The sequence below is a fragment of the Passer domesticus genome, chromosome 6 (genome assembly GCF_036417665.1).
Source record: "Passer domesticus isolate bPasDom1 chromosome 6, bPasDom1.hap1, whole genome shotgun sequence".
In the NCBI taxonomy this organism is placed as follows: Eukaryota; Metazoa; Chordata; class Aves; order Passeriformes; family Passeridae; genus Passer; species Passer domesticus.
The window spans coordinates 27,644,697-27,933,054 of NC_087479.1; the positions used below are offsets into that span (position 1 = coordinate 27,644,697).

The 288,358-nt window shown below is 35.9% G+C and overlaps 1 protein-coding gene and 1 long non-coding RNA gene across 3 annotated transcripts; one reads left to right on the top strand and one right to left on the bottom strand.

Moving 5' to 3' along the window:
- Window positions 1–42,631: 42,631 nt before the first annotated feature.
- Window positions 42,632–45,316, bottom strand: LOC135302110 (uncharacterized). Its single transcript, XR_010363803.1, has 3 exons — window positions 45,140–45,316; window positions 44,413–44,479; window positions 42,632–42,755 (listed from the first exon to the last, which is right to left on the bottom strand). It is a non-coding gene; the product is annotated as an uncharacterized LOC135302110 (long non-coding RNA).
- A 46,290-nt stretch (window positions 45,317–91,606) lies between these two features.
- Window positions 91,607–206,383, top strand: PRKD1 (protein kinase D1). Of its 2 annotated transcripts, XM_064424065.1 has the most exons (19): window positions 91,607–92,065; window positions 148,933–149,071; window positions 164,647–164,778; window positions 165,469–165,629; window positions 168,350–168,373; window positions 176,694–176,904; window positions 178,549–178,626; window positions 181,529–181,733; window positions 184,119–184,242; window positions 185,008–185,085; window positions 185,643–185,922; window positions 188,227–188,279; window positions 189,350–189,422; window positions 190,335–190,441; window positions 190,858–191,019; window positions 192,375–192,473; window positions 193,505–193,772; window positions 203,156–203,241; window positions 205,405–206,383. In XM_064424065.1, the coding sequence occupies exons 1-19, from the start codon at window positions 91,877–91,879 to the stop codon at window positions 205,621–205,623; spliced, it is 2,688 nt and encodes an 895-aa protein (XP_064280135.1). In that variant the 5' UTR covers window positions 91,607–91,876; the 3' UTR covers window positions 205,624–206,383. The 2 variants fall into 2 exon arrangements, with proteins under 2 accessions (XP_064280135.1, XP_064280136.1); XM_064424066.1 differs by lacking the exon at window positions 168,350–168,373.
- The last annotated feature ends 81,975 nt before the right edge of the window (window positions 206,384–288,358 follow it).

The window sequence follows — 288,358 nt, forward strand, 5'->3', positions numbered from 1 at the left end:
TAACTCTGAGGGAGTCTGCAACCTCTGAATCTGTCATGTAACCAGACTTTTCTTCAGCACAAAGTATGATTAAAAGTAATAACACATGTCATACCACTGTGGCAATGCCAACACAGAGGATGCGTTTCTACAGAACAGATGGTACTTGCAATGCTAAGAAGTCTATTCTCTTCATTTTACCTCATTGTTGCTTGGCTTCTGTGCCTTCTCACACTCGTCACACATTTGAAAGTGTGCACAATGTCCTCTTTCTAAAGGGCATGAGCATATGAACTCATATAAACAAGATCAAAATGCAGATTAATTTATCTAGAGCATAAGTCAATATAGATTTAAAAACAATAATAATATTTTAGCAGCAGAAGCCTATAGCTATTATTTTCACATCTAAGTAATGTATAATTTTGCAAAACTGGGAAAGGTAGTACTCATTAAAAAAACCTAGCAGGAATCAGTTCACCTACTATGTACAGCTACTAGTGTGAAATATAGCAGTTTCAAGAAGTGCTGAGTAAACTACATTACAATTTAAGACTGAGCATTATGAAGAATAATTTAAAAAACAAAAGAGGTGTGAGGCATGCAGAATTCTGTCAGACCTTCATCCAAAATTGATACTCTTGTGAAAAAATCATGGGAGAAAATGATTGTAAGAGTTTTTAAAATATCATTCACAAATTGGCATATCTGGTATTTCAATAAGTGAATGTAAGATAACAAGGCAAGAAGTTACACCTATAAGGAACCTAAGGAAAGAGCATTATATATTTTATAATCAGTAAAATATTTTCAAGGCCTTCAATTTCCTTCAGAGAGATACAAAAACTCCAAATTCATGTTTTCGCAGATTTTGCAGTTCACAAACTGAGGAAGAAAGGCTTCAACGTGTACAGAAGGAAGATACTGTTCTGGGTTATGACTCAGTAAGTCTGTGTCCGGCTCCAGCAGTTGTTCTGCTTGTTTATTTCTCAGCACATGAAGTGTTGTTCAGTCCATGAGTATAATAGTCTCAGTCAGATACCATATGAAGAATCAGAAGAGTTAGAACTACTTCAGCGAGCAAGCGGCAATATTCTGCTGTGTATGCACCAAAACTAGTCTATTAAGGAGTAAGCTTGTACATGGTGTAATAATAAAATGGGCTCCTTTCTTGATTAGCAAGGATGTGAGTAATGACTCTGAAAGCCAGCTTATGCATACTTTTGGCAGACTGAAAATTACACAAATGACCTGAAAATAAGGCAAAATTAACTGCCATGATCTATCCATGTGTTATCTGAAATATTCTGACAGTCTGCTTAATCCTCTTCTATGGCTTCCTGTGGGATCCCCTGTATTAAGAGATATGTGATATTCAGCCTGAATAAGTCTTGGAAAAATGCTAGCATATGTAGCATCTATATTTTAATGTCATCTTCCACATTCTCCACAATTTTTTCTGCAGTCAGTCTAGTCTAAAGAGACCTGTTATAATAAAGTGGTCAGCCTGTTACATCTGCTTATCTTGATGGCTGGACAGAGAATATTGTTAATTGTATGGTATAGAATAGAGTTTTCACAATGGCTGGTACAGCAGTGACTCACAAATTATACAAATATTTTCCTTCATATTTTTCTCCTGCTAATTGACTTTGTTTTCTTTCTCTTTGACTCTTATTCTCAGGAAGAAAACATCTTGTAAATCATTGACCTTTATTGTATTATGTCTGAAATTTAGGTAGGACACAAAAAGTGGGCAAAAAATATTTATTCTGCCATTTTTTATCTACTCACTTAAGGGATCTTGACTTTTTTGAACTTTGCTTCTGTGGACAAGACTTGCTGAGACACTATGTAGCAATTTGTATGAGTATTTCAGGGTAAAAGAATATCTTCTCGTTAGTCTCAAGCCCTTGGATCATTCAAAGTTAAAACAGCAGAAATCCTTGAAGCTTACTGTAGTCTATCAGTGTTGAACCTGTATATTACAAGTTATGATCCCTGTAAACAGAAGGCACTTTGTCATGTCCCCCCCCTTTGTCTTTCTTACTGTGAAATTCTAAACAGACTTCTGGGATCTCTTGGCAAATTCAATGCATTATTGGTGATCCCTTTCTGGTAGACACTTCCTGTCAGCCCAGGGAACAAAAAAAAAAGATTATGAGGAACTTGAATAAAACTCCTTCAAAAGCTGACATAGGCATTGACTATGGGTTAAAGTTCTCCACACAGCTCATCAGTGGGGAAGAAAATGACGTAAGCATTGTACTTCTTTTGACCTTTGGGTACATTTTTTATTTTGGCTAGGAATTCTATGTGAAATGTATTTTATCATCGCAACAGTTTTTAAAATAACTATAAAAACAGTTTGCCCTCAGACAACACATAAGGCTTTATTTGGGAAAGAGAATTAGTATGATAAAGCTGACAGTCACTCTTTATTCAGGAGAGATTCAGCAAGCTGTTACTACTTCTGTTTTGAACAAGAAACATTAAAAAATTGTTATTTCACTGAAATACAAGGTTACAAGGTAGACATTGAAGAGTAAGGAGTTTCTATGGTGCTAAATGTGAATGTTAGCATATCTGTGTGCAAATCACCCAGGAAAAGACAAACAAAGTCAGAGAAACAATCAAAATGCCATAGAGACAAAAAGATAAAATGACCCTCAAGAAAGACTGGAAATGCCTCTGAGGAGAGGAATCCTGGGAAAATGCTGAGAAGTGTAAGAAGACAATTTGTCTCCAGCTATTTGATTCATGCTGTGTTCTTAGAAAGAAGGTTTTGTGAATTCTTTGTAAATGAACATGGTCTATCAAATAATTTCTCTCTCCTCTAATGGAAATAGTTCATAGCGTTTCACTGGTTATGTGTTAATATCAAAGGGATGCAATTCTGTATTGCTCTTCCAGAAAAGCAACAAACTAAACTCTTTAGTGAAAAGAGCTTGGGGGTAGAGCCACTTATGTAGATATTGAAAAAGGAATTTACGTGATAAGACTCTGAACTTTTCAATGCTCACTATATGATATTTGTGCATGAAGATATTTGAATAAAGGGTGTGTAAATTTCCAGGCCAAACCCTCAAATAGTTGTGGATTGAGGAGCCATTGTGACAATAATTCATATGGCACAAAGAAAAATGTTAGAAAATTATATTTCCTATAATTTATGATTAATTTTTAGGAAAAAAACCCCACTGATTATATATTTTAAAAAGGTTTAAGCTGCCTTAGAATTTCCACTAAATTTTATCACTTCTCCAGACAAGAGTAAGAAATAAATTGATTTGTAGAAAACAAATTTTAAAAAAACCTCAGTGACAGCAATAATTTGATTTATATGGGAATGCAATCCCCAGACAACCATCATGCTATATACAGATATGTATCTTATTATTCTGTATACATTAATGAGATTTATTGAGGTGACATATTTTCATATTTATTGTAAAAAATGATGCTATTTTATTAGAATTAATTAGATCTACTGCGCTATTAAGCATGGAACATTGACCATAATATAATGTCATATAGCTAGACTATTTTAGGTTTTCAGATGTGGTTAGCGAGTAATATAGCACATAGAATTTATGAAATAGCAAAGTTGAACTGTAGGTTTGTAACAGGATCCTGTCTACCAACTTTTTATCCTGTTCTCTATGTTGACTGTTGAAGAAAGAAAATTTTCTTCAACATTTTGTAAAATACAGGCTCTTTGTTAAACACTATTACATGTGTGTGAATTAACTCACTTTTGAATACTGAAAATTCTTCAAATCAAGAGTCTTAAGCTACAGAGAAAAACTGAAGTATCTTAGTCTAGGACTTGAAACTGCTGTAATAAGAGCAGCAAGAATTCCAAACACTGTTATGTTCATTAGAGAGGGATGGAGAGAGGTTTATAGTTTAGATAAAATAAGATCATATAATTAGTAGACTAAAGAATTTAATGTAGACATGACACACATATTATCAACGTCAAATACATAAAGTCTTACAAACAATTAAGCAATTTTAGTAGTCCATTTTGCTAATGCGAGGCTAAAACATTTCCAAGTTTTTTCAAGATGTACCCTAAACAATTAAGTATTTTCTCAAATGTTCTGTCCTTCACATTTTTTCTATCCTGGCATTTGTGATAACTTTAACTGAAACCTGTGGATTTCTTGGTATTTCAGAGTATTAGTATAAAGGAGAACATAACTGTGTGATGACTAAGAAAAATTGTCATTAGATGAGGTAAAACTTTATATAAAGAAGAGAAACATCAAATTTTTGTAATTATACTGGAGAGTCTATTCTTAAGTGTCTTAGTATAAATCAGGGTACTAAAATATGTATATAATTTTAAGGTGCAGTTATATTGACGATTATTATATAAGCAGGCATTAGAACAAAAATAATTCAGAAAATTCACAAGGAATATTAAATATGTCCATATAAAATTGGTGATTAAGAAATCCACGAAGCCACTGACTTCAGTTTCTCATTAATTTCTTACTCTGTTTCCCTCCAAAAGTGCTTCTTTTATTTTATGTTAGCCACTCCTTTTATACACTACCATGTCTTCATCTTCAAACTAAATTAAGTTTAGGATTTAAAAAATCTCATTGACATGTGAAATTATTACAAGATGTACTTCCAAATACCATTTAGCAACCCTGATGGCAAACATGGTGATCCAAATAACTATTATGGCATTACAGCATTTGCCATTCCAAACTTCATCAAGGCCATCGAAGCATATAGTTTCCCATCTTTCTTAGTATGTATTCGTATTGGTATTATTAATCTCAAAGACTTGTGGTTTGCTATAGTGTCTTTTTATATATTTCTAGACTTTAAATTAGAATCTTCAAAGTATTAATATTTTTTGTACTTTCTCATTTGAATGCATCGCATTCACAGACATTTGAAAAAGGACACAGCCCCTTTTCAACAACTTACGTCAAAAACAGTATATGTCCTAGCAACATTTAAATGAACACTAAAATGACACATTTGTCAATGGCACCTCTTGAGATATTAGTTTAGTCTTTCTCATACTACTAATTTACACAGGCATTATGACTTGAGACATGCAAATTAGCAGCCAAGAAAGAATGGAGATTAACTGTTGAGATTGCAAGTAATATCCTCTTAAAATTATTTAGTATTTAGACTTAAATTTATTTTTAAGTTCAAAAAAGTCAAGATCAAAATGTTTAATAACTTTTTTCAAGTGGAAGTCAATACTTGACATAAACAGCCAAATTTTCAGTAAAGTTTTATTTCCTCTGAAAATCTGATCCCCTTGTAATGCACCTTTATTGGGTCCTGATTTAATGGCAAATGGCTATTTGCACCATGAGCTTTTTGACTATTCCTTTTTCTCTTCATGTTAGGATTGCTTTTTCCCTTATTGAGAACTTGTGTCTATAGTCCAATTGTTTCTACCAGTATCTATTGCACTACTTCTTGCATTTCTATGCATTTCCTACAATGAAGCACAGTGGCATTTTAGAATTTTTTAAAATAAAAATTAAGTAATAGATGCCATCTTTTAATTTTTACATTCTCATCTAAATAAGGCTTCAAAATTAAAAACCTGAAAAATCCAATATTATGTCCTAATTTATAAAAATATTACATATATATAAGTAAAAAATATACAGTTTATGACTGTCAATATACAAATACAGAACAAGTTTCTTAAATAAAAATACCAAGAACATTTTTATGTGAACATGTGGGTCTTCAATGAGTATCATCAGTTACCTGCTATAATGACATAATAAGGGAATTCCATTCTTATTTTCACAGTGCAATACAAAGTGCACTGTAAAACACTATCCTTTCTTCTGGAGAGCCTCCCATGGCAAAACAGACTCAAAACTGCAATATCCATACTACCTGAACTTGGAGAAAAGTATTTAATGCATTTCCACCAGTCTATAATAGTGATATCACTCTCTAGAAAGCTTGCAGGGCTGAGTTGTAGGACTGAAAATGTGCTGTTTCTTACCTGGTCTAGTCACCAGTATAGTCTTACATACATGAACACCTTCACCTTAATATCTTTACTTCCAAAGAGCTTTTCTGTAGGTAAACTAATTTCTGAGTTCCACATTATTTCCTGAACTGAATTTTTCTTTGACTCAGTCAAGTGCCTTACATCTAATTCAGACTTTGCCTAACTGTACATCAAGGGCTACAATCTATGTTTATTTTTAAGATATATTACATAGGTTTTTAAGCAAATTGCCAGGTGGAAAAAATGAAAGCATAAGATAAAATACACAGTTTTATGGCAAAGATTTTTTAACTTGATGAAAAAAGAAAAGGCATAGATCTTGAACAGGAAGAATTATGTTAGATGCTTGCTCTTACAGCTTTAATATAATGTTGTGTGATGAAATCTTACCACTGAATCTTCAGTGGTTACTGCAGTTCAGTTTAAGAAATTGTCTAATCTACGGTTAGTCTTAGATCCTTACGTAATTTTCATTTCTCTGAGGACAACACTGTGTAAACATAGGTGAAATGATGTCAGTAAAGTCTTCTGTGAATACTTAGTGCTTAGACAATTAACAGAAAATTAGCTAATGATAGTGAAAGCAGAAGTAAGTGAAGAATCATAAGGTATTCTGAACAAAACTAGGGTTACAGTCTGATAACTATTATATTTCTTGATGTATGTATTATGAAATATTTTTATTTTAATCACTTGAAGGTATAACAGATTATGTTAACCTTTGAATAAGGTTATAGTATATATATATATATACACACACATATATACATATATACACATATGTATACACACATATATATACATACATATACATATACATATACATATACATATACATATACATATACATATACATATACATACTCTTTCCATATACCAGAGAGTAAGGGGAGGTAATAGAGTTTACCTTGTTTCTTCTTTCTGATTGGCCCAGAATGGGTGACATTAACCATCTTTTACTGATGAGATGACACTGCTTAAAAATCTCGTCATTGATTGTGTGCCATCACTGAGAACAGAAAAAATCATATGGATGACTTGAAAAATAAAAAGCATATGTAAAAATACTTCAATCAACCATCAACCATCATACTTTAATAGCATACTATTCTGTGTGTTATCTGGAAATGACTGAAGAAAAAAATCCTATGAAGTAAACTGGCCACCATTTGACAAAAACATTTTCACCTTCTGATTGTGGAACTTAGTCAAAACTGCAAGAATAAATTGGCATGTGGAGTTTATGCATGTGATAAAACACTATTTTGTAACATTAAGAGTGATAAATCATACAGATTTTCTAAGCACAATTCTCCACAGTATTAAGCAGAATTACTGGACACTCCCATAACTTGATGCCAACTTTCATGGAAAAAGTAGTTGATATTTATTCTTTTTGTTTTTCCTTTTGTGCTGCTTTTACAGACCATGAAATTATTTGCTGAGGAGTTTCTTTAAATACATGATTAAGTCCTCTTTTCTGATCTTTTACCAGCATTATCAATGAATTCTGGAACAGTCCTGTAACAACAAATTTACTGGATCTGCATGATGAATAGTAATAACATAGTACAGAAAATGTCAGACTTTTTACAGACTTCCACTAAGTGGACAAAAACATTACAATTACAGCAGCTTTCATAAACTCAGCTATTTCAGCACATAAGATTTATAAAATGGAGTCTAGCTTCTTCCGAAAGTCGTTCCTACTACAACCCCACCTGAAAGACACTGATCTCTTCTCTTTGGAAACTAGTGATGCTCCAAGGAAATGGCATGAAGCTGAAAAGAGGGGGTTTGGGCTGGATATCAGCATAAGATTCTTCCTTCAGAGGGCTGGGCACTGGAACAGGGTCCCCAGGGCAGTGGTCACAGCACCAGCCTGACAGAGCTCAAGAAGTGTTTGGACAGTGCTCTCAGGCACAGCGTGTGACCCTTGGATTGTCCTGTGCAGGGCCAGGAGTGGGACTCAATGATCCTTTTGGGTCCCTTCCGACTCAGAATATTTTATGATTCAGTGATTCTATGAAAGATGCTGCACTGAAACACACAGGCAAAAAATAAATTAAATTGGATGATTTACTAAAATACATTTAGAAGAGTTCTTGTCACAGTTCCCATTCCTGGGAATTTCAGGTTCTGAGACCTGTCATGTTTTGTAATATGGTACCTCAGTTTAAAAAGAAAAAAAAAAAAAAACAAACAAAAAATTTTGTCCTTTCTGAAAACTGATTAGTAGAAAACACTGACACACTAAGTTGAAAAATTCTTTCAACAATAAAAACTGAAGATTGCTCAATTAAGTGAGCTGTATTTTCAAAGCATGCATCTTTGTTGAAAAAAATCATACTATGCAGATAGAGAAGAAGGTTAAAATCAAAATATGGTAAATTTCGAAGCGGCTGTTCTGGAGTAGAAGAAGACAGATTTTCTCTGCCAAGAAAAATGTGCAGTAATCTATGCATCAGCTTTCACAGACCTCCCAACTCCATAAGAAAAGTTCTGCAGACACCAGTTCAAACTCTGACCTAAATTTTGAGGGAGCTGTAATGAAATCCACCATGGAGTAATCCATAGCTTTCTAACTGTTTTGAAGAAAAATATGTGGCCACTGTGCACAGTATGCAAATGGACTCCAGTTTCTGTCTCTGTAATCTGAGCTATTGAAAAATTAGTCATATTGCTCAAGAAAAGCAGAATCCATGCTAGCAGTCTGAGAGGATGTCAGTAACAGCTTGTCTTGAATTTCAATGCTGTTTGGACAAAGCCTTAAGCACTTTTCTGAAGAAAACACAAAAAATTTTTGTTTTAATTTATAAACTTTTCTTTAAAATTCAAGCTGTCACTCAGTGACCCTAATCTTGAAATTAGCAATATAAGCGCTTTATAGGGAAGTTCCAGCTAAAAAGAAATCAATGTTCCAGTATAATAGAGCTATTTCTAACTCCTGTTCTCCTATAAAATGTCATCTTTCCGATAACCAGACATCTATATTATATCTACTGTCAACAGCTAGAATTAACATCTTGCTGGGAATATTAAGGCAAGTCTTCACTGACACAAAGGTAAGCGGATCATACATGCTGGATAATATTTACCCACGTTCAAACATTAATTTGGTTTATCTCCATTTGTTTTCTTATTGGGCATGTTTTCTGTGAATATGTAGGTATTCTAGATATGCTGTGTAAAACCTTCTTGGCACAGCTTATATCTGAAAGGAATCTCATCATAAAGCCACTTTACAACCAACTAAACAAGGTTTAGAAATCAGCAAGAACTTTTATCTTCCCCTTATTGGTCTACAAGATTATAAAATCTTAAACTTGGTCATAAGGTAGGAAAAAATGTTTCTGAAAATGAAGTGTACTCTAACGCTGACATGACATATTAATCACAAATCAAGAAGATTAATTTATTACTGAGTATTATGCATTATGCAGGTATTGTCACCTAAAATTTGTGCACAGAACTAGAGTTAGAAAATTTCAATGAGAAATCTGAGGATATTTTGAGATTATTTTGTCAGATGTTTCATTCCATAGAAATCATGCAGACTCAGAATCTTACAATAACCCAGGTTGGGAGGTATCTCTAGAGGTCTTGTATTCCAGTCTTCTATGCAAAGCAGGGTCAACTTTGAAGTCAGAACCAAATTCTCAAGTAAATTTCTGGTTGAATTTTTAAATGTATGCAATCATGGACATGTCACAACTTCTCTGCCAACTTTGCATCCCATAATTCTGATGTGGCAGCTATCAGCCATGAAAAGTAGCATTGAATGATTTTACAAATGTTCACCTCCTCAGCTCGGTGAGTAGAAAGAAAAAAGAAAAACTGCTCTGACAATGGACAGCTCTCTGTGGGCATGAAATTATTTTTCTTACAAGTTACTCTTTTGGAATCTCCCCTGATACAGAAAATATACCTTTAACAGTTACTGAAAACTCAAAACAGAAATGATGATTAAAAATGGGCTAGAGCTGCTGCTGAATTTAAGCTGTGTTATATCAGAAATAGCTGTCCTTTGGTAAATTTCTGTAAATTAGATTAGATTATAGACTCCTTGACTATAGTCAAGTTTATAATCTATTGACTATTAGATTATAGACTCCTTGAAATGCACAGAATTTGATAGTCCAAATGATGTCTTTCTTTTTTTTTTCTTTTCTAAAATTCTATATTCTCTAGGCTGCAGATGACTTCCTGTATGGAAATCACCCTCATATCAACATCAAATAGGCCCTTTGTCCTTTCACTGTTCCCACTGTAAAATAGGAGTTTATCCCCCTGGGTAAAACTGATTTAACATAAGTGCTACCATAATAAGCACTTCTTCTCATCACCTGTAAAAAAATTGAAAATTATTCAATAAAAACACTTTAAAAAAGTCCACAGAAATGAAAGTTATTCTTTCATGTTTTCTTCAGATTTGATGCAAATGTAACTATGGAAGACTCCTCAGCTTCTTACAAAAAAATTAAAATTAACTGTGAATTCATTCCTAAATAGACACTACGATTTTCCTCTTTGCCCTCACATGACTGCTCCAAACTGCTCTTTTAGATCACACCTGTGTTGCAGTAATGGTATTCATTGTATATATAATTTAAAATGGAATCTGTAATAAAATACATTTAAACATCTGCCTTTGCACATTGCTTGCACTGTTCTACTGCATCTCTCTACAAGAATTCACAGAAAACATTTAAAATCACATTGTACTAGTATTGTCAATCATGTAAATTATCTTTGGTTTCAATATAAAAAATGTTGGTGGTGGACTCTGAGTCATTTTCTGTATCATCAGTGGAGATAAATTTAAAGGGAAGGAAGTAGTCATGAACAAAATTTAGCAAGAGCTATAAAGAAATAGGAACTACCCTTAGATATATTGCAGTATTAGAATGCAAAATATCCTATTATAACACACGTAAATGAGTCACACAAAACTATAACCTTATAACTACAGTCGAAACTTAGAATCATGTGGATATATATCAAAGACTGAATGTGTGGTTACTATGAAAGTCCAAAGGAGCAAGACCCTCCATTATGTTTCTGATAATCATTTTTAAAATGAAAAATTGCAAAAAAGAAATTCCAAACTAATATATTAGAGGAAAAGAAGGAAAACAAAGGTTGCTAACAAAAATTTTTAACTGAAAGCTTGAGCAAAATTTCCCTCTATACATAGCTTTCAGAAATATGCAAACAAAATTAGTTCAAAGCATGAAGAAAATAATAAACCTCCAACATATATGTGTAGATTTGCTCTAGATTGGTCACAGTCTCTACAGATGAAAATTAGGATAATCATCAAACAGCAGCTGGAAACCCAACAGTGTTCTAACTTTTATTTTCAACATATGCTTGTAAAGTGACAAAATTTTAGACAAAAAGACAAAGCATGATACTTAGGTAAAAAGCTAAATTGGCTTAATAAAAATTCATTGTTTCAAGAACAGGATTTAAAATATATATATATTCACACACTACTCAATAAACTTAAAGAATGTGACCCTAGATTTTTGGTTGTGATATCAGTAATCCTGTCTATCAGTAATCCCCTGCAAATGGCAGGCTAAAACCCCAAACATTTTTGCATTCATTTAAACATTATGTAGCATTTGAAAATTGAAAGACTACAACTCATCTTGAATTTTGGTGATTAAAAATCAAGGCAATACCCTGTTGTATTGGCTAAGCTGATATAAGAAGGAATAGAATCACAGAAATTCTTCAGATTCTATGAACCATTGCTAGATTGTCACTGGGTACAGTGCCTGTGTGGCACTATACCAAACACTGAGGCTGGCTATATTTTACATAAGCCAAGAAATGGAAAGAAAGTATTAAAGAGAATCTGGCCACCAAAATTATTCCATCTAGTACCTTTGAGAAAGGCACAACTCAAAAAAGGGTGTACTAGGAGAGAAGTCATCTTCAGAGAGAAAAGGATAAGCAATATTAGGAACAAAATTAGTGGAGGAACTTAAAGTGAAATCCAGTTTAAGAATAGAATTTCTGTGTCAAACATCTGGGAAAAGGTATTGCTACATTAAAAGGAGTAGGATGTTAAATGGTTTGGACTGGGAGGCAAAGTACCAGATGCTTGGCTTTCTGGAGTACTGCCAAGAAAATGCATTTCTTAGAATAATTACCAGGCTTGTCCTAAAACAGTGAATTTATTAAAGACTCAAGTATATTGTCAAAACTGAGATTTTAAAAGGATGCATAGGCAGTAATTCCAAAATGGGCAAGATTACCAAAGAAATAATGGCAGCTGCTCTTTCTCCTAAAGAGTGTTGGGATTAAAAAAATGCAATTGGGCCTCAATAATGGTGTCAGTTCAGGAATGAACCCAATGCATTAGATCAAGGAATGCAACTGGGGCTTCAAAAATATCCTTGCTTTTAAGTTCAGACCATAGTATAACTTCTAAGATACTTTCATTGTCTCTCATCTATACTCTTACTAAAAAATTTCTGGTGAAGTCAAGCCTTTAATTTAACTTTCATGACTCCATGATTAACATGCTTGTATTGATCTTGTGCTAATAAAAGTAGAGTACCACATAATACTGGGAAGAATGAAAGTCATGGTAGAAGAACCTGTGTTCTTCCACAAAGGAGGAACAAGAGATTATGTACGTACCAACTTCATACTTGGAAACTAGATTCAAATTATTTCTAAGGTGAAACTTATATTAATTTCCAAAAATTCTTATCACAGACCCACTACTCAGCTGACATGACTCCTTGTTGACAAACCTGGGACTGACTATCCTAGCAAAACTAGTATTGAGAAGTATTGGCAGAATTGAGGAAGCCTGCCTGCAACTGTCTCGAGACAGTACTTCTCTTCATTTTAATATCACAATATCTAGCATGATTATATAACCTAAAGAAAATCTCATATAACTTTGTAGTAGCACAATCCAAATGAGTAAAACTGAAAATATGCCAACCTGCTATTAATAACTGACAGACTTGGATAGTAACTGCTGTTAATAGTTTCTCAGATTGTTTTGGGAAGAAGACAGCATGTCACCAAACTTCTAGGTAAGGCTAGTTTACAAGACAAGCTAAACAGAAGGCTTGTTCTGTAGAAGCAATACACAACACTGTCATGTTTGGCAGAACAATCATTCTCCCCTTTGATCCTGGGATCTGTAAGACCCTGCAATTTTCAGACAGCAATGGCACAAGATCAAGGTCAATAGTATTTTTTTAAGATAACGTTTTTTAACAAAAGGATAGAAGCACAGAAACAGCCAGGCAGCAGTTGCACATGTGGCATTCATGTTTTGTAATAATTTCAGTTTGAATCCTGCCAATATCACTTCATCTCAAGCCACTTGCTGGGACACTGAGCACATCCATCCTCTCCTGTAGGCGTTATTTCTACCCAACAAAGAGACTGTGCTTGGCTCCAGAGATTAGTCTTCAGTTTCATGGGCACAAAAACAATTCAAAATGTACTATGAATAGTGAGTAGGAAAAAACAAACCCTTAGCTGTCAGTAGCAGGCACAGCATCATGGAGGGCCTCTCCATTAGTAGATAGCTGTCTTGTAAAAAAAATCCTTGGCAGAAACAGGACTTGGAGCACGTTCAAGGAGGGAAATTTTCTAGAAAGATTTCATGATTTTCCAGAGATTATTCCAAGATTTTTTGACTAATCTCCAATCATTTTTGGTATGCTTACCTGCATCTTACAAAATTTCATAGACTTTCTACCAGCAGCTTTAGTGGTACAATAGTTACTGTCATAGACATTTGTAAAACACAAGACAGTATTTCTGAATAGGAAAGCACACTGGATAAACCCAGCTTCTGTTCTTAAAAAAACCCAAAACTGTATATGCATAAAGAAATACAGATTAAAAAAGTCTATAATAAAAATGCAGTTACTTAAATAAGAGTGGGAAAATATTTTGGAATATATCTTAACTACAGTTTTTTCTTCACATTTGTATAGCACAGAGTTCATGCCTAATACTGCTGTGGCTGATATTGCTGTAACACAATTGCAGAGCTGGCAGAACATTGTGTGTCATGGAAGATGTATATGGGTCTTCATGTACACAGATAACTCAAATGCACAATCTTACACTGTGTGCATCAGATATCCTATTTTTTCTGTGTGCAATTTAAGAATTATTGTTTTTAGCCTTTTAAAGAGCAGTCTGCATGTTTCCCATACCTAGGGACCAGCACATGACACGATACATGACGTCACACCGCAACACTTCTGGAAGCTCCCCCAGCACAGGTAGGCAGAGGAGGAGCCTCTGCAGCACCCTGAGTGCACTGACAACTCTCGATGGCCCTGAGGAGACTCCTCTGCCTCCTCCACCCAAAGCCCCTTGCATGGACCCAGGGGCTCCATTCAGACCCCAGAGCTCTCACTCCCCGCAGCTGGGCGCTTCCTGGCCGCGGTTATCCTGGCCAGCCCTGATCCTGACCTGCGGATTGCCATCCCAGCTTGGCCTTGCTCCTGCACTGTCAGCAGGCACAGCCTGGCCTCTGGCTCCCACTCTGCCACCGTGGGTCTGGGCCCTGCCACCCATGACTGTGCGTAGCCACGTGTCCCATAGGTGGTGTGGTGGGACCTCCAACACACCTCTGAAACCATAGAAAACAAGCAACAAACTGTTTAAAAAGTGCAGTTTCAGCAGTTTGGGGATTCTTTAAATTTTTAAGAACCACCACATTACACCTGTTCCTTCTAATAAGTATAATGAACAGGAGCAGCAGGTTGTATTTCCCAGAAACAAAATATTCTTTTCTCTGATGTGAAACTTAACATAAATTCCAAAGAAAATTTCCCTCTCTCCAAAAATGAGCATGGAGGGGGCAATGTTTTTCAATTTTAACAGAAGCTTGTTTTCATCTTTATTACATATATTTCACTGTATTCCTGGGAAGAACACACAGAAGAAAAACATCTGAAAAGAAGCCATGTAGTGGCATGTGACAGGCTATGTCTCCAGAATATATGATGTGAGTCAGTTTAGGGGCAGGCTGTGCATTGAGGCAATAAAAAAAAAATCACATCAAGACTTATTATTGCACCTTTGCTTGTACTCAACATTTGGTAAATTGAGAGGACAACCACGATATCCTATGAGCTACTACAGCAACAGATGTCCTAAGTATTGCACTTTCAGTACAATCTGGATACAAAGAACTGAGATAGATTTCAGCACTGTAGAAAAGAAAAGGTTATACATTTGTTTAAATTTATTCTCAGATCCACAAATAATATATTGTCAGCATACACTTCATCAATATGCATATCCTTCTACAGAAGAAATCCTTCCAGAGACTTTTGACAATTTGTATCTTGCTGATGGATTACTTGGTCAAAAACCTGATATTACTTTTCTGCTCAGTGATACAATGCAGTATGCTCAATACAATAATGGGCCATTATCTCTTGTTTTCTAAAAGATGCCTTGAACTGCAGATAGAAACTAACATCTCATTATAGCCTTTGCTATGTTAATGTAAAAATCCAAAACACTGCTGCCTCTGCTGGAAGGTGAATTTTTCATTTTAGGTTTTTACACTTTGTAAAGCACTACTAAAAGCCAACCAGCTTTTTTTTTGTTCAAAGGAACTCTACTGACATAGTTGACAGATTATACCTAAGCTTCTACCAATGAAAGTGTGCATATCTTATATCCAAGCACCATGCACTTGCATCCCAGTTACACTGCATTTCGTTCTAGATTTTAAGTTTCTTCTCATGCCTCTCTCTGATTACCCAAAGTGTTGAGTAGTTAACAGTGAACTAAACTGTTCCAGCAAAATAATGGTGCATTTTACTTCTGGTGTGAGATAAAACTTGTGACCAAGAGGATCTTTAAATGAAGGGGTTAACGAGGAACATATGTCAAATCCAAAATCACTCAGCCAATAATTCTGTGACATTGATTTGGGTATTTATTCTATTGTTTAGTCAATTCCTTTGGACTGCAAACCAGGAAATCAAAATGACACGTTCACATAGAGTATTAGAAGGCAACTCATGAAGGTGTGGCCTTCTACAGCATATAGGAAATGAGCTTTTTCTCCTGCAGGTACCACCATTGAGAATCTTTCTTACTCCATTTTTGTTAGAAATTAGAAGGTGTAGTTATCAGATTGTAATTACATTAAAAACCCCTGAGTCCTCCTTTTAAATTGGCATAAGCCACTGCTCTGGGTTAAGCTGGCATACTGATACATAAATTATAAGGAAGAAAACTTATATATAGTCAATCCTGTCTGTAAGTACTGAATTTGATTCCTCTGTTAAGAATATCTGAGTCACTCAAGTAGATGTATTTGATGGGCATGTGATCTAATTGTGTTACTGCTAAACCTCAAACAGTTGCTATTAGAAGCAAATTAGCAAGAGACCTTTGGATAATTCTACCACTCAAATCAAAGCCTCAGTCAATTAGCCATCTTAATAAATAACAGTTCCCTAAAATGAGACCGGAAAAAGAGACTAAATAAATATGCAAAAACCCTATAAGGTGAAAAATTTAACAATTTTCCAAAGGTCAGGAAGGAAGCCAGGATCTAAATTAGATTAAAGGTTTGATTTTTCTACTCTCATTTTTATTCAAGCATATTAAAACCAAAATAATTTTTTTTCATTGTGATCACAGGCCATATCTTTGTAAAGAATTCAGTTCAGCTGCATGTTACAAGAGTCAGGAGGGTAGCTTAGAGCAAACAGTTTAGTTAAAAGTAATCACCAGGTAACTGGAGGCTTTTGGCTTTTTGTGGCCCTTTAGCTGTCTTGACTGTCATGACATGAGAGTTGGTGCTCTAAACAGGAGCAGTTTCCTCCTCCACAGCATTTGTGCTTCTCTATGCAGAGAATGCACATTTTCACATCCATGCATTTATAGTAGATCTCTCTGTCCCTTGCCTTGATTTTGCCTATGTTGTCCCACCAATTTGAATAATGTAATTTTCTGTAGGTCTTGAAATCAGGCCAGCGAAAAGGTTGTTAATGAAGCAAACTAACTATATATTCCATTGCTCTAGAGTGTTTCTCAGAAAGATTCATGTCTAAGCATGATTCCAAACAAGTCTTTTGGGAGATATGATGCTGCATATAAATATTGTTATACTATTTTTTAGGGGAAGATATATATATATATATATATATATATATATATACAATAATTTGAAGAAGAACTTGAAATAACATACCAGCCTGTTAAAAAAAAAAAAAAAAAAAGAAAAGAAAAGAAATTAGAGATGAGGAAAAGTATGCCTTGCAATTGTGCAAGTGATAGAACCTGTTTGGTACAGGTTCTCATGATTTGGAATTGAATCCATATGAAGCTCCCTCATATGCAGAGAAGAAACAACACTTAGCCCAGTGTTGCTGCTGAATAATGCATTTCGTACTTGCATTTTAAAATCTACATTTAAAATACTGACTTGGCTGACAAAAAATGCCCGGCATAGAGTGACTCCATTTCAGCAAAAGAGAGCTTTGTGAGTACAGACTAAATGGGGGGGATCATGTCATAAATCACTATACATATGGTTACTGGCAGCAACAATTTATAGGAATTAACTCACCTGATAGCCTAATTGTGCTTCTGTTAAAGACAACAGTAAACTCCTTCTGTCTAACATAGAAACAAAACTGAACTTGTAATATGCTTAGGAATTGATAGCTCTATACTCTACAAATTATAATGCTGCATCCTATTTCTTAGCTGAACACACTTTAACACTGTGATTAAATAAATTGAAATAAATAAAAATATTTTAACAAAATAGTCACAAACTTAGGGGTCTTTTCATCTGAATATGTATTTGTGTACCCTCATTTATTACACATAAGCGCTCAGTCTTTACTCATAATAGTTTTTCTGCATATGTAGGATATTATTAATAACGTATATTTAATTCATATTACAACATAAACAAGATATATATTGAAAGAATTAAATTAATTTAAAGTTTCCAGTTTCATATACTTTTATTACAGTTGGTTTAAATCTATAAAGAGCTACCTATTAAAAAGTCTTGAGTCGATTATATAAAAAGAAGTTAAATTTATGATGTTTAGTATTACACATTATACAGTTCCTTTATTTTTTGCTCACTTGATCATGCTGTGAAAAATTCATGAATATTTAGCTATTAAATGAAATGCAAAATTTTCATTACCATTTTATTGAAAACTTGACATCTTAAAATACCATACATACCATTAGTATTCTAGTGCATTGTCACCTTATTGAAAAATGCTGCTAAAAAACAATACCACCATTCAGAGAAAAAAAAATTGTCCGCCCAAGGCTATTAACTATAGTTCTACACATACATTAGTGACAAATAAGTGAAGCAGCCAATGCTCACAAAAGATGTCACTAAAATGCTAGGAAACAACTGTAACCATAGAAACCATCTCACACTGCAATCTGAACATCTTTTGTCAGTGTTTGACTAGAAATGAGATGCTTAAAATCATTAGGCTATCAAAAAATCTGAAGTCTCTTCATTGAAATTTACATATTTAAATATTTTGAAACCTGCAAAAACTTCAACATGATACTTTCATAAAATATTGTTTCAGCTCTTAGTCCTCAACTATCACTTTTGATATAATAACAAGGATTATAGAGAAAATTACTCCCTCCCCCTAAGTCTCCCCCACCAGACCCTCTCGTTACTGCTTATGCCGTAGAAGAAGACAACCTAGGCATTTAAGAAACCTCAAAACAACCCACCATGAAAAACTGAGATGAGAAGTAAGGACAATTTGCTCAGCTCTCTTTAATAAAAAATATTCATAGGCATGGCATTCACTGCCATGGCATATCTCTTCCTACTGCTTTGATATTTTTTAAAATATCTTCATAGACACCATTCCCCCTACTAACAGGATTAGAGATATTGTATAACCTTCATGACAATATGCACAAAATATTCTACAGTCAACAAAATATTTGGATGAGAAAAATTTTTATCTGACTTTCAAAAGTTTGAGAACTTTTGAAGATTAAGTATCTCTCCATTAGGCTAATGGTTTATTATTAACTAATAATAATGGCCTATACTTCTGGCCTATAGAACAATAGTACAGCTCAGACTTTTTGTACAGTAACTGATCCTATTAGGTTGGGCTGGGGGAGATACAGGAAGGCAGCCTTAGTTCATTTTGCAGTCACAATCAGTGTTGCAGTAAATCTGTGATAGTCTGAAAATCCACTGTGGAGAAACAAAACAGGAGCATAAATGGTGATTAGCCCTTTAATACAACAAATTTCAGTGGTACAAAGGACAGCTAATAATGGACATGCTACTGTTTGCAAAGAAGTCTTGGGGATAATTTAAGAGAAAAAAAAATCCAATTGTATGTGTTCATTAATTTATCATTTATGAACTATGAAATTTTGGCAATTACGGAGTGAAAATATTTAATGGAAAATCAAAGGACTGCAATAACATGTACAGTTTCCTCCCATTATCTTCTCAATAGGTCCTTAACTTTCAATAGGCCCCAGGTGCATATGGGCAGTACTACTTAACCAAGTCTCTCTTATGTAACGTGTTGCTCAATTTCTGTTTTTTTGTGTCTTTAAGCAAAGTTCAGTGGCCTTATTAAAAAGCTTTGAGCTGGTCCTTTAAAACCCTGTTTGCCAATGTATTGTGATTTAACTCTTGTAAAGGAATGTGGAGAATTTCAAATTCTGCCTCTTGTCACCACCCCCACCCTTCGGTGGCAGAAAAGGTCGGATTTCAAGGTCATCAATCTCATGCTTTCGAAAGTACTGCAAGACACATTAGAACTGGCAAGAATGTCTTTCTTCTGGTTGGCAAACAAAGGTGGTACAATTTATGAACTAGGAATCTGCTATTTTTATCAGCAAACTAGATTTCAAGTGAAAAAAGGCAAAAGAGGTAGAAATGAAGAAATACATTGATACATTTCTTTACAAAGTGTTTTTATTATGTGTTTTACCAATAAGCTTCACAGAATTAAACAGACAAGAACTGATATATCATAAATGCCATCTAACTTGTTCTGTAATTTGTGATTGACTTAACATATACTTCAGGTTTGTTTATATATAGATATATATATATGTTGTATATATATAGATATTGCAGAACTTAAAAGAAATAACTAATAGAAAATGCAAAATGATATTTTCTATGGGGAATATCATATACATAACCAAAGGGTAAAAAAAAAAAAATTCTTCATAGGTTTTCTGAAAAAGAATGGCTCACAGTACTCTAATGATGATGAAGTAATCCTTTTGGGATGAACTGTATGCAACTACCCAATCAATTTAATCTAAAGTTATAATGAGTTTTAATTTCTGAACCTCAACTTGTCCTACATCATGTCCACATGTATATTTAAAGTCTATGTTAATACTACTCTGTTTCTTGTAGTTAATTGTCTTCTTATTACACAAAGATATTCTAAGATTAATGCCTTGCAGAAGACAAAGAAGGAGGAAAAATTATGAACAAGTATCACAGCTGTTCTTATAGTTCTAGTAGTTTTTACTGGTTCTGGTATTCCGACCGTGAAATAGCAAGTATCTTGATTTTACCAAATCAGATTCAAAACTGCTTCTTTGGATGCCTGATTTATTTGTCAAACGTTATTCTACTTCATATTTTACAGAAAGATTATATAAGTAGGAACCATTTGACTTGTCCTCACTAGTAATTGTTGATTTAGTTCTACCAATATATAAGGATAAAGAAGAAAAGAAGAAAATATTAAGAAAATAACATCCATCACTATATAAATACAGAGATAATATAAATATATATTATTAACAAAGTCATCAACTTCTGCAATGCTGACAAAAAAATTGACAACTTACCCCCTTCAAAACCCTTAGCATTAGAAGGATATTATCACATCCAAACCTGGAATTTAGCTTTTTCTACATCCAGTGCTTGTGACAGCTGTATTAATTCTTCTGTTTTTAACTAACTCTTTTCTGTCCTGAAAAAAGTTGACACAAAATTATGGAAGAGCAGCTCTGTTCCAATGGCAGAAGACAGTCTTTGTCTGATTCACAGACATATGCTGCTACTTACAGTCATATCTGATAGGAATCCTAAAAAAAAAAAAAATAAAAAAATTTAAACAATCTCTATATTTATCAGGATTTTCCTGCAGCTAACTGAAAGGTATTCATTGAGTATACAGATTTGTTTTACTAAGGAAAACAATTTTAAAACCTGAAGCTGTGAGTGGTAAAATAAATAAATTGTGCTTCTTGCTTTTTGACCTACCTTGAATCATACTTTGTCACCTATACTAATATTTTTCATCAAGTTGAATTCCACAGTCAGTCAATCACTCAGCTTGTATTAGTTGTGGAGTTTTTTGTTAATCGCTTATTTATCAGCACTCAAGTATTTTTCTATGGGTATTTAGTATAAGGTTGTAAACCTTCAGTGTCGCTAGGCCTCAACAAATTCCTTTTTCGACTGCAAAGTGCAACAGTATAACAACCTCTCACGCTTCTGGATGATTACACGTTTTTGGTCTAGCAGTGTAGTGGATACACCTTTGCTGATGTGATAAGTGCAGTGGTTTCCTATTTGTTTTCTGGTACAGTTCAATAATTTATTTGCTAGGTTACTCCATAATTATTACTCAGTAACAAGGTACTCAACGATTGACTTTGGTTAGATGACTTTGTTCTTTCTTCTGGCAGAAATGGAAATCTGCTGAGTTAACATCAAGTGGCTCAGTGTTGTGGGTTGACCTTGGCTGTATTCCAGATGGCTCACCAAGCCTCTCGGTCGTTCTGCTTTCTCAGCTGGACAGGTGGAATAAAAGTGGAAGACAACTCATAGGTTGAGATAAGCAGTTTACTAAAGCAAATGCTAAAGACTGCATTTTCTCAAACAACAAGGTAAAAAGTTCTCTACTTTCCATGGACAAGTGCTGTTTGGCCACTTCCCAGGAAACAGGACTTCGGGCTGTGTATTGGTTGCTCTGGAATATTAACACTGTAAATAAAAAATGCACCTTCCTTCCTCCTTTTCTTAGCTTTTATAGCTGAGCTGGTGTCGTGTGGTTTGGAATATCCCTTTGGTTAACTTGGTCAGGTGGCCTGGTTTTGTCCTCTCCATTGATCTTGCCCACCCCAAGCCTACTGGTGAGGGGTAGAACTTTAGAGAGGCAGCATTGATGCTGTGCCAGGGATCCTCACCAGTAGCTAAAACACTGTTTTATTATCAACACCTTTCTTGCTACCAATGCAAAGTATAGCACTGTAAGGCGCTGCTGTAGGGAAAATGGACTGGACTCTAGGATTTGTCCAGGCTCACTTACTTTCAGTAAAGATCATCTCCTATTGCTGTCGTCAGAGATGTTAGAGCTTTTTCCAGATGGCCAAACTTATTAGTCCAGCTCCAGCAGGGCATGGCTTGGTTATGTCATGATGAATTGGAGGCCTCCTCTCTTGGCTCATAAGGCTAATTTCAAAGTTAAATTTATTGATTTATTTATTCATTCATTTACTCAAGTTTGGCTAAAACAGATTGAACATCAGGAAGAATGTCATGGGCTTACTGGATTCAGTTATGCATTTGTAATGCATTATTTACTTCATTTATACATTTGAATATTTAGTAATCTAAATGATAATTCAGTTCTTTCAGCAACTGATCAATGACATTGTCTCATAACAGTAAATTCTGTATACCCGCAACTGTCAAATAATATGTAGATTTCTATTAATATAAATATTTAATATTTCAAGATTCTTCAGCAGAATGTAACAATAGATTTCTTTTCAATAAATTTGCTGCTAACTTACCTAATATTTTAATATAAAGAAGTATTATTCACAGGTTGGTTACTTAATTTTATTTATTTATTCATAGTTTTGATTTGAAAAGATAAATTAGACCATAAATTTGTACTATCTTAATGCTTTTATGTTTATATTTGCAATAAATAGGTATTTCACATGCTTCTGTTTTAAGATGAAATGAAACACTTTACATAAAGATTAATGCTATCTTGATTGATTATGTATACAGTAACAGTTCAGATCTGTGCATAATCATAATTGTTTGATGTTTTGGACTTCAAACTTTATATGCTCTTGTGTAGTTAAATTACAGCATTATCATATACCTGACAACTGCACTGACCTGAAAAAATGTTTTCCAGCCTTTGTAGGTAGACCTGTCTTGACATTCACAATCATGAGCCACATTTGTAGACACAGTTGTTAGTAAACAGGAAGAACACATCTACACCTCATTTTCTGCAATAGAAAACTTATAGGAATGCTGTCTGATGTACAAAAAAGGTTGTTGCAATTTCTCTGCAGTCAATTTTTTTAATTACTGTTACTCTCCTGCTCTATTCTATCCCACTCATACTTCAATTTTGTTTGTTTCACTAAGATAAAATGTCATTATACAGACACCGTACATTCCAGACGGGTACTGTTATTTCCAAAGTAAGGAGAGAAGACTTCAGGTAAAATCTCAGTCCAGTCAAGATTAGTATAAAAGTGCCCCACTTTCCTTTATCAGACATATTTATTAGTATCAATCAGTTGAATCTGTATTTCTTGAATCTATTAAACATACTTTTGGTATTAGAGTCATTAACTGTATTCCAACTTCATGCTTTGGTTTCATAAATGTTTAAGCCAGAAAAATTGTTACAGGATGTAACAATCTCTCTGCTAAGACAGATCTTGTCTTTAGAAAATAAAACCCAAACCTGAGTTTTAATAACACATGATGAAGGAATGCAGCTAAAGATACATATCAAATCACGCACATAGCTAGACTTTAGTCTATGTATAAATAACCTATATTTCAAGTAAAATGACTCCACACAGTCCATGAAAGAGGCAGATTCCCATTTTTACCAAGTAGTTACTGAAATAGGCACATCAACCACAGGCTGCAGAAAGGTGACTGATTGTAGTAGGTGATGAAGTAGGGAGCTTGGCTACATTGAATATCCACCTTTCAAGCCTTCTCATATCTAATATTTTTTATTGTTTATACCCAACAGTTACGGAAACACCAAAATCATACTCTTATCCTTTTTTTACAAAATCAATCTAGTTTTTAGGGTGAAGGAAATTATAAGACTGACCTTTTTGTTAGGTTTTGATACGTCACCATTAGTGCAGTATCTTCACTCACAATTAAAAAAGACCTGTGCCTAATGACTTCATATAACCACAGTCATACCCTGACTATTGTAATAGTAGCTATTTCTGATTTGAAACCCAAAGTGGATGTAAATATCCATAATTTATACCTTCACAGTCTATCAAATAAGTTTACACCCAGAATTTGTGCTCCTTGACTACATGTACTGGTGCTAATGCTAAATAGGTTAAAATATTTATATAATACTTCATTATTAACAGTATTTTTTCAAGACAATTACATCAGCAAATTTTGTTACTCATGCTTGTATAGAGACTGAACCAGGTTATCTTAGTAGCTTACTAGAAAACATTGAAATGGCATTCCAGGGCTCAGCAATATAACATATTCCTTACATATTTAAAAAGGTTCATAATTTCATTGTTAATGACATAAGATTGCATTCTGATATAAATATTATATTCAGTACACCACTGGGTAGACAAAGATATTTCATAGCATTTATAAATAATAATCTTATTTCAGTTTCAGCTGTTGTTTATTGTCAAGCTCACAATAATGGATTCAAAGCTTGACTACAAATATAAGGAAAAATACTGAAACACAAGAGTAATTACCTGAGATTTTCACTGAAAGGTATTTTCACTGAATTTTTTTTTGATTACATATAATGAGCTAAACAAATTTGATCTCGAAGGAATTTGATATTTCAGTGGCAGATTGCAATCTCTTGCAAACATCATAAAGAGCAACCTGTTCCACATTAGATATTAATATGCTTTCACTTTTGTAGTAAATCAGTAGTAGTAGCAAATGTATAATCTCTAATGTAAGTGTGATGGTTTTGGCTAGAGTAGAGTTAATTTTCTTCACAGTGGCTAGTGTGGGGCTAGGTTTTGGATTTGTGCTGAACACAGAGCTGATAATAAAAAGATGCTTTTATTATTGCTGAATTTACAGAGTCCAGGCCTTTCCTGCTTTTTGTACGGCCACGCTGGAGGGGAACTTGGGGTACATGGGAGACTGGGAGGAGACACAGCCAGGAAAGGTGACCCCAGCTGAGCAAAGGGATATTTCAGACCATGTAACATCACACTAAGTGTATCCAGTGAGGGGTTAAAGGAGGAAGGGGGGATGTTTTGAGTGATGGTGTTTGTCTTCCCTGTTGCACGGATGGGGCCCTGCTCTTCCAGAGATGGCCGAACACCTGCCTGCCCATGGGAAGCTTGATTGAAGGCTTCCTTTTTCTTTGCTTGTGTCTACAGCTTTTTCTTCCCCTGTTAAACTGTCTTTATCTCAGCCCATGACTTTCCTAGGTTTAACCCTTCTGATTTTCTCTCCAGTTCCACTTGGTGAGGAAGTGAGCAAGCAGCTGCCCAGGGCTTGCTTCCTGGCTGGAGTTAAACCACCAGTTCAGGACTTGAGTCTGACACTTTCATGTGACCATCCATATTGTTTAGCTGGTTATAGTGGTTTTGGCCCGGATTGTCTGGCATTCTGTTTGCCAGGAGCAAACATGGTGTGAGATCTGGGCAGGGAACATTTAGTGAAGATTTTAGCCAGTGGTCTAGACAGAAAACTGCTGTCCTTGGTGTGGCATATTCTGAGTAGGTAAAAAAGGCCCTGTGTCACAAATGAAACAAACCCAAACCAAACGAAACTAAATCAAACCAACCTGACTGGTTAATCTATTTGCAAAGGTTTAAGTGTTACAGTGATTGGGGACCTCAAGATGTGAGTGATCTTATGTGTTTCTGGGTGTTCAGCAGAATATTTGGAATTTAGATTATTCAAGGCTGATAAAGCAATGAGTGGAGATGAAGAAATGAGCGGGAGATGAAGCAATGTTCTTTAATGTTGGAGCTGCTGTTTAAGTATATTTGGGGAATCTCATCCTAAATGTTTTTACTATAAGCATAATCTGAAGGACCCCATGGCTGAATGCCAGGAAGTTCTTGGAATGGTATTTTCAGAAACAGTGAGGCATAATGACAAATAGACCACTGCAAATGTAGTTTCAGCATCTGATAGAGACCTTCAAATTGCACCACAAGTATACTTGAATTCATTATTTTTTTATAAGTGCTCTGGATCCAGCCCTCCTGCTACCAGTTTAAAAAGCAGTTTCTCAAAGTGAAATCGAATTCCATCATTAGGGGACAGATTGTTCTAACAAGCTGGATTAGAGCAGCATCAGCATGAATTTCAAAAACTTGCATGGAGCTATAAATATAATGTGCAATATTTTTGCAATATCTAATGTGTTTTGATCTAATGTTGAACATGCCCCATTGTTAAAACCAGCTGTGTTCTTTCACTTTTCATTCCTATAAAGCTATGATAAAGGCTGTCAAAGCAAACCCTGCAGCACCAGCCTTTCTTGATAAAAGTTCTGTGTACACAGTACACAGTAATCTCAAGATGGAACTTTGTTCCAAACCAGAACAAAATCTTCAGCTAATTATAAGTGAACTATATTAAGCACAAAAGGCAATTTCAATTTATACTGAACAAAGTTGCATTTTACTCTTTCAAAATGCATTTGTCAAGGTTTCTGGAATTAATTGAAAATTCATTTTGCTTAATTTTCTAAGGTTATTTCTTTTATTGCTGTAAAGTAGACTGTGTAATGCTGTAACATCTAAATCCCCCCCAAAGAAGATTAGAGGGGTTTTTTCTTTGTGTTAATTTGTATTTAAAGCTTTAGAATAAGAAATGAATCATTCTTTTCATTCCTTACATCACATTAGTGCAGCAATCACTAAACTAACGGTCTTATTATGAACACATTCAAAGCACTTGGAGGAAAATTGCCAACAGAAGTTCTATACAAAAATAGGTCTGCTGTTTAAACAGAAGAGGATTAAAAATAAAATTGTAGTTTATAGGTGACTGGTTTAAGTAAAAAAAATGTTTGTGCACTTCTATTTGTTTTGACTTTCCTGTATATGGTATAAAGAAAAACTGTGGATTTTTTTTTTAAATTCTCTTAGCTATTTTTTGGGTAGGATTTAATGGAAATAGCATAGAATTGGCTCTTCTCATTTTCCTGAAAGATTTATAACCAGTGGATAATCCTGACATCCCTTTGTAGTACAGGATTTGGCTGGACCCAGGCAAAGACATAAGGGCTAAAATGCCCTACATATATTACCTGGGCTCTACATTGTCAAAGAACTTTTGAGTGGCTATTTTTTTGTCACAGAGATGTCAACAGTAAAATCTATGAGCCAGAATTCAATTCACATTTTTGGTAGGATTGATCATGTCAATAAGAAGGAATCATTGACTCTTTACAGAAACTGTAGGGTGGCATGTGCCTTTCTGCTTGGATGCAGAATTTATTTGCCAGTCACCCAGCATTTCATGAAGTGGCATCAACCCAGGATGTTGGGTAGGGTTTTCTATGAGCCTCTTGAGACTAGGACAGAGTTCTTTATATTCCCTGGTTTGTTTAATGTGGGTAGTAGCTGCTCTAATCCAACAACAATCTTTCTGAAACCCAGGTACAAGATGCAAAGTTGATGAGCAATTCAAAGTTCCAGACCTTTCTTCTTGCCTTTCAGATCCGATGAAAATTTGGGAAGAAAAATTTTGAAACCAAGTTAGGAAAAAAGCAAAAAGACTGGAGGAGCAAAGGAAATTTATTTTAAATACATCACATCATCATTGCAGTTTCATCTGCCTACTCTGGGGTCTGCAATGCTTCTAAAAAAATAGACTTACTTTCAGCGAGGAACTGCTGAACAGAATTCAGAGGCTGGCAGAAGTGACTCAGAGACAGCTCAAGTCTTCTTAGCAGTGGCAATGATTTTAGTTCCCTAATGCTAAAGATAAAACTATCTCTGAGGCTATAATACAGGATAAGAGGCATAGAGAGTAGTAATTTGTCTTTCTCTTTTAAAGGACTACTAAGGATGTTTAGTTTTGATGATTACTTCATATTCAGGAGCTAATGAACAGCCACATTGACCTCATCTGAATGTACAGGTAGGGGGCAGAGATCAATAGCCTGGTTTGGTACTTTTGGCAAACATGAACCAGAATGTGGAAGTTTGCTGTTTGAGCCAATATGGAGTCCTAGGAAAATCTGAAATACCTAAAACTATGTTCTGACATTTCCAGTACATTGTTAAAAATAAAGCTATCAATTGTGTGAGAAATGAGAGAAGAAACAATCAGGTAGAACCCAGGGCATGCAGGGATCAGCTGCTCCCCTGCAAATGGTTATCAGTCTTGCTGTTGCTTAGTGGTTATTAAGCTTTTTAAAAATTCATATGGTATATATATCTAGAAGACAGGCAAAAATATGTAATGTAAATGTAAATGTTATCAGGGTATATTAAGAGAAAACTCTAGATCTGAGATGCATGGAACTCAGACCCAGAATGCAAATGCAATTCATGAACCTGTGGTTAAACTCATCACAGTGTACTGCAGACTTGCTAATAGGTGGCTGTCTGTGCCTGGTGAGTTGTGTAAGAACCAATGTTCTACCAGACAGGACTTTCATTTCATTACAAAGCCATAAGGTGTTAGGACCCCTAACACACCCTTCCTGTATAGAAGTTTAGGACCATGGGAAGGTTCTTGCTGTGTTCAGAAGTGACCAACCCAAGATGCATGAGTCTTCTCCATTGGTTTGATGGTTTGAAATGGCCAGACCAATACAGGCTGATTTTTTTCCCCCTAGTAATTTACTATTTGGTAAATGTTGCAACTGTTGCACACCAGTGTATGTTATTAATTCTATTTGGTCATGACCAAGATCTGGTCAGGTGTGCCTTATGAAGTGCCATATTTAGTCCTCTTCCTTCAGTTTCAATGTGTAAAGTTACAGGTTTATGGGTCAATGTTTTTCTGGTCAGGTGGTCACTTTTATTTCAATATTTCAATGGCACATAGGACAATGCTGAAAGAGGCTGAGTCTGGCAAGCTGGTAGTCACAGGTAATTCATGCCCTTGACAGACACGTGTTTGTAGGCAAGCCTGAGACCAGTAAGTATGATATTTTTCAGCTGTATTTATGGCTATCAGAGGTATATCAGGAAAAGGAGGATTTTTAACCTTCTTCCAGAATAAGGAAAAAAGTAAAATCAGAGACTGGCTTGGGTGAATCCTATCTTTGATAGAATAAGATATAACCTTAGAGCCATGACCTTGGAAGCAGAATTAGATAGAAAAATATTAATTGGGATTTTAAAGGCTCTTCTGTAACCTTGTACCTGGCAAGGGTACCTTCTACGGCATTTTGTGACAGATGGTTTTGACATCTTTTCTATATCAGAATGATGAAGGTGATGAGGATGAGTCCAAAAAATAGTACTACCTCCTGTATTAATTTAAAGGGCTTTTATTTTGGCATTTAGGTTTAAGCAAGCAGAAAAACCAGAAAATGCTCTCAGATACACCAGAAAGGGCATTTTTCATTTCTATAAGCATTTCCAAGCAGAGCAGTGTGTCCAGAGGTTCCCAAGGCAAAAGCAAGCATGGACATTGCTCAGAAGGAAGATTTACTAAAAGCCAGATGCAATTTTCTATGTGACAACAACTAGAGAACCTTGTTGGTCCTTCAGTGAACTAGAGCTTTTGTGGTTCCCACCATGCACATTCTTTTCTTGTATGGCATGACAGCACAGCAGGGTCTCTGTCCCACTTACAAGACGATGGATTCAGTAAATTCTCACACAGGCAGTCATAATCTATTTGTTAACTGTGTGCTGCCTTGTGATTGACTTATTTTATGTATTTTAAGTAATTTGTTTTGTTTTCTTTATTTTTAAAATAAATTAATTTAAGAGGGATATTCCTGTCTTCTTATTTTCAAAGGAAAAACATGCGATAGTTTAACAAAGGACATAATGTAAGACTTGTAAAATCTCTGGATACCATTTCTCTTTCCTTAGGTGCTGAGAAGAAAGGTTGTCTCCTTGCAATTTCACAGGAAAGGCCAAAAGTTGGAATACCGTAGCAAAACACTAGTAGGAATGAGAGAGTACACACACACACACGCACACAAAAACACACATTTACGTACATGAAATTACTCTTGTAATTCCTTCAACTCTTATTGCTACAAATTCAGCATTGTTCCAAAGTGCACATTAAGATCAACAATATTGCCTCTCAATATAGTACCAATGAATTTTTCTGTCTCCTAAATAAAAAAGAATATTGAATTGCATGTGGCCATTGATGCTATCAAAAATGAACTGGAAAGCTTCAGAAGGGAAGCCCTTCTTCGGATGCTGCATTTTTAAAATATTTGGGTTACGTTTGATTACAGGTTGAGATCCACAACTAATGCTATATGCTTAATTTTAAGCACATGTATAATTTCACTCATTATAATGAGTGATAGTTCAAATATTTATTTAGGGAGAGTTCAAATATTTATTAAAATTATTTTGTGGAAATGGAAAAATTAATAAATTGAACTATGCATGTGAATGGCAAAATTAATAAATTGAACTATGCATGTGAGATAAGAACACCTTTGTCAATTTTTTAATTTTCTACTTTAGCTCTACCTCTAGTCTCAAGGTGTTCAAAAACAAAATATTTTTCATGGTTTCTTAAGGGTCTAAAACCTACTGAAAATGATATATTATATTCCAAGTTCTTTACCTATTAAAAAAACACCTAATAATATGAATTTTTTCCTCCTAAGGAAATTCTTTCAATGAGGTTGAAAATACATTCCTTTCTCCAAGGAAATAAGCATCATTTTTATCTCTGAAGGCACTAGTATTGCCATCTTCTTTCACTTATATATTCCTTCACTTGAGAGAAAATACACATTTCATTTTCCTCTCCAGCTGTTTCACTTCTGTTCATGTCTTGTTTGAATGTATAAGGAAAATATCATAACTGTAGCTTCCCATTACATGTAATCTAATTTGAGCCTGATGACACATTTTATTAAGACTTCTAGATGATTGCTTAGATCTTAAAAGACATTTATATTTTTATTTAATCTGTAGAAGTCATAAATGCTAATCATCAATTCATATACCCAATCTTTAGCCCTGCTAGTAAAAAATATGTTCTTTAGCAAAATCTTGCTTCAAATATTGCATTACATCTTTCCAAAAGCTTATACAAATGTGGTATGCCAAGCAATAAAGCCAATAAATGTTATCTAAAATATATTTAAAACACTTGGGTCAATTGTACCACTTTTAAATATATAAGGTACAAATTCACCAAGGGAGTCATAGTAAGATAAATAAGTACTAGTAAAGTTATGGTTCATGATTCAGTAAGATATGTCTTAAAACTGGAGATGTAATTGGTGAGAAAGCTCATATTAAGAGTCACTTCATGGAACAAATGTGCACATACAAATCTTTGACAAGAGAAGAAGCACAAAAAACCAACCAGGCCCATGAAGAGCAAATAAAAAACAAGGAAAAAAATCTGCCAGTCAAACCACTTTGACAACAGACTTCTCCTTTTAGCCTTGCATTGTTCCCATTTAGATGAAGATCTACTGTATTTCCAGGTCTATAGTGGATGGCTTGTACATATATTCATAAGGGACTTACTATTTCCACAGTGAGTCAAATGCATCATGAATAGATCAAATCTACAGCATGTGCACTGTAAATTCCACTATGATTGGGCTGAATTTTTCCCAGGATGCTCAAATATACAGTGGATTTACACAGCACGTTCACACATGTGCATCCTTATATCTCGAGAGCTGGGGTTTGGAGGACAGACTTACAGCTTGGGCAGTCTGGTACCACAGCCCTGAGTGTGAACACGGTGTTAGCAGCCAGCGGCACCTCAGGTATGCCCTGTCTCCTGAGTGTTCTCTGGGGCAGCAGTGAATTCCTGCACAGGACAATGGAGGCTCCCTCTGGCCTTTCCTTGCTTCAATCTGATAACTTTAATACTTGGCCCATCAAGACCCTGCCTTAGGAGTGGTGAGTGATGCCATGACACAAACAGAAGCAGCACCACAACTTCGCTTTAACTTGAGGCCCTATATGCCTTGATGCAGCTCCTCCCAAGCCTTACATTCAGAATAGGGAAACCTGGAGAGATGTTGTGGCACCATACAGCAGGAAAACTGAATATGTGGCATTCAGCATTTCCCCCAGTTTTATCCTAGAACTCTCAGACATTTTTCTACTAAGGAGGTGGGTTGGGTGCTCTTTCTCCAAATACTGTGTATGGCAGCTTACTAGTGAGACACAGGAAAATTAAGAAGTTGTAACTTCTGGAAGCTGAAGATAAAAATTATTTTCTTGGCTAATCTTTGTCATGAGCTGACACTTTCATGGTATTTAGTCTAGAGAAATATATTAATTAAAACAGCCTGAATTCATAAGCCACGACGCTGCTAGCTGAGTGACAAAATCCATGGAAAGGTGACTAAGGCTAATCAGCCAAATGAAAAAATAAAATATGTAGGTTAATCATGAGAAAAGTTCCCTGTCAAAATGATACGCACTTCAGTGGAGTGGTTTCCTGAGGGAAATGATGGAAATGCCATCAAAAGAGAATTTTTAAACTGAAGTTGACAAAAAAATGTGCTTCAGGAAAAATCCTATATGTATCCTCTGCCAAAGAAATGTGCTGAGTATATTTCTATTTCTTAGATTTCTCTGATTCCACATAAGTTTATGCCATGTAATAGAAAAAAACACTGCTTTAAAGATATAAGCTGACTATGCAAACCCAAACAAAATTATTTTAATCATTTTTAGATAATCATAATCTTTCTGTATCATCCCTAATAGCAAGAAAGAAGCAGGGAATCTGTTCAAGATAGTGGCAGGTATTTTCTAGTGGGTTTTGTCTTGATATAGATTTAATATATACTTGACTCTTAAATTAATCTGATTTTCTATTATTTTCCAAATAAGAGTCCTGGCATTCTTTCTTTAACTTACTTTTTCTAAATCTCAAAAAAACCTTTAATTCCACAAGACACATTATAACATGATTCCAATACTTTGAAATCTATTATAATCAATAATGTGGTGAGAAGTTCCTTTTCAAATTCAGAGCAAAATAAAAGGCAGGTCAAAGATACCAGACCACATGTCCCAGCACACGAGGGCAAATTTTCTGTCTCAGACTGTGTTGAAAGACCTCACCACACAAAAGCTGAACCAAAACTATTCAGAAGTTATCTTGCTTCTCTCCATCTTGTTGATGTTTTCCATATATTTTCTTTTTCATTTGTTATTTAAAAATCATCTGTTCTCTAATAGAAATAAAATCTTGATGTCATTAGATTGTCAGCTTCATGGGAGATTCCTGAGACTCTGCTTAACTCTCCACAATTTATTGCTATGCTGTGAAGTGGAATAACACTTCAAGATCTTTGGTGGTGAAGGTTATTTGAGTTTGAGGAAAATTCCCATGGTTTCCCATGGTGGACGCTGGAAAATATTAATGTAATCCTAGACTATTTTTCAGATATGTTATAAATCTCTGCTCAATCAGTTCCACTGCAGTGTCAGGAGAATGTCTGTCACAGAAAAATATCTCCTGCAGAACAGCTCATAAAAATGAAAACCTTTTCGTTTTTCAAGGCAATATTACGGAAACAAAATGTCAATTTCTTCATATTTAACAGACACTGTTTTACAAGTATGCTGAATAACAAACAAATCTCCAGAGAACCAAATGCCGCATTCAGGAATACACATGGGAAGAGGCCAAGATATGTATTTTTAGAAAATTGCAACATAGGTAACCAGCTGCAATAGTTTTTACAGACAGGATGATGCCTGACACTAACAGGCTTAATTTTGTTAAGCAAAGGAAAGCCTTATTTGTTCACGTTCCTATCAGCCTGTTCTGCATTACAGCAGTTTGTGTGTTTTAAGAAGATTTTCTCCAGGGAATTGCCTTACTCTGGAAAGAGTGGAAAGAGGGGGGAAGAAAAATGATGCAAAATAAAGGCTCTTCCTCACATGAATAATCTGCCTGGTGTGAGGTGGAATTGTGTTAATTCTGTGAGTTTTAAAAGCCTGTATATTTTACATCTTCTTCTGGGAGGTAGCAAAATATGAATCCAGAATCATACTCTATGAACAAAGCATTAAATGCAAGCAACCTACTTTGGGCTGCTGGTTAAAAATAAAAAATTACTTAAACATGAATTAATGTAGATTGCAATTTTGTGGTTGTTGTAGTTAGAGTTAGGCCCGAACATTGCTCATGTAAAGTAAAGTATAGAAGTAACTTTTAGAAATAACTCTTTATTGGTGAGCTGCAGCGTCCCCGCTAGATGTCACTGCAGCCCGCGCTGACAGAGCGCAGTGACAGCCAGCTCCTTCCTGCTCTGCGCTCGCACCCGGCCGAGCACAACAATATTTATACAGCATGGGCGCTAGATACCTTTCATTCAGACTGGGAAAATAATAGTTTGCAAATGCTAAGCACCAGGAATGTTCGCGCCATTTTTCATCTGGGGTGTTGGGAGGTGTGTGGGTAACCAGTGGTAGAAGAAATATGAGGTTTTTTGCTCTATGAAAAACCTCATTTTTTAGGATTAGTTTACAAGATAATAAACTACTAAATAAATGGAGGACGATATACCTTGAAAAATACTTAATTTTTTTGGTGTCCAAGCTTCCAGACTGAACATTCAGATGGCACAGTTTATCTCAGTGCTCTGCAAATATAATCAAAATAGTTTTGTAGGCATGTTGTACATGAATATATACATTGATTATTTAACCTTCTCTAGTGTTGCCTGAAAAATTATTATATAAATTATTATTTGAGTAGCATTCTGCACTTTTATTACAAATACAAGTTTATTGGATAGTGTTTTTGTGAAAGCAATCAAATTTAGAATTTTTCATGGTGAGCGTTATCTCTGTTTTATTATTTCACCAAGCTGTGGTACATTTGTGGAATGTATCTATGTGCAGGAAGAGGCTGCAATAGGGGTAAGAAAACACAACATTCCATATGTGTACAGAGAGGAACTAAAGAGAAGACAGCCATGATTTGTGGCATAGAGAGAAAAGTTGAAGATATTTTTTTCTTTCTGAACACATTGGGAACACTTAAACTTATGCATTCATCTGTGCTAAAGCATGTCTGGACTAAATGTAACCAGCATGTGTAACCAGTAACTGTAAGAGACATGTTACATGTTACATGTTTCGTATCCCATGAGGGCAGAGTGGGATACGAAAATGTACCAGCAGCATGGCAGCAAAATGTGTGTACGTAAAGGAAGGATACACTGGAATAAGGGAGTGAAAAGCTGGTTGGGATTGTAGGCATACCTGAAAAAATAACTCAGACAAGTATCTCGTGGAAGATTAATAGAATCCTAGAAGTATTTAGGTTTGAAAAGACCCTTAAGGTCATTGAGTCCCACCATTAAAGTGTCCTAACCATTAAAGTGTACTAAGGTACACTAAGCCATGCCCCTCAGCACTATATCTATACATCTTTTAAATACTTCCACTTTCCTTGGACAGCCTGATCCAGTGCTTCACAACCCTTTAGGTGAAGATATACTTCCTAATAGCCAATCAAAACTTCCTCTGGTACAACTTGAGACCATTTCCCCTTGTCCTATGGCTTGTTGGGATACCAAGACTCACCTCACTACCACCTCCTTTCAGGCAGTTGTAGAGAACAATAAGGTCACCCTGAGCCTTCTTTTCTCTAGGCTAGAAAACCCCAATTTCTTCAAGTGCTTCTCATAAGACTGTGTTCCTCACCTTTTCATAGCTAGAATATCATGTATGCTTTGAGTTCTTTGAATAAAAGCAGTAGATAAGATTTAGTACAATGGACAGATTTCTGTCAGAACTTTATGGAAATTGTAGTAAATGGTTTGACATGCAAAATAATAGAAAAAAATGCTAATTAGGGTGTTGCTAAGAAATATTAATTACCAAATATTCTACCCATAACAACTGTACATGATACCCATTACAATTAATAGTAGCTGCATATGCATACTGGAGAGAAATAAAATAACAAGTATTTAAATAATTTAACTTGGCTCCTTACAGGAATCCTCTAAGTATGGAGAAGAATATTAAATAGGGAGAACACAGAATCATAGAATCTTCAGCTTTGGAAGAGACCTTTAAGACAATCAAGTCCAAAAGTCAACCTAGCATTACCACTGTAAGTCCTAAACCATGAAACCATCACCCAGCACCAGATCCAGATTCCTCTTAAATACCTCTAGAAGTAGTGACTTCCTACCTCCTTGGATGACCTATTCCATGTCTGATCACCCTAACAAAATATTTTTCCAACATGTAATGTGAATCTTCTCTGTCCTCTTAAGGTCATTTCCTCTGTCTTCTCACTGCAGGCATGTCAGGAGAGACCAGCCCCACCTCACTACAGCCTCCTTTCAGTTGTAAAAAGTGATGAGATTCCCCCTGAGCCTCCTCAAGACTAAAAAAGCCATTCCTCATAAGACATAATCTCTTGTCATTTCACAGGTCTTGTTGCCCTGTAATTTCAGCTGCTTTTAGTAAGGTTTTCTAGCAGTTGGGACAGTGCATCTTGGATAAATGTGCAGCTATGCTAAAGTTAATGTGTTGAAAAAAAATTGCAAAGTGAGCCCTGGAGGAGACATGAAAATGTTTCCAGCACCTCTAAAAAATGCATGTTGTTTACATTTAGCAGCAGCAAAATACACTACAAGATGCAAAGATTTCAGTGGCATGGGACCTGCCACAATGGGAGCTGTTCTCCTGCTCAAGGACTGCTAACAATCATTCGAAAGGCAAGATGACACTGTGGGTATAGGGACAAGCCAAACTGCTACTTGGCATCCAAGCTTTCATTTTTAACAAGTCTTTTGAAAAAAACAGTTGTGAAGGAAACTGAGAAAGCGTGCCTCAGTATAAATCACAGAACAATGCTTTTCTGAGTTAGCACAGAGGTGAAGCAATAGCTGTGATATGTGAAGAGCCCATATTTATTTAGTAAAGAAAACAAGCCCTGGAATTATGGTAAATGACACTGACTCTCAGAGATGAGCTGTTATTGTTCAGACTTCTGCAGCTGTTCCAGCTAACAGTTTCCAATTAGAATGAAATTACTCATAATCAAAACATGGGCCGAAGTAAACTGAAATCCCTAACTTCCAATATAACGTGAAAAGAAAGTAAAGGAAACAGAAATAAATTTTAAAATGCTACCATAAAAAAAAATTCACTTCAGCTCACAAAACAAGGCAATCCATCTTTTCTGCAGAGAAGACTGAGTTCAATTATGGCATTCTCCCATAGACCAGTTCTGGACAACCAGTTCTGCCTCTAAATGCTTGGCCATACACAGTCAATGCGAGAAGTATTTGGCTGTTAGCATTCATTTGCTATTTTAAGCTGTTCCTTATACCTCAGACTCAAAGGCAGTAGGCAGATGGAGTCAACCTGTAGGCTACATGCAGCAAACTGTTCCCCACCCCTGTAATAAGAAGGAAAATGAGCTCCACAATCAGATATAACCATAGTGTACATATGGCAATTCATGTAATTCCTTTCCTTTTTATTACAATTACTATTTATGAATAAAAAATTCCAGGTTAATGAAACTTTGCATGCTGCAGATGGAAGCAGAGTCTTCTTGAATCTATGAGTGCAGAAGGCTATTGGAATAATATGTTTGCTTCAGACTGATGAAGAGATTGCTCTTTTTAATCAACATTGCTGGAATGCTGACATTCCCAATAAAACCACAAAAAATATGTACCAGAACATGTGAAAAATTCTGTGCTTGTTCTCTGGTTTTTACACTTGTCAGTAGCAGGATTCAATGTCTTGAGTTGCCGTGCATTATTTCATTACAGAAACAGAAAGCAAAAGTTGAAGTGGATCAGCAGAGTCAGAGTTGAGAGGTCTTGACAGGTGCACAGGTGGAGTCTCTCAGGAAGAACTTTAGGAGGCTGGAGAGAGAATTTGTACTGAGGTGGTGTTTTGCTTAAATCCCTAGTTATTTCATACTTCCTAACAGCTGAGAAGATAGGCTTACTTTTTTTCAGTTTAGGCGTCATTTCACTTTAAAATTACACCTTGCAATATTAGAAGAAGTAATATTTAATATAATGTCTGCTTTCTAGCATTGTTAGAGAAGCTAGAATTAGAGATAACTCTGGAGTCTATTGAATTACACCCAGCTTGACAAAGAGAGCGTTTCCAAGGTTATGTCCGGCTAAAAAAAAGTGTGAGCCATGTTCCCTGGGAGACTTGTCCAATATGTAATTACCATAACTGAGGGCTTAAATCAAGGGAAAGTGACTACATTACTATTCTGTATGGGTATGCCAGATTTTTTTCGCTACTTTAGGCAGGTTCTAATTAACAATGTTAGAATTTGTAAGTAATACGAACTGCTGTGGGTTAAAATTGTATTTCTCCCCTCAGATATCAAAACAACCTAATAGCAAGGGAGAATTTTAAATGTAATTCAAGATTTTAGGAGCACATTTACCCCTTCTTAGCAGAAAGGATGGAAATCATCTTTGAAAACTGGCAAAATGTTACAGAGCTCACCTAGGGAAAAAGCATTTAATCAAAGAGAAGAGCTTTCTGTAGCATTTCATATACTCTCTGAGAGATACCCTCAAGCAACTACTCAATTCAGAGACTTGACAGGTGATATTATTTGTGGAAAGGACTACACCATGGCTGTGTGCTTTACTTTTTGCCATGCAGGTACAGCACCTTTGTCTAACAAGAAAGTAAACATGGAAAGTCCAAAACTACTGAATAGAGAGGAGAAATACCCCAAAGTGAAAAAGACACTTTTGCAAAGCACATAGGCTGCCTCCTTTACGGTTTTGTTTTGCCTTCTGTCTGCCTCAGAAAAAGGGGGAGGTGGGAGTCTGTTAAATTTTTTGAGCTCGTGTCAATAGGTATGAACAGTAAAGTTCTTGAAAAATAGAAGCTATATGTGCTTTATTGATGTAAGCAGTAATACATCATCTGTTCTCCACGCTTTACTATAGCAAAATGTTTTTTGCACTGGGGTTGCTGCTCTAAAAAATCCTCTAAGAAGGCAACTGTAATAATAAGGAACCAAGCAAAACATTATCAAATTTATCAGTAAGTAAATAGATTTATTTTTCCTGTTACTAAAAATAATTTCATCTAGTAAGACATTTTACTGATTTTCTCCATCATAATTGCTTCCATGGTTTGGTTGATGTATGCGATGTCAAGTTTCAACTGATCTTAAAAAGCCTTCATGCATGGAATTACACAATGTTATATAAAAAACCTGCTTTAATTCTTATTTTCTCTGGAAGCAGCATAAGCTCAAAATAAGTTTCTTTCCTCAGTGACAGGACAATGAGTTCATGACACAGTATTATCCAGCTTTTATCAAGTTTTGATGACCTGAATTGTGTTGACATCCAGGAGAGATGCTTTTTACAATGTAAAAATATTTTTTTTTATTGTAGTTTAATATAACCTACATTTAAAATAATCATTGTATACTTCTGAAGAAAATGTCCAGCATTCAACTGAAATGTGTGACCAGCTGGATCACAGAGGCACAAAGCGTTACAGTGAATGGGGTGGCATCAGACTGGTGACCTATCACCAAAGGGGTTCTGCAGGGCTCTGTCCACAGCTCTGTGCTCTTCAACATTCTCATAAGTGACTTGGACAGAGGACTGGAAAGGATAAGTGAGTAAGTCTGCCACTAATACAAAACTGGGAGGAGCTGTTGACTCCCTCGAAGGCAGGGAGGCCCTGCAGGGAGACCTCAACAAGGGCAAGAGAGCTGGGCACTCCCCAACCTCAGCAAGGGAAAGCACAAGTTCAGCAAGGGAAGGTGATGGATCCTGCACCTGGGGCAGGGTAATCCTGGTTGTATGGACAGAATGGGGAATGAGATGCTGGAGAGCAGTGCCATGGAAAGGGGACCTGGGGGTCCTGGTTGACAGCAAATTGAATGTGAGCCAACAGCCCTGGCAGCCAGGAGGGCCAGCCCTGTCCTGGGGTGCCTCAGACACAGCATCACCAGCCAGGCAAGGGAGGGGATTGTCCTGCTCTGCTCTGGGGCAGCCTCTCCTCAAGTGCTGTGGGCAGATTTGGGTGCTGCAAAATAAGAAGGATATAAAGCTATTTGAGAGTGTCCAGAGGAGGGCAACAAAGATGGTGAGGGGCCTTGAGGGGAAGCCATATGAGGAATGACTGAGGTCACTTGGTCTGTTCAGCCTGGAGGAGACTGAGGGGAGACCTCACTGTGGTCTATAACTTCCTCATGAGGGGAAGAGGAGGGGCAGTCACTGAACTCTGTGTGGTGAGCAGTGATAGGACCCGAGGGAATGGTCTCAAGTTGTGTCAGGGAAGGTTTAGGTTGGATATTAGGGAAAGGTTCTTCACCCAGGTATTTGGGCACTGAAACAAGATCCCCAGGGAAGTGGTCACAACACCAATCTCGAGAGTTCAAGAAGCATTTGGACAATGCTCTCAAGCACATGGTGTGACTCTTAGGCTGGGAGTTGAGCTTGATGATCCTTGTGGGTCCCTTTCAACTCAGCATATTCAATGATTCTGTAACTGAAAAATTTGTATTGTTCTATTTGCTTTACCGTGTAATTATTTAAGTTATTCTGAATCCATTTTCTTATAAATCCTTGGTTAGTGTAAGAATGTTTAGAGAAACTTCATTTAAATGCCACAACATGTACTGGGGGAGTAGTGATTGCTTCCTGTCTAATACCAGTTGCCTTTTGCTGACTTTTAGAGGAATCAGAAAATATCTATGTTAAGCATCAGCAGTCAGCAGATAATGAATGTCTATCATATTCTGATACTCTTTCTTCCTTGGCAAACCAACTTTGGTGCTCACATCATACTCATATAATGCTCGAATAACACAGTCTACACTCTCTCTTGAATGGGCCTGTGTCATTTAAGTGAAGACATGGAGTAGTTCAAAACATGGCATCAGAAATAAGTCTTAAAACCAGAGGCATTTGTGTTCTCTCTCTCCAAAGATGCACAACATAATGAAGCATAATTTAATGAACTGTATATGGTAGTGACACGGAATCAGACTTCCAGAAAAGAGTAAAAAAGGAAGTAAAAGTTGCAATTCAGATCAACCTGTGAAAAAGAAAGGAATAAATCAAGAATCTACCTGTCAAGAGGACTTTTTTCAGAAGGTAAGTGGGAACTGAGGATGAGACGATGGGAGGCCAGAGGCAGAGGTACAAGAGGCACTCAAATCAGAGCTTTTCCAGACCTTGTAAGTGCATGTTGAGCAACTGAAGGGCTTTACTTATACTGCTAATGGATGGTCCATTACCAGTTAGACTTACAGCCAGTTGCAGATAAACTGCTCTTAACTTCTGAAGAGATTCAGTGTAATCAGTTTCCCAGCCAGCCTTCTCTAGGTGGCCTATTTATCCCTTACTTGGTGACACAAATTTTCTTGAGCATATCAGAATATTTCACATGGACTGTGGTCTTTGCAGGCAACTAAATAGAAAGAGTTTACCAAAATTTTCTCACAGTCTATGCAATGCAATCTTTCTCTGGACAAACTGAAGGGATGGTGGCATGTGAGTGATGCATCCTTGTCCATAGAAGGCTTAAACTAAGACATAAGAAATGGTGATAATGTAGTGTAGTTGCTGTGTAAATTGGTGCAATCTTTCACAAGAACAGCTGGTGCATCCAAAGTATTGCTGCTCCAGCCAGCGAGACAATGGGACACTTCAGTTCAGTGGGTACCTACAAGGTTCCATAGTCCCCTATTTTTCAAACTGCACCAAAACTCTCTGAGCACATGAAGGACAAGAAGATAATAGAAAAAAAAGACATTTCCTGGAACAAAAAATGTTCCTTTATAATTTTTTGCCTGCAACAATGCTTGACCAATGCTGTGAGACAATGGATTTGGCTAGTTGAAGAAATCAAACCATTTGATTCACAAAAATTATAAAGTTTATATTATGGTGGGACCCAACATGGAGCTGTTTGGAAAATGGTACAAATTTCTTGCCTAGCTACATTCTCAATTTTTTTTATTCTTACATTGGCTCTTCAAAGGAAAATGTTTAAGTAGAGGGAAGGGAAGGGAAGGGAAGGGAAGGGAAGGGAAGGGAAGGGAAGGGAAGGGAAGGGAAGGGAAGGGAAGGGAAGGGAAGGGAAGGGAAGGGAAGGGAAGGGAAGGGAAGGGAAGGGAAGGGAAGGGAAGGGAAGGGAAGGGAAGGGAAGGGAAGGGAAGGGAAGGGAAGGGAAGGGAAGGGAAGGGAAGGGAAGGGAAGGGAAGGGAATTAATGAGATTGAATAGAAGAGTTATCTTCTTGGTAAGAATTCACCTGTCCTGCTCCCCTGCTGAGAGTCCTGACAGGGACAAATAATGATTTTTGCAGAGATAATGTATTCTTTCAAAAATTTTAATGGAATGAAATTGTTCTTGCTCATGTATCTTTTACATTACTCTTTGCACAATGTCTATATTTTTGATGGATATTTAAAAAGTTGTTTGTACTTTGTATGAATGTCCTAAAGTTTCTTAATATTCATGTTGTCCTCTCTAAGTTATTTGGCTCCTACCGTTTAGATGTTGGTGAATTTTAATGTTTCTGCTCCTGTTCAGCTTGCAAACATTTTGAGGAAAGCAGTCCTGATGAGAGAAGCTATGCACTAGTAAATGTCAAGTATTTATAAAAAAGCAGCTCTCCACTTTAATTATATTTCAAAATTAGATGCTAGTGTGTAAGATCTCTCAAAAAAGCAAAAGTTTTTTCACTGGTGTACTTTGGGATGCTTGTTTTGTGCCACAGAAGTAGTTTTGAGCCAGCTCTCATACTCTCATCTTTCCAAACTGACCTACCTGTATTTTATGTTGGCAGAAATAAATACCTGATATTCTCACTTAAACAATATTTTCCCAATTCCCCAGCAATACTGCTACTACTAGGAAGTAGCTTTGTTATTCTACTTTTTTTTTTTTAAGAAGATCAAGAGTAGATATTTTGTGTATAGGTTTATATATTAAATATGTTTTAGTGTGCAATCCACACAGTGCACAAATTTTCTGTGGGAATGCAATGTAGATGCAAGTGACATTTCTTATCCCTCTCAGACCTCACAATGCATCAGACCATTAAGTTAGGGAAAGGATTGCTTTCGGTACTAACCACACCTATTGATTCCACATGAAAAATAAAAATTGTATTGGAAGTCTAGATTTAAAGATGATGATTAAACTTTTAAAAACAAAAATATCTGTGCAGCACTTTGTGTTACTCTCAAAATGACTTATAGTCCTATTCCCTTCTAGAAGAATTGTTTCACAGATGAATGACATCAAAAGGCTATGCTCTATACCATTTTAAACTAAGTGTCTCCCTTTCTAGCTTTTTTCCCATAAATTTCAAAATGAAATGACAGGTAGTGTTTTGATGTGGAAAGTAGTCCCAATTTATGTCATTTCTTATTCCATTAGTTTTTTCAAGTACAAATATCCTACCAAGATGAAAAATTAATTAGTCCTACCTAGAGTATTTAGACAGAAGTAAAATATCAGTTGTGACTGTTACACTCCTATAAAATCTCAGCTCCCAAAGTAGGTCCATAACACACAAGCCATTTTTCTCAATACAGAAGTAAAAGCTGTTCATGGACATGGTCGCTAGTAACTACAACTACTAATGGTGGCTGCTGTACACAAAAGAATTACAAAGTTTTTCTCTAAAGTCTCTCCCTAGCAGGAAGGAAATATTTTTAGTTATAGAATTGTAGAGATCATTTCTTTATGGTAAAATGTTTCGAATTATCACAGGTTTCTTTAGATAAATTATTTGAAAATAACTTACTTATAACTGGTGCAGCTTTCATTTAGTAATCTGAGAGATTCATTACTACGTAACTAGAAAAGTTGCACTTTGAGGGTAACAAAACCATTTCCTTATGCATTATGCATGTAAAATGCCATATTCATAGTAGATTGTTATATTAATTTGAAATCTATCTGATGATCTAGTACACTTCAGTGGTTTCTTTACAAATCCCCTAAATGCAAAGGAAATTTTCCAACATTTTCTAAGGAGATTTTATACAAGATCATCCTAAGCATTTTTCTAAAATATTTTCTTTTTTACCCTTAAGGATGTCATGGAAGGAACTCTAATTTAGGTGCTAAAACTAGAAGACAGAATGCCACTGAAAGATATACACAGAGAAAAGAAGCAATGGGCTCCTTTTTTTGTAGAACACTTATGAGGTTTCATATTAGATAAGTTCTTCAGAAAACTTAAAATAGTGTGTTAGCTCCATACCTTTAGTGTCCCTGAAGATCTCTGTGAAATAACTAGTGGATTCAAAGACACCAGTAGTATTGCATACCTGAAATGCAGTAGAGGTAAAAAAAGACTGCATAAATTTGATCCAAATTACTGAATTTAGCTTCATTGTGAGCAAATCAAGATGACTAGGTACTGTCAATTCATTGAAAAAAGGTCATTGTTTTGACAGGTTTAATTCAACCTACAGTAATCTGATCAGCCTTCAGAGTGTAGAAAATCTGAAGCTGACTTGGCTTTATCTGTTTTGGCACTTAAACTGTTTATTAATTAATGATGTGAACTTTGAACATATAAGGCAGTTTTCATCATATGCTAGCAAGTAATCTCATAATGTCTCCTTGTCAATACTAGCTTCATATTCTCCTTCCACAACTTTTCCAAGTATTTTTAAATGACACCCTAGGTTCTTCATCCTTCTCCAAATGAATGTTTTTGTCCCACTAGAACTTGTAATGAATGAAAAAAAAGAATAATTAGGAGTTTTTGTCATTGTTGGCAAATTCATAATGCTTTAAAATGTAGAGACTTCTAGCAGTAGGATAATTTTATTAATTTTCAAAATCAGTATGTTCAAAGGAAATTAAATGTCACGCAAAATGCATTGTCTCAAAATCCTCTTGAATTAAGTTTATAATGAGCCTGCATTGTTGTTCACATTTTTTCCCATTTACATATTGCATCTTAACTGCAAAATCCTTACCTGTCCTTTAACTCTGCACAGATCAAAACTGTGACAGTGTAATTGCCTTCTAGCAGGGTTCTTATTGCTGTAACGTATTGATGTGTTTAGATGATTGCATCCATGTAGACAGGCCATCCTGTCTTTCATGTCTGTTGTGTAAGCAGAAACATGCAAAGCTTCAGAGAGTTCATCTTCAGAACTGAAAATGTAAAAACATTAATTTTTTTTATAGAAAAATGAAGGTTTTTCTTTAGTGTCTGATAGAGAATACAGAACAGCATTGGGAATGAAGGTCTGTTGAAGCAAGATTTGTCCAGATTATGGCCAACAAATCTCTTTTATACTGCTCAATCTTATGACAGCAGCACTCCATACAAGAGCCATTCACAGTGTTTCCAGTTGTTATTTATTTTAGATTTTATTTATTTATTTAAATAAATTTATTTATTTATTTAAAAAAACAGTGCATAATAACACCTTTACTAATTAATCTCTTACACTGCTTTTTGATCGTGAAGTCTCAGAAAATGTTTTGTTCTATTGTATTTTTATGTAAATGATATGTATTAGACTGGCTGACTATATTGTATTTATGATGTTATCTTTTAAAATGGGTTTAAACCCATGGGTTTTAGGTCTTTCAGAAATGCCAAGACTTAAACAACAGAGTGCTGCCTGGATTCCCTTGACCTGAATCACATTAACATCACTGATTATTTTACTGAAGAGAAGAAACTAGAAAGATGAGGCAAGGCAGTCCTCAGAATAAAAATAATATAGCCTGTCCCCTTGAATTCCAATATCCTTTGTTCATATTTCTTATTTGGTTACACAAGGGACTTAGTTTAGAAAAAAATCAGTTTGTTATTTTCAAATAGTAAAAACTTTCTTAACATCTACAGTCTGTTCCATTTTTCAGATGACTAGGATAAAACCAAGGTTCCACCAGAACAAGTTTTTCCAGCCAGATAGAACCATCACTTTCAAGAACTGGCTGAAGTGGTTCCATCTGCATTGAGAGCTGCACCTGAGCCCTGTGTTGGAGGTTTTATCCTGCCAACATTTATATGCTGATTACTTCTTTAAAACTTGAGAGTCATTTCCCCAGCAGCACCTGGAATAATTGCAGAGTGACTGGCAAATGAGTCATGAAGGCACTGTTAAGTGTGCCAGTCACTGTTCAGCTAATAATGCTCCAGAATCAACAAGAAACATCAGCACATGACCTTTTGCTTCACTGCTACCCTGATTTTCTATCCCTCTTACTTGATTTGTTTGTTGATGCTTGTAACAATGACAACAAAAGAAAGACCTATCCAAACAAGATAATTTTTTCCTGAAAATGAACTATGTTCATTAAAATGAAGAATGAGAGAAAATGCTGCTAAATCCAAAAAGGTTTTATGAAAATAGATGACTCCTTATTGGCTGAAAATACCTTTTACGTTGACTTGCACCAATTGTGCTTTAGTTCTTCTGCTGAACAGCCACTTAGTTAAAGGTGTAACTTTTAAATAGGGAAAAATAACTTATTGTGTAAAATGTGGATTTTAAGCTCTCAAAGAAGAGCATTTACATAGCACACTCACCATAGATGATTTTCTGATCAAATTTTTAAAAATATGTCAGTGTGACTATTGCATTGCATCTGGCTTTTTTCATCTGAGAATGCTAAATTATTTCAAAATCCCTTCGTGCAAAAATCTCTCTTTTAAAAGAAAAATTGGGCTACTTAGTCAGTTTAAGAGGCTAGCAGTTTGTGAGAGTTTACTTTTATATTGGATTTGTCTGTCAATGTTTTGGAAGCTCGAGGGTGGCTTCTGTGAGAAGCTCCTAGACACTTGCCTTGTGTTTGATAGAGCCCATGCCAAGGTGGGTGGGCCAGCACTGGCCAGGGGCGAGCCCAGGGGTGAGTCCAGCAGCAGCAGCAGCAGCAGCAGCAGGGCCTCTGGGATAACCCAGCCGGGGAGGATGGGCTGGGGGACCTGGTCCACAGCAGCAGCCAGAGAGGAGCACCTGTGAGAGCAGCAGCCCTGCAGCACCCGGGTCAGAGGAGAGGGAGGGGGAGGAGGGGCTTCTGACACCAGTGCAGAGACCTCCCTGCAGCCCGTGGAAGACCGTGGTGGAGCAGCTGGGTGCCTGAAGGAGGCTGTGACCCTCTAGGAAGCCTGTGCTGGAGCTGGCTCCTGGCAGGAGCTGTGGCCCCGTGCAGAGAGGAGCCCACACTGGAGTAGATTTGCTGGTGGGACCTGTGACTCCATGGGGAAACCAGCACTGGAGCAGCCTGTTCCTGAAGGACTGCTTCCCTGGGATGAAAGCCAGGGGGAGAGTGTCAGGAGTCCTCCTCCTGAGGAGGAAGTAGCAGCAGAGAGCATTTGAAGAACTGACCATAACTCTCATTCCTCATTCCCCTATGCCACAGGGTGGGAAGAGGTTAGAGAAAACCAGAAGTGAAGTCGAGCCCAAGAAGAAGGTTGTCTCAACCCACAAGTCTTTCATTATGCTTTCTGTTCCCTCTCCAGATGAGGAACGGTGTGACAGAAGTGACAGAGTGGATTTAGTGGGCCCCTGGCACCATGTTAGGAGTAATAATGTCTAACAAGTTCAAGACACTCACTAGATATGAAGAAGTCCTAACCCAGGGTGCACTGGAATAATTAAAAACCATATTTATCATCAGAGAAATGTGTGTCAGTGAAAAAAGCTTCAAATTAAAAAATATAATTTTTATATGCACAAATATATAATATGCAATATAAAAAATACATAATTTTTTTATATATATAATTTCTACAGGAGAATTAAGTACGAGATTTTCAATAAGGATTCCCATATCCTGATAGATGCCCTAAATTCTAATCTTCTCATTTCTTTGCATTATACCTCTTCTGCTCATATCACATTTTTCATGCTGTTTCTGAAAGGATTTTTTCCTCTCTAATGCAGGATGAAATAGTTTTACAAGAGTCAGAAGTATCTGAAACGTACTGATTTTCTGTCAGTTCCTAATTTAAAACAGTATTAGAGAAACTGACAAGAAAATCTGTTGTGATGACCACAGAAAGCAATGATGACAATTATTCGTCCCCCGTCTAGCTTTATTTTAATGAAAATAAGGGCTTTTTAATGAAAAAAGTGTTTGCAGATCAGGATGATATAACCAATATTAGATTAAGATACAATTGAATGATATCCAGGAGAATGGTTCCCACCTATTCTTTTATTTGTAATGGGACTCGGTGGCTTCAGAATATGTATAGCATACAATTCTATTGCAAGTGCAAGGTAATTAAATTAGGAAAATGCAAATTTTGTAGGATGTTGGGGTTTTTTTTTCACCTTGTTAATCCTCATTTAAAATGATGCTTCAGAGTAGTGCAGCTGCCACAATGATAATTAATAAGTGATCTTTCTTTGGTTTACTTGCCTGACAAAACATAAAGAAGATAACAAATATTCTGCAAACCCCTGCATTCTGGGGTAACCTTGGTAGTCTGGTATGCCAGCTATTTCCAGCACTATATTTCAAAATACCTTCTTGCTCCTTCTTTTTTGAAATGACCACTTCCTGATGTTCTTCCATTTTCTCTTCACTCACCATAAGGTCCTTTGGAAGAACCTGTCCCAGGCTGCACCTGAAGTATTCCTGATGCCTAACATCCCTGACTGATAAGCAGCTATGGTGGCACAAGCAGCCACTGCTAGTCAGGTCCTGCTTTCCAGGAAGGGAAAGATGTCACTCATTGTGTCACTACAAAGGCACCTCACCACTATCATGGAGCTAGTTTTGAAAATATGTAAATGTACCCAGTGAGTACTCATGGTAGTCTCCACTTTAATGGGGTAATGCTCCTGGCTTCCTAAGCCTTGGACCAGCAGGATTAAGCCCAGAACTTAGAAGAAAGAGACATTTGTGTATGCCAGTTTAGTTAAATGGTGCTTGTGTTGTTTGATGTTGTACAGAGAAGTTCTCACATATTAAAGAACAGATACTTTCACAGCTTCATATGTTCTTACAGAAACAACTTGGAAATTGCAGCTACTATTTTTTATTCTACTACTATCACATTATTTAAATAAATTTTACAAGGTCCATAAAATATGCTGTAGTTTAGGAGCTGCTGCTTTAGTGCTTGCCTTTTTAGCTTTCTGAGAGACAAGTCAGATCTTTCAGATCAATATTTGTTTCCTCTTTCAATGCTTTCTCTCTCAGCAACTTCAAGAAGTGTCCCATGTGAAAAATGGTTCTAATTATGTGTTGTGTCAAAACTCTCCCGAACCAGACAGGCAGTAAAAGGAAGAAAGTCTGAACTTCATTGATAAAAATGGGGAGAGCAAATGGGTGGCCTTTTGACCAATATGAACAGCTTCAGTATAAATTCTAAATCAAGTCAGAAAACAGAGGAAGATGTACTCAGGACAACAGGGGACAAATGTTTACAGCTTAGTGTATATGTAAGACTGGAGGTAAGAAAAGGGAAGCTCATGCCCCCTACCTATCCCTCTGAGTCTAAAGCACACCTTCCCATCTAAAAACTCATCTGCAGGGCACTCAGATGCAGATGCACACAGAGGCTGTGTTTGGGATACAGGTTGTTTTCTTAAAAATCTCCCTGAGCAATAGGTTTGTATTTTCTCTTTTACCTAATGCACTTCATACACCTCTAAACTGTCATATAACTAATTTATCACTATGCTACCAAGACCATAATACTTCTCCTTCATAATTAAATATTTTCAATCTATATAAATAAGGTTTACTGTTAGAAAAAAACTGAGGATGAATAGCAAGGTGTGCATTTTCTTTCTTAGTGCATCAAGTACAATATTTATATATTCATGTAGTTGCCTGGTTTAAGAGGCTGTCATAAATGGGCTGAAGATAATTATGAGAGGCAGTCATTCAAGGAAGTTATAGAAGCTCCTCCATCTTCCAAGAACAACCTCCCAATTAACTGCTTCAACATGAAATTGTGAAATTCTTAACGTGATAATACCAAGAAGCACAACATTTGGTGAAGATATTTTGATATGAACAGAGCTGGTAGCAGTAATACAGCCATAATTGCTAGCTCATTTACGGCCTATTTAGCTCGTGCAGTGAACCAGATGAGAACAGCTAATGAGCACAGCTTCTTGCTGTAATTAGTAGAACAGTAGTGGCTCGCAGATGATTTACAGTTTGCAAAAGTCAGTGTATTTACTGAAAAGCTTGTGTTCTCTGTGAAGCTGTGCCATATGAGGAACTGAGGATGCCATGTTTTACTTTCTAATAAGCCTTAAGATTTGGTTTATAATAACCTTAGAATTCATCTCAATCTAACAGAACTACAACACTGAAGATTTCTGTGTGCTGTTTCTTAATCTGCAGTCAAGTCTATCAGAACTTATTTTGCCAATTGATGTATTTTCTTTCCTTTCTCTTGTTGCAGAAATAAATTTCTTTAGAATGGCATAATTCTTGCCTGACTGGCAGATTAAAGACCATTTTATGTTGTGCTAAATCACAGACATATGTGCTGTGCAAAGCTAGAATTCAAATAGGTTAAAGAAGGGAGAATAAAATATGGGAGGAAAATGTTTGCAAAAGATCGGTACTGATATTTATAGATCCCAAATTAAAAAAGAGATAATTTTAAGAAAGTATACGTTGTCTTCCTTTCCTTAACCATTGAATGGACTGCTTATAGACAAGAATGCAGTTACAACAGAAAACTACACCCAAATGATATATATTAAATCTTTGCAGAAATATTAAATATTCTTATAAAATGTCCAGTTCAGTGTTTCAGATTCACAGAACTCAACCAGAACCAAGACCAGTCTTGGGTTTCTAGAGTTTTGTCTTCATTATTATTTTAACACTGTGACTGCTTGAGTACTACTTTTGTTCTTGAAGGATAGCAACTGAAACTGTGAAACTACTAAAGCCTGGTAAAAGAGTAAAACAGAGCCTTTCCTTTAGCCAAGATCTGTACACTTAAAATCATACCTCTAAGAACAACCAAAAAATAATGCAGGTGGGAAATAGTAATACCTCATGATGGTATGTAATTAAAAAAACACATGAATAAACTTTTTAAGTAAAGAATGACATGACTTCTAAGTAAAATGTACTTCTATTTCAAAACACAATCAAGGCAATGACATTATTCAGCAAATTCAAAATTACTGGTCAAGTTGAAAGGAAACAGTATTAACCCTGTTTTAAATTTCAAATACAAGTAAATGATCTTTTTAAACGTCTCGTATTCAGAGTGTCATAAGCACTTCATGATAGTTTGTTTTACAATAAATGGACACTTCATGTAAGTGTCCAATTATTGTATCTTATATGCAACATGAAAACTTCAGGTCTTTCCTGAGGGTTTCCAAGTCTTCATCAATGTGTTCTGTCCACTATATAGCACTGTAAGGACTGTTTATCACATTTCTCATGCTGGCCTGTTTGCTTTATCTTACAGGCACTACTTCATTATTTAATGAGTTAAAGGAATTGAAATGGAGACATTTTACTAGCAACAGACTAGGTTCACTACCTTAATCAATTATACTTAATAGCTCAACAAAATCTTAACAGTGGTGAAGAGATCACTGAGTCCATATAACACTGGTATATATGCTGGTAATACCTCTCAGTTAAATCCAGCTGCCTACAATACTCTTGTAAGTCAGTGAAATGGGATTGAACACCTTTATGAAGGGAGAGCAGATTGTGTTCTTCCAGACTTCTGCCTGAATGGGGAAAATGGGAGGTCAGGCAAGATGATCTCTTTCAACCTCAACCATTCTGTGATTCCCAGGTTGGGGTTTATTATTTTTTAATTTTTTTTTTTATTTTTTAGCATGTTGCAAAATGAGAAAAAGTATTTATTTGCAAAGCTCTACCATGCAATGTATAAATTGTCCACTTGTTGGTTGGACAATTAAAAGTCAACTATGCAAGAAAATACACAAAATAGACTAAGCAAAATTAAGTAGTGTATATTCTCATGTTCTCTTTACACTTCCTGCTCACTCTTTTTCACAACTTCTTTCATGTTTTCATTGTATTGCATGCTGAAACATGATACAAAGTCCTTAAAATGTTTTGCAGCAACCCTTCAGCAAAATAAGTAGAAAGTAATGATATCTGCAAGGTTCACACATAGTAGAGAGGCATTATCAGTCACCATTTGTATGCTAATACAAATCTGCTTTATATAATATGCCCATTTCTAGTTGGAAAGAGTTTTCAGCAAATTTAGCAATATTTGATGCAGAGATGTTGAATACTTTGGCCAGTGAAACAGCCAAGAAGAAGCACAGAGATTCATCCTGCTTTTAAATACTATTTGACCGGTTTCATTTTCTTGCCTCTATCTCCTAATCACCATGGCTTCTTTCTTACTCCTGTGTCATTTAAGAAGAGGAACAGAGTATTTGCCTTTCTTTGCACAATTATTTCCCATTCCTATTTGGAAACTTGGGTTGCTTCGTAACCCTATAATGAAAAAAGCTATCATGGTCAAAATGCAGAAATCTCCCTTTTAGCTGCTGCTAACAACCCTCTCAGTCCCAAACAGTACTGAAAATTTTAGCTACAGAGTGTGACTAGTCTGTCATGTTTTACTTAGTGCACCCAGAAGCATTGATTATGTGCTTAAAGGCAAACAAGGGAGAACAGTAATTTTGCAGGAAATCTGCATAAAGGCAGCTTCCTGTTTACCAGCAAACCTCCTAGATCTTCTCTGGGTTTGTTGTGTCAGTTTTTCTTTTTCTGTCATGCCTTTAAATTTATCTTCAGGAGTGTCACAAAATGGTCCACAAGAAAGTGAATAAAAATGTTTTCCTTGTACATACAAACTTTAAGAACTTTTCTCCATGGGTTTGTATGAACAGAGATTTTTTACAGATATAGCCACTGCCTGGATTTGAGTGGAATTATATGTGCTTGGTGCAAGTTGCTTGGCTTTTATCACCCTGACCTTCACCACAAAATTACATGTAAATATAGCAAAACTCTGAAGACCTAGATTTTCTCAAAAAAATATGTTTAACATATTAAAAAAATTACTTTTTTTTTTTTCTTTTTTTTTTTTTTCCCAAGCCTTATGCAGGGTTACTGTTCAGGAAATTCAGAAAAATTGTTTACTTTTCCAGTAGATGCCAGACTGTAACTATCACATGCACATACTATATTATTATTGTATGGGGTTTTTTCTTCAAATATACAATTGTGAAAGGTAATGAAAAGGTAAAAGACTTTAAGTTGACGCTGATAAACTATGCCTTGAATTACTTCTTCTCTGACATCCATAGGTGAATGTTACTTTTAGTTTACCCAGAGGAAAATTTAAATTACATTGTAAAATATCATATTGGGGGACTATTTAACTGTAAGTTAATACAAACCTACAGGAGTAGGATGCAAAATAAAGCATAATCCATTAAAAATGAAGTGTTTCCTCTTGGAACTTCCAAGTTTGTAAACACAAAAATAAGCTTTCTCGTTTTGCATTTGTCTCTTTGTTTTTCTCTTTATGCATTGGTTTTGCAGAGTTCTTTGTTCCAGCAACACTCTCACAGACACCTCCACAAAATTTCTATTATCAGGGTGTTCTGTAAAGGACAAACCACACCACAGTGGCATCATGCTCAGGAAATTCCCTAGGACTTCAGCCTGGGACACTGTAAGAAGAGAGTTATGAGGATGCACCCTGTTGTTTCTCCATAAACACCCCTTTAGCCAGTGCTCTTCTCCCGTTCAGATCAGTGAACTGAGAGTAGCACACAACAGGGACCTGTGGTCTGAAGGCTCCAAACCTGCTCCTGGAGGAGCAGCCAGCCAGCTCAGACTCTTCCCATTGTTGATACTGCTCAGAGCTTTGGTAAGTGATGGAGAACTCTCAGACTGGCCTGGACTCAGCAGCAGGCTCTGCCTGGAGCCCCAGTTGCTGCACAGATCCAGGAAAAAGCAGGTAAAGAGGACTAGAAACTTTGATCTGAATCAGTATGACTGGTCTCTCAACATTTTGATCCCTGTCATTTGGTTTTCTGCATTTAAAAAAATCCTTTTGCCTCAAAAAGTATATGAGGTAAAAAATAATCACCTAATATATCAGGGTCTGTATCACAAATAACATTTCACATGGAGTTCTTATTCATACTAGGACATCATTTTGAAATATGGAATATTAAAGAATAATAGTCTTTCAAATAATTGTAGGATTGTTTTCCAATTCACCACTGAAATGTAATTACATTGTCAAAAACTTACTGTCAAAAATAAAAAGTAATACATATTCAAATTATTAGTTTTTTATGAACATTAAATGATGTTTAATACCTCTCATATTGTCAAATGGTTATATAGGATAAAATCTAAGGCTATTATTGAATGCAATTCTTATATCTCTTTAAATACATAGGTCACCAGTATGTCTGTTATTTGGACAATTTTAAACTAAATTATATATTAAAAGGTTTATATAATCCCTAGTTAGAGTTGTGCAATCAGAATTCAATTACATACATTGAATATAAAATTTCAAAGAATTACGCTTTTAAAAACTTTACATAATTGCTGAATATTAAATGAAAACCAAATGGCTACACCATTTTTTGTATATTTCCAATACTATATGTTTTCTTTAAATTAAGGATTCATTTTAAAGACATTTCTGCAAGGAAACAAAAGGACCTTAGAGGCAAGAAAATATTTTCTTCACAAAGCTGAATATCATTTAAATATGATAGAACTTATGTTTTTCAGAAGTTATTCAAGCAATGGTTTTTAGTGCTGGGAAGGGACAATTAAAAAGATTCTACCAACAGAAGTATCACTACTGACTCTTAAAATTCAGACTTTCATTCATCTAATAAAAGTAGGCAAGAAGAGTAGTTGTTTTTTACAAAATGTTCTTTTTAAGAGGGCAAGAGTCTCTCACAGAGGAGTTCCCATGAACTCCTTGGTCTTTCTGTCATAATCACTGAAATAGATACTGTAGAGTTAAGTATATATACTTAATGACTTAATTTAATTGACTCATTTTTTGGGAATTAAAAAAAATCTGTAGGATTCAAAGTATAATTTTTTAAAAAATGATGGAAACTAGGATTCAGCATGATGCCTGGCTGTTGAAGGATCATAGTTCTCTACCTATGAGATAGAAAATCAGACAAGTCTCCTACTAGAGCAATGTTACTGCTTTCCTAGATATTAAGTATACATAATTTTTATGATGTATCAATGTAAAAATTATTTTTATAACACTGGAAAAAGGCTTAAATATGTTATGTGAATGTTAAATTTCATGTCTGTATACTATTCCTCTTGGTCATAATCAATGAAGTTTCTACTGTCAATGTTATGTCCTTTTTGGACATAATTATATCACTATTTTATTTGGGCAATACGACTCTTAAGATATTGCAATTGGGTCATTTTCAGAGAGATGAAGGAGTTACAGCTTGAAAAAAAAAATCTTTTTTCTAAGTCATGTCACAAGATGCACTTGTTCTAATGGAAGTATTTTCCTCCTGGAAATGTGCTTGCTAACACCTGGATTTCAAATCTAAATAGAGATACCCAAACCCTAAAATTGGTACCTTTGGTATTTCTTACTTGAGTTGGAAACAAAAGCTAAGAAAGAAGCTGGCAGAACTTTAAGGAAAAGCTTTCATGCCTGGAGTTGCAGAATAATATACATAATGATTTCTCCAGTGTTGCACAGTGTGCATCTTTGAGAATACATGAGTCCACCCAAGTTAAAGTCACACATGCACAGCAAAACAAGTAATGAATAATGAGATGGTGAAACTGAACTGTCACTGAGGTTGTAATTCTCTGTGTCTCACTTTTGCTTCAGTGACTCTTTTCTTTTAGCCTGAGACACAAGCAGAACAAACAATTAGTGCAATAATTGATGATCTGTGCCTTCAAAGCTTGTGGTGGCCATGCTCATGTTTTATAAGTCTACTAATGCAAACAGCTCTTGTGATTAGCATGCTGCCTTTTGTTCAATGACAGTACTTGGGAGGTACACCTGTACCAGACAAAAGATTTTTATCTGCACTTTTTGGTCAGTGAATAAACTATTTTATTTCTTTCTGGTTTTAGATTCTAAAAAGACTTCTATCTCTAATTGTTGAAATCATTACATATGTTGCTCTTCTTCTAGAACCTCACCTTGCCTTCTGATTGGGCTGAGTTTTACTTGAAATATTGTAAAATAATGCTGCAAGTATTAAAAAAACCCTCTAAGTTTATATACCTGATTTTGCTTTCCTTGAGTTATTCAAATACTGATGTTGCTTGAGTCAGATTTTTTCCAGAGTAGTCTAGTAAACTTTTATTTATTATTAAAAAAAATTCCTAGCTTTTTAAAAGCCAGCAAAAATCAAAGATCTGTAATTTTATTTGTCATCATTAAGTTCTAGGGCAGGATAAAAAGAAACTGTATGAAAGAAGAATAATTAAACTGATAAAATGCATGCTATCTTTGCAAGAGAATATCTTTCATAGTATATTCAATTCCTTGATTTAGAGATTAGGATCAGATAGGAATAAGACTGGAAAAAGTTTTATCATAGTCTGAAACCATTCCACAATAAATAGAAGTGTAATGAATGGTGTGCACATTGATTTTAATTGATTTTAAGCCTCTTTAGCACATACGTATTTCTCTAAGGCTGCTTGTCAATACTAACTTGCTTTCCTGTTTTAGCTAATAGGTAAAATAAACCTTAATTATGGTCCACATTGTCAAATAAGGAAATGGAACTGCTCTTAGAATCTTATTAAAATCTTCTGGAATCTATAAAATGAAATAAAAATACCTACAGGAACCTGTTTCACACGGATCAGCTTTGATTGTTTTCTGTATAATTAATCTAAAAGAAAATGAAAAAACCCTGTCCTTTTTCAGTAATGGGGGAAATCCCCCACTGAAGTAAATCCTTTAAAAATTATTTATTTGCAAATATCTAGTTTTTTCATACTTCTCTACATGTAGAAAGACCCAAAAAGTTTAAAGGGACAACAACTGAGATTCTGTAGTATCCCATTTTCAATTCTGCAAGATTTCATTCTTATAGAAAGTGTCACAGATTTGAATATTCTATGTTAATGGTGCTAACACAGGCAATTCATATATTTAGAGCTCTCAACACTTGTGTCAAAACACAACGCACAGTGTTAACAAAGCACTCTGCAGTTCCTGGGTAGACAACACTAAGTGCAGTTATCCACTGTAGGAACAGTGACTTCAGATCTGTGACTTCTGGATATCAAGGGACCCTTACTGGAGGTTAATTGTCTTCCCTCTGTCATCTACCATTCAGAACTTCATCATCCTTTATCTACTTGCACACCATAAATTCAAATTCTTAACACATTTGGTGTCCTTGTTCATCATCACTTAAAAGACTGCTCTAAAGGTATGCTGCTATGTATTCAGAGAAGCTAAAATCTTCTAAAATCATCAGATTACTGATTCATTAAGTGACAGCTAATCTGATTTAAATTTATAGCCACATTAAAACCAACTCTGACAAGAAATCCACCCACACAAACATAGGTGTGTCAGGAGTGGGAAACACAGCATAAAAATATTGCTTACAACATTTTGATGGTTTTTCTATTGATAGGTAAAATCTTATGCAACATCATATTAAAACAAAGGGAAAAGTTGAGGGGAAATTTAGGAAACAGAAAACTAGATGTCTGCACTAAACCTGAACTTATCTTTCAAACGTTGTTGTTAGCAAATTTTTTTTAGCATTTATATATTAACAAGAACATTATACAAGATGAGGTTTACACAGCAATGTCTGTTGTGGTACCCAAGACCTTGCTGAGTACTTACAGCTGCGTCAGTTAAATACTTGAGCCTCTATTGCTTTTATTCTTTTCAATGTCGTTTGTTTACAATCAATTTATCTATTACCACCCTCAGAATATTTTGTGTCTTCCTTTTTTCACATAGTTAAATATTTTTCTAAATTAATTGATGTAGGAAAATTCTCATTGTTCAGTTTAACCAGAAAAGCAGATAACTTATGCTCTGATGCATTTCCATTTCAACTCCAGTTGCTCTCATTTTTTATCTGATTTACATCCCTATTAAAAAGAAGTCTTTGTGATTCAGAATTGTAAATTAAGTTTCAACAGATTGAGTCTGATCAAAAAATCTCAAAAGGTGTTCGGCCATAGATGGTCAGTCAGATAAACAATTCTCATACTCAAAGAAAAACAATATTTAGTTTCTTAAATTTTTTTAAAAGTCTGCGCAGGATTCAAAGGCAAATCCAGCATATTAGTACACACAACTATGCATGATAATACTGGGTTCATATTGGCTGTGATATGAAGGATAGTTGGTAAACAATAGCTTAACAAATGGGTCAGCTTGGTGCAATCTCAGAGGTCCTGCTGTTATGCATGACTCACAACAGCAAACATGAAACAGCTTCAGAGAATTCTCAGTGATTATTCATAACAACATATACTCATTATCAAGCTAGCAATGTGTTTTCTTGGTCTCAAAGTTTTTGTTTTGATGGATTCACTTTGGTCTCATCATTTTGAAATCCTAGCTCAAATTCTCATGTTTCAACTATTGCTCCCATTGTGTATGCCTGGAAGGGGTAAAAATTAGGTGACAAAAAAAAATTTGAACAGATGTCAAGCTGTGACACTTTGAATTCAGAGACCTTTTTTAAGCACAAAGTTTTGAACAAAAACTTCCTAATGCTCTTTCAAGGCCAAGGTGAGATTCATATCTTTCTGCTAACAAACTGAAAGGATCCTTGAAATCCACTGGACCTAAAGCTTCTTACATTGATGGAATTTGAACCTCTCTATTAGCATTTGACAAAAGCATATATTCAATAGAGTAGAAGTAATTTATTGTGCTTGGTGCATGGTTACAGAAGAGCAGTCAGACAAAAAAATCCCATCAGCAAACTCTAACTGCATCATCATAAATTTTTGCTACAAAAATTAAGTGACCTAAGATGTTCTCATTTTTCTCCTAAGAATAAAATGTATCCAAAATACAGTTTTTACTCCTTTGTGGAGAAGTTTACTTAAAGAAAATCTTTTAGATAAAGCAAGCACAATACAATACTTGTAGAGATTGGTTGCAGAGTTGACATCATTTACTAGCTTGTTATTCTTATTTGCAGACACACCATATTTAACATCAAACAGATCATTCAAATTATATAGCAAGATTTTCTGAAAATCTACTGTAATTACTTTTTTTTGTAATGCATATGAAATACTAAAAGACAGCATAAGAGGCAGGTGATGACTTTTCATGTTTTGCCTAGTGGTCAAAAGTTACCAGGACCTATCTATGACACTGTTTGCTTGTACATCCTTAAATGACGTCCTGGGCAAGCCAGCACATAGTATTTAGTGTCTCCTTTAAATTCTATCCTGTGCTGCATCCAAAGCAGTGTAGCCAGGAGGGTGAGGGATGGGATTTTACCCCTCCACTCTGCTCTGGGGTTCCCAGCATAAGAACACAGCAGTGGGTCCAGAGAGGGCCACAGAAATGATCAGAGGGCTGGAGCACTTCTGCTGTGTGGAAAGGCTGAGAAAGCTGGGGTTGTCCAACCTGGAGAAGAGAGGGGTCTGGGGACACCTTATACCACACTTTCAATGTTTAAATTGGACTTCTAAGAGAGATGGGGACAGTCCTTTTAGCAGGGTCTGTAGTGACAGGGCAAACAGTAATGCTTCTAAAATAGAAGATTATAGATTTAGAAGAAATTATTTTTACTATGAGAGTGGTGAAGCGATGGGACAAGTTGCCCAGATGTGGCAGATGTCCCATCCCAGGGAGAATCCAAGGTCAGATTTGACAAGGCTCTGAGCAACCTGATCTAGTTTAATATCTCCCTGTCCATTACAGGTGGGTTGGACTACATGATCCTTAGAGGTTCCTTTCAACCTAAATTATTATATGATTCTATGATCCTGCGAACTGGGGCTCTTTTGATGGTGCTGACCTAAGGGAGTTTCATGCCTTGCATGGAAAGAAATACCTCAGAAAACCTCAAAAAAATCTAGTTCTTGGCTCGCCTGGCAGATTAAAATTTAAACTGCAAAGAGGACATAGAGCCACAACATAAATCACAACAAGGAAAAGAAATATATCTTGTGCTGAAGGACAGTGCATGTGCTGAATGCCTAATTCCACCAGTGAATATCCCATTAAACCTTGCAGGGCAAGAATGATTCATTTGCTGGACTGGTACCTGTTGCTCCTTGTCAGCTTTGCCCTCGTTCTGCAACAGAACAGAGTTTGTGCAGCCAGCTGTGGCAGCATGGGCACGAGGAAGGTAAGCCAGCCACACAGGGGAGGATTTGTGTCACACTGTGTTTTGGTTTTGAATTTCCCACAGGTTCCACCTAGCAAGTATGAGTCCTCTCTGTGTCAAAACTAGATCTAACAATCTAATAAAACATTACAAAGCTGAGTATCCCAGTGGGCTAAAGAGTTTAAAGTAAATGTGTGACAGAATATCCAGACCAGAGTCTGTTTAGGATCCTGTCACAAGTTGCATAGTTGAAGCTGCAAAAGTAAACAATGAGCAAGCAAGGTGTCACTTTGTCCCAAGTAACAATTTCCTAAATAGATACTAAGTAAATCTTCACAGAATGTTTAGCGTATATCTGCAGTTTCCTGATTTGAATGTCTTTTTCAAGCAGTCAATTTAGATACAGTTATTTATATAATTATATTTATTTAGTAAGTTCAACGGCATCTTAATTGGCTGAAGAGGAAGGAAGGGAGAAGGGGAGACAAGTGAGGAAGGGTTTCATGATGTCTGATCCGATTTTTTTTCCTTTTTTCCAATAATAGTTAGCGTGACAGCATCATGTTAGAGACTTATCACTTAGCTGCTGAAATGTACAGGCACTGGAACCAACACATAAAGTACATCTCAATACAAGTTATTAAAAGAACAGGGGCTTTCAATTATAGTCAATTAAATCAGTTTAGTGAGAAGGTGTTAGAAAAATGCATGTAATTTATCTGATTGTGTACCCTTGTTCCTACAGTAATTGAAAGTGGGCATCTTTGTTGGCAAATTGTCCACTAGAATTTGGAATCAAAAAGTGTTCTAAGTGATATGTGAAGTAAAGACTCAGATTTCTTGGTCACACCTTTATTACCATTTGTTTTCTCCAATTTTGTTTTCCTGCTTTACATGTGTTGCAAAAAGAAGCTGTGATGCTAGTCAGTAAAATTAAAAGCATCCCCCATGTTTTTTACCTGTCCAATAAAAAAGTGCAATGAAAATTGATCACTTAATCACTGTGTTATCAAAGCACTGTGTATTCTTAGTCATCCTTGCAGCTGATATGCTTGAAAATGGATGGATATCCATTATTTGTGTTCTCATCTGGGTAAATGGGTGTATTCATTTCAATGCCATGCCCAAATCTGAATTTAGGAATTCCAGCAGTCATTACAAAGGAAAATAGAAAATGTCTCATAAAAAAAGGAAAATCCCAGAATTCCCCAAAACAGGATAGACTATTTCAGTTGGAAGGGTTGTAAAGCATCATCTAGCTCACATGCCTGACCAGATCAGGACTCGCCAACAGTTAAAGCACATCATTAAAGGCTTTGCCTGGATGTCTCAAACACTGACAGACTTGGGGCATCAACCACCTGCCTTGGAAGCCACTTTCAGTGCCTGACCACTGTCTCAATAAAGAAATGGTTTCTGTTATTCAGTGCAAACCTCCCTTAGCTCAGCTTTGAATAATTTTTACATTTCCTGTCACTGTATCCTAGGGAGAAGAGATCACTGCCTCCCTCTTCACTTCCCCTCCTGAGGAAGTTGAAGAGAGCTAAAAGGAGGCACTTTGCCCTCACTTCCTAAGGTTTCTTCACTGCATTTTCTCTAATATATTTACTCAGGTGGGTGGGATTCCAAATGTGAATGGCAGGTCTCTCCTGCATGGATAAAAAAATTTAATAAATACATCTTCTGCATCTTTCACCACATGAGCAATTAATAGTGTTGGCATTTGACTAATCAAAATCAGAGTTCATAGATTACTACATTAATTAATATGGGGGAATCCTAAGATTTCTTGCAGTGTTATTGTTTCAGATAGACTAGGACAAGAATGTTAAATGTTCTCTAAGGGCATAGTTGAGTTTCCTGTGAACTGCAGATGAATTCAGGTTTGTTCTCAGTTCCTAGTGAAACACTTATGATGTCAGCAACAAGCCTAGTGATTAAGGAAAATATAAGACTGATTTTTTGTTGTTACCTTTGTGCAGTGCCTTTATGTGACATGCAAGATCCCTGTGAGAAAAGGATTCATTTTAAAAGTTACAGTTTTATTTATTTTTTCTTTTCCTGCTATTATATTTTCTCAATTACTTAATGTTTATTTCTTTCCTAATTCATTCCTTCCCTCTGTATTTTATTCAATGAAAAAATCTTCATCTCTCCCAACAGTTTTGCCTCATCTCCTTCTGTGGTATGTACACTAAAATAATCACTCCTAAGACAGTGAATATGGTTGCTAACAGAACATCATCGGGCTTTAGAGCTAAATATCACAATGAGGTTAATGACAGATGGGAAATGCTCATACATTGCAGTCATGGTTTCAGTCTGTCTGCAAACACAGTTTGCATTACTTTATGTTTTGCTTTGAAAGAACCTCAACAGCTTGGGTTTCTTTTTAAGGTTAAGGTTAAAACCTATGAAATCTGAATATACCATTGCATCAATACTGAAGCAAAGCAAAGCACGTATGTCCTGTTGTATGAGTGTTTGATTTTCCTGAGCTGAAAGCTCAAGCCAGAGATGTAGATTGTTTTTTGCTTTTGTTATTGATTTTTGAGTTTTTTTCCACAGTCAGTAATAGCCCAAAATTCTTGGTTTACCACATTCTTGTCAAATATATAACCCTCCTATTTTTCTGAAAAACTGTAATTTTCCATCAGAGGGAGACCTGCACTCCATTAAAATACAAAATCTACAGTGTCTAGGGGAGATGTCAGGTGTGCTGTCTGGCAGCAGGACGGCAGGTCCTCAGGGATGGCTTTGGCACTCTTGCATTCAAAGCCATCCGTATCACTTGGCCCAGCTTGCTTTAATGAAGATTTTATGTCATGTAGAAGAATGATCACACTGCTTTCCAGGCCACCTCCACATAGGTAATAATTTTTTCTGTGCTCTCTGCAGATATCTCTCCACTTCTGTCTCTATTGTCCCAGAACTTCCTAGCCTGGGTGAGAAAGATTTTTCTTGCACTTTCCTTGTTCTGTCAGCAGGTTTTATAGTAGGCAGCCTACTAATGCCAAATCCTCATTTTACTATAATAGCTAGTCTTAAAACATTCAGACATCAAGTGTGTCCTCTATCAGTAAGTGGAGTTAAAAAAACCCAAATTAGTACACCAATTCTTGGAAGTGTTTGATGGCATGATATGCCTGTTAACACATGATGTACTGCACTGCTGCTCAGAAAGTGATGTGTGTGACACGCAACAGATGCCCCATAGCCAACCCTGAGTAAACTTTGCAAATGGCTGAGTGACTGCCTGAGCCCAGTTATATCTATTGCTTTGCAGCCCTAGAGATGAATTAGCAAAAGAGGTGACATAGCAGCCACTGGCAAGCATATGTGGGCTTAAGTCAGAAGGCAGTGCCTTGAGATCAGTGCTCCTATTCCTGTAGAGCTCTAATGGACTGCAGGAAAATAGAGTTCTAGTGAGTACTGATGAGATGAAGAGGAAAAGAAGAAGCCAACCTGCCTCCTTTAGTAAGCTGTTGAAAGTTCTTCCTTGCTGGGGCTGATGGAGATTTTTTCTTATAATATTACACAAGGAATGGGCATATGGGTTTAAAACTCTTAGAAATAAGATCTCTCTTAACCCATACAGAGAGGTCCCTTAGGGGTAGCTAGCATGTCTTACATTCTTGGTGCACCTAGAGGGGTTAAGAAATCAGCACACTCCATGGCCACAGGGATCACATGAGTAGGATTTCCCCTCAAGAGAAATATTTCATTCATCCCAGGAGGGAGCTTGCATGTGCATTAACATCTCTGCAGCAGGAACAATAGTAGGTTAGGACCCTGGCAATAAACAGGGAGTGGGCCAATGCAACAGTGTAAACATATCTTTTGAGTTTGCAACAGTTCAGTAACATTCCACAATTCTTCTCTTCCATCTTGTCCAAATGAGCTTCTTTTGGCTTTAAGCCATTTCTTCATGATAATGTCAATGGCTTTAGCAATGCTAAACCGGCTGTGCCTGTTATCTTCACATCTTTTTTTCTTTTTTTGCAATTTTTCATTGTTACAGCTGCTCAGCCAAACCATCAACAATTTATTTCCCACAAACTAAATTGAGCCAATAACATTGTAATCCAGTATAAACAGAGAAGCAGTTGATTCCAATTAGGCAAAAGTTTCAGTGTTTCCAGGCTTGCAGCCAGCTTGTGGTTTATGAAATTTAACTAAGATACAGCTTAATCAGTTTGCTACTAAAAAAAAATAATTCTAGCCAACAATACCCTGATGATAAAGGAGCGTCATGAGGAATGGATAAAAAGATCTTGGTGACAATTTTTTCAATAGCCATCCCCACACACTGACAGCAGGGAATCGCAAAAATAAGAACTTTACCTCTACAGGTGAATCAAGTTGCATAAGAGCAAGCTGCAGGAACAAACTTACAGAGAAGTCTCTCTTGCTGTTACTTTGTAGTTATCTCAATATGGAAAAGAAAGCAGCCAGGTAGACAATTCTCACAAAAATATGCCCCAAGGCTGGTGCTGTAGTTAAGGGAATGAATACATTTAGAAAGCTATGCCAATAATTCAAATCCTGAAAGACAGGATGAGAGCTGGAAAAACTGAGAGAAAATATAATAGTATAAGTGTTTTAGAATCAACATACAAACATGTAAATTAATGTTAATGAAGTTAGGAAAGACTGAATAACTCTTGATGATACTCTTTAAGAATCACACTGCATATTCTAATGTTTACTCCATTACAGAATACCAACGTTTTTTGGATTGTAATATGGGCAACACTGTTGGCGCAACAGTTGGATAACAATTAAAAAGTGTGGGGTTTATGCTCATGCAAAATTCATCACTATAATATTGCTAATAGAGCAAAATCCAAATGAAAGTCCTCTTCCTTCATAACTTTGTTTTTGGCAGCACTATTCTGACAATTATATAAAGATGCACTGAATATGCTGTGCAAAGTTTAGAAGGACTACTCTAACAACAATATGGAGAATTCGAGAGCAGTTTAGTCCAGTCAACCAATATTTCCTTTTTTAAATTTTTCCTAGCTGTGCATTTGGAACAGATTTTCCAGAGAAATTGTGGAGTCTCCCTCACTGGAGTTATTCCAGAAGGCCTGGAGGCAATCCTGTGTCGTGTGCTCTAGGATGACCCTGCTTGTGGACCCATAGAAGCAGAAGTGACCCATTCTGAGTCTGTGGTTTGTCCAGTGCTTAATATTTCTGTCTTTCTGTTCCTGGTAATCTCCAAAAGACACAGAGAGTTTGGACCCAAAGAGGAACTTGACACTTAAAGCTACATTTAAGGACATTTTCAAAATGCAGACACAGAATGAGACCTTAAAGGCCAAGGACAAGATTTGTAACAGAAATAAGGTTGTCCTGATTTACTCAGTGGATGGTGAGGGCTTTCATTTATCACAGAGACCTGTGAGATCAGAATTTGCATCTAAGCAGCTCACTTTCACTTCTGTTATTCTGTGCACATACAGAACATCTACTGAGATGATAAGACATTTTGGGTCAAACTTTCATTGTTTTACGTGTGCTGCAATCTCACTATATTTAAGTAGCTATAGAAGGCTTATGGTACAGAAATGAACCACACTGTTTTTAAGTAAATTTCCCCAAGTCTGCAGATTCAATGTGAAAGAACAGGGAAGAAAAAAGTTTAAACTTATAGGCAATGCTGATATGAATTCATATTGTTTTAATCCCATTCAGAGGCCCCATTGAGAAAGGTTGCCACATTCAGCAAGAACATCTACAGCAGTCATTTTTTCAGCTACTGTAATGTAATATCTAATTTATCTAGCTGAAATGCCTGAGTTAAGGGTTAATTTAGGGCTTCCTGATTCTTCTATAAAAGATCTTATGAAAGTACCATAAATGAAAGCCTGTATATGTATTTTAATTTAAAGTTTATGTCTGTGTAATTGCTTCAACAGTGCACCAACAAATCTGTAAATGCAGTTTGAGTAAATGTTATAAACCTAAACACAGCAGCTGTTAAATCTCTTAACATCTGTAAAGCTTCTTTTAAACACTGGGAAACCTGCTCTCTCTCAGGATTAACTCCTTGTTGGGTAATGTAATATAGCATGGATACATCAACTGGAGGGACTTTTTTGATTTCAGGAGTTATTTGCCCACTTTAGTTGGAAACTTCTTTTTTCCTTTTGTGAGGCAGTAACCTAGCAGGATTAGAAGTAGTGTATACATTTTATTTTCTGAGAGAAGTTAAAACCATGCTTCTAATACATGCTTTACCTTATTTATAAATAATCACAATTGTTCTAAATGTTCCAAAAAATATCTAGGGAACTAGGGAATATATGGAAATGACAAACAGGATGATACCAGTTTATTAATATTATTTTTACTAAGGCTTTAGATAAAATTACTGTTTATTTCCAAACAAAAATCTGTGTACCTTGAGAAACAGAAAATCAGAATCCTTTTTGGCACAGTAAGTCAACACCAGAGTCAATAGCTTTGTTCTTCATTTATAGAGATCTACCTCTCAACAGTGAATTATCAGACAATATAATAAATCTACATCAAACTGTCTTTACTTTTATACAAACTGAGTCTTACTGTGTCAGTCTTGTCAACACTGGTGAATATTAATGGGAATAAAGTTAATTGCTGGGTGTATAAAGGTCTGATGCAGTCAAAGTGAAGAAAGCACCTAACAGAAATCTGTCAATTTTGACAAGCTGTAATTTATTTCTACTTCATGATATGTGCTGACACGTTTCAAACCTTACTGTAGTCTTTACCATAAATTGCAATTATTATAATTCACAGCGACATTTGACACAGAGGTTGGGACCTAGTTTACCATATATAAAAGAGTTTACATTTCAGGGAATTCACTTGCTAACTCCAGCATGTATTTCTCATTGTAAATCCAATTGTTTCCACTCACACTGAACATGCACAGTAAATTTTTTTTACTTGCACGGCTTAGGAAAAGAAATAGCACATTGCTTTAGCTGAAATATAACATGTTTATGACAAAATATTTACAGATATTTAAAAGCTAAGATTAAATTTCAGTGTGACTGTACAATTCTTAGTAAGTTTTACAATATTAGACACTGGTGACATATCAACCTGGGGGATTTTTTTGAGTATTTTTATAACCAATCAATATTGGTTATAATAAGTGTTGTTAGTGGTACCATCAACAGCATAATGGAAGTTAACTCAGTTTGGTCCCTGAACTTTTGCTCCTCTGTTACTTAGTATATTTTATGAGAAAGTTGTTGTTGAGTATTCAGTCCTTGGATAAAAGGAAAATTCCCAAGATGACTGAGTTTATGGTGAATGTCTCTAGATCTATAACCCTAGTTTTGAAGTCTGGGTTTATTATGAGACTTGTAATTTCTAATGCTTAGTAACTGTAACTTACAAGTATCTCTGTCTAAAATTCAATCTAGAAAGGATCAAATATCAATCTAGAAAGGATCAAAAAGATTGCAAAGGCCATCAGATGATGTAGGATATAAGAATAAATGGGCTACCTTTAACACATCAGTCTTTTGAAAAGATTTAAAATTCTTCAGAAGGCACTATAATTTTAATAGTAGCACCTGTGAGTTATGATCACTGGATACTTTTAATTAACTACACAGCTTTATTTGACTTGACTGTACCTTTGCCTTCTCAGGCCAATAGCTTGTCACCAAGCAACTATCAATGTTCTTCCTGCCATAAAAGTACCTTTTAAGAGAAATAATATCTGCATTTTCACAAAGCTGCAAATTCCAATTTAATTCACTGAGATCAGAGTTATCATATTCTTCCTGCTTCTCAAGACAATTGCATTAACACTCTAGAGACATTTAGAGAACCATAAACAGATAAAACAACAACAATAATAATAGTAATGATGATAATAATAATTTCACAGAGGATAACAGAAAGACCTATGTAAGATATCCACTTATCTTCTCTCAACAGAGCACAATTCAGCTGCTTCTAAACCATCAGCTGGCTTTACTAAGAAACTGGTAGAGCCATCCACAGCACCACACCAGGAAAATCATACATGGAGGACTAGATTAAACTGAGATATTGCACTTTTTTAGATACTGCACTTTTTTTTTTTTTGGTTAACAAGACTTTGGCCTTTCTGTGGATTCTTATAATGGCAGAGCAGAGAACAGTAAGCTGAAACCACTACTGTGTGTGTATTTACATAGATAAATGATAGATGTCAAGGAATGGTGTTAGAGGAGAGGAGTAGGAATGTTTTCTATCAACTACAAGGACTGAATCTAGAAAAGCTCAGGGTCACCAGAGGAAGGGAGAGTGCAGAAGAGTTTACAGTATTTTAGATATAATTTACTGATATGCTTTTTTCAGTAAAAACTGTAAAGAGAAGGTTTATGAAGCTAGCATTGTTTGAGTCTTACATATAATTGTTGGCCAGAACTCTTTCTGTCTTCCATTACTTTTGCAGCCATTTGCTTTTTATCAATACAAGAAAACAGAAAAAATACTTGTTTTAAGTACTCCAGTTCTCTACAAACATATGATTATATACAGGAAGAGGATGTTGATTTGTTTTCATGATAAAGGACACTAGTTTTTGACAGAAATATAATGGAACAAGACTGTGGCAAAATCATGTTGCCTTAGTGGCCACCTCTATTGTGCTTTTCTCTGTGGATTTTATTTGAAATGCTGAAACTGTCTTACAAGGAAGGTATCTGAATGTTTTTTTCCCCATGTCTTTTTCTATGTGGTGCTAGAACTATTAAGATTTAAAAGCTGCATATCAAAGATGCTCATGGTCTACATCATTATTTTTAGACACATAGACAACAATAAGAGGAAAGAAATACTGTAAAAAAGACATCATGAGAAAATTAATCTGAAAATTCAGATTCGTGTATGTGTTTTTAAAAGAAATTGGGTATTCCAGAGAGGATTCTCCTTTTCATCATTTGCAGTACTGCACTAGAACTTCAGGTTTACCAAACAGATGAAAAGCAGTGACTTGGGTAACTATATGAGAACAATAAATATCTAAAAGCATTTTATTTTGTCTTTACAGAATAATAAACATTAAAACATGGAAAATATTAACCCTGCAATTTAGAACTGAAGCAAATCTTTAGTGCAAGTTACATTATAACCTCTCCCTTATGCCATTCTGAGTATCCGTTGTGCCAAGTACTCATTTAACCCTGTGACTAGGCCAAGGTTTCTGCAACCTTTACCAAAGATACTTCTGAAAGAGTTCCCCTATGGCAAATGAGCCAAAGCAGTACATTCCAGGACTAATACATTTCACATGTCCTCCCTTTCTGAATTATTTCCCCTGAACACATATACACTTACTGAAATCCAGATTGCTTAGAATGTAAATCCCTGAAGTATTGTTCTTAGCCAAAAGGATCTGGATGAAACATTTAGAGACGATCCTGGTTTAATTACCATGATCTAAAATAATTTCATCAGACACTTGTAATAAATCCCTGCATATAACCAAGCTAGTTATAGAAGTTACTTGTCTGGAATTCATGATCATATCCCACTGCCTACTGAGCATATGTCAGAATAAAAAATAGTGATGAATTATATGTTTGCTAGAGCAATACTGTGTCAAAGTTTGGAGTGATGTAGCACATAACACTTTTCCTCACTGGCTGGCCCTTCCAGTTGTGGTTGTGAAACATGCTTACTTTTATAAGGTAAAAGCTCCACCTTTTTTGTTCCTGAAAAGCATTGTTACTGAGAATTCAATTTTATTATGACCAAGAACTTCTTTGAGTCATAATTTCTTAGCACTTAGGAAATTAAGCAAAGAATTCAGCATTTGTCCATGGGATCAAATCTACTACACATAAACACCTTGTAAATCTGCCAAAAGACATAGACCTGAAGAGCAAGACTTTTTTTTTTTTTTTTTTTTTTTTTTTGCTAGATATGCTAGGAAATGTTATGCTTTTAATAAGGACCCGGCTTGTTTTCAGGCTCATCTTTTTGTTAAGGCAGAACTGAAAGCAAAAGCCTTGGAAGTAGTTAGAAAAACAGCGTAATCACCAAGATACCATTATCCTGTCTCTTGTAGCTTTTATATTTGTGCTTCTCAAAGCCATGGACAGCAAATTACTCATGTGATACCTGAGCTGCATAAAGAAGATTGAGTCTGGGCTGTTAATGATCTTTTCACTCTGTTAAGGTGTTTCTCTGTAAAAAGCTCAGATGCTGGGTGTCTGTATTATTCCTAGGTACCCAACAAAATACAGAGATGGAAGATGGAAAATGTCCATCTTAGATACAGGACCACTGAAAGAAATCTTATTTCTGGATGAAATGTGGGTTATTTTGGTGGGGTTTTTTTTGTTTGTTTTTTTGTGGTTTTTTTTGTTGTTTGTTTTTGGTTTTGTCTTTTTTTTAAGAAGAAGGGGTTGGTTTTCTAGGACACTAGAACTTGCAGAAAAACATTCGGTTCCTCTTTATATTTTGGTAGTGACACACATTACTAAATACCTTAAGCAAATAATCAACTTAGATGAAACAGAAGTTTTGGCTAGCAATTAAGGTGGTGATTAACAAGAGTATAGACAGGCAAATTATTTACTCAAAACATGATTATCCAGGTATATTTTTATGCTTAATTAAAACAAATACTTTAGACAGAAATGAAATGTATAAGACAAAAGATCACTACTTCTTATTTGGCTGAAGACACAAAGCATTTTTTAAATTTTTTTTTGTAATTTCCATATAGAACTTTTTACCACAAACTTCTCCCAGGAACTCAAGAGAGATAGGAAAAATATCATCATCACTGATCGTACAAAGCTGGAACTTACAAAAGATTAATGGGTGTGCTCAAAGTTGGGGCATGGAGGCTTCATGCTGTGATCAACCATAACCATCTAACTTCTCACTGCTCTTCTATGCCCTTTCATTAACCAGATAAATGCAGCTGTTCCAGGATGACATTGCTAATTCCAAAAATTTTACAGTAATAATTAGTTATCTTTGATCTTTTATCAACTACTCCAGTTGGTGAAATGTGTGCATGGAGTCAGTATGATTTTACCCTTTCATCACCTTACAGATAGCACATATCAGACAGAAGTGCGCTGGTTCTGAATGGCCTCGAGAGGAGGAAATCAAAGACAAGGCTGACTAGGTATCTCAAGAAAAATCTTTTCTGCAGAGCCACTCCAGAATGTTACAGGCATAACTGCGAGGCTAAAATCTGACTTAATCTACTATAGTAACTTTTAATCTCTTTATCACATCTGTTACATACAGATTTCTCACCAATTTATGACTTTGGAATGCTTACTGAATTGTTTAGGCAATATTTTAGAAGTAGCATTTCTTTTGTTGGAGTTTTGTTGGACTGTGTTTTCTTTCTCTTTTTAATTTGACCAATCTCTGTTTTAAGTATCTTTTTGTATTTTCTTAACTTTTAGAGGAGTTTTCAGATCTTCAGCCAAGGCTGAGGAAAGAAGTCAGGCAGCACAGGTAGCTAATTTCTCAGCAGTGTGCTGTTAAATCTCCTCAAGGCATTTCAATTTATAAAATAGTGTCACCATACATTCCAGCAAATACAGAGTTCATTCTAGTAGAACACCTTGATGAATAAATAAATTTTAAATTTTTTACTTCCTCTATTAAAAAAGATACCAATAATCTCTTCTTTCTGTCCTGTGAAGGTTTAACACAGAAAATCTCTGCAAAAAGACAAAAAAAAAAGGGGTGGATTATGAGTAACTGACATGGTTACAGGAAATCCTGTCACACTGCCCCAAATTCTTTCTCAAGAAAATGAGATAAACATTGAAATCTTTATGCTGTTTTGATAGTTACATCAAGTAATAAAAATAGTTATTTAGGAAATATTATTAGATAACTCCTTGAAACAGAAAGAAATTTTTAAAAAGAGTTCATCTATGGCAACTTCAAGAATTATTTTTTTTTTGTTGTTTTTAATTAATAGGTTAAATAACCTAGCAAAACACATTGAGAATTACAGTGTTATAGCACAGAAATCTGCGTGACATAAAGTAAAAGAGCAGCTCTGATTGGGAAATATAGAACGAGCAAATGTCTGCTCCACATGGATATTAAACTTGGGATGATATTTTCCTCAAAAAAGAAAACAGTATTTTAATATTTCCTCTTTTGCTGTGGACTACCCGCACCACTGCTCAGAATAATGTGCAAAACATCCCTCAGGCACCATTTAACCTATCTAAATGCAGAAAGATGAATTTGGAATGCTATCAAAGCACATAAAGAATAAAAGAACCATTTTGTTTCAGCAGCAACATGAGAGACCTGTTTTTCATTATGCATGTGAAGTGTTTAATTTAAACTGGTAATGGTTAACCAAGTCTGTCCTCGAGCTATGGAGATCTGGGGGAAACATCCATAAACAAAATCCCTTCTATCACCCTTCAATTTTTTCTTCTTTAAAGTCAACGAGAGAGAGAAAAAACATACCTGGAAAATATGAAGATCACATATGTGATTTATCTTTCTCCCGGAATGTGCAGTGAAAAAAGTTAAAAAGTGGATTGCTTGTGCTGAGAAGCCTAGCAGCCTTACCTGTGCTGAAATTGTAAGGAATACCTTCCAATGGAGCTCGGAGTTAGAGGTCATCAGGGGAGCATACACAAAGCATTCATGAGGAAGGTATCTTAGATGTCTATGGTTTACAGATGTTCAGGTGCATGTGGTTAACTTTGCACAGAGGAATCCCAGCCTTAGCGTGGGGCTGAACTGCATCTCTCAGATGAAGGGAGTTTGCCACTATTCAAAAGGGGGTTTGCATATTTTATCAATAAATGACACTATTAAAATGCATTTATAATTCACAAGAAATGAGTTAATTTTAACAAACAAATAAATATTACTTCAATAAGAAAATAACAAATATAGAATCCAGGCCCTATGTATGCTTCCAAAATTAAACTAGGACATATACAGTTCAAACAAAAGGCAAAAGTTCAAGATCTTCTTTGCCTAAAGCATTAATATTTTCCAGTGAGAGTAACTATTCTCCAACTCTGTCTGCTAATGGCATACAGATTTCAAATATTTCCTACCCCAGTGTGAGAAAGAAGAAATTTAATTTTCAAGAGACTGAAAATAATTTTACTGCTTATTCATTGTTTTGCTGGTAAAGTGATAAATTACACTGTTATAGGTAATTAAACTAAAAGAAAGCAAACATAGAAGAATAAACATATATAATTTCTTCCTTAGCAACAGTCTAGAAAAGCATGACAATTTTAGCCATAAATATTCAGAATGTAATACTCTCAGAGTACCTTAATAATGAACAATTAAAGTGTGTATTATTAACCTAAATTAAATAGTATTCAGTAATATAGTCTTATAAAAGAACCCTCCCAGGGCTGAAAATTATATTCCATAATAATCTTTTAGGAATTCAGCAAAACCTCCTCAATGACAACTGGTGACCTTCTTTGCTTTCCTTTCAGGACTGTCATGGTTTGTTTAACTATAGATTTTTTAAAAGTAAATAGACAATTATTTTTCTTCCTTTTTGCAGTTTGACCTGATGGAAACTCAGTTTAGCAAACAATTGGTATTAGACTTTCTTATTAATATGCAGGCATAATACTGCTTCTCATATCAAAATGGATCTTGGGAAGTCTTATTTCTTGGAAGCTGCAACTAATTATTTTTTTCTCTCTGTTCCAAGTACTTTGTAATAGTAAACCAAATCAAATGGCGTTTTAGTCAGACTGTTCCAAAATCCAGGAGCAACAAAAGACTAATACACGTCTTTACATTTTAATGTCTTTTTCTGATTTTAAGCAACCCGAGTGACCATACTGGAAATAAATTATTGTGATTTATGGGACCAGAACTAAAAGTCAAGAAGAGATGAAAACGGACCTAATGTAATTTACCATTGTCTTAAAGGTGAGACCTCAGAATAATATCAGTTTCATAACAACAAGACCACTAGTTTATATAAGTGTAATTTTAAAATACTGCAACTATTCTTTTCTAAAGAAGTATAAAAATGAAGATCTGAAAATTATTTGTCCACCTTCAGTTGTACACATTGTACATATCATGAAATGGATGGTCATGTGGAATGGGTCAGGAAAGCTGCTAAAGGTTTTTATTACACTTGATTCTTAATTCTTCTTTAGATTAATTTAAAATTAATTAATTAACAATATTAAATTTTAGGAGTTGAAAACCTGAGTTAGATCTTAAGACTTCTATTTCTAAATAAAATAATAAATTAAATAATGCATATTGAAGTTAATTTTTTTACTGAAAAAGTCAAGTAATATATGGTATAAAAGTCAAGTAGAATAGTATATGTATTGTCTGACCAGTTAGCATGACAAAACGTAAATGCATTGTCCTTGTACTTCCAGTAGATGGCAGGTATAGTACTTCAAACTTTTTAAAAGTCATAAAACTCTAACTTTTTAAACAATAATATGCTGTTATCTGGGAAATTTTACTTATAATACAACCCTTTCCATATGCACATATTTTTACATTTAATATCATTATGGAAGATATGCCAAGATGAAAAGAAATGTTTAATACAAACACATTAAATACTGAAAACAAATTACAAATTAATAAAAATAGAAAGAACACACTGGAAAACATGCATAGAGAAGGAATGCTCAGAATAATATTCACAATAAAAGAAAAGTCACAAATGGCAATCTAAAATAGGAACTTCAAAACCTTTGCTTTTATTTTTATTTTTCATAAATCTGCCTCTTTCTAAAGCAATGGTTTAGAACCATTTTCTTTTTCCATAACAGTACCTTCAATTTTCTGTTATATGTCACTGCAAAACTAAGAACCATGTTATAACAGTCAAGCATTTATAAATTCAGAGATTTGAGCAGTAAGGTTGTTGGTTAAACCAACATAAACATACACACAAAATGATGACTTTTTTTTACTGCAAGATTGAGTTATAAAATTGTGCTTGAAGCAGAGGAGTTCCTCCTCTCTCAGAGCATAGAACAGCTAATATTCATTTGCAGATCAGGGACAAAACCATTAATTTTCTTTCCAATATTCAGTATATGACTCCATGCCTTGTTCATTGCACATTGCTACAAATTCACACTACTCTGGAGCCTACCCTGTAAGTGCTTTTCTGTGTGCTATTCAACTTAACAGTGCCATCAATGCCACTTTTTCTTGACCAATTTTTGGTTAGTTGGCTTTCTGATATCATCTCTGTTTTAGAAAGGAGGAAACAGAGATGCTTTGAAATTAAAAGTATTTGGAAATGTTCCTTGGATTGTCTAATGGGTTTTTATAGTGGTGGTACATATTACACATTATAATAGCAAAAATATGTAAAAAAAAGATATTTTATTAATTTTATTTCAGTGAGTGCAAGTTGAATGCAAACCAAGATAATTGAAAACCTAGTGAGAATTTATGAGATGGATAGTTTAAAGGAAAAGACTATTATAACACACAAAGTGCCATAAAAATCATCACCTAAACAAAATTTTTCAGGCAGGTTTCTCCATTATCATAATGAAGCCATATCTTGTGTTCTTTCTATTCCATGCTTCATTCCATCTTCTGCACAAAAGAGAAAAGCACCTACTTTTTAGTCATTTTCTGTAGCTGTCCACTGTTTGGTCACACAGCACTGAAAGAAGTAGTAGAGTAATACCAGCAGCATGTTTACTGCCTTTGGTTTCTCATCACAGACTCACCATGTGAATATTAATTATGCTGCCTATTTCCTGTCTTGGACCTCATGTCCTTCAGCCACATCTCATCAAATTTCAGATAGTTTATCTTTGTACTTAGTAAACTCTTCTGTCCTCTAGCCAATATAGGCATTCATTATTTTTCCTTTTAGTTTTCTTTCCAGCCAACCTTCTCCCTGGCTTCTTATGTCCAACTATCTGCTAGACTACTTCACTTCTTCCTCCACATTTGATGTCAGGCCAAATCATATTCTGTAGTTCTTATCCCTCCTCCAACCTTCCCTGAAAACAATGTACCGGTATCTTGTTTCAATATTCCCATTTAATAAATGTTTACTGTGATTTTGACTTTGTTTTTGTTTCAGTAATTCATTGCCCATCTTCAACGTTCCACAGCTTAGACACCTGTGTCCTTTCTCCTGCCTTTACTGTTTCTTCTGGACTCAGGAGCTCTGAGCCCCTTCACTTCAGTTTTAAGATGCCAGACTTGAATGAGATGCCTTCCTTATTCTGTTGCCTGAAAATCACAAAACAAGGCATGGAACAATATGATGAAATAAACCAGTAACAGATGATCATGAACACATCAATACCTGTTATGCTCTTCAGTCCAGAATCTAATATTGACTTTCTAAATGAAGAAGCTCATGCAAGGAAACTTGGCTTTCATCATGTACTCTAAAGTTTGCCTGCTCAGCTCCACAGTGAAGATGGCAAAAGTCCCATCTTGTCAGTAATAAGAGGTGTGAGAGACATAAGCAATGATGGCATCAGCAATTATGAAACATCTAGTGAGCATGCATAAAGTGACATTCCCTAAAATCCTGTTACTTTAACAATTTTCCTGTTTAAAAGAAATGGGAAGACTTTTTTAATTAATAAAATGCTGTTAAATGTCCACTTCTGTTTATAAATATAAGAGTTGCAAAGTTTTTCAAGGAAAAGATCATGAAAGCTTTTTTCCAAGCTCCATTCTTGGAAACTATCTAATTAGTTTTGGCTGAATTACAAAATAAAACAAAATAAATTCTCATGCAGGTGCCAAAAATGAAAGACTTCAGTGAAACGAATAAATTAAATAAAGTTTTATGACACAAATAACAGAGAAGTAACCGTAGTAGAAAGTAGAAAACCTTGATGATAACCTGCACTTAATGCGTGTTCACAGAAAGCACAAGGTAGCCACAGCTTACAGAAAACCCCCACTGCTCATACCTTTCCCAGTGTTTCATCTGCACTCTGCCTATTTCCTGTCTTGGCCAAAGCACTGAAGTCATAACTTGGATCACAAGAGTTCTTTTGATTTGAGTAGGAGAGTGATTTCTAGTGAAGACAATTATGACTTTAATGCAATCCTATTTATTTATCAAGAGTACAAACATGTTCTCCTTTGTACTTAGGAGTTACAATCCTTGTCTGGGCTGCCATGCCCCAGTTAACAATCAGAACAAAAAGCTGCTTCCAAGCTTGAAATTCTGCAGCATTTCATTCATTTTTTGCAATACATTTTGCTACCCCCTCACACACATAGACATAATGTGCAATATAATAAATTAATCCACATTCAGATAAAATTTTTAAAAAACATTGAGAGGTTTCCTCTAATTATAAATACCATAAAAAACATAGGTACCAATTATACATCAGCTGAAACTGCTTAAGTCCTCAGAGAGTAGCCACTTCTACAAGAATGTGAAAGCAATACTAGCCTTTTAAAAGTGGAGCTTTAGATAAAATATAGTGAGCTTGCACACATCATAAAAATTCTAGCTAATCACTTTATTTAAATGGATTACTGCATATGCATGTTACATACAGGCTATGCAAAACAACAAAAGGACACCGTTCAGATGTGAAAAGGACAGTTTTCTTTTTGGATAATAAAGATGCTCAATGATGACAAAAGGACATGATTTTTCATTAGAACCAAGTAGCAGTATTAACTTCAGCCATCTTCTGGGTTTTTTTGGTCACTTGACTTCACATGGGAAAAATAATCTGTCCCTGAAGATATAGAAAGAAAAGGTGAGAAATAAAAGAACAAAAGACTTCAGGAAGTAGGCCAAAATGAACAATGTTCACTGCCTAATAATATTGCAAGACTTTGTCAGCCTGATTCAGTCCAGAGCCTTGAATCTATTCCCTGTGAACATATTACTGTTAAAAAAAGAGAGAATGGAGCTTTAACATGGCACTCTGTAGTCAGTTTATTTCACAAGTGTTGAAGGCTAGTTGAGAAAGTGGAAAATTTTTGAAGATCTTGTCACATGCTCTAAATATGTCAAACAGATCTAGAACTAAAACTTTGAATGCGTATTTAGGCATAACACTATACAACAATAACTTTTTTTTTACACTGCTCTTGCAGCATGGTAGCAGTGAATGTATCCTGAATGTTTTGCCTTTGTTTGAATATCAACTGCAAAATATTTCTGAGGAATTTTCCTTCTTTTTCATATTACCATACAGCAGGACAATACCACAGAAAATTGCAAAATTCTCCTGTAATGCAAATAATCAATATGTCACTAGCATCTAAAGCAGTAAGCCCCACAGAAGATGCACAGTAACACAATACAAGGATTAATGCAAAAGAGAAGAGCAATATCTGAAGCCAAATTAATTTATGTAATATCCTGTGTACTTCAATGTCAATATACTGTCATGTAAATTTTCAGTAAATATGATGCAATTTTAAAATTCCTGAAAATTTCAAAAATCCCTCCATGCAACAATGAAACAACCCAGAAATTACCTCATTTGTGTTGTTTCAATAAACTGCAATGGGATACTCTTCAGTGTTACTAGCAATCAAGGGATAAAAAAAAATCCCTAAATAACCACAGCCCCCACAAACACAGATGCAAAAGCTAAACCCTAAGTAACCCACATATCATGGTTGTCAGTACTTTGAGTTCTTTTACTGGAAAAAACGCACTAAGAGTTTTACTATCTTCTTTCTCCTGAAATATTAAGTTCAGTCCTTTGTCACCTGTTCTGTCAGCAGGGCCTAATAAAGATATTTTTCCCCCTCCAAACAAAGATCTCTAACTGAAATGTTCCAGACTGCTGCACATGTGTGGTGGAAATGGGCCTGGCCTAATAATAATTTTTCCTCTCTGTTCTGTGACAAATGCAGCAGAGAGTATCACTACCTCTAGAAGCTCTGCCCAGACAGAGCTGTAAGGCAGCCCAGGGCTTCTTGTTTACATGTAGATGTCAAAACCAAGTTTCCTGTTCTCTAGAGGTTTAGGCCAAAATTCTAATCACAAACACATGCATGGAAGTGGTAGCCATCCGTTTTAGGAAATTAGGTCATTGAATTATAAGGAAAAAAGGTTCTGAAGTAGACATTTACTGGAATTTTCAAAATCATTATTTGAAAAACAGCAGCTAGCTCTCTCTGAAACTAAGAGTGTGACCAGACTAACAAGGCCATTCTGAAAGCCCTAAAATTCTTTTTAAAAAGCATGAATGAATGCTGGCAGAAATTCCCCAAACAATGATAGCAGAATACAGCACTGGAGAACATGTTTATTCAACGTGCCTGTATAGACAATGGAGAGAGACAAGAAGCCCCAGAGGCTGAGTTAGTTCATAAAACAGAGAGTGCCTCTCTTACCACGGACTATATAAGACACCTAAAATAATTACAGGAGCCTTTGCTAAATGAATTGAAAAGCATGGTATTCATTTGAAGTAAAGGACAAATGGATCTCTCATTTGATGAGTTCAAAAGATTAAAGAGGAATGATGTAAAGTTATTCAGTTAGTAGTGTGGACCAGATACAGGATTTTGGATAACTTTTCAACAGCACTGAAACAGAGAAGGAGCACTGAAGGCAGAAATCAGATGGCCTTAGATATATGGGATCTTATTAATTCAATTGTTTCTGAAGTCACTGTCAAACTCTGCCAGAACAGAGATGCTATTAAGAGGGAGTAAAGAGAAATAATAATTTTCTTGATATTACAGATATGGAAATTTTATATATGAATAACAAATGAGGACAGCTACTATCACAGGCAAAACAGGCCTGACTTGGGAAAATTAGTGCCTACTCTGGTCACATCCACCTGATTCAGAGTGGATCCTCCACAATCAATAGGTGGAATTCTACTCACTGTGGACCCCACGGGCTGCAGAGGCGCAGCTTGACTCACCATGGTCTTCACCATGGGCTGCAGGGGAGTCTCTGCTTTGGCACTTGGGGCACCTTCTCCCTCTCCTTCACTCATCTGGGTGCCAGCAGAGTTGTTCCTCTCAAATATTCTCACTCCTCTCTTCTGACTTCTGACTTCTGTATGCAGAATTTTTAATTATGTTTTCACAGAGGTTCTTCCCCCATCACTGCTGGGCTCGGCCTTGGCTGGCATCCCTTCCTCCAGGAGCTTCCCATGGAAGCAGCGCCTGCAGACCCCTCACTACCAAAACCTTGCCACACAAACCTAATATGAAGGCATGAGGTTACCATCACCACAGATGATCCGGGACATTTATTCTTTGAGATTATAAAGCCTATTTGCCTTAATCATCACATCCACCATGGATTTTGCTGTGAAACACATATTGGTTCAACTGTTTCTTAAGTACTGAGAAACACTTCTCTAACTTAGGGAAGTGATTGTGTTAAAATGGCTTGGAGCAAATGAAAGAGAAAATAATAGTCTTAATTTTGAATTAATTGCTTGGAAACTAAAGTCAATGAAACTATTTCTCTTCTTACTTTAAAGTGCAGTTAATTGTCTGTAGGTCATAGTACTTTTGCATAAACTTGGAATCTGCAGGTTTTGCACATAAACGAACCTATTAATTTTGTCTTCACCTCACTGTAACTAATTAAATTTTCAAATTTTCCAGGATAACTACATCCAACTGCCATTACATTAATGCAATTCTTGCTGTGAGCCATGCTAACAAATTTTCCTGTGTCTATTACAGAGTCTCAATTCACAGGCTGGAATGTGACATGGTTGAGTATTTCTATTACAATGATTTTTCAGCCCACATGTTTCAATACTAGTTTTTCAATTATGCTTCAGAACTGGGCCAGATCTTTTGGTCAGGGCATAGTAAAAAAGAGTTAAATATATCTCTGCTCATTTAGTTAAGAACTGCATGTAAAAATGATACGAATGAGTGTTGCAAAACAGATAATTCATAAGCCTTCATTATACTTTGTTCTTATTTATAACCACCATTTCCCCCAAGGCAGAACAATACCAATATTATAGAGGTTTTTGATGCAAAGCAACCCATGTACTAACCTTTGATCAGGAAATATGATGGTTCTTATTTTTTTTCTATATCTCTACAGTTTAATTCACTGCAAGTGAAGTGGTCAATTTATAGAACTGCCAGACAAATGCTACCCTGAGCAGGCTGTTCTTTGCAATATATAAATTTTAATTAGAAAGGTCAACTGCATCCAGAAAGAATGCTTAGGACTTTTGAAATCTTTAGCATCAAAAGTGTGCAATGTATATAAACACCAAAATCTCATATGAGAAGGGTCATGTTGGTAGAAAAGCTGCAGTTTTCAAGTGTAGAATATGTATAGGATCTCAAAGAAGTATGATTTTTTTTTCCTTCGCAGAAAGACTTTTGTCTGTGGAAATGTCTTTAAGCAGACTACAGTTAAGTCCAATCTGTTCTTTAGCCAAGACCACCTAATGGTTCTTTTCAAACTACTTTTTAAACATCTGTTCATCATGAACAGACATTAAAATCTGCTATCCATACTTCTTGCTTTAGTGTGATATCTAAGATAAACCCTATCTGGATAAACTTATTGTAAGTTTTACTACATGCACATATGACTGTCATTGTTGGAGATTACTGATGTCTGCAAATATTTTTGTCATTAAAAATACACAGCACTGTGTAAAATAACAGAATAGGTATGCATATCAATGAAAATTTATTTAAAGTTGAAAACAAATTTAAGAAATATTTTTGAAATCCCTGTCTAAATTTTATGTAGAGCTATTGAGGTAGTGAGACTTAAAAAGAAAATATAATTCTATAAATACAGCTAAAACTTTGAAACTACATTTTCAAAATAGTAAGAAAACCCTGTTTCTCTTCTGCAAATAACTATCTGTTAGATAATGTTCGTGAACATCATGTGATTCCTATCCCTCCAAACATTTGTTATTGTATTCATGAAAGGAATAAGGGAAGTGGTCTCAGACCTTTGCAATGAAACACTTCTGTGACAACAGCTGAACATTATCCCAGGCAGAATAAACTTTTGACAAAGAGCTCTGGCGGAAATGTTGAATATCTATCTTCATGAACAGCATACAGGATAAATAATCCAAGTGATATTATTACAAGAAGCACTTTGTGAGTGTTAACTAGAGAATTCAGAGCTTAATCCAGTTTATTACCATATATTCAACATAAAGATTTAATTTAATCTAGTGTTATAGATGAAAATTTAAATATGCCAGACTCAGGAAATATAAAATTGAGGTTCTCACAGCCATTGGCACTGAGCCCCTTTGCAGAGGCATTGAATTTTATTAGATCAATGCTGTAAGGATATGCTGCTGGCTACAATGCAGTTCAGTGACAGGTGCTGTGAAAAACATAACATTCAAGTTCCCAGCTTCCCCACATTTTCCATATCTTCTTGAATTAACATAAATATTTGTAATGAATATAATATATGGCATTCCACACTGAATTATTTTGGCTTTTGGAAAAAAAAAGATAATTTTTCATTGGAAAGTACCTCTGTAATCTACCAACTACTGACTAAATTTAATGAGGTGCTATATATTAAATATACTTCAAACCTTTATATTAATAGCTGATATTTTCAGTTCCTGGTTTGTATGAACTGTCTATTGCAAAATGCCTAAAAAGGTAATGCATTCTAAACTTTAATTTAAACCCATGAGGTAAAGGGATTTGGGTTGACGGAAATGAGAAAAAAAAAAGTTCTCTGATAATTTGCTTCTCTCTTTTTCTTTCAAGGTCCCTAGAGTTTCCAGCAGAGCTTTGTACCTGTATGCTTTATATTTGCTTACTTTGAGATACCAATTTTTCTGGTTGAGGATTCACATAATTTATGAAATGTAACTGAATGTCTTTAAGTGTTGTGGTGAATGCAGAGAAGGAACCTTATGATGGCAAACAGCTGCAAGGATCTATAGTGAACAAAGATCAACCACCCTGATATTAAAGATGTGAGTCACTGAAAAAATATAATTAACTATTTCCTACACCACATCACCTGAGATTAGGTCAAAGTAATACAGACCAGCCGTTTCATGATCCCCTGACCCCAAACATCATTGCTGCAATTAATATGGACCAGCCAGACAGGACCACCTAGAATCCTAATGAACCAAACCTTAGACAAATGCTGTGCTTTGCCAGGTCTGCGAGGACTTTCACTTCTCAGTGTCTTAAAGAAGGAAGTTACAAATTATCTGAAACTATTATTTAATAAAATTTCTTTATTCAGGTTTATGATAAAACGCCAACTTGTAACACACGTATTCAGACATTTGTAAAGAGCTCTCTGCAATGCTGTGTGCTCAAGCCTGAAGGAAAAGCAGCAGCTAAAGTTTTTCCCCAACACACACACACATGCACTCCTCAGTCTCCTCCTCAGAGGAGAGCATTTTCTTTCCTTCTAGGTAGGAGGCAGGTGGGGGCCAAGTGGTTTTGAGTTAATTTGATACTGGTCATACCTAAATTCAATTCCCTGCTCTATTACAGAACAATGGGATCCATAATTTATGAGAAATTTTCTCAGCTGTAAAGCAAAGATCATTGCTATGAGATTCAGCTTTAAATAAATTAATTTGCATCTCTGCACCTGGCTAACCGCAAAAGTATAACTCTTATATGTATACTATGTTTTAATCAAGACTGCATACCTTTGTTTTCACAAAGTATCGTGAATTAAAAATATGCTCCATTCCATGGCACTCAATATGGAAATAATAGTCTGGCTCTGCTTTGCAAAGCTGCTGTAAAAATGTACTTCAGAAACAGTGGTGTATTCACATGGCATAGGATGAACATGTAGAAGTCATGTTTCGTAGACATTCACATTCAAATTTGTCCATTTTATTTATGAAATTCAAAGGGGAAAAGGAAAAAAAAAGTCACTTATTTCTATGTTTGATTTCCATGTGCAATTTTTGAAATTTTTTTTCCTAAGAAATCCTTTATTCTGGATAATATAAACCATGATCAAGATCAGAGTAATTATGTATTTCTTTGCTATTCTTCTGTTTGTCTATCTTTACTTCTAATTCCACACTGCTACATTCTTTTGTATCCCCAAAAAAATTATTCTAATCAAGTTACTTTTAAGACTCTCTTCACATAGTGTCAAGATGCATTGAATTTAAGCATAATCAAACACAGTTAGAAATCTGTCTGAAATGTCTTTGTACTGTATCTTATGATTTCCTTGTTTATTTAACCCTAGGAAACAATGCTGCAGCATTGTGGAGGGCTTCATGTTGAGATGTTTGTCTATTATGACAGAGAATAGATACATATTTTTCTCCCTGTGATTAAGCCTAAATTATGGTTTAAATGAAAAGGCCTTCTATTACTTGAACAAGTTCACCAACTAAGTCTTTTTCACATTTAGTTGGTGGTTTTTATGTTGGAGCAAGATACAAGAACAGAGGTTTTGTTTTCTGAATGCATTTAGTTCTATGAGGTTATCCTAAATAAACATGTGATGTAATTGGTGTAAGAGTGAACTTTCATTATATACAAGACTTGTATGGAACAACTTTTAGCATTCATAGAGATGTAGTGTTTATTACTTGAAAATGAAATGAAATGTTTCTTAATTTGAACCCCAAATTGAAAAGCTACAATAAGGTAAAGTTAATGCTGCAAGGCAGTGGACCATTTTCCCAAATGATGGGAAAATGTAGTTTTAATTATAAAACAGAGTCTGCTCAACTGTTATGGTCGAATTTTAAAATCTGAATACTTTCAAGTAAGAAACTATGATGTACAACTGTAGTACTCCTTGCAATAATTTTTTTTTCTGTGAATCTTCTTTCTTACCATTTTTACCTTCTCCTTTTCTGCAGTTTCCTTGTGATCCCCTGCATCATTCCATTCCTTCATCCTCTCTCCTCCTGTGTAAAATACTAGGTTTCCCCATAATGTTATTCTTAGCTCTGGCTTTTCAGTGTCATACAGTGAAACCAAAGCAACAGCAGTAACCAACATCAATAAATATTAAAAGATCAATGATAATTTAGGAAAGAAATCTATTGATTGTCTGTTCCTATACACAGTCTCTCAACTCATTAAATCATCATAAGTGAGGAAACTTGCATTTAAGAACACAGGAGCAGTGTTTATTGAATGTATTATATCTTTGTCTCAACAATCCCACCTGTTTTACCTGGACCTGTGTGTGGTCTTATTATTCATGCAACAATCACTACATAACTTAGGTTAACCACAGTTTTATTTATTCAAATTATATTAGACAACAATGTTGTTGTTATAAATATAAAAATATAACATAAAAATATCAAACCACATAAAAGTCTGTTAAAACTGGTCATAGAGAGACTAATCAACCTGGCAAGATCAGTTAGCATATTTTTAAATATCAGAGCAGAAATTCAGTAGACATTTCAGGCATATCTAGCAGTTAGATAAATTTCAATCTCAATTTTGAAACGGCTTGTAAACCTATGTCCTTTCTGTACTATCAGACATTGCTTAGCTCACAAATAAGACCCTGTAAGCCTTCTTTCTTTTGGCCACTCTGCTTGTTCTCTACTTTGGCTCCATAAGCTTTGGACACAGCTCTTGATGGGTAGTTAACAGACTCTTTCTTCAGGCCGTATCCACTCACAGAAATACTATGACAATGACACCTATTCCTACAGGTCAAAATCGTGCATCAGTTACAGCACATGTCTGATTCTGCAGCAGCAATATTTTCATACCCAGGACCTGATGAAGGTCCCTTTAGAACTGATGAAGAACTTCAAAGATAATGACAAGGAGATCTGGACAGTAGTCACAAAAATGTTAGTGTTGAGTAACAGTACAATACCCTCTTGATGTGTAAAAGAACAAAGTTTGTAAATTTGTTATGTTTGTATGTACTAATTAGAGAATAGTGCTTCAAGAAATCTGCTATTATAATTTTAAAAATAACTAAAATACTGTATTATTGATTTTCAGTTGCATATATCTTTTACTAATGGGGTTATCAATCTAGTTTCAAGAAAATGACCAAACACACTGACTGCTTATTGAAAATTATGCCCAGCTAAAAACTGAAAATTGTGCAACCATTTCTGAAGAGAAAACACATATTATATATTACTAGACAGTATATAGCTCTTGGACCCAGAGATTTCAAGTCACTGTAGAATTGTAAGATGGTACCATTCAGGACTGTTTAGTGAAATGGTAGTATGCAAGTGACAGAAAAGCGTCCTTCACACAGGACACTCTGTTCAGAAATCACCTAAGAATCAGCGTTAAGAAATGACTGAATTAAACCTGTGCTTTGTCTTCCTTTAGGCACAACAACTACCTCAGTCCAGTATCCCCAGAATGGGAAAAGTGCCTCAGCAGTTTCAAGCAGCAATGACCATCTTGTTCCAGGCATTCTGTGCTCCTAAGAGCCAGAGAGCCAGTGAGGAGAATTTGTACAACTACACACAAACAATGCCAAAATACTCATGCTTATCTGAAAGCATCAGTTATTCTATCATCAAGCCATAACAAACACCCTCAATTAATACTTTGGGATAAATAGAGCCTGCCCTATGCCAAAATTTTTCAAGTATTGTGAGGTCAGTTTGGTACACAGTGAGTAAAGAAAACCAAAGAAACCTTTTCCCTCTCAAAGCAGTATTCTTTTTGCTCAAAACACAAGAGTATACAGATATTTGACATAAAAATGCTTTGTCCTACCATATTTCAGATTCTATTTTAATGTTATATACCTTTTATGTCCATTACCAGTTTGGTTCAGGCTGGCAAAACTGCTGACTATGGAAGCCTATCACTGGGGCAGAGTTTAACTTCCATTTCTAAGATAAAAAAAGAGAAAAAAATCAGAATTCTTTGTGATCCATTTATAAAAAATACTACAGTGAGTTGTATCAGATTTTTAAACTTGAATTTTAAATTATTAAGCTTAATGTTTTTAAATGTTTGGTACCAATTATCTACAACATTTATTAGAAAGCCATGGAAGATAATGCTCCTTTGCTCTTAGAAATGATGAAGCATTTTCAACAATTGGAAACATTCTTTTAAAAAAAAAACAACAGGACCAAAACAACAAACAAAAAATTTGGGAGATTTACTGTATTCACAACAACCGTTTAGATCCTGGAATATTATAATTTTCTCATGGACACAAATAGCTTATTGGGAAATCCCCAACCAGTTGTACAGCTAACATCTGCTTCTCTCCAAATAAATACCAAGGAGCTTATCTGTGAAACTATGCTGTCACTATTTCAGATATCAGCTCCATTTTACTTACCAGTTCAGCCTTAACACAATACTAATCCCAGATTCAGTGACATTTGCATTTCCAACCCCAGTATCCTTTTACTTTCCATCACAGTCTACACAGTTCTTCCCAAATTTCATTCCATTGTATTTACCAGTCAGTTTTTCTCTTTCTTCCTTGGTTAATTAGTTTTCAATTCTTTGCTTTTGTTTCAGGAGAGAAATTACAGGAGCATGCAGTCCACTTTAAACATCATTTCAGCATCTGAAAATGGAAAAAAGAAAAAACATTTTCACTTTTGTAGACCTGTCTTTAATAATGCACATTTTGCTGCTTAATAAGAACACAAATAACATAGTCTATATTCAACTGTAGAAACAGGATATGTTCACTAATTCTTAATATAAACAGATTTGGCTGCATATTCAATGTTTAAGTCTATATAAAGAATATGTAACCCATATTAGACATGAGAGCTACTCTTCAAAAAATTTGAAGTTTCTGCTCTAGCATAGAGGTGTATGAGTAGACTGGGAAAGTGTAAGATGAAGGAAAGTGAAAAATTTTAGGGTCAGAATGCAAAAACGGGTATTGGCCTGATTCAACAACAAAGTGTATTTGCCTACTTTAACATTTGATCTGTTGCTGCATGCTGAAGAGATAAATTTTCAAGGAGGAAAATTTGTTATCTTCAGTTGTGGCTCTGGAAAGTAAGCTCTTCCACAGGCTTCTGCTCTGTGTTCAACTGCATATGGAGTCCAGCAGAAGTGCTCACGTGAAAGTGATCTGAGGCACAAAGGATTTATGTCAAATCACTTTATTCCTGGACAGGTGATGAATTCCTTTTGAGAAAAGATACATTTCTTACAAGGGAAAAAGAAAAATTACTATCTTTACATCCTTGAATTCATGTTGTCGTCTTTTCTGGATCCCATTAGGAACATAACAAACAGCTAAAGGCAGATAACTTTTACTCTGATCTTGGGAAACTAAAGAAGTTACCACAGTACTGAGCCCAAAAAGCTTGTGGGTAAACACTCAGTCTAAACTTGCAAACATCATTAAAGGTTACCTGTCACTTTCATGGCCTATTTATTCTAATGACTACTTGTTTTCACAGTGAAAATTTGAACTTTATTTTCACTCACGCTTTCTATTCAGTGACTACTTCTTTCTTTTTACTTTTTGCTTTTTTCTATTCTTTTCTCCTTGCCAAGATACACTATACTATTGAGCATATTGCCAAGCAATCTATTTTTCAAAATACTGATCATAGAATGAGATATGATATTCCACTACCTGCCTCAGAAAACCAGCAGTAAACATCTCATTGTAATCACCTGTGTTCTAGTCTCTTTGTAAACATATAGGAACTAAATTTTAGGTCAACAGCTTTAACCTAGAAACTACCACCATGAAGGTCAAACAAACTGACTTACAGAATATTCTCCATTGTTTAGGCATATTTTGCATTCATCTTTGCTGGCAGTGTGATTTTTTTAAAAATTAAAGCATGTGTGCCATAAAATTGCTTCTGTTGAAAAGATGAAAAATAAATTGACCATGCAAAAAAGGACCAGTTACATCACAGACAGAGAAAAGCAGAAAGGAATAAAAATTTTATGAAGGGGATGGTACTCATTCCTGATGAATAGAACAGAATATCATCTATGCAATGCAGAAAGCTGAATGACGAGAAGATCACAAGTTCAGAAACACATTGAAGTGGAGGGTCAACACAGGGAGAACATTCAAAGACCACTATTCACCTGTCATAGTCTGGCAATGTAGAGCAATTAGAAGTAATACTACAGCCACTGTACCTTGAGGGCAGCTTAGAGATGCTTTCATAATGTGATGTTACAGTGACATGCCCTGTTCCTTTACGTAGCCAGTCGCATAAACTGTGTAGCCGTGTCTGGCAAATTCATTTTTCCCCTGCAAGCTTGAGTAGTTCATGTACTGCTGAACTGATTTGTACAGGTGCAGTAAAACCTAAGCCTCCAGTGGTTTTTCCACCTGTGCATGTACAGATTAGCAACCAGGCATGCACTCTGTATGAGGTCAGATTCTGCTGTGAATGATTTTTTCCCTTCCCTGGCATCAGCACAACAATTCCCTGATCTCGAAGGATCATGAAATAGATGACATTTCAGTAAGTACAACAGGCCAGGTTGTACTCAGGATCACATCATGTGGTTCCACTGAATCCTTTTATAAATCGCATTTGTATATGACTGGCTGACACAGTGCTGGAAAAATCCTGCCCTCATCTATTCTGATGATTACAAAGGTGTATTCAACACAGCTGACCCACTAAACAAACAACTCAGCAACCTACAGCTTTTAAAAAATACTGTAACCTTTCTTTTTGAAAAAAGAAAGCTGTATCTGTACAGATGATGTGGAGCTGCAGGCATATGAGCTCTATCGCTTGATTTCACATCCATGAGAAAGCCAAGGACATGTAATTCTCAATATTTATACTGCTACCTCTGCTCTGGTTATCTGAGGAATTGCAAAGGAGCTGTGTCATGAATGAGTGGTTTAAGTTGCTCAAAGAATCACCACCAAAAATGTCAGCAAAAGTAGGTTTGATATGAATTTGTAAAAGCACAACTTTAAATCTGATGACAAGGTTCACTATGTTACTTACTATATGGATGAAATACGCAAAAGAAAATCAATTTCAAATTAAGCCTGCCTAGAAGACACATAAGCGTAAGGGAGACCCTCCTGTTGAGTGCTTTAGGTACTATTTTATATCCTTTAAGATAGGAGTCGTTAACCACGTCTGAGTCAAAGATTTGAAACTAGTAATATCTAAGCTCTCATTGGGAGTTTGGGAAGTAAAGGGGTCCACTCTGAACCTTAGATTCAAGAATGAAGCAGGGCTGCAGGATCTTCTAGTATGTTTCTCCCACGTTGACTCCTGTATAGAAAAGCTGGCTAGACCATGGGTTCATGGGAGCCTTGCAGTACTTCCCAGGCTGGAAATAAGCTGACAACAGTAAAATGGGTCCTACAAACAGGATCAAAGTAAAAGAAATCTGCAGATGTAAATTTTGGTCAAAAAAAAAAAAAAAGCAATTTGCAATGAAACAAGTTGTAAATCAGATCAACTACTGAATTTTCAAACGTACATGTATTATTTCCACACTACCTCTAGTACTTCAAACAAACCTAGAGGTGCCACGTATGCCCAGCTTAAGAGTCTTTCCATTGGTGTTTCAAACATTTACAGTTCACATTTCCACTGCCTTTGCACATCTTCAAGAGGAGGTTTTTAGGACTAAATATTGTCCTGCTATGAATGCTGCTTGTGCAAACGGGTGGGGCTGCACCGATTCCAAGAGCTGGGAAGAGTAACTCATCCTGGTTTTGGGTGGCAGGGTGCTCCTCCTTAACTCACACTGTGTCTAGAACTGGAAGCTGCTTTAGAAAAGCGGTGGGTACAACCTGTCCCTCGCTTCTTCCCAAAAAGCGCGGGGACTGCTGGAAGCGGCCGCACGATGCTGCCGGAGCGGCCGGCCGAGGCCGGGCAGAAGAGCCCCGGAGTCAGACGGGAGCTCCCGTTTTTCCGGCACTGCTTTCCGTCCTCAAGGGGCAGCTGCCGCTCTGCCCGGGAAAGGGCACCGTGCTGCTTGCCAGCAAGGGAAATCTCCCACTCTCCTCGGGCTCTGCCTCCACCTGCCTCTTGAGGTACTGCCCAACGGGGATCGCGGGGGAACAGGAGGCTATCAGCCCCGCCAGCACCGCAGCCCGCTGCCCGGCCAGGTGGGGAGAACAGAGCCGGCTCAGCCGGGCTCCGCCGCGGGGACCCGGCCGATGCCGCAGCGCTCGCTGCTGCCCGGGCCGCCGTGCAGTGCACGGCCGCCGTTTGGCGGCGGAGCGGCGCGGCGCGGCCCGGCCCGGCCCAGCTGGGCGCGGGCCCGTCCCGGCGGAGGGCGCGGCCCGGCCCGCCCCCGCGCCGCGCACGGCGCCAGCAGCCCGAGCGGCGGCACCTCCTCGGCGGCGCTGGGCTGGGCTCCCCCCGCGCGTCTTTCTCGCCGCCTTTTCCTGTCTGCATCCTCTCCGGTCCTCCCCCCCACCCCCCCCCGCCATTTTCACCCGGAGGAGCTCGGCGGGACTTTCCTGAAACTTCGCGGGGAAACTCGCCCGGCGCCTCCGGGGCGGCCGCAAACTTTTCGCGGCGGCGCCCGACTCTGCCCCTCCGTCCGTGACTCCTCGGCTCCGGCGGGAAGTTTCCGATGAGTGCCCCTCCGCTGATCCGGCCGCCCAGCCCGCTGCCGCCGCCGGGCGCTGCTGCCGGCGGCGGTGTCGCCTTCCACCTCCAGATCGGGCTGAGCCGGGAGCCGGTGCTGCTGCTGCAGGACTCCTCGGGGGACTTCAGCCTCGCCCACGTCCGGGAAATGGCTTGCTCCATCGTAGACCAGAAGGTAAGAAGAAGGCCCCAAAGCGAGCCCCCTCCCGCCACCCCGGACCCGCTGCCCGCGGGCGCTGTTGTTGGCTGTGAACTTTCCTTTCCCGGCGGCTCTGCTCCCGGGATAAACGAAACCCATCCCAACTTCCCTGCCGCCGGCCCCACTTCCTTCCCCCGGGTGCCCCACTTGTCTCTCTGCCGTGCCCCCCACGACCCCGGTGCGGACGAGGTTCTGTGCGGGATGCTCGCATGCGAGCTTGACTTTTATTTTGCTGCCAGGGGATGTAGGTGACTGCGAACTAAACGCCGTTATTAAAAACAAACTCCGGCCGGATCTATCCGCTGCTTTTTAGTGCTGCGGAAGGGGGGGCGCGGGGGGCAGAGAGCTGTCAGCTGTGATGGCAGCGCGGCGCCCCGGGGCAGTTCACGCTGTCCCGGCCTCTCCTGGGAAAGGAAAGTTTCCACTGAAAAAAAAAAAAAAAAAAAAAAAGGCAAACAGTAACAAGGAAAAACCAACCCGGACAGCCCAGGATTCAAAGCGGCGCGCAGCGCTTCGCCCGCCTTTCCTTGTGCCGGGCAGCCCGGCAGAGCCGCCGGCCGGCGCTGGGGCCCCGCGGTCGCTGCTGCCCGGCCGCCGCACGGAGCCGGCCCGGGGCGGGCGCTGGACGGGGCTGCGCGGTGCGGGGCCAGCCCCGGAGCTGGCAGGTGGCCGCGGCGCGGGAGGGGACTGAGTCAGCCCCGGCTGGCGGCTGTGGGTCGCTGTGGCGGCGGTGGGCAGCCCCGCTGCCCGCGGGGATGGCGCTCAGCGCAGCCCCTCCGCGGCGGCACCGTCGGCAGGCGCGGTTCACCTGCGCTTCGGTGAAACTCGCGCTGTGCGCTGAAATCCACCGGGCTTCTGCCTCAGCCACGCTGCCTTTGTCTTCCTGATTTCTCTGTTTTTATTTGTATGATCAAGTAAAGTTTTACTTTATACGTCTTTGTTGTGTGAAAGGTCCATAGGTAAAAGTATCATAGTGATTGCAAAGCAGAAAAAAGCCAGCCTAAATATTCAGGATGATTATAATGGAAAAAAAAATTCTTTCTCTTCCCTCTTTGTTTTTACCGAGGTAAAAAAATTTCAGACAGGGATTGGTTGTGGTTTTTTTTTTTTTTTTTGTTCTTTAAGTTGATAGCTTTGCCTTACATCTCCGTAGATCATCAACCTGATCTTCACTGAATTGTGGAACTCTTTTGTTGAAGAACAACTAATGAAGTGTTTTTAAAAAAGTATAAAATATGCATAATTTTTTCTAAATTTTGCATTCTTCATAGTTGAAGAAATGGATACCTGCTTTTTTAAATTAAATTTTGGAGAAAGGTCTACCCTTTCACGTTACCATATTTATTTTTAAAGCTAGGCCAACATTTGTCACTTGGTCACATATACATCTGAAACAGCTTAAAGACATTCCATATATTACCATTCAAAAGTTATTATGGTAGCAATAATGGAAAAGCTAAGATTGTTGTATTCATTGTTTCTATTTACTGTTCATGAGTAGTTTATTAATTAATGGGCTTACTGTAAGCTTGATTTTAAACCTCATTTTCTAACAATGTACCATTGTGTAAAGAAAACTAAATGTGCTGGCCTGTGCTCAAATAGTCAAACTTACTTGTGTGAGTACTGACATAAAAATTTTGAACACAAGTTTGTTGCAGTTTCTTAATTGCATAAAAGAGAGCATCATATAGCTGCTTCTCTGTAGGGCACACTTGAATGAGGAACTTTCTTCTAGTCACAGTTTCTCATAGCCAAAATATCTGCTTTCCCGAAGCTGTCAAGAGGGAAGTGGCTCAAAGAAAGGGAAAACTGGAAGAAAGATAGGCTTTGATTTGTTTGTTTTTATTTTCATTTCTTGCTAAATGGTGGCCTCTACCTCCTCCACCCTGCAGAGCAATTCATATGTTGTTTAGTCCTTAGAGTCTCCATTTTCAGCTTAAGACTGCATGTGTGTATACACTATATACATGATTTCATTGTTTCACTAAACCTGGTGGGATTGTTTGCATATTCAAAGCTACTTGGCATACTGGTAGAGCCTTAAAAAAGTTTTGTGCTGTCTAAAACTGTTACAAGATAACTATTTGTGTGTTGTAGGTTCATGATTTTATCTTTTCCTGAAATGATTTGCAGTGGTGTCTACTCTTGATTTTGTAACAAAGATGTATTTGCTTATCACAGTCAAGCAGGAGACTACACTGTGAAGAATTTTATATTGAAATCTCATGCTATTTTTGAAGTTTTTCTGGCTCTGTAGAGTAGTGGTCAACCAGGTAACAATTTCCTTTGAAACTTTCTATTTGGTCTGGACAGTGGAAGCAGTATATAAGGATGAGCAATTGTGGTTTTGTTTTTCTCAATGGTTGTCATCTTAGACTGCTAAAATCAACACTGTGTCTGTAGTGTGCTGTTAAATATTTAAGCACCCCTCTTGCACACAGCTTTATTTTTAGGATTGTGCTGACTTTTCTTCAGTATCGGGGTCAGATGATCTGCTTATAGGGAACTTCTTCCATGTAATGTGGGCATACCTGATTTCAGATGATTATGACCCTTACTCTGCACAGGTTTATGCACCCATTTATTTACTCCTGCTCAAAATTTATGTTAAATTGAAATAAACCTCTCAAAGTGTGCAGAATGGAGCATATGCAGGCCTGAGTAAGGTGTTAATACAGTGTGTGTGTATATAGATACATTTATGGGTGCATATATGTATACACACTCTATTTCTATACATTTGTGTGGTGTTTTTGTATGTAAATAATATACATGTGAGTTCACATGTATAAAACTTAATGCTATGCATAATTTAGAAGTTTACATTTCTTTATAAAGACGTATTTGCATTTACTTACATTAGAGTAACTTTTGTACTTCAGATGCCGTCTTGTTTTCAATTTTGGTGGAGAGTATAATTATATTGATGATCTAATGTACATGATGTGTAAAATGGAATAAGCAAAGTCTGGTTTTTCTCTATTTTCCATGAGAGGCATTCCTTCAGATAAAGACACTTCCTTTACAAATCTGAAGATGAAATGGTACATACCAATTTCTGGCGTAAATTCAAATACATTTAAATCTCTTAAGAAGTGTTCTGAAGACAACAAAATTTGATTCTTTTGAGTTTGTGTATTTTGCTTGTCTTGCTTAGAACTGGTGACATGAAAACCTTGAGACTTGTCAATGTGGGATTATTTTTTCTTCAGTTAAAATGGATCTTTAGCACTTAAATGATGATGTAGTTGGCAAGAAATGAGGATCAGTTTTAAAATATATGCCAGTGTTTGACTTCTCGGCTGACTCCCCCACAAGAACAGTGGGAGGATATTGTAAAATACAATCTTTGTTTTCTGAAGGCAAATAGTATGAATTATTGCCCTTTTTTGTGTTAGCTGCCCGCAGTAAAACCACTTCTCCAGGACAAAAGTGTAATGCAAAGCACACTTTAATTATATGGAATTACCATGTTAGCAAAGACTTTTTATACTAACAAGACAAAGAAAATAATCTTTATGCAACTTTTTAATTCATTGTCGGAACCCAGAGCATCTCTCTGGATGCCCTGGATGTCTCAAAGCCCTGGCAGGGGCTCGGAGACCCTGGCAGGAAGCCAAAGACACCTGAAAATTCGATCTTAATTCATGGAGCAAATTGCCAACCTTATATGAAGAACTACGGGTCACAAAAGTTTAAGTAGCATAGTAGTAGGAATCACAGGATGAAGGGAAAAATTTTTGGAGCACTGTACAGGGGGGTTTTGTAGGTTGTACAGGGGGGTTTGAAATTCTGTACATGGGGGTCAGGAGTCCCAAGATGGAGGGATTTGGGCGTGCCCTGTCCTTCTTCTTTCTTCTCCTTGGCATCCATGTTCAGGATGATGTTGGCATGTGTGGATTGGTTCATAGAGAAAGTGCACTTGCCAACAAGGGCAGAAAAAGTATTGGGAATTAAAGGTAAATTTCTAATACGTAGTTTTCACTATAAAAGAGACAACTGCCCCGTGGGCGGGGGAGAGTGCCTTTGGCTGTCTTGCTGATCAGACCTCGGCTGGACAGACAGAAAAACTTTGTAGATAAGAAATAATAAACTCAACTGAAGACTGAAAAGCAAGAGTCCAGACTCCTTCTTCGAGAGCGCAGCCTGCCCAGAACCACTTTTTCCCGTGCTGGGGCAGAGACAAGTAACAGCCGACCCCGGCAATTCATGGGAGTTTAATTTGAAGGGGATATTATTATTCGTATTTTGTGTTTATTGAAATTCTTCATCATCATTATAGCTCACATATGATGAGTTAAGGTACTGTAGTGGCATTGCCAAGTTTTGGAAACTTTGAGTTTCTCAAGTAAATTCATAAGGCAGTGTTATATGACTTGAGAATGTGTACTGTATAAAATTGCTCTTAGGTCATCCGTTAAGATCGTATTCTGGTTTAGGCCTTCAGCACTTGCAGATTCAGAAGTTGTGAGGAATACAAAAATCATAAGTACAAGAAAAAAATGTGATCAGAAATAGAGGAATTAAGATTTGAGCTGCATAGGCTGTATAGTTCAGACTCATTTATAAAAATGGTATTGCTGATGGTTCAGTGGTTTGAATAATTCTGCAATTTTACAGTGGGAAAAAAATTAATAAAGAGGGAGGCCATTCTGGGAAAGGGAATGGACAAAAAGAAAAGTATTTGGTTCAAGTAGCATACTGCAACTGGAATATGTGTCCAGATTCATCTTTACGTAAGGTTATCTGTATTAAATTAGGAGAATTGCTACAAATTGAATCAAAAACCATTTAAAGAGTATTCCTGAGAATTGATCCAAACCAAACACATTCAGGAACAGGTATGCATTTACTTTTGCTTCTAGTTGTCATTATAAGGAAAATCTAACTTATTCTTAAATAAATTTTAAAAAATGAAAATTAAGTCAGTTTTGTTTTCAGCCTGGAATCTCTTGTGGCCTGAGCAAAGAAAGGAGAAAACTTTTTCCAAAGGTTGATGTGAAAATGTATTTATCTTTTTCTGCAATGTTTTTAAGCAGTCATGGAAAACATGTGGGGTTTATATGAATCATGGGGGTTTTGTTTGTTTGTGGGTGTTTTTGTTTGGGTGGGTTTTTTTGTTTGTTTTCCCCCCAAACCTACACATTCTCCTAAAATAAACAAAATCCTGGTGGTAATGAAATCAATTCCTTTAGAGTCGGATAGGGACTCGGTGCACATGAGGTACTATAGAGATTTTTTGCTTCAGGATAAACAGAGAAACTGACATGTTTTTACCATGCTGACCAAGAGTTATATATCTTCATCCAAACATACAAATGTAAACATTTCATGTATTCACAACACTGTTGTCTATGTTCCAGAAAAGTTATTACAGGTGTGGTGTTTATTTGTGATAGTTAAATTCTCATGGTGTCTTTTACTGGTATACACTGGTAACAATGTGTTAATTTTTTTTTTCCATGAAGTGAGTTTTTCTCAGCACTGAATGTTTTCCTCCGCCTGTGTTGTGGAAGTATCAAGTTGTTAAATAAAATTTGAGAAATGGAAGGTGCCTTGTTATTATGCACATAAACATTTTCCAAACTCAAGGGAGACTTTTGATGTTTACAGTTTAATCCTTTATTGACTTTACATTTATTGTTCTTCACTCTGAAAACTGTAGGTCACTGTATGTAACATTAGTTTGTAGCTTAGTTATAGTTACTTTTGAACCATATCTGAGAGGATGCTAGTAAAATATAATTTCAGTGAAAGGGAGTCAGTCTGAGTTAGGTTGAAGGAGCTAGGGTTTGTAAGAAATGTTAACTCTTTTATGTAATCTTGTATGCATCCAGATAAGGAAAATAGGTTTAATACCACAAACCTGTGTAGAGCATTTGAGAATTTCCTAGCAAATGATTAAAGACTATTGAATGCGTTGTCATAGAATAAAAAATAAGATGGAGCTTTAGATAGAGGACAGGCTTGTAACCAAAGCACTTCACATCTTCATTTTTAAAGGAATTACAGAAGGAATTGCAGAAGGAGTGTGTTGATCTTGTGTTATTTCTCCTGATGATTTCCCCCGGAAATACATAATTTCCATAACGATTTAAAGGAAGTAGAAGATGAATAGGCATTTGAGATACTTCTCTCATTGCTGACGAGATTCAGCTCTGTTGCTGGAGAAAGGATGGAATTTAATGAATGAAGTTGCAGCATTTCCCAAACAGAGGTGCCATATGGAAATACTATGGCATGTGCTCAGTGAATTTGAAATACCCAAGGTGTGACTGTCCCATAGAAGACTTACTGAGAGTAAACCACATGATCACCTGAGAAGGCACAGAAAGCCCAGTGTGTCCTGGAAGCGTGGTAGGTTTCTGAGATCTCTGCTGTGAATTGTGCCAAACACCCTGGCATGTGTCAAATCCCTGTAAGGATTTGCTCAGACTTTGACTATAGGTGTTTTCCTGTGATTTCTGGAAATCTTTCACAAACATCTGAAATTAACTGGTTCTTCTTACCTAGGTTTTCTTTTCCCTCCTCTGTGTTTGGAGAAATCTGCCTGTGTGGTTACCATATGTTTATCTGTGTTTACTTGCAAGGAAAGCAACACGCTTAGTGAAGTCTGCATATTGTTACTTTTGGTGTCTTATTTTTACTGTATTTTGTATATGAAACTATTTCAGTTAAAAACTTCTGCCAAATGTGTGCTTGCTTTTTTTAGCGATTATGCTAGCAATTATTTTTAAGATACAAGAAGGTAAAATTAAAAATTAGAGTAGAGACAATTTTCAGTCTCAATGTACTCAGTGTATGTCTCAAGCAACCTGTGATAAGCACATGAATTGTTTGTCGATTTTTTGAAATTGCAGTTGTGTAGGTCATCTCTGGCTTCTTGACTGGTTGACATCAGACATGTTTATGTTGATGTTATGTAATATGGTTGCAGTTACATAGTTGCAATCAAGTATATAATTAAAATGTCTCTTTCAAATGTTTATCCGAAGTGCAGGTGAACTGACCTCTGAAATACTTCATTAATCTTCCCTGTAGAACAGTGTGGCTGTATAAATGGTATATCTTTATGTATATCTTTAGTAGTGCTAGCAGTTGACTTGTGTATGTTTCTTGCTGCTTGGAGGAAGACTTCCCTTTCTTCTGGAGCTATTGCATGCCTTTTGCATACTGTCATTGTCATTTGTAAAGTCTTTCTTATGGTGTGTTCTGGTAAAGTCATAGAATGATTAGTGGTTGGAAGGCACCTTAATGATCACAGAATCACAGAATGGGTAAGGTTGCTCAGAGCTGGCTTCTGGGCTGCAAGTGTACATTGACAGCTCATGTTGAGCTTTTTGATCCACAAACATCCTGAAGTCTTTCTCCCCAGGGCCAAGCCCCTATCTCAAGCCTGTCAGGGACCCTCTGGATGGCTTCCTTTCCCTCCAGCTTGTCAACTGCACCATGCAGTTAGGTGTCAGCAGCAAGCTTACTGAGGATGCTCTCAGTCCTGTTGTCCAAGTCACCAACAAAGATGTTAAAAATGTCCATTTCAGCAACACCCCCTGAGGAGCATACACTCCTCGCTGCTCTCTGTTGCATATTGAGCTGCTCAGTGCAACTCTAAGTGCTACCATCCAGCCAAATTTTATCTGCTGAAAGGTCCATCCATTAAATCCAGATCTCTCTACTTACAGAAGAGAATGTCCTGCAGGACAGTGTCAGCTGCATTGCACAAGTCCATGTATATAATGTCCTGTGCTCTTCCCTCACCCACTGCTGCTGTAACCCCACCCATTGTAGAAGGCCACCAAATTTCTCAGGTATGATTTGCCTTCAGTGAAGCCATGTCACCAATGTACCAATCATTTTATTATTTTCCATGTGCCTTAGCATAGTGTCCAAGAGGAGCTGCTCTCCATGATTTTGCCAGGCACTGAGGTGAGAAAATAGTTGTTTCATTTTTGCATATCGGACTTGAGTGTTACTTTTGCAGGGTTAGTGGTAGAGGTGCTGCTAGAAAGGCTGCCTATATTTTGAAATCCTGTCTCACTTGCTACAAAATAACCTGCTCTGCTCTGGCATCCCTTTTGTTTACATTTTCCTTGCTTGTGGTTTGGGATGAACGTCCAGGATTTTGCAGACCAAAACAGATTTCTTTCAGTGGGTTTCAACTTTTTCCTTCTTCATACACTTTTAGTACTGCTAAATGAGCTCTTGCTTTTTGAGACTTTTCTTTCTTCTTAAATATTTATATCCAGTAAATGGTCTAAAAATTATGGCAGACTTGTTGTCACTCAAAAACTATAATTAAAATAAATTATGCATATCAGCTTTTGATCATTGAAAGTATAGAATATTGATGTATGCATTTCATGAAAGTAAGCTACTCCATGAAACAGATTTTTTGCTTTCTAAATGCTCTTCTAGTTTTATGTGCTGAAACAACATGTAAGGTTGGCAGTGTAGTGTAGTGTATCACACTATGTTGAGATAATACTGTGGATATATTGCAATGACTTATGCATAGATGTAAAGTTAGGCATAAATTAAAGTGTATATCTCTGTTGTCTGCTTTCTGTTCCTCCACCTATTTGTGGCTTCCTTTTTCTTGTTCCTTGTACATGTTTTCTTCGGCTGAGGAAAATTTTGTCAAGAGGTGAGCTTTCACTTCTCCAACTATACAATGTTTATATTTGTGTTGTGATTGTATCTCTTATGCAGCCTGTTGTGTGTGCCTCTTCTGGAGTCAGAACCACATCATAAACACGATTATAAAATTCAAGATAAAACATAGGTAATTATTTTGATAGAAAAATATCAAATTTTTTTTTTTTAATTAAGAAGCATGAATGTACGTCATCTAATCTGGTTCTTGGCTGTTTTCTAAGAGAAGAGGCGTTTAGAGACTTTCTTTACTGGTGGGCATAAAAAGTTCTCCCCAGTGTAATTTTAGGCACAAGGTATATACTAAAGATCTACTCAGAGAAGCTGCTAATCATGACCACAGTTGCCAGCTTTAAGCCTCTACCTTGTACATTTTCAAAGAGCTGTATCTGAACATGTCCTGTGTAGTCTGAAAGAATATTCTATTTCATCTTTCTTCAAATTACTTTTTAAAAAGTCAACCTTTTGACCTTTCTGAGAGAAAGAATTTTTTCCCAAGTGTTAGAAGGAGTTTTTGTCAACAGCTTGTCAGATGCAAAAGCCCAGGCAAGACACAGCTGGGTCTGGGAGAAATGTTCTGGCTATGAGGGAGTTTGCCTGAAAGATGCTTGTCCATGAAAATCAACTTACCTACAGCCTAATCTTTCCTTCTGAGAAACCCCTTTACATAACAACAGAAATACTAGTGGTCAAGCATACCCTGCTCTCCCTGTCGGCAGTGCTGCATGTCCTTATGTAATTTATGGCTGCTAGCTTAAGGCTGAAGCATTTCTTGAAGCCCCATAGAACCTTGAGCCACAAATGGTTAAACTTCTTAAACTGTGTTATTAATCCATGAAGTGAGGGTCTGTGTCATGAAGGAAACCTGACTGATAAGGAGACGACAGTATGAGCTGTAATAATTTTCCTATTTTGCTCTGAGATTCAGCCCCCTTTTGCATCAGCTTTTGAGGGCTGGGTTACAGGTTTGCTGTCTGTATGGCAGGACTCCAGGTGTGCTGACCATGCTGCCTAATGTTGCAGGTGCTGTTCTTACCTCTCTGAGCATTATGTGTTGCCACCCAAAATCAAATCCATCTAGGAAAATGTGAAAATACGAGAATAGTAAAAACACACATCCTGCAGATATCTGAAAGGTTGAACTCATGCTTTTGTTCTGTTATATTTATTATACTTACCTCTAAATAGAAGGAATGCAGCAAAATATGTAGAATATGAGTAGGAGTCTGTTAAATTCCAAACCCACACGGTTTTCTCTGCATTTTTTCCTAAAGAGTTGGCTGTCCTATGCTTAAGAAAAAAAGTTGAGTGAAAATTGAAACAATCTGGTCAAAGTCTCTGTACGCTTGTAAGGATGGAAGGAATTAAGTTGGGGAAAAGATCTCTTGATTTTAGACTGTGTGATTTCCTGATTTCTGGAGGAAAATTAAACATTGCTATCGGTAAATTATCTTTCTCATGTAACAGTGTGCCTGCAGACCATTTTGTCACAAGGCAAATCATCATCGCAGCAAGAGTTCAGGTAACTGTAAGAAATTGTCAGGCAGAAAATATAGTAAAATCAAATAGTTCCGAAAATAAAAATGTCTTATACATCTGGACATGTCTCTCTGGTATATCTTTAATCTGTGTTCATGATCATGTATCATGCCATGTGGACTTGACCCAGGGATTGACATGTTTTTCAAACCTTGCAAAGAAATGCCAGTGTCCTGACTTTCTCAAACTAGCTTAAATGATCATCCAAACCTCCACTTGGTTTCTTTCATTTATCTACTTTTATTTAGCAAATCCAGCAAAACTGGGGAGGTTCTGAGCTGTATTCTGGTGCTAAATTGGTTCTTGATGTAAACCGTTAAGAGGAGTTTACAAAGCTGATAGAGCTAAATAAACTCTTCCAGCTGGTGACAGAGGCTGAAACCAGGAACTGAGAGTTATGATTTGAAAGAGATTCAGATTGGACATTGGGTAAGAATCTCTTTGATAGGAGAGTAGAGCAGTATTGCAACAGGTAGCCAGAGAGACTTTATCCTTAATTTTTGGACTTGGATAAACAAAACCTTGTGTTCATGACAGTTCAGCTGTAAGAGAGAAGTCAGACTAGATAACTTTCAGAGGTTCTGATGTTTCTGTGATTCTCAGAGTATGCAGTAATCTTTGTTTGTATTTATCCATTTGTTGCATTAATACCTAATAGATATTAAGTGGCCTGTAGTAGAATAGAACCTTTTTCTATATTGCTGTATTTTTGTGTACAAGGAAGAAGTCCCTCCCTTCAGTACTTTACAGTCAAGATGTACTGGACAGCTGGTGATTACATCACATCTTAAACTGCACTGAATGATATCTCAGCATATAAACCCAGCAGTTTATTGGCAGTATCTTTGAAAAAAAAAATCCTATGAGAAATCTGTCTTAGGTGGTGGGCAAAAGCACAATAATTCCTTAAGGAAAATTGTTAGTAAAAACTTCACCAAGCCTTTCCATATGAAATAAAGACCTCTCATCTTACAGATTAGATATAAAAAATAGTTAGAGGAATGGCCTGCTGAGTTATTTATTGTTATGGAATGGTGATGGGTTGGTCTGTGCAGAGATTAAAGGAAGGATTGATACAATGAAGTAACACACCCATCTGTTGCAAAATTTGTTTCAAATGGAACAATGTACAACTTTTCAAGGAAGGAAGATGATACATGGTTTGAGAAGTGAACTGATGAGTACATGTTTGATTTATCTGTCTTTGCAGGGAGGACATGTGCATGTTAGAGGTGTTTTGCAGGGCAGAAAATGCATTATTTATTAGGGCTTAGTGGGAAGACCAAGGTAACAGCCCAACTAAAATTAATGTTTCTTGTATTGCTTCTTGTTTTAACTCCTCTTTCACCTGTGCTTATTTTTTCTGTCCTTCTTAACAGGCTCTTATTGACTGGTGACATTATGTAATCTAGGCATCTGAAGTTAATATCCTGGACTGGTAGATGGTTGAGTAAACTAAGGCCATGCAGTTCAAGCTAGTTTGGCTGCTGAATTCTTCAACATATTTGAATGTGCTGTGTATTCACAGTTAACACATATGTGCAATTGTATGTTTAAATTGAAGAATGTTAACAACACCTGGTAACATTCAGAGCACTGTTTCATACTGCAGTCACATAATTTTGTTTAATACCTTGGTCTACCCAGAAGTGAATGATTTATGTTGTTAAAAAAGGAAAAAATAAATTTGTGTCAGTTTTACTAACAGTTGAGCAAGTCTCATTTTTTAAATATAGCGAAGAGTAAAAATCATTTTGAAGACTGATGTGTGAAACAAGAACTTCTAAACTTTTTTTTTAAAGCTACTGAAAATCGCACCTGTTTGTTCAAAGGTGGCCTAAGAAATAAAACTTCATCTCATCAATTTAAAAGGTCAACAAATATCTGCTTCCTTATTTGAGAGTTAAATAATCAGTATGTAAAAACTTGATAGAATATATTTGGAGATACCTTAGGAGAAGATCTGAAGGAAAAAAAAACAAACTTGTTGGTCTCATTGATATACAGAGTATATCTCCATCAATTGCTGGTGAGTCAAGCTACACTGCTTAATTTAGAAAGCATATTTTTATTCTGGCAACTGAGTTTTCGAGTAAAAATGTCACCACTTTCCCCCTCTATTTAGCAGTACAAGAGAGAGTTTCTGAAAACAACAAAAAATCGTTACATAACAAGAGGGGCTTTCCAAAGAGCAAGGCGAAGCTTAACTTCCATCTTTTGAAAAGGAATGCATAAAAATCTTTTCACTAGTATAGCTTGATTGTTATCCCCTTCTTTTCCTTACATTTATAAATATTACTATTTTCTTTTAATCCAAGAATGATGCTATTTTTTTATTCCAAAACATTATCAGTTGATCATTACCTAAAATCAGGGACAGCAGTTGTCAATATACTGTTCAGTGACGGTAAAGCACCTAGTCAGGGAAATCTCCAATGGCCATTTATCTGCCTTTCTCCACACAATTACTACCCAGAACCTTCTTGGGCTGAGTGCACCAGACCTCATTCGCACTTGGTAGCCCTGTAAATGACTCCAACGCTTTTTGTCATTTGTTAAATGCAAAAAGAAACCAAAAAGCCTTTGAATACATACACTGAAGTAAATTGTCATGGTGAGAGAAGGAAGGGCTTTTTATTTTTTTGGTTGAATTTTTGTTCAGGAAAAAAAGTGAAGCACATTTTGTTCTTCTGTTCTTTATGTAGTATGTATATATTTGCTGTGTGTTTTCAATTACGTGCCAGTTTGTACTACAGCCAGGTAAGCAAGGTACTATTGCTACAAAGAGAAATTTCCGCTAGCAGCTCTAGAAACAGAGGCATGATTTGGAAGTGGTTATTTGTCTTAGTAGATACTTGTTTTCTTCTGACAGAAGGCAAAAAAAAAGTCTTTCCACTTTACCTGTATTTATTTTCACATTTCTGTTTCCTTGTGTGCAGACTTGCTTATGTCACACAGTTTCAAACACTGTTTATCTTTTATCCTCTGCTTTTTGAAACTACATTGATGTGTCTCAGCTGTTTTTTCTTCTGCCAAATCCCTAAGTAATGACAGAATGGTGCTTTAAAAATTAATCAGACTGTTTCTGGGGGAATGAAAGAGTGATCTGCATGTGATCACTTTATCCAAAGAGAAGAAAAATAGTCAAACACATAAATTAATAGTACATAAAAAAGCTTAAGACTTAGAAGTGTGTACACTGCTGTATTTTGTTAAAAGTTCCTAGAGCTCCTCAATTTTAATTTTCAACCCGTTTTTAAAATGTATTACTACACGTGAATCAAATGTGACTCATAAATGTGAAGGCATGTTGGATGTAGTTGTGTTAGAGTATTCAAAAATTCCTTTAAATTCAAATTGAATTTTGAAGTGTTTCTAAAGCTGTGTAGCATCATGGTTTTCAAAGCAAAATGTTCTCATTTTCCACTTTTTTTTGGTCCTACTTAAAGATTTGTAAATTAATTATATATTTTTATCTCTTACCAGCAAGTACCAGCTTGCTACAGGCAGGAAATAAATTACTAATTTGTCTTGTGTTATTTTTCCTACTGAATATATGTTGCAATTTTTTTCAGTGTCACTATGGCTATGCTGACCCCTTTTCTTGATAAAAAATAATAATAAAGGAAGTCTCAATTTCACTGTAACTAACCAAGAAAAGAGCCTGAGTTAAGAAAAGATGATGAGTTCTGTACTTTTCCTCATGTGTTTCCACTGTTTGGTTTTATATATGGGTTTGAGTGAAGTAATGGATCATCTGAGACAGTAGATTATCTTGTGTGGATTATGTGGAAATCAGTTGTAATTTCCCTGAAGAATGCCTATACCTTACAGTTTTTTTGGTAAAATCTGGCTGAACTTTTTGCATACTGAGGAAATGTGAAAGTGTGCTAATTTTGCATGCTTTTTCAATGATATTTTGTGCAATCTCTCTAGAGGCCTTCTAAAAATAGATTTAATATAATTAGGATTTATCAATAGAAATCTATCCATAAATACGAAAATTATAATGTGATCTCTCCTCCCCAAAATCAAGAAAGTGAAAATCAATTTAATGAACCTGAGGGCTATATGAAGACATTTCGGTGACTTCTTATCCATCAGTAATATTCTTTGTAGGAGTTAAGTAAATGGGATGGTTGTTGAACAATGCTTGTTCAGTCAGCTTGACAACTACAGCCTAAAACTATCAAATCTTGCAGTCTCAAGTCTCAAATCTTGTAATCTCAAGTCTCTCAGTAAAAGTGGTCTCCTTTTTCCTATTGGACAAGATTCAGAAAACTGCAGCCTTGATTTTTTGCTAAAATATTTAGGATGTCTCCAAGATCAATTAGACTTTGCAATATGGTAGCAGGTACAGATATGTTGCATATGGTAAGGCATACTGTATTTCAGTTGTAAACTGATTTAAGTTTTTTGTATTTGTGAGGTTGCTTCTTAAAAGGTTGGAAGATCCTTCTGGTTGAAAGCAGCAAGCTGGAGTGATTTTCCAGAATCTTCGGTCTAAACTGACCAGCATGTCTAAAAACATAGAAAAACATAGAAAATTGCCATGCTTTAATAGGATAAATTGGTTCATGCTTCACGTATATTGGACACTTTATGATATAGTAGTAGAACATACATTTAAAACCATAGGTCATATTATTTGTACTTACAGTCGTAAATCTGAGCAAAAACTAGATCCTCTGAAGTTATCTTCAATTTGAGCATTTTGTTTTTATAATATTAGTATGCATGAATGATTATGAAAAAGGGTGTGCAGGTGAATGGGTGTGCTCTTGCTTATCATACACTAAACCTAATTTGTTTGGTCTTTTTCTCATGAAATGTGGAGGGTGTCTCAACTAGAGTTCTGATAATTTCTGATTGCATCCATTTTTTTCCCTCTCTCTCCAATTAAAAATCAGATTACATTTTGTGTGACCTGCTTGGGATAATTGTGAAGCAGAAGCTGGGTTGTTATGACATAAGAAATCAGTTGAGTAAGCAATGACCAATGCAATTAGAATAGGTAGCTTAATTTGAAAAGTAGGGGGCAAGATGAGAGAAAATAGCTGGAAATGTGTTTATGTTTTGGGAATATTTGACTGAGAGCAAGGACAACTTGTTTTTGAACTACAGAAACTACAAAAATATAGGTCTAGGTTAGCTATATAGCATTTTAGAGTATTTTGGTTTGTCTTTATGGAGAAGGGATTGTAGAGGAAGAATTCTGCAACAGAATTAAAGATTCGGCTTACCAAATTAATTTAGTTCAAAAAAACTTTGCAACTCAATCTGACGAGCTTAACTGAAGAGTGTCAGTTACATTTTTATTTCCAGCTTTTTGTTAAGAGGATGTAATTTATTCCCATAGACAAGCATAAATATTACATTTCATGCACTGGACAATGTATAATTAAACTCAGAAATAGTATGCTAAAAAACATACAAGGAAATGCTGTGCACAGTTTTAGTCCAGAATGAGACTTGTGTTTTAATCTTGACTGTGTTCTTCCAAGGAGAACAAATTTGATTTAAATTGACTTGGAAAACACTGCACTTTTGCTTTGGTTAGAGTTTGAAGCTGTAAAACTTTAATGTGATTTGACTTTACATCTTAAGAATATAATTATATTTAAAGGAAGACTTTTACTGAATACAAACATAGTAATGTCCTTAATGCTCTCTGTAGCTGCCACAGATTTTCTCTTTGTGTCAGGATGAGGATAGTCACCTGCATTCCTTAAAGTAAATTAAGCAACAATAAAATAAATACTTGAGCCTGGATGGAAGTGGTCATTTAGATCTGATCTCAAAGCCTTGAGAAATAGTTGCCTATGAACTTTTAATTTGCCATGCACTTCCAGTGTTAGGTTGTTTTCTGTTTGTTTTTCCATCAACTGTTTGCACATGCATGCTTCTTGCATAGTTCCCTGAATGTCAGCCAGCACTTGAGGGCACTTGAGATTGTGTATCTACAAAAGGAATCTGTTTCCTGGGGAACCTGAACTTTTTTCTTCTTTTACATTTAGAATTCTTTTTGTGCAAGCCCAACAATTCTTTCAGAGCTGTAGAAATACTTAGATACCGATTTTAGGAGACACAAGTAACATGTGAATGAGTTCTTACTAGTCAGTGCATGTGCTATTGTAGCTGCAAGGAACAACCCTTGGAAGAAACAGATTTTCAGAGCCTCTCCCCAGCATTAGATGAGTGAATAGGATTTTTGGAGTGAAAACTAGGAAACAAAAACATAGTGGAATTTACTGACTGAAATAATACATGAAGAAGTGTACCCATTTAAAAAATAAACAATATCTATTAATTTTTTTTAACCTGAGAATAAGATACGCTATAAAATGTGCAAACTGAGTTTGCACATTTGAAAAAGTAGAAGACAGGGCAGAGCTGTAAAACTGTTGACATCTGGTTCTTTATGCAACATCTGTATCTGGAACCACTTACATGCTATGTTCTAATTTATTTGCAATAGTAGAGCAGGAAATCATGTTTGTATAGCTCACTGCACAAATACATTGAAGTAGTGAATGTCTAGTAGATTTAAAGTGATAGGTCCATGCTAGAGAAGGCCAACATGAAAGTGCAGAATCATAGAATGTTAAGGGGTTAGAAGGGAAATTAAGGGTCATCTAGTCCCACCCTGCTGCCATGGGCAGGGACACCCCCCACTAGACCAAGCTGTTCAAGGCCTTGTCCACTCTGGCCTTGCACGCTGCCAGGGCTGGGGCACCCACAGCCTCCCTGCATAGCCTGTGGGTTGTGTAACCACCCTCACAGTGAAAAAAGTCTTTCTAATATCACACACAAATTTCCCCTCTTTCAATGTGTGCCCATTGCTCCTTGTCCTGTCAGTAGAGTTCCTGATGAAGAGTCTCTTCTCCAGCTTCCCTGTAGGTCCCCTTGAGATTCTGAAAGGTTGCTGTGAGCTCTGCTCTGGTAAAAGAAAAGAAATAATGGCATAGTTTATAAAGTTGAGTGCCATTTTTTGTGTTTCTGTTTCTCATACCTGCTGCTAAATTTCTTTGTGGAGCAAGTCAAGTAACTAATACTGCCCTGTTGCTTTCTGTCGCAGAATCCACGAGAGCTGGCTTGCTAAAGCATCAGAGCCTGAAACTGTTACTTCAAGAAGTGCTTCATTTTGAATGAATTAAACATGACATAACAAATACAGACTTATTTTGGGTGTAGGAAAGGAAAAAAAGGGAAGAAAGTGTTGTGGCTTTATTTTCTCAATTACTGTCCATCACCCTTAATCTCTATAACCCTATATATTTATATAACTGTATGTATTTTTATAACTGTATATATTGTTATAACTGTGTATATAACTGTATATATTTATATAACTGTGTAAAAAAAGTGTTTTCCCTTAGTGTTCATGCTGTGGCTCTAACCACATCCCTGTCTCCCTATTTTGTGACACAGAGGGTGTGCCACCTTCATTTCTTGGTTTGTATTTGCTACATATAATGGGAAGTACTTTGGAAGGCAGACAAAGATGTAAGATCAAACTGGGCACAGGCAGCTACTTTCGGCTTACTCTTCCTTGGACTAAGTTCCTGACAATTCACAGACCTAATCATATTTCTCATTTCATGAGCCTGTTATCACAACAATATTTTAAAAATATTAATATACACTAGCAAGCAGTATCATACAAAAGTACTTGAGAAAAATTTTTTGATTGTTATTTAAAAAAATGATCAGCATCTTCAAATAAGTTGCTCCATACTGTATCCAAAACAGTCAAGCGAAAACAAACCAATTAATCCCAGGCATGAATTGATGGAGGCATCACAAGTAGTATAAGTGTAGTGACTCAGTGGTATGGACCTGCAGAGCAGATGGACTTTTCACAGACAGCCTTAATTTTGGTACTTTGAATTTTAAAATGTCTGGATTTGCAAACTTCAACACCTTTTTGTGTATATTCGGTTACATACACTGTTATACTGATTCAGAAACATACAGAGGGAATGGAAGTTATTTGTACCAATGTCCATGTGCTTCATCACTGAGTTTGAAAAATGGAAATGCTTCTTAGAGTTTGCCAATTGACCTAATAATCCAGAGAAATATGTGTAATGTTTTTGTTTTCATCCTGCAGCTGGTCATATCGCATTCAGTGGTGAAATATTCTATGTTTAGAAAATATCTATAAATGCTTCACATTTAGAGAAATTCTGAGATAGTCTTGTGGTTAAATACTTTGTCAAACTGGTTTTGGATAAGTAGTTCAGGTGATCAGACTGTTTCTCTTTTACTGGGTCATTTACTGAACAGTACAGCAGAAGAAAATCAGTGCCAGAAAAAAGACTCTTTGATCAAGTCATATGGTTCTTATGAATTGCACTATTTGTACATTAGTTAGATTCATACTCAGAAACAAGTCTAATTTATACTTAGGTTCTCTAATAAAAAAGTGTATTGTATGCATTTGGTTTAAGAGCACTAGTATCTTAAATGAATGTATTTTATATAGAATTTTCTCCCAGTATGTGGTATCCAATGCTGATGAGTGGCGTAGTAAATTGAATCCAGCCTCATGATCTTAGGTCAAGTCCACCCATCACTCATTCCATGACTTGGAACTACATGTGCAATTAACTTTACTTCTTCTAGGCAATTAGATATGTTGGCTGTCCCTTCTGCAAATCTGTGCAGGCCTTCGAAGTTCCTTTAAAATGGATCCCCTGAGGCAAGTACTTTCTGTACTAGGAATAAGATTTAAAGAATTGCCTGCCTCCTGAAGGACGTTAAGTGTGGATGCTATTACTGACGTTCTTCTACTTAGAACATCTGCAGCAGGAATTCTGTTTCCTTTCTCCTCAGTTGCCTTCACTTATTTTTGCTTAAGGGAGGAATGCAGGAAATGGATTGAAGTGACCATTGCATATGTAGCTCTGGTGGTGAACAATTAAAATGTTTCTTTTGGTTTTTTAAATTTTATTAAATGATACTTTGTTTTTCTTCTGGTCTCTATGCTGCACCAATTTGCCTCTTGGACCTAAGTTTTTCAGTACATCAAAAACTTCACGTGTAGACTGGCTGTTTGTCCAGTACACTGGTCTCCAGCAGTAATAGTTAGGTCATTAAGGAGGCGTCTCATGCCTGTCCCCCTCTTATAAGCTTATTTCTCATGCTGTCCCACCAAGTTCCTGTCATTTATTAGGGATTTTAGAGAGCATATCCATACTTAATTCAGGATCAGCTTTGGATCTGTGGTCCATTTATTTGTGTAATGTGTTCTTGATTCTGTTGATTCATCTGCTTCTACACTTTTTTCATATAATTTCCAGAAGATCCCTCTATGATCTGTAAAAAACGAGCTTAGAAATTTTCTTTAAGTTTTGTGTGTGCTCTCTGTGTGAGGAACTTGAGGCATTTCTTGCTAGAGTGGTATTTCTAGTTAGCGGGAAAGAGTTGTCAATACTTGTTAGATGGAACATTCTGAGATCGGTGTATGTAAACCTTTTTCTCCATTTTTTCATATCTCATAGTCCTCTTAAGTATTTTGCACTGTATTCTGGGAGTACACTAGAAGGTTTTGGAACTATGGGCCTGAATAAAGTGAATGATCAATGCAGCCAGATCAGTTGGTCTGTTGTGTCACAACTGTACCTTGCACCCTGTTTCATGAGTTCCTTGCAGGTATTCAAGGGTTGCATGTAGAGTTTTAATGTAGGAAAAAGAGCAGTCATCCTCTGCCTTGTGATGGACGTTACTGGTAGGGTGTGAGGATAGTCATATGTGCCTGAGGAGTAGGTGAGTCTGCTGAGGTTGATTTGGTATGAGCTAGCTGGAGAGTTAGTGAAGCATGGTTAAATTATCTTAGCCACATTTGATGCTGTAACTCTGTCCGTTTAGCTCATCTCAGTTTCAAAGTAAAACATGTTGTTTCAGCCATAATGTAAGCATCGATCATTTGATCATTTGTTTGCCCATCAATCAAAATTCATCGTGACATGGGTTCTTTGGTCCTGAATTGAATATTGCAAGAATACTAGATTTTTCAAGGGTTTGGTTTTTTTTTTTTCCCTAGGAAGCCTGAAAAACTCATTCCATGTGATGCCTCACTGTGATAATGTATGTAGAAGCCTCCTATATATTTACATAATTGTTACTTCTGAACAGATTATGAAAAGTCTCCTTACATTTTTTGGCTAGGTGAGGATATCATGCAGGAAAACAAGAGTTTCCAATTTGATATTTGTCATGCCTTTTTTCCTAAGTTTTGTTCTTCCTTTTATTTTGTATTTCTCCTGGCTGTAAATTAAATGTTTTTTTAAATTTTGGAGTTTCCTTACAAATCTCTAAGGCATCCTAATTCAGAAAAAGTTGTAGAAAGAGATGTAACTGCATGTATACACTAGCAAACAGGCTTGCTTTAAAATTGTGTTTATTAATTTAGGTAAAGAATGGAGACTGAATTGTTCAGACAGAAAAGTTTCTGAATGAAGCAATAATCTGCAGCATTTTTTGTATCCTGATGTATTTGAAGTTTGCATTACTTTTGCAACTCAGTTGATCTGCTGTCAAAAAAAAAAGTGACTTGGACAATTACAGCTTTTTCAGATGAGGAAATAAAGGGAATGTCTGCGCTGCAGTCATGTAGAGATTTGCCTTCTGAAGGCCAGTGAGGATATATGCTGCTCACAAGGAGGTAGGATGACTGTACACTCTAAGTGGCAATGAACAGGCTATCAAGATGTTTATGCATTTTTCTTTCCCCTCATCTCCCAAAAAAAGGTCACCAATTAATTTTTACATCTGTCTTATCAGACTGAATACTTTGTGATGTGCTGTACAGATATGTTTCCAGAGCTGAAGACAATCTGGCAGGTTGTTTTGGTTTTCAGCTGTTTGACTAATTGCTACGTATGTAAAAAACAGTAAATGGAAATAGAAGTATAACATAGGAATTTTCATTATCCTGAAATAAAAGCCCCTACTCAGACACTGTTTTTTAGAAAAAAACAAACAAACAAAAGATTTTACCTACTGATAGTGGTATTTGTTTTTTCATGGTGTAGATTACATTCTTTCTTTGTGTATTTAATGTGTCATATGATGACCTTTCAGCTTTTGAATCACTGCTTGCTTGAAAAATACTTATTCCTAAGAAGCTTGCCTATATAGCAACAAGGCGTTTCAATATGAAATTACTGTATTTTGATTGTTTAGGTTTTTTTTGGCTGTTGCACCTTACTGGGGTCAAAACATACACTATTTTATATTGAATCTCTTAAAAATGTTTTGGGTTTTGATTATTTTTCTCTTGTCTCTTACGGTAAAAGTATTTGTCTCACATGCTGTGTTTTACAAAACTCCTCAGGAAATTTCCTTAACTGTCTTCTAAAGATTGCAGTTAAATGAAGAAGGGAATGTACATACACTTGTTTTATATGTGTCTGGCTAATGTGTTTCAAAGTGTGTCTAAAATCTGTAAAAATTTTAAAGCATAAAACTTTCTTCCCTAAGTCTTTGATCTCTGTTTTGAGATACTGCTGTAGATAGAACTGGCCTTACGTAAGGACTGTGATGTCAAATGTGGCATGAAAGTGCTGACATTAAGTTACTAGTACTTTCAATATTTTGTCTCTGTTGTGAAAATTTTACTCTTTGACGCTTTCATGTAACTGACGGAGTTGTTATATCACTCAGTGCCTCGTATTTATTCGTGTTTGGAAAGGACAATTATATTTCAGTCTTTCTTCAGTTGTGTCCTTTGAGATCAATGGGCAAAGCTTACAGGAGCAATACTGGTAATAGTACTAATAATTAGCTACTAAAAAATTATTTCTTTTCAGAATAAGAATAGGTGATTAATAAAGGGTGTAGAAACCACTAGTGCTATGAGGGCAAAGTTTATATGTGGAAAATAGGTGTTTTAAAGATGGATATTTAATCATTCTTTTAGGAATACAATTAATTTGTTATGGTCCATATCAGGAAAAAGCCCTTTGGGTTTTAGTTCATATCAGTTCTGAAATCATAAAAAGTAAAGACTGATGCTTTAGGCTTTACTATAAACAAGTGACATTTTTGTTTAGATTTGGGAATACTAACGTATCTTTGTGCTATTTTATCTCTTTTTTGTCATAGGTCATGTACTTGACTCCTTGCATTCACACCTCTTTCAGTGACACAATTGAGTGTTTATGTAAATTCAGCTGGGGGCCAATGTCACCGTTTTTGCTTGTTTCCCATGGTGTATTGCTAAGCAACATGTCTACAAACAAGAGTCTTTGCTTTCGTTTTACCTCTTACCTGTCCCTCTTCAGCCCCCCACTTCACTAAATAGTGACACAAGTTTGAAAGGTATGCATTAGCTTGTCAGGCAAAACAGTAGTTTTAGTCTGTAGTCTGTGAAAAATGAAAGATGCAGTAGATAATGAGGATTTTGGATGTTGGATGTTCTTTAGTTTCACTACTTAAATATTGATCACATTCCCAACAATTACTTTATTTTCCTTGCAATCAACTTTTTTTTTTTTTTTTTTTTTTTTTCTCCTTCTGGAAGCAATGACTCATTAGGATATTTTTACACATCCTCATCCATATTCACTGAGAAAAATAATTTTGGAATACTGTTGTTCTCATGTACACACCTGTTATATTGTACCTGTACAAGGTATGGGTACATTTTAGATGTGTTTATTTTTGATATTGCTGAAGACATTTTATTGCACTTTCTAGATTCCTGAAGTGTAAATTGTAGAACATTATACAAATGTGTGTGTGTATGCTAAGAGAGAGAGACAAAGAGAGAGAGGATTTCCTGTAACTAGAGTTTATGGTGTCTGACATTTTACATTCATATATAGCAAATTAGATTCTGGTGAGAATTGGTGACTATTGAGGTTTCCCTCCTCAGAGAACTGAGGAGGGAAACCTCGATAGTCAACTGAATTGAAAAACAACTCATAGTCAACAGAGTTAAGAAAAATTGGAAGTAAAGGGCACATTTTCTTGCCTGAGCTATCACTAAAGGCAAAACTCAAGAAGGGGATATATTCAAAGATGTTTGATCAATTTCATTTTTGTTTTCTGAGCAATAACTTTATTTTTCAGTATTAATTTTACTTGCATAGTGAAAAGAATGTCTGAGATTGCCCCCCACTCTGTGGACTTCCCTGCTTAAGTATTGCTAGGTTTTTATGTGGTGGTGTGTTCTGACTACCTTGTCTTGTTTTTCCTGGATTTCTAGAAGGAACAGTCTCAGAATTTCGGAATATAAGCTGTCATTGCTTGTCCTGCTTGGACAAGGAGCAGTTGAGTATATTGTTTACTGATGGCTTGCTTTGTAACTATACTGGATTTTAAGTCTGGTATTCAAAATCTGAACCGCTTTTTCAGATTTTACCATTAAAATTATCTCACAGAACTGAAATCTTGTACATATTTGGTACTATCATTTGCATGTGACATATCTCTGAAGGTGATCACTAGTATGTTTATTTGATTTACAGTTTTTACTTTTATTGGAAGACTGATGGTAGCCTTGTTCCTATTTTGTCTTTCCTTTTATTTTTTTCCATTTTTGAGGAAAAAAAGAATGTCTTTCCCAGAATGTTTGATTATACAAAGGTGAACTCCATTATTCTTCTCATTTGCTATTCATCAATTTGCATGTTAATGTTTTCAGTGGAGACTAAATATGCTAATTTCACAGCTTCTTAGCAGATTCCTTAATCATGAAGATATTTATTTGTATGTTTAAAAAGAAATGAGGTAAACTGCCAACATTGCTTCATAAAATTATACTACAGGTCATTCTGAAAATTGTGAGTGCTGCAGGGGCCTTGTCTCCATAGGGACTAGAACCAGCTATCACTGAAGTTGAAGTTAGCTGTAAGATTTGGGCTGGTTCTGGGCTGGTTGATTCCTCTGTCTTTTAGCTATGGTTCATGTAAACAGTTAAGCAAATGTTCAGTCAGCAAGTCAGTCAACAGGTCTCACAATCTTTTTTTGTATATGTTCTTTAAAAATATGTTTCTACACATAGTAAGTATAGGTAGCTTCTTTACATTAACTGTGATTAGATGGATAAGCATTTCAATGCTTTTGTCTGTTGTAAAATGGAGTTAGCATGATGAAAGCCAAGAAGCAATGTTTTAGAATTTATATACATTGGAAAAACTAAAAAGGTGTTGGTAAGACTTTCAAAGCTTCTCTCGTGAGGCTAACTGAATTTTTTGCTTAGGGTGAAGTTAATTCCTTCCATGTCTGCAGAGATAAGACTGTAATGTCAGGCAATAAGCTAAAATGCATTAAAATAGTAGTAAAATTGACAGGTTTGCTGTCCTGGTAGTGCTGTCAGCAGGTCCACTGTAGGGTTGGGAGGATATTTGAGATGTACCTAAAATACATTGGGCTCTTCTGCATAGTGATGGGGAAAAGTAAGTTTCAGAAAACATTATAGAGTACCTCTGTTAGGATTTGCCCTAATGGCCTTTATTACCTCTAATGGAGTTACCCTCTAGCTGGCAGTGGTGGGACTGAGTTCTATCAAATGACTCTTTTAAATATATTGAGAATTTTTTCAATAATATTAGATCACAGAGCAGTTTAATTTGAACTGCTTGCAGAATATTATTTCTAACACTTGCTGGATATCGTTTGTGCCACATTATCATTGTATTTAAACTTGATTAATATGTCTTCTGACTTAATTTTCTTATACTGTATGGTAAATGCTGAATAATTATGTCTGTAAATTCATGCAGTTTAGAGCTTATTCATTGCATTTCATAGTCAAATTTTACAATCGTCATTCAAATGTCCTCATTTAAATGAGATATGCATCTCACGAGGCTGACCCAATAAGAAAAATTTAAATAAAATGTATGTTGTCTTGTCATTATGATCTCTATGAAGAGATTTTTCTCTTCACCTGTGTTTCAGTGTTAACCCAATTCTCCATGGTAATTCCACTAACATTGTTGTTTCAAAGGAATAAAACATTAATTATATGCTTTTTCTTTAAAATGTACTCCAACCTTTAAACAATCTATCTATAATACGTATTAAGCACTGTTATTATTGTAGTAAAAACTAGTTGAACCTTGACTATAGTCAAGACATCAGTCTGGAAATTAATATTTTGGTGACCCTTAAATTAATATTTGGTGCCCCTTGTTGCAAAAAGATTACAAAGGCAGACTGATACCATACAATCTCTTAGAGCTAAGTTAATATTTAAAAATCACATATCTTAAATAGTTTCTTAACAGGAATAATTTGGTAACCTTCAATAAGTAGGTTTGATGAGGTGAATGCCCTTTTCCAGACCAGATTTCAAATAAGACTAAGTAAAATCAATACTTTAAAAAAATGTATTCAGCAGAAATAAGTGCAGTTTGCAACAAAAATACTGTTTCAAACCATTTCTATGAACAGACTAAGACAGATTTTTATTCTCTAATCATATGTTTAGGGGGTCGGCTATTTAGCAGATTTTTAGCTTTCCAGATGCTCAAACAATGCACTCTTAAGTACAGCATCCATAGATTATCCCCAGAATGCTCTAGATTAGCTATTTTAAGATTTGAATTGTGACTAAAAGCTGAGAAAAAAGCAACAGCAGTTGCAGTTGCAAATGTGTTGTCTCCATTAGCTCATTTAAAATGTATTTATCAGGGAAAGAGACAAAGTAGGCTGTGTCTGCATGTAACACTGTTACTTCATTAATATTTTACATACATATGTGTGTATCTATAAATAAAACCTTTATGTGAATTCTGTCAACAACAAAGAGTATCCAAATGAGAGGCCGGTTTTGTTTGTTTATTTCACTAGGAGGGCAGTACAAGTTGTGATCACCATGGACTGATTAGCAAATTTTGGACAATAATGAACATAGTTAAATTTTAAGTAGAGCTTCTTTTTGTTTGTTTAGATGCTCAGAATTTTACAGTTTTGGCAGATAGGTTATTTTACTGAACAGTGAAATACAGTACTTTTAATTTGTGTTAATTTAGTAATTGTAACTCCTACAAAAATATCTTTTAATTGAATAGTTTGTAACATGTAATTTTTAATCTTTGAAATTAAGGATAACATATGTTTAATTTAAGATAATTTGCTTTAAATGTTTTTCTTACTAACAAACCACACTTGCTGGATCTATGTCTTGCTGGGCTACCTGGTTTAGCCAACTTAAGGCAAATCCAGTTTGAAGCTCTGCTTCTTAAAATATTTAGGTTGAAAAAATCTCTCATGGGGTGACAGCTTCCTCCCAAGCATCCACCTGCTCCAGCATGGGGCTTCTCCTCCGCAGGCTGCAGGTTGATCAATGTGGATCTCTGTGGGAACAGCAAGCTTCACCGTGGTCTGCACTACGGCTGCGGAGGAATCTCTGCTCCTTTTCCATTGATGTGGGTGCCTGCACGTTGTTCTGCTCACATATTCTCACTCTACTCTTCTCTGACTGGAATTAAAACTGATTTGTTTTGTTTTGATTTCTTCTTAAATATGTTCTCACAGAGGCATTGCCACCATTTTGAATTGGCGCAGCCTTGGCCAGCGGCGTGTCCATCTTCAGAGCCGTAAGGGATTGGCTCTGCCAGACGTGAAGGAAGCTTCTGGCAGCTTCTGTCAGAAGCCACCACTGTAACCCCCAGTTCCAAAAAACAGGCCACGCAAACCCAATGCAGTTTGACTGTTCTCACTGTAGAGATCACTTAGATTGAGGTGGAACATTTCCTCATGCAGCTTCTACCCGTTGCCCATATTTTTCTGCATGGCTCCTTGTGAAGAGGGAAGTTTCTGTCCTCATTGTACTCACCCATCAAGTACTCAAATGAGAGTATGAATGGGTTAGTATTGTTAATATTTTTGCCTCTATTGGGGGAATTTCACTCAAGTATCTGGGACACTGCAGAATACAAATGAAAAAAATACATCTCCAAATGAAAATAATATGATAATTAAGGCTTTTTTTAACTTCTTTCAAATTTAAGATTATGTAATATCAGCATGCTGAAAGCTAAGCTTCCCTGTTTGTAGAGAAGTCCAGCTGCAGTTACTGGAAACAATGGTTCAGATACATCAGATTTGTCTTGTCAACCTATAAGCTGGTCTTATTACCAGCTATATCTCACATCCAGTACTGACCATGAGTTAAATGCACAGAGGAGCTGGAGGCAGGGAAGTGTCAGCTATCAGTGGAGCACTGATAACCATCTGAAGAGTATTTAAAAAAAAAGGATTGTGTCATTTTTTCCATACCTCACATTCTCTAATATGAAAACAAATTTTGCTCTCTGTTGTTTGCTCAGAATAACACCAAGCACTGCTGGGACTATAGGACCGTTCTTGTTGCAGATAACTCACTTGAAATGCGCGTGGATTGATTAAACTGCTGAAGTGCCCTGAGCGCTGACTCCCAGCTGTGCTTGTTCTGATTGCTGCTCACGGTGTGTGCTGGGAACTCTGCTCATGGAGAGCTGGCAGGCATTTGGTATAACCCTGCTCAATACTCATTGTGTAATAATACTGGTGATAGGGAAAAACGGGCTTAATATTCTCAGGTACGAATAGTATTCTGAAAGAAAAGGAAAAACCTGGCATTGCTGCATAATTCAGTGTGGAGATGTTCAATTTTCATATACTTTCTATATATAAATGCTAGCTGTATAACTAATAGCACAAACTAGATGGTTAACTGAATCCTGTTTTCATGGCAGAATTTTTCCTCAATTTTGCCTATCAAGGCTAATTTTTGGTAAGATCTTGTGAGATATTTTTTATTTTTACTGGACTGATCTTATTTGCATTGTTTACTGAAAAATACTGAAGGCAACATGACAGGAACTTCTGAAGGAGGAACATTAGTTATTTTTAGTATTAACCATTACTATGAAATTGGATAATTACAGAAGGAATCCTGTTATAGATTATCGTATTTTATTATTAAGGTGCAGATTATGTTGCTGGTGTTGAAGATGGGCAGGTGACTGTCAGTGATACCAGATGATCACATTGTGAGACTTAGGAGGTCAAAAGACTGTAGTGAAGCCATTGTGTTAATTGTTGGAGTTACTAAATTTGATCTGCTGGTGACTGAGCTGTTCATCTTGAACGTAATGAACACTTAGCACTAAACAACTATGTATTATTTATCCAAATCTTTCATCCAGAAAACTAGATCATTTTCTGGGCTGATGGGAGAAGAGTGACTGTGAGTATAATCCATGAGCTAGATACTAGTAGAAGCAGAGTCAAGGAATAAATATCCTTAAATATACAAATAATTGGATTCACTGAGTTTTCAGCACTAGTTCACAGTAATTGATTACAAGTATGTACTTGTTATATAAGTACTGATGCTGACAATAAATTGGTGTGAGATGTGAGTGAAGAAAGCTAAGTCTAGTCCTTTATTTTATGGTACTTTTTTTTGTTTGTACATGTGGTTTAGTTCCAGTTAAGAATTTTCTGGCTTCTTATTTTATAGTACAGACATATTTCAGATTTTGCCCTGCAAGGAGAGAAATTTTATGCAAACTAAATAGACTTTTTTCTTTTAGAATATCTAGCTGTTGGCTAGACTCACTGTTTTGAAATGTGAAAGATTTGTCACCAACATTGGGTTGGATTTTTCACTTAAATAAGCTTCTCAGTGTTATTAGTGTATGAATAGTAAACATACAATCTAAAATCTGGTAACTATTCCATGAATTTATTTTTACTACTACATGCATTTAATATTGAATTTAAAGTAGTTAAAATTAATGTTCTATTCAAGAACTGTTTAGCAAACCCCCTTGATAGCAAATGGCTGTCAGTAATAGTTCCACTTTCTTAATTTGCTTTTAAGGGAATTAGATTTCAAATAAAGTTAGTAATGAGAATGAAGCCCCAGATTTCTCCTATAATGATCATACATGACTTAAAATTCTTGTACTTAAAAATGGGTTTGAGACTAGCAGCAGTTCAATAAAATTGCTTGCAGTTTCCTGATTAGTAGATGAACTTTTTGGAGATCATCATGTAGTACTGTCTCCAGTAGGCCTAAAACTGCAGAATGAAAGACGGCTCTTATTTCACTGAAGCTTTGCTGTCGTACCTTTCAACTTTCGAGCCTGCCAGTGTGTGTGATAGAAGGCATCAAAATGTGTGAGAAATGACCCAAATGCAGAGCTGTTATTTGCAGTTATCAATACAAACTGTTATTTTGCCATAATTGACAGATGGTTTTGCACTCTAATATCTGTTTTTAAGGATATTTTTACACTGATTTAGACAGAGTTGTGTTGCGGGTTGTGGGGGTTTTGTGTGTTTTTGTGTGTTGTTTTCTTTTGGTTTTATTTTGTTTTTGTTGTTGGAGGGTTTGGTTTTTTTTTGTTTTGTTCTTTTTTCCCCCTAATGCAGCAGACACAAACCCCACAAATTAATGGTACTCAGCAAGAAGGAATTGCACTGTAAAAAAAAAAGAAGTGGACATATAGTAAAAAATAGGAATTTGTTATTTGAGCTGGGGAGCACAAAGGCTGAAACGCACTCTGAACCCTCCTAAAAGTTACGGTGAATAGCTGGATGTTCTAGTTTGAAATTTTTATTTTTCTTTCTGTAAAACTCTGTAAGATCTGAAATTTATTTTCTTGCAGAGGAAAAAATACTTGAGAATTTATAAAGCTGGATAAAATGAAAACTGATTTGTTTCTAGTTCCTTGGCAGGCTCATTTTGCTAAAGCAGTGACAAAGTCTACTGTTAAAGTGACTTTATCCAGTTCTTCCCTCCTGTCCAGTTTTTTACTTGGAGTGAACAAATGGTAATTGTAGCTCTACTTGAGCACTGGCAAACACTGGCATTAAAATTAATGTGTTCTTAGAAAGTTCTTATTTTCATACAGGGCACGTCTTGTTTTTCTTAGGTGTACCATTTCAAAACCAGTGCCAGGACCAAATATAGATTTCTTCAATTTGGTGTAATTTCTAATTTAATTTTCTCAGAACATTAAACTGTATATTTTAAAACTAAATTAAAATTTTCTTGACTGAAAATCAACAGTTTAGAGTTCATTGCTTGAGAAAATGGCAGTGCTGGGAACTGGCCACGTGCTATCCACGAGGGCAGTTCCCAGGGCTGCAATTTTTTCCTTATATATTCCTTTTGTTGTATTTTTGTCAAGGTTTAATAAACCTTTTTAAATTTTCCAAGTGAGCAGTCGTTTCTCACAAATAACCAGATGTTTGTAATATAGAAAAGAATTGCAGTTATTAGGGAGGTGGATGTTAGGGTTTGCTGCTCTGTTATGAATATTGCTGTGTTTCAGTGGAGGGTGTTGCTTTTTGGGGAACTTTATAAAAAACCCATATGGTTTGTGATCATGTTTTATTACAGAGAGTTTTGTGACTTCCATTGTGCTCCTTGGATAGATTAATAGGTGATCTTTTTGGCTCATGTCTTAACTGTTGATGGATAAGAAGATAATGTGAACAGTTGAAAAATATTTCTGAAACACCATACAATTTCTATAGATGCTTTACTGGTATTAATTACAGCAGAATTCTCCTATGAGAAGAATTTAAGTGACTGACTTGAAACATCTTCAACCATGCTGTCAGCAAGGTTTGCTTTTAAAGATTACTTCTGCAGAATAGAGGGACAGGAAGCTGTGTTGGCTGTGGAAGCTGTGGTGTTGCTGTGGCTCTTGGGTGAAATGGTGGTGGAATTAACGAACCTCCTGATAGTCTGAGGACCTACCTAAATCTGGAGCGTGGTGTTTCCATCTGAAATGGGGTTTTTTTTGTGGAGAATAGAAGAAAGTTGACCTTAAGAGACATTTAAGTGAGGTAAAATGATAGGGTCCCCGTCAGGGAGGCAACTGTTTGAAAGAAATCTGAGAGGATTGGCAGCAGAAAGGAAGAGTTGTGTAAGATGAGAGTAAGATGGTAAGGAATGTTAAGCTAGTGTACAACTACAGGAAGTACAAAAAAATGTGCTATAAAATGTTTTATTTTTGTCTATGAAACAAGCCATATTAGGTATTGTGGAGCAGAAAAGACAAAGCCCACAAAGAAACGCCAGAAGCACAGGGAGATAAGAGGCATGAAGACAGAATATTTGGGAATACTGACTTGTCACCATTTCTTCATGCTGCACATGCTCAACTCTTGTCCCCTAATGTGGCCTTCTTGTATAATTGCTAGTCCGAAGCTGTTTATATGCAGATCTCTCCTCAGGCCCTTCTGTGTGTCAGTAAAGCCATTTCTGGTATTTAAAAGTCCAGAAAACTAATTTCTTACTACACCTATCCATCTGTCCATATTTTAAGTCTGCAGCTTTGCTTACTCCCAATGGGTTTTAGGGGTTTTCCTCAGCATTTGCTGAAGGTAAATGTTAGCGTGCATCAGTGACAGCTGCATGGAATGTGTCCATAGCAGCCACCTTTAAGCACTATTTGAAATTGCTAGATGTATTTCCTGAAATTTTAGTAGAAAACTGTCACCCAATATGTTTAGTTTTGTACACACGTGCATATATATATATATATATATATGTTTCTTCTCTTTGTGTTTTTATTGCCTTTAACCCATTGAAGATCACAGGAGGTTGCTTTGTCTCCTGACTGTTGCTATAAATATTTCTGCCATAATCTTAACAACAATCTGTAATGATACAAAATATGCCAGTTTGTAAAAGTATTCTCAGAGCTACATTTATGGGCTACAATGAGTTTGGTATTAAAAGAATAAAGAATGAGCCCCAGAAATAGCTTGTTTGTGATCTAGTATCACTTCCTACTCTTACATGCATTTTTTTTTATACTGTGGGTTTTTTTTTTTTTTCCCTTCTCTGTTTTATATACCTTCTGGGGGACTACTGGAACCTTTGTACAGGGATTAAAAAAGTGATAAAAGAAAGTGTCAAATATGTTGGTGCTTTATGTAAACCAGAGTTTTAATATGATGAACAGCAACACCTAGCCTTTAGGCATGACTGTTCAGCTGCTGAGAGCTTCAGCATTAGGTACTAATGTGGGCATTCATACCCACTGCCCCTTGCTTTAGTAATTCCCTGTAACTTATTTACTTTATCAAAGACACCAACTCTAATCTGACAGCATTTGCAATCTGCCAAAGTGTAAAACTGTCACAAGATGCATTTACATATATAGCAGAATCTGCATAGCTGTACAGGAGGTGAAAATCAGTCGATATAAACCTGTGTCAGTGAAGATGGGATTTTGTGTACAAAATCTGGCAAAACAGTTTATCAAATTTTGAGCTGTCCTTGGTGCCGGCTGAGAAATGGAAAATTTTATGAGGAAACAAATGACAAAATTTTGTATCAGTTTATTATAGGACAAAGTACAAACAGTAAATTAGCCACTTAAGTATTGAAAGCTCACTGTACATGGATATTAATCATTGCCTAGAACATGGTGCTAAATTATAATTCTTTTTCAGAGCGTAGCTGTTTTTCAAGGTGACCATGGTTTCCTTCAAAGCTTTGACTTTATATTAGGGTTTGATATCTTCATATAGTTGTTGAAATGCTCAAAGAAGATAAAAATAAAGCAAATGAGAAATCCCAAACAATTTTATGAAACATGAGGATCAGACTAATGGTGCTGATTTTTATTTTGGTGTTTGTTTTTTTTTTTTTCTTTTGTGTATGTTTAATTTGGTGAGGTTTTTGGTGGTTTTTCTTTTTTTTCTGTTTTCTGATATCTTCTCTAAAGATGAAATTTGGATTTCTGTCACATGCACAGATAAATGAGTCTATTAGCAACACATGTGCCTCAAAATAAAGTTTAGTGCTATGAGTTCTTTGTACTTACCTATATATAAGTTTCTTTTGTAAAATAATATGTCAGGACAAAAATGTTGAGGACATCTGAAGTGTTGTGCCCCTTTTTGCAATAGAGAAGTTAAAGTAAGGGCAACTTCCATGATATGCCATATCACAGGCTGTTTGTTACCTTTCCAGCTGTTATTTGTTATTTGTGGATCAGCAAATATGGAAGAGCCATGCTCTGGATTTTAGTGCTCCTTCTCTGCTTGCATTTGGGAAGATGCTACCCTTTAATATTAGTTTACATCCTATTCCAGTGATACTTACAATATGGGATGGTGTAATGAAGATAACTGAAATTTAAACCCCAAAACTAAGAAATGAAACATTATTTTATGTATATATCCATGGTCTATGGAATATAGTGTAGAAACTTTGGCAGAGCAGCTGGTGGATCAAGGCACATGGCAGCACAGTCCTGGGTGATCCCAGTGGGGAGGCAGATGCAGCCAATGCTCAACACGTGATAGAAGCTTTGTAGAGGAATGCTGTTCTGTTATTACTTCTGCAAGGAGCAGCTCTGTCTCATTGCTAATGAATTGGTAATGGACTAATAATGAAAATGTTGGGGGATGTAGAAGTAGCCTGAAGCTGCAGTTTGGACAATGCAAAGCAAGGCACAGGTTGCCTATCAGAACCTGTAAAAAAGATGTAAAATTGTTAAAAGTGTGCAATAAAATGCTTTTTATATTAAAATACAAGGCATGTCTGTGAATCCTCTGTCTGGTAACATTAGCAAGTGAAAAATGAATGTTGCATGGTGGGACTATAAATACACATCTATTGTGCTAAATTATCCTGGATGGAGGAGTAACATGTGGAATTGCATAGCATCACATAGCATCACATAGTTTTTTAAATGCAAACTTGTGAAAATTGTAACTAACAGAATCATCATTAGTTTCTAAAATTACTGTTTCTATTAAAAGATGTCGATTTCACTGACTTTTTTTTTTAAAGTCAAAATGTAGCTGTTTTTGCTAGATAAAATTGTAAGCTGTTGCAGAAAGTGGAGTGTCAGGAAACCAAAACTTTGGAAAACAGGAGATGAAGCATTAACCACCATGCTGACATGGGAAGGTCAAACCCTTAATTTGCTCACAGTTAGCTTTACTTAGAAGGTGGAAATACATGTGCTTTATATTGTAATGAGAATTCATGTAGATTTGTTCCAGACTCACTAATTAAGTACCACTTGAAATTAATGATTGTTTTATGCTGAAAGCATATTTATATTTTTTCTTTTTGTTGTGGCAAGGGATAGTCCAACATGAATATTTATTATAACTTTTCAAGTAATTTAACATTTTATACAGTGTTTCTTTATTAGTGCTTCTTTTAGCAGTTTGTTTTTCCCATACCAGTTTTAGAGTAGGAATGCAAGAAGAGATTTTTGTTGGGATACTGAAATTGAGCAAAAAGTTTATTCCTTGTTCCCCCTGAGAAAACAATGTGAAGTTATATGCTTGGGTTTTCTGTTTGCTTTGATTTATTTAAATATTTATGGATTACATGCATAATTTTTAGTAGATGTCAGACCATGGGCCTTGAAAGCATCTAGGGTTGTTTGTTTTGTAGCTGGATAACACATCATGTATTCACACCTTCAAGTTAGTAGTATTTAACCTTTCAATTTCCAGTACTTTCCATTACAAGAGACATTTAATGGCATTTGCATTAGTCATGGGGATTTTGAATGTTTGTTCTTCAGGTGTACCCTGTCTTTGCATAAAAGCACTCAGAAATTGCTTATAATTTTTCAATAAGAGATAGCTAAGAAGTGGGATGATTGATCATAAAACATTCCTGTTTAATGGCCACCTTAAATTTAATAAACCTGAAAATTTAGGTAAGTTCTAGATTTGGTAGTGTAATATACTTACTATAGTTTTTTTCCAAGACTGCTACAGAGAAAAGATATATTTTGATTTCTGTCTGTTACTTTGGAATAAACATCATTCTGATACTTTTAGGCACTTGATTTTACAAGGATACTAGGTTAAAATTTGCAAGCAAGGAATACAGAGACGTAGTTGATATAATGTATAATTTATCTTGGATTGTGCTTTTAAAAACAAAAAGATAATATTTATTATTTGTCAGACCATTGAGAGGGGATTTTGGTATGTAAAGGAAATAAGAATTTTTCTTTTCCTCATCCAGAGTATTTACATTGTGTTGCCTGTGTATTCAGCTTTGATAGTCCATGTTTTCTGCTGTTGGCTAGTACAACTGACTATTCTTCCAAGCTATTTTGTACTGTTGTGAGACTCAAAATCTGTCTTACATGTGAGTTGTGTAACCTGTGTCATTGACACAAAACATGAGTGATAAATGCTTTCCCCAGCTACCAATACAAACAGAAATGTTATAGCACAGTGATACAGTGAAATCTAGTATTGTGCGAATATGTCTTTGTCTTGTCTTAGCAAAATTAGTCTTAAAAAGATGATAGATTTTTATTTTAAAATTCTGCTGCATTGGTTTTGGACCAGGTGATCCAACAGGTAATTAAATTTGTTTGTTCATTTCATCATGCTTAGTGTTCTCTTTGTATCTCAGCCATGCTGTTAAAAGATGCTTCTGATAAGTGCCAAGCAACGTAAGCCCCTGTGGAGACTTACATATATTATAGAAGGTTATGGTGTGAGGTTGTGGACGTTATAAGCTTGGATCATGAGCTCTTGTATAGGTCTAGAACTGAAAGACTTTCTTTGGTGCAATAACATGAAAAACAGGTGGTCTGACTGTCCAAGTATTTATCTTTGTGTGTAAAGCATAACTTCAGTGAGTCTTTATGGTAGGCACTGGGTATGTGGGACAGGTGAGAAAGGGCTGGACTGCCAAGATGTGTACTGACTGATGCTGTGGTCTCTCAGGCAGCTGGTGGATGGGTCATCAGCAAAATATTCTGCCCAGATAACATAAGTCCTTCCCCCAGTCTTTGATGAGGTATGAGAGTGCTGGTCCATTTTGGTTACAAAGATGTGGCAAGCAAGAGACATCACAAAGTGCCATCAGTGTGGTGGTTTTTATACAGCAGAGACAATAACTGGAGTTGGTGTTTTCCTACAGTATTCTGTGGCTAAAGAACCCTTACATTTCCTTTTTCTCCAGCTTAAGTTGCAGACTGCAGCCTGTCTCCTAGGCAGCACTCTGCTCTTGCTCCATCCTTCTCCTCTTAAGAAACTTGTTTGAACTTTCTTGCTTGCACTTATTGGTATTTATATTTCTATTCAATGTAAATTTTTATGTTGATGTGTGAATTAAGACCTAAGTGTTGGTATACCAGAAAGATGCTAGTGTCTTGGGGAGGTTGGACGGTGCATTGTGTTCTGGTTTGTAGTGTCTTGCCAAAGGAAAATACTAATCCTGTGCTAATGGGATCTCTTTCATCCCTCTCTTTGTGCTTACAAGTACTAAGCCTAAACATATTTTATTTTGTTTGATTTATTTATTTACATTCAGATGTAAATACATACATATGTATATGTGTATATAACAATGTTTAAACTTTTCTCATCCAGAAGAGAGGGATGGGGAGAGTGATGTTAAAACTTGTCACATATATTCCGCTGGGAATGATTGCTCTTAGAAAGTCTGTTGGGTAAAATCATATAGTCAGTCAGCTAAAGTTCTTACTAAATAATTTTTAACTTTTCCTATAACTCTTTTTGTCTGATGGTACTTAAATTGTTGGATGTGGTGTCAACAAACTCTGCTCTGCAATGGCACACATCCACTGATGGTGTTAGCTCCTGGATAGATGTTTGCTTGTTGCTGTGGTAACCCTGTTCTGAGGAGCAGGAGAACAAACAGGGAGAACTTTGTATAACCATGGTCTCTGGTTTCCTTGTGATGCTGACTCTGTACAAATGCCAGAGCAAAGTGAATATTCCTTAAACCGCTATGGATGTTTTAGAGATCATATTCATTTAAAAGAGAAATGGGAGATTTGACTTTATAGAAATTGAAACTTGATTTTGGTTTTAGTTTCTTAGACTGAAATGCAACATTGCTTTGCTTTTTGTTTGCTTCAAGGCTGAAATTCCCATGGGGAGGAATTTCTGGCAGTAACTGTTTAGGTATTGTGTCAGGTAGCTTTAGCAGGCAAAGAAATATACTGTTGATTCAGAGGGCAATCAAAAGTTATGTGATGTTACTGCAGCCTCTTTAGCTTTGCGTAAAATCCAAAGTATTAACTGAATTCCCATAGAGAAGTGTAAACCCCTCAAAGATTGATTTGAAACCCCTTATTGTTTCTCAAGCTGTGACAAAATGCTGCTTGTTTCTGTGCAGTGGTATTGCTAAGCATGTCTGCATTCATTGTGGTGTAAATACAGGATGTGGTTGTGTTACTGTATCATCTTGCTTTAAGTTTAATTTTACTGTTTTCAGAGGTATGACTAACATGGTGTTAATGCAGAAAACTGCCTTTAAAAAAGTAATCAGTAGATCATTCTTTAACACTGTGTACTATTTTCAAGTATAAAGTTAAGACCAGGTACATGTAACTAAATGCAGTGATGCAGCTCTTTCAACTCTCAGTTCCAGTTAATTCGCTTCATGTTAGTTTACTTTCAGTCTTTAGATTACAATTGATAAGCATGTGGAGGGAGTTGTCAGTAGACTTTATGGAGATGAAAGATAGGAGGTTATGAAAAGAATTAGATAGGAATAAATTATTTTAAAATACTAAATAAATGTATGTTGTAGAATTTAAAATTACTTAAATTATAATAAAATTAAAAGAAACTATAAAATAATGAAAATTGTATAAGCAGATTTAATAATTCTCATATGAAGAATGGAGAAAGCATTCATTAGAGTTTTGTAACAGTTGCCCATTGGTATGGGAAATTGTAATATCCTGCATATTGAAAAAGCCATACTGTCACATTAGAAGAGAATAAAACTTAAAGCAGGGAGTAATGACAATTTGAATGATATTTGAAATACCACAGAAGGAATGGATGTCAGTGGTAGCAATGGAGCTTCATTGGAAATAAGTACTTAAGCCTGGTGAAGATAGCACCTCTGTTGTAATGGCTGAAGACTTTCCAAAGTATGAGGGAAGATTTATTTTGTTTCCTTATGAAATTAAAAAAGGACAGAAAACGATGGTCTTTTACTTCTGTGGTAGGAAGCGATAACGTTTTTGTGCATGCATTAATTGATATATTTGGTAACATCTTGCCAGCCCTTCATTAAGTGGCTGTACAGCTAAGTGCAACTGAGAACATCTGCTCTGAATTTTTGTTAGTTATGTTAATCCAGTTTCCAGTGAAAAGAAGCTTGGAACCTGTGGGCAGAGAGAAATATTAGCAAAAGAAGTAGCAGTAAGTTTGTCAGCCTGTGTAAAAAAAGGGAGCAAGACAAGCAATTATTGCTTGTACAACACTAAGAACTGTTTGAAGTTCTACATCCTCACAACTGCAGCACTAATTTATTTTTCTTCACTTCTTTCTGCCAGTAGCTCATTTGCCAGTGCTGATAAGTCAGTCTGGTTTGGGATTCCAGTTCACCTGTGAGATGGCACCTCAGAAACAAATCATCTGTGTCCAAAAAACTCACTTGAAGTAGCTTGTTGTAAAAATACCTAAACAAAATTTTCATTTAGTATATAGATAGTAAAACAGCAGAGAGAATATAATAGACATATTTTGTATGTATTATTTATTACCATGATGTAATGCAGCTAGGTATATAGAAAAAGGTTACAAAAGTTCTCAGGTCAATAGGAAAGAGTTTCTGGGCTGATGAAAGTAGAATTAATGAGTTTGATTTTATATTTCTATTAATCTTTAAGAACTTTCTGGAGGAAAACTACATTATTTGAATTATTATCGTACATATTAAAGTGTTTGCACTTAGCAAAAGTTAATGTTTTCTACATTATTTCTTTGTGATAAGCCAGTACAAAAGGTGAAAATTTAGCTCTGGGAGATTTCAGCAGATTTCAGCTTTAGTATTGGCATGGTTCAAAAGATTTTACATTGCTTCAGCAGCTTATTCTTTATGCCTACTTCTAAGAGGATAAAACTGATTAACAGATTAGTAGTAATTTAGTATTTTGGTAAGATTAATGGCAGTGTGGATGTCTTGAGGGTTTTTGGGTTTTTCTCCTTCTTAAATAGGATTCTAGAACTGGCAAGGATCTCTTGTGTTACTCTCTGCCATGGCAGACAGTTGTGTCATTTAACTTCTGTCATAAAATTGTCAAACGTGACTTTTAAGGAGATTTGGGTTTCTACTCCTGGGGCTTTACTTGGAAAACCTGCCCAAAAGATAAATTTCTTTGGAGCTATGGAATTATTTATAAATATGCAGCCTGATTCTCTTCCTGGTCACCTGATGCAGCCAACAAAAGTGACTATCTTGGGTTTTCTTGTTATATTCCTTCTGTTCTAGATCGCTGCCTGTGGAAGCTTGTCTTACTTTCTTTTTCCAAGTCATTCAGACAGATTAACCAAGCAAAACTTTGTCTCCCTCAGAAGATACATTATGTATTTCCTAATTCTGTTCATTTTATCTTCTTTCCAAAGAATCTACTTGATATTTTATTTATTTATTTATTTATTGGCAGAGGAGTTTAGGGATTATGCGTCATACCTACATTGAATTCTACCAGTGCTTTTTACTAAAGCATGAACAGATCACTCTACTGAATATCCTTATAGTCAAAGGTACAGATTTTCATCTGTAGAGGCACACCTACATTCTCATGCTTAGGTTCTGTTGAGGGTGAGGTCAGCTGGCCATTGTTTAACAATAAATTTCTGCCAGACACTAGGCCAAGTGCTGATGTCTGATTTAGTAAGAGATTGTGAACACAGAAGTTGTTTCTGAAGGAGTTTATGATGTGTTCAGAAGAGTGTTAAAGAGGTTACTCGACATGACCTGACTCTTTTTTGATTTCCCAGTGTAAATCAGAATTTTATAACTTATGTTTGTCCTGATAAGAGGGGGCAACAGTGTCTCTGCAATGTACTGGTAACATATGTGGAGTATATGGGATGACAACAAGAATCTGGTGAAGCTGAGATTCCACTACATTTCACAAATTTTACAAATTATGAAACTTAAAAAACCTTAATGGTAGAAATAAAAATTATATATGGCATGTATCAGAAGTCAGGGTACAGGTGTTGGAAATCTTTGGATTTAGTCCATAAGTATGTCTGTCCCAGTTTCTAGTCTAGCATTGTATTTCCTTTTGAGCAGTCTGTAACACCACTAGATTCTTTTGTACATTTATGTCTCATTTTATGTACATTTTATGTCTCCTTCATTCCTAGGATACTTGCTACACCTTGTAGCTGCTAGTAGCTATACAAAAGATAACACTGCCTAGCCAGGTCTGGTGTGCTAGGATTTTATCAGTCTTATTAAAAAACAGTCGAAGAGTATTTTTGTGCCTTACTGCTGAAGGGATAGATTGGCTCACACAATATGTGAAGGAAATAATGAATAAATTAAAAAGAGTAAGTATGGCATAAGTGAAACAGCTAAACACAAGTATCAACCTTAGAAATTTTTGAATTTGAACTGTCAGTGGCCTTTGATATAATATAATTCTGGATAGAAATGTGAAATACATGGCCTTTTACATTCTCAGGCCTTGCAAAGAACCCCAGAGTCTGAAATGTTTCTTTCTGCTCTTCTTTAGGTGTAGGACAGGGATAGTTATTGAATATGAGATTAAGATCTTTCTTCATTCTAATTCTGAAATCTGTGTTCAAGGAATTTTGTGTCCTGTTCTCCTTGTGTCACACTAATTCAGTGGCATTGACCAAATTTAATGTTCTTGTTATTTAAATTCATCTTAAATATTCCTTTGATTTTCTTCTTCCTCTGATCACAGTTGTGGAGGTTAAACAATCAGAATCAATTAGTGAAAATCATCTATATAGCAAGTTTGCTTTTTTTATTAGGGAAAAAGCTCTTTGAGCTGATTACCTACTCAATCCACTGTAAAGAGATGCATTGTATGGTTGTGTAAAAACATAAACTCACTTTTTTTAGTAAAGAACAATTCAATGTTAAAAGATTTTAAAATTTTCTCATTTAATTTCAGTGACCATTTTGCTGTATACATTTTTATGTATTTCAAAATTTCAAGGGAATACATTCGTGTAAAATGCTGCTGATACATGGCGAGTTATTCAGCCATTGTGGTTGGCAGGCAGGGACCCTGTGGTTTAGTGGCTTCTTATATCTTTGTGCAGGCACAGACTTTGGAGGAAGGAGAAGGGGGAAGGGAAAGGTTCATTTGTTTCCTCATGATTATGTTTTTATTCAAAAAGAGTTGATAAGTTTTGTTTTTTTACTAATTTGCTTCTTGCTATTTTGAAATTTTCTTCAAGAACCTGTTTCAGAGATGACTGCTGCATTTGAAATACAGGATTGGGTGTCTCTTTGAAATGCCATTCTGTTTAGAAGAACACCTACCATTTAAGTAAAATTATAGTGCTCTGAAAGCAAAAAAATAGTCTTTTGTCACTCCTGTATATTTATGCATATTTCATTTTAAACAAAAAGGTTTTTTTTCCAGCTTGGCACAAGTAATCATGGGCAATTTTTAAAAAATATTTTTTTTACTTTTTAGTATACCAGTGTGAAGACTTCTCTTTCTGTTTTTCTGTTTCATAATTAATCTTTAACAGCATAGATTTTTATTTTTTTTAACTTCAGCTTTTTCATAAACACAACCAGTTCCATTCAGGATTGGATGATTCCATTGTTTTGGTTCTGTGGGCTTTTGGGTGAAATGAAATGCTTTTCTCTTGGATCCAGCTGTAGTTCAGGGGAAGGGAGGAGGAGGCTCATGTGATGTGGGGAAGTTGGCATGGACTCTTTGGTTGTTATACTGAGTGGGCAGACTAGCTATGAGTGATTTGGCCAGCTTGTTGTTTTTTTTGGGTTTTTTTTTTTTCATGAGACAACCACTGCAAAGTGGTCACTTTCGTCCATTACATGGTTATAAAATCTTTAGAACAAAAGAGAAACTTTTTTGTATTTAGGATAAAATTTAGCAAAATATAGGCAAGTTTGCAAATTGGAAATATCCTGAGTGATGGTGAGGTATGATAGATGTATTATTGTACTAAAGAACATTAAATGTTTTATCTGCTTACCTTTACAAGTAAATAAAAATACACTGTTGCAAAGCACATTTCTAGATTATTTCTAGACTACTCAAACCTTGTATATCTATATTTTCAGCTGTGCCATTGTAAGTATCCAGTTATTACAGTTTTCTCTGTAATTTACCTTTTTCTGAGTGGTGTTTTTTTTGTGTATTGAGGGAGATTATCTGCACAGACTTCTGTAGGCTGTAAACAGAACTTTTTGCTGCAACCAGGTTGTGGCTGTGGGCTGAGATCATCTTCGGTCTCTAATCAGATCAGTCCAAAGAGGAACCAGTGGGTGGGAAGGGAGGGAATGGTCAGAAAACAAGAAGCACAACGTACATGTGCATGTAATTTAAATATGCACCTGCCCATGGTGCCACGTCTGTGCATGCAAAATTGTTCCTGGCCTACCAATTTGGTCTATATTCAGACTTGGCTTTACGTAACAATACAGGCATTTTATTTTTACTTGTTTTTGCTACTTGTTAATTTTTGTTCATTTTTTACTGGGTTTTGAATGTGAATAATGAAAATCCCTTTCTCCTCCATGCATAATTGTCAGTGGTAGAAATGATGATGCTGGTGAATCTTTTGGTGTGGAAAATGTGATCCAGTATACATAGAACCTTTCTTTATATGCCTCCACTTAATGGACAGGTTTGACTTTTTTAGCTTTCTTGTTACATTTTAAGCTTTAGTGTGGTACAGGTTACAAATGCTCAGAACAGCAGTAAGAAATTAATGTAAACCAAATTAATCTAGTTCCTAAAGGCAATTTTCACTTATATACATAAGAGCAATGACCAGATGCTTTTAAAAATCATGGCCTCAGCTGTTATTTTACCCTGCTGAAAATTCCAAAGTCAAACTGGTATGTCAGTGCATTGTATCCAGTTTCAAGTGCTCATTTACCTTATTGGAGCATAGTAATTAATGACCACTGTATGTTTGTAATGGTACATTGCATAAAGTGAATCAAAGATGACATATCCCATGAAGCATTCTTCAGTGACTGCTTTAGGGTTATGAAATGTCATTTGTTGTTACTGAAGCCATACATGTTGGCAGTTCAACTCAGCATGCTGGATCACTGCAGTCAGATCAGTGCTTATTTGAAATGTTTATAGCTTTGTTCTCCCACAGTTGTGCACTTGCTGGTTTTAAAGGCAAAAAATAATTGAGGCAAAATTACCTGCTGATAATATGTTATTAGTTGAGTAAAAGTACTTGTTGGTGTGCGGAAAAAAAGAAAAGCCATTCACGAAGCACAAATATTACCTCTGCAGTACTTTGGTAAACATGGCAAGGACAAACCACCACCCCCCCCCCCCCCCCCAATTTTCTTTATGCAGGTACAGAGGATCTGATGCAGTGAAACAGTTCTGTTTGCAATAATAACACATCCATCCCTTATTTCATGGTTTGATTATTCATAATGAGAATACTGCTACTTACAGAGAATCAAAACAGTTGAACAAGCAATGGGAAACTACTTAGATTTATATGTCTAAATTATTATTAAAATGTTTTTATGATAATAGTGACCCGTTCAGTGCTTGTGGAGAGAGTAAAGTATTGGGGCTGGTTGGCATGAAGGGTGTTAAGTAGCATGTGGCAGTAGGTGTTTTTGTATGGAGCACCTTGAATTCAGTATTGGGCATGGGAAACATGGGTGGGTTTCACACATGGAGTGTAGAGCAGAAGCACCCGGCTGCAGCTGGGCTGGCTTGGTTTGGACTCTGGCATATTGTCAGAATCCATGGGCCAGGAGTCTCCTTGTGAGGGGCACTGAGAATTTGTGCCATGGAAGTAAAATGCATGTGGTCAGAACTAAATGGATTAACCACCACTGTTTTCGAATTAAAAAATGGCATTACTTCGTTTTTTGTTAACTTGTCACTTTACTTGTTGCCCCTTCTGCAAGGGTGGGGGGAAAAATGTGAAAGTTCAGACAACAAAACTCATAGATGTGTGTCTCAGCTATGAGACTAAAATTCAAGCAGCTTAACTGTTACTAGATTTTAAAATGGTGGTGAATGAGGCTAGCTGTGTTGGCCGCTCTGTTTTCTTTTCATCAGAAGTTAGTCTCCTAATGTTTTTACTCACATTTGTAGAATCACACAGCTTACGGGACATACAGATGTCTGCCCCCTTTGACTATGAACTTTACTGCCCATCTTCCTGCCTCTGATCTATTCCAAAAGACAAAGGTGGCCCATGAACACCTAATTTTGTATATTCCTTTTCAGTATATGAGATCTTGATCACTCAGCTGCTGGCAATACAATCCCTTGCTCCCTGCAGACTAGTTGCTAGGATCTTTGTATATTAAGTGTCTGTCTTTTCACCCTGGCTGGCTGGGTGCCAAATGGCTGGGACTTCAAGCAAATAAGATTATTTTACAATGACTCGTTTGTTTTTAGAGCTTAGAAGGGTTTCTTTACATGTTAAATGAAGGTCTAAAAAGTTTTCTTACTTTGTGACAGCTGCTTTTTCTCTGTCAGGAACAGAATTTTGACTTTGCTTGTAGTGCTCTTCAAATACTGTGGTTAATGCCAGAGACTTCAATTTCTCGATAACAGGCAGGAAGCCATAATTTCCTTGCTCTAGCCAATATATTTTTAATATGGTACTCTGTGTGAAAATACCCAGAAGCTTCAAGGACTGTTCTCAGTGTACATTTCTTCTCTGCATCATTTATAAGTTAGACGTTCTGATTTTAAGTAAGAAAAAAAAATATGGCCTTGTTTATACAATTGTCAGAAGACAACTATAAAGAAAGAAGAAAGAAGCTTTCTTAAAAAGTTCTACCATCAGTTCCACAACTGAAAATTGTAATGCTGCTCAATGAATGAAAAGTGCATTATAAAACCCTTTTTTAAAATAGAGTTTTCAGGAAGGCAGGAGCTAACAGTTGAAATTAAATATTCAGAGACATTATTAAGTCAATATTTTTTCACAAAAGCATTTACACTTTTTTTTAGTGGTAGAACTTCTATCTCATCAAAAACAATAGGGCAGAAGCTACCTAAAGTCCAAAATCAGAGGGAAAGAGCCATGAGAAAAGTCCCTTGTTGTGCCTGAGAACACTAGTGTCAAATATCTTCTCTATTGTAGCAAAAGAGGTGAAATTTAATGAGCGTGAAAGTCTGTACTGGAAAAATTAAGTACTTAAGTAGGGCAATATGGAAGTGAATATTTGGACAAGCAAACTCATGCAGGAGTTTAGGGTTGACAGTGCATTCATTGCATGTGTTAGATACATGATTTTGAAGATGCACATACCAGACACATTAAACTCCAAGACAACTTTTGTCTTGATGTTTAAAAATATTCTTGAGGCAGATAGGTCTGACTGAAACTAAACTGTCAAATAATCTGTCAGTGCTAGTTGGATGGGGGTGGACATGTATTCACCCACGCTGAGATGCAAATACTTCCCTTGTGAAATGTGGCAGCTATTTAGGAGCTCTACACAACCGTTCAGGATAAAAAATGGGGAAGTATTTATCCAGTTGAACTTACAATGGGAATTTTAGATAATCAGAATGGAGAGTCACAGGAATGTGATTTGCAGGAAGGAACATTAAACCATAGGAATGTATATTACATAGTTTTCTTACTTTGCACTGAAAGTTGGGGGTTTTTTTATGTCTTACAGGAGAGATATAGACTTTCAAAGGCCCAAAAGGATTTCTTCCTATTTCAAGTCAGAATCAGCTCTGTCTGCACCTATCTTTATCTAACCTGTCCTGGGAACATCCAGTGATGGAGATATCACACATGCCCTCCAAAAGATATTGCTGGTGTTTAAACTGCCCCTTTCTCTTAATATTGAACTTTAATTCACTTTATATGCATGTATTACTGCCTATCTAGAGGCAGAGGTAAGGACTGTCAATGTTTCCTTCTATCTTCTTTCACCTCATCATTGTTTAGCTCTTTACATCTTGCCTTTTGTAGCACATTTTGCAAAATTTTTTTCTGCTGATCCTTGAACTGTCTTTGGAGACACAGAACTAGACTGTGTGTTACATTTGAGGTTTCATCAGTGACAAAATGTGTTGTATTAAATACCTGTTTTTATGTCCTGAAACTCAAATAAAAGGATGTTCTGAGAAGAGGCCCAAGAAATCTCTTAGCCAGTCTCTCCAGTTGAGCCTGACAGTGTGTCATTGCAGAATATGACGTTATAGTAATTTGTTGTAATACTTTTTTGTATAAGAAAGCCATAGGAGTTATCTAAATTAACTCATTTTTAAATAGAGTGTCTCTATTAGAAACAAAAATCATATAATGTGGAAATAGCACAGCCATATTTGTTTTTCAGTGAGCACTTGTTTTTGATACTTAAATTAAGCAAGAAAAGAAGTTGGACCAGCAAAATAATTGTTGTGTAATCTAATTCTACATAGTCTCAGCTGCTAGAAATTGGAACTTGCAGGTTCTTTGTCTGCTAGGCAGATGAATCAATAGAAAATCAGATTTCACTTTCTAGTACTGATGCTTATCAAAAATGATCAAATCTTGACCTGCCTTTAGAAATTAAACAGTTTAATCCCCTGCTGCCATGGACGGGGGAGTATGTCTTTTAGTTCCTTAATCATTCTATTAGTCCTTCCTGAATCCTTTTGCCAATGGCCTAGTTTTTTTTAAATTTTAAATGCTAGGTATGAGAAGACTTCTGATTGCATTTATATCACTACCAAAAGCTGAGTTAATAGGTCAATGTGCTTTTGATATTCCCCAATTTATGGCAAAAACTATGTTCACTACATGTGTTCAAGTACATGTTCACCTAATGATCTATTACACTGGCTAAATTTCATTGTTGCTTTTTAGAATAGAGTCCCTTTTACATCAGAGCAGTTTATATTACATGTTTCTGTGCATCTGAAGTAATATTTTGCAAAGTCTGAATCTGTATCACTGTAAAGCTGTGCTTGCATTTTCCTTATTACATAGTGATCTAGTTTTCTACATTACAAGTTATCTAGTTCTGCATAAGCCAAGGTAGTTAAATAGTAATAGTGTCTGTGATATTTTCATTTGCTGTATTATTTTGAGGAGCCTACAGCTCTATGTCCCTTTATGAAAAGCAGCAAATAAGTTTTCTTCATCTTTACTCTAGAACCCAGTCACTGACTTTCCAGCTATTTCAGTTTTGCTTTTTTGGGCTTGACAATATGTGTGCAGCTTTTGTGAGTCCTCTTCAGCATATGTATCAACTGATGCTAGAGTACAAAGTATTTAATCATTAATATTCAATAATGTCTTTTCCCCAAATTGGAAAGTGATTGATAAATCTTTGTGGGTGGTAGAATTGTGAAAATTATTTTTGTTCCTCAAGTATTAGCAAAAATTTTAGTGTGCTTTAAGTGTGCTGACAGTGGTATTTCCACATTACTTTGGGCGTCTTTGTTGGTTTTCTACAACTCTTAAGATTTTCTATTTATATCTGTTGCTATCAGTTTTCTGTTTTGAACATTATAATTCTATACGTTTGGGGGACATACCTTAAAAGCTCCTTTTTTGTGACCTGGCAATTTCTGTGTTTAATGCATTTTTTTTTTATTAAAAAGAAAGAAAATTATCCTTAAGGTTTATTCATATCTTTTTGTGTTTCTAGATTAACAGAAGGCTTAAACATTGAATCTTTATGCCTCTTTGTGCTGTGTGTTTCTGCAGTGAATACATACAATTAAAGGAAGCACTGGATGTGAATGGTCCCATTACAGAGACAGAAGCTTTGTTGTGATCTATTTGTGATCCCATTCTCCTGTCACTGGTTTCTATTTCTTTACTGGGTGTCCTGTTATCATGATTGGGAGTCCATTCAAAAAGTTGTACACTCCACCTTTGAAACATTAAGGTAGGAAGGTGTGGAACCCAAATGGCCTCTTCCCAAGTGATTCACTCTTTAGAAGCCTATCTATAGATTTTGTATTACTATATAAAAACTACCATTTTTGTCATGCTAAAAAAAGAAAAAAAACCCCTCATGTTGTTTTCCTATCCCTAAACAGGTGTTTGATAAGGGAAATCCTTTTGGGTGTTGTAGACAATGAAACTCAGACTTCCTGTGACATGGCTTACTCAGAGCTACAAAGCAATGCTAAATCTGCATAAAACAATAATTTACAGACACTTTTGTCCTAATGTTTTTTACTAGCTCATATGGACAGCTTCCTCTTAGTGTTTTGGAATAGGGCATTAATGTGTATAACATGGCATTATGAGCTGTTTATTCTAAGTTAGTCATCTGATGCCCAATACAGACCTGGTTCTAGGTATGTGTGCTCATGCTTAAACTACTGTCCAACATGAGTGCCCTCAGCCTTTTCTTCTGCTAGAATTCTATCCTGATTATAGTCCTTACAGAATTAGGGAGCCCAGTAATCCTGTTACTTGGTGGTGTCACTTTATGCTTTATTAAAAAGGATTCTAGATATTAATAAATGGAAGTTTTATTCTTTATTAATAAGGATCCTAGTTAATAATAAATGGAATTAAAACTGACAACTCACTGAGGAGCAAACTAATTATTAGTACTAAAAACTGATCCAAGATGGTCGTTAAACATTATCGTTAAACATTTCTATCATATTCAGTATGAGAGTGGCCTTTACAAGTATTTTTTACATGACAGTGTATTTCCTGAAATATGGAATTAATATTGAGAGTGGATAAAAGAGAACTAATTTTCAGATTCTCTCTTAATGTTTTACTTAAAATGTGCAGGAATTCTGCTTTTTTCAGGAGTAAACCACATACTTGGGAATATTTTATTTAAAATAGTACTCTTGATCAGAGATATGTTTTCTGTTTCTGTGCAAAACAAAAATTATTTTTAAGCAATTATGTAGACTTCTTGAAGGAAATGAAATTGATTTTGAAAGTACAGCAGAGGTACAAGGAAGTGAAAATCATCTGTAGATCTCTTACCTTCATTAGATCTTGTGAGATCTCTTACCTCAGGAACAGAAGCTTTGACTGCAAGTAAGCAGCTTGTGTTGTGCAATCTGTAAAAAGATCAAAGACACTGGTTCTACATCTGTGTAGTCTGTTCAGTGAGGTACGTGACTGGTGGCTGAGTCTCCTGAATTGATGTAATGCATCACTGATGCTGAAACACATCTGGTGGTAGACTCTCACAGAAATGGGGGGTTGGGGGTTTGTTTTGTTTTGGTTGTTTTATTAATAGTGTATGTAATTGCCTCTTGGATTTGTTTCCTTTCTTTCATCTTTCTTAAATTAGGAATCCCAGACGTAGTATATGGCATAGAACTAGTAAGACTACAGGTTCAGAAGCAGTCAATACTTGTGAGCAAGGAGCTCTTTAGATATTTTTATTTTAATAGAATTAGAAAAAAATCTTGATTTTGTTAGTGATTCATCATCCTTTTTCTGCCTGTTTGCTGAAGGGCATGAAAGTTTCTGCTCCATTTCTCAACCTCCTTGGTGAGAAATGCAATCTGTTCATGAAGTATCTACATAAATGGATGCCTGTCAACAATCTGGCACTTGTTGTCACGTTCTTCTCCTAAACATTTCACAGGAAGCTCCATGATTCTACACTGGGGTGGACAGTGTTGAGCTGCACAGAGAATGTGTACAGAAACTGTGGGAGCCTTTCTGCTGAGGTCCCCCTGGTGTCTTAGAGAAATGTGGCATTAATGGATCAGCGTAAATCTCAAACTCAGCATGAGACAACTGAGAAGACAAACTCAAAATGGTCTCCCTCAATGCTTCTGCCCATGAAAATTGCAATTCAATAATGCAGTATGTGTAGATGTGATAATATTTTTGTCACCAACAGGATGCAAAGACCAGTTTATATTCTGAGTCTCTTTGTGATTTAATTACTATTACTTTTTTAACTGTTTCTATTGAGTTACCCTCTTAATCTACATGACAGAGCAGTCAGCTATACAAGTGTGCTTTGATTTGTATGGCACATTGACTTCTAGAATTTTTATGTGACAAAATTGAGTGTTTTCTCAGTTTCAGAATTATTGAACTTAATCTTTCTTTACAGCTTCTTGACTCTGCATTGTCTCCATTGCATTGGGAGTTGTAATAGAATATTCACAAAATGCTGAGGAAATAATAGTAAAAGATATTAGTGTTAGAGAAGACACATTATATCTGAGACAAAGGCTATTTTAAATTAAGGTAGCCTTTGTATGGTATTAATGAAAATCAACTTCCAACACATAATCAACATATTTCGGGTAACCCATTGCATGTGGTAATTCAGAATAAAGTACTTCCATAGAAGTTTCAATGAAAAATACATCCAATATTTTCAATGGAAGTGGAGATGTATCTTGTGATAGAACAAATAGAGTAACAGTAATTATGCTAAAGTTCTCTTTGTTTGAGAGAAAAGTGTTATTATTTTAGATTTTTCATGTTCAGTTGCCATGGTGGATTGACCCCAGCCAGCAGCCACTTGCCAGACACAGTTCAGGAACAGTGAGAGAAGACTCAGGTCTGGTTGCCCTGAACTGGGAGTTCTTAAAGTCTGCACGGAAGTAGCATGAGTAATGTGGTGTATGTTCAGTAATTTTGGCAGTGAGCAATTTGCGTGACAGAAGGCAAACTGACATACAGTGACAGGAAGCATAGGTAGCAAGAGAACCTGTTTGTTTGAAGAAATACAAAGGAAACAACTCCTCCCCTGAATGGGCACAGGAACAACCTGTACTAAAAAAGGCTGATGAAAAAACCCCCATATTTCTATGCTTCACCATGGCCATATTTTTTCTTTTTCATGGGTAGTTCTGTGAAGGAGCTCAGCCGTGTTTTAGCTCTGGATCTTCAGTGTTCCACAGCCAGTCCAAGTCAGTGTGTGGGCAACATATTCTGTTCCTGGTGTAAGAGAGATGAAAGAATCTGATTTCTGCAGCAGATCACTGCTGCAGAGATAGAAAACATACTTGTATGTACGTATTTGTTATCTAAAATACTGTTTACATCATAAAGCAGTCAATAAGTTTGGTGTTTTCAGATTGCCCATTTAGAAACTGCTTACTAACTGGTATTCCACAGGTATAAAGTTTTTTATAAAACATGTTTGTAGATCAAGCATTGTAATAAAAACATAAAAGGAATAATGAATACTGTAAATAAGGAATGGTGCTGCCCACAGTAAAGCATTAAGAAGCTTAACTGGTATTTGGAATGTACCACATGGTGATAGCTCTCTAAGGTTATATCTAAAAATATATTTATAAATAAACTGAAATGAGGATACAGGCTCAAACATTGGCCCAAAATCACATAAACTTTTCAGTTGTTTAGTTGCATGCTTCCTGATACAGATTGAACTGTGCCAAATCACATTCTTTCAGATGATGCTCAGAGACTTTGGGTCCTAGCATATGTAAGAGACTGTTTAAAATAAGGAGTGGCAATGTCATCTCCCTGCTTCTGGGGAAAGAGGTCATCTGTGTGGCAGTGAGCCACTTCCATGCCACTTTGCTGTGGATCCAGAGAATGGTTCCTGGCTGGTATAGTCAGTATATTCTTAGTAACTTGTCTGTTTCACTTAGCAGTTAGATTGGAAGGAAATTGCATTTTTAGGAATGCAAAGGCAAAAAGGCACCAAAGACCTATATTGCTGTTCCCATTCACCACTTTCACCCTTGTAAATCTGACTCTTGGCTATCCTCAAGGGTCATGAGACAATCAAGGTCTTTCCTGTCTCTCTTCTAAGTGCATTTTCCTTGCTCTGGTCATCTCTTCCTCACCTTTCAAGATTTCTTCAGTTGCCCTTTTGCCTTTCCAAATCAAGATATTTGTTCATCTATCATTTGTCTGTTTTTCTGAACCTGTGACAAATAGGTTTGACCTGAGCCTGTCTTGGGTAGTACTGCAACATAGACAGCATCAAGTTGATTGGTACTACTCCTTGTGTTTTCATTTTCCTTCCTGTAAGACTGAAGAAAATAAAAAAGAAGGAAAAAAAGATGAGGAAATAGTTTGTTGCCTGTCCTTGCTGTTTGTCTGCCTGGCAAGTGCAAATGCAGTTACTGGAAAGGTCTAGGGTGAGTCACCATTTCTGAGATGTTTCAAGCACGGAATGTGACATCCTGGATTGAGGTGGAGATGCCACTGCTGCTGGACCAAGCTCCACCTCCTGTTTGTACTCAGATGTTGCTACATATATTCTGTATAGCCCTCCTGTAAACTTCTGTTTAGACTCTGGAGTTTGTGTTACTTTGTAGTAACTGTAGTGGTGTAAATGTGGAGAAAGTCTTTGAACACTAACTGAAGTTGCCTACAACAATAGCATGAAGTCTTGTGGTATTTTCTTTATGAGTAAGACTAATATTTTCATGAAAACATTGGTAAATAGAGCCTTTAAAAAATCTCTTGAGTTTTGCTAGTGAATTAATAATGACTGCCACAACCAAGTGGTAGTCCTCTTGATGAAACAAGAAAATTTAGGCAGTCCTCTTGATGAAATTGGCTTTTCAGTGTCATGATTTTGCACGACAAAAGTCAGTGTTCTGACTTCTGTAGAGAAAGGAAATTCTGACTTCTAAAAATACAATGCACTCTTATTTTAAGAATATAAAAGAAAAAGTGTTTCAGTTTGGTTGATATGATTAATTAAGTTTTGTATGTATATATCTTTATACTAAAATAGGGGTATTGATTTAAGAATATTTATTTACTTATTTATTTATGTACTTTAGGGTCAGGCCAACAGTCTTGTTTAAGTTTGATCAAGGTTACTTGTGTTTTAGCCAGTTAAGTTAACAAACATTCAGTGTGACTCAGCTTCTCCACATGCTGTGAAGACATTGTTTAGCCCGCAGCCCATATGTGTGCTGGATCAATATCTTGGTGCTATAAAAGATTTCCAGGTTTTATTAAAGTTTTTGTTGCAGGTGCTGATATGATCACTAAGGGCTTCTAAAAACCTAACTAATCTAGAAGAAAAAAAAATCATCACTAAAAGAGACAATTCAATTTAATTTTAAGGAAAAGTTCAATGAAGACTGAAAAAATTTAAAAAACAACTGTCATGACTTCCTAGAATACAGCAACAGAAACTAACCCTTACAGAAGATGTGCAAAAATGTAGTAACATATAAAAAGACAAAAACAGGAAGATGACTTTTTTTTTCACTCTTAGCAGTGAAAATCTGTCTGCCTGTATGTTTCAATTTTATTATGTCAAAAGAAGTATTTTTGGAAAATTATCACAGCAACAGACTTTTTTGACTATTGGACTGCATTACTAATTGCAATGAAACATCATCATTGTTTGGAGTATTCTTTCCAGTTCTTCCAGGTTAAGTTCCTAATTGGAAGAAATTTATTTTTCATGTGGTTTTCATTTGACATAGCTACTATGCTAATCTTTCTAATACATATTTATTAAACCACACTGGTGAAGTGTTGTCTCACCTTAGAGAGTTCTTATCTTTCTTTGAAGTTAATTTCCATTCTAAACTGTGGTTTACCAGAAAAGAAGGAGGCAGAGTAGGTTTCCATTCAGATAACTGTGTATGATTTGTTATTGTTAATTAATTTTTGAAAGCTTCACACTTCAATTTGGAAATATATTGGCATTTAGATACATCAGTTCTTGTAAAGTTTTAGTCTCTAATAATAAAACCATTTGATTGTCACAATAAATAGTTTTAAATATAACTAACATTTTCTTCTGTCAGCTTCTCTTTGATCCTTGTTTTGAGAAAGACTTAATAACAGCACAGTTATGGATGTACATAGTTCAGCTCATATTTGCATGTGGAGGGACCAATGCCATTGAAATTAACTGATGTGATGGATAGTGGATTAAATTAATTATTGAATACTTGTAATTAGATGTTCTAGTTATTGAAATTTGAGTCTACTTTTTTTTGTAGTAACACTTGAAGGCTTTTTAATTGAAAATCCAGAATTTGCATAATCACTTGGCTTCTACATGGTTATTAGTAAAATATTGTGGTGGACTTTTGTGAGATTTACAGTTGCTAAGGGTAAAAACATTTCATTGCTTGCTTCTGTTTTGTATCTGCTGAGGAAAGACTAGTGCTGAGGCTCCTTTTGCCCTGTGTTTTATGGATGATCTGCTGCCAAAGTGCCCACAATCTGGGCAAGAACAAATTGACTTAAAATAACTTGAGATCCTGATCAGCAGTCTTTTTCATCTATAACGTAATTTTATTTTGTATTTCTTTAAAGTCTCATGGGTAGATAATTGTGATGTAATATTTTTAGAAAAGGAAAGAAGCACACAATTTCAGTGTGCTTATTACAGGTGACTTCAAATGCTAGTAGCACTTCCTCTTTTTTACCATAAAAGGTACTACAGTGTCATATAAGATATGTTGTATACTAGTGTTTAGACAGCATTTTTATTAATGCTCAGTGTTTGAAATAGAGGTCTGTTATTTGCCCATTGCAGTTTCACTTGTTAGTAAATCTATTTTTTCACTTATATCTACACATATTTTGTTTCTGCTTATTAGTGGAAAGGGATTGGATTGGTTAAAACAAATGGGGAAAGCTAATTTTAAAATGTTTCCCTTTACGTTTTCTTAAACCAAGACAGGAGAGTATCTAATAAATAACATCAAGACTGGGGATATACTTAAGTTAATTTAAAATTTTAAAATTTTGCTAAATTTTAAATCTGGAACCTAGAATTCCTGGTAAGTTATGTCAAAAAACTAATATTTCTATTTCTAAAATGGGGAGGCAGGGCACGTTTGAAATGCACAGCTAAACTGTGGCAGTTAAGCAAGCTATTATGTTGTAAAGGTCATTTATCCAGTTTCACTTGCAAACTAAAGCACCTTTGACTGAAGCACACTGAAAGGCCATTAAAGTGATTCATTTTACTTCACACTTGGAGTAGGCAAACAAGATGTTTATGGATAGCTTTGATTTCTTAATTGCTTCTGATGACTTGTTAAGCAGCCAGAAATACATCCTGTTTCTGAACCCCGTGTAAGCAAGTCTTCCACTCCTGATTCTTACAGATGTACTGTATTTCCTCTTTATGGCAATCATAGTGACCATTTAGCGCTGGTAATTCTGCTTTAAGCAGCTATTATACCGAAAGAAGGCCTTCTGTTATTATTGGGGAATTTACCTCCAATACCATAAATTCCCTGCTTTGTCTCGTGTTTAGCAAAACTAAATTCTGTTTGTGGTGGTGCAATACCAAGCATCGTAGCTTCTTTTTGTTTACTTTGGTCTGTGCATATCAGCATTACTGTTGGCAGGAATAAACTCAGCTGAGGAGTTTTTGTCACTGTTGTAACAGTTGGTCCTTATACAATGTTTGAAGAATTGCACCATCAAAACGACTGTTTTGACATGACAGTAGTGTATCTGGGGAAAACTAATTCAAACAGAAGATATTTCTTTTATGTAATTTATCAAAAAATGTTGTGATTGAATTTACTTTCTTCTACAGAATATAATAACTTGTACCTCATGATACACATATTTCTACATAGAAACATAGTATGTGTAATATTGCATATACTTTTTTAGGTAGAAAAAGTAGAGCTATTTGAAAAGAGCAAATGGAATGGGAATATAAAGAGAGAGCAAGCAACTTAAATCATAATAAATTTAGAAGGAAATGCTTCTGGTATTTTTGAAATCCAGTGAAATGAGAAAAATTTTGCAGTTTTTGAAAAGGATCAGCAGTTCCCATTTTGAAGACTAATATTTCACTGCCTCTGTAAAAGAAAATTCTTAGGGATGTCCCTGTGTTTGTGTGTAACCTCAAAACATACCACTTTATTTCTCTGGCTGTACTTGTCATTGGTTTTTTTTTAATTGCATGTTGTCAAAACATAGAGTAGTGCATTGGTGTAAAATCGAATGGATTCTATTGCAACATAGAAAGGGTTCCTCAGTTGTGTTTTCAGAACAGAGTATTAGTTCTTTGGGCTGGGAGCATAAAAAAAGTAGACATTTTTTTGCTTCAGAAAAAAAAAAAAAAAAAGGAAAAATGTTACCTAGATAATGATCCCCAGAGTATAACCTCAGAGTTTTTAAAAAACCTTTTTTAGTTTAAACATAATTTAATCTGATTTTGAAGCTCCAATTTCTCTGCATTGAAACAAATGTTTACAATTAAATTTTGAAATATTGTTTTGAAACATTGTTTTATGTGCCTGGTGACTTCAGTCTCAAAATATATATATATCATATTGAGTTGTCCTTTAAGCATTGCCTCTTACCAGAGCTAAAATATATTTCTTTTGGCTTAAAGGATTTTTCAGACAAATATCTGGGGAGAGATCATGGAATCACAGAATAATATAATATAGACTAGAAGGCCACTCCAAAGAACATCCAGTCCAAACAGCTGCTCCAGGTCTAATTAAATTGTCTTACTCAGGAACTTGTGTGAGGAAAAAGTTACCAGCAGTGGCTGCAGGATACATTTACTTGTCTCTCATTTCCTAGTAGATACTGCATTGTTCACAGGAAGAGAAAGGCAAATGAGCTTACTTGCTTGGTGGAAAAAAACATTTCAGAATATAGTGATAAATATTTTCATAGATGAAAAAATATATATCCTATTTGATACTAGTCTGAGAAGTGGTCCAGTCTGCCCTCAAAATTTCATTATACGTTCATTGTGTTTTGCAGTTTTGTATTTTACAGTTATGTGTTTTACAGCAAAGTAAATTCTCCCGGGTTTGTCTTTGCAGTTTCCTGAATGTGGTTTTTATGGAATGTACGACAAAATCTTGCTCTTCCGTCATGACCCTACCTCTGAAAACATTCTCCAGTTGGTGAAATCAGCTGCAGATATCCAAGAAGGAGACCTAGTTGAAGTTGTCTTATCAGGTAACTAAAAAACAATGAAAATTACTGCCATTCTTTTGCCCATGAAAATATCCAGAGTAGTTTTCTCCCAATTAGATTTTGACCCAGCATAGGTGAGAGTCCATACAACCAAAATTTCCTTTTTCTTGATTCCTTTCTCAGACATACAAGCATATTATACCTTTTACATTTTTTTTCTGTTACCCTGTATATTTTGTAACAACTCCTTTCATCCATATTGCTAGTTAAGCAACAAGTTAACTAGTTAATGGTGTTAATAAGCTAGTTAACTAGTTAACATTAGTATTAATAAGCTTTTTGCTTTATGTAGATTGCTGTGAAAATGTCCACTGGAAATAGAGTAATTGCTTTTTCAAAGCCCTGCGTAATTATGCTTGCCAAGACTGCTCTGACTCTTTATATGATTTATTTTTTTAAATTGTGAGAGGAAGGGGAGAGCACAATTATGTGACTCAAATATGGAAGAAGTCTGAGGATGTCATTAGGTGTCAGTAGGACTCGTCAAAAGCTTAGATGTAAGAAGATATGAGCTCTGGGACTCGGAATGGTGCACAGTTTGCACGGGTGTGCAGTAGAGTCAATGCTGGAACTTTAAAGATGTAAAGGTGCTATTTGGCAAGTAAAACTTGGAAGATGGTTGAAAGGCTGAATTTTTGCAGTTGGAACATGCAGTTAGAGCATCTGGAAAGATACTTAAGTACAGAGACATGTATGCCATATGAAAGTGAAAATTGCAACTGTAGAAGGGTATAGGATTAGTGAAGAGAGAGGCCAAGTCCTAATGGATGCTGAAAAGAGTGGAATTTAGGTCACATAATCTAAGCCAACTGAGCTTTTAAACATAGTTTTCTTTTGTAGGACCCTCTTCCATATTCTTTGTTTAGAATAGGAAAAAGTGAAATAAGGAATAATGCATTCCTGTAAGTCATCATTCATCTGTTCCATATCAGGAAATAAGCTTTTCACTTTCAAAAAGATACCAGTAATTTGAACTTAATGTTTCCCACACAACATAATCACATCAGTAATTGTGATGCAGTGAAAAAAAGTTAACAAGAACTTCAGTGCTGTATTTGATATATTGTTTATATGAAATGTAGATCACATACCTTCTAGTGTGCCAAAATTAGGCAAGTAGCTATTTAAATCTTTAGGAGCAAAGGACAGCAAATGAAACTTCTAATATGTCATGTCCTGACTGATGGCACTATTACAAATTAGAACCTCCAGTTAGATGTCTCAAACACATTTCCTCAATAAACACTTAAAGCATTAGTGTTCTTCCTCAAACGAGCTTAAACTAAATGCAGCAACTCATTTCTGCATGCAATTCCTGTGTCATGTAAAGGAGGGGAAGTATTCCCAGTTCTGCAACACTGAAAATGAGAAAGAAATGTACAAACAATCAGTAATGTTTAAGGAGTTATTCAAACTAACACAGGCAGTTTTTTGTTGAAAAATATTCAGACAAAGTTTAAAATTATTATGGATTTTGACAATAGTGCATATCAAAGTAGCTGTAGATGGGTTATCTGTTTTTTAATTAAAGAACAAAGTCTATCTAAATACAGGGCCATAAGAAGTCTTTTTCAGGATGTTTAATAATATGCACTGAAAATTTATTTTGAAGGGATTAAAAAAACCTCCTGGAAACAGAAGAGATTTGCCTTCAGCACTACAGTGATATTGAGTGCTTGAGTGGTGGAAGGACAAATGAAATACAATATGTTGAACTGATCGAAGTGTTTTATTTCTAGACTTCATCATAGAGAACTAAACAGAATATACATTCTAAAGTTCTGTAAATTCAAGATATATTATGGTAATTGTCTTTGAATGTTGTGTCCAAAAGAGGCAGTAGAACACATTGTTACTGCTGTGGCTTTGCTGCTGAAAACTCCTTGTGCTTTGGGTCAGCATCCCCTGAGGCAGTGGTATCTGATGTCAAAAGCTGTAGTGATCGACTGCATTCATTTTTTATTGCTCAGGTCAATACTGTTCTGAGTAGAGAAAGCTGAACTGACAGTCCTTGTATTCAGGGTTATACAATCATTAGTATGCATTTTCTTTTTTTTCATTGTAGTTTACTTAAAACTTTATAAAAAAAGCTGGACCACCCATGATTTTTTTTTTCCTACTGCACATATGTTCTTGGCAGTTTAAGGATTAGTAAATATGATTGTTTTCTGGTTTAGAGCTTATATTGCAAGTTCTTGAAAGAGCTGAAAATTATGTACAGAAACTTACAGAGGGGAGGTGTTGCTCACTGTAGCTGAAGCACCTTAGTTTGTTTTAGTGAAGAAAATTGTACCTGTAGATATCATGCGATGTAACTGAAACAGTTTGTGTTAGAGCAAAGATTTCTGGTGAAACATGAGAAATTTACTCAGTTCATATTGCAGCACCTGCCATGCTTTTGTATTCCTGATGAAAATTATTACTTGAATTTTGCATTGGTGCAATACAACGTAGTATTTTAATGGACTGCAAGAATCATGTAACGTGCTGAGCAAATGTTGTGTGTCTGTCTGCTGACTCCTCCAGAAGAGAGAAGCACAGGCTGTTGCAGTCAGCCAGATGAATTGTGGTTCAGTGCCAATATAGATTCTGGCATTTTGGAACTGAAAGGTCAAACATTATTATAAGAGTGGAAGCAAAAGTGTGTGTTGAGTGTATGAGATTTGGTTAGCTGCACACTAAAAGAGGAAAAGGGAACTTTTATTATGAATGCAGTAGCCCTGATAAATAGTTTTACTTCTATTATTTTTTCTTTTTATTTTATGTATTTTTAAAAATATCTGTTTGAACACTTTATTTATGGGATTCTGAGAGTGTTTGTATGGGAATATGGGAGCACTTGAGAAATGTATTAGAACCAAAAACTTGTATGTTGAATACATTTGGTTTATTAGGCTGCACTCCTGGGCATTCATTGAACGCTATCACTAATACCCTTCTGGCTGTAACATATAACTCACCATGTTTCTGTTTTCTTAGCTGTATATTTTCTATGTTACTTTTTCTTCAAAATATTGGAAAGTTCATCTTGTCTTCAGACGCCCAAAGAAAGAAAATTCTTTACTACTTTTGTGGAAATCTCCTCTAATGTGTTCATTAAATCCAATATATACTTAGTTCTATGCATTTCAGACTGGAAAGGATCTGAATCTTTGGAGAAAGGATTTTATCAAAGTGTATTTGTAGGAAAGGTTCCTTTTATTAGAATACCATCAAAAATTAGTAGGCAGCCCAGAATCAGGAAGCAAAGTACAGAAGTGGCAGTCTAAGTTACAGAGATGGCTGGAAATGAGTAGTCAGTCATTTGTAAACGCTAAAAGGAATAGAAACCAGAAGTTACCTCTTTTACATCTTTTTAGATCTCCCTCTCTCTCTCTAAAATTTATTTTTCCTGTTTGCTCAAGTAAAAGAAGCATATTAATGTAAAGTGAGTTCAAGCTGAAAAATGTCCTTCAGTCTCGATGTGATAAGCAGTATTTGCTGAAATCTTCAACTGGAACTTAAGTTTCATGTTCCACTTATGAAATAAAGGATGCAAACATTAATTACCAAAATAGCACCATGTAAAATTCACAATAAATTTGAACATAATGAATTACTTTTGCTGTGATAAACTCTCTTCTTTAAGTGAACTCCTAGTTTTTTGGAGATCTTCAGTGTTGTTTTGACTGGCTTATAGAAATAATTTATTTCAACTGCAATTTATTGATGCCAATGAATCGATATTAACAATAGGTGCTGTCTTTTATACCCTTTCTTTGCAGAGAATTTAAATAGTTAACAAGTTTTTACTTTAAGTTGTTACATGAGATCTGGAAAATAGATCAGTTAGCCCCTTTCTGAAATGAATGATGTGTTGAGGATATATTTAAAGCTGTCTGCAGATGCAATTGCCACCCTTCATCTGTGTATCTGTGACTTTTTCAGAATAACTGTATTTGTTGTTTTTTTTAAATGGAGGCACAGACTCTATAGAACAAGCTGACAGATGAGAATTACTGTGCTTCTGTACATTTGTATTCTCTTTGTGAGTTCTGATTTTGAAGACTTCAAGGAAACAATTACTTTAGAAGTCTTTAGGCTTGTTTTTTTCAGCATAGTTTGTCCTCTTCTGTACCTTATTCATGAAATATATTAAAAACTGCTGTGTAAATTTGCCAAGTCTATTTATGATATGGAGGGGAAAAATTGTATATTTACAGTTTTAATATGGGATTGTTTATAGAAATTCTATCTTGTTTTTACTGGACAAAGTTCCATTGAGATGTAAGAGGTTTTTGTCTGCTGCTGGGAAGCAGACAGTGAAACGTTAGCATCTTGTGTGAATTAGCGGAATGTATTTCATCTGCTTGCTGTGACCAGTTGTGCTCAACTTGGCAGGATTCCTGAAGCAAGAAAGTCAAATAGTAGCTATTTTACGTTCCCTTGCTGAGCTGATGAGGGCAGGAATTGATCCAGTACTTTTGTTAAGAAGCTGTTTCTGTTGTAATATCACAGATCACCTGGTTGTTAGATGTGGACCTTTTATTTTGATTCAGTGCAGTATATACTGCCTCTGATAAAATATACTGGGCTGAATAAAAGCTGTGGATAGCTTACAATTACAGGTAAATGCCATTTATCAACACATAACAGGATTGTAGTGTTAGTTCAACTTGAGATGAAACACTATGATATTGTATCTCTGAACATAATGTTATAGCACTTATATAGTTGGTCACAGTTTGTGATTTCTCTTTGTTGTGATTGAAGAGCATCCTTCTCTTGGTGCCTTCATGGCTATGTTAACATGCTTTTTTTTTGGTGTCTTGAGAAATACAAATATCTTTATTCTATCTAAGATAAATCTTTAGCAATTATTCTTCCTTTGTGTCCTTTCAGTTTTCTCTATATGTCATTTTTCTTATTTCTGTAGAGATAAGGCTCATTCGTGATTAAGTTAAGTTGATTGATTTTGTATGCCTCATTGTTCATTGCTCTAACATTGTTCTTGGGTCATGAATTTCAGATAGATGACTGTGTTTGAAGTTGTTGAAGAAAGATTCTTTCCTTTTTTTGTTTATGTTTGTCTCATTGTCTTTTTTTCCATATATGACCGTGTTAATTGATAGTTTCTTTACAGTGCCTGTTATGAGAGGTCACTGTTCCACTGCTACCTAATTGATGAAACATCCAACCGTATACATCTCTAATAGTCCAATATTTTGAGAGAATACATTTTTTGTTTGTGTGTCTTTAATGAAATTATTGGTTCATTTGAGATATTTCACTTGTTTTTTTCAGATTTAATGCAAACACTTTCAGTCCAAGTGCTCATAAAGAAATGATGCTTTCACGAGAGAACAGGGTAAATGCTCAAAAGGATACATAACTGTTTATGACTTAGGAAGCAAAGGGTAGAAGTGCATGCTGTTTTCACAGTGGAAGCAGGTTACCAGCAAGGTGCTTAAGTTTGTGCTGTTAAATACATTCATGAATGATCTGGAAAACATTACTAGTAAAGTGTCAGGTGTAGCAATGGAACAGAAAATGGCTTGTAATGTCACTGCCCTTGTGTCATCTACCTTTGTCACATTCTCTGCTTCAGAGAATTCTGATGTTGCGTTGAGAATTCCTCTTTCAAAGACAGGATTTCAGGCTTAGTGGATTTTTGTCTGATCCAGTAATTCTTATGCTTTTGTATACCTATCACATGATTTCACTGAAAAGAGACATAATTCATGTCACACCACTTTAACAGGCCTCACCTCAATAAGTTGTACAGCTGGCTTTTCAAGAAAGGTGAAATTGAAGCTGATTAGCTACATTAATTACAGTTAATGCGTAAAAAATGCCTGTCAACTTCGAGTGGACCAAATAAAATCTTGATTTTATTTGTATATTATATTTATTTCAAAGCCTCTGGAGTTAAAAAACCCCTTTATTCTCCTTAAAGTATTAGTTCAGTGAGGCAAATTTTTTTACCTTTCTTATTAATTTTTTCTCAGTTTTCTTAATATGATACATATCACATTTAACCATTTAAAAAAGATTTTAGATACTATAATTTTGACTGAGTTTAACTCAATCCCCTAAGTAACAGTAACTCAATATGTTATTCAAGATTAATATTCAAGATACTTCAACAGCCCCCATGTCAGCTGATCCTTTCTCAAAAGACTTGAGGTGATGAATGAAACTTTGAGTCTGCCAAAGTTGTCCAATGCTTTAATGGATATTTGTGTGCTGATTTAAACTTGCAGTGCTATAATCTGATTTGCATTCAGAATCAATATGGAAGGCTTATAATTAAAAAGACATTGATGGAAAAAGTGCATGATTATAAAAACCATATTTTTGTCAAAGGACTCGTGTTTACTGTTTTACAAATTTTTTTACTATTTAGTCTTTCGTTGCACCTGTGGTATGTGAAACTTGCATATAGCTATATATTATTTCACAGGATATGTCTTTAATATCACTTTAACTTTTCTCAAAGATACAGTGGCAAAGTCCAAATTTCTTTTTGTGCACCTCATCACTAAAAATCTTCAAGCATATACCTTCAATACATGTGTGTTGATTTATTTAAAATTTATATATGTAGCTGAAGTTATAATTTTTTTTCTGTACCCTAATGGGTTGTCTTTTGCACACCCAGAGATGTGGGCACCTCACTTTGGAGACCATTGCTATAGGTTCAGTTAAAGTTGTATATAAGGAAAAAAAAGAATTTCTTTTTGAAATTTAAAAAAAAATATTTGAGAAGGGAAACTTCAATTTTTTTTTTCCCTCCTTTTCACAGTTTTTCATATTCTGCCAGTTGTCTTTGCTACTAACACAGATTATAATTATAAAACCACCATTGCCACCGTTCAAAGACTTCTCTTTTCCTCACCAGCCACCATCCCCTTTCATCAAATAATTACCTCCCCAGTAGGTAATTCTCACTAGCTACTAATTTAATGGGGAGCAAGCCTTGCTTCAGCTAAGCAGAAAACTCTTTGATTTGTCATACAGGGTTTTGTTTGATTGATTTGTTCAATTGTTTCTTTGACCATTACGTGCTTGATGAAACATTTGTATCAGTGTGTTTGTTAAATGACAGTAGTGGTCCTGAATAGTGAGGAGTCATTCAGCTCATTGAAAAATGAAAGGTAACCCGCTTGGAATAACATGGCCACTTGGAATAGCATCAGAAAATTTATATACATGGTCAACAGTGTATTCTACACTGCTCAGATGTATATCAGGAAAAAAAAATCTAGTGTTTGGAGGATCTCTCTGCTTTTGTTTTTCTGAATTTGTTTTCTCAATAACTTGGTGATTCAGTAGGCTTCAAATTAAATATGGCTTATGTAAAAATACATCTTTCAATATCACTGTTAAACTCATTGATTTATTTCCATTGGCTGACTACAGGCTTTGATTTTAAAAGAGCAAATAGAAATACAGAGTCTCATAGTAATTTCCAAAAAATTATGTTTGCAGCCCTTTGTGGTAAGATACACATCTTCTTCTAGGAAGTGCTTGAGGTTTGTAGCTAAAAGTGGTCTGAGTACAAACAAGCAATCCTCCTTCCCTTGGGGAATATAACAATTTGAAATTGCAGCCAAGGAGAAGGAACTCAGGAACTGCCACAGATTGCAGTCCACTGGTTTTTATATCTCTATGGTAGCTGGGACTCAGGCCTGGAGATATTGTCATTCCAGTTGAAATCTGGCTCACTCTGGCTTTTAAAGAGGGCCCAAGAATGTTTCTGTTAACATAGTTAAGATGTGACTTGTTGCCAAAAAGAAGGTTGGAGAGCTTTCCTGCTTCTTAGGACATGAGGACTATCACTCTATTTTGGTAGTGCAGAAGGTTATTCTGCAGCAGTTATGTTTCTATCCAGGTTTGTTTGGTTTTTTAATGTTGTTTGGTTTTTTTATTGTTTTTTTGTTGGTTTTTTTTGCTTCCTCTGCTTCTTAAGTCCAGTAAACTCTTACTCATTTCCTCTCCAAACAAAGCAATTCCAGTCTTCCAGTCTTTTACTCTCTCTTTGTATGTAAGTCTCTTCCATGCCTCTAGAGGTTTTCCTCATCTGTCACAGCTGTTCAAAGCAACAGAATACAGAGTATCATATGGGGAATATTAGTATCACCACTTCCTAGTGTAAATTTCTAGTTATTTATGTGCATGGGTGAAATACTGAGTAAACATGTTGTGAGTAGAACACTTCTGTTGTCTTTAGTGAGCAACTAAACATTTTTCCTTATGTAATTTTGACTTTCTGATCTACCTGGCTAGGCACTGGAGATGTTTCTAGGATGAGTCATTACTGGAGTTTGCTAAACAATTTTAAAAAATCAACCACAATTCAGAACAATAATTAATTTCTTCCAGGTTATGTAATTTTGTGCATTTCATTATAATTTTTAATTTCCCTTTTCCTTTTCGTAGTGTTATCCTAGAAAGATTCAAGTGGGGCTGAGAAAACTGAATGGTTATATCCAGTCATGCTTCTGTTCCATATCTCTGATGGTCTCATCAAAGATCTGAGACCTTAAGAAAGCATTATAAATCAGACAGGCACTAAAGCATATTCCAGAAGTGGTCATACTAGGATTTTTGTTTCATCACCTTCAGAGGCTTCAGGTGAGGCTGTCTGGCATTTAGTTCCCTTGGGTCCTCTTTCTCACCCTTCTTGAAGGTGGAGATGACATTTGCTTTCCTCCAGAATTGAGGCATTTCGCCCAATCACTATGATCATTCAGAGGTTGTTGAGAGTGGTCTCACAAGGACATCAGGCAGTTCCTTCAGTACTGCTGGGTACATCCCATCAGGGCTTGTGGACATCCAATAAAACTATGCAAAAAACCCCCAAAACAACCTACTTGTATTTGTTCTGTAATGGTATACGTTTATAAATTCTTAGGGATAATTCTAAAAGATATCTAAACCTTGGCAGATAGGTAACAGTATAGTTAAAAATAATTTAATGCATGCAGGGATTGTTCCTTCATTCCTTTTTATTCACTATATAACAAAAAAAAATCTTAACCTTTTATGAAAGAAACTTGTGGGAATTAAATAAGTTTTACAAGTGCTATTAATTCTTTTTGAGCACCTCTTCTTTTTGAGCTTTTTTTTCAGAATCTTTGGAAAACAACTGTGAAGATCATTAAAAAAATTAGAGGAAATAAAAATGTAAAGGACTCACAGCATTTGCTTGAAGATAATAATTTAGATCACTCAGAGCATGGAAAATGAGCAAGAGCTTTTTTTTTTTTTCATTTGGGGTTGCTCCTTAATGCCAGTCGTCAGAATCAATTTTGAACACTGCATCAATAGCTGCAGTAAACCTGCAGAGTATTTAATTTTTTTTCCCATGCTAAATTGATACCTTTGCAGTGTTTTGTGATTAACAGGGCCTGAAGCTGTGAAGTAAGGTATTGCTGGTTTTTTGAGTGAGAAATGGGTAAATCCATAATGAAAAAATTGTGTGATGAACTTAAACCTAGTGAGCTATATAGTTTGTAGATTTGAAACTGTGAAATCATTCACAAATAAATAGAAGTACATAAAAATCAAACTTTAAAAATTCAGAGTGTACAGATGAATCAAACACATTGACTCATAAATGTTAATCTTTTATTATCACTCCTTAAAATTCTGAGCTAGCACTGGACAAATGCTTGCAAATGGTTTATTGTCCCCTTCAGTTTATTACTTAAATCTCAGGTCACTGATGAGACAGTGTAAACAACAGCCCATAGTGAATCTGGATACTGGGACTGAAGAAGGAAGGAGATGAGAGCCTTACTTGGATGCCTCCCATGCTGGCTCCTTTGCTCCCTTCTCAGCCTTACATTTGCCAGCTTCCCACTGCCCCTCTCAGCAAGGAGGTAGCTGCTGGCCGAGGAAGGCTGGGCACAAAGTCTTGTTTGTTCATACTGTGCCACCACTTGCAGCTACCAACTTTGGGCATCATTGATAGAAAATATGGTAGAGGTTCTCTGGCCTCCATCTCTTTCTGATCTCTGGGATCTTCCCCTATTTCCAGCACTGTCCTCTTCTTTCTGTCATTACTGTTTCTTTTTGGGATCTTTCTTTTCCTTTTCCATGGCTTTCTGGGCACCTAAACTCATGTTTCCAAATTAAATAGTCCAGTTGCAGCAGCACAGCATGTTATCAGCCTTGTAGCAGGTGATTCAGTTTCTGTGTCTCTGTCACTGGAGAATTGAGGACATGCAGCTTTTGATTAGTCTGGATGTTATTAAAAAATTGCAGTTAGCTTGTACCAGTTGCATTTAGAAAGTAGCAGGCTTCTGCTCAAGAGTTCCAAATTCAGTTCTGAAAATGTATCTCTCCCTCCGTCCCCACCTCCTACCTGAACATCAATTTAGCATTCCTAATTAAAACTGGTTTTACATAAAGCATTGGGATAAAGCAATAATAGATAAAGAAAACAAAATGAAATTTATTGTATTAGAAGGATTTTACCTGTATGTAAAATCTAGAGTGGTAAAATACTCACATTCATATTCAGAAAGGATTCAAATTTTCCGTATTGAAGTTGCCCTACTTCAAAGCAGAACAAATCAAGAAACAGAATGATTATAAATGTGCACATGTATAGATTTTTAGGAAGTGGTTAGTTTAGTCTTTAATTCAGATTTTAGGATGGAGATCAGGTATGGAGTCTTTGGCCTGTGTGAACTGCCAGAACTCTGCAAACTTAAACGAGACTCTGGAAACTCAAACTGTGTTTGATTGCCAGGATTGGAACATTGAAAAGAATAAAATGGTTTCCTTTCTCGTCGTCCAGCTGAGCTGTATATTCAGCCATTAATTGTTATTGTTTAACCAGTGCCTGAAGTTTAGTAGTGTATAGTTGTGAGTTATATTAAATTTTTAAGTGATGGATGCCAGCACTTCTTGTAAGTAAAGACTCAAGTTACAGATGCCTGAGGGAACTCAACAGAATACATTACTCTTAAATGCATTCCAAATGGGAGAAGGTAGCAAGAGAATGCTTGCTTTTTGTAGCTGCAAGATACTAGTCTTGTGGTTGATGGTTTCTTCTGCTGTGAGAGGCATGGATGCAAGATGACAGTGGACATTATGTGAAGCTCTGTTACTGATAAAAGCAGGATCTCACCTCTGCTTATAGTTCAGAGTGCGTTTGGACTTGGAACACAAAATGGTAAGTAAATAATTTGCCTCTTTCTGAATGCAAGACCTTGCCTCTCTGACTTGCAATGTTTTACTTTCCAGTTGTGCTGAATGATTGGTCTGCTACCGAGCCCAGAACAAGGAGTACTAGCCATTAACAGCCGAGTCATTATTAATAGACCTGATGAAATAGTCTTGTCAAAACTGTTGCAGTTTCAATGCCTGTGTTTTGGTGATACTAGAAAAGCTTAAATCAATGATGATAAGGTAATCTGAGAATTAACAGTGTAACGGTGTCATATTAAAAACATAAAATTGCAAACTTTTCTGCAGAGTAATTAAGTTTTTTAGGATGTGCTTATAGCTATATTTGGAGACCTCCCTTTTTTTACAGCACAATTTTACATACAGCCACAAAGTTTTCTTCACCCCATCAGTACTCTGTCAAAGCAAAAGGGTAGCCTGATTACAGAAGGTTTTTGTTACCAAGAAAGGCCTCAATTTAGTTTGGAAAAAAATATACATATCTTTCTCTTCATCAACAAGGCTTTGGTTTTTGGGTTTTTTTCAGTGAATAGTAGGGATATTCTGAAGGTTAAAGCTTTGAATGTTAATGGCTATATGAAAGGCTTCCTGGACATGTAATTTAAAAAAAAGTTGACGGACTAGATGGTAGGAAGAAGTTTGAAAGGAGGACCTAATTTATAAATCACTTCCTAAGGCAAAACTACTCATGTGATTTGCTTCTACAGGGCAAATTATATATACTTCCCATAATCCCTAGTTTTTTAAAGCTATTTCAAGATAATATATTTTTAACCCATTATCTAAATTATTAAACTAATTGCAGTTAACTGAGTTACTGATTTTTATTAGGCTATTTGTGGTTTTGGTTCACTGTTCATACTATTTGTAAAACTACCCAGTAAATCAATGTGCAACTCCTCTCCAGTCTTCCAATTTAGTAAGCATCATTGATTCATAATAGAACTTGAATACAGGCATAATGTTAGGTTATTCAGTGCAATTGTCATGAACTTAGATACACAAATCCTTTGCTAGATTGAGAGGTAGACTGTTTTCATTGTACATATCCCTTGTTTTAATAGTGGTTTGGTTGTTACTTATATACTTCTAGAAACAACCTCAGGAAATTCTAGTTTTATAAACAAAAATTCTAAAAATTTGCATATATGTTATCAAAATTCATGGCTATCATGTCTTGAGGGTGTTAACAGTAGAGTCTTCCTTATCTTCTCCTAGGAGAGAAGTGCATACTCACTGGGTGTCTTGTTTCCATCTGCTTCTTGATTTTATATTTCCACATGCAAATTTAAGGTAGAGACAGTAGCAAAGAAGAGCACATTGCAGTTCTGTTGGAAGCTGGTAGGGCATAATGTTCCAGTTTTGGTCCCTATCCTTGATAAAGCTCCTACATACATGCATACGTGTCTTTTCCATGATCATTTCATTTGCAAAGAATCAGAGATGTAAATCACAATATTCTTCATAAAGCTGTAGGTAAATATGCTATGCAAAATCCATGAACAAAAGTCTGGAACAGAAGTGATGAGGCTTGAAACTCTAGATGGAAGTTCTGAAGGAGACAAGTGGAGAGATGGGAAGGCTTAGTGATGTGTTTATAGTTGAGTCCTGAGCAGGTGTCGTAGCATGTTGTAGTGTGTTATGTGACTGGAGTTTCCAAAATGCTGAAGACCATGTCTTCATATACATATCATGATGTCATAGACCAGGCTAGAGAAGAGGAAGTGGATTATCAACGGTCAGTGTGATTTGCATCTATAATTTGATCTTATCCAGCTGCTGACCTATCGCAGCTCAATTGGTACCCATATGTGGTAGCACCAGAGAGGTGTCTGCTGCCTCACTGTGACAACTTTTCCTCCTGTGGCTGCATGCTGGTGATAATACAGGCCCCGAAAAAGAAATCCTTCTTGAACTTCACAGATCAGTGATCTCCTGGAACTGTGTTGTCTGAATTCCTATCTTCAATATGAAATTAAAGAGGGAAGTTAATATGCCTGTATTTTGTTCTCTTTGTACAAGTGAAGTATACAAATGTATATTTGTGTTTTAGTAACATCAAAATACATTTTAAAGCTTTGAGTGTTTGACCCTACCAACGTATTCTTTGATTTTGTTGGAAGTGCAGAAAAACATCTGTAAGTGTCCACAAAAAGATGATTCAATCCAAGTCCTAAAGTAAAACACAAGAAATCTGTTCAACATCTAAAATGTTTTCTGAAGGGGGGGTGTCAAGGAGCTGGAGCCAGCAATAGGACAAGAGGCGATGCAAAAAATTGATGCGTGGGAAGTTCCACCTGAATATAAGGAAGAACTTCTTTACTGTCCAGGTGACCAAACACCGAAACAGATTGCACAAAGAGACTGTGGAATTTCCTGCCCCAGAGATATTCAAGAACCATCTGGAGCAATCCTGTGCCATGTGCTCCAGGATGACCCTGCTGGAGCAGGGAGGCTGGAACAGGAGACCCACTGTGGTGTCTTCCAGACCCAGCCCATTCTGTGATGAGCTGTGTTTTCTAGTAGACCAAGGAGAGCATTGTCAGTACAGGGTGGGCATTGTCTGAACAGTAAATGTGGCCACCGTAGTATGGAAAAAAATAGAAAAATAATATATTTGAACAAATGTTTGAAAGCTGTTGAGTGAAAAAATATGCCTTACCCAACATTTTTAGATGAATAAAAAATGATTTAATTTCGTTTCAGGATATTTCTAATGTGTTGGACTTTTATGAGGTCCTAGTGTTATGAATTAAGTAAATAATATAGCTTTTTTTGATATAATATCATGAGAAGAAAAGGAAATCCTGAAATAAATGAACTGTTAAATTATTTGCATTGTTCTAGTAAAAACATTTTGAAAAAGTGAATTTTGATATGATTGGAATCATCAGATCCTACTTTTGGGATGGTATTCTAAATACTTTTGTTAATAGATCTCAAGACTGGTTGAGACTAGCAACTTATTTTACTGTGGAAATTTTGGAAAAGAGCGGGTTTTTGCAAAGAAGCAACTGAGACCAGGGCATAAGTCTTTATTGGTACTCTCCTCTTGTTAGTTAAAAGTGTTTTCTTGATCAGTATGCAGATTTTTTGTTCTCTTTTCATTAGTAGACAAGGAGCAAGCCAGGGTATTTGGCTCTTTTAGGAATTCCTCTGAATTGAGCCATTAAATAACAAGGCTGGGTGGGGGAAGGGTTGTTTTGGTTTTGGGTGGGGTTTTTTTGGGGTTTTGGTGTTTTGTTTTTTTTGGGGGAGTTGGTTTTTTTTTGTTTCTTTTTTGTTTGGTTTGGGTTTTTTTCTCTTTCTTTCCTTCTTTCTGTCAGTTGCAAATCAGGAATGTATTTCTGTTGAAAGACAAAGTATTTCTGTTAAATGCTTACATACCTTTTGTGTTCATCCGGATATCTGTGAAGAGTAAGCAAAGAGTAAACAAATAACTTGTTTAAATGGCAGTCTGAATGAGATCAAATGTTTGCGTGTGTGATTAGTATGTAACAACATTTGACAGGTATTTCTTTAGACTATCTGGTGTTTAAGATAGTTCATAAGAAAAGGGAAAATATTTCATTTAAGTCTGTTTTTCAAAGTGTTGTGGTAGTGGCTGTCTCTGTATTATAGTTTTAAAAACGTTTTATTTAGTTATTTTTAAAGTTTGCACTATGGCCTTTAACTAGCCCCTCTAACTTTAGGAGCTGTTACACCAGTTGCAGGCTCATGTTACTTTGTACGAAATGCACAACCGTCTTCCAGTTTACCCTGCAAGGTTTTTTTCTCTATTGAAATTTGGGTATATCATTACATGTTTTGTTTTTAAGCTCTAATATAGGTTTTTAAGTTGTGTGATCAGTTCAGTGATACCAACATAGGCTGCTGAATTAATTATACCAAGTGATCAGCAGAAACACACTATTTTAGATGCACTTTCATTTGTCAAAAAAACCTTGCTGTATTTCTTTACTGGATGTGTTCAGTTTATTTTATGTACATACACCTTGAAGGTGTAGTGAGTAAAGCCTGTAAAAGTATTTTGAAAAATTTTTGACGTTTGATTGAACTGTGACAATTTTGGTAAATGTTCATATGCTGTTATACTCTCATGTTTGATTGGAAAAATGTTGTCAGAGATGTTACTCCTTCAGAATTGTAAATGCAGCTTTATGCTTTTTCCAGTGGTCATTGTAGTATGAAGGTATATCATCACTTTTTTTATCTTCAAAATATTATGCAGTGGACAATTACAAATTCAAGGTTCAGCATCATAGTGGCCAAAAGGAGTTTTGCATTATTCTTTGGAGAAGTACCTAATATGTTAATAACAGTGGTTATGTTACTTTTAATTTGTGTTAATTTTTTGTATGATCTTACTGTTATAGCTTCTGCTACATTTGAAGACTTCCAAATCCGGCCCCATGCTCTGTTTGTTCATTCATATCGGGCTCCAGCCTTTTGTGACCATTGTGGAGAGATGCTCTGGGGGCTGGTGCGTCAGGGACTGAAATGTGAAGGTAAGCTGCAGTGAGATGTAATTTTTCAGTCTAAAGAAGAGACTTTTCCACTCTACTTCTGTGTGTTGTGTCTAATGCTTTTAAATTAGTTAAGAGACAGTAAGAGCTGTCAAAGGAACTAACTGATTAAAGAACTTATCCTTTTGACTGCTCTGGGGCATCTTAGATATGGCTCTGTAACCTTGAGTGTAAAAAACTTTGGTTGATATGTAGTTTTAAAAAAAGGCTGCATATCTTACTCTTCCCTTACAATTTTTAATGAGCCTGTGTCTCATTTTGTATTGCAGTAATTCAGATTATTTAACTGAAGCTACTGTCAATCCATGTGAAGTTGTAATAGCTACGTTTTCTCACTTTACCACACCTATTTGACTTCTGGTAGACTAAATCAAATAGAATATACCATTTGCAGTGAAACTTCATTACCTTCCAAGTGCTTGTCATGGAAATCTCCTGCACTTTGAGACCATAGATTTTGAAAAATCAGAGAAAAGCCATTGGTTGTAAATGTATCTATTTGGATATTATCTCTCTAACAATTTGCTAGTCTAAAATAGCAGGGTGGAGGAAAAAGTTTCATCAAAATTAGGACTAATGTTTTTGAATTTGTGTTGTTTTAGAAAAATCCAAAATTACTTGCCTTTTTGAGTAGTAAACTATAATCTGATGGTTTTAAATTTCTCGTTTCAGGATGTGGTCTGAACTACCATAAGAGATGTGCATTTAAAATTCCTAACAACTGCAGTGGTGTACGGAAAAGACGCCTGTCAAATGTGTCCCTCACAGGGGTCAGCACCATTCGGACAGTTTCTGCAGAGCCCTCACCCAGCGTGACGGATGAAGCCCTTCTGGTATGGGATTCCCTAGCTGTAGAGGCCATGGGAGGAGCTGAGAAACAGCCATATTTAGTGCTATAGAATCTGGTTTTGCCTGTTACAGACTACAGAGGAGGGTGGTATGTAAATTATAAATTAAGAGACGGCATCTTGACGTAATAGGGAGGTCACCAGCTTAAGGTATGTGGGTTTAAGGTATGTGTCACTTCTGATACTCCCAGGAGTCTCCTCATTTGTCAAGAATTAGGTTATTTTTAATGCCTAAAACTGCCACCCATGGTAATGTACATAGTTGGATCTTGAAGAATATCTTCTGGAACTAGATGTTGAATTTCTTCTGTATTGGACCCTTATTTCCCTTGGCTTATTAAATAGGAAATTCACCTCATTAGAGCACTGTGACCCAGGCTCCACAGCAATAAACTGAAGTGTCTGTCACAGTCAAGTCTGTCGTTAATTAGTTGGAGCCAGTGTATTCAGCATATTTCTGGGTGTTCAGAAGAAAGCAGGAGAAATCTCCATTAGATGCTTAAATGGCTCTTTGTGGTGAATGTATTTATATGTCTGTATTTAGATGTGTACAGGTATATATAGATGTACAGTATACACAAAAGCATGCAAATATATGGTATAATTGTATATTCATTTGTATATTAGTTTTCTGAATTGAAAGCAAAATGTTGATTGGAGCAGATGACAATGATACCTTATTTCTATTTTTAGCATGTTTGTTCTTTTTGGCACTCATGGTCATAATATACTTGAATAGTTAAGATTTTACACAGTGTATAAATTAATCCACTCCTAAGTGAAGGTTTTGAAAACCTTAAGGTTTAAAAGAGAGGAAAGAATTTATAAGTACACACAACAATTATCATGTTTTCCTCCCAATTAGAATATTAAACTTATTAAACTTGACATACTAAAAGGACACTATTGCAAATTATGTAGACATGGTGTTAGATGCAGTACCATCTATGAACCATAATTATGTACTTATGCTACTGATTATCATTAGTCTAAAGCTACTTGGAAATTAAGGTTAACATTATGAATCTGTATTTTTAATTGAAAAGCTGCATAAATGAGTAAGGTGCTTAAGTTCTACAAACTACAGCAACAAATGTTTACGCATTAATCATAATTCTCAGCAGGTTGTTTCAGAAATTGCTTGGACCAAGACAGAAAATTTTGAGGAAGACTAGCCCTAATTCTGATCTCATTTTTTTGAAAAAAATTCTGTTAAAAAAATTGTATGAGTGAGCATCCTGGTATACTGTCTATAAATATTAATTTCACTGTCCAGTTAAAAAGTAGCAAAAATTTTTCAATTTGAAAACATTTTAAATTATATGACTATGTAGTTTGCTGATACATTCTTATACAAAATACCTGTACTGTAAAGCTATATATTTCAAAATGTTTGACAGCATTAAAACTGCCAGTGAAGAGATGCAGTAAGTGTCATCTATACTGCAGGCTATACTTCTGAGACCTTGTAAACGTTGGTGTCCCTGTGTTGATGATTCAGAACATCGCACATGCTCACACACGTGCACGCCCAAAGAAAATATATTTGCAGTAGGTAATGGGATGGGCCTAATAGTTTTCTTATCTCAATTTTATTTCATAAAATTCTGGTATAGTTTACCAGGTTTTCAGAAATGCTCTCACACACGGCTTCTATATGTCTTTTTTCTGTTTAGTGTTTTCCCTTTAAATGTATTTCCATTCCTGCCCTCCCACCCTGCATTTTTAAAGTGCCATACGCTTTGTCAGTTCTCATGTACCAGATCTGTCCTTTGGACTCAATTCTTCTGCAGTGCTTATGAGATAAGTTTTATGGCAGTTTATATGGTGATGCCAATCAAACCATGCACTTTGGAATGTCTTTCATTTTTCTACAGTCTGTGTGAATATACTGAAAAACATCAACTTTGTTCATAAAAGTGTACCACTCATTACTAAAATAGATGTGTTGAATCACTGCTAACAAAATATAATCTCTGTTATATCTATCAGTTCTTCAAATAGGACCAAAATAAATATATTTTACCCCTAATTAGCATGTAGAGTCAGAGTAGTTGAGAAGGAGTAATTCCTGGGGATCTTCAACAGATGTAATTATCAAACTGAGTTGTTTCGTCTTTTTTTGTTCATGTTGTGTGCACCTGATAGGAGACACAGCATGTAAGCCTGCTTTCTGGAAAAATGGCCTGTATAAAGTGAATAAGTTATGCCCCATCTTACAAAATTTTGTAATCTAAACATCTTTGAGGCAGGGTAATGTGGAATCATGCACAATGTACCTATACTTTAATTATCCTTGCACAGGGAACCACCATGTACAGAAACAGTTTCAGTTTGGGTATAAATGTTTTCATTAGCCAGTAAAACATTTCATTTGAGTTTAAAATTGAATGGGGACTATATTTGAGTACAGCTTAAAAATCTACCTCCAAAGAATAAAATCTTCTTTTGATTCTTAACTTAGTAGTATAAAACTCATCAACAGAAATACTAAAAACAAAGTAGAACTAGGAGGATACAATGCAACCCAGATTTTTATATGTCTCAGCTCAAATGCAGTTCTTAAGCATTTATTCTATAAAAAAGAATGAGAGTATATAATATGATCCCACATTCATGCTTGCTTCTAAAATAACATTATTTTCTGTCTTTTTCTCCCCCTTGTTTCTTTGTTCTGTTTTTTCTTCTTTCCAACTACCTGTCAGTCTCCTGTCAGCCCTGGCTATGAGGTATGTACTGAATTTACTCCCTACCTGCTATTAGCAACATCCTCTTTTATTATTATCAGTATGAATTTGAAGGCATGCAGAAATTAAATCAGATTAGTAAAGTCCAGATTCCAAAGTGAAGATCATTCTTATGCTAAACAGTAAAATTAGTAAACATTAAAATATTTCAATACAAAAGTGACTTTTGCATTTCGTAGGCATGAAAGAGGTCATTGGTTAGACTGAAGCCCTGTTTTATACTGGTAGTACCACATGGGGAAAAAAAAAAAATTAATTTCACTTTCAGGACTTGGTAATTTGCTGGAGTAATGTAGAAAATAAACATTTTATTTTTAAGCCGAACCAACCTCACATTCAAATGCTCACCAGCAATAAACTTTTGACACCATACTACCATTGGGATAGCTCTTTCTTTCAGACTGTGGTGGAATTAAAAGATTTGTAAAACAAAATTTTAAAAAATGCCAAACAGTCCAGGATTCTGTATTTCTGTGGAAATAGCCATGAACAGTGTACAAATAAGTTTCAGCTCTATATAAAAAGAGTGTCAAGTCTAAATAAAATTTTAAAAAAATTAAGTGGGTGATTCATTTCAAATGTTGCTCTCTTTGACTTTCAGTATGGATTTTCTAAAGAAGTTTGGTTTGTGTTTAAAGTTTCAAAAGCTTTTGAAATTAAGAAGTGTTGGCATTTTTTCCTTGCAGCATATATTTGGGATGCACATGTTAAAAATACTATATTTTAGAAATACAGCATAGTTAGTCTGAGAAATATTTTGTTGTGCTAAAATGAAGATTTCCATGGCCAAACATCTATTTCTTTGACATAAATAACTTTATTTCCTCTAATCATGGAATGGCTTAGATTGGAAGGGACCATTAAGATCGTAAGTTTCCAACTTCCTTCAATGGTTAGGATCATCATTGACTAGACCAGTTGTTCATAGCCCCACTGAACACTTCCAGGGTGATGTTTCTGTTTCTTCCTAAAACACATAAATTCTTACTGTGTGCCCCAGAATTCCAGCTCCACAGAATATCCATAAAGCAATACAAACATGTATATTAAACCACAGTTTTTGTAATATCTAAGGTAATTGTGTTCTAAGTACAGTGCTGTTCGATAAATGATGAATCCACCAATCTGGATGATTTTGGTTTACCCTCAAGTAGCAGTAGTTAAAGGTAGGCATGAAAAAAAAAGTATCTGGAGGAAAAACAAAATTATATTCCTCTTGTGAAAAGGAAATGTGTTAGCTATCTATGGTTTTGCTTCAAAATACATTTATATGACACAACAGTATTTTATTTCTATTTTTTAATGTATGTTTCTATTATTTTAGGAGATTTTGTTTTCTATAAGTGATGAATATAGTAGGTCATTTTATAAACACACTTGAAGTGATTTCTCAGAAAAAGTCTAGCTGAGCTTTGTTTTTAAAATAGGAATGATGTGTCTCGTGGGGCATAGGTAATTGGAATGTTACATATTATCTTTGTTTTTGATGTAGAATCAGGATTTACAGTTTTTTTGCTAAATAATTTAAAATTTAAAATGTATATAGTTTTAGTTGAAAAGACTCTTTATGTATTGCTGACAGAATACAAAGCACCAGGTGTTGCTTGCCTCTGTAGATTTGTTATAAGCAGAGCTGGCTTGAGGCTTTTTAGCTATGTATAGAAGAGTGATTCTGCAGAACTAGGACAGTAGATGCTCTGGGAGGGAATTGTCTTGAGTCATGGGTGGCCATTTTCTCTTTCTTCCCTCACACCCAATACTTAATACAGATGCCCTTTTGTTTTAGCCCACTGAAATAAGGAGTCCTTGTTTCCAGTGACTCAGAAATAGCCATTCTAAGAAGCCTTTGTTTTCCACACTCCTACAGAAGATGCATCTCCTTTTCCCAGTTCCAGTCCCTACAGGGACTCCCTCCCCAGCTCACTGAACTGGAAATAAAAGGCCCTTGAGGGAGGGAATAAGAAAGAGTTGGGGTGTTGCAGCTGAGAGCATCTTGGTGCCTTAAACCACTTCTAATTGCAAGTCCTTTTGTAATGGCTGAAGTAAAGTTCATTAGACCAAAGATCCTCAAAGGCAAAATTAATATTTTCTTTTGAAGGCACTCGAGTTAACTGTGAATTAATACTGTTCTGTTATCTTTTATCCTTGTCACCCTCAAGTTATCTTTCCATCCTCCAGTGATACACATGCACATTCCTCTCTGTCTGAATGGGAATTTCCTTTCAGTGTGCCCATATGTTTAATAAAAACCCTATGGATAGAGCTCCTGGAGTTTGCTTCAAAATCTAGAGTTTATTTCAAAATAATAGAAGGTGAAATAGAGGGTTTGAGTAATTAAACTGATCCTGAGTAGAGTTCACATTGATTTAGTGCCAGGTGCACAAGGTGAATATAGGACCATGCACTGAACAGAATTAAGAATTGAGAACTCACTGAATCTGACACTGAAAAAGTCGAATACAGGAATATGAATTAATTCCACAATACTTTATGTATTTTAGTTTTCGTGCTTTTTTACAGTAACTTAAAATAGTTCAACAAACTAAAGATCAAAATCAAAAAGTATTTCAAATGTAGTTCTCTTAAAGTATTGCATATCTATGATATTCAAAGTGGTACATCTAAGGAAAATTAGGACCTGAGTTCTTGTAGTTTCTAAGTACTAGCAAAAGGGTTTGCACATATTGAAAATAGCCAAATGCAGCACACATTTTACTTCCCTGTAGTATCTCTGAGATATCATTCATGATCATTTGGGTTATTGTGCATTGGTACAAGATCCCAAAATGTTATTTTGAGAAATAATGGGAATCAACACAACCTTTTATCTCCCATTATGTGGCCTAGGTGTGTTCAGTTGTGCTTTCCCTCCCTTCTAATACAGAATCTTATTTTTCTGTTTTGGTATCATAGTGCTGCCCCCACACTTACTGCAGGCCTCACCGAGTAGGTTTGTCAAGATCTCCTCTGTCCAGAACCAAAACTTTCCAAACCAGTGTCTGGTTAAGCCTAAAGACCTGTCAGTTATCCCTGTTTTGGTAAGGATGGTATGTAGGCAGTGACAGATGGGACACATTTATACAGGCATTGGGGAAAGGGGGGGAACCCCAAGATTTTATATGATAGTCTTTGCACTATTCTGATTCATCCTCTCTGAAGGGTTTTGTACTGAACCGTAATTTGGCTATGATACCTTTGTGTCATCATGTGTGCTTTTTCTCCCCCTTTTTATTAGCTTTATTCAGCAGGCATAATGAAGCTGCCAGGTCTGGCTTCTGGTGTGGGCATTCTAATACTGCGTGATACCTCCATAAAAATAACTTATTAATTAATATACTTAAATTTATGAAGTACATGAGACAAGATCACACTAAACCTAATATTTTTGAATTAACTTGTGTCTGTAAGATGCTGGAAAAAAACCTTTGTGCTATGTAAGTCTTACTATGGCTGCTGGTACTAGCAAATCCAAAAAGAAAGGGCTTTTGTTTTGGGAATTCCCTGGTTCTGAGGAGTCAGCATAGTCCTACAATGCCTGCTGAAACCGAGTAATCTTCTATTGGTAGTTTCCAAAATGAGGCAGGTTACAGACAGAGCACTCAAACCACTGTCTGCTGCTATTGATGTCTGAGTAGAAGAATGGCATATATTAAAATAGCCATCTGTGGATAGTTTAATATTAAACAGCTTGTACTGAAGTCAGTTCTTTGACGTGTTTACACATGGGAAAGTGAAATGTTTTTCAGACCATAGCTATCTAACTGTGGTGCTTGTGGGATTAAATCATGCACTTGACTTAGAGAGGAGTGCAAGAAGCCTTGAAAGACAACACAGTTGATTGCAGTCTAAGTGTGGTATTTCAGTATATTTAACTGAAGATTTGTTTCCTTGAATTCACTTAATTACAGTCACATAGTTTAATTTGTAAAAGAAAGTCAACATTTGCATTGCATTAAAGACAGAGTTCCTGTGGTTACATAGATATCTAGCACCTCACTTGACAGTCGCTTCCTGTGAAGAAATTGTGTATGAACATATTAAGGCTCTATCCTCTGCCTTTTATATAGGAAGGAAATGCATGTTTCAACAAGTCTGTTTCAACACTAAAAATGAAACTTCATCCAAACAGTTACTGCTGTTTGGTTTTTAAAATAGACATCACTGTTCTCTGTTGTCTAAGTAAATAAAAAGCCCTAGATCGTAATAGTTTATTCTTTTGTTGAGGCAAACATTTCAAAATTGTAGGAATACTTTTGTTATTTCTGATTGAATATCTCAGTTTAAACTACAGGAATAATTTTGCAACAGTTAGATGTTGAGCCTGCAAAAAGGTTAGCACTTCTTTGTGTAAGTTTTGAAAAAACCCAAATATTTAGGAGAGTATAGGTTGTGTAGCCTGTTCTGTTCTGAGAGAAGGCTACTGACTTGAGCACAAGCATGATTGCCAAAATAGAAGTAGTTGCTTTGTGACTCTTACAGAACATGAACCTTTTCGGTAAAGCTTCTCAGAATCTCTGGGATATATTTAGCGGGACTGTCAAAACCTTTTAAAAGGAGTAAGGCAGTTTCTTGTATGTTTTAGACTAGCCCATGCAGCTGGATTGCAGAGCTGGTCTTTGTCTTTGTTCCCAAGAGGCCACCTCTGTGTCCAAGCAGTCAGCTTTCATTGCTTCCCATTAGTCCCTTCAGCATCTCCCTACAGTTTCTTTTGATTTCAGTGCCTGGAAGGAATAGATGTGAATGCTACAAGATGGTCAAACTCATGCAGGTAATAAGAACAGCTTAATCCATTGGTGGGGAAATCAGTATTTATTTCAGTTTCTTAATTGCATTTTGCATTGTATTTGGACAAGGCAGAAAAGACAGGAAAGATCTGCTGAGCTATTTTTACCTTTGGGGGACTGTCTTCTTCCTGCAATGACTGTACAATGATTTTATGCTTTTGGCTAATGTAGACAAATCATTGTGTCTTCTAATAGCTTTCAACAAAGCTCACCAGAACACACATGAAGGGCTTTAGTGTATTCCAAAAATTCAAAGAAATTGAACAATAAGAAGCAAGGCATCAGTTAAATAAAAGTCATGGGGAATGCCCCATGTTGGGAAAAGATGGCACATCTTCCTTCTTGGAATTCAAAAAACAAAAAAAAACCCAAACTTCTGTTTTCTTCCCCAGAGTAAGAGTAAGCAAACTGGATGATATTAGATATTCTTACAGTTAAAATATAATTGAAGTATCTGGATGTGATCAGTGTCACTGGCTTAGTTGGACAGTCCAGTATTCAGTATATGCACACATTTCTTGGTGTTTGTTGTCACTTGAAAAATCATACTCTCAAGCTCTTAAAGTATAGATTACCTTGCTAGGATGATTGTTCTAAAGGACTGTTTAGTATTTGGAACTGTGCAGGCTGTTAGTTTCCATGGTGTAATGTGGTTAAGCAATCATTTCCTGGGAAGTTTCCAGACTTGCTGAGTAAGTAGTCTGGCTGGCTACCAGGAAAAACTCATTTATCTTTCTAACAAGCCAGTCATGCTAGCTGAAGGAGAAGGTGCTTTGTGGAGGGGATTCTTGCTTTTCCAGTGAAAATAGGATAGTTCCTGGTTTTCTATGCTTGCAGGGGCTTAAGAGTGTGGCATCTCATGCTGGGAGGGCTAGAAGTTAGAGTTAAGGGATCTTGACAGGAATTTTGGACAGTATTGGGAGGAGAAGCTTATCTGGCAAGAGGGAGGACTAATCAGTCAGTTATCAGAGGGTGTGGAAGACGCTCCAGCTACTGCTGCCATGAGCTGTCACCAGCTTCCCTTCCCCTGCTCCCTATGAGCAGGACCCAGGAGGCACATTGCCTCTGGCTGGAAGAGGAAGGGAATGAAGTCAGGCATATCAGGACTGGGCATACAGGAGTGAGACCAGATCCATGAATTCTGATGTCATTTCTAACATGGGAGAAGGTAAAACTTGGCTTTACCTCTTGACCTGAAGGCACTGTAAGTTGAGAACTGTTCGTGCCTTGCATGGTGTGCTATGCTGCTGGCATGTAGCAGCCCAGCACTTGTGGAATGGCAAAGAAAACTGAAATACTTTTCTCTATAAATTTGACTTGAAGACTGACATGTTACAGTTGGTTTTCCAGTGTTTTATGTTTTGTTTAGTATGCATTACTGCTTGAGCTGTAGAGAACACTTATGAATTACTAATAAAAGCTTAGTTAATTGTCTGTTCAGGAGCACAACTTCCCAGCCATGTGAAATGAGACTTGAAGTAATTATTTCAGAAATTATAACTGTGCATGAACTATTACAAATTTTAAGAAAAAAACCCTACCAAACAACAAAAGCTTTATTATTGGTAAGTCTGTTTGATCAAGGCTGATGGTATGATGAATAACTGTTTCAGAGTTATCTCAGAAACAATCAACTCAATGTAGAGCATCTAAAATTGACTTTTTGTTTAACTTGACATTTTCTTGGAAGCATACACTAGTACATTAAAACTGAAAAAAATTGCCATCAGTCTGAACAAAAAATATAGCAAATAATTTGCCCCACACTTGTACTGTACCACACCTGAGATTTGATCAGACATCTAGGTCAGAACCAAAGCTGTAGGGAAGACTGTCTCTCTCTGTTAATCATAACTGCCCAAGATTAGTCTCAGTACATTTCAGCAACACTACTGAAGTTTCTAAAACCTGCAAGACATTTGGTGAGGAAAACAGCCAACCAGCTTTCTAAAATCCTTTAAGCATGAAGTCACTTAGATATAAGTAATTTGGACTTTGCTTTTAGCAGTATTCAGTTGCCAAAATAATTTTGGCAATAATTTGAAAAAGTAAGGCAAAGAGTGATCATAGAAAATGGGTTTAATTTAGATTATATTAGTCAAGATTCTAGGAGAGATGATGGCAATAGGAGGTATTTGGATCACTTTTACTGCGGGCAAGGGAAAGGTTGTCAAGAAATAGTTCTAGTGCTACGAATGGTAAAGTGAAATATTACTTTGTTTCAGTGATATAATGAAAGCAAACACTAGAACTCTTTTCCTTACCTATTCTCACTCCTTTTCAGTTAAAGTTCATTTTAAGAGACTAGCATCACTACATTCAAAATGTCCACCAAATGTCCAGATTCAAGAAAGAGAGAGCAAAGTGTTGTGACTAATGCATTGCAAGTAGTGATTAGAAGTAAGATGAATCCTTTAGGAATTCTTTTATTTAAAATGAAAATATGTACATTAAATTGTAGTGCCACAAGTAACGCTCTTGTAGACACCGAAGCGCAAACTCAGGGCTAGGTTTCTGGTCGTAGGGTGGGGTTGAGGCTGTAACTTGTAAGGCACTGAAATAGGACTAGGAAGTAGAATCAGTCTGAGTGATTTATTTTCTAGTGTTCAGTTATCAGATTATTTGTGGATGATAATGAGAAGTTGCTTTAAATAATAATTGTTTAAATAATCAAGCTGTATTTTCTCACTTTTTTTTTCTCCTTTCAGTGTTAATTGTGGGTGTAGTTTAGTTGTTTCTCAAGCACAGGTATTAAGAGAAAGCAGTTTTCTAGGCGAGTTGTTTTCTGGGTTGATTATCATATGTACATCTAAATTAAATAGAGAAAATATGGTAACTCATTTATTCCAGAAAAACTTTGGATTTCATGCCTTAGACTGCATGTCTCACATCAAATATATATATATATATATATATATATATATATAAATAAATATATGTACATAAATATACATATATATAAAGAAAATAGGTATTTTAAAGGGTGTGTGTAAATATATATGTATATATATTTAAATACCTGTTGTGATCAGTTGTGCATAATCTAAATGTGGTAAGGTTAGCAATAGCAAAATTATAAATAAATAGTTTTTCTGTCATTAACTTACATGCACATAGAATAACGTAATAATTTTTTAATGTTTATACAAAAAATACGGCCTTTAAAAGTTACTTTTGATGTACAACAGAAAATAAGAGGTAAAAATGGTTTTTATCAGAATGTAAAATGCTTTTATGAGAAATTTTAATGAGCATTTTTATTTTGAGTAATTATTTAAATACAAACCTGTTTCAGTAACAATACAAAGTATATGATAGTAGTGTTGGCAAAGGTGTTGTTCAGTACCACTCAAATTTTTCAAAAGCAGTCTGAGAGGAGCATGGTGCATGTTCTGTTAGTGTGTAAAGGCACTTACGTTACATTTTATGACATATGACAGTGTTATTGAAGAGAGGGAATATATGGATATGATATCTTTAAAAAAAGAATACAAAACTCCTTTTTGTGTATTTTACAGCAAAAGACACCATCAGAATCATACACTGGGCGAGAGAAGAGGTCGAATTCTCAGTCCTACATTGGACGACCTATTCAGCTAGACAAGATTTTACTGTCAAAGGTTAAAGTGCCTCATACTTTTGTCATCCACTCCTACACACGTCCAACAGTTTGCCAGTACTGCAAGAAGCTTCTCAAAGGGATTTTTAGACAGGGTTTGCAGTGCAAAGGTAAGTAAATGCCGTTTAGGAACATAAAAGCTAAGCATAATAAAATTAATAAATTAGTGTTTGAGTGGTTACTATGTAGCCTTATTCACAATTTCCTCACTAAACTGTCTACGTGTAGGCACATGTACAATCACACTGGATTGAGCTGCAGTCAAAATTACAGTAATTGGTGTTCTGTAGGAGCTGGCTACGTGGCTGTTCATTCTTACCCTTTGGTGTATGTGCAGTAGCTCACATTTTTCATTCAGGTCTAAATGATCTTGTATTTGGTATAGGTGAACCTGTGCTTACAAGAGAATAGTTAACATAATGGACCATATTCTTATCTTCATTGTTGTTGATCTACAAAGTCCTATATGTGAACTGAAGAAGCATATGCCTGGGCCTCAGCAGCTCAGTGTTTTTGGGGAAGTTGCAATGGAAGCAAAATAAGATGGGGTTATATGAGAATTTAAAGCCACATTTTTTCAGTGTGACTAATGTGCTCTCAAGTCTCCTGGCATTGTATACCTTAGTAAATGCTGAAGTGAGTGAGGCCCCTTGGATTGTAGCCTAGATTGCTGGCTCACCTTAGCCTGTAAATACAAAGCATTGTGCATGCTGTGGGGTTGGAATGTTGGCTAATGGAGGCTTAAAATCACCTTCCTTCTATTATAATAAATAGTAACTATCATAAAATTAATCAGTATTCTTCTTTGTATTACTTCTTTAAACCCTGCAAAATTCAAAGTTGCCTTAATTTAACTTAAGGTGTGATTCTGATGCAATCTAACTAAAGCAAAATAACTATCAAAGCATCACCTATTTCAGTTCATTTTGAATCCTGGTGACGTAAGCAAATATTAACCTAATGAAAAGAAAAAAAAAAAAATATCTGTAGTTTGGCACTCCTGTACCTCTAGTTGGTGTTTGGATCAATCTTAAATAATTACAAGGTATGGACAGCCTTAGAATATTTTTTCCTTTCTGTCTCTGGTTTTCCTGGTGTGTTAGTAACTTACAGCTTTAGTTTAAGTAACTTACAGCTTTAGTTTAAGTAAAATGTATTCGTAAGCCTAAAGAAAATAGTTCCCATGACATGTAATGAAGTGCTACTTACACATATAAAAGAAGTAAAAAAAAAAAAAAAATCTGAAAAATAGGGAAAGGACTGAAGGAACTGTAGTTGCAAGCTGTTCAGAGGTTGCCTTCTGATAAACAAATATTTTCTCACTTAAAATTGTTGGCTAGGGTTCTCCTGTTTCAATTTTCAGTCATCAGTATTTTCTTTGTAGTCAGTCCCTTAAACTGCAACTGATACACTGCTTCTTTCACTGGAAAGGTAGCTCTGGCTTTGGAGCAAAGCACTTGTGTCTCCTCATCACTCGCCTAGATGAGCTGAGCACCACTTGGGCTGTTGTAGTGCTGCTTCACCCAGCTACCCTTGGAAAGGCATTTTTCCCCTCAGAAACGTGCTTTTGGCATCTTCATCCTGTCCCTTCCACTGGCAGGCAGCACGGAGCCAGGCTAGTGCACACTCTCTGAACGTAGGACTTGTTTTAATGAAATGATAGGGCTTAATATCTATAGGCTGGATAGCAGGAAAAATATAACTGTCTCACAGAAAAAGAAATAATTTGGCTGTATCCCTTTTTCACTTATCAGATTGTAGATTCAACTGTCACAAACGCTGTGCTCCTAAAGTGCCAAATAACTGCCTGGGGGAAGTTGCCATTAATGGAGGTAAGTTGCATGAACAATTGCTCCTGTCATTGTTTAAACCATCAGTTAAATAAAAGAAATGTAAAACTGTGACGTGTACAAACACACATTTTTCCATTGCTTCTGAGTGGCCTTTCCTCTGCAATATTTCTGTTGTATGTGGAAGATGCAGTGTGGGAGGAATGCTGAGAGTAGCTCATACACCATCCTTTCGGAGTGTTTCTTCCAAATAGGTGGCACTGACAGACAGGCTGAGCTCTGCCACAGAGGTGATGTCAGCAGCAAAATGGCCCTGTGATAACACCTGGTAAATGCAGAATGCCAGAGGAAAGCCAAAAGCTGCACGTGAGAAGTTGGCACTCACCTGTCAGCAAGAAGGACCTATTTATTGTGAGCAGAGAAAAAAGTGGTTATGGATGCTTTTCCTGAGAAGGAAAAACATTCCTAGTAGGACTAGGAATGCCCTTCAGAAAAAAATTCCACCGTTTATTGATGGCATAAAACTAATCATGCCAGTTTGCCGCAAATCAGGTCTTGACTGCCAGTTTTCCCATGCATGTGCTGCTGGTTTTGAGTTAAGTGTAAGGGTGTATGGGTAGGCTTGACAAACTGTACTGGAGAAAAAAGGACTGGCTGTAGATGAGTTGCTGTTTGCCTTGAAAATGTCACTTTCCTGTGTGATAAGGGAATGAGAAGTGTGGTGAAGTGCTCAGTTTCTAATGTATATTACTATGTTCAGTTGTCAGCCTAAACTGCTTCTGAGGTTAATTAATTATTACCTTATGATGCATTCTTTTTCCTTTAAATCAATGGTCTACTTTACTGAAGATGTATCAAGAAATTCCAAAATTAACAATATTAACTAATATTTTTCACAGTATTTCTCATAATAGTGTTACTGTATCACTATGAAGTTTTTATATTTAATAGGAAAATTCCTACAGGTACTAAGTATTCCACTCGAAATGTGACAAAGTGCATGATTTTCTGGAAAGTAGATAACGTCTTCCTATTGAATGTCCTTTCTGATGTACCTCTCACTGGACTCTTGGAGTCACTGTTATTTTTTCTTTTTTTTTAATCTTGTGCCATTTGTACCTCACTTAACCATTCACCATCCCACAACACAACTATTTCTTCAAGAGTGCGAGTAATGTTGCTAATGGAAATTTGTGGTTTGGTTTTCAAAAACTAAAGTATACATTATGAAATGTTAATTCCATTGATTGGAGTATAAAGTTTTCCTGAGATTTGTAGTCAGAGAAAGTAACTAAATCTCCTTATAAATGATAAACATTTTTCCTGCTTAGATGCAGTTTTAGAGAGGAGTGATTGATCTGAATTGCTGTGAAAAGACAGGAAGGAACATAAACTTTGTTTCTGCACAGTTGAACTAAATGAACAAAATTCACATTTGTTTCTGAATTACTCCTCCAAATTCCCTCTTTCCATCTGAGGCAGGTGTATTTCATCCCTACAACACACCGCCCCTGCCCTCTCCTCACCTTTGCTTCACAAGCAGCATGCTGCTTTTGTTTGGACTTTGCTCCTGACACGTGAATCTGATGCAGAGCTAATGGGAAGTGATAGTTTGTGTCAGAAAGCTTGTGCAGAGCCACTTGGGGTGAGAACACATATTCAGGGCTTACTCCAAGTATGTTCCTTGATGATTGCAATCTTAAAATTTATAGAACTTGGCTTTTATGCACCAAATAATATTCTTAGTATGGTGTACGTCAAATCCTCATAGAACTCTGAATTGTGTGTCCTGAATGATTTATAGTGTCCCTAGGATTAGCAAAGGCAATTTCATCTTGTACTTAATTTGTATTTTCACAGTAATTTGGTTCACATTATTTTCAAACTTAATAAACAAAATATAGTATCTGTCATTTTGTCCATCTGCTGTGTGATGTATCTTCCCTCAAATATTAAGTGAAAGAAGAGTTGAGTAATGAAATTCCAAGTGTGGTATCATTACTAAATGCATTATATACGAAATGTAAGGAGTTATTTTTAACTGATTGTAGGTTTATTAAAAATAGATATTTTAAAAGTGTTGTATGAATAGCGGAGAGAGCTTTGCACTGTGAAGTATCATTCATAACTGAATGACTGGTTCTGCTAGAGATGAAGCATGTGTCTCTTAATCACACATCAGTAATTTATATCCAAATATCTTAAGACTACTGTACATGAAAACAAACTTTTCAGATGTGCACTTCTAATTTCAGTGAAATGCCATCAATTCCAAACATTTTGCTGTCAGACAATTCAATGTGCTGCTTCTTGTGTTACATTGCCTACACTGCCATCAAGAACCTTCCTCCACACAATTAGGCAAAAGTTGCTAGGAGAAACTATTTAATGTGTTCCATGTGATTTTAACCTTACTTCAAATTTCTGAAACACTGCAACAGCTCAGAAAAACTAATGCTTTCTGTACCCTCTGACTGGACCAATGATTTTATGTACCAAATAAATCCATTCACAAGCAACAGTGCAACAAAACGTTGTTTCTTACTCTGATATTGCTTAGGCATATTTAATTTGGAAACTGGAAAGTTTAATATATTTTCAGTGTAAGATGGATGATGCTGTTAATGCTGTGCCGTAGTCAAATCTGTTAAACCCTAAGTCTTTGGTTTTGGTGCTTGTTTAGGATTTCTTTTCTAATGGCAGGGAGCATTGTTTCAGTGGTATTGATTATTGTGCTGCTTTGTGCAGGCTTCTCAGAAAACAGTGTTCCTGTGCAAAGCAATATGCAGTTCACATTATAAGTAATTGTCTACTTATGTTATCTAGATGCAGGGAATAGACTTCCAAAGAGAACTTGAGGTTTTTGGAAGCTTAAAATGTGCCAGGATATGGTAGTTGGAGTATCAAATGTTTTTAGATAATAACTTGAGAAATGGTATTCCAGACCTTCTTAGTCCTGGGGCTGAGTCTGATGTGGTCATGGAAGAAGGGAGTGATGACAATGACAGTGAAAGAAACAGTGGCTTTATAGATGACATGGAAGAATCTATGGCTCATGATTCAGAGATGTCAATGACAGGATGCCATAGTGACAATGGAGAAATGCAGGATGCTGATCTGGATCACGATGAATCTAACAGGATGATCAGGTGAGCTGGGGAGTGAATGTACCTTCCATCTTCCTTTGTATTTATTTGTACAAATCATGTCAAAGGGTACTGTACATGGTCACTGTTCTCACTAATTTAGAGTGGGTAGTGCTGGTGAAATGCATTTGAAAGTGCAGTGAGAATGCTTCACTGATTATATGCATTGGTAATTTAATAGAAGCTTCATTGTCAAGTTGAAGTAGCATTTGAAAATTTATGCAAAAGTAGTTCTTACAGGTCTGTTCTTGTATGAAAATGATGTGATACTATTTGAGCATAATTACTAGTAAAATATTTATTTATTGTTTACTTATTTTCCAAGGCATTCTTTCCATGGTTTAACTGTGTAATGCCTGGACATTTAGAGAAATAAACAAAATGTGTAAGTGGTTATGGTATAATCAGATCTAGATTGTATTTTTAGATGCCTTCATTAAAAAGGAAAGTTTGACAAAGTAGTAATTTGAAGCAAGTTACAAAATAGATTAGTGCTTTGATATGACTGTTCAGGAAGGAAAACAGGAACTGAGTTGTGCAACGTACCTCAGAGGTGAATTAAGGGAAGAAACATTCACTTATTGGAACTGTCCAAATAGTATGGAAAAAATAGAGATTATATTAATTATCAGGGAACCTAAAATGAATTAAGGAAATTTCAAATGTAATTTCCTTGATGCAAGGGATCTATACCTTTAAGGGATCTATAACTTATAAAACATTTTTCTTTCACACATCTGTTTGACCTGCAATTTCCTCTTTTATTTTGTTTGTTGGGAGTCTCTCTCAGTATGTGTTACTGTCATACACCTGTTGCACTAATAGAAGGCAATCCATTTCAACAATGTGCAGCTTTACTTCATGCAGCAGGAAACCACTGCCATATTTATCTGCATCGATACACATGATATATGCATGATGTATAGACACCTTGTATCACTGGAATATGAGCCTGTGCTTAGATCACTAAATCATTGTCACAGAACATTTTAAATTTCCAAGTTTTGTGAAGCAGACAGCATTGCAAGTTTTCAAAATAAAAATACCCAATTGTGCTAATAAAACATTTATAACTAAGGTACATTTTACTTATGTAAGGGAGATTCCTCCAGTAATACCTGTCTCCAGTTATTTCTAAGGGTAATTTCTGTATCCATATAGGATATTTTTAAAGTGATCTATATAAGGCAAATAAAAAGTAAACCTTTTGTCAGCCCAGGGAGGAATAGCTAAAAAACTGCAGATGGTTAAATAATTTTTAGGCAGAAAAGAGATGTTACCTATATGTTATATACTTAATTAAACTTTCAGATAGCATTTTCTACATTTCGATGGGAAACCACCAATCCATAAAACTTATTTCCAGGATGCATTACAGTGAAGCAGGGCCACCTTCAGACATCTACAGTCACAACAACTTCGGGAATTTAACAGATTATTCTTTTCCTGAACACTATCAGCCCTTTTTTTTTTTTTTTGGAGTTGTTGCACTAATAGCTTTGCTAGTAGGGCATAATACAAAAGCAATGTTATGCTCTGTTTTCACAATGCAGCATCACTATTTAAATTTCTGCCAGAAACAACCAAGTATTCGTGTTTAGGTCTGAACAGATTGAATCCACATTCCATTACACAGAATCTGCTTTGGGAGTTGTTAACTCTAACAAAAGGATGATGGGCTAGGTTGCTTCTGGTTGATACCAGATTTTATCTGATGGTGCTATCAGGCATGCTGCCACATTCCCATAGTTTCCCAGCTTCCTGTGTGTTGGCTGAATGGTAGAAAGCTGCAGTGTGCATACCCCACAAGGCAATAGGGTTTCACCTTAAGTCTTTGAGTGCAGAGTAGCTTAAATGTCTTTCTCTGAGAGGTTCCAGCAGATTCTCTGCCTGGTCAGGGTGTGTGCAGCTGGGCAGCTGACACGTTTTCTATTCTGTAAACTGGCATCACTCCATTGCGTGTTTGAACCCAAGCAAGATCACAGGACAGTAATCTGATGGACAGTGTCTCTGTAGGTTATGAGAGATTCAAGATCAAGTATTGCTCTGAATCATGCATAGCACAAGCTTGAGCAATAGCTCCCACAGCCTACCTAAGGCCCTAGTAATTTGCCCATTTTCTTAGCTCATCTTTAGAAATATTTTTGGAATAGTGTATGTAAGCCTTCAGAAGCTCTCTGACATTCCTTTGGTGTCACATTACAACCTTTTTTCTTTGTAATCTCAAGATACTTGGAATGACAAAACATAATAGTGTACAAACCACATCTACTAACAAAGATAAAAATAAATGTGGATATTTCCTATGTATTCTGATTTTAAAGATTTTTTTTTCTTTTTGTTCAAAGTTATCTTCTTTTTAAAAACCTTTAATGATTTATTCTTAAGCCCTTCAACCAGCAACAATATCCCATTAATGAGAGTGGTACAGTCTGTGAAGCACACAAAAAGGAGAAGTAGCACAGTAATGAAGGAGGGCTGGATGGTTCACTATACAAGCAAGGACACACTGGTAAGAATTGTTACAGAAGACATGTCTTCCAGTAAATCTTATGTTATAGTATAGAATAAAATTCTAACAATACTCTGATAATTTACAGTCACTCATGTAAGGCATTTTTTGCAATTTTTATGATTCCTAAATACTTATCATAACTAGGACTGGCACTGCTTGCAAGAACAGGAGACTGTTACAACATGCAAAACCCATCTGAATATATCTGTTGCATTATCATAAGCAGCCAAATGTAAAATCATTCTTAAGGAAGTGAAACATAATGTTAAGGGGTTCTGTAAAGTAGCTGTACCTTCCAGCTGCACTTTCCCTGATACCTTACTGCCAGTTGAATTGAGACTTTTGTAAAGTAGATTTAGTGTAGAAAAAGGCTATTTTCATTTCAACCTGCTAAAAAAATGAATAAAGCCTTCAGTATGTGATCTTCAAAAGTGAACTGGGGTGTTATAAGGGATAAAAAAAGAAATTTCAATTGCTTTAGGGTCACGAATGTCAGCAAATTGTGCTGAATGTAATGCAGACATCAAAATGACATTTTAAATTTTTAAAACTTGTACAATTTTAACAGAACTATTCATGAAATAGCAGAGCGTAATAAGAGGTATATAAATTCTAAATTCAATTACAATTTTTCATTAAAATCTTGTAATAGTAATTGGGTCTTTATAGTTCACGGTACATCTCTTCAAATTAAGAAAACATTTTGGCAGTGATGCTTTTGCAAAATGAACATTTCATTAATTTACTTGTTTTTCACTGCAGAGAAAGCGACACTACTGGAGGCTGGACAGCAAATGCATTACACTTTTTCAAAATGATACCGGAAGCAAATATTACAAAGTAAGGAATATTTGTCAACCTCTTGAATACCAGCAGAATATAAGGACTAAATTTCTAAATTGATGCTTACTAAAAGTAGAATAATAGTGTACCTTCTATTTAGGTTTGGGGGGTTTTTTATTTTTTCATTTTTTAAGCTTCATATGTATGTTCTGCTTTTCAAAAACAATCTCTGATCAGAAAGGTGTCAGCTCATGAGGACCTATAAGATGTGTGTTGTGGAAATGAGAAGTTTTTGTATGAGAAGTCAACAAGGTTTTATTTTCTAATGGAGTTTTCTTGATATATGGATGGCTCTGCTTTTTCTCTGCAGGTACCTCACTACTCTCTTTGATAAGTTCAGTTAAATAATTAAAGTTCTATTTAGTCCTGGAGAGAAACATTTAGTATTTTACCATCAACAGTTGTCTGTGTCACAGAGTTTCAGGTTACAAGAGGCTTTTTGTTTGTACAAGAAGCAAAAACTGATATCATAAACTAATCAAATAAAGCTCATGCGGAAGTTCTTTGTGTTGGTAATCTTTGCACAGAAAGTAAAATACTTTTTTTCATTTTAGGAAATCCCATTGTCTGAAATTTTGTCTCTGGAACCTGCAAAAACTTTCACTTTGCTGCCTCAAGGAGCCAATCCTCATTGTTTTGAAATAAGCACAGCAAATATAGTCTATTATGTTGGAGAAAACATAGACAACCTCTCAAGCGTTCCACTGAATAACAGCGTTATCAGCAGTGGCGTTGGCATTGATGTGGCACGAATGTGGGAGATGGCAATACAGCATGCCCTGATGCCAGTCATCCCTAAAGGGGCATCCACTGGCTCAGGAGCCAGCCTGCACAGTAAGTCTGTTTGTTTCCTCCATTTCTGATAAGGAGAATCACCTCTCAAATGGCATTGCTCAGTCTTCTGCACACATTGAAAGGATGTATTGCACAGCTGGTAAAGTCTATTCTGTCATGGCTTGTCACTTGTCTTCCATATTATTTTAACCACCACCAGTTTCTCATCCATGTGTTTTCAGTTTACAGTAGGACATCTGTAATGATATACAAGATGCAGATATTTTAGTAAGCAGATAGCTATGAAATTAGTAAGGCTTCTAATTAAAATTTATGTTGTTGGTGTGAGGAATAGCCTCGCTGTGCAGAGGGATGAAATTTTCTGAGCTCCACTTCAGAACTAATAGATTTTTTTTCCTATCCTGACTGTAATTTATGTTTCTAGCTGTCTGCAGAAGCAGCTCTTCACTCTTTGGGTCACTGCAGCACAGATGATGTTCTCCCTTTCATCATTTTTGGCTGTACAGCTGCCTCAAACATTGTCCCATGCTGAGACGAAAAAAGCTCAAGTGTGAACAACAGCTATTCTAGGCACAAGGCATGTGTGTTATCCAGGACCAAAAGGACTGAATACATCTTAGCTTCCAATTTACATACCTTTGTGTAATTCTCTAGCAAAGGTGACAGTTTATGTAAACCAAATATGAGACCAGTATAAATCTGTCTTGGGTACTGATAATAAAGTAGCACATAGCAAACAATTCCTCACTACTAGCCATGAGCTGCTGTGGCTGCTCTGTACTTCTGTTCAGCCTAGTGAGTGTAAAGAGAATTTGGATATGTCTACATAATTTGGATTAGACCTTTTGTTGCAATATACACCCACTTTAGCACTTGACATCTGGATGCTATTAATGCAGCACAAAATGCTAATGAGACCACAAGCCCTTCGGAAACCAAGTAATACAACAGGCTGTGGCATTGCATCTCCAGGCACAAAAGCTCACATATCAGATTAGATCAGCAATATCCTTTGCTTTCTCAAGCGGGATCTTGTATAAAATAGTGTCAAATTCTGGATGTCATTTCCATCAGACTAGTTGCCCAGTGCCCCTGGTTTGAGTCCAGTGTAGCTAAACAAATCACATAAAATACAGGACTGGGCATGACAGCTGTCTTATGTCCCTCTTGGGAAGTTTGAAAAATTTATTTACAAGTTAGTAGCTATCTTTGGGTTATATGTGCAAAAATTAAGGTTGTTTGAGACCTTTAGAGCAATTTCTTGTGGACAATAAGAATGACAGCAACTTTCTTTCTTTTGCTCAAAGTGTAAGACTTACCTCGTTCCATGTGTTTTTTCATGTAAACACATGTATTTGAAAACAAACTGGCAATGATTAAAAACCCCTCCATAACTGAAACATTCTATGCCAGAAGCAGTCTTCCTAAGGGAAGGGAATAGGCTATGTTACTCATGTTACTTACAGAAAATAGGATTAGTGCTGATGGGTAGTAGCAAGTGTCTTCAGTGTGTAGTATAGGCCTTATAGTAGGGGACACTGTTTCAAAATTTTTACTTAAACAAATGGAAAGTCAGCATGAATGGGATTCTACACAGAAGTAGGAGACAGAAGTGACTGTGCTCCAAAGAAGCATGCTTTCCTTCCCAAAGTATTGTCTTTGTGTAATGCAGCTAGCAGTAGGCATATTCTGAAATTTGCCTCAGTAAATTTGCAGTTCAAATGCTTACGACATGCTTATAACATCCTAAGCTCCACATTGATAGAAGTTGGATCTGCTGTTTTCTTGTATTACAACGCAGGTGGAAGGTTTTCTTTCCATTATGTCTGTTTTGTTTTTTAAGTTTTAATAATGTCTGTTAAGCCAGTTGAAATGTGTATTACTTGTAACAGTATGCTGCCTAATTTGAATGTGTATTTGCCTTCATCTGAATAGCATCAAATATGTTGTAGGTGACTAAATAAATCAAAATTATTATTAAATCCCTAAATTAAATCACTAAATAAAACCAGTTTAGTTGCAGTTGTTACTTCGGTGAGATACAAAGCCTCAAAATAGAATGGGGAAAAGCAATAAGAAGCTTATTATGAGACTTCACTATTAAAAAAATATTAATGAATTGTATAATTATGGTTTTTCCCTACACTGCAAAGCTGTTGTTAAATTCATGTGTTTGTGGGCTCGTATAATTTTATATTAGCTGGTAGACAAACGAGCTGACCTAATTGGTCCAATTTCTAGAGCTGTCAGTAGATACTGATGTAATATGAATGTCATTTCCTATTACTACATGTTTGAACTAAAAGCACAGCAATCTAAAGTATATTTTGATTTCTTCCCCAGGGGATATATCCATCAGTATTTCTGTGTCAAACTGCCAAGTCCAAGAAAACGTGGTGAGTGTTCTCTTGATGCTGGTGCTAGACATGCTATGATTAAGCTGGCAAAGTCATTGATCTGCTTTTCAAGAGGAGTGTTAGGGGAGCTCCCATCAGCCATTTCTCACTTACTTTGAAGAAATTAACAAACAATTAGCTTTTTTACCTTTTGACAAAAACCATCTTTGTGGCATCTTTTCTCTAGATGCAAGAATTATGTATGGGTAATTTCACAGGCTTTAACTGTGGGTCTGTGTAGAATGTTAATTACCAAATGGAAAGGCCAGGTGTAGAAATTACTAGTTCATGGAATTTGTCAACTGAACTTTTAAAACGGACCACAAACCTTGATAAATATACCATTTCCTGTCATAACTGAGAGATCAGATATTCTTTGTTGTACGAAGATGAAACTCTAGCCAAAGGAAGAGTTGCATATATCAAAACACATACATAGAGAATTCTGGGTTTCTTTTACTCTAGGACAGTTAGACAGAGGTCATGTGGTCAAGTTAAGCAGTCACACTGCTTGCTTTCTCTCTCATGGCAGATGGAAAAAATAGATACTCCCTGCAGCCAGAAAAAGCTTTGGGACAGCTCTGGTAGTTGTCAGAAACAGATTGCAAAAAGATTTCCTCCTAGGGATGTGTCCATTTGTTTCCTAACAAAAAGTAAGACAGCCTTTATTATGAATTAGACACGCTTTTACTCTGTTGTATATGCTGCTGGTTAAATATCAGGAAAATAAAACTGAGCTGCAAGATTTGATGTTTGAGTCTCCCAAATGAATCTGCTAACAGCTTGTGCTTTAGCTTGTGTTACAGCACTAAGAGATAGTGAGACATGAGACTGCCTCTCTGGCACAAATGGAATATTTTACCCCTCTCAGTGAAACTGTTGAAGATTCATCAGCTTTTACAGCAATTAGAGTTACTATGGCTTGTAAGAAAACACACCAGAAATTTTTGGCTGATAACATATTTTAAGATATACTCTACTAAAAGCTACTTCCCACTAGAAAAAGTAAATGAAATACAAATTTTCTTTCCATATTCTTAGGGCTTAATATCTGTTGTTTGTATAAACAGGATATTAGCACTGTATACCAGATATTCCCAGATGAAGTATTGGGATCAGGACAGTTTGGAATTGTTTATGGAGGTAAGGCTTTGGTCTGTTGTACAATTGTGCTTAAGATAAAAATTTTCTTGAATGGCGAAAATACGTGGATTCTGAAATGTTTTGTTGCAGAAATTAGCTGTTTGTTGTTTCATTTAAGATGTATATGTTCAACAAAATATATGTTTATATTTTGTGTTGATGAAGTCATTTTGTAGATTGAAGTTTTCTGCCCAGTGGTGGGTCAATGTCTATCAATAGCTTCATATTCTCTGTGAGTTCTAATAAAGCTCTTCTTTTTGAGAACTGTAATGCATGAAAAAAATATTATTCTCCTTGTGTTTCTTTACATATTTCAGTGAGGCATTTTTTAATTGTTTCTTCTGTAGCTTGTTAGAATTGTATATCTTTTTATTTTCCTATTAATTTTTCCTCTCTCTGTTTTCTGCAGTATTTTAGGGGGGTGTATTTAGGTACAGTTGTTGTTTGACACAGTGAAGTGAGAACTAACAACAAATTTCTCACAGAGGTATCTCTGACTCTCTGATAAACCTGGGACATGCACTAACATGCCTAAAGGCTATCACATATTTCATTATTTGCTAGTGTGGAGCTACCAGTGAAGGACTAAGCCTACAACCAGCCAGTTGCACAGAATATAGCTGCAGCTTACACATATATGAGAAAATTAACTTTGCATCTATACTGTTGAAATGCAGAGCTAACTTTCTCATATGTTTGTTTCCTACATGTTTAAATGGCTTTGTGAGGTGATAGCAAGTTGTATTGTCAAAGGGTAGAAAGAAGAGAAACAACAGAAAACTTTTAATGTCTTATCTGCAAACCAGCTCTGAGGATTACTTGGTTATGGCCATTTGTACAACCCATGAAAAGGGAACACTTTTCATAATTAATCATGTTCATTGATAGAGAGCTTTTGTTTTACTAATGCAGGAAAGCATCGCAAAACTGGAAGAGATGTTGCCATTAAAATAATTGATAAACTAAGATTTCCAACTAAACAGGAAAGTCAACTTCGTAATGAAGTTGCCATTTTACAGGTACTTTTCTGTTCTTTTTTACTGTATTAGCTCAATTATTTATTTCTGTAAATACCAGATAATAATATAATAATTTTAATTTATAATCACTAGTGTCTTTGCAAAGATACTATTTTTGCTGCATATTTTCCATAAAAAGCCAAACCAAATGTCTCAGCAATGTCACACAAGGAGTAACAATTTCTGCAGTTTTAAGCACCAGACCCAATAAGTAAAATGTATGTTAAACAAATATGAAATTCATACATTCTCCTGTACTTCCCCTAGAAATTTTGTCCCTGTTGCCTACAGGGACAGTTTAAATTATGAAATACTGAAACATTGTCTGGTTTAGGTGGGGGTGTGAAGTCTGAATATGCAATGATAAAAGCTATTTATCATATTGAGAAATCTAGTGCTATATTTATCTTTAACAGAATCTTCATCATCCTGGGGTTGTAAATCTGGAGTGTATGTTTGAGACGCCAGAGAGAGTCTTTGTTGTTATGGAAAAACTCCATGGAGACATGCTGGAGATGATTTTGTCAAGTGAAAAGGGCAGATTGCCAGAGAGAATAACTAAGTTTTTAATTACTCAGGTAAGAAATTAATTATAGACCTGGAAGGAGATTTGAGGTCAGTTATTATCACTATTATCATTATGTTTCTTATGTTTTCCTTTTGACATAATTTACCTGACTGGTTTACGAAAATCTGAGTAAAACAGGAGTGGTAAACCAGCTTTCTTTATATTACTTTACGTTACCATCTATATTAGAGATAGTAAACTATTCAGAGGACTTAAAACTGGACACATGTAGAGCTGTTGGCTGCTGGATGGAGGGGACATCAACTAGAGTTTCTCATATGATGGAAGGATTAAGCACAAGAAAGCAAAGCAGTAAAAGCAAACCGTTGGAAAACCACAAAAATAAATTTGAGCCTCTTGAACTGCCTGATATCAAACCACTGCAGTTCATACTATGCACTGTTAAACCTATTTTCTGTGCTGAGATTGGATCTCAGTGCTACCTGTGTCTGAGTCTGGATTCCATTATTACTTCTATTAACAATTTGGTATGGGATTCATTTGAGCTTCCTGTTGTTATATTCCTGTATTGTTATCATACTGCTTCTTTGGCTGACCAAAATACTAGTTTAGATACGCACATTGGTAGTGAGCCACCTCACTGTCAGAAAAGCCCATGTTTCAGCAGTCTGGAAAAAGGAAAGTAGCAGGAGCAACAGTATTATGGTGTTTATTATTATAAATTCCTTATTTGATGTAGAACTTATCGGGTTTCCTGGTTTCCAGGCTTTAATGGGCAAAACTGTCACCAGCTTTAGAATTTGATTTCTTCTGTTCACAGGTTCATTCAGCCTCCTCACTGCTCACTGCTCCACTGCAGTGGCAAATTCTGTCAGCCCCTGACCAAACACGAGGAGTTGGCTTAAAGCCACACAAAAAAGATGGATATCTGTCACACTGTCACTATATTTATCTGTATGTAACAGAACAGAAATACATCCAACACTCTCCATTCTTTCTGTCATCAAGAAAACACTTCAATTGGATCATATAATATTTCTGTGAAATGTTTTTAGTTGAATCTAGATATGAAAGGTCATTCTGCAAATGTTACTACATTCAAAGATTTCATGCACAAAAAAAGTAAACAAATACCTAGAACCCAGGTTTTTTTTAAAAGATGTTTATAGTGTAAACTCTTGGAGAGGGAAAATATTTGATGCAGTGAAACGTCAAGAAAACTTGAGGCACAGAATTTTGGTTTTTGTTGGTTTTTTGTTTTTTTTTTCCCCAGTGTTGACATTCTTGTAAAAGGTACATTCTTGTTGAATTGTTTTTCTTCACACCAGTCTTTGCTTCTCTGGTCACTGATACTGTTCAAACAATACAAAACAAACAACCATAATTTGATTTGTTTATTCACAGATCCTTGTTGCTTTAAGACATCTTCATTTCAAAAATATTGTTCATTGTGACCTCAAACCAGAAAATGTGTTATTGGCATCAGCTGATCCTTTCCCACAGGCAAGTAGAAAATGCCCTTTCTTAAGATAAATTGTGGTAATTAATAAGTGTTTATGTAACCTGTCTGCACAGAATTTTTAGGTAAGAAAAAGTTGATCACTTATTCAAACTACTTCATGAAGAAGTTACATTTGAAAATCCTTGATTCTTGTCATTTGTTGAACTAGATATAACTGAAATATTGAACTGGATTTTCAAGTGTGATATAGCTGCTTGTGTGATCATTTCTAATTTGCTCACCATTAAGCACAAGTTACTTGGCTGGTTAATTTGCTCCAGAAAGAAAGTTATTTTTCTGAAAGTTTGGATAGGGCTCATGAAGAACAAGAGGTTCTTCTTTAATTCCATACATTTAAATGCCATGGAGATCACAGATATTTAAATATACATTGACTGGTTATATTTCTCTTTAAAAGGTGTTTTTATCAGCTTCTGTTACCTTCAGTCTGCAGAGTTCATCTATAAATTCCCTCAGTCACCCATATTCAAAATGAGTACTATTGAGAATTTTTAGATAATATCAGTATCAGTAATTGGAAGGGAGGGATCTGTACTGAGTTGTTATAAGTGAGAATTTTCAAGCTGCTTAATCTGTTACTTTGTAGAACTCAGACAAGGAAGTTTGCTGGGACAGAGTATAACTAGATTCACAGTAAAATAAAAGTGGAAGTTTAAGAAGTAAATTTTGTCAAGTTGCTTGTTTTAGGAAATAGCCATAGGTAAAATGTGTTCCTATGCTATGAATGAAAAGTATTACTATTTATTACTGCTTTCATCACAAACCTGAGCTGTTGAGTCTATCCACAACCGTGTTTTATTCATGGAATGAAGGAACAAACGAGATACTATGGACTGGTATTCCATACTGTTTCAGTGGAAGAATATTCCTCTCAAAGAGGAGTTTAAAAAAAAGTACCCTTGAAGGAACAGTAGAGATGCACCTTGCTATTAGTTGATGATAAAAGTTCCCCAACTATGTATTTGATAATAAAAATGATGTATGTCTTACTATAGCATTTTTCATTAAACAGGTAAAACTCTGTGATTTTGGCTTTGCCCGAATCATTGGAGAGAAATCATTTAGGCGTTCAGTTGTAGGAACACCAGCCTACCTTGCTCCAGAGGTTCTGAGAAACAAAGGCTATAACAGATCTCTGGACATGTGGTCAGTGGGTGTCATCATTTATGTAAGCCTCAGTGGAACCTTTCCATTCAATGAAGATGAAGACATACATGACCAAATCCAGAATGCTGCTTTCATGTATCCACCTAATCCATGGAAGGAAATTTCTCTTGAAGGTAATACCTGTTTCTGGCTGTTCTTATTTAAGTGCTCAAAAGAGTGGATGTATTTTGCTTTTAGATTTTTTCCTGTACATAACAGAATTAAAAAAAAAATTTCAGTAATGTAATGTGTCTGTTTTGTGCTATCAGCTGCTTTAGACATTTCCTACAGAGCACGTATAGACTGCATATGGCATAATCTCCTGGGATGGGATCACTCCAGGAGGTGTTGAAGGAGGCACATAACCACCTACAGATGAGATTGCTATAGAATCTGTGGGGAGCTTAAGCTGCTGTAATTGGTCTTGTGTATATTCATTTATGTACCTCATCATTCAGCTCTATTGCATCTGCAGTCTGTTTCTTGTTCTACTTGTTCCAGTAATTGAGTTTGGTTTCAACTGGATGCTGTCCTCTGATATCTTTGTGTGGAGAAGATAAAAGTGAACAATTCTGTAGATGAGATTTCAGTGTGAGAAAATGTCATACAAGAGACTTTGTGCAGGGGGAAAAGGCTTGGAGATAATGTGAGACCTTTGAAACTTGAGTTCTGGTCAATGGCATCAAAGACCTCTGATAAAAAAACAAAAGAACAGTGTGACTAGTTCACTAGGAACATCTTTAAAGAAGGTAAATTAGTTCTACTAAAAATGTGTCTAAACACAACTAAGCAGGGCATTTTAAAAAAAAAACACTTCTGGTTTCACTGACATTTTCATGTACATGACATTTTCAGGCAGTTTTATTTTATTTGGGATTTTTTTTTTTTTAGTTTGGAATTCTGCAGGATTATAAGTCTTAAAGCAGAGAAACACTATAAGCATCAGACTTATGTCCTTTTCTAAAATTGTAAAATGTGCCAAACTGAATTACAATATTAGCATTTATAATTTCTGGTATTTACAGTACTCTTTTTCTGGTTTTCAGGTGATATTTTTAACATACGTCTTGAGCATAGTTTAGAGCAGTGTGCCTAATGCTTACTATAATATATATTACAGCCATGTGAGATTCTCTTCAGAAATGCTCTGAGAGCATTGTTTGTTATTTTATCTCAGTGGCAGATGAAGTTTGAAATCTGTTGGAGAAAAAAAAAGCTATAAATCTGCACAATTACACACTGAAGTTCTCCTGAACCTCCACACACTTTGATATGTAAGCTGACAGAATCTGTTGGCAGCAATGCTTTATCTGTCGCTAGAGATAAGCAAACAGCAATCAACACAGGGGAAGCTGCAAGAAATTGTCTCCCACAAGTTTCTACTGTGGTAGACAGAAGATCAATTTTTGCACTCAGAGGTGAAGATTCAGTAGAGCACCTACAGAAAACTCACCTACTTGGGTGTTATCTCTCCATTTGTAGAATCACAGCCTTCATTAAGATTTGATGGATACCAGGCTGCAAGCATGCAGAAGAGAGGGAAACACACTTTAACAAATTACTAAATTAAAATCTGCTTATACATTGTGATTTTATTACATATTTTGGATTGCTAGGTGATGAACCACTCTATTGTGCTAAATGAAAACCTGGAAAATGTCTGAAGAGATTCCATTATGTCTAACAGAGGGAGATGAAGTCTAGATCTCTATCCAAATATTACTTGATAAAGCTGATTTTTAGAGCTCAAATTCCATATTACACAGGGGAAATAAAGGAATGTGGTTTCTCATGTCCAGCTCCACTCTCCTGCACAGCTTGTGAGGGGAGCTGCCCCTATGGACCTGCTGGCTCCATCCAGTTTCTGTTACCTCTGACAGTGTGACAGTGCAGCATGGTTAAAATGCAAACCTGTCCAGGTGTCCTAACGCATCTGATCTGGATTCCAGTTCTGAACAGTGCCATGTTAATTAATGCCACAAATGATTGAATCATTTAGGGGACAAACACAGATTATTTTAAAGGTTTTATGAAGGAACTTGCAACTGTAGCTATTCCAGTGCTCTCTTCAGACCACTGCTCATGTAAAAAGTTTAGGAACAGCTAAACTTAGTTGTTGCCATCTTCTGTTTTTGTTGTACTCAGAGAGGGAAAAGCATATATTTCTTTGAATTCAATAGGTAGTGCAGCAGTTGGAGTGAATTATGCTGTGTTTAGCACCACTTTGGTTTTAGTGCACACTACGTTATTTTCCTGATACTTTGTAAACAACAGCATATTAATTTGTGAGCTAGAAGGCAGAGGGTAGCAAAACTTTAAAAGAAAAAAACTGAAACTTACCATATGTAAACAATGTGTCTGGAAAAGTAACAACAATGGTAAAGTAACCTTAATATTCCCAATATATGTCACTTAGTCAATTACTGGTCTTTAAGTAAAATTGGCTTTTCAAATTTGCAATTGCACTGATGAGGTGATAGTTTTATAACAAACACATGACCCATAACAATTTAAACTGCATACTTAAAGTCTAACAGATTCAGAAGAAGACACATGGGGATAAGTTGTATTTTGGAGGAAAAGTGTGTTATATTAGGTGATATTCTGATCTATGCTAATTTTCTTGACAGTAACTTTTTATATAGCATTTGATAGCAATTCTTAAAATCTGCAGTCACAAGCCAAGACAAAAGACAGAACTTATTTGAAGATAATATTTTCTGAGTGCTTAATGTTTTTAACTCACCATCAACAGTTGTCTTCTCTGCCAGTCATTTCTATGGTCTAGTAATTCACTGAGTCCTCTCCTTCTGTCTGATGTCATAACCTCTGGATTAATTTAATCAACTCTCTCTGATGAGAAATTCAGCTTTTTTGTGTAATGCTTTGTCCTTCCTTTTACCCATGAAAATGTAACTTAAGAAAATCAAGACCTTTCAATTTTGTAGGTCTCAGATTTCTCCATAGAGAGTTCTGATTTTTACTTAAGTGCCTGCATTTTTCCCAGTAACTTCACTCTCTCAAAAGAGCACATCTCAGAATCTCATTCTGGTTTTTGATGTCTAAGTAGGATTGTAACACATTACTGGGGATAGGTAGTTTTTGTGGTAGATGTTCATTGCCCAGTCTATTTCTGCTCTCTCTTCAATGTTTGTCAAGCCAGGCTACATTTCTAAATTCATTAAATTGCTGTATGACAATTTGAACTTAATTCAGTCTTCATTGTGGCATTTTAGCTAGATACTGATGTAGAGGACTCTACTTGTAGAATTCCTACCTATTTTATCGCTTTAATTTTCACATGTCTCAAACATGGAGCCTATTTTCAACACCTTTACTGTTTGTTTCCAGTTTCGACCTTCCAGTCTACCTCTACCAAATTTGCATCATCTCAGGAGTTTTATTTTTACTTAGCTACATGATACAAGAAATAAATACTGCTAAATGTAAAGATAGAATTCCATGATGGATTTTTTCTCTCTACCTGTTGGTATATTTTATGTACTATGTCTTCACTGTGGTGGCTATTCTTTTGAACTTTACAGTCCTAAAATGTGCAATGTCAAGACTGGAATTACTCATAGTGTGTTTCATTCTGCTGTTATATTTTCATAAAACATTTTATTTATAATTCATTTTTCATCAGCTACCACCACCACAGCTGTTGCTACTAACCTGATGGGCTGTGTGATGTACAACACACATCGCTGATTAGGTGCTTCACATTACTTAATATTATTAAAATAACGTGGGAAGAAACAATGCCATTCCTATCATGCATTAAATTTGATCCTCATGTCCCTGTTCCAGTGCTTTGTAGTCATATATAAATACCACAGCTGCCTTTGAGTCAGTATTTATTTATACGTCTTCCAACATAATGTGTCTGAGTGCTTCACACATTAATGAGAAAGTCACATGAATGAGTGAGCATTGAGTATGAGGAGGTCAGTGCATGTTATAGCTCAAAGATGCTCTCTGCCTCTGTAAATGTTTAGATAGCTTTTAAAAAGGAGGTCTTGGCTCTACTTACACATTTGCTTGGATGAATTAGTATTAGGAAACATCATTTGTAGGGTACAGCTTAGAATTGCCAAGGATTTCTTTTGAGAGTACAGCTGAATCTATGTGCCTGAAAATCTCAGCCAGCAGAAGATCATTTTAAATTAAAATAACTGCATGTACACTGGAGCACTTGTCAACAAAGCTGTATTGACTAGCAGCAGGAAAGGGATTTGTGGGTATGAAAAAATTACAATAATGATGACCTCTAATCAATTAACCTATTCTTAGAAAAATCCGGGGTCTAGGAAGTCTTGAACCTCCTGTATTAGTGGAAGCAGCTTAAATTTGTAAAAATAATGGCAGTAAGGGTAGGTAGTATTCTAGGTGTACTTCAGAAAGTCTTAATCAGTTATAGATTTATCATTAATTTAGGGCTGCTTTTTTATATCCTTAAGGTAATTTCTTGTTTATAACTTATGTAAAAAGTTTAAATCTGTAGGGAAGGACTAAATGAATGGTATGTTTGTAATAGGGTTTTTCAGATATTTTTTAAACTTTTGCATTTATGTGCAGGGCACATCCTAACTGAGTTAAAGCAGTCATTCCTGTGAAAAGTAATTATTGTGTTAATTTGATACTTAGAGTGAAAATTGTGTCTTTGTCCACACTAAATTAATAATTTGCCATATTAATAAACTTGCATAAGCAGTAGAGAGTCATGAACCTCCTGACTGTGGAGGTTCTTTCCAGTGAATTGAAACTAAAGAGCCCTCTTTCATAAAATCAAAGGGATACAGAGCTTTCTAAGTTTTGCATTTGAATTTTTCTGTTGGGGATTCTGCTGAATGATCACCTATCTAAAAGGCCAGTACCCATTCTGCTGGAGTAATTGGTTAGTTCCCTTTAACAAAGTCTCCAGCTTCTGGAATTTTGTAAGTCCTCAACTGACTGTTTACACTTACCATGGAAGGTAAGCAGGAGCCCATAAAAAGGTAAACAGGAGCCCATAAAAGTGTTAGAAAAAGCACTTCCATAATCCTCTCAGAACTTTCACTCAGATTGCCTTAATGGTGATAACCTGGTGCATTCCCATAGATTGTGTGCAGAGCATAGGTGGTCTTTCTTAATGCTCTGATTTTATTTAATTATAGATTTTACAGAGGAATACTATAAAATTTTATAAAGCTCCTAAAATGTCTGATGGGGATTACCTTAGAAATCTGATTAAAAAAAAAAATCAGTAAAAATTCATGAAAATACTTAAAGATACGATGTAGTTACTACCCTCTCCTCAAAACTGCTTTATCTTCCTAGACAGGATCTTTAATTTTGTAACAGATGATGCCCAGATTTGGCCCCCTGAAGTTGTATGTCTAAAATAAATGTTAATGCCTTCCAAATTTTTATCTTCAGTGTTTTTAAGCAGTACAACTCAAAACTTAATCATCAAAAAATTATGTGATTTGTTGTTTTTTTTAAAATTCAGAAATTGAGTCAACATGAATCTTACTGTTCATTCATTTTACATGCATTGAAGCCCGACTAAGCTTTGTAAGATAGTGGCTGTCAGGATGCTGTCAGAACAGGACGGGGGTTTTGTGAGTTTAAAGACAGAGAAAACCAGTGAACTTTCCACAAGTCTTTTAAGCATTTGAATTCCAGCATTCACAATGTCATTAAACTTCCAAGATTCTTCTTTGGTTTACACTGCACTGTTCTTTTGTTGCCCTGCCTGTATCTATCACTTGCATCTTGATTTCTGTTACTCAGACAGAACTCTTACAGGTTTAACAAGTGGCATTTTTTGAATTGCATCATTTCCTGATAAAAAGTAGCAAATACTCTTTGGTGTTGAAGCTCGTGTTTTCTTCCTTCATCTAAGTTTGAAAACTTTGAATAATAAAGCAAATAAAATTGTATCAGATAGTTTGAGTACTTCTAGTAGTCATGTTGCATTTCTGCTTATTTATTTATTTGTGCTTATTTCTGAAGAGGCAAGGGATAGACAAAACTTTCCTGGCAAAAAGAACTCTAGATGAAAAACTAATCAAAACAGCAGAACTGGTTACAGAGACAGCAATATTCCAGTGGTGAAACAAGCAGACTATCTGTGTAAGCTGTTCTCAACTGCTTGGTACTTACAATTGTAACCATCCAGGGAAACTGCCTTTTCACCCTCATCATAGTTTTCTTCCCTGTCTTTTTTTGTGCATCTTCTCTAGTGACTTTTTTTCTAGACTAGTGCCTTTCTGGTCTGTTCAACAAGCCATTGGTAATTTCCCCCAAGAATACAAAGAAATAAATTATTACATGTAATACATCCTTGTCTTGAAGTGAAAAAAGGGGCAAAGGGGCCCCTCGTCCTGTTGTAACTTGAGGGAGGTTGAATAGCTAAGTATGATTTCATCACTTGTGAGGCTCACAGTCATATCTGCTTCCAGTGGGTTGCACAGAAAGAATGTAATAGAGACATTATCAGCCCTCAGTGGCAGGAAGAACATTCAGTAGGTACTTGACAGTTACTGAGGCACGAGCTGGGATATGTGCACCTACATCGCAGCAGTTACCAGCACAATCAACCCTTTCATCAAGTTCTTGACCTCTTTTCCAAACTGAGATTCATAGCAAATGATTGAAAAATGAACTCTGAAGATCATACACACCCAAATACCACTGAAAATAATAAAGAAATGGTAGCCCTACTAAATTCACGTTCAGCACTGGCTTATAGATCAAAAGACAGACTGAAGTCTTACTGTAATACTACTGAATTTCAGGATAAGTTATACAGTGTTGCAGAAGATGCTGATGTTTGTTGATACCCAGATATATACTGCAGTGGGTAAGGGACTATGTTTTCCTCTTTGAAACATCAAATAAAAACAATGGTCACTACTTTTTGATAGGTGGTATCAAAACCATTGTGTATGACTGATTTCCCAATCTGTTCCCTATAGCTTGGAACCTGAGAATGTCTCCTATGAATAAAGAGGAAGAAGATTATTAACCCCACTATTTTGGAAAACAAATGAGTTTTAAGAATGATGCCATCTGCCAATAATGGTCCTATTGAATGTCCACTGACTTTCTTATCCTATGTACAGTTCACCAGCATTTTGAGAGGGAACAAAATAAACACCAGTTAGAGAATTTAGCATTAACTGTACTTGATACTAAAAGACTCAGTAGATAACAATCTGTTTGTCCACAATAGAAAAGTAAAATTAGGACCATCTGTTCCAGGAAAAGAATGGCTTAGAGCCTCTGGCAATGCTTTCTTTGTCAAAAGTCCTGAGTTTTATTTTCTATCATTTCCATGATTGCTTTGATTTCCAAGACAGTATTCATCACCAGGAAGTCAGGGCTGCTTTAGTGATAGTCTCCTATTGCCAAGAATAGGCTAGTCTGTCAAATTAACTGCATAAATTCAGATAGACTGCCGTGTGCATTCTCATTTTCCTGGCTATTGTTTTCATTGTTCTTTGCCCCATGCCAGAAGCACACATAAAACCCTAGATGGCAAATCAAGCCTGCAGAGAGGAAGTTTCTGTTAAAAAAGAAAAGCTTTTCCATATTGTTGTACAAAATACAACCTCAGAGATAATTGGTTTAAAGAATTCTGTCCTATCTCATAGTCTTAAAACAGACAAGATGATTATTCAGCTCCTTTAGTACCCAGCTGGCAACAATATTCATGTGACATGTTTCAGACCTGGTGCCCCTCAGTGATGCCATGAGTGTGTTACTTTCAAGACCATCTTTCCCTGTCACCATGATATAAACAGAGAAATAAAGATGTAAACCAGCATACTTTGGACATGCCAAGGGATAATGTGATGAAATGGAAAAATTGCAAGAATATTATCATTCCTTGTGGCTAGTCAGTTATTCTGACTGGAATAACAGTAACTTTCCACCGGAACTCATTTAGCACCACCTAATGGGATTTAACCTTTCATTATAGCCTCATTTTTTTTTCTTTCTTTTTTTCTCTCTCTCTTTTTTTTTTAATGTTTTTCTGTAATTGCATATCAGTTTCATTCTAGAGATTTTTCCAAATGGGTCACTCATTGCAGTTCCATGCACTGGTCTCATCCATGCTCGTGGATCTCATCCCTTCAGGCACCCCAGCACACATTCCTATAGGGTGAAAGAGTTGGCTTTGTTCAGCCTGGCGAAGAGAAGTTTCCAGGGGAGACAGCACCTTGAATTCCTAAAGCAGGCTACAAGAGAGCTGAAGAGAGACCTTTTACAAGGGCATGTAGTCATATGACATGGGGTAATTGCTTTTAACTGAAGGAGGGCAGGTTTAGGTTGGTTATTAGGAACAGGTTGGATATTAGGAAAAAAATTCTTGACTGTGAGGGTGATGATACAGTGGGACAAGTTGCTCAGAGAGGTTGTGCATGGTTGTGCATCTGTGGAAGTGTTCAAGATCAACTGAGCAATCCAAGCTAGTAGAAGGTCTCCCTACCCATGGTAGTAGACTTGGATCTTTAAGGACCTTTCCAACCTAAACCTTTCTGTGATTCTGTGAACCTCAGTGAATCAATGACTCCAGAACCATAGAAGTCATGAAATTTGTAAAAGATGCTCTCTCACTTTTCTGAAACTGCTGACTGTTGACTAGCAAGTAGAAGCAATGCTCAGTTCAAAAGAATAGTATTGCAGGACTTGATTTATGAAATCTGATTTCTCCACTCAGGGACTGGGAAGGTGCTGCTGTCAGTTATAAGTGACACTGAAAGTCTCAGAAAAATACATACATATATATTGTTTACTGTGGTACCTCAAGAACACTGTTCTTGGGAGGAAAATGTTAAAGCTGGAAAATTTTGCAATGTGGGAATATTTTTACTCAAAGTGACCTTACACCTTGCTTCTAAAAATGTTGGTATAGAAAAACTCCATTTATTGTGCCTAGTGTTGCTCATCCTCTGCTTCTTTTGAGAAGTAGAATTTGCATGTAGAGATAACACACTCTCACAGACAGGCTAGAGCCTCGTGCTGGGAGAGAGATCACAGAAGCACAGCCTTGAGGACTGTGGGTGCACACAGCTCTTTGATCTGTTGGGGCAGGCAGTGCCCCCTTCTGCCACGATGAGCTGAGCCTAGCAGAGCTGGTGTCCCCGTGCCTGTGAAATGGAATAAACCTTCTCCCTGCATTTCAGCTGTGGCTTGCTGGTTGCCTTGGTTGCCTCCATGTGTCAAATCACACAACTATAGACCTCACTTACATGAGGTTTTTTTCTCTTGAAGTTTTTTTTCTCTTGAGCAGGATCCTGAATTATTTTCAAGCAACTGTTCAGTAAAACAGTTGTGATCCCAGCAGGAAGGATTGCATGGGTGCCTTCAGGTATATTGGCACTGACTGCATTTTGTAAAAAGCTGGAGTAAGAAGGAATAACTGCCCTCTTTTTACAACTGCCATGTCTTTGTAGCTCTCTGTTTGCATGTTCTAGTTGAAACAAATACATTTGGAGTAACATTTTCCAATATTATTTCTTTTCAGCTATTGATCTCATAAATAATTTATTGCAAGTGAAAATGAGAAAGCGCTACAGTGTGGATAAGACATTAAGCCACCCATGGTTACAGGTATTTCTCCAAATTTCTTGTTTTCATTTTTGCGTTTGGACTCTAAACATACTAAAAAATCTCCATCTTTAAGCACAGTAGAATCTAAGAAAATCTACTAACCTGAATATGCTTTTAGGGCCTTAGAACCTCTTGCTTGTTCACCAATATACCTATGCTTTCTCATTCATTTCTGAAGTATTAGAGTCCAATACTCAACAGTCTCATGCTGTCAAAATATATTTAAAAATATTTTATTTTTGTCTACTTAGAAAATTATGTATATAAAAAAACTCCTTGTAGTCATTTGACTTACATTATTTCATTGCCTGCAGTTTACTCTAATTCACTTCTTATTAAAATTATTCAATGGGCTTTTGCTTCACAATCATCACAAAAACTGAAAATTGTGTGCTTGCCAGGAAAATACATTAACCACATTCAACTGAATTCTTCAAATAAAAACTAAGATGTAAGGAATTTTTAAGGTGCTAGCAGCCTCTGTCTTGTGCTCACCATATGATATGATAACTTTTTTTATCCTGGCAGTAGCCAAATCACTGCAAGTTTAAGGCCTAAGACAAAGCAGTGAGGAGCCAGGGCCTGTTCCAGCATCCCTGTCCAAGGAGCAGGGAGGTGTGGGAGCAACCCAGGCCAGGGCATTATGTCCTTCCCTGGAGATGAGGACAGGCTGAGGCCAGACACATGCATCAGCCTGTCAGATCTCCCAAGGGAGCTTTGTTTGCATCTAGGAAAATAATCATGGTGCAGGCATGGCATGGACCAGATGCATAATCCCCAGTCCCAAAGGAATCTTTACCAAACCAGAAAACTGAGTCCTGCTTTGGTATCTTATAGCTGATACTGTGTCTCAAAGTAGATGGTGACCTTCTGGTATAGAAGGAAAAGGGCTGTAACTGCCTATGCTGCACCCCACCTTTCTCAGGGACATGTACCTGGAGCTTGCTTTCTTCCTCTCGGATTTCCTGTCCCTCACTAGTTTTTTCCTCCAAGACTGCTCTTCTGCCTGGCAACCATTGCAGAATGCATTTGCTTGAGTCTTTGGGGACCAGACTGAGGTCAAGGATGCTGGCTGTCTCACATGACCGAACAGGTCCTTCTCTACTAGATCCAGTTGTATTGTTTGTGTAGTAGTGAGTGGAGGTGAAATAAGATGAAGCAGTTCAGCAGCAGCTCTAGCACCAGGGATAGGATGAGTCCTCTGTCTTCAAGAGTCCTGCCTTGCAGGCTAAGGAAAGATAACAATGGTTATTTTTCCTTACAGGACAGTGAGACTTAGTGGTGTTCTCTGAGAGGATGACTCTAAGAAATGGGCCAAAGTATGTGAGATACTAAAGATGAAAGCTTTATGCATTTACTTTGTTTGGGCTTTCTGGTGCTTTGGCCATGTGATTAGGATAGTGTCTTAGGCTGAGACAAGGAGAAGGAGAAAAAAGAAAACTGGATACAGGATCATGAGGAGAGATTAGTCTGCATGGGGCTAGGATTGGTTCTATTACTGCAGCTTCATGCATGCTTTGGGTTGGAATAAGAAAAGAAATTATTAAACTTGCATACTTTGGACAGATGAGAGGCTGCAGTGCATGATGGTCTAAACAGCATGAGACTCAAACTAACTTCCAGCCTTACATTTAACTGTCAACATGGAGTTCCAAACTACCTTAATCTTTAGGTGTATATGTTTGAGCAAACCAGTAACTGCCCAAGTTCAGAAAAGGAGATTTTTCTAGCCCAAGCTGAATTTATGTTCTGCATTATTATACTGAGATACAGACTTAACTGTCTTGACTGATACAGATCACTAGAATGTATTTGTATGATTTAAAAATGTTTCTTCTTTCTTATTCATCTTGTGACTAGAAGGAGGAATTGCTCTACCACCATGCCTCAGTTAGATATTATGGCAATCTATAAATATCCGTACATTTTTCAAAACAACCTGTAACAGCTCAATACTGTACTTGTGACAATTCAATAAAATTAATTTATCAGAAAATCCTCTAGAGATAAAATTTATATCTTTAGGCAGATTTCACATTTATATAAGATTTTTTTCCATTCTAGAGCAATAAGGATGACCCTTAGATAGCTGAGTTAATAGCACTTTGAGGGAATAGAATTTATTTTAGAAAATCTAAAAGTAATACTGTTTTTCTTCTTCAGGACTACCAAACCTGGTTAGATTTAAGAGAACTGGAATGTAAAATGGGGGAACGTTACATCACCCATGAAAGTGATGACTCCCGGTGGGAACAGTATTCAGAAGAACATGGATTGCAGTATCCAGCACACCTTATCAGTCCAAGTGCTAACCATAACGAAAACACCAAGCTAGAAGAAACAGAAATGAAAGCCCTCAGTGAGCGTGTCAGCATTCTTTAAGTTACATCCCCTATAATCTGTCAAAACACTGTGGAATTAATAAATACATACGGTCAGGTTTAACGTTTGCCTTGCAGAACTGCCATTATTTTCTGTCAGATGGGAACAAAGCTGTTATGCTGTTACACTGTTGATATATCTGAGTTGCCAAGACAAATCAACAGAAACATTTTTGTGTGACCAACTGTGTTGTATTTACAAAAGTTCCCAGAAACACTAAACTTGTTATTGTGAATGATTCATGTTGTATTTAATGTATTAAAACCTGTCTCCACGGTGCCTTTGCAAACTAGTGTTTTTCTTACTTGAGCCTCATTTTGGTAAGAGAGAACTTTCCCGGGAAGATCTCGGGGGTATTTTGTGCATCGTTAGTATTGTAATTGTAAGCAAACTCTTGAAGAGTAGATTATAACTGCTGTTCTGTGAACAACTTCTACCATTTGGATAAAAGCTTTATTTAGTGTTCTAAAAATAGAAAAGGCAAAAAATAATGAATTGCATAGAACTGTACAGTTTCAAATCACATAACCTCTGTGTGTATTTGTATGTTTGTGTATATAGATACACATGCACACGCACACAGTATAACTTGCTCTTAAGCCTAAATGCCTTAGTAAAATATAAACCACAGCATGTCAGTTGTGTTTCCCATTTTCTTAAAATATTCTTCTTTATTATGAATATTCTCTAATATGTACATTCAGAAGCTAAATAACGTGTTGACTTTGTGTATGTTTTCAATAAAATTCTTGTTAAAATAGGTTCATTGATGAAATTTTCTGTTTAAAATAATCCTAGAGTGGCATCAGAAGTATGTAGAATAAATTATTACGTCATTACAAAGACAGCATGGAGGTAGGTGGGAAAATGCTGCTGAAGAACCTCTGTTCCTATCACACATATTTTATGTGTGATGGGAACCTAATGGGACTGATTTTGTTCAGTTTTGAAACATACTGAGGGAGTGGGGAAGATGAAGATGTATTAAATGAATTTTAGTTTTTTTGAGAAATGGCACTGCTTTTGCTTTTCCACTGAGTTCCACTGAACTGACAAGGTACTGCAGATCTTTCTTGCTCTTCCCCTGTAAACTTCAAAGATACTAATTGTCATTTCTAACAATTACTTAGACTACTAATCCTAAGCCATTTAGTTATAACAGTGAGAGATGTTCAGGCTGCACTATAATAACATGTGACAGAGGAACTCACTGAAAAGCTGAAATTTATTCTATGCCATCGTCTGTCATGGGAAAAAAACAGTTAATGTATAGGTATTGAAAATGGGGTTAAAAAATGTAAAGATGCATTGGACTAGAGGCAGAAATATGCAAAGATAAGAGCTAATAGCCATATATGGTAAAGCTCCACTGCTCAAATATTGGCTTTATGTTAGAGTCGTGAGCTCTTCATTAGATAAATTCTTTCATTGAAGTGGAGCTTTGTCCTGAGAAATTTTTTGCCAGATACATATCACAAACCAAAAGAAATTTTCCTCTGTATTTTACACCTCTGCTGGATAGTTAGTATGTACTACAGAGGAAATGAAGAAAAGGCACCTCTATTCAAACAGAAAAAATGACATTCTAGAAAATTTAAAAGTATTGTGAAAAATTATTTATAAATCTCTTCTCCTTCCTCCCCACCTTCTTTCCCTACTCTCACTTCCAAAAAAACTAAAATCCTTTTCTGCTTAAGGTCTCTCATAATCATGTCCCTTTGACATGTTCTGAAGCAGGTCTTTCTGGACAAGGTCAAATATGTCTACTATTCTGCCATGCTGTATTTTCTGCCATATCTATATTTTCTGTCAGGATGTTCCTACAAGACTAAATATTGGGTAATCATTGGCCATTGTTTATTTTTCTTTCAGCCTTAAGCTTAATCATCAGTTGACTGTAAAGTAAACATGAAAATAGACTTGGGCTGAGTATCAGATTTTCTGTCAGTAAAAGTGTATGTGCTTGAGTATATTTAAAAGTCCACTTAGAGGTGCACTGGTGAATTCATGGATATAAAAAGATTATCTCTATTCCATTGAATATCTATTCCATTCTATTCTATTCTATGAGTACTCCAGGGGTCAAGTCAAAGAAACTAACTTTTCTAAGAGGAAATTAGGAGAATTACCAGATTTATATAAACTTTTTTCAGATGCTGATATCATGACTGCTCATAAGGAGCCCAAATATCACAGAAGTGCCTTAATTTTGTTGTGTCATTCCCTTGGTATTAACCAGTAACAGATTTAGAGCTCTGCTTTCATATTGATTAATTTAGGTGAGTTGGGATTTTAGTAGTGACTTGGTTTCATTTACAATTAACGTACTAACTCTTGAGCAAAGGTAGTATTCAACAAAAAATTCTCAGAAATATCAAATAGCGTATTGGCACTCTGTTTTTAATCATGGACAGTAGTGTAGAAATGAAGTGAGAAAGCAAACCACTGTAGCTTTCAACAGCATGTCCAAGAAGATGGGTGACAAAAATAAAAACTGCAATTTTCAGTGAAGAAAGAAGAACATTGAGTACTTCTAAACCCCAATCTCTGCTGATTTCTTCCATAACAATGCTTGGTATGCGCACGAGTTTGCTAAGCACAGACCTATGTTAATAAACTTTTTCAGTCTCATGGAGCACTTTCAATAAACTCTTTGCCAGTGGATCAGAGACAAAAGTATAAATAAATTTCTATCCTGAGAAACTTTCTGACTAGCTACTAAACATGATTTCCAAGGAAATCTTATTACTAGGGGCACATTTCACTTTTTCCTCTCCATGCATGTTTGGTTTTTGTGAGGTTTTTTGAGTCCTGAAGCCTGCTTCATCACTAAGAAACTTGTGCAAATATTCATTGCTTTTCAAAAAATAATCTGCCTTTAGCCAATATAATACATTAAATTTTTCCCTGCTGTTGTTCAAAAATATTATGCTGTGAAATTTGAGCTGTTTGCATTTGAGCCAATGATGAATTCACTGGTTCCTAACTCATAGCCTAAATGGAACAGACAAATCAGCATCAAAGTGTACTGAAGCAAATCTGGGGTTCTGTTGTCCTGTATAATTTTCCTTTGTTGTTGTGGGTGGGTTTTTTTTGTTTGCTTTTTTTTTTTACTCAGAAAAAAGTATGAGTGAGCTACTCTGGTGAGCTACATGGTGAGCTACTCTGTGGCAATATTTCCATGCCCTTTACCATTTTCCATTAGGCCAACAGCTCCTGCACATGCATCATGGAAGCAAAACCAACAGTGCTTATGCTGCATAGACGTGTTGACCTGTTGATGGTATTTCCTTTTCTGCTACACCATATCCTGTGCATGTCAAGCACATCTGTACAGGTAATGGTGGATCTGAAGACACATTTATTGTGTTAAAACTTAGCTGTGGAGTGCAGAGAAGTATCTAATGTATACTTGGAAGTCAGAATTTCTGATTTATGTGAAGTAGCCTTTTTCACTTCTACAATCTTTGGTAATTCAGAAACAGTTTATCCAGTGTTTGTCCCATTTAACTAAAACAAAGTGAGCAAAATCATGCCCTTGTTCAATTTGTACAGCTCGAATGTCATGCAGCTGCTCAGCCAAGTGTCACCATCCATCCATCCATCCATCCATCCATCCATCCATCCATCCATCCATCCATCCATCCATCCACATCTTCACATCATAGGATGAAAATTAATTCCCATCAGTATGCCTTTCTCTCCCATTGTCTCAGATATGTATCAGATCTCCTCATTCTCATCTTAGCAGGATCTCTTCAAAACCAGTTGGATATTCTACTTTCCATGTTTTTCATCCCTACTCTTACCCTTCTACAGCTCACTCCTGAAAAGCCTTCCTACAGTCTCATCTCTCCAGGAGTTAGAAAACAGCAAAACCTGTTTTCATGTCAAGGCAGTAGCTATCTGCTTTTTGTCTTAATAACAGGGGTTGGGTTTCTTTTGTTTGTTTGAAAGATTATTTGTTTCACATTATTAGGTAAACCAACGCCTCTTTTGCACACCTGAATTTTTCCTGGACAATGAAGTCATGGACATGACAGGGAAAATGCTAACAAGCTGATACTGATATTTGGCATCTTTTCAAATAAGGGAGAAAGGAAAAGGAAAAAAAGCCCAATAAACAAATTTTAAGAATTAATCACTAGGCAGGTTAACCCCCATATACTTCTTCAGTCAGTAAGACTGGGCAAAACATTAGAGTTGGATAATTATGAATTATGGTGCAGTGTTATTCAGCTAGATGTACCAAAATACTGGCATCCTGGAAAAGCTCTACTTCATGCATATACTCCAGAGACTAGTACCTGTAGTTGTTTAGCACCCCAAACTTAGCTAAACTTACCATTTTCATTGAGAAACTAGTTAGGGTTTTTTTCCCTTAGAAAAATAGATCAAGATATATTCAACAAAGGAAGTCATGCACATACTGTGCTGGCCATCTTCTGCCCCATCAGACCTGTGGCATCTAAACTGAAATCTCACATTCCTGGGGTTTTCCATGCATGTGCCAGGTGGAAAATAACCAAATCAAATGTAAACCAGAAGAACTCTCTTGGTAGATCAAGCACTTTCCAGTGGTGACAAATTTGACATGTAAGTGGATGCAATTTCACTTTGCTTTTTGCTTACCTTGTTTCTAGCAACTGGAGTGAGTCAATGCTGAAATTGGAGTCTACTGGGTGAGCTAATATTTGTCTGTGCTTCTTGATGCATCACTGCTTTATTTCAGTGAAGAACAGGGAGCACACATAAGAACCGTAAACTATTTTGCTGTTTTACTAAGCACATCTACAAACTTGAACATCACCTGTTTGCAAATAAAATTTAATAAAAGTCTACTTTAATTTCAGATTGACAACTTGCTCTTTTGAAAGTTTCCGTGAAATGAAATGTTTTGCATGGGCATCCATGGTCCTAAACTAAGGGAATCTATCTCTTCTCTGAGTCTGGAGAACCTGAGGCCTCACTCTGCAGAAGTCTGCTGGGCAGGGTGCCAACCAGGGGAGCTAAAGGAAAACAGGCATGATGAAAATGTGCCTTTAAGGCAAATGCCAAAATCTGTAAGCATGTGTGTGCTGCCAAAGTTTGACAAAAATTGGCAGATCCTGTTTAAGTATTTCTATCAAGACAAACTATTTTTCAATATAAATTTATGATATATTTGCCAACTATAACTTAAATAGTTTTCTGTATAACTTCCAAAATGAATAGTGACTTCTTGGTAATGACCTCTGACACTTTTAATGGGGACTGTTTTTTCAGAGAGTCCTAATAACTACCCTGTGAAAAGCAAGTAGATGTTATGGTTCCTCTGTTGACTTAGGCATATAAAAACATGGGTTATTTGAGCAGTTAAGTCACTGAATTTAATACATGGAAACTTAACTGACATATTCTTGAAAAAATAAAAATTGACTTGTGGGACCTGGTTCACATTTACCAAGTAAACAGCTGCAACATTTTAAGATGTTACTGTCTCAGCCTCCAGCTGTTTGTTACTGGCCTTACAACACAGCAAAAATAGAATATTTCAACTCTTCTGAGTGTTAGCCAGAAAAGGGAAAAGGGGCAGGAAGGAGGGTGAGGGCATTCTGCTGCTGTAGGTGAGTTTGCTAGAAGTCACAGGTCAGAGTGCTTAACTGTATTTCTCAAAAGGGAAATATGCTTGCAAGCAAGAATCCCTGAGGGTTTCTAGATGTGTCAGGCTTCCTGGTTTCTTCTGAAGTAGGATTTAAGGTCTTCAGAGACTAATTAGACACTGCTGCAGTTTCTAAGCTTGCCACTTTTGCTCATGGCATTCTGCTCCATGCTCACCACAGATCACCACTATGTGTTATGAATAGGAATCTTAATAAAAACAATAACTAAGATTATTTTAAAAGCCTATGCTCATGCAAAATGTATGTCCCAAGGCTTTACTCTATCATCTGCCAAATGGAAGTACAATCAAGAATAAGCATGGCACTAAGTGGTGAAAAGTTAGAGTAGGGATTTGGCTCAGAGCTCCAGACTGGAAAACCTCTAATATGCAAAAATGAGACCTACTAGTAAAACATAGTGGCTGTAATTTTTTCTTAGGGAAATAAGGAGATCTAAATAAGGAGCACTTTTAATGTTCCCGGGTAGAACTTGACTTCCCCTTTATCCTAATGGGAAGTTTTGCACATCAAAGTTCCATCTGGAAAATGGGCCAGTTCAAGATTAACTGTTTTCAGACCACAATGAATATGAAAAGGCCATTATCAGAGTCAAACTCTGATAATGGCGTTTTCATAGTCATTGTGGTCTGAAAACAGCCTTTCTTGGCTAAAAAATGCAGTTGTATGTATATGCATAAACACTAACATTAAATTGGGAGAGTTCCTGCTAAACAAACACAGTCATCAGAAAGTATTTATTTAAAGGTCAAATACCCCTTCTTGTTCTCAGAGCTCAGTGAAACATGAAGGAAAAATTCCACATACTGTTTCTTTCAAGATCATTGCATTTCAGGAAATTCAGAGAAAGTTCTAGGATTAGGAAGTCGAATGCATGCATAGAAAGAGAAGAGGAAGAGAACAAAGCAAAACTGCTCCAGTATACCCATTCCCCTCTTTGCAACAATTCAAATGCACAATATTTTTACATATTCTAAAAATTTATTACTATTAACTCCTTGCCTGTGAAGAAGAATATGACTGTTTGAGCTTCAAAGCTGAGGTGACCCAGGTTTGCATGCATGAACTGGCTTGCTCTAAACAAGCTCACATTAATAAAAAATCAGTCTCAGTACAAGGGTACCTACACAGATATTATCCTGACATATCTTAGTCTTCTTATGGATAACTGACACTTGGAAATGCAATATTCAAAAATATGCAGGAATGTACAATATTCTCAGTCAGCTCATTATGTTTCTATATTTAACTACATTTGTAGATGGCAAACTGACAAAGAAAGTAAATGAATGACTTGGGCACAGAGACCAGTAACCTTGAACCCAAAGCCAATAAAAGACAGGCATACTAAGTGATAAATTCTCTCATTTCCAGTTAGCTTAGATGCATCCAAAGACCCTTAGATGAGATGTTCTGTGGGAGGCAAGGGGTATAGTGTGTCCATAAAATGTGAATTATATTCCATTTACAAAAAATCTCTTTGTCACACATTTGAAGTACTCATAAATACACAGACTCCCTGTAACTACAGCCACAGTTGCCTCAGAGGTCACACTGTCTGTAGGCTGGCTGCTGAACAAAGGCACAGCCCTTGAAGTCTTAATGACAAGCACTAGTTAGTCATGGCAGACCCATGTATTTCCATCCTTGTTTAGCACAAATCTCTCAGCACGTTGCTAACAAAGTACTGTGACAAAGTAGAATGTAGTGTCATAGTATGTTAGCTTAAACTTCTCCTGTGCGTATCCTGTCTGTGTGCTAAATGTGGAGCTCGAGGTAGTAAAGAACACACACACAGACTTCTCTGTCAAAACTGACCTTGTTTGTCCCTGGAAGCATCTTGTGACTGGGCTCCAGTTCCTGGGGCATGGGGCACTCCTGTCCTTCCTTTAAAAGCCTCAGGGCTTTGCCCTTGCTCAAGCCCTTGCAGTGCCTTTTTCATCTCACAGACCCACTGTTTCCACATTACTGTAGATCTGCTACACACTTTTGCTTGTGAGAAGGCTCTGGCAGCTTTTGGACCAAAGGAAGGAGACTTTATTCCAGCTCTTCCACTCTTATAGCAGACAGCGTATGAAGATAATAACTCCATGGTTCTGAGGAGGAGACAACAGAGAGTAGACGAGGCACTGCAGAGGATTCAGGCCTAATATTATAAATGCTGCAATATTCTGCATGCTTAATAACTCTCACATGCATTTAAAATCTTCACATATTCCCTCTCTAATTGGTTTTGAGCAGACTTATTCATGTATTCATAGCCTTAAGGGTGATTAAATTAATTTATTACTCTCAATAATCCTCTCTCAATATTTGTACTCTTTTGTTGGCTAAGCTGGGGCTTTTACCAGTAAAATTATATTGGCACAGCTTCTAAAGTAGACATATTTATATGTGCACAAAAGTATCTTATAACTGTAGTGGTTAAATCCCTACTCATAACAAAAATATACAAGTATGACTAGATCCAGGCAATATTGTCGCTTGAACTAAATTCTCATAAGTAGCCCAACTTCACTGTTCAGACAAAGCCTTAGCCTCCTCTTTCAAATTGCTTTGCCAAGTAGCTGTCATCATTTTATGATGCAAACAACCATGCATTTGTCTGAAACCACCAAACCAATCTCTTTTGAGCCAAGTGGGTAATACCACAATTCTAGATTGAACTCAAACTAGCGATCAAAGACAAAAATGCCAGGGAATTGCCAATTTTCTGAGCCGTCCAGTAACTATTAGCTGATGTTGTCTAATTTGCATGATAATTGCAAAATAAGAGGCGGTGTGATTTTACCCCATTACCGATATATTTTCATACTTCGAGGTTTTTGAGGTGTGGGTTTTGGTGGTTTTGTTTTGTTGTTGTTGTTTTGGGGTGGGGTTTTTTTGTTTTTGTTTTTGGGGGTTTGGGGGGTTTTTTTTTGGTGGTTTTTCTGGTGGGTTTTTTGTGTTTTTTGTTTGTTTTTGTGGTTTATATATATATATATTTATATATATATTATATATAATATATTAAATATATTAATATATATATTTATTTATATATATTTTTTTTTTTTAGTAGATACGTATTAACAACTTCTTATCCCCCACCCCTGCAGACTTTAACTCTTGAACTGCAGTGTGCAGTGAGGAGCCATCCGGAGGAGCTGGGGCTGGCTGTGCGAGCCCGGGCGTGCCTCGCCACCTCCTGGCCAGCCCCGGCACCGGCGCCGCCGCTTCCGCAGAGCCGCGGGCGCCGAGCACGGATGGAGGTGCCAGCTCACCGGGGTATTTTTAACGTCAAAACGCAGCGATTCGCGTTGAGATAGGTACTAAGTCTCCTTCTGTCTGATGCCAGAATGCTTTGGAGTTTCCATTGCTGCTAACTACTCGGTGTATCCGAACAATGAGGTTCCCCCTGCCTTCCATTTGCATAAAAAAACCCTCTAAGTTCTTTTTAAATATAGAAGCAAATGCCAACAGCTAGAAATGGATATAGTACTTCTGGCAGCTTCTAGTCAGCAGAGGTCACGGAGCAGTGCTGCCAAGCAACTTACAGGCAGCCACTTCCAACTAAATTATAAAATAATGCTGCATAGGAAGACAGCTGAATGCCCCACTTTCAGTTCAAAAGCATGAATCCATAAGACAATAATAACATACATTCATTGAAATGATTAGCGGTTTAATTGATAATTAATGTTGGGTAAAAAGTGGCTGTGAAGTTAAAAGCTTAGCTTGCATGAAAAAAATATTTAAACAATTTGAATATAAATAGGATCCTGAAAGCTCCTTAGAAAAGTTGGGCAAAGAAAACAATGTATTCATGAGTAAAAATTATTCTGGTGTAATTCCATCCAGAGATGGCGAACACAATATTTTTATCTCTAGATCAAAGTTATTTTTCTTTGAAATAAAAAAGTGTGTTTGGAAAGGCAAGTAAAAAATGTAATGAGATATACTTGGGAGTATAAAAAGGAATTGGATATTCAACTACCTACAAGTAGATGGCAGCTGATTATTGCTCTTAGACTTCTTTTACCTGGTTACTTTCTACTTCTTGATATTCTTCTTGTTTGGTCCTGCATTTCTTTTGCTTTCACACTCTCCAGTATCTGGCATCTAATATGTATTGAAAATGTTGACAGTTTACACTGTTATTTACCACTCTGACTGTAATGTGTCCCTAAGTACATTTTGAAGTCTTCAGCTGTTTTTTGCACAACTAGATACCCAACAGCATCAAGTACTTTAACATGTAGGTCACATCTGTCTATCATTAGAGTTCCCCAAGTAAAAATTCTGCAACTTACATAATTTGACCTTTCCCAGTAGATGTGCAATTCAGTTCTCCATTCCCTTGCAAGTTGTTCTTGTTGTTGTTCACACACTATTTGTGGCAACATTTTCCTTATTTCTCTTACAACGATTTCAGCTTGTCTGCACTTTAGACATCACATAGTAATAGAAATAGTCTCTTCTTCTGGAATATCTTCCAGCACCGGACTGCTCACAAAACTGGCCATGGTTGGGTCCTTTATGAATTTATTGAATAAGAGATACTTTCTGCAAAGCATTTCTGCTGGAGAGTCTTTGCACTTGTCAAGGGAAACCAGCCACAGTCTGGAAGTGGTTTGGTACTGGATTACCTTTGCATCTCCTTCTGCTCTTTGTCAGGGAAAATTGAGAGGATGGCAACAGGATGGATGCCTGGAAAAACATGACCAAATAGGTGGAAAAGTAAAATTCAAGACTGTTTTCCTCCAGTCAAAAAGACAGAGGATTTGGCTATTAAACTATCCTGTTCAAGCACAGGATAGAGTAAATTTAGCGCTCGCTTCTGAGCATAGAAATGTGAGGAAAAACAAATATTACATCAAAATGGAATCTGCAACAGTGAAGCCCTTACACAGAATACACATTAATTCCTGCTTGTAAGTGGAGGTTACCCACCCATTCAGGAGGCCGTGTTTCTGCAAAGGTAGTAGCTAACCTGTTCTCCTACAGAAATTTGTGTATGAAATCTAAGGACAGTAAAAGCCAAATTCACCTTCACTAAGAAATATTCCAGTTTACAGACACTGTATCACAAGTTACCTACTGTGTGCTTCTGAACTTAGTAATATGTAAGCCCTTTGCAAACTTTATTTTATTGGTCTTTACAGAAGTCATGTGAAGATCAAACTGCCATCACTCCTGTTATATATTCTTTCTCTTTGTTAAAAGCACTGAGATGCATCTCAGTTAAGCATCTTTTTTCACAGTAACAGCCTAGAATGGAAGAGCCAGCACAGAAAGAGCACTATAGAAAACAAATGTATGGTATCTTTGCCACAATGCAACTAGTAATCCTTCTGTATCAGTGAAAGAAATTACTGATTAAGTTCAGGAAAACAGTTTTCCCCAGTGTAGTATCATGGAATTAGATACATTACTTGTATATTTCACTTACTCTGCTGTGATAATTTAGTATTTCTGAGTTCCACCACACTTTATTTCTCAGATGCCTGGGTCCTTGTAAGGCTCTGGATACAGCACTCAAGTGTTACTAGTTCCACTCAAAATCTGAAGACATATTTCTTATTGATCTAGGCATGCCATCAGTCTCTTCCAGTGTACAGTTCCTTTGTTTGTCAAATATTCTTAACCCACTCTGAATTGCACTCTTGCTTCCCCAAAGTGTGGGGGCTTAGGACCTGCACTGGTATGCAGACTCATTGCTCTCTGTCAGCATAATCTAATTTGATTTTATATTTTTTGATACTTATGGAAGAAATAAATGAAAGTAACTTGAACAGCAAAAAAAAAAAATCTTTTCCAAAAGCACTGGGTTTACATCCTGAAAGTTCTGTTCTAAACCACACTGTTGTTTAATAAAAGCTTGTTTCCTATTTGAATATTCCTTATTAAATAAGAAAACAGACATTAGCAGACAAAGTCATCTAAGTTACTTTGTTTACCTCTTTTCAGGGGTATGGTATTAAAATAGAAAGTGTAAGAAATTTGTGGGGGCAAGGATTAGCTTAGCAAATTGCTACCAGGAGGTGGCACCATTAACAAAATAATTTGAATGCCATGTTTAAGTTCCTCTCGACCACCTCTATATCTGAATGCTTTGGCAATTCCAGGTGTTGTCTAAGTGTGGTCCTGCATATCATTTATCCAGGCAATCCTCACATGCCAGCAGTCCCAGGAGTGGTGAAAGCATCCTGCACACTGCATCACTGGTTACTTTTTTGCTCTTGTTGGCAGATCAGGACCTAGCAGGAAGAGGCTAGGAGGTTCCGGGCAACATTTTCCTCTCTGATAAGGATAAACTAATTTGGAAATAGGACTGAGGGGATATAGGGGTAGAATATATATCCATATGTAATAGGTTGGGGGGTTTATTTATTTATTTTTAAATTTTATTTTATTCTGCCATGTATAGGCTGCCACAAATGCACATAAAGACTTGAATGCAGTGTCAGAGAAGGGCTGATGTGAAGTGGACTAGCTCCAGTCACAGCTGCAAGAGCCAAATGCAAATATCTAAACACCCCTTCCTAGAGGCTGAAGTTATGACATTGTCATCCTTCCATTGTCTCTAAAGAATAGGATTAAATTATTTTATATTTGTAAGCCTGCAGGGAGTCGAACTTAAAATAACAATAATTTAAAGGCTCTGAGACCTTACTCTACCCCTGCTCTGAGAGCACCCCTGTGGTCGAATTGGCTCTGTGAAAGGTGAAGGGAAGATTTTGGTTGACGACAGCAATGTCAGAATTTCACCTGTTAACTGCAGACGAACTGGAGCTTTGCACTCACACAGCTTGCAGGATCAAATCCCCAGTGTGACAGGAAGCAAAATATTTGCCATGTGTTTCGTTTCAGTTTTAAGCACTTCAGGTTTTGAATCCTCTCGGTTAAGTAATTGATGTTTGAATGCCCTGTCTCCTGCTTGGTATTTTAAAATAAACCTTGCTACAGCACAGATTATGAATCAAAACAGCTGCTAAAGCTGAAAGTGTACTTAAGCAGCAAGATGGCTCTTTGTGAATCACAGTAACTAGTCGTACATATATTACCTCAGCATCCAGGGAGCTAAATTTCATATACTTTGGTTTAAAAAATTCATTATATAGATCTGGTGTTTACAGATTTTTTTCTTTTATTTTTTTTTTTTAATGTCTCACCCTTCACTTCCTGCCAAAAAACAATGAACTAAAAAAACCCTTTTATCAATATCTGTTGTCGAACTTGTGTTTTTCATATGCCACACCATATGAGATTATGGATAAATCTTTTGTCTTCTGCAAATACAACTAGAAGCCATCAAAAATCAATTTTTACAAGCATTCCAGTAAGCTGTTTGCAAGACAGTTGAACTGTCATAGAAGCCCCTCCAGGCATGATTAAAACACCTACGTTATCACTTCTTCATTGGTTGCATGGTGGACTTTAAAGGGGCTGAATAAAGAAAAGAAAACAAAGGTTCAAAATTTGACTTTTTAATGGGGTGTATGTTTCACTGTAGAGAAGCCAGGCCATGAAAACCTGTGGGGGTAATCAATTTCCTCTGCACTAAAAATTGTGATGAAAAGACTAGATACAATTCTCTTGAAGCATGCAAGTGCCCATGTAAAATCCATGTACAAAAAACTTCTCTACTTAAACAGAAATGGAGGTGATTCTGCCCTTCTCCTCAGCCCTGGTGAGGCCATGTCTGGAGCACTTTGTCCAGTTCTGGGCTCCCCGATCAAGAAAGACATGGAGCTCCTGGGGAGGGTTCAGCAGAGGCTACAAAAATTTAAGGGACTAGAGCATCTTTGTTATGAAGAAAGGCTGAGGGGGCTGGGCCTGCTCAGTCTGAAGCAGAGAATGCTGAGAAAAGATCTTATCAATGCATAGGAGTATTTAAAGAGCAGGTGTCAAAAGAATGGGGGCAGTGCCTTTTCAGTGGTGTCCAGCAACAGAACAAGGCACAATAGGCACAAACTGAAACACTGGAAGTTCTGTCTGAGCATGAAGAAAATCTTCTTTACATTGAGGGTGACAGAGCACTGGAACAGCTTATCCAGAGATGTTGTGGAGGCTCCTTCTCTGGACATATTCAAAATCTCCCTGGAGATGGACTTGTCCAACCTGTTCTGTGTCAATCTTCTCTAGCAGAAGGATTGGACTAGATGACCTCCAGAGCTTCCTTTCAGCCCCAACCACACTATGATTCTGTAAAATCAGAATTTACAGAAGCCTTTGCTTAAAACACACAAAATCAATCAGAAGGTATAATAAAAGGAACATAGTAATTGAAAATAAACACTAGGCACTGAAAGCAAATTAATGTAGAGATCATCAGGAGTCCAGGAGGCAAAATTACAGTATGGTGCTATTTTATTAATCAAGGAAACTGCCTAAATGAAGTAAAAGTAGTGTAATGATGTCAAAAATTAAAGAACTGGAGCAAAATTCAACATCTGGATAAGCAAATGGAGATATGAGCAGAGAAGTTCTCAACTTTTTGTTATCTAGTGTGAAAATGAAAATAAAAAATTGTGCATGGTCTTTGTAATCTACCAGAACTTAGAATGCATTTTTTGTCCTAGCCAAAAGCAGCACAAAGAATGGTCCCTGGCTGCTTGGAGTAATTAATAAATGTTATAGTATTAATCAGTCTTTCTACTGCACAATGATGAGCTACAAGAGCCCTTGTGTTTCCTAACTTATAGTCTTACTGCTGTAGCTTACTAAATCTTGTTCTCTGACCTTCAGCAAACCCTCTAAACTACCTGTTTTAGTATGTCCTAAAAGAGAAGCTATGTCCTCTTAAAAGCTGTATTTAGTGCAAAATATGGCTTACTGCACACATTCATGGCAAAACACAATGGAATCAGAGCTCTCTGTACATGCACTGGATCTATCTGCATTTCTGCTTGCAGTTCAACATATAGGGAATAATGCTCAAAGACATTTTAGAAAATATGTTTGGTTTTGGTTTTTTTTTTTCCTTCCCTATTTCTTTTAGTGAAATCATTCTTTGATTATTACATCAATTGAAATGATATAAGGAAGGGTACAAGTTACAGAGTTGAAAGTAGAACCAGCTTTAATTCTTCGTTTCTACTGGCCATTCATCTGAATGTCATAAGGGAATCCAGCCACTGAATGCCTGAATGTTTGGAGTATCTGGAACTGATGGGAAGCCTGAGCACTGCCCTTTAACCTTCTGGCCTCTTGGCTTACTCTTAGATTCCCTCAGAAGAGCTGAACCTTGCTGTTCAACTTCCTATCCCAGCAGTAAACTCAAACTCCATTGTTACCTAAAGTCCTAGAATATCTCTGAAAAGTGAGCTCTCTGCTTTACAATTTAACCCTTCAAGCACAGAATCAATGATGCAATCAACTTCCACTGGAGCATAAGTTTTGTCCTCCTTTTTTAAAATCAGATTGGTTTTTACTTAATACAATGGAGAAGATGATAAAATTCTGGAAAAAGAACAAATATCCTAAATGTAATGCCTTTTTTTATCTGTCCCAGTTTATGAAAATCTTGGAAAATCATCTGTCTTCAGAAAGATGGGGAAAGACTCAATGTCTTCCCTCAGCAGAATGCCCTATCAGCTCAGTGCTTCTCATTCCACCTGCTGCAATTTGCAAGCAAACTGCTATCAAGTAGTGATTCCACTGCTAGAGCAACTAGAGCTTATAGTTGTAGGTCTTGTATCTGCAGTCCCTAGAAAAAAAGAGGAGCGAAAGTAGGGGAACATCTTAGACTTGAAAACAAGGTGGATTTTGCAATCTAATGTGATTATGTTTACATTCTGGAAGCTATGCATTGATAGATTCACACATTATGTGCATTTTTCCAAGGAGAATATAGAATTAATAAAACACTCTATCAAAGCAGCAAATAATTATAACTAGGCAAGTCAAATTGAATATTGTGTTGCATACTAAAACGCTGGAAGGGCTGTGAAACAACTAGGGCAACCTTGCTGTGAGGAGGCTTCACTGTGTTAGCCTGAGTTAAGACGGACCAGAGAGGCAGTAGTGTGCAGAAAGTGCAAAAGCAAGGAGGTAGATTCTCAATGAGAAATCCAGAAAACAAAGGGACAAAAAACCAAGGATGAGGCTCATAGAGACAATTGGGTTTTTTTAACTCAAGAAAAAATGATACATAGAGCCACTCTAATTTCTTCCACATGATAGGTGTAGAATCTTGTCCTAGTTATCTTCCTTATCAAGTGTAAAACCTTTTGACTGAATATTGTGCAAAGAGCTTCAAGCCCCCCATCCTCATTGAAAGGCTGGAAGTTGTTTGGTATAGTATCTGTGGAACTCTTTTCCACAAACTTCAGGCATTAACTTCTGTCTGATTAATTTTTCTGTTCTCATTTTTCTGTTTTAGAGTTTATTCAAGGAGAAAAAGAAAAAGAGAAATATTCCACGTGCTGGAATAGAACTGCACTTCTGCTGACCCTGATCTTCAGTTCTGACAAAGAAATCAGCTGTGCCCTCAATCATCCCCCAAGCTGAAAGCACTTACATCCAAGAGCTTCAGTGTAAAAAAATCAGCTAACCAACAAACAGGCAAACAAACAAAACATTGATTGGTTAACAGTAGACTATTTTTCAATTAGTTCTTTGTCTCTGTAGTCCTGGCCAAAACCTGATTTGAGATCAATCTAACAGTCATGAAAGGCTTACCAACAGTACTGCAAGTTGTACCTGAAATACATTGAGGCACACTTTGATTCCAGGCGTTACATAGGCACACTTTGAGGCATGTTTCCTTGTAGTCCAGACATTTACCAACAAGTCTACTAAGCTCAGTTTCTCTCTAATTTTAGTTAATTGTCACACTTAGTAGTGCTGCTCCTTGCTTATGTTTTGATGCAAATTTTAGTTTGGATTGCAAAACTTTAGGTCCATCTGTCCATGCAAGGTTACAAAACCCTATGACTTTAAACAGAGCTGCCTAAAAATAAAAGAACTGGGGTAATGTTGAAAGGCTTTCCTCTCTCCTTCCTGCCCAATTCACTGAGAGAAACTGATGACTGTTTTGGAAAGCGGATCACCAACATCTAGAACTCTGGAATCACAGGTCAAATCTCTGAGTGTTCACTCAACTCTTCATCCTTCCAAAGTACCTAATGTAAGTAAACATGGGGCCTCAGGATGAAACCTTGAGAGAGGAGCACCTTCCAGCACTAAGTTAAAATATCTCCTAAGAGTTCAGCCATATGCAAGTGCTCTGCTGGTGGCCCGGAGCAAAATTTCCCTTTCAAATTTCACAGTCCTGATAAAGGCCCCTTCTCCCTTTTAGGAGTCTGTATTAATGTAGTCTTCAAAGCTGAAAATAAAAGAGGTCAAATATTTAACATCTGAAGTTTTTATGCAGAGTTTTGTTTTCAAGTGTCAAGTATACCCTTCCAGAAGAAATAAAATAGCTAAACCACAAATAAAGAACCAACCAAAACAAATAAACAAAAACTCTATGAGAGTTTAACAAGCTTAGGTTTCTTAGACAGATTTTTCAAAAATCAGTTTTCTTTTCCAAGAAAAAAAGCTGAGGCCTGCAACCCTACAGTTTTTGACAAGCAGTATTTCATGCTAGTTATAGGTTTAGTTAGATTTTTTCTGATTGCTTTAATCAAAGTAGGCAAGCCAATTCATTAAAAGGGGCATGATCATGAAAGGCATATATTGTATAGCTGATAAATATCTTAAGTATAAACAAATTAATTACTAGGAAAAATTCTTCACTGAAAACATGGCCAAGCATTGTAATAGGCTACCAAGGGAAGTGGTGGAGTTACTATCTCTGGAAATGTGCAAAAAACATGTAGATATGTCAGTAAAATCTTGGTTTTGTGATACAGTCGGCAGTGTTAGTGCTTGGGCTTGATGATCTTGGACATCTTTTCCACCCTTAAAGACTCTATGACATAATCTCTCATAGTTATTTGAAATGGGCATGACAAGACACACCTTCTAGCCAGTGTTGTAGTGGGACAATAAAATGTCATTTTTTTTCCCAAAGTTTACCAATAAGATAAAATTAGAGGTAAGAAAAATAAAAACCTTTGATAATATCAGATCCAAGTTATCAGAACTGTTTACCACTTATAGACAGTTCAGATACACTAAGGTCTGAATAACATCCAGAGAAGTGACACATTCTTGTTTTCATATGTATTTTTTCAGCTGTATTTTTTTTCTAAAGTACAAAAAAAAAATCATAGAAAAGAAAAGCCAAACCACTGGGATAATCATTCTTCTAAAACTGTGTTAAAATCACTAAAGCAATCAAACAAAATTGTAATTGAATCAGTGTTTACCAATAATTTTGCTATATTGTACCTTGAATTTAATTTCTATTCTCTACCTAGAGAGCTCTCTCTTTTCTTTTTTCCTGTGTTTTGTCCCTACCCAATATTTCTTTCTTCTTCAGGCTTTTTATCTCACAGTGTGAGGCCTAAAAGCTCCTTCTAAACCACAGAGGAACCGTGTGTATATCACTTCCACATAATTTAATGGAGAACATTAAAATGAATATTTAGACTTTAATCATCAAACTGTACCTAAGATATATCTAAGAGTATATGAGTGATGCAGGGTTCTGGGAATGAAAGACAAGGTGGGGAAAGGCAAGGGAGGAAGGCATGGAAAGATAAGGTAAGGGAAGGCAAGGCAAGGAAAGGATATTCGTTCACAACTTTAAGGTCTGAATGTCCACCTTTTCTTCTTAAAGTTATGTTATTATTTATTATTGATATTATGTTAATATTACATCATCTCCTTTTACTCCGCCAGTTAAGGATCAAAATGTGCAAATAATACCTTAGCCTCAAGGCAGATGGTCAGCAGAAAAAGATTTTTTTTCTGGAAGAGTTTGAAACCCATATAACAACAGAACCATTTTAAGTTCCCTCTGCACATTTTCTTCATATTTGAAACACCTTGTATGCAGCTATTCTGTGAAAGAGGTTATGGTCTGATTCTCACAAGTTTATGATATTTCCATTACTCCAGAGATTTTATAGAAACTGGAGAAATCCATGGATAGAGAATCCAATGGCAATGCAAAACAAACAACCATCTTTCTCACTCTTGTATCAACACAATTTGTTTTTATCACTTTACCCTAGGAATTAAAAGTGAAGTAAATTAATAAAACTCATTACAGACAGAATTTTGATAACTGCACTCATTAGCATATCTGAGTTTGTTCTCTGTATTAGCAGCACCAATGCTAGGCTGAGGAGTAGCAAAGAGCACCTGTCAAAACAAAAGAGCTTCACGCCTCACAAGTTTAAGCCCCAGGTAAGAAACTCGGCCTTGTGGGTAGGCTGAAAAGAAGATGTTGCAACCTGAAACGAAATAGACTTGTAAGAGAGAAAATGAGATCCCTCTGGGTGCCAATAGTCCTCTGTTTGCCATGATTAAATCCTCTTTGTTTCATTACATACATCAGTGGAGAAACAAACAAAGAGATCGAGATAAAGAGCTTGCAACACATCTTTCTCTCTTTTTCCCTCTCCATCAAAATTGCCACCTTTTTCCTTGGACAGGCTTAAAAGAACTGCCTTGCTCAAATGAAATTGATGAGACCTCTGAGCAGGTGTACAAGACAGCTTTTGGCTTTAAAAAGTGCGAAGCCCTTATGTCAATGACCTGATCAAATGATAAGCATGCTGGCTTCCTTTGCTCTCTAATTAATTTTCTCTCTTGAAGAGAATACCTAGCATTGCCTGATGCCTAAACTAAGTCTTTAAGTCTTAACACCAGCTGAAAGTCAATGAAATAATGCTTTTCTAGGAAAATAAACTATTGTGGAGTATATGCACCTCACCAGAATTACAAGAGTATTGTAATTCTCCGGCTTGGACCAAATGTTTATTTCAGCAATTGTCTTAAGTATTGTTAAAACAACATAGAGTTTCATTGTTAATACCACACAGAATTTCTTTGTCTAAACATAACAAAGATGCTGGCAGCACAGTGGCTACATAAAGCTGGCAGGAACTGGAGTCAGATAGACATACATTTTAATTATCTCTTTGAATCAGTAACTTCATTCAGAGACATTTATTATCATGTACTGTATTGTAAAGCAATTACAAATAATTGTGCAACCTCTTCACAAACACTGATTTCTCCCTGTAGAAGTGGTATAGTCCAGTGAGGGAGTGACCAGATCAAGTAATGAGCATACACTGAAATAATAAACAACCCTTTGCACTTTATTCTTATTGAAGTGGAAGGAGTTAGCATCAATACTGTTCAATGGTAATATACATCCTGTAATACTGAAGTGCAAAGCTGAATGCTAAAAATGAATGCTTCTTTAGCGGAGGTTGATTGTGAAAGAATAGAGTTAACAAGCAATTTGTACTTAGGGATATTATCTTTTTGTTTTGTAAAGTTAAAGTAGTTTGCAAAGCTTCCTCCTTCTTAACCTGTTTCTATTCTACAAATGATATGGATGTACTACTTCTGTTAGTAAAGATATATACAGGACAGACATCACTGCCGAATTAGTGTAGAACTTATTGCAGTAACAGTTTGTGTTATTGAAGTTAAACTGATACTCAGCTTAGGTATCCTCGATGAGGTGAGATAAAGGTTCACTCAGGTGCAGATACACAATACAGTTGAAAAAAAGAGAAGCTAGGCTAGTCTGATAATTACACTTTTTTTTTTTGTTGATGACTTCCTCTCAATGGAAGAATAGGATTCCACAAATGAAGTATGCCTTACTGTGTTTATTTACCCACACACACAGACACACCCCCCACAAGCACCTGGATATAAACAGATTTTGCTTTCAGACTAGGGAGCCTTTTCTTGCTTTGGCCTCAGCCTATGGTTGCTTTGGCTGAGTCTAAGGAGCTTAGAGTCATTAAATATTATTTGTAGAAACATCATCAACAACAGAAGAGCATGCTGTTATGAGTTAAAAGAAATACACAAATGAAAGACTAAGAATGGAAATGGGTCTTCAAAACTTAGCTGAAGATAAGTAAGAAGAAAATTCTCAGTGAACTAAGCTGAGCAAACTTTTGGTCTTTCGTTACTTTAAATGTCTAAGTCTGAAATTGCATGTTTATATTTCATGACAAATTTTTAATCAAGATTTTCTTGTGCCCTCAACACAGTTTAACAAACTTCTAAAATCCACCTATAGTTAGGATTTTAAACTAATATAACATAAAGCACAAGGTTGTGGTGATTCTCATAGTGTTATTTTATGTAATTTCTCTGATCCACTGGAAGAGCTACTGCTGAAATAAGCATTTCACGGTGAGCAAAAGTAGGGCATTCATACTGAATCCAGTGGGATGTGGCAGCTTCTTTTCCTTGGTATGTTTTGCAGTCTACCGAGGGACTAGAGATTCAATACTATTAAATATTTGGAATTTCAGCTTTGGATTTCAGTTCTCATGGAACCCTGAACTGACCCAATCTTGGAGAGTTCTCACCCCTGCAGCGACCTAGATAGCAGATAACCACTTAGGACCAGGCTGTCGTCCAGCTGTATTACTGCTGTGTTGAGATGTAAAGTGTAAGAGTGTTAAAGCGAAAGAAATGCAGCATAATTATATATTTTATTTCTTATTAGAGGGAAAGATTAGTTGTTATGAATTTTTAAACTGGAAATACTAATCACACATAAGAGTTTTATTCTGCTTTGCCATGGTCAGTCATGCTCAGAATTCACACTTGATCTCTCTGTAAAGGCATAAAATAAGAAAAATTTAGATTCTCTCTCCTTACAGCACACACTTACCCCCTGGTGCTGTCCTGCCATAGACACTTCCAAAACATAAGGCAAAAAGGATAGAATACTTCAGTGGGCATAAACGAGTAACTTCTTCAGTTAGGGAAACTGGGCTTAATATGGCAGCCAACACCTGGCCACTCTGATGAGAATCTGATGGATTGTTTTATTCCCACGGGATGATCAAACAAACTGGTGTATCCATTTCTTTTGCATGACCCTGAATAGTCAAGCAAGTTTCATTTTTCCTTTTACAATTCCTGTTTGTTTTACTGTATCTACTGTAGGGAAAATCCATTATAGAAGCAAGAACTTCTATTTCCCCATGAAGATGGTGGTATTAATACATACCAGAGAAGACAAAGCTTATGTAAAACATGGCATGAGAAAGACAAATACTGAACCATGTTTTTAAAAACGATAAGAATATCAATCAGTTTAAAATAGAAAAGGACCAATATTTGCATTTGTAACAAGAAAAAGTTATGGGTTTCTTGCTTTGGTTTTTTTTGAGTTTTTTTTTTCCTTTGAGAAGAAAGATGCAGAAAAGGGCACTGTATTAGCTAAATATTGTACCTTGGAACATCAGTCATTTTCTACTCAATAATACTGAAAGGGTCTAATTTATAAGTTTTTCCATTTCTCTGTTATGCTGGTTTGTAAGTTCTGACATTGCTACTGGTATGTTAATGAGAAGCTAGTGTTCCATTAAGAGTAAACCATATGCTCTACCGCATACTGTGAAAGAGAAAGCATATAATGTGACTGTTGCCTTAGTAACACATTAATTCATTTTGTCAGTGTTGGCACAGATCATTTCATTTATAAGAAAACAAGTATAATAGTTTACCACATCTATAATATTTACAGTGTTTCTGTTACAAAACAGTGACAAAATGAGTTTAAAAAATAGAGTTGGGATAGTATTATTAAAATATGGAATTTGTGGTAAAAATGTTCCCATACAAATTAAAAATAAGATTGGTGTAAATTTCTTTTCACATTATAGCACCAAACTGTGTGGTTTTTTGCATATTTGTATTCCACTAATAATATGCATAAAAATATAGTCCATGAAAAGCCACAAGTACATTAGCAGTTTTTAATGAATGCTAAACAAAATATTTCATACAACAGTTCTGTTAAGTTACAACCATTAAAACCTAATTGTATGTTAGTGTGTTATTCATAACAAAGCTAAACATTTATCTCTTTTATCTAGTCTTCCAGATGTTTCTTAGAATTTTAACACTGCTAAAATGCTGTAATTAAAGTATCCTGTTCCCTTAAGTGATCATATCTTACATTTTATTCATTTAAGACATAAGTACATATGAATATATATATGTGTGTATGTGTGTAGACATAAATGATACTTAATGTGAATTGAGGGACTGCAAATATTTGATAAGAAAAAGAAATGCAGAAGGAGGAAAGGTAACTCCTCTCATTATTGTCTGAACCTTCAGAAGGGTCTTGGCCCTACTTATTCTTAGATCATTGTACATCTGTAAATGCATGTTTTTAACAACAAACCTTTTACATCTGGAATGCACACTGAGAACCTTGTACTAAAATAAACAGCATTATATTTTAGACCACTGCAATGAAAAAAATATTTTTCTAGTGAGACTACTCTTGGTTGCACACCACAAAGAAGAAGTTAATAAGTCATCATCAATGATTACAGCTCTTTAGTTATTTGGACTAATGTACATATCCTATAAAGGTTCAGTACAATTCAATTTCTTGTCACAGTTTAGATAGTGGAGCAATTTACTTTCTCAAAAATAAAGAAGAAATAATTCTTAAACTGGTTTTGGACCATACCTAGCAACTCTTTAATGATGTGGTGGGTTTCTTTTGAGTTTTTTTGTTCGTTTTTGTTTTTTTTTTTTTTTTTTTGTTGTTTTGTTTTGTTTTGGTTTTTTTTTTTTTTTTTGTTTTGTTTTGTTTTTTTTTAATAAAGAAGATTTAGTTAAACACTGTTATGGAACCTTCTAATATATCTCACAAATTATTTCCATAAAACATTATTAAGTCTTCTGAACAACTTTGGAAAAGTTAAAAGGAAAAACTTATGGTATTATAATGCACAACAATTTGCCTTTGGAACACAATAATGGAAAATAATCAGAATAATAGAAAACAACATTTGAATACTATATCTAATTTTTGTAGTTACTTAATATTTTATTTTATTTATTGAAGAATAAAAAGAAATCTTATAAGTATGAAATAAGACTTCTTTTAATTGAAGGCACTATGGCCATTAACATGCATTTGTCACCTGTACAACCAAATTCCATTTCTAGAATAAAATCTTAATATTTTTTGATTAATTTTGTGCAATTCAAAGATTAATAAATATGATTGCTCATATTGAATGGTTCTCAAACAATATAGGTAGGATATTTAATAATCTCTAGATATAGCAAATAAAACCAGCTATAATTATGAAGAGCTAATGGAGTAGCTAAAATCTCTTGTTAGATGCAATACTACAAGCCCAGTTCTGCATTATTGGTAGCTTTTTATAGATGCCTGCTAACATCCAGCATGTGGTTAACTTGGCTGAGGAAATCAAATTTCACATTTTCTTAGCTTCTAAAATGAAATTCCATGCTGGAAGCTAGATGTTGTACTGATATAAGATCACATGGTAACACGGAACACTTCATATTTCTAAAGACCATCTCTAATAAGGAAAACAGGAAAGAGAAAAGCTTGTGAGCATGAGGGTTGAAGAACTTTTATGGGAGCTATACAGCACATTTGATCCAAAGACTGTGTAGTGCACTCAAATTTTCCTTCATCTCACAATCAGACATCACACCACCAATATGGCAGCAGAAACAAATCAATAATCGCTTCATGTATATACAGAATGTATGAAATAAAGAAAGAGTGATGACTTACAGAATAAATAAATAAATCCTTTACCTCTTGTAGAGTGCAATATCAGTTGCTTTTCAAAGTTCTCAGGACTCTGAACTTTCGGAATACTTTAGCTCTGACTGATTTCTGACTGTTTAAGATAATAAAAAAAATTCAATGTACCTAATTTATCATGTTGTTCTTTTGACCTAAGTATTGAAGATATGTTTCACTCTCAGACAGAATGGTGAATCCTCTCTTTAAATGATTTTGCATGTTTCACAACTGTTATGGAGAAATAAGATGATTAAGTATGATTAGAAACATATGTACTAAATACATATTACACTAAACCACTAACACAAGCTTTCTCTGCAGCTTTCATATACATGTTAATGTATATGAAAGCTTAAATCAATGAATGAAAGTTTTCTAGCTACACCATATCACCACTTATTCAAGGTTTCAATATTGAGTACTGTTTCATAAAAATCATAGTTATGGGACTTTCTGTAACAGCTGTTATTGTTATTCTCTTTGTACAAGCCAAACCAACTAATATTGGAACATTTATACAAACAGTTCCAAAGACTAATGTTCAAAAGTGGTTACTGAAGTTTAGAACACAAGTGTATATCAGCACATCATTGAGGAAACCTATTCTCAAGAAATGTGCTTTTCTGAGCATGCACTTTTAACAAGAAATGAGATCCAAGTGTGTCTGTATTAAACTGAATATTAGACTCTTATCTGAACACAGACCTGGGGTAAAATCTACCCTGATTTCTTCAACATCATAGACATGAAAGATCTCTTGCATTTCTGCTGGACATCTCATATTGCTTACCAGTCCTTTAAAGACAAGTTAAAGGACAATTTTAGAGTCCTACTTCTTGAAGGAAACATGTGGCTGGGTAAGTAGATGGAGCAATGCCTTCTGCTGAGTTGCTGATGCTAAATCAGAATTTAAAAACATTTCAAAATATTGTATACTTTTGAAAATCTCTGTCAGAATTTTAATTTTATTTTCTCATTTAGTCAGTAGCAAGAAGAATTTTGACCTGTGAAGTGCAGAGCAAATTCAGATTCATGCCAAAAGGTTTAAGTGGTGGCTCCAAGGTGTTCTCTCCAAAATGACAGTCTGCCCCTTAGACACAGTCACTGTAACCAACATATCTACTTACTTTAGACTGCATGTTTCCTACTAATTTTTTTCAAGCATTCTGGACCTGACACTGTGTATAACACTATACACTTACTCTACGTGTGTATAAAAGACCAGGGCTAATGTTTCAGCATTCCTGATGGGGAACAAAGAACAGCCAGGAAAAACAAAGAAAAGCCAAGTTTTGTGTTGGATTCTCAGGGGAAACCTGCAAAACCTAGTTCTTCTCTAGTAACTGACCTGAGTACTTACAAATACCATTTGACAGCTGAAATTCAAACAAATTATTTAAATTTCTTTAAAACTAAGGTACAAGCTATTATACCCAATAATTATTGTCTTAATTGTTGGACATGTGTCAAGCAACATTCACAGCAGCAAAACTTAGGTGGCTTCCTGCTGTGTTGGCCTCACTATAATATGCCATTTCACTTCTAAAGCACATTGTGAACAAACAGTGGTTTTCTGCTGTCTTGACACTGTCTCTGCATGCTGGAGGGACAGGGCAACCAGCTACAGCAGCTACTGTAAGAAGACACTCTATTCCTTAAAAGTAACTCATTTATTTTCAATCTGCCTCTACCACTGCTTTTGTCCAGAGCTCATCAACTAGATAAACACAGCTTATGAAAAACAATTAGTAAAGAAGTGGGAAGCTGTCAGAAAGGATAAAGAATCTTACGTGCAACACATAATGTTAGAATGTTTAAAAGCTATCGTCCTCTAGTCAGTGGCAAAATGTTTAGCTTGTGACAACCTTGCAATATGTCCATGATAGCATGTAAACACAGTAGAGCTAGTTGTATCTGGCACACAAGCACTCTAACTTGCTTCTGACAGCCAGATCACCAGAAGCTTATTTAGATTTAGGGGGTGGTGGTGATGAGTCTTTGCCAGTTGTAGAAATAGTAGCCTAACAACTTGTAATACATATAATTACTCTCCATATCCCCTGGTCAGCATATCTTCTGATATGTAAATTAGATGGAGCAAGCAGATGTATAACCTAGGAAGCATTCCAGATTCATCTTGATAAAAGTATGGTATTCATACTGGGCAGGATTCCTTTGTCTATAACAATGACACACCAAAAATACATGCAATGTAAAAATAAAGCTATTGATCATTTCCAGGGGTACAGTCTACATGGAATATTTTTATTCCACCTGTCATATCTAATAAGCGGTATTATTTGTCAGCATCACACTAAGGTAAATATGTGACAAAAACACAGGAAGAGACAATAGAACCTGGAAATATCTTATAAAGAAATTCCTACAGCTTTGAATTTACCTAAAAATGAGAAACTAGGAAAAGATGAAGATCAAAATGGTAAAATTCATGGCTTAAAGGAGTTACTTTTATGTGCATTTGAAAGATTTAGAGTGCTCTCTACCTACCTACCTACCTACCTACCTACCTACCTACCTACCTACCTACCTACCTACCTACCTACCTACCTACCTATTACAACTTTCTCCTGCACTAACACTGAATCATACACTCTTAGAATGGTTTGGTTTGGAAGGGACCTTAAAGATCATCCAGTTCAACCCATCTCAATGTCCCAAGCCCTGACACTAGATAACACAGAGTCCTGAAGGAAACTATTTTAATTTCTTAGGGAAAGGAACAGCCATGGGGCAATTAAACCACCCTTTATTCTTTTTGTCAGTCAATACTAAGGCTTATGAGCCTTCTGGTATTTTAGCTAACTTCTAAAACAGTGAAAATTAACACGCACGAGCTATGCTATCACTTGTACTTACAGTAGTTTAGGCACGATTTTAGGGATTTGGGTCCTTTTTTTTTTGGGGAGGGGGAGACTTGTTTAATATTGTGTTCTTTTTTGTCTCTCATAATGGTGCTTATGCTTGTGAAGTGAACTGGTTTTTTGTACATATTTAGATTTAGGAACACTGAGTATAGTAAATCCTGTATTTTAGGAAACATGATTTGGCATATTGTCACACACAGGAAAAATCAAACCTTTTTCTTAAGATTAACTTGTTGACACAGCTAAGATATCTTATAAGACATGATTTTCACTGTTTAATGATGCATTTGAAATAATGTAGCAAATCAAATCTGTACTCAATGTGACTGTTGAGTGCTCTTATTCTTTAGGTATATTATCAGAGCATTGTAAAAGAAGAGCATTTCTTTGATAACTCATGGAATAACAATGGGTTTTTTGTTCTTGGCCAGATTCCCCAAAGAGAATTGAATTGCAAGGTATGACTTTTTCTTTGTTTATACATTTGTTCTATCATATTAGAATGCATTGTTGTAATGGGGTTAAGGCTATAATAAATTTGAAATTATTTTTCAATTTTCAAGATGTTTTGAATCAAACCAGCTGCTGCAAAAGCATTCCATGAACTCCTTGCTGGAATGTTTCTGGATGCACTCAGGTTATCTTGTTTTAGTATCAGCAAATTCAACACATTTTATATTGCTTTAAATAACATGTCGAATGCTTATTGGGAAAAATATTAAACAAGGATAGAGTAACCTGATTTTTTGTCTTAGTTTCTGTTAGGGCATACAGTGTTTGGTTAGAATGTTTCTAATGCAAGCATAAAACATGCATGTATTTATTGACCTGATCTGTTCTACTGAATGTCTGAGTGAGTGGTGGGAAGTGATACAGAAAATTTTTCTTACCAGGCCATCAGGTGGGTAATGGCATATTTTCCTTACTTTTCCAACTTCTAAGATTCTTAGTTTTCTTAACTACTGACAGTTCTGAGCTATTGCCTTCATTTTGTGCATCTTCAGGCTAACCGGGAACAATTACCTTGACCTTCTCTTAGAAATATTTTCAGAACTGCCTTGAGTGAGCTGTCAAATAGAGGAACCCTTCTGAGGAAAATTTTCAATTGAGTGAGCAAACTAGATAGCATGCAGTGTATATTTATAAGCTGGACAGATTTCTACTGTTCCTATAAGCTTTACAATGGAAAATTTCAAATATTTATTTATTTATATATATTAGCTTCATAAAATCCAGGAGATGAAGAATGGACACTCTCTGAGAATAAACTATAAGTGCTCTCAGTGCACAGGTGATGAAGGGAAAATTCAGCAATTTTGTCACAGCCTAAAGAAAAATTATTTAGAATAGAGAGAGATTAGTTAGATAGAGAGACAACTAATAGGTTCGAATACATGTAAATAATTTTATAGTTTACGTGAAATTTTGAGGAAAGCACTTTCAGTTCAATTTACTAGTCTGACCTTTATATAAATCTTTTTATAGTTCAAAAAATGCTTTCATGTTTATTTTATGGACAATTTTTTGATTTCTAAATTCTCAGCATTGCTTTCTCTTTGATCTGTTTTCTGCATCGCTATTTTTCAAATTGCTATCTAAATAAATTAGTGTTTCCTATCATATCTTTCTTGTGAACAGCATTTTAAATCCATGGGAACAAGAGTTGCATCAGGTCAGTCTTGCTATTTCTTCCCTTAAAACCTCAGGCTTAACAAGCCAAACAGAAATTAAAGAAAGTCTTTTATGCACAGAAGTTTAATCTCTAAAATTTCTGTTTGTTTATTTTCTATTATGATCTCAATATTAGTTGGCTGAATTGCCCTGCAGGTGATTGAAAAAGTAATATCAAAGGAAAAGCTGCTTGCATTTTTTGAGATAGTCACCAGAGGGCATTTATGGACTAAGTCAAGATAAATTTCTGCATTCACTGTGGGAATGCTGAGAAGCGTTCTGAATGACACCTTATTGCTATCAAAACTAAATCACTACTTTTATAAATTGAAAGATTTGATTTAAAATGAGATCCTAATTACAAAGAGTAAAGAAAGAGAGATGACCAATATAATTTTTGGCTTCTCTGAAATTATTTGACTGCACTATAGATGTCAGATGGCATGAATATTCACACCACCATGCGAAAAAATGTAACAGGAAAAGGAAAACAAGGTAGCAAACAATGTTTTCTTTCTTTCATCATTTCACAAATATGTAGTTGGAGGAAGCAGATAGTTGTTTTTAGGACTACTACAATGGAGAATTGAAATAGAGCATTGTTGTTTTTTTAAGAGATGGTTTCGTCTTTTATTTTGGAAGATGTGCTAATTATTATAAAATAGCTGCCTTTCAGTGAATATAATAATAAATAGTCTAATAAAATGATGACAACTTTGAGGAAATAGTTAGGGATCAGACATTAAAAATATCTGTGATATTCAAAATGTAGGGGCAGGTCCAGAATATAAATTTACTTAAATAATGATAAATTCATTATTAACCAATTTTGACTATCAGCTTCTGTGAATATGTAAAACTCTGTATTTTATATATGGCTATATTTCATGATGAAATAATATTTTTATACCTTCTATCTATAATATTCTATTATATCTATGAAATAATATTTTAATACCTTCTATATCAAGAAGGATGTCTTTTTGGCCCAGATCTCCCAAAACAGAGGTCTTGTCAGTATGGACAGTATAAAATAGAACTGAAATCCTTAAGAGACATACATAGACAGGAAACCGTATAAAAAGTAAAGCTCAGCTTTCATGGTGGAACTAAACACAGTGGAAACTCAAGTTTATTTTTCAATAGAGAAGTAAATGGAAAGAAAATGCAGGGTGAAAAATATTTGCAAAATTAAGAGAAAAGTTCTAAAGATCAATTAAAGGAAAAAAAGTTCACTTTTTTGTGGATATGTGCACTCTCCTGAGTTCAAAGTTACTAGGATTCAGTGAACATTATTTTAGAAAACACTAGTTTTAAATTGCACATTGTTGCTCTAGCTTTATCATCCAGCTTTTATTCTAAATAGAACACAGGCATTGGTAAAAATAAATTTGAGTCTGAAACCTTTTGCAGAGAATTGCCATATATTTAGTAACAAACAAATCCTGCTTTTTTTTTGGTAACATGGGTATGTTGCATACTCTTTCTTTTTCACACTTTTTTTCCCCTTTGAGAAAGGCTATACATTGTTTACATGTTGCTTATTTCAAAGCAGCATTTTCATATGAATTTGTAAGCCAATGCTTTCAGAATGTAACTCAGAGCAAGTTCAAAACATTTCCACGCTCTCCACTTGTATTGTGCAGTCACACTAGAGTAGTCCATGCCATATTGCACCATGTCTTCAGTCACCTTTCATCCCTTGAGAGTGAATACAGACATTCCTCCAAAGGCTCTACATTGACTAAAAATTTTAGCTTAACTAATGTAAATCAGATATTTCCAAGTAAAAATAAAAGAAAACACCACTATAAATATATTGACTATGTAAGAGAAATGAAAAATAACCAAAATCATATACTTGATTTAGTATATGATTTTGGTTATTTTGCAGCCAGAACATACATGCAGCCATACATTTGTATGTTGGAGAAATTTTGAGTTAACTCATTTAATGGCTCAAAGTTCAGGAGAATCCTCCTGTTGCAGCATTGCATGAAATATCTCCAAAAAAGGGTTACTGCTGGCAATATCTTGCTCTTCTGTCACCTGGAAGGTTCAGGTGTTTTCAATTATGTTTACAGTAGCAAAAGGGAGGCGAGTTGCTATCTTGGTGGTTTACTCCAAGTTAACTATAGACATCAACAGAGCTGTATTTAAGCTAGAATAATGAATTACATGGTAAAAGGATCCTTGCTATATTGCAGAAAACAGAACTCACTGACTCTTACAATGACATTACTGGCAGCAGAAAAGAGACATGATTTCTGAAGTGTGTTCTTGATGATCATACATTTCAGTAGTAAAGATTTAATTTGAACTATATTTAATTTACTCTTATTAAAAGTATCCTCCCAGAGGCTGGGTCTTTAATAATGCAACTATATTCAACAGATAAATAAATTAAAATTAAAAAGACATGTTAAAGTTGATGTCTCTTTGGCCACATAATCATTCAGAGCTGTGAATTATATAGTAGTCTCTTACCTAGTTCTCTGAAAGTGGTGTGACACTGCATGGAAATCTGCATTATACATGATAACTGCTTTGGAGTAACTAGTTCAGTTATATTATAGATTTATCTACATATATATGTATATGTATGTGCATATATATATATATATGCCCATACATGGAAGCATTGCCTCTGTATAAATGTATGTTAACAATTGTCAAGTCACATTTTTTCCTTCTTCATTGTATATATCCAAAGGCCAAAGATTTAAGAGTTAAGGAATATCTGGAAAAATATTTTTTCAGAATTTTAATAATGTTTATGATTCTTTATAAATGACCCAATTTTTATGAATTTATCATAGTCCTAGAATACTTTTGCCACAAGGATTTTGAACATATGCAATCTTCAGGTATATCACTTCATTAACAAAATTCAGGTGTCATCAATGTCAGAGGAGAAACTTGGTGAATAATTTGTTTCTTTGTGATATAAAAAAGCTGTTAACCAGGCTGCTGTGTTCAGAAAGAAAAAGCAGAGTCTGGAGTTTGCCATGGAAAAGAAATGTGACTACAATCAGGAAAAAGGGACTGAGAAGACAGAACTCCACAGTCCAGAAGAATGGGAGAGATCTAATGAGAATTATATGGGAGACAGTGGAAAAAGAGAATGTAGAGGAAAGAAAACAAAGAATCAATGACCTCTAGGACTTGAGAAAACAAGGTTAGTGAGACACAAAGACATTGCAGAATTTCTTCAAGCCACTGCATTTCAACAAAGTAATCATCACACTCATTTTCACGTGGAAATGTAACATATTATATAAACCATCTAAGGTTATCTTCACTAGTCATTAACCTAACTGGACAGACATAAGAGGAAAATGAATAAAAGTGATGTAGAATTACTAAAAGAGAGACAAAAATTACTTAGACTGAAAACAAATTGTTAAGCTAACAGATTACCCATTTCTCCTGGGATTTGAGCAGGATCTGATACTACTTGGCATTTTTAATAATAACACCAACAAAAAAAATAGTTTTGAAATTTTCTAATGACACCAGAGAGGGATTCATAATCAAAATGTTCCACAGGACAGCATCAAGATACTAAGGAATGAAATTAGAGAAATGTGAGGAAATATACATGATAAATCATTATCTGGAAAAATCAGAGGAAGAGAAGCACTTCTTGGATTTGATTGATTCATGTTCATTGCCAAGGACTAGATAAAAAAGCAGAGACAATCCTCTACTTTACCAACTTTGGATTTATCAAGTATTTCCAGAAAAGCCATGTACCCGCTAAGGCACAAGAAACTGGTAGGATCATTTTACTGTTGTATATAGCTGTGGTCATCCATAGTCATTGGAGATAAGCTCATACTGAAGTTGGTGAAGAGAACTACTGGAATGATTTGAGGTGGATTTTACAGGAAGAGATTAATAGAAATTGCCTTGGTTAGTACAGAGAGATGTCCCAAACAGTTCAGGAACATGTGTGAATACCAAGAACACCTGCCTGCAGTGCAGGCAAGCTGCTTAGCCAGCTTTAAGGGCTTGATAAATGTGGACATCTGTATTGCTTGTCTGTGTGGTGGCATTGTGATGGACAAAGTGATTCTGAAGCTCCTTTCCAGGAACGGCAGCAGAATGGAGTATAAACTTTGGCACGAATGGAGACAGAGCCTGTATAGGCCTGTAGGTGAAAATTGTTTGTTCTTTTTGTTTTACTAGATGTGCAACGCGTGGAATTACGCAGCATGGCTAAAACATGCAGCGTTCGGATACAAAATAACCCTGTTTCTCATCTAAGCTACTCACTTAGAGGAAACTGTAAACTGTAAGCTATGGCATTTGTTTCTAGTCAGACATGCTCTAATCCCCATGATTATGGCATTCCATCACTACCATTAGAGATTTATGGTGGAATAAGAGGAATTTTACTGTAAGAAGTGCTAAATGCAGATTTTTATTTATAGTGGTTGAAATAAATATTTTTAAAATATTTTTTTAAATAATAGTGAAGAAGGATGAACAGAAAGAATTTTTGGATGCTGTAATTTATGACTTCATAGCTGACAGATTGGCTGACAAAGACTGATGATGCTATGGATAATAGATCTGTTCCCATCTGTGGGGAGAGAAACACTTTGAATGGCAGTTTTGGAACCTCTCTGCTAGACAAAGGTAGCAGCAGAATGCTAGAAATATCTGAGGTTGAAGTGGAGAGATGAGCAATTCAAAGCTTTAAGAGGACTTATTGTCCTTCCAGATAAGAAAAATAACAGTATTTTTTTTTCTTCTGTCTATGAAAAGTAAATATAAATTGAATCTAAAGAATTTTGAATGCACTGATTTGTTTCACGGGAATTCTCACCCAGTGGGTCAAAATGAGAGCAATATATCCATTAATATATCCTTTTTTCAGCAAAGCACTAAATACCTGTAACTAATTGCATGAGCTAAAAGCCATTATTGACAGTTAGATCACTGTTTATGAGTACAGGTCCTCTGAAGATTGTCATCAAGCACTGACTGAGGTTTTTGTTCTGTATCCTCTTGCAGAATTTGCAGTGATGTTTGAGAAGATTTACCAGACTTTCTGATATTGTTGCTGTTGAGATGATCCTATTTGTAAAAGGGCATTTGTGGACAGCAATTTCTCAAACACTCACCCATGGCTGCTGGAACTTTGCAGTCACTCTTAGTGTGGCATTCAACTGACCTAACATCTGCTCTACAAACAGTCCAGTAAGCCTTGTGCTGTCATCTGCATTATTTTTCATAGCAGTGGAGAAAGGAAAAAACCCTATTGCCCCTAGCTAGCTGCTGTGTTTCTCTGCTAGAGATTTGGCACCCCATCACGGGAGTTGGTCAGTGAAAGGGGTCTTTGCATTCCACACCCAGTGCATGTACTTCAACAGCACCAGTGAGCTAAGGCAGCACTCTGTGGTCTGGACAGTGGGCATGGATATTAGCTTCTCTTCCATCTCTTCTACATTGGAAACAACCAGCACAGGAACAAGATAGCTGTGGACTGCAACAACACAACACAAAATATCACAGTACCTGTACTTATGCTATACAAAGTGTATGCCTTCACTTGTCTGAGCATCTGGTTTCCAATGCATAAGGAATGGTTAAAAATATTTGTCTGGTAAGAATGACTCTAATGTGAAAAAACTTGCTAGATCCCATTCTCCATATAATTCATTAGGATTTTAAAATACTCATTTTAAAATAACTTTTCTCATTATACTCCAAATATGAGTATAGAAGGATATATTTTTCAAGTATTAAATAATGCATAATGAAATTTCATTATTTTGAAAATGTCATTATTTCAAAATTGTCGTTATTTCCTTCTGAATCAATTGCAGAATAGAAAATAGATTTTAAAAAATTTTTTGCTGTTGTTGAAAACAAATAATACCTTTATCATTAGTATTTTGCCCAGTTCTAATGTTTAAGAAACAGTGTTGGATGCTCAAAGCATTTATCATATAAAATAACACTGCTTCAACTTTCCAGCCTCCAATGATAATAATTAATACTTTCTATTAGTACTTTATATTCATTGCAAGTACCAGTAACATTAGTGACATTGTTAAAAGTTCCTCATCTGAATGCTTCTGGGATAGATGAAGTGCATGATTTTGGATAATAATGCAGTATCATTTAAACCTGGATTTACTTGCCACCATTTTTCCTGGCTTCTACATTAAATGGTGCTTTGTCGAGATTATTTTGGGACCCAAAATGTTAACTATTCATTGGAATGCACTGTACAAACTTAGAAACATGATGAATAGTATTTTAGGCATAAGCATTTTAAACATATCTGTTCTGTGTTTAAATGTCAGAACAAAGCATATTACAGGAAAAACACCTACAAATGCAAAAATGCAAAAAAGCCACAAAATATGGGTTAAAAATTTCCATATTTGATCTGGGTAGCAAATTATAGAGAGAGCAAAAACCCCCTACGCATAACCAAAGCTGCCAATTCTGGATCTTTCAAAAAGCAAGGGCAGGATACCAAGTACATGATTCTGCCTTGTGCCAAGCAAGCATCTATGAAAATGTCACCTTTATGCGAGTGAAACACAAAACGAGTAGAATTTGCCCTTAAATGTGAGGGGGAAAGTGTTCTGAAAATAAACAAATTGCTTTTTACTGCTAATTAAAACATGAATCAATAAATATTTTCAAAGTTAAATAATACTGTTCCTCTCAAGCTGAGCACCAATCTGCTGGGCTCCAGCCAGGAGAGAATCTTTTCTAGCATAGTTACAAACAACTGATGAGTGGAGCTGAAAACAGAAACATGAATACAACTTTCACAGCAATTCAAACAAAACTGCATGACTTTTAACATATCATTTAAATGTTCTTTACTCTTTCCACCTTTTTGTATAGTGGTCAGCACATTGCTGGTGAGATAATGACCTACAACGAGCAGTCAGATTATGGGAATTAAGATGTCAGTTTCAAAATAAACACCAGTTGGTTCAACAAAGCCTGCAGCTAGGATTATGTCAGGACTAGGAAGACATTTAAAACCCAATTGAAACAGACTTACTGTTTCTGAACAGAAAACATGCTGTAGCATCCTGTTTTACTGTAGATTTACAAAACTGCTGTTGCTGACTCCCTGAAACTGGTTTCTCGGCTAGAAAGGTGGTCAAGACAAAGTCTTTCCTTTGGATGTGAAATCTGATCAGATTCTTGTTTCTTGTCCTCTTATACTTGATATCCTTGGTTTTCCCACAACAGTTTTCCACAATTGAGTCTATGATCCCAGAAAGAGATCCCCAGTTAGTGTCATCTACTCTTGTTGCTTTGCATATTGATTATGGGATAACATTCCCAGCAGAGAAGAGTAGCAGGGACAACAAGGGTCATTTCAGTTATAGAAATGTAGCTACTAAGATTTCAGAATTAACCCATGACGCTTACTGACTTCTTGGGAGTTAAACCATGTCATGCTTGTTAGCTACATGAGAATTTAACTTAATCTGAGAGTATTGAAAATTCTAAGAAAAAGTTTGCACTGAACATGATTAGACAACTCTACAACAAGTTTCTTTTTTCTCTCTTGCACTTATTTTGAACATAATAAACAAATTAAAATCCCCCAACCCTCCTATCCCCAGCTAAATTTTGAAAAGAATGAAAAAGGTCTCTATACCTGAATTGGGGGAAGTTTTAAGGAACACTATATACCAGTTACACATCATTAAAAAAAAAAAAAGTAAGCAGTTTATGTTATCCTTTAAGCAGCACTGTAATATTAAGGAGACAAATATTTTCTTATTAGTATTTTCTTTCTGTTCTGTGATACATTTGCTAAAGTCCTAATCAAATTAATGTGTATCACCTTTGAAACTGTGGTGTGATACCTCTAGGAACTGCCAGTTGCCACAGATAAATATCTGTTTTAGCCAAAACCTTTAGTAAACAGTTTCAATTTAAACGCAGAGTCCTTGACTTGCTGGTCTTGAGTTTTTGTGGTTGGTCTAAAGTATTAGGTCTTACAAAAATATACACACTTGACCCCTTTGTGCCTCTAGGTACAAGGTAGCTGTATACTAGCTATTCTGGACAAATTTATCACATTATAATTTATGTCCATTAAAGCTTAAACTAGACATCCTCAAGTAGTGGACACAGTGCATTAAATTTCCATGAAAAATATTAAACAAAACAGTCTGACCAAATTATACCTCAAATAGTCTTCTGAGTAACTGCTGATATTATTTCAAATTTCTGGATTTTATAACAAGCCTGTTGACTTAGGACAACCTACAGTACTTGAAACTTTAGTCAAACAGTTTGAGATAGATTTCTAAGTCTTATTACCAGGCATGGAATGAAGGTTTCAACCCTATTCAGCAATACTGGACAGATTTCTAGCAAGTACAGGAGAAAGAACGCTCTTAGCACAGACTGTTCTGGCCAAGGATTTACCTATGGCTCTGTCTGATCTCTGCATTCAGAAAGAATGTTCTGGATTCTTACTCTGCATCCCAGCCTACCACTCAGTCACTCTGTCTTGGCTGTCTCAGTTTTGCTTGTCTACAGCTCTGCTACTCCTTTGTGGGTAGCGTGGGGGTATATATATGTATATTGCACATATATTTTGAAGCACTTGGATGGTGGGTTTTACAGCATTTGGAAGATGAGTGCTAAAAAATACTGAGCAGTATGTGAGGTCAGGTGGTAGGGAAACATCAAGAACAGTAAGTGGTAATGATAGTAGTGTTGGTGGCAGTGGGGTGATGGCACAGCACAGGCTTAGGGGCCCTGGGCCAACTCATGGTCCTGAGTGTGTTTCTGGAGGTAGCACAACTTCTTCTTTGGTGTGGTTATCAACACAGGATAGGGGACAACCGTACAGGAACACTCTGGGAGGTATAATGGATGGGAGAGCATGTGTCCTGCCAAAACATTTGAAAGTCCACTCTGTGGGAATCTGAATGTGATTAAAGTAAGGTTGAAATTCAAATAATCTGTTGGTTAGTGAACCAAAAGTATAAGCTTGGTTTCACACTGCAGTCTTTTACATTGTCTTTGTGAGAAATTGTGGCAGAATGCAAAGAAGGTTGCATTATACAAGAAAACATAAAGAACAGCAGAATTTATAGCAAATAAGATTGTTAAATCCTGCATTACTGAAAATTTCAAAGAGTTGCTGTAGTTGTTGCATGGCAGTAGGAGTAGGCTGAAGATGATAATTTTAAGAATAGAGATATATTATTAGAGAGATCATTGCTCTGCTTACAGCTGCATCACTTCAAACATACTTAATGATGCACTTTATTATATTTCTTGTTTAAGCATAGAGCAATGGCATATAGGTAAATAAGCCTCTCCCTCTCCCTTTTTCTTTGCTGTTAAATGTGCTACCTGCTTGCACAGACTGGAACACAAGGCATTACCTCACTCCCTAGGTAATAGCCAGGGAACGCTTTACAATTCCTAAATGACTGTTCCTTTCTTGATATTAGTACTCTGCCTTTCAACCCTCTGTTTCCTTTTACAGGTTACTTGTTTTCACTCCTTTAAAACAGGGACAAAATGAGTAATGTGATGGATTAAATGAAAGCTGGAAAAGGAAGATGAGACTAATTATTGTGTTTTGTAGAATATTCACATGAAACTTTAAACAAGTAAAATCAAAGAAACAGTCCTTCTGAACTCATAGGAATACAATGTAAACACATACAAAAAGAAGATTTCAAAACATTTATTTTACTACAGTGGGTCATATTTGTTTTTCATACAGCAACTGAGATATAGAATAATAGCCTTGAGGTTTTAAAACAAGGTTATAAAGAGGAAATAAAAATGTTACAATGTTAAAAGTGCAATAGTTTCAGCGCTTTTGTTTTGGCCTCTTTATGCATTTATCATGATCATGGTTCTTTACTTCAGCCTACCTATTTTTGTACAGTCTGTGACTCTTTTGATGAAAGATTAGTTATATTTGACTAGCTATTCAGAGTGTGATCTTTTTTTTTAGTATTCACCACAGATTTCTTCTTCTGTATTTTGATACATTTACTACAGCATCTGAATGCTATAAAAATTTTATTAATTTATCTTCACAAAATTCTGTGAAGATGGTGTTATCCCTCTCTGTAAGTGACAACCTGGGTATAAAGCAATTATTGGTTTAACTGAAAAAGATGTGGCTACTGTGGAAGAAATTGAATAGGATCATCCAGTGAATGGCTGCATCATTATGCATTTATATCAAAGTATTAATTGCAACATTAAGAAATAGACCATCTTTATTTGTTCTGATTCATTAACTGAGAAAACAAACATCTTGTGTCTAGAACGGTTTCTAACTTCAAAAAAAGGACTTTTATGTCAAAAAGATTTCTCAATCTATGGAATTTCTGATATCAAACATCAACACAGCTATTCTTTATGTGAACCAACCCTGGCCCATGCATGAAATGATTAACATCATAACTACTTTTTAATTGCAGAAGAGCAAGGCTCTCTGGACAGATGTTTTAACACTGATTGTAGAACATAATGATCAATTGATTCTGCCTTTGTCTCATTGCTTTCCATGGCCTTGCTTTTTCCTGCTCATGCCCAATGCATTTCTCCCTTCAGCCCTGCCTCTGCAATTATCTGGTATCATACGGATCTCATTCCCATCCATAAATATGTTGCTCAAGCTTCTGCTACTTCTCTGGTTTTGTCTATATTTCTGCATATTTTGAGCACCTCTGCCCACATTGCATGCCAACCAATGGGACAATATGTGAAGATCACAATATGTGAAGAAGGCCAGCTTCTTTTCTGAGATTGGAGATGGACTGCCCGTAGAGAAGGATGCTGATTACATGTGAACTCAGATTTTTTTCACAGTCTTGTAACAGTATGAATTTTAAACAAATTTCAGTAGGTACCTTAAGTGTACACGAGGCGCTATGTACTGGAGCATCTGAACAAATGAACTGCAACGATTCATTAATTTTATAATATGAACCAAACTCTTTAGGGGTGTCTTTGGCTTGTGGTGTTTTTTTTTCCCATCTACTTGTTTTAGAAACAGCATTTCTATTTTTTGTTTTTAATGTATATATGTGTGCATGTATGCATACACAAATAATTCAATATAATTAGCTTGAAGTAAAATATTAAAATGTCAAATTTAAGGTAGAAATCTGGGTAAGGTTCAGGTGAGTTTGCTAAACTTTGTCAGAGTAACTCTTTTAATGGAAAAGAATTGAACAACTTTATTTCTCGGAGTAGTACCTGGGACAATAAATCATACAATTTAAGCTACTACATGGAAATTCCAGGAGTATAATTCTCTGAGAGTCCCTTTGTATGCTTGAGTAGCCCTTCTCCTTGCAAAAAAGGACAGTGGATCTGCAGATATTATTTTTAAGGCAAGGACTTTTTTATAACATTGGAAACTTCCATATTATATCACATGTTATCAGTCTGTTTATATCCCACCTTCAATGCCAGCATTTTTAAATTTTTTTTGAAATTATAAACACATTTTAATTAAAACTTCTTGCACAATAGTTTACTTTGCAACAGATTTTAGAAAAATATTTTAATTATAATTTTCTATCTTAATTTCTTTTTCTTTAATGACAATTCCACATTTTATTTAAAATATTTATCTGTCAAACCAAACACTTTCCTGTCTATTGACTTGATTGATATCTTTTATTGTTGTTAAGGCTCAAACATTCCAGGGATGAAGAAATATTTAAGAAAATTAGCATATTAACATATTTGCCAAGAAATGTTCCCATTAAATTTTTCCAAGAAAATTAGCAGAGTGCTGGGCATTTAGAAATCATCTGCCTAAGGAAAAAAAAGTACCAAACAAAACATTTTCTTCATGGCCCCTTTTCCACTGAGGTGCTCCCATCTCTAAAAGAGTTTTCAAAGAAACTCTTTTTTTAAAATTTGAAACTACTTTTCAAATTAATCCCCTTACCTCTCTTGATATCTTTCTGACAACCTCCTAATCTCTTCAAACTGTTGGTTAAAAAGTGCACCACTAAATCAGCCTGTCATCAATTTTGTCTCTCACCACAGTGACTCAAAGAGTTGCATCAGCTAGATCATTTAAAGAAACCACAACTTTTTAAAAGAACATCTGCTGCTGTAATTTATAATGTATAACATAATCTGACATCCAAATTTGACAGAGTTTGGTAATGTCTTCCAATAATGAGTTGTGAGAGATTCTGTCCTGGGATGCCACAAACAAAGAGGCAATAAATTATTAAGAGATGCAACTACCAGCCTAATAAGAAAAAGAAAAATAATCATCTCTACTTTGAATACTGACAAATATGATGCCATGCAGACTCCTTTTTAAACAGCCTGTTTTAATTTTAAGTATGTGCCGGTTTCTCAGGACATAATTTCCTGAGATTAGTGAATATGAATGAAAGTGCTAAGTGCTGACAATTTGAATTCTCACTTCTTTTAACACTCAAGTGCTAAATATTGCCCAAACTTTTGCTAAAATGTTAAGTATCTATCTTTTTTTTCACTGGTAAATTACCATTGACTTCAAGATCTGACAGCTACAGCCATAGTATAGTAGGAAGAACAGTTAGTGTATAGAAGAGGTAAATTCCAAATCCCAATGAGAAAAAAACATCCAATTTTCATGAGGAAGCAGAGACTTCTGAGAGCAAGGGAGTAAGGCAATGTGGGCTCAGTCTAGGCAGAAGCATCTGAGAAGCGGAAGTAGGGTGGGTAGTGAGCAGTAGTCTGCAGAAAAGACAGCATTTCCAGGGACAAATTCTCACTGAAAGTCTGTCATTAAATCAGTTACTTTTTGTAACTAAAATTCATTTAATTGTTTCATATCTACTTGCTGGGTGTGCAGGTACTGTAAGGAGATGAAATTGGGATAGGAAGCCTAGAGGAGATCTGCAGAGATAAAGTGGATTAGATAAATACTAGTTGCATTTAGAGAACTGCTATTAGTACCATCTGGCAATGAAAATATTGGTTGCTATCATGCAATTGCACTGGAACGTGGGTATCTTTTTTTGCTAGCTTCCTGTAAGTGGTCTGCTATGAAAAGTTGCTTCCAATGCACACGAACAATAATGAAAAGGAGGAAAGGGGCTGGTGGAAAGCAGGTTCATATTTTTTAATGGAAAAGTTATCCACTCAGCAACAAAGGTGGTGAAGTTCCCAGTTTGAAAGTACTTTACAATCAGAGGCCTCATCAAGAGAGTCATTTTCAAAAAAGCACCACACTCCCTCATTGCAAATGAATAAAAAGCTGAGAAAACAAGCAGAGAATAAAGCTACTCTCAGCCTGGGGTTGGCTCCGTAGTGCGGCCTAAATCAATCCCCATCCTTTTTTATGCAGAGTGCACTTACATGCTGATGTGATGGCACAGATTTGTACAAGAGGTCCCAGGTTTGGTAACTTAAAAGAGGCTTAAACAGTTCTTAAAATACTTTAAAGGAGAAGGCATGTTGTCTGCAGTAAATACAAATGTATACTGCAATTATAAACCAGCATTTCTTCTCATTAGAAATAAAATATTATTTCTGTTTTTCATGTTGTATTGATTTTAAAGAAATTGCATTCTCACAGGACCTCCAGGTCATTACTCATTTTTATCTTTGCAGCATAAGACATTGTAGAAATAAATGGTGTCTTACCAACGTGAGCAATGCAGCAGATTGTGCAATCTTCATTTTCCAGGACTTTGTACCCTTAGTACACACTGTCAATAATCCAGTACTATGATTACATTAAATTAAAATTATATAAAAATATTTTGTGTGAAACTAGAAAGTTTTGGTTCCTTTCATTTGCCTACTCTCGACTGAGTCTTTTAAGGCTTCCAGCATTTCACCAAAACACTTTTTTTTTTAAATGACAGTTTAGTGTCTCTTATATTTAAATGTCTCCAAAATTATGCTTGAAGAAAAATACAAAATATTGCGAAGACTGTAACAAATGGAAAAAGTGTCATCACAACTATGTGAGTCTATTTTAATTTGCATTTCTGCACATCATTTTAAAAGAAAGTTATCTTTTCAAAACACAAAATAGATGGCCAATGCCCTAACTAACCACGAAGTGGGTACTAAGCTGGTGAATACCCTGAATTATCAATCTGCATCTTGTGTGATGGGACCTGACTGGTAAGCTTTTAGGAATAAAAAACAGTTGTACTAGGTGGCACGTGAAACTGAGTGTATCATGTTACATCAATATCCTGAAATTTTCCATCTAAACAGGATGTGGAAAATTGGCTTATCAATTAACAGATAAGAAGTCTATTAAAATATTTTAAAGGATCCTAAAAAAATCCATCATTTAAAATATCCATCTTTTAAATGTGGCAGTACAGTACCATAACATGACACTCCTACATCATGATTTTGATGATGTATAGAACAGATAATGACAAACATCAGCTGCACTGCATGTGTTCCTCATGATGTTCATAAACCTTAGTTTAGGAATGCACATATTCAGGAACTGGCAGAAACTGTGTAAACTAGAAGAGATTAATGCACCACAAAATAGAATAAACTTTTTTTTTCTGCTCATGTACTTCTGCTACTAGAACTAAAAGATGCATATATTTTTTTAAATAGTCTGCTGTTTGGAAGCTACAGCAGATCCCCTTAGCTAGAACAGAAAGCATATTGATATTCAAAGAGTGAATTTTGGTGAATTTAATTTGTGGTTACTAGTTAGTATCATTTTTATGTTCACCATTATCAAGAAAAATTAAGAAAAACCCCATTAAAAGCCCCTTTACCATAAAAATCTACCATTTATTTACCATTTATCTACCTGCTTTTGGCAAAGCCAGATCACCAACTTTAAACGCCATATTTGGAGTTCTTGAAGAAATTCATGTTCACAGATGTCATTATGAGGACTGTAAATTTCAATCCTAATTTGTACCTCTATGAATCTATCTGTCTACTCTATTGAAACATGGTAATTTAGGAAAGAATGAAGAACAGGCAGTGAAGATCTGTTGCTTGAATGTCATTACCTGTCACTCCTTACTTCACTTACATGGCCCATTTTGAAGATCATGCTGCCTTTTTATACTTGCTGGATATCCATTCCTTAGACCTCATTTGCTTGGGTGGTTCATGCTGTCAAGTGATCAGAGTGTCTGGCAGCAATTTTGCAAATTCCCTGAAGCGCTTAGCCCCTATTTCATATTTTATACAGATGACTATTCCTGCTTACCTACAAAAGCTTTCTTTTTTTTTTAGTCACACTATTTAGAATCCAACTATCTCAACTGTCTCTAACTTAAGATAATGTAATTAGCAGAATGTGATTATTTACATAATTTTCAATGTGTGCTGTAGTACAGAATATTTATGGTAGCAAAAATAATAACATAATTGTGCTAATAAAGCAATATTTTATACTTTTATATTTAAACTTGTAACTTTAAAATATGATCTATATTTGGGCATAAAAGGATATCTCTTTGAAATTTTCTTATAGAAGCTATTGCTGAAATCCCACATGTTTCAGGTTCAGAGTTTAAATTGTCAAGATTAACAAGACATCATTCCTTTGCAAAAACAAGGATTATATGTCCAACTCTGGAATATACCTACTCCCAGTCAATGCCTCATATGACCTGCTTGTGATACACTCCTTGTGACACACCTGTCAAGATTCTCTAAAGTCTTGACATAGGTGCCTATGAAAGACTGAGATTTACAGCTCATGCTCTCATCCTTGACTGACTCTCAAATCATCCCTTTCTGTTTTGTCTCACTGCATCTCTAGAAGCCAAAATATTTCTGATACATTATGTTATAATGGTTAATATATTTAACCAGAAGCCAGAGAATATGGATTCTGAGCTCCTATAGTCAAACCTGCATCTGGCAACAAAGCAGTCTTAGGAGGGACGTCATTCAGTCCTTACAGCTTCAGATTTAGGCACTGAGCTGCAAAGAATTCAGAGATACAGTAAAGACAAAAGGACACATTAATTCTCAGACCTGTGAGGAATATTTCCAACTAGAATAGTCTGGGTAACCCAGTCCTAACTTTAAAAGGTTAAATATTTTTTCAGACACAGACACGGTCCTTTTTCATCACTATTGTATTGGGGTTTGAGAACACTGAGCTTCCTACTATGTAAGAATTTTGCAGGAGGATTGGTAACCATTGTTTTGGGATAATTCCAAATTTACTCTGTTCCCCAAATAAAAGGATGGAGTTCACCACTGGGTGAGAAACCAGAATGGATTTCTCCAGCTAATCAATTTGTATTGGTTTCTGTGAGCTTATATGGTTTTGAGCATGTTTTCAGGGAAAAATATGCTTTTAATTTCACTATGAAAGCTTATATTCTGTCTAGTGTCTCCAAAGAACAGTTATCTTTTAAGAGAGCCTTAATAAATGAGTGGGGCAACATTTACAAAGTACCATTTGTTCATTCTGCAGCAATCCTCACACTGTCTGTTAAATGAAATTGGCCTTCACTTCTGTTTCTGAATGTGATGAATGGCGTCATTCAATAATATATGTTTGTCGAGTTGCAATCTTGTGCAGTGTTAAGTGAGGTTCAGCCTGCATATAAAATATATTCTCTAATAAAAAAAAAACCAAACAAACCAAAAAACCAAACAAAACAAGACAGGAAATGACAGGGGAAAATTTTGATGCCGCTATAGACGCTATCAAAATTACAGAGATGACATTAGTCATTGGGAATATTGTTTCACATTGTGCTTGCTGTGCACAAACTGGTAGGGCAAATTGTACCTTGAGGTTTAAATTTTTAAAAAAAAATGTTCTTTCACATGCAAAATTCTTTTTTTACTCATAAAAATAGAGGTTTCAAGGCATGAGTGGAAAAGCAAATATATATTCTTATGTGTTCTAAATAAAAAAATTCAGAGCACAAAACCACAAATGCCTGCTTCTGGATGAGGAACCTGTTCTCTTCACATTTTCAGAAGAGATGTGAAATTGTAATTTCTAATGTAACAGCAATTTTTGTAGGGTTTTTTCTTTCCTAAAAAAAGAAAACTGGCAGGCCATATACTATCCAGCAATTCCATGTTGAATCTAATTTTTCAAAAAATATTTAAATAAAGTTGTAGTCTTCCTTAGTGAGTAATGAGAATCCATCAATACTAATCACAAAGGACATTCATTGTAAAGCACAAAATTAAAAAAAAAGACAATTAATGGCATATTGAGTGGATCAAGTTTTATTTGTGCTAAGCGTACTCTCTCAGGAGCATTTTCTATTAACATTGCTTTCTACAAGTGATAGAAGTTTTAACCTCGGTGTAGCAGATAAGCCATTGATCTGTCAGCAGACTTTTCCCTACCTCCCACAGTATGGCGCTTCAAAAGTTTGTTTGGAAATGAAACCAAATTCTATGTTTCCTCTACAGATGGTTGACCTCTTTCAGTTAGTGGCTGCATTACTCATTTAAACAATTATACAGGTCAGAATGGTGTAATCTAAATTATTTAGTCTCTGAGTGTTTTTCAGACACCACTGACAGTCCGAGAGGATCCAGCTGCTGGTTGTACCTGGATTTGAACTCCAGAAGATAACAGAGCTTTGGTTAAGAGTTTTAGTCACCGTACATTGTTTCATCTTTGAAAACACATACCAAAAGCAAACTGCTCCTAAGGGACTCCAACTGCACAGGTATCAAAACATGCCAATAGCAAGACTAACATTTCCCAGACCAAACGTTCAAAACAGTTTCTGCTTTATCTGAATAAAAATACCTGGATGCTCCTCCAGCATGCAAATCTTAAAAATACCTTTTCTTGTTTGTCCCCCACAGGGAGCAATTCAAGTCTACCAAACAGTCTAGCAAAATATTATGATAACCTTTTCTATCCTAATTTGTACTGGAGGCTGTGTGTGTGCTAGGATCAACATTAATTACTGTATAACATTTCAGCTGTGTAGTTCATAGAAATGTCAGGGAGTTAGCTAAAGGGGATGTGGGGTCCTGATATCAGCAGGGGGTAAGTGGCCTCAACCATTGTGCAGCATGTGGATGATGGGAATTTACAAAAATAGAATCCATAACTGAGGTGTTAAAGCTAACTAACCTCAATGAAAAGTTCTTTTTCACCAAGAAAACCATCACATAGATAAAGTGTTCTCAAGCAATTACTTGCATTTTCTAATAAAATCTAAGTTAATAAAGTCTGGAATCCAACAGTTAGCAAAACAGACTGTAATAATGATTCTACATAATAATTGATCTACTTTGTTAAAGTTAATATATCAGTTTGAATTAATGCATTTTAAATTCAAATTCCTTTTGCAGCTTGAATCCAAACTAATTACAGGTTTTAAATTGTCACTAGTAGGAGCTCAGCCAAGGCATATTTCCTCTCTTCTTTAGTTGCACCCTGAGAATTCATGAATCAATTTTTTTCTGGGTCATGACTTCGCCCCACCAGGAGCAGAGAAAACCCTTCAGTGTGAAGAAAATTTAATGGCAGAGATCCCAGTACAGGCAGAATTTGCACGCAAATGGCTAGGAAGTAAATGGCAGGGGAACTTTCCAATGTATGAGAAAGAAACCTTAAAATCATTTGTAGTAATCCAAACGGCAGTGAATTAAATAAATAGTTTTAAGCACAGCAGTATCCATGTCTGTCTTGGCAATTTAGGATTGTTGGATGATTTAAGAGAGGGCTGCTTTTGCAAGCCTTTTTTTTAAACAGTAGAGGTCACCTTAGTACAAGTCTCTTCTGAAAAAACAGCCCACAACAACAACAAAAACCCCTTTTCTACCCTGATGAATTATGCACTTAGAAGTACTCACAACTTGCTTCCAATGTTTTATATAAACTTTAAAAAAAACAATATTATATTGTCAGTTTAATTTCATTATATTTTGCTATAGGGATTATTCAATATGAAAAGAGGAATTTTTTCTAAGCAGATTTACAGTTTTAATCAGTGATCTACACATACAATTCATTCAAATATCTGAAAATTGGTTTGTGTTTTAAGCTTTACAATTATATAAAGATCTGTCAGGACTACATATTTTTTTGTCTTTTATATTTACCATGGGGAAAAATGTGACAAAGTAATTTGTTTCTTGGGAGGAGATACTCAGACATAAATTGCATCTATCAAAATTCACTCATCTTCATTAAAAAAAAAAAAAAAAGCATTCAGAAGCCTGACAAATCAACAAAAGATTTGGTAAATTAGCATAAAATATATCCAGCTTAATACAAATTGACAAAGCTCTTTCTACAGTATTTGTTTTCATGGCATGGCTACCTTTTATCAGCATTGTACCTAACATCACCTTGGAAACTGCTTTGTGGAAAAGCTTTACCAGACACTGAGAATGAAAGCAGAAAATTATTTGTTAACTACTTAGAAGATTCTATACATAGTGAAGGAATTTTTATAATAATTTAGGAGCATTCAGATGTAAATGTTTTGCAAAAGAAAATCTGGCTGTTTAAATAGATTAAAGGAATTCTGAAAAATGGCACACAATATATTTTTTCCATATACATATAAATATATTCTTAAATATTAAAGTAGTATGTTGTTTACACTACCAGTATTACCAGATTTAAATGGTGTAAAGTAACTGTTTTGGCAATCTTCTCTACCAGATAAGGTTATTTAAAGAATGCACATTAAAAATCCTACTTAATATCTCGACATCTTTATCTTTGTACATTATCACTTCAGAAATGAAATGTCTGGGACATTCTTAAATGTTATTTTACTTCTAAATCACTCTATTAGATTTCCTGCTTGAGTGATTTGTGAAGAAAACATTACATATATATTTTTTTCTGATTACCAAACAACATTAGACACAAAAGTCTACTTGAAACTAGTTTACAGTTTAAAAACAGGTCTAATAACAGGTGAATGCTGAAAAATATGCAAACAAAATGGCAGACATGAATGACTTCATTTAAGGCATAATTGCTTCTCATCAACCCAAGAAATCATGCAGAAACAGTCCCTGTTTCAGCCAGCCAGAGAGAGACTGGAGAAATCACTCAGGCATGGATTCTAAATGGAAGGTCCACTCCTGGGTCTCAGCCAGGGAACTGCTCCACACACAGATCCAAGCCTAGGGACAATAGTCCTTAGAATCACAGTTCACCATAACAGATAATTATACAGCAAGTAAAACAATAAGGTATTTTGGCCTTTCAATGGATAGACTAATTGTGGACTAGGGAGTTCTGCCTGGGAGGCATAAAACACACCCCTCTGTGAGTCATTTTATTGTGGTGAGGAGTGGCATGAATTTTGTGGAAAGGGATTTTAGGAACTGGTGAGTTCCATATGTTGTTTTTTGCTGTATGTCTCAGGCACATAGCCAGAGTTTCCACGCACACAGCTAGAAGCTTTTTTTTTTTTTTAATTCTTCCCACTTGCCCATTTAAATGTTTTAAGGAACATTATATTTTTTTCCTCCGGCAAACTCAGTAGCAGCAATTATTTTTCTCTTTTAAGCATAATAACATTTCAACTTGGATAAGGTGGAAAAAACTATATTGGTCTTTTCAAAGGGAAAATATGTTAAGATTACATATTTTATATATGGTTTTCATATCAATGAATGCATAACACTGGGTTAAAATATGCCCTGAAACTATTGTGTACCATTTGTTTTCTGGATTGTTTGTAGAGACAAAAAAAAAAAAAAAAAAAAAACGAAGAAGAAAATACATGTAGTTCAAGACAGAGCAGCTTTTGAATCTTTTTAAATGTGTCATTCTGTTTTATGCTCAGCCAGTTCTTTTTCTTCTCCTTAAAAAGATGACAAGCAAGCAAACTCTTTTCTAGCAAATAAAAGTGTTAGTTCTTGGATGCCATGCAAAGAGTGCAAATGCATAAGAAGGCTGACCTCCTGCACTAGGAAACAAGTACTCTATCTCTGCAATTTGTGCAGCCCCACTGCCAGCCAATTAACTCGAAGTTGAGTTTTGACTCAAACTCATGACCCTTCAATCCCCACAGTCATGTGTTACATCTGGTATCATTGAATTAGTCCTTCCATTTTGGCTTGCTTTTTTTTTAAAAACCGTCCACTTTCTTTCTGCCAATTTTTTTTCTAACCACTAATGATGATTCAAGAAGCTTTCTACAGTATCTGCATATTTGTTTGTTTTTGACTAGAGCTCCCTTGGAAAAAATCTGGCATACATTTTTTTTTCTAAGAATACCATTCAATTCTGCATTTCATGATACCCTTTTTTCCTGTTCTGTACTATAATGGTGACCATTACATCATGTACCCTGAGGGCTGTGCTTAAAAAGAGAAAGGATGGTGAAATTAGCAAAAATAAAAGGAACTCCCTGACTTGAATTCACAAACTGTGCTTGTTTTTGTTAAACAGAACAAAATCTGCGGTGACGGTAGCAAGTTCAATAACGTGTAGCGCATACGTTTTTCTCTCAGCTAGAAAGCACCTTCCCTAAGAAACGCTTTTAAAATATTCAATGTAAACTACTGAAGATACTCATATTAAGTACTCCCCAAGCTGTGAGTACATTTCTTGTTTTATTTTTAGTGTTTTTTAATGGAATACTATTTATTATCTGAAACCTCTTTGCCTCCCAATTATTTGTAAAATTTTGTTTAAAAAATTCTGATTAAATGAAATGGACCAGTTGATTTATTCACTTTTCCAGAAGTCAGACCTGAAGAAATAGAGAGCTGAAAGTACATTTAGACATTTTTATTCAGTATTGCTTTTCTAAGAATCTCTCTTATGCTAGGAAAGTACAGCAAATGGTAGCTGCGGTCGGTAAATACATATCATTCCAACGGTGAACGTGTAATCAGTCCTTAAGGGCTTAATACATCCTTTTTTCCCCTCATCATGTCTACACAGGATTTTCTAACTCAGCTATTGTATGTGCACTGCTTCATCCTTATGTCAGTATATCTCCATGTAAGTCTTCTGTTTGCCTTTTGAAACTAGTTGAATGTATCTTCCCTCACATATACGCACACACATATGTATGTTTGTGCGTGTATGTATGTGTGCATATGTGTATCCAAAATAAGATGAAAAAAAATTATACCCATATCAACCGTGCTAGTGCGGTAAAAGTGGTCACGTTTCAAATGCTTTTGTGCACATAAAATATTTTTCTGGCTATTGCATGAAAGTATGATAACATCATTGTATCATATACAGCAAGTTTTATAACCACCACTGAAAAATAAATGCATTATTATTGAATGATGCGATATTTAAATATAAAAGCAGTTGAGTGCCCTATCAGTTTCCTCTTAATATTTTGCTGGTACGAATGTTTTTCTGACTTCTATATCACACATTTGCTAAAATGAGCTCTGCTAGATATCAGTTTGAACACAGGCACAATGTGTCTCAGTCAGATTCATAAAACAGATAGCTGAACTAGAGTTTGACTTTTGACATCAACAATCTGACTTCAATATTTCTCCACAAAAAGAGACTTCTGACTCTCGTCGCTGTTTCAGTGTGATGGATAGCTTTTCAGCTGCTGACAGCAGTGAATGTAATAAATGTAATCATCCACACTGGGGGCTGAATATGTCTATTTTTTAAGTTTTCCGTCTTGTGCATTACGAATGACAAAGTAACACCTGCACTATATACAGTCCCTCCTTTCCTACAAAACTAAAATACAAAAATATTATTATAAGTTGCCTATGTATTAATACTTCAGTGCTAAATAAGCTTTTAATTACCTACATTTGTTTCTTTTTTCTCTAAGAAACACTTGCAGAGACAGAGCTTAATTTTAGCTCTGTTTGACTTCTCTGATCATCTGGGTTTTCATTGTCATTGCTTCATAATAATTTAATGTCATATATAATGACATAAAACCAGAGAAAACCACAGAAGCTGCCAATCTGAACTGATCTAAGTGTTCACTAGTATAAGCATAGAAAAGCCTGATTTGTTTGTGCCAACAACATTCAGCGTGGTCTGTAACTGGGCTAGTGTTCCTTCGCTATTTAATTTTCAAATAGTCTTTCAGTGTACAGTGTAGCTGCTTAATCAGAGTGTTTTATCTACCACAATTAACAAAATGAGTGAATGTATATATTGGCAATACATAAAAAAGTATTAAATTTATGTTTACCATTTTGTCAGCTAAACATTTTACCATCCTGTTTTTTCCTCTCACTTCGTCTATAAGCAACTATTATTATGTTTGCTACTGAAAGTGTAGAGCTGAAACACATGCCTAATTCAAAATTAGTTCTAAACTTTCATTAAAAAGCTTTGCAGAGAAATATCTTTTGTTAATGAAAAACTTATTTGGAAGCACATAAAGCCATAGTTTGCATTTTCCCCAGTCTCTGAAAGCAGTGACTTATTTTACTTTACATCTAATTAAAAGTTTATGGAGATGCAATGGATTTTTGTGCAAATTAGAATTAATTAGAGTTATTAAGAAGCCATGAAAAGAAGGATTTGAGAAATAGTGAGAAATATTATTTAAACTCTAATGGAATTCAGCGAAACCCACAGGTCTATTACAGGTCCCTGATTTGCCAGGATCACTGCAGGGAATCTAACATTAATAAGCACACTGGTAATTAAATCATTTGTTACTTTGTCTGTAATGTTGTAATGTTTCACTGATACTCTGTCAGAGCTCTTTGTGCAGATCAGAGCTAATCAAAGGTAATCAATTTTCAGCATTTGAAAAATCTGTAAATGATTATACATTCATCAGATCATTTAGTGGAGTGCAAGGAAAGTGCAATGCAATTAATCTTCCTGCATGAGGAGGAATTACCACCACAGAATTCAACAGTTATAATTAATTTCATTGTCTTGCTGTGAATTTTGATTGCTTTTCTTTGGACTGTATAGTACAAATGATGATTCATTGCAAAGTATTTGCAAAGCAAACACACCAGTGTGCTATGCAAATTAAAGTAGCTGTATAACAGATAGGTTTCAAACTTCCTATTTACTCAGGGTTGTTGAGTACTAATTTGCCAAATAATTGCTTGTTAACTTTATACACTCTTCCTCTGAATATTGAGATTGGTAACCAATATAAATAGAAAGCACATGCTGTTTGATATCTCATGGTAAGTGTTTGAAATACTAGTTAGCACTTAAACTTGTATTCTACTAGGAAAAAACCACAATTTACAACATTTTTTTCTCAAGCCATTCATTCTACCTTCTTTAATATTATATTTTGGGTTTGTTTTTTTTTTTTTTTTCAGTGTGAAGTTCACTGAAAGACAAAGGAATTGTATGGCTTTACTACAAACAGCCACATAAGCTTGAATCAGAACATTTTGAAACCACGATTGCTTTAATACTAATTTTCCTTCATTCTCATCATTAAATGCCAAGTAACTTTTTCAGGATATTATCAAATTATAGTAGGCAGTATGACCATTTCTAGAAAATTGGTCTGGGTGTCAAATACCACTGTCAAAAGCAAATGTTGTTCTCAAGGTTCTCATACCAAACTAGAGCCTACCTAAAGGAACTGGAGTGCTGAGCAGATACTTTAGCTGCTGTAAATTCAGTTATAGGTCTGGAATTTAATTTTAGACTTTTGTACAAAACTAGATGCTACAATCAATGATTTGAATGATTTGCTTATTGTTAGTAAAATATTAACAGAGAGATGCTCAGATTTGAGGAATGCCAAAATTTCATTCTAAAAGGGCCAATTGATTTCAAAAAGTCTTGAATTAAGCTTTGCAAACAGAAATATAAGAGTAATAATTTATGCAGAGTGGTAAGAATGTGTAGCTGCAAGCTATACATTTAATATACCCATTGATTTTTAAGTAATTTCAATCTTATTTTAAAAACTATAATATTTAATGAATATTGGGAATTATCTGCAAATATCTGGTTAGTCATTACTGGCAGCATAATATGTTATGTGCTGCTTAATTTATAATCAGCTGGAAGCTTTTCATTGAAAAAGCTAAAACACTACGATACTGCACTATTTTGCTCTGTACAAATGAGGTTTGGTAAGAGTAATGTGTAATACATGTACGTATGTCTACGCATGTATATATGATTATGCAGCATATATACAATAAATATTCTTCAAAAGCCAGTTCTTCCATTGCCGTGTTTATGACAACATCATGAATAACACATGATTTATTTAAATTTAAACACATGATATCAGAAAAAAGAGAGACATTTCAAAGAGAACGTGAAGATGGAATGACAGTCTTCTTTCAATAATAAATAGGAAAATTTAAACATTGTACAGATAATTAATGTAAGAGACTAACAAAAGACAGAATGAGAGATGTTCAGAATTGAAAAGTGCCAAAATGGGGAGCTGTAAACCCTGATTGTCTAAGTATTTCTGAGAGCCCTGGAAAATGCTTAGAATGAATGTACACAGAAGTTTGAGGCAAACTCATTTCATCATTTCAACCTACTTGGCCATGACTAAGTCAATAGGCTGAGTCTGACTCAATGTTTGCAGTCCACAGCTGAAATTACAGACATATAAATCTAGATATGAAGTAAATACCATTTTCAGAATTTAATGCTGAACAGGAAAAGATTCTGATACTTATAATCTGTTCTGATAGCTCTCCACAACATGCGGAGATTTTTTCCTATTGCATGTTTTCTTGTATCAGTGAAAACTAAAACAAAGACAAATCTTGGAATTTGGATAACAATGCACTGCACATATACCAGGAGTCCATGCTGTTACTGTTTTCAGAAATGTCTATTTTTTATATGTCATCAATAGTTTCATCATCTAAAAACCATTGACGTGCACATCTCAAAAAGAAAATCTATTCTTGATGGATATTTAATTTATACTGGTTTTATATCTTTCCGTGAAAATTCCAAAGACTGCATAATTGTACTGGGAATCTTAGAACAATAAACCTTTCCATGTTACAATGAAAACATTTTCTGGCATTTGAGCTGGTTTGGACTATCCTCATAAAAGCATTCAACAAAGACTTGTTCATGACAACTGCAGGGAGAAACTACTGAGAACAAAATATTTATGTGCTTATCAACAAGAATTTTCATTTGTATCTGAACAGAGGCTGAGAGGTTAAAGTGAAAGGCACATTTTCCAACTTGTCGAGTTTGTTTATCTTACAGTCATAAAATCTTCCATATTTTATTAGGGATGAATCAAGGGCAATCAGCATGATATTATTCAATTTCGACTGGAGGTCTATAGACCTTTTATTTCTTTATTTCACATTTGTTCTTGGCCATGATCTTCCTGTAATGAAGAGCCTGAAAATGATGATTTCCTCAGGTAAAATGAGAAAAAAGTTATATTATTATATTATTATAAAACGTAATGTCTCCCAAACCTACACACCCATATTCTACATTCTTGTATATAGGTACCAATGTTTTCTCCTCATCTTTTAATAGATATACTGCTTCTTCATTAAAATTCTTCATTTTCTCTGACTTTATGGAAGACTTCAAAAAATTCAGATTTGAATGAATGATGAATGAAGAGAATTGTCAATTTAGTGTGACTTTAAGGACATCCCTGAAATGTACACTGACCTCTTGTTGGCCCTATTCAGTACACTTTTCTTTGTCATCATAACCTCTGTAAATATCATGGAAACCTGCAGCCATGTCCTCATTCTATCCTCCAAGCAGTTTAGCTTGTCTGAATTGCACTGTGTTCACTTTTTGTAAGTAAAGTATCCCATATTTAAGTTCATTTTTTATTATTTTGCTTTTTCTTTTACTCCTTTCAATGATCTTTTATTGTCAAAAGTCTAGATTTCTGCCGAGTTTGTGAACTGCACTTGTCAGAGTATTGCCCACAACTTTGGGTTCCTTTGTTGAAGCTGTAGAAATAAAATGAATAGTATAAAGGCTTGATGGCATCTGTGGATAGGAAACTCATTAAAACCCTCAGCCTTCTGTTTTATTTCTAACCACATTGCCCTGTGGGATTTCAAGGTCTTGCAGGATGAAACCAGCAGGACTCATTACTTCTAAAACAATGTTTAGAGTTCTATTGGTGGTGGAATGTTCTGCCAGTCAGGTAAAAAACCTAGGCCTTTATCCTTCCTGGGACAATACCAGGCAGCTCAGAAGCTGCTTGGAAAAGTCATGCCTTTGAATGCAACTGCAGGTGTTGCTCCTCAAAGACTGTTGGTACCCTCCTATGCACCCTTCAAAGGAATAATAGAAAATTCACTTTGGGATTCAAATGGAGTCTAAGAAAATTTGAAATAATAGGAACAAACTTTTGAGACTTCCTACATTTTTCCCACGAACCTATGGACCATGACTAATACCCTGAGGGCAAAAAAACATCCTTTTTCCCTCTTACACAGGCATAGAATTCATGGTGTCAGATAAATAAGCTTCATGACCTCACCTTGTTTAAGGCTACCATTCAATTACTAGCAAAGACTAGTTACCACAGTGGGAAAAGAGTGTGGCATTCTGATTGCTCACATTAATTAGAAATGGTGTAAAATTTATATCATAGAAGAGTAAAAAAATTTAGAAACTCTCTTCACTAAACAAATTAAAAACATTCAGCCAAAAGCAAATAGTATTAGTTTGAACAAACTGATGGCTCACATTTTCTGTGTGGTTAGAAAAAATATGAGAATAATTTTAATATATCATAGAAAAAAGTAAGGACCTTGCAAGCATGGAAGTGATTTAGCCTCCTAAAGTAGTTTCACAGCTGTAATAAGTAGAATTCTTTTTATAGATTTTCCAAATTATTTATAAGTAATATCTGAAAATTTCAATAATTTTTAAAATGTCTAATGCAATAATAATTAATAAATTTTGTATACCAGAAAATGTATTTATTAAAAAGTATAACTCGACCACACATTGAAATGCTATTTAAAAATTCAATGTTGCAGTTATATAAAACAATGTGAATTATCTTAAATGTGAAGAATAGCACATGCAAAACTTAACTGATAGATGATATCTTTTGAACTTTAAAATCTGAGCAAACATGTTTTAAAGAAAAAATGCTTAAACCACAAACTTTATAGATTATCAAGTTACATAAAGATCAAATTCATGTAGTTCATAAAGCAGCAAGACAGGATGACACTTGGAAGAGCAGAAGAGAGCTGAACAGCAGAATATCTGTCTTGTATCTAAAAATTAGATTCCTTCAAGAATAAGAGTAATGTCTAATAGCTACATTACCAACACAGAAACTGCAGAGATGTTCTCTTTTGACCAAGTTTTCCATCAATAGACTTATAAACACATATCCTAATGAATAAGTGTCAGTATTTAAACATTTAATATCTCGAAAATTAAACATAAATGTACTGGGTTTTCTTCTAATCAACTTCCAAGATGACTTTGCCAAAAAAATCCACCATTGGTAAAGCAGTTTCTCCTTTTGTTTTTGTTTTATTTTCTGACTTTATGTCAACTCCTGGAGTTCTCTTGTAGTATCTCACTGTTTTCAATTTCTAAGGCCTTCTTTTTCTATAAAAAACATCAGTAAAAGTCCAATCTGTAAACTGCAGACTTGTTTCCTTGAGGTTCAGGGTTGCATACTCTAAATACAAGTGGGTTTAAAGGGGTCACATCCTGCGAGGTTTATTTACTTAGAATACGAAGTTCTTCCTTTTGCCTATATTTACACGAGTAACAGGAAACCATAGCATTATTTCTGGTGGTAAATGAGGGGGCTGAAGAGTATTGGATGAAAACAAATGATGGCCCTCAAAAGAAGATACAGTTGGGAGCTTTGTGCAATTTTTTCTGCATTACTGCTCCCACAGGACCAGCTGAAGAGATTACCAACCCCAGCCAACCCCCGACTGTTTGTTGCCATCCTCTTGCCAGAGAACACTCCCTTGCCAGATCCACTGGTTAAATTACTTGTGTGATCACTCCCTAATTTATTTCAAAGTGACTTGGTTAGCAAAGCAGGCAAGAAGAAACTATCTATTATTTCAATGGTTTATGGCTCATTTTAATTTTAATAGCCTAGAAAGCAGTCTTAACAGCAGCTCAGCTGGGAAAACTAAGGATGGCAGCTACTGAGAGCAGTCTTAGGCTGGTGAACTTCAGCAAATGAAAGAGAAAATATGCTCACAACATGCAGATTTAAACCAAGGTCCAGCAAAATATTTAGGCACCTCTGCATTTAAAACACCTACATCACTCTACTTCTTTAAATGGGGCTACTAATAAACTATTACCTCTGACAATTATGTTATTTTTGGAAAATATATGTCAGAGAATGATATTTATATAATGTAATTTTATTTATGAAAATTAAACATCATGTTTACATAAACCTCCTAAGCTCTTCCTGTAGTCAATGGAAGACCCAGATCCAGAAGGGTAATTCTCCAGCTATCTGAGAAAGGAGGTGTCAGCTGCCTTCTGAAGATGTCACCACAGAGGAGGGTCACCCCTTAGGTTGGAATATGCAGCCATCTCTTAGGCTGCTGAAGCTAGGTGAACTGAATTGTATCCTATCTGTACCTCGACAAGTGGGCTTGACAACCACAGCAATGTTATTTCTGGAAAAACATTACTAAAAGGGACAATCATTTTTACCAATGCCATCACTCCCTTACCATCTATTTTGGAAAAAATATTATATAGTATCTAGTGTTCATTTATATATTTATATATATATATATATATATATATATATATATATTACTGCCATTACTTATTACTTTAACTTCCTTTATGTTGGTAGTTTCCCTGGTTTCAAATAAAATTTTAGATTGCAATTAGCTTTTCTAATAATGTACACTGTCATGCAAAACCCATAAATTTCTTGGGATTACCTGCATAGATGCATGTAAATTAGCTGCATATATATATCTTTACATATAGAGTCACATGAAAATAGACATTTTTAGAAATATAGAAATGCCATTAAATGCTTAGCGTATAGTAAAACAAATTTTACAATCTCAGTTTGAAATCTGCTGTCCATGTTTATTTAAAAATAACTTGCCAGAAAAGATTCTAACTTTCTGTGGTCTTTAGTAGTCTTTGTTCACACTCAGCATACAAAAGTTAAAAGATTTTTAATCATCTCAGAAACTCCTTTCATAATTTTAAATCAATAATATAGTACAGCTCTCCTAAATGCTTTATTCACTTACAGCTCAAATCCAGTGAGTTTGCCAGTTAGTTGTCAAGTTCTCAGGTGAAGATGAATTGAAAGCTTTTCAACAACTAATGGAAAACATAATAACAGATTAAAACTGAAGAAGGATGACTTCATTAAATCATCCCTCTTTTGACAACGTTCATTTGATTTCGCAAAATGACAGAATCAGAGAATGGGTTGGAAGGGACCATCAGTGGGTCGTTTGGTCCAATCTACCTGCTCAAGGGTGGCATCCTGGAGCACATGGCATAGGATTTCATCCAGATGGATCTCAAACATCGCCAGTGTAGGAGATTCCATAACCTCTCTGGGAAATCTCTTCCAGCGTTCAGCCACTTGCACAGTGAAGAAGTTCTTCTTCACATTCATGTGGCATTTTCTGTGCATCAGTTTCTTCCTGTTGCTTCTTGTCCTATTGCTTGGCACCACCAAGAGTCTGGATCCATCCTCCTAACACCCTCCCTTCATATACTGATAGACGTTTATAAAGTCCCCTCTCAGTTGTCTCTTCTCAAGGCTGAACAGGCCCAGCTGCCTCGGCCTATTCTCATAAGAGAGATGCTCCAGTATTTCAATTATCTTTGTAGCTTCCCGTGGACCCACTCCAGGAGTTGCTTGTCTCTTTTCTACTGGACAGAACTGGACACAGCATTCCAGATGTGGCCTCAATTGGGCTGAACAGGGGGGCTGAACAGCATCTTTTGTCCAGCTTCCAATGTTCTTTGCAACGTACCACTGACTTTCTTGCCCTACCAGGGCACAGTGTTGGCTCGTGGACATCTTTCTGTGCACCAGTACTCCCAGTTCTTTCTCTGCAGAGCTGTTTTCTAACAGATCAGCTCCCACTCTCTACTGGTGCCTGGGGTTATTTTTCCCCGGGTGCAGGACTCTGCACTTGCCTATGTTGAATTTCAGAAAGTTCTTCTCTGCCCTTCTCTCCAAGCTGTCAAGGTCCTTCTGCAGGTCTGCACAGCCCTCTGGGGTATTGACCCCTCTTCCCATATTGGTGTCACTAGTGAACTTGCTGAGGAGGGCTCTGCACCTTCATCCAAGGCATTGATGAATAAGGTAAACAATACTAAGCCTAGTACTGAACACTGATTTGACACTTACTACATTATTTCTTGCACATCCTCCACATCTGAGGTCACATTTGCTCAGAGGGAGAAACTTTTCTGACATTGGTTATTAACTCACTAGTAGAACTATCAGATCCATTCACTAGTGCTACTATAGTATGTGGTGTTTAAGGCAGAATGACATTCTTCGTTGCTCCATCATAAAAATTACCAGACTGAAGCAGGGGGTTAATAAGTGACTACAAGAGTAAAGACACAAAGCTGAAGTGCCTTAGAGGCTAGTTACCAAACTGTATAAATGTGTACAAGCAGAACAAAAGGATGATCCTTTACTCTGTGAGTGTATTTTAAACAGAAATGGAAGCAGACAAATGTGCATGCCAAAAATGAGAACAACAAAGTAGTGAGATTGGTGTGGTTCTTACACTAACAAGTGGGAATTATTTTTTCTTCTTGACAGAATTAAGCAAGATCAGAAATTGTATTTTATAACAGCATTTTTCCTTATTCATCAAATGAATAATTTTAATGTATCAATACACGATGTAGGATACAATTCTAAAACCTTTTTTGTGCTTTAGGAACCTGGAATCCGTGGAAGCTGCCATATGGGGGAACACCATTAGAGAGGAGCACAGTTACATTAAAAATTCACAAAATACAGAGTGTTTTAGAACATGAAACATAGATGTAGTTTAGTTACTGAAAATATATATATTCGTGGTGCAGTCTCATTCTAAATGGATGCTGATCCTTGCTACAGGCTGCAAGTTTTCTGCAGTCAGCTGTGGATGTGATAGGTCTTGCTTTTACATAATCGTTCTGTCTTATCTGTAAGCATCCCTCACTCGGACAACTTGAGAGGCATTAAGGGTGTGTGCAGATGAACGAGTTACCCTCTGAACTTATGTTTCTCATACTCTGCAAGAATTGCCTGCAACACACTTTTATGCTGCATTGTACCACTCAGAAAGAATACAAATATGGAGTAGATGACAGGAAAATAGTTCATAACACCTTATATTGCTGATAAGGTGTTTTTCATCTTTCTGTAGCTGAGGTTTCCTGCTATCTCCTTCCTAAGGCCAGTTGCTCTTACTCTGTTGTGGTTTACTGGTCGCAAAATGAAAAGTAAACTTTCTTTTCTTGCTTATAATGAATAAAAAATTTAATCAAATTGATCAACCGGACTTCAGGTTTCTATGCCTCTACAGTCCTGAAATACTTTGTAATGATCTTAATTAATAAATCCAATGCTGTGTATATGTATATATAGATATATAGAGAGAACTTTTTAAAATACTAATGCAGTGTTATCTCTATACTGTGCAGTTATAAAAAAGTTATTCCTTTGCTGAGTTACCCCTGCCCAGATAGTCAAATTAAAAATCACAATTCTGTTAGAAATGACAGAGAACAAAAAGAGAGCATGTTAGAAAATATTAAATCATGCCACTTAGTGGATTGATACACACAATTAAATAATTCAGGTCATAAGTGCTCATGACTGTCTTGCTGACAGTAAGAAACCACACAATAATTTATGGAATGTTTTCCATCATATCCAACCAGCTGTAAAAAATTACTTCCATCCTGATGGATAATGGCCTTGATTATCTTCTATCAAACTTATGCCATGTAATATGCCTAGGTTTGAAATAAATTAATTTTATGTTGTTAAGCTTCAATACCTGTCCCTTAATATCCTGAGAAGGTCAGAGGTGTCATCTGGCCCTGAATCAGTTTCTTCAAAGGTGCTTCAGTCACCCATATCAACCCTATTCTCTCACTTGTTTCCTAAGTTACTGCTCTTTCTCCTTATTGGAGTCACTGACCTGCTGTGTTTTTACTGACAAGGACTGAACTGACTCAACTCCCTTAACAGAGGAAGAAAGTGTTTGATACCTCACAGGAAATGCTGTAAATTGGTTTAAGCAATAGTGAGGCGCAAAACTTCCAGAATGTAAAAAAAATCTGGTTTCAAGTGTTAACAAACCTGCCTTTTTATTCACAACTAAATCTACACACTTTTATTGCAGCTGGAGCTGCTACATTGTACGAATAACTTTTTTCTTTTTTTTTATTTCTTTTTTATCCCAGAAACTGGGGAAATCATGGTCTGGAGGAAAAAAAACCAATAAAAATCAAATCTGTGCTAGATTAGTTTTCATATATAGCAGCAAATATAGACTTGTCTGATCAGGAATTTTGGCATTCTAGAATATCCTGAAAAGAAGTATGTGCCTTTTTCAGTCATTTTTTTGAAAGCAGAACTGAACTTAGAGTGTTTCTTCTTCTTGTCACATTTATTAATCATTAAAGTTTCTGACATGTTTTCTTATTATTGTTTAATAGTAATGTCAGTGTTAAACCATAATATAGGTGTATACATCTGTTGTTTACTCTGAAATGACTAACTACCATATATAAAAATTCATATTAAAAATAAGTGATAACATACCAATGAAGTAATGATTTTTAAAAGCCCTCTGCCTTTGAAATACATTAATATATTTAAATAAGAAAGGAGATCACAGTTCCGTATCCTACCACTGACACGCAGAGAAATAAACAAAATCGAGTTGGAGAACAGACCTGCACAACATACGGCTCAAGGACTTTGTGCAGCCTGCAGAGCATCTTTTCTAGCACGCCAGCTATTTAGCAGCAATGTGCACTGTCAGAAAAAGCAGGGTGTGCATCCTGGCTGGGCTTTCAACCAACCCTGTAGCTCAAAGCAGAGGATGGAATGTGCATCTCCTGGCCAGGCATGTGGGTGGGTGGGTGAACATTATTTACAGAAAGGGAAGGGCGAGAGACACTGGGCAGTCATGGCAGAAAGGGAAACTCACTGAGAGCAAGGCAGGTTCTTCACTATAGCACAGAAAGGACCTCGTCTTAATGTACAGATTCCAGTTGTTTACGTACATGTTTCAGTAATTTCAGAATTACACCCATCCTTGCCTCCATAATGCAACATCTGAATTGAGTCTAGCAAACTCCCAAGGTGAATGAATCCTCGTGTCTGCATGATAAAATTTTAGACCATCAAGAAAAAAAGTGTTTGATATTATGTAAGTGTTGCATGCCTAAATTGAATGTAAAATTTCAGGACACGTAATATCCCCTGCACTCACAACTTGCTAATAACTTTTCTTATCAACTTTGGTTTTATTATTACATATGGTGTTTTACTGAATTATTAAATTTTTTTTATAGCTGTGGTATTCTAGATTAAAAAAAAAAGAAACTTTTTGGAATCATAGTAGTACTTCAAAAAGCAGATTAGCTGTATGAGCAAGAATAGTTTTCCCAAATGTGGCTATCTCAGGGTGCTGAGGAATTAGATTTCCATCTGAAAGGCAGTTATCTTGACATAACAGATTACTGCTGCCAAAAGAAAAAAAGCAGTATTTTCCTGTCCTCTCATACTCCTCTCCCTCTTTCTGCCACTTTTAGTGGTTGTGAGCAGTTAAATATCATGTCTCACAGAAATTGAGCCCAAGAACATGAATATACCTCTGAAGGTGGCTCCTTGGGAGTGCTCCTGAAAGCATTCTCTGTTGGAAATCTCAGACAGCAGCTTTCTCACACGGAAGTTTCTCTCTCCATGGCCCTGAATGCCACATTTTCAGGAAGGACATAAAATCAGCTGGGTAAGTGAAAGAGAGAAATGCACCTCATGTATCCTTAGTGTAAGCAAATGACATATGCTTTCTTCCTTCCATTTCAGCATTTTTGTCTTCTATAAACATTCTCAGTCATGTTGTCTGCTTCAGCTGTCACAAGTAAATGCTTGTATTAGCACTTGTCCACAAAATTTAATTGTAAATTACCCTACACACATGAAAATGGCAAATGCTTAAACTGGGAGGTTGGACCACATTAATTCCTCAGCCCTCCTTTTTCGACTGCACAAGCCAGGTGAAGACCCCAGTGAGGCCAGGAGGGACAAAATTTGCCACAAAAACATGAGCTTTCTGGTCTGCAGTGAGATATCAGGAAGCACACTTACATCTTGAATGTCTTGAGAAACACATCATAGTGTCAAGTTACAGTATGCTAATGATGAAAAAGTCTCCTTACTAACAAAAATAATAGGAATCATCCAAATTGTTTTAGATTAAATCTGAGGTTGGTTATTATGCCAACAAAATACAAATATTTTGTTCAGGTAAATATATGGGCAGAACACAGAATTGCTGAAATTAATCAAGGGACTTTAATTGTTATATGTTCTGCATCTGACAGAAAAATCATAAATAAAAATCCAAATTAGCTATTTCCATTCTTCAGCATTGAAATAAAAAAGCCTAGAGTGACAGAATTTGGTATTTCTCTGCCAATGAGGCTTTACATAGTTTTTTTTTGTTTGCTTTCTCACACTTGATTGTTCTCTTGTAGTATTTCACTAACTCACTGTTATCTTGACTGATAATGAAAGCACCAGAAAGTACAAACACTTTTCAATTCCTTCTTTTCCACTTATATTGCATTGTAATCCCACTCTGAAGTGCTTTTTTTTAATAAAGTATTTCACACAAACAAAATATAATTACAGATGCACTCATCTATCCTAAAAGCTGCCTGTACAATGTAGCACTGATACTCTATTTGCATTTTAGATTGTTTGAAAACGTCTCTACAGTTACCTTGTAAAAACTTCATACCATATGTGTTATTAGTCTAACACTGTTCTCTCATTTGAACTAAGACAAGTAGATACTGTCAGATACTAGACTGGTGAAAATAACTTCAGTGATTATGAGCTGAGTGTTTTCTATAAGCTGTTTTTCCAAGCAAAATTTGTGCTGATATATCTCTAAGAATTTTTAAATTATACATCTGATTCAGAAAATACTATATAGTGTTCAAATGTGCACAAGAGAGTTTTGCCTTTTTATTTGCATATATCTCATAAGTATGCCTAGAAAATATTACTTATTTACATTCATCTTGTTACTTCTGTATAAAGGGTGCAGACTCCAAAAGGACATGTTTCTCCAGTATAACAGGATGTATTTGTTTATTTCTGCACAGTGTTTGTGCCACTGCAGTTAAATTTGCAGCCCACATTTTGAGGATATACCACTCAATTTGAAGTTCTGATGTTGATTTTCTTATCCATGTTTTTCCCCTTGAAGCAAGATGAAAAATGTTCCAGCAAAAGCATAAGAAAGCTATTTTAAGATCTTTGAAGAAAAATTAATATGTTGCGATGATGATATTTCATCTTAATCTGGCATCGCCCAGACTTGTCTCTTTCAAGGAAGGGAGGACATCTGGAAATGAGTGAAAGCCACAATAAAATAAGATTTTTTTTTTTACTGAAATTGAAATATGATGGCATAGTTGTTTCTTGACAGTTATATATTCAATGAGTAGGAATAAGTGGTATGATAAAGGTTCATGATTTATTGTTATATGCAATTACATGAGCTACACAATATTGAAAATTTACAGGGAACTAAACTGATATTTTAGAAATAAAAACATGAAATATTCATGGATATTCATAGCCTAAAAGCAAGAAAAAAAGCACCTCTAAGTAGCTAGGGAGAAATTCAGTGAACAGAGATAATAACACCTCTGTAAAGTAATATGCTTTCTTCAGTGTAATTCGGGTTCTCATATATAATGCCTAGAATATATGAAGGAAAGAAACAATTTTGGTTTGATATTTGAGTTTCATAATCTCTGCCTCACAATGCAAAGCGTGAGTATGACTTAATTTCCACTTATATGGGCAATGCAATTAGTAAAAATAAATATATACGTATATACAAAAGCCAATGTGAAACACATCTATAATTCTGGACACCAATATTCAGAAAAGCTAAATTCAAAGTGAAAAGGAGCAAGAAGACACTAGTAGGATGAGCAGATGACTGGTGAGCTGATCTTTTCTAAAGAACATTGAAAGACCTTGCTGGTTTGTCTAACGAAGCAAAGTAAAAGTTCAAAAGAAAAATAATTTTTATCTGTAAATTCTTCAGCAAGATATCCGGGGAAAGGATGAACTATTTCAGTGATGTTGGCAAAAGAGCAATCAGATATAAACTAGACCTAAGTAAATTCAGGCTAGAAATAAATAGTATTTATAAACCTGATTGTGTTGGGTTTGTATGTCCAGGTTTTGGTAGCAGAGGGAGCTACAAGGGTGGCTTCTGTGAGCTGACAGAAGTTTCCCCCATGTCCTGCAGAGCCAATGCCAGGTGGCTCCAGGATGGACCTGCTGCTCACCAAGGATGGGCCGAGTAGAAATGGTGGCAACTCCTCTGTGATAATATATTTAAGAAGGAAAGAAAAAAAAATATTGTTCAAATATAATTGCTGCCAAAGAAGAGCAGAGTGCCAATATGTGAGAGGAACAGCTCTGCAGACACCAAAGTCAGTGGAAAAGGAGGGGCAGTAGGTGCTCCAAGTACCTGTGGTGAAAACAATGGTGAGGAAGCTGTGCCCCTGCAGCCCATGGAGAACCACAGGGATGCAGAGATCCAGCTGCAGCCCATGGAGGAGACTCAAACTGGAGCAGATGGCTGCCCAAGAGAAGGTTCCCAACCCAGGGGAAACTCATGCTGGAGCATGCTGTGCCTGAAGGACTGCAACCCATGGAAGAGTGACCCACATTGCAGCAGTTTGTGGAGAACTGTTGCCCATGGGATGGACTCATATTGAAGAAGTTCCTGGAAGAATGGTACCTCTGAGAGAAACCCCACACTGGAGCAGGGGAAGGACTCCTCTTCCTGAGCAGCAGCAGGAACAATGAGTGATGAACTGACTGTAACCTCCATTCCCCATCTTCCTTCACTACTGGTGGGGGAGGAAGAGTTTGGGAAGAAGGGAGGGGTGAGGGAGAGGTATATCTCAAGCTCTGAACCTTTGTTATATTTTTTCTTCCCCATTCAGCTGGGAAGATTTGCTTTGGTGGATGCCTGGCATCCAGACAGGATCAATCCACTACCACTTACTGAATTGATGTCATGATAGGTCATCTCAGGATGCCATGATAAAATGACATGGAAAATAAGAATTAATAATTTAAAAGAAATCTTAAATGCCTCCAGTGTGAATTTCATGCACCAGTCTTTTCTACAACGATTGAAGCCATCTTTTTAGGAGCAGTGTTATTTAACATGGCTCGCGAACACCTATGCAGAGTTTGGTACATCAAATTGAAACATCCCTCTGCACCTTTTACAAACCTTCATTATTCCAAATTTTTTAAATCTGTCCTACATCTTCCAAAATCAGGTTCCTACTTTTTTTAAAAGCCAACTGTTAGAATATAACACTTTTTTGGCAATAATACAGATAAGATCTGTTGTCTGCATAAAATATTAACTAATCATAAATTAGCATCAGATAAAATATTCTACTACTTAGTATTGGAAAAACGACACCCCAACCAATATAAACAACTGAGTTACAAGCTGGATTTACTCATATGTGATAGCAGTCATCTATGCCTGTTGCCTAAGAACTACTTACTGCAAAGGCCTATTCTAAGGACACTTCACCCACCTAAGCCTTTCCCATTAGGTCTCTTCTTTCAAAAAGTTGCAGATTCTTCAGAAAAGGAGTCTCAATCTCACATTTGTGCTGCAAAAAGTATTGGAAAGAAAGGAAGCCTTGGACTGAGTAACACCATCTAAAACCTATGTCAAGAAGGTGGCCAGAGTGAAGGATTGGTGTTAGACATGCACTGCTGTGGCCTCTCTCTCAGGTCATAAGAAACAGAGGGAGAAGAACCCCCAGTATAGATCATTGACCATATAGCTATGAAAATTTACTGAATATTTTCTCAGTGTAGTCCTTGAAACACTTTGCAAAGTATCTGGTCTTCACATGCCTGTCTTATTGGCTGACGGGGTAAATGAAACCATGCAGATGTTAACCAGCCCAGCTTCTCATTATACCTATGAAAAAACACCCTGGTTTACTCTGTCAGTTAATACTTTCCCCAATTAATTTTGATCCAAACTACTTTTAAAAGTAAGCTATATGTTATTCATTATTGCTATACCTTTTTTGCATTCAGCATTTCTCAGAAACTTTCTGTCTTTATTCTTAAATATATTATCTTGATAATATCTCTGGCACATTCAAAATTAAAAACTCAAGCTATTTCTCTGGCATTTGTATCATTACCTTTATCTCTTTATCCTTAAATGTATACTATGCCACTAGAAGCCCAACAAATCCTCTCTTCGTATCAAACACTGAGCGTAAGTCAAACACACAGTCATTGAAGTAGAATGTCGGTTCAATCGAGTCAGACGGAGACAAAATACATTTTCACACCAATTAAAATTTTTAAGTGAAAATCACGTAATTTTCAGAAACTGAATCAAACCCCCGATATTTGTCTTTGATCCTGAAACAAATAGTTAAATTATATGGTTTGAAATTATTTCATTTTTTGTAACTATTTTTTTAAATTTTTTTTCTATTTGTTTAATTTTAGTGCTAATATATTTTCTTATGGAAACTATTTTATGTTCATGTCTTTCAGATTAGCTAAATTCCTCAAAAAATAAGAGATCCAATGTAGGCATGTGCTCAAATATAGGACTGTGGCAGAGAATTGGCATGTTATACAGAAAATAAAAATCTTTTATTATCCAATAAAATTCAGGTGGAATATTTCTGATTGTCTAAGGCTGAAATGGGAATGCACAAATAAACTGTTCAATACAAAATTTCAAATTTTTGTTCTAATACTGAATTTTTTACATTTCCATTACTATAGGAATTCAATACCAAGTTATACGATCCACATACCTGTGAATGCAGGATTTGGGGTATATATTTCTAAATGTTTATGCAGGCATTTTATGGCTTTTGCTGGACAGGCCCTGTAATATTTTGATAATTTCTTACATATTTCTATCAGAATTTTAATAATCCTTTGCTATCTGTGCCACTGTGTTATTATGCTTAGATATATTCAAAGTTTCAATGTAGGTCTACTTTCTTCCGTAGATTCTTATAGATTTATTGACCTTCATGCCCTACTAGCCTTGCAAATTCTCCTCATAAGTGCCTCATAAGTCTCCTCGATACCAGTCCAAGTTAATTCTTCTCCTTCATTCCACTTCCACTGTCATCTCTGTCAGAGAGCAGATTCATGAACAGGAGCACCAGATTCATGTTACAAATGGAACACAAAAGATTCTCCCACTTTCCTTCAGCAGATTTCTCAATGATGCAACAGATCTCAGTGATGGGAAGATTTTCTGTAATAATTTACATTTTTGTTTTATTTGATAGCCATGGATTAAACAATCCATTCGACCTCCATATAAAGTATTTCTGTCCCTGAATAACTATAACCAGTTACTAACTCCTTGCTACTTCTAGATCAAACGGTGCATTCTTTCTTGACAAAAAGGCAATCAATGTTATGGAAGGTGGTGAAAAGTGAAAAAGAGGGTTGTTCCCTACTGAAAAAGACAAGTTATTTTAAATTGCAAGTTAAACATAATTATAGATAATTACCACAGATTACATTTTCTACATACATGCACTAATTAAATCACCTATTAGATGATTATATTTTTAATAGATTTTTTTTACTTTCTATTTGGCACTACATATGATAAATCAAATACACAATAAATGAAACATGACAGCATCTATCAAAATTACCCTCAGAATCATTTAAATCTTGATAAATATGCTAAGAAAATTCCCAGAGTATTGAGAGAGAAAAGTAATAGTCTTTATCTCCCTCCAGCCAACCATGAAGTTAACTTAACAAACACAGAAGTTTTAGTTCCAAATATATTTTATTATTTATTACTATGACCTTGTGGCTGATATATCATATCATTCCTGTTTTATTCTAGGTCAGGTCTTCATAATTGTACAAAACATGTATGAAAGGGTAAAAAATAGAGAAGACAACAATACAGTTTATTTAGTTAAACAATGTAAAAGGCATAGAAACTGAATTTAGAATGTATTCCATGGCAGACTAAATTAGCAAACCCACAGGGAACACAGCCTTGTACCTTTTACAGAATTTCAAGGTTTGTACCCAGGAGGAAAGATAATGCCTCATACACCCCCCTCTCAATTTTTACTAAATTCACTGGCATGTGATGGCTAAAATGAAGCATTCTACACTATCAGAAGCCTCTTGAGATAAACACTCTCCTCACATATCAACATCCCATCAGAGTTGCATATTTTTAGTTATCTTCTTTGACTAGCTTGGTGATCAGCTTGTTGATTTAGAACAATGGTACTTCTGGAGGCAACTTGGGAAAGAAAAATAATTCATTCTACCCATCTATCAACACTTTCTTCTTAAAACAAAAAGAGATAACCACTTTCTCTTCATCTCTCCCTTCATGACTCTTCAAAACTAATATTATTGATTGTTTGGACTGAATCTGCAAAACCGACAGCATTGCTCTGGTACTTTCTGCCTTGAATTCCTTTCTACATGCTTATTGCAATAGTGTTTTTCAGGCTCAAGCTGGTTTTGGATTAAATCCCTAATTTCTCACTTCCGAAAGTAACAGTAATGATTTCTCCTATCTGGCTAATGACAATTTAGCACTGTCACCATGTGAGATATTGTATCCTTGTCCTGTTTCTGCCAAAAATTTTATCATAATAAATGCAATAGAATAAGAGGCTTCTTTTTATGTTGGCGTACCTAACAGCTGTCTATTTTGATCATAGAACTGATTCTTCAAAGCCTCCAACTTTTTCACAAACAGCAGTCTAGTTTTAATTAATGTGTTTGCAGAGAAACTTGCTACAATAGTAACCAAGAGTCCTACTAAATCACTAAAATTTTGAATTTTTTGATCATGAATTCTGTGGGGCTCCTAGGTCTAGATGCTGAGTTACTTTGGACACACACATAGTGTAACTTAGTGAAAATCAGGAACGTAAATATATATCACCAGGAGTTGGAGATTGAAAGCTTTGCAGTTAAATTGCAAATATGCTGCTTCTGTAATTTCTCCTAAGGCATTCTTTCCTGTCTGCATAGTACTGAGTCCCAGAATTTGGATCCGAACACCAGTCTCTACTGTGGTGCAAATTCTAGTGCTCAAAGAAAGAACATTCAACCAGACAATCCTGTGTCAGCTTGTAGCAGCAACACTTCTCATTTGTTCTAACACCTGCAATTTAACTGGAGGAGACTGTGGCAGCTCTGTTTCCTACTTTACTAAGCACTAAATAAAAGGAGCAGTGGTGTCCACTTAGTGGTGCCTCTGGCACATCTAGCACAGAGACCACACGATCACTTTGTTTGTCTCGAAGGGATGAGGCAAAAGGACGGCAGAGAAGATATCCTGTCTACATTAGTGGTGTGGAGGCTGAGAAAAAAAAACATTACAGCAAAGAGCAACTTTGCCTAGTTATGGATTAACACTGGTAGTCACTGCTGGTAATAGCATCTCTAATGTCTCCTACTCCATAACTTCTTTCAGTCCTAATAACGTCAGTCATTTCTTTCACCAGAGAATTTCAAATCCAATATCACCCTTGTCACCTTGCATTTCAACTCAACACATTGCTATTTCATCCCCAGCAAAGACTAATATCTCAGTATGACTTTAAGCTCTATTTTGCACACAGCTCTGACTGTGTCAACCCAGTCCCAGAATACCATTATTGAATATCATCACAATTTGTTTCTCCAGATTCCTTCCATAAGGACTACACAGGGGGAAAAAAACCCCTCTCACTAGCAGGCATAATTAATTTTGTGTTTGTTTTTAAAATAATCAGCTAATTAGTGGTGTGACACAGTTCATTTGTGACTTTAAAAATATTTATGATTCTTTATGATTTGATTCTATGCTTTGGAGGAAAATAACTTCACAGTCTTTAGAGTGTAAAGCATTGCCAATTTTCTTTAAAATATTTGGACTGCTGGACTAAACCTGCCTTAATAGCTGGCAGCTCATGATCCAGATCAGTCTTGGGCATAGGAAGAGTCAGAGAACAAAGTTACCCCAGGATTATCTTCTTCTTCTGGATATGCTTGGTAAGTTTGAAAAACATTAAAATATGTCTTGAGATTTTTCTATCTCTTTAAACCACTGCAGCAGTAAGTGATAGAGAAGGAAAAAAATCTGGGCTGTGAAAATGAAACTCCAGATAAAGTCATTAAAGTGCAGGTGCTTTAGCATTATTTCTAATATTAGATAATATTTACCACCAAAAAAATCCTCCTATATACCCAAATCATAACAACATCTAAAAAGACTTTAAAAAAATAGACATCCTCCAACCCTTTTCTTCTACAGACCTAAGTACTTAATCCAGCATAAATGATTACATAAACTTTATGTTCTTGTAAAGCTACTCCTCAAAAAGATGAATACCACTTTTAAATAAAATAAAACAAAATAAAACAACCCAAACAAAAAACCCCTACTGTCATTATAATACCTGCAGAGTGATACCACTAACAGACCTGGCTGTTTGTTTCTAAGGAAGAACAGCTGTGCAACAGACTGTCTGAACAGTTCCTATTACAGAATGCAACATGGATCACTGACACAAAGGAAGCACTACACCAGCTGGCTTTCTGTCTTAGAGCATTTCTATTCCTAGATGATTTACCTGTTCTCAGCCCTGTCACCTCAACACTTCTACTACCCAATTAAAAATGATGTTGCTGGATTCTCTCTGCTATAAATTAGATACGTTTTTGTTCAGATCAAACTGGTTACTTTTTTTTAAGTTTTGAAATACATGACTTATTTTTAAACTTATAAAAGCTGCTTGATTATTTATTTGTGGTCTATTTTGTTCTCTTGTAGAGTTTAGATATGAAAAATTCTTTTCAAATGTATTCATATGCAGTGATCTACATTTCCTAATCATAATCATGTCAGCAAAAGTGGAGCTGCTCTTAGGATAACATTTTAGTCTAGAAAATGATTTCCCTTTAAAATGGATTCAATGGACATGATATAAAAAGAAGATGCAAAATTACACACAACAGTTTGCATAATCAAAACAGATATGTTTTATATTCAGGCAAGATTTCTTTTTGCTACATTAAATGGAAGAAAATAGACCTTTTGGAATTCTGCAAGTGTGCTATGGCTATAAATGCAGTGGCAGTGGAATTCCAGTAGGATTATGAAGAGGATGAACAGAACTTAAAAAAAGAAATCAACCAAGATAAAGAAGAACAGTATGAAAGGATAAATGTTGGGGTTTTGGTTTTTTTTTTTTTAACTAATAATCGTCCATTTATTTCAAATAGGAACTATATTTTCTACTTTATAAATAAAATTAAATTTATGAAAGTTTGAAATATGGAGGTGTATTCTTTTGTGTAGAAAATTTACTGGTCCTCTTTTAAATAAATGTAGTTCAAATGATATGTAATGAGAGTAGAGCTTCATTCAGTAAATAATACCCATGGTATATTCATATCTGCATTCAGAACAAAACTGGCACATGTTATGGAATAAGGTTTGAAGGACTGTGCAGGTGTCTCCTAGAGACACTGTCGCTTTGGAGTAGACAGATTTCAAATTACCATTTCTCTTCCCTAATGAACAATAATCTTGATCCAACACATGAAGATAACGTGTCACAAATGGCTACAGAAAGTACTGGACTTTTTTCAAAGGTTTTTGCTTTCATAAGGATAAGTTTGTGATAATGATGTGAAAGTTATTGAATGAAAAATAAACCACTTAATATTCAATGGGGAGAATTAATCAGTGTTAAAACTAGTCAGAACACTTTTTCTGTCCCATAAAATTTTACAAGGTTTCAGCTACCTTACTTCTCATACCATAGGAACAAATCCGAACTTTCCTTATGAGAAGGAAGAGAGGGAATAGCTGATAATCTTCATGTCAGGCAATCCAACTGTTATACAGGGGACTCAGGCTGGAGCTCCTTAGCTGTTTTTCTTCCAGGGCTTGGCCAGCCTACAGAAGTTTTATGCGTCTCTTTTTAAAAAAAGTACTAGGATTCCTTTGAACATGGTAATTAACAGAGGAGTAAATGATGGCAGGGAAAGAAGAAAATGGATGCAAAGCTTAGCAACCAAGCATTGACCGTGTGACTGGAGAGTGACACTGTTCCTGAGAAATGAGTTTTCCTGACTACCATGCATATTTTATGTATTTTTTTCAGTATTACAGTCAAAAACCCAATTTTCCTGGATGAAGATGACACTGACTTTCACGTCTCAGCAAAAGTAACTGGGACAACAGAGGCAATTTTGATTTAATAGGAACTTTTCCTCTTCAGTGATATCTTTTTATAGGTGGAAATTATTTCTGCCAGTGCACTCATAAGTCAATTTTCCAGTATTGATTTAATAATGAGAAGTAGCACACTGTCTAGAAGTAAATGTTTAATATATATCTATCATCTATGCACAAATGCCTTCACTCATGAGTCATAGGAAGAGTCATCATTAGAGGATAATCACAAATGCTCAAAGACTGTGTTAACACATCCTCCTCACCACAGATGAAAAGAACTGTTGCTCAGACCTGAAGGAGATCAAATATTTTAAATGCATACAGGTTTTATTTATGAAGCCCCCAAGAAAAACCAACTTACACCTGTTATTCGCTAATTGCCTAAAGATACAGGTTTGGGGGTTTTTTTATTTCTTCCAAATACCACTGATTCAGAATTTGCACAAGGTATCTGACCTCAACTGCAATAATTATTCTGCTTTACTCTGTTTACTGCATTTAAATTCCCAGTGTTTTGTGAGATAAAAACATGTGATCGTTCATACAAATGAAGAGCTAGTAGATTTTCAGATGAATGATAAAAATTCTAAAAATTATTTAGATGGCTTGAATCCTACTGATTTCAAGGAGCTGAAATTTTTCTTTCGAGGGTATGTGTCAGGAGTGATGGGCAGGATTCATCTCACTTAACTTTAAACTGTCTAAGCAATTTGTCAGCACTCCCTCTACAGAAATGCAGGGCTACAAATCTCTAGAGTACAATTCATTCCTTCCTCATGCAGGATCAAAGCCAGATGAATGAATTATTCTTTGGAATAATTCTATTCTCCACTGATTACAGAAAAACCTAAATGGCTGGCATAAAATGTGCATTGAACATGGTCAAATGGAAGTGAAAAGAAATCTATATCGTTGATACCAGAGAAGTTTGAGGACACTAATGTCCACTCCAAATTAACAAGATGGATCTTTAGTCACTGTAACTTGTTTCCACTGTGAAAGTCATACTGGCAAGGAGACTGAGCCACAGAAGTGGAACGTACTTTTCCTCCCACTAGGACACAAATAACAAGGAATTATCATAATAAGACTTATGAGAGTTATGATTGTCTAGGTCTTCTCTTGTAAGTTTAGCTACCTTGTGACTCAAAGCTCTAAACTGCCCAAGCTGTGTTGGAGCAGCCTACATTCCTCCTTGTTTGCAGTGGGAGTTAATTTCTTAGATATGAATATTTCAAGTAATTGAAACCCTTTAATTCTCATGTTATTTTAAAATCTTTCCCTCAAGGTTTTTAGCCCTGGACAACCATTAGCAGACATATGTAAAATAAGTACTTTTTGTTTCAGTCCTGCTTTAATGGCTGGGTGTTTGCAAAATTAAAAAGATATCATTACAGTAGATAATGACTGTTGTAATTGCTTGTAGTCTCAGCACAGATTTCTAATGGGAAAAATATGTCTTACCCTCACTTGCCTCTAGCATACAATCATAATTGGATGGGGAAATCAGACATATAGTGCAACAATTCAGTGAGTAAATTGAGGACTTCTGTTTCCACATCTCACATACCTGACAGTCTGCTACTTTAAAGAAACTTGTAAAAATAAAAAATTGCATGATCCTTGCAACATCTACTGCTTACTGAAGGGCATATGTAGATTCATTAAGAAGGGTTTTCTTTCTAACAAAAAAAAAAGGAATTTATATTTTTTTATAGTTGCACACTGTGATGTGACTGATTGGTTGTTGCAGAGCTAATAAAAAGATGACAACTTGCAGCTGATAGCATATCCTATTTCCATCTAATTTGATGCTTTTCTGCTGGGCTGATGGAACCTAATCACAAAACATTGAAGATTCAGCTATTTCAAAGCCTGGTTGCAATTTCTACTGTTTTCTGACTACTTAGCCTTACTTCTTAGAAATCTAACCTCTTACTACTTGTTGTGAAGTTAGTCATTAAAGTGTACACTAATATTATCAAATGTAAATTTCACTCTCTCCAATCAAACATATGAGAATAAATACTATCTTTTTACACCATAGATAATTATAATTTTTCATTCTTGTTATTGCTGCCTAATTAATTACTCTAGGTAATGCACTATTAATAAAGATATAAGATGGTCTCTACCTTAGAAGACTTTGAAATACTGGCTAATGGTAAAAAAATCAAAGAAAGTGAGGGCAGTTGTTGTGCAAGGGCAGAATTGTCACAGACCATTTTCATGATGAATTTGTACATTAAAACCTTAGTTTTTTAACCTATTAATACAGAACCTATGACCAAGTTCTGCAAATCCAAAGTAGTCACAATTTTGAAAGCCAATGTGTTAAACTAACGGTCACTTGGAAATGCAGTGGTCCCAAAGTTTCTGGAGGCTAAATGTAGACAGATATTCCTAATTTAATTGCACAAATACAACAGATACCAGAAGACCCTAATGTCTTCCTATACAATTGTGTCAGATGATGGTAAGGACCTAACAGACAGCCAAATCAATACTATTTTAATTATTCTTTATATGACAACCAAAATATGGACATGAAACAATGCATAAATATTTCTAGATAATTTTTTTTCTTCTGGACATAAAACCAGGCTGCATAACTGTCTGTCAAGCCGCAGGAATCATTAGATCTATATGTAGTCTCAAAGGACCAGATCTGAGCATGTGATTGTACACCTGAGCTGGTCTCATATTAGCTGGGTGCTTTTTCACTTTCTCAGCTTAAGCTATCACTGACAAAATTTGTCTTCATGACTTCACAGCCACTAAGATCTAGCACAGACCTTCTTTTCAGATAAACCAATATATACATATATAGTAGAATATTCATACTATTCATATAATAATAATTCATAAACTATTATACTTCAGCAGCCAATGAATATGAAGTTCAGAAAGTTAAGTTAATTTGAATGACCTCTTGTAAACCTTTCTTTCAAAACTAGTCACACATTTGAAGCAACCTATGAAACATTAGGCTCTTTTATTAAAGTTAAATCCATTAATAATTATGTCATAAATTAATAGAAAACATGTGGTTGCCTTGAAACTGCAAACAGAAATAATATTCATGTTAGAGGATCAGTGTTTTTTCCTTTGTTAGGTTGTTTTATTGGCTTTTTGTGTCAAAGTTTTGGTGGCAGAGCATGGGGATATACTTGGAAGAGACTGTGACCCCATGGGAAGCCCAAGATGGAGCCAACTCCTGGCAGGACCTGTGACCCCATAGAGGGAGGACCCCCACATTGGAGCAGGTTTGCTGGCAGGACTTGTGACCCCATGGGGGACCTGCACTGGAGCAGCCTGCACTACAGGCTATAGTTCAGCCTGAAGGACTGATCTATATGGAATGGAACCCACACTGGAGCAGTTTGTGAAGAGCTGTAGTCTGTGGGAAGGATTCTTATTGGAGAAGTCCATGGGGGACAGTGTTCCATGGTAGGAATCCCATGCTGGAGCAGGGGAAGAGTGTGTGGAATCTGAAGAAAAAAGAATGGCAGAGACAACACTTGATGAAGTGACTAAAACCCTCATTCCCTCTTCCTCTGCACCACTGGGTGGGAGGTAATAGAGAAAAGTGGGAGTGAAGAAGGAAAGGGTAGAGAAAAAAGGTTTTAAGAATTAGTTTTATTTATGGTTATCCTACTCTGATATTACCTCCTCTGGTTGGTAATACATTAAAATAATTTCCCTAATCTAAGCCTGTTTTGCCGTGGTGGTAATTGTTGAACAACCTCTCCCAGCCCTTGTCTCAATGAAGGAGCCTTCCCTTATATATCCTTTTCCATGTCCAGCTGAGGAGGGGAGTGATAGAGCACACTTGGTGGGTGTTTGAAGTCCAGTCAGGATCACTCTACCTCTGTTGTTGTCATTATTCTCTTATACATAAATTTTCACATCTTAAAACAGAAGGGGAAGTCATCAGAGCTGGTGAAAGGTCTGGAAGCGAGGTCCTACAAGGAGCAACTGAATACTTTGGGCTTGTCTAATTTGGAGAAAAGGAGGCTGTGAGGTGAGACTTCATTGCTCTCTACAGATTCTTGTGGAGGGGAAATGAACACGAGGAGCTCAGTTCTACTCACGGGTATCCAGGGACAGGATGTGTGGAAGTGGTTCAAAGCTGTGCCAGGGAAAATTCAGATTAAACATTAGGAAACATTTCTTTACCAAGATAGTGGTCAAGCACTGCAACAGGCTTACTAGAGAGGTGATCAATGCCCCTGTGTTCAAGAGGCCCTGTCAGAGCTGAAAAGGCATCTGGATAATGCCCTTAATAATAGCCCTGAGTTGGTCAGGCAGTTGGACTAGATGATCACTGGAGGACCCTTCCAATAGAAACATTCTGTTCTGTTCTATTCCTAAGCCCAGACCAGAGAATTGTACAATGGCATCCTCCATAGGTTGCTTAAATAAATAGTAGAAAATACGAATATGCCTTTGCATATTTTAAGAAGTCTTTATTTCCCTCTGTTTTTCTTTATAATTTATAATGTAACTTCGGAGAGATTATGAACAGCTGGACTTTAAAACACTACAAATGACTTCAGAAAACTTATTTTAGTCTGTTCTGCTACACTTGTTGGCTAAATTGAAGAAGACACCTTGGAGAATGCATTGTTTCTACTTACTGTAAATTACATAATTTCCTTTAATAGGCGCTATTTCCTTACTTAAACCTTGAAAATATTTCAAGGTTTTTCCTGTGAATATGCAGAACTTGAGTATGGAAACCAGTGCAGCTTTCTTTGTAATTTTTGCCCTTTCTCTTTGCTATTTGAAAGGTCAAATGTATTTTAACTCAACTTAAATTACAGGTAATCAAAACCAAGAAAATCAAAATCATTCACATGCTTCCCTCTTTAATATACCCTGTGTTACTGCCTCAGCATGGGAAACAATTATTTTTGCCTAATTGGATTTGCTCAGCCTTAATGGTTTCTCTACGGAATTTACTCATTTACAAAAGAGCTACAGCAAGACACATAAATGGGTGTGGTTTTAATTTCTCATAAGTACCAAAGAGATGTAGAGAGAGAGGATGTCCAAATGGTATTTCAGAGATATTAAGTAAGAGATTTTCTGGAAATTTAATGGAAAATTATTAACATCCAAACATACATGGGTACTCTAACTTTATTTGCACATATGTAGTACATGCAGCATACAAGTATCAGGCTAGTACCAAAACTGTAAAATGCTTTTCTGTAAAGAGAATACAGCGTTAATAGGGACTATTTATATTATTACCAGTATATTTTTTGCATTAGAAATTCCCTTATTTTGACTTATTTCTTCTGATATATTCCATTGAATTTGACTGTGAACAAACAAGTTAGCATACTATAAAACACATTTCTTGGATAGTTTTTCCTATTGCCTTGAGTATAGAAACTGTCACCTGCAATTATTTTTTTAAATGCTACCACAGTTTTACAACATATATTTTAATGTTCTAAATGGTACCTACAATTCCATCATGATTCATCCATAAATCTCATATCAGCCTGTTAAACACCAAGGGCAATCTGTGTCGTTATTATGTGGTCAAGTCAATCCGTCAAGGAGTTATGAGCATGTGCAGTATTCCGAAGTGAGAAGATGACTGGACTGTGGTAAACCATCCTCAAGCCACACAGACATGTGATTTGACAACTACCAATTGCCTTGAAATATTTACACAGTCATAGCTATAATGAGAAAAGAGAAAGTGTTTCTCCACTTCCGCATCTATGTATATGACCCAGCAAGAATCTGACCACAGTGTCAGAACAAGATATAAAAATTAACTACACCTCTTTGTACCCTGCTTTGCACAACTGCTCTCTTGCATGAATAGTCCTGTTTGTGTCCCCATTCTGGGACTGCAATGGATTCTGCAGTCATTGGCTTCTGCAGTCATTGGCTTCTTCAAGAAAAAGAACAAAATGGCTGGGTGAAGCAAGGTTTTGTAAAAATAAGTTGATCAAAAAACATTTACAGAATCAATTGAAAAGGCTATGGTGAAAGCCAGAAGTCAAGAAGAGTTAAAAGATGGGGTTGTGGCAGGAAGGGAAGGGGAGTATCTAACTCATCTCTGGAGAAATTATATGGAAAAATACAGTAAATCCTACAAAAATAAGGGAAACCTTGAGTAGCTGGAGAAAAACCCTTCAAGACAGAGTTCACAGAATATGGACAAACTAGGAAATCATGCTGGTAACAGTAGAAGAGCGCAAGAATGTATGTGTACTGAGAGGATCCCAGCCTGCTCTGGAGCAATTAAACATCTGACATTGTTAATATTTAGACAAGCCCATAAGTTTGATAGGGAGAATGTTACGGCCTAGACCATAGAGTCTTGTAATGGATGTAATAGTATAGTACTTTTATACTTATATGACGTTTTCCCCCCTTTCAATCCCGTGATTTTCCTATCCCTAATAAACAAAAGAGAATCCTAGATTTCTTCTAAGGGCTACTAATAAAATATCCTGAAATGCAATTAATGTTAATATTAATATTGCTGCTGTATGGGGACAGGTTCTGTTCTAGAATCTGTTAGAGTATCTCATATGTATCACCTTTGCTGTCTGTGAAATTGTAGCAGCATAGGTCCTAGAGAGTTTGTTGATAATAACTGTTAATTGGTTAGGTGTAATTTTTAATAAGGGAAATCTCTGCAGAAGTGAAAGGAGAAACTGCAGTTTAATTATATGACTGGATCTATGTAATGGTGTGCCAATAACACTCGCTCCAGCCACATACTCTTGTCACTGTCCCTACACTGGCTTGCATGCTTGCCTAACCACTTGGTGAGGCAATTAAATTTGCTAACCCAGCAGAAAACTAATCTGGGGTGGGAAGGCAGGGGGAGGAAACAGGGGGAACATTACTATCCTTTTCAGTGGTAACAAGCTGTTAGATTGGCTCAAATGCATCATATAACCACACCATGATTTTTATGCTTGGCAAAGTATTGAGGTTCTTGTTCATCAGAGTAATTAAAAGTATGTCTCAATTGAGGTGTAGGAGCAATCTCACTCATATTCAGTGAGCATTTACCTTTACACCTAGGGTTTTTATTCCTTTCTATTTAGCTCTGTGTTTTGGTATCTGGCTGGCGTTGTTCACGTACTTGAAATTGACCAGCACTTAATTGGAATTAACAGAGTTTGAAACTTCATTCTGTGGTTCTGTATTGGGAGATATTCGAAATCTTTTCCTATTTGCAGTCAATTGAGCTATATACTATCTTCTAATTCCTCAGAAGTCCATTGTAAAAACCTGCCCTTGTCATTCACACCTATACCATGCTGGTTTTTTTGGTGTTTGAGAAGTAAGGCATTTCTGAGAGGGGTATGAGGCATATGGACTTTTCATTGGTATGCATTAGGCAATTTTACATGCAAACTTATTTTTATATCCCTGTAGTTAGAGGGGCTTTATTCTTTCTCTGTGTGTTAAAAAGCTATAACAATGAAAATTAAACGAATGTAAAACTTTGCCTAGGAATCACTTAATTTTGTAAGTGAAACAGCTTTTAGCATAAAAAGCCTGGATCTTCAAAATGATTGAGTAAGATTCTCCCTGTTTATTTTGCAGATGGGTTTTCGGAGGTAGAAAAATGTAATTATAGGAAAAGCAGTAAAATGTGAGCTGGTTGAGGCATAAAGTGCAGCACTTAGAATAAGACAATCACCTAAATTCCCTGATTGACAGATGGATGTCACATTAGATGAAAATGATAACAGATTTAGTGGACTGAAGACTAACTTCCTCTTGACAGTGCCCTGACCCTTAACCTACAACCTGACTCCTGTTAGCTTCACTAACACAGGGTAATTGTCACAGGTGCAGGATAAAAGAAACCCCTACAGCAGCTACCAGTGGTCAGAGGCTTATTTCTTTTGATGACCAGAAATGCACTGTTGAGATATAGTCAAGAAGTCCTGACCTCTGATGACCTTTCAGGGCATTAAAATTTACCCCTGGGAAAAGGAAACTATATAGAAGGAAAATGCTCTGTTCTGACTAATGCAAAGCAATATTTTAACAGTGTAATAATTAAGTTGACAAACAAAGCTGAATGATGTAAAGTAATTTATATTCATCAACACAAAAGCGTGTTTCTCACACAATTGTAACAGCGTTTCAACAAAGACCAGTATTATACACTCAATAGAGTTCATGGGTTTTATAATTATGAGTAAATTCTTTACCATGTCATACTTGGGATATGTGTACTACTCCAAAATAATTCTGTTGTATTTATATGCTAATAACAGCCTTTCAATAGAAGCCAGTTCTTTGAATTGTATTTAAATTTTAGGAAGGTAGAGGATTGTAACAGTATTTATAAATGACATGCTGAAAACTGTTAGACTTCACAAAAGTTTATAGCTCCTTCTGTTAGAAAATAGAGGACATTTTATTCTTATTTTCTTCAGCAGAAATGAAAA

Bases quoted from the DNA above. Each gene is read 5' to 3' on its own strand.
- PRKD1 (XM_064424065.1), top strand. From the start codon at position 91,877: ATGAGTGCCCCTCCGCTGATCCGGCCGCCCAGCCCGCTGCCGCCGCCG. The intron at 184,243-185,007 runs GTAAGAATTGTT...TTTTCACTGCAG, and splicing joins ATACAAGCAAGGACACACTG to AGAAAGCGACACTACTGGAG. The intron at 203,242-205,404 runs GTATTTCTCCAA...TTTCTTCTTCAG, and splicing joins TAAGCCACCCATGGTTACAG to GACTACCAAACCTGGTTAGA.